This window comes from Pseudorca crassidens, chromosome 2 (genome assembly GCF_039906515.1).
Source record: "Pseudorca crassidens isolate mPseCra1 chromosome 2, mPseCra1.hap1, whole genome shotgun sequence".
NCBI classification, from domain to species: Eukaryota; Metazoa; Chordata; class Mammalia; order Artiodactyla; family Delphinidae; genus Pseudorca; species Pseudorca crassidens.
The window spans coordinates 102,280,508-102,566,516 of record NC_090297.1 but is presented as its reverse complement, the minus strand read 5'-3'; the positions used below and the strand labels follow the sequence as shown (position 1 = coordinate 102,566,516).

Sequence of the window (286,009 nt, the reverse complement as noted above, 5' to 3'; positions counted from 1 at the left end):
GTATTGGACCATCACACCTGCGGTTCCCCACTTGAAAATCCCTCAGAATTGTTATTGTTAAAAATAACAGTCTCGGGCCCCAACCTAAGCTACTGAATCATCGATTTTTTTTTTTTCTCACAAGCTCAGCTAGCTATTCTGCAGCTGGCCTGACCACTTCTCAGAAAGTCCACACTCTGGGACAGGCTCAGTGGGAGATCACACAACCTCAGCAGGGGTGACTGCAGCACAAATCTTGAGTGAGGCCTGTGTTTTCCGCCTCACGGTGGAGATTCCAGCAGGCCAGGGAGTGTATCTTCCGTATGTAGATGCCACGGATGTTCACTTCCCTTCCTTTCATCAAGACTGTACTCACCCATTGAGTCAACTGGCCAGTGAAATGTTCAGTAAAGTAGTATGAGCAACGCTGAGAAGTGGTCAACGTCCTCAGGAGGCTTGTTAACCATGCATTTCATTGCTTCTAAAATGCACTTTTTATTCACATTATAACACCTCAGGAATGGGGTTGGGCCTAAAATTGATTGTATCTTAGCATTTGTTAACAGTGTGATTGAGAGTGTTTTTTTCTTTCTCGTGGTATGTAAATAATGGTGCCAGTTAAAAATCAATGGTATCTTCAAATTGATGAAACATAGTAGTTGAAAAATGAATAACATATTTATATAAACAGGTAGTCGGCATGAGCTTCCTCTTGCTGTTCCCTCTACATGGGTAATTCTGCACCTCTGCTTCACCAGTTCTACTCATCTATTACAACTCAGTTCAAATGCCACCTCCTCCAGGAAGCCTTCTGTGTCACCCCAGTCCCACCACTCAATCCAGATTCCAAGTCCTTCCTCTGGGCTCCTGTATTGGCCTCTAACCTATACTTATCACACTGTTACATTTATCCTGTAATTAGTCTACTCCTCCCCCAACTAGACAGTGAGTGCCTTGAGAGCAAAGATTTCATGTACACCTCTGTTTTCCTAGTACCTAGCACAGAGCTTGGTATGTAGTAGAAGTTCAATAAATGTTTGTTGAATAAGTAAATGATGAAGGATTGAATAGTTAGAGGCAATACGTGTTCTGTATGATATATAATGCCACAAGATTTCAGGAGAAAAGCGCAGCGTGGGCTGGTAAGGCCAGGGAGGGCTTCAGGAAGGGAATGGGATAGGAGCCATTCTGGCAGGATGGCTGATGGAATAGCTCAGGACTGCAATGAGGAAGGAGAAAGGGGGCAGTGCTAAGACCTTCATTTCTCTTCCTAGGTTGATCTTGTGATGACTGTTACTTGACTGGATTTCATGTTTGAATTTCAGGAAGCTATGGGCTTTCATTCATCATCATTCTTAATAATTAAGAATGATGGGAGCTAAAACAATGGCTGTTCAGGTTCAGAGAAAAGAACAGTTCAACCCTCCGTGAGCTCTCACAGGAAGTCCTGAATGTACATAGACTTTGTGGTTTAGACCTCAGAGCTTCCTGCCCAAGCCTGACAAGGTTTAGCAAGTCTAAGAAGCTGGGAGAAGGTGGGCGGATGGGACCACAAACAACATGGTACCAACATTTCAAAGCAGGTGCCTTCTCACCACCTATTGTTTTAGAACCTTAACTGTAAACTGTTTTTTTTTTTCTCCCACTTCCCTCAAAGTACAGCTAGCATGACTGCTAGCTGGGGGTGGGGCCTGAACTTTTAATAATGGTCCCTTAAGACTTGGGATTTGCTTCAACCAAGTTGTCTCTTAGCCTGCCCTTCTACATGTTGTCTGCTAGGCTCATGGCACCTTCAGTATTCATGGATTCCCCTCTTTTCAAGGATGGTTCTACAGATCGTGGTGACCATGTCTGAAGAGTCAAGGAAGTGAAACCCAAAATGAGGTTATGTTTTCTGGTGTCTCTTGTTGAAGTGTGTGCACAGAGATTTCAATTCATTGCATAAATCTACCAATAGGCTGTGGGTCCAGCTTTGCAGCTGAGACCTGGGGAGTGGATTCTGGTTGTTCTGGTGGGGATTAAGGTGGCCCAGTTGAAGTGGGATGGCCAAATTTGGTCCTGCCGTCACACCCCACCCACTAGCCTCTTTCTCATTCAGCAGCTCGATGCTGGGCTCCTTTCTACAGCGAGTAGATGCTGGGGTCAAATTCAAGGCATTTGTTTCACTTGTACTCGCGATATGGTGAGCAAGTGTCCACCTAAGAAAACCAAGGGTCTCTCAAGCAGGAAGCTGCTTGTAGCGAGACATGGCCACAGCGACTGCTTGACATCTGACACCGGCACGTGCTCTGAGAGGGAGGGTACGAGAGCTCTAGGATTCTGCGCTCCATCACCCATCATCCTAATGTGTGCACTTTTATTGTTTTTCCCTTCCTGCTGAGGTGGAGATCTGTGAGGAGGCCAGAGACTCCAGACGTCAGACCACATGGCTGAGTTGGAAGGTACAGACATGGCTGTGGCTCCTGGGCTGGGGAGGAGATCATGGTCTGCTTGTAGAGCACACTTGATGGAAGTGTAGGCATGCACACCTGGAGTGGAGAAATTCCACAGTGCCTTTTATGGGAAAGGACGGTTTTTAATCTCTTTTAATTAGAGGAAGAGGACAGCTGCGTCAGGAGACAGTTACGAGTTTTCTTCGACCTCACAGGGAGGTTTCGTTTGAACTCGAGGCTTGGGGAGGGGAGGGCCTTTTTGCAGGTGAACTTGTTTGCCCAGGGTAGGAGGAGCCCTCTTCTTCTGCTGGTGCTGGACACGGGGGCCAGGAGGCCTGGGACGATGAGCGGGTGCTTGGGGACGATGACCAGGTATTGGAGGCGTTTGGGACATGGCTGGATTTTGAGGAGTTGAGCCTGGAATTTGGTGGGGCTTCCAGCCCCTTTCCTCAGGGGTCAGTCTCTTCCCTCTTATCTCCATCTCTTCATCTGCAACAATAAAAACCTCGGAAGAGTTTTTCTTGGCAAGATACAATCAAGATCAATATAACTATTTATTGAGTGCCCCTCCTGTGTACAAGATGTCATGCTAGCTGCTCTGGGGGATATGATGAGGAAGCAGAAGCCACCTCTACCCTCTAGAGATTCCAGGCCTTGGGTGGGTAGGGGAGACAGAAATGCCCAACAGAAAAATAGAGGGAGAGCCCAGGGCTTTAGAGACCAGTGGGGGATGGTTTTGTGCCTGGGTCTCCAGGGAGCAGAGAGGGCACTCAGACCCCAGCCCTGCCTCTGAGTCATCCCAGGGATCATGCCCTAGAGCACCTCAGGGTTACAGCCCTTGTAATAGGATCTGAGTAGTCAGACAGGACATTAGTCACTCCCTGCCTTTGGATGGGTCTCTCAGTTAGATCTGCCTTCCCCCCAGTTCTGCTGTCATTCACCCACACTGCTTCGAGTGACCTGGACGCTCCTTGAGCCAGCTCCTCGCTTATGAGCATAACTTTTTCATTCTAGGTGAGTTGTCAGACTGGCCTGATTCAAGGAAGAAACACTCACAGCCCTAACTCCTCCCCTTGGAACAGTGAATTGGAAAGGGGATATAAACATCCAGTTTTAGAACAAGTGTGTTCCTGTGAGTCCCTGATGTCCTGAAATTTTACCTGTATTCCTAGGAGCTTGGTCTTGAACCCACCTTGGCCACACCCTCAGGAGAAGACAAGGTGTTTCTTCACAGAAATTGTGTTTCGAAGCTTATCTTTCTACCCACATAGATATATGTGGCTCATTCAACATATGTCCACACAGCTTTGTACCCAGTCAGCCTCAGGTGGTGGATTCCAATGAGGCCAGCCTGGATGGAGCTTCTCAAAGCTCCCACATTGTTATCACTGAGAATTTGTTTTTCAAAACTCAAGCTAACCACAAAATGGAACAAACTGTAACTGCCGGTTACAGCCCTGACATTCTGAAACTACCCATCTCCATTATTTTCTTTCCAGACTCTAAGTGCCAGACCCATGAGTTGTTTCCACGAGCCTGTGGTGGGACAGAAGAGAGGGAGCTTACCATTTCTCCTACTCCTCTGTTTTTTCCTCTTGCTAATGTAGAAAACGAGTAGTGCCACGAAGACAAGGAAGACGGTGCCTCCTACACAAATGCCGATGATGAGATAGATATCCAGACCTTTCTCTGCAAGAGGAACAGACGTGGGATGGATGGGAGCGTCCTGGGAAGAGGGGCCATTTCGTTGCTCTGGCCGAGGACTCGAGGACTCCTGCCTCCTCTCTTTCAGATAAAAGAGCTTGGTGGGACTTTTCAACCTCAGGGAAGCCAAGCTCATGGAGGCTGTGAACTGGGTCAATACCTGAGCGGGTGCAGGGTCCAGGATAAGCCCTCTCAGAACGTCCCTTGGAGAACTGCTCTCCTGAACCACAAATGCCTGATTCTTCACGTACCAAGCACTGTCCCCTATCAAGGAGAATGTCACAGAAGTTTAGATCTGAGAAAGAGTTTAGAGAAAATCTAGGGTAATCTCTAGTTTCACAGAAAAGGCCCAGAGAGGGAGGATGAGTTGCCTGAGGCCACACAGTATCCATTCCTGAGTGGTTCCTTTAAGCAGCCCCTCGTCTCCATGTTTCTGCACTGTTTTTCTAGCTTCATCTCCGGCTGCCCTCCCACATCATGATTTTTTCTCACCCTCTTGACCAGAAAGTTTCTAAAGACAGGATACATGTTTCACGTGTCCAACCCAGTTCTCTGACCTCAGAGGCAGCACCCCGTCCCAGATTTTCCCTGGCCTGTGAGAGAAACTCAGACACACAGAGAGTTAGCAGCAGCAGTGGACTTGATCTTCAGCTCACAGATCTTCAGCTGCTGTCATGCAATGAGGATAACAACGACCGTGTTAAGAGAAATGGGTTTGAGAGCAGGCTCTTCTAGGCAAGAGCTGTGTGACCTTTGGCAAGTTACTCCACCTCTCTGAGCCTGTTCCTGTCTTTAAAAAATGGAGAGAAGGAACTTATATCACAGGCGGCTGCTGGAAGTCAACCAGATAATGGATGTGAAAGTGCTTTGTAAACTGTAAAACTACACACAAAGATCAGGGTCTGCTCTGACTACAGTTCCGTGCACCGGTGCTTCTGGGAGCTATTTCCCGGGAGGGATGCTGGGCCATCTGCCCTTTAGTGAGTCAACAGCAGTCACAGAGGCAGCAGCTGGGGCCAGGGTTCGGGGGACTCGTACATCTGGAGAACAAATGGAGTTCTGCCCAACATCACAAGGAAACCCTTCTCTAGCCAAACATTCCTGGGAAGATACTGCTGTTCATGAAGCCCAGGATGGGCCCCAGGAGCAAGTCAGAGGCTCAGAAACGAAACGAAACAGGTTTCCAGACTGCGGTGGGTTGTTAATCCTTGCTTTCTTTCCTAAGTCTCCCTCTGACCCACTCTTTGCCTGCCAGTTACACAGCCTCTCTATGCTCTGCGGATGAAGCGGCTTCCATTGGAAAAGCAGGCATAATCATAACCTGCTGTGAAACTGGACCGGGAAAGTTAGGGGGGTCCTTTAGGCTCTGCCTGCTTGGAGGAAGGGCCAGGGCTATTGGAGTCCACCTTGGGCTGAGCCAAGGACTTCCCAGGGTCTGACCTGGGTGCGGGGGGGCATGGGCCTAGGACCAGTTGGGGAGCAGGGACTAAACCATGCAGCCACTAGCTTGTCTTCTCAGAGTCCTCAGGCAGGGCAAGCACGCCCCTATCTGGGCACACTTGGGAATGTTGGAGCACCTTACACAGTCTGTTCACAGATTCGTCCAGCACAGCCTCTGGGGGCTTTCTGCGGGGAATGCTCCAGTGTGTCTCAGAGGCAGCTGTGGCTCTGTCATTGAAAGCTATGTCCTCACAGTCACTAAATCCAGACACACTCCTTCCTGCACTCCCTCTTGGAGATAATGTGCCCACGAGTTTATGTGGTGGAGTCCTTCTTGTGTGTCCAAACCTGCTCCTTCCTCCTACTATTTCGGTTTTAAGTACATGCTCATCTTTTCTGAGCCAAGTGGTTAATCTTGTCATTGCTCCACTCTGCCTTGGCCTTTTAGGATGAAACATCCAGGTCCATTTTAGGGTTTTCAAGAGCAGCCCTGTCCTCCCCAGTCTCCCCCTAGGTATTCCTCCCATCTCTCTAGTGGCCCCTTCCCAGACTGGCTCCCACTCTGTACCACAGAGTAAGGGACAGGAATGCTCCAGTCTTCCAACCTCATCTTCCCCCAAAGCCCTTCTTCCCTCGCTCCATCCCTCATGCACACACATTTTTATACTGGTGGGATCTAGTTAAAATAAGCGTGGAGTAGGGCTGCCAGATAAAACACCGGATGCCCAGTTAAATTTGAAATAAACAACGAATAGTTTTTAGTATAAGTATGTCCCACGCAACACTTGGAACACATTTATACTGTCTCTTTTTATTTGCTAAATCTGGCAGCTCTAATCAAGAGCCTCCTAAAAGGGGATTAAGAGCTTGTGAAGTCGAGGAGGGGCGACTTCACTCACTGTGCCTTAGTGATGGGGGGCACGGAGGGACGGCTGGTGGGCAGACATAGACCTCACAGGAGGTGAAGGGACGCTGGTCTGAGCGTGTGACTGGCAGACTCTAGCATGGTCCCCGCTGAGCCCTGCCTCCTGGTATTCCCGCTGGTGTGAGACCCTTTCTGATTAAATGTGGGCTGGACTTACTGACAGGCTCCTAATGAATAGAATACCGCAGCAGTGATGCACCATCTATCACTCCTGAGATCAAGTACAAAAAGTCCACGGCTTGGGCTTCCCTGGTGGCGCAGTGGTTGTGAGTCTGCCTGCCGATGCAGGGGACACGGGTTCGTGCCCCGGTCCGGGAAGATCCCACGTGCCGCGGAGCGGCTGGGCCCGTGAGCCATGGCCGCTGGGCCTGCGCGTCCGGAGCGTGTGCTCTGCAGCGGGAGAGGCCACAACAGTGAGAAGCCCGCGTACCGCAAAAAAAAAAAAAAAAGGTTGCTCTGGGGGAAGTAGCTGCCATATTGTAAGGCAGCCCAATGCCGCCCCCGTGAGTGAACTTGGACATGGATGCTCCCCCAGTAGTGCTTGCACCTGACTGACATGACTGCAGCCCCTGCCTGTGTCTTTTTTTTTTTTGCGGTACGCGGGCCTCTCACTGTTGTGGCCTCTCCCGTTGCGGAGCACAGGCTCCGGATGCGCAGGCTCAGCGGCCATGGCTCACGGGCCCAGCCGCTCCGCGGCACGTGGGATCCTCGAGGACGGGGGCACGAACCCGTGTCCCCTGCATTGGCAGGCAGACGCTCAACCACTGCACCACCAGGAAAGGCCCCTGCCTGTGTCTTGATTACAGCTTCATGAAAGACTCTGAGCCAGAAACATCCAGTTAAGTCACTCCCAGATTCATGTCCCACAGAAACTGTGAGATAATAACTGCTTGTGTTTTAAGCCACTAAATGTGGGGTTGTTTGTTATGCAGCAACTGATAACTAATTCAAAATGTATATTAAAATGTCTCACTTCTGATTTCACACCAGCTCAGGGCTGCTTCCTAGGGTCACTGACCAGCCATACTCACTATAGAAACTCAGGGCCTCTGGCCAAATAACTATCTTTTGTGCTCAGTTTCCTGTCGGGGGGTTGACTAGACAGCAGTGGAGACATAATCCCAGAGTAGCAGATGAGTAGACTCTTGGGGATCACAGGGCTCATCTTCTTTGTGGACCAGGAGGCTGAAGCCCGGAAAGGGGAAGGAACTCTGTCCAGGTCGTCCCTATATATTTGGACAGACCCAAACTAGAAGCCAAGACTCCTGGCTCCCAGAGCAGGCCACCTTTCAAAAATTACTTCTAGGGCTTCCCTGGTGGTGCAATGGTTGAGAGTCCGCCTGCCGATGCAGGGGACACGTGTTCGTGCCCCAGTCCGGGAAGATCCCACGTGCCGCGGAGCAACTGGGCCCACGCACCACAACTACTGAGCCTGTGCTGTAGAGCCCACGAGCCACAACTGCTGAAGCCCTCGCACCTAGAACCCAGGTTCCACAACAAGAGAAGCCACCGCAGTGAGAAGCCCACGCACCACAACAAAGAGTAGCCCCTGCTCGCCGCAACTAGAGAAAGCCCACACACAGCAGCGAAGACCCAACACAGCCAAAAATAAATAAATTTATTAAAAAAAATTACTTCTAGGGGTCACATGAGGCTGGTGGTCCAGGGAAGAGCTTAGACTCTTGAAGTTTCAGAACTTTCTGGTGCTGGGCTGTCTGCTCTGAGGCAGTGAGAGCATTGCCCACCTGTGTTCATGGTCCTCCCTGGCCTCGAGCTCTTCTTCCCCCCAAGCCTCTAACTCCCAGGGTTTCTACAGCCCTTCTGCACCTGCCCCTGATAGGAGGTGCCAGCCATCTCCCCTCCAGAAAGGAATCTTTTTTGCTCCCTTCTCCATTATTGCCCTAGGAGCCACAATCATGGTCACTGACTAGCTGAGGGATCGTGGGCCAGTCAGCTTGCCTCTCTGGGAAGTGGCGGTCTGTGTGAGATCACCGTCACAGCTCCTTTTATCTCTTCAACTCGGCAATTCTTCCTCCTAGCAGAGAATCTTTTTCATTGCCTGAGGTTATACCATGCTCTCTGAGAAGATTCCCAAGATGGGCAACCATAGAGCACTACCTCCTCTCTCCTCTAGGACTTCCCTTGAAGATTTCCGGGGAAAAGGGGATATGTTTTCAGTCCTCACCCTGAGCCGAGCATGCCTCCTAGCCCAAGCACCCAGGCCCTGGAGCGGTCCTCTGCTGTGGGACTCAAAGGCCGTGTTTGTGAAGTGAACTTGGGGTGTCTGACCAGTGCCCACCACGCACCTGAACAGCTGATGGTCACCGTGCTCGTTTGGGCACCGACATTGTTACTCGCCACGCAGTTGAATGATTCAGTCCGTTTGCTCTTCAACTTGTATGTGATGACCTTCTGATGACTTTCTTTGATACGGGTCTCATTTATAAACAGTTTTAATTGAGGGTCACTTCCTTTTGCTACCTCGCAGATCAGGGTTCTGTTGGTACAACTCCAGGAAATTACAGGTTTTGAGACCATCTCTGAAAAGGAAAGAAAGATTCAATTCATATTAGGCCATTTACTGATTGTAAAAGACATACCTATTTATAGAGGGGAAATTGAGTTAGTTTGGGACCAGAAAAAATTTCAAAGATCCCTAGCAATTTTCAAAAACCATTTCTATTTCATTTTATTTATACAGCACATTCACAACAAATTTATTTCTGATATTTACAGATATATCAGTAAAAGATACATCATATCACAGGCTTATGTGCTGTTTTAGACCTTAAAATGTTTTCACATATAGGATATCCTTTCATCCCAACAGAGAGGCACATGTTTTTCTTCTTGTTTACAGATGAAGCACCCAAGGCTCTGAGAGGTTAAATGGACAGTCCAAGGGCACCCACTAATAAATGGCAAATCAGGAGAGGAGCTCACCCTTCCAAATCCAAGTTCAGTAGTACGGGTAAGAGGTTTACCACACCCTGCTCCCCATATGCTCAGGAGCCTGTGAGGGATAGCGGGGTGGGGGCAATGCTTTAAGAGCAGCTGGGAACTTGTCCCTGGAGGACTGGTACATGTGTAGCCTGGGGCCTTGGTCACAAATGAAGCAGCAGGTCCTGGGAGCAGGGGGTCAGGTGTGCAGTTCAAGTTCTGGAGGGAGAGAACGCCTTCAGCGTCCCAGAGCTGCTGGACCTCACCACTGGACCTCACTGGACCTCATCCACAAGAGAAGGATAAGAAAGACATTCCCCACCTATCACAGCAGGGATGACATGTGACAAAGCCCTGGCACACTGACAGGTACTGACAATATTGGTGGTAGTTGTTGTAATCGTAATCATACACGCCCTGCCTCTCCTTTTCTGACATGATAACATTCGAAGGCTGCGTCATGAAAGAAAAAGCCCTGGCCTTGGTGTCAGTTGGGCCGGGTCCAAATCCTACTCCACCACTTGCGAGCCATGTGACCAACTTCTGCCCTTTTTCTCATCCTTCCCTCTCTTTCCTCAGACTTGCCACTTTCCTCTCTCAGCATCCTTCCATTCTTTATGCAGATGGATAGCTTTTTTTTTTTTCTGATTTCCTCCCTCCCAGACAATAATATCTTCCCCATGAACTTTCTCACCAAATTTCATTTCCGTCCCAAAATATAGGCAGGCAGAAATTAAGGGTTTTCTTTTTCCCATCCCGGGATTCGGTGTGACCCAGAATGAAGAGGATGGAAAAACATCACCATATACAAGAAGACAGGGTCAGTGCATACCCTAGGGGTTGAGTCAAGGAGTTTGCTTGTGTTTTCAAAATGGAAATACTCTTTTTTTATTTATAACAGTAAATCACATCACTGCAAAAATTGATAAAATACCAAAAAAGTTTCAAGAAGATTAAAAACCACTTGCAATTCTACTACCCAGAGTCAATAATTATTAATGTTTCGCTGCATCCCTTTAACAAATGTTTTCTATGCCATGCATACCACATATAAATAGTGTTCTAGAAACTAAAACTGGATCATAGATTTTTTTAGTCTGCTTGTTTTCCTTTAATGATCTATTATGAAATTCTTTTAGGAACACCAATAAATATACACTTTCATCATCTTCTTAAATGATCTATTCTTGATTTAATTAATAAGTTCCTAACTGCTGGGGACTTTAAGATCCTTTCCAGTATTTCACTGATATGAACCACCCAGAGATGAGGAGCCACTCGAAGTCATATCTTTACATACATCCTCTCTGTAAGATACTTTCCTACAAGAGGCATGGTTGGATCCTGTGGGGCACGTCTCACAGATGAGGCTCTTTGATTCCAGGTTGCTAGGACAAACTCCTTCTCCACTAATATCTGCTTTTGAGGGGCCTTCCACTGGTTCCTCAGCTGGCAGCAGCAGCCCCCTCCTTAAGGAGCTGTGGGTACCAAGGTTGGAGACTGAGAAGCATGGAGGAACTAAGAGATGGGGAGAGCACGAGCACTGAGGAGTCAAGTATAGTGTTCCAGGTGCCCAAGGCACCTATGTTTAGTTGTCTCCCTGAAGCCTTGTCCCACGGAATAGCCGATAGTTATTATTATGAAAATCAGACTCAGAGCAGACAGAGAATTTGTCCAGGGTCATGTGGCAGGAAATGGTGCCTGGACCCACAAATTGACACGCTGTGTGACATTCACACACATACACACACACACACACACACAAACACAATGAGATGGCTGCTGTGTCATGGAAAGATCTGTGTCTTTTGGCAAAGGAGTGAAGGTTTATTTTTGAGGTCATGAAAGCATTCTAAAATTGATTGTGGTCATGGTTGTACAACTCTGTAAATATACTACAAGCCATGGAATCATGGCTGAATTTTATAGTATGTGAATTATACCACAATAAAGCTGTTTGGGGGTTGGGTGGGGGAATGTCACCATTCTTGCTAAAACTAGCCTTGGGTTTGGATCCTGACTTTGCTCCTGTCAAGCCACTTCCGTTTCCTTATAGATAGCAAGGGGATAATAACAGCTACCTCTCAGGATTGGTGGGAACCTTAAATAAGATCCTGTAGCAAAGCACGTGACATCTCACTGGTAACCATTACTACCACTGCAGTACCAAAGGAAACATGAATGTGAAGCTCAAGTTCAAAACAGGACACTCAAGCCCATGCTGGCGGAGTCACGACATCTGTGGTTCCCAGAGCCCACAAGCAGAAGTCCCTTCTGGCTGCATTCTGTCTCGCCCCATTTCTGGAATGTACTCTCCGTCCTGGTGCAGGTCCAGGTATGGAAAGTTGTCATTTGCAGAGGAGCTGACAATGTCTGTGACTATTGGAGGGGGGCTGCTACCAGTTCCGAGCGCTCAAGAACAGGGCTGGATGGTGACTCTAGGTAGGAGGAGGGGGCCCGTCCTATGGCAGCGTTTCCTGTGCAAAGCACGGAAAGGCTTATTTGCTCACTGAATCTCTGGCTGTGCTCACGCTGGGGTTCCTGTCTTCCTCTCCAAGCTAAGTACAGCTTCCTCTTCTCACTTTTATCCACACCCAGCCAAGTGACCCCTGGACTTATGACTTCATTTTCACTTCCATTCTATTGTACTTTCTCTTCCCTGTCTCCCAAACTCAAGCCACTTTGCTCATCCTTTCTCCACACATGACCCCCGACGTCATCGTTCTTTAGGCATTTTATAGGCATCCTTTAGTCTAGGCCACTAGTTATCAGCTTTGGCTGCTCATTAAAATCACCTGGGGAGTTTAGCACCTACGATGCCCAGGCCCTGCACCAAGAAACGCTGATTAAATTGGTCTGGGATGGGACTCAGCACTGGTAACTTTAATAGCACCTCAGCTGATTCCAATGTGAAACCTGAATTGAGTGTCACCGACCAGCCCTTCCCTACTTCACTTGGAGTAAAGCAGCAGCTTCCTAGCTAGGCTTCAAGCTTCCATCTTCAATAGCTACTACTACCCTCCCAGTACACGCAGAGACATACAAAGCCACACCTTGTGTATTTTCTACAGATATCAGCAACAATCATCTTCCACCTTTGATCATGCCGATGTTGAGCTGATTAGAAACAAGGGCTGTTCATCCTTAAGTTCATCATTTCCAGCCCTTTTCTGCCTTACAATTACTCCTTCAGGACATCCTGGCTTGAAATTGTCTCTCTGGATGGAAGACCCACTGCCCTCCAGTCAGCCTCCCCTTCCCTCCAGTCAGCCTCCCCTTCCCAGTCTCGTACCTAGCTTGCCCTTCAGCATCCACCTGGAACGGCCACCTTTTTCTTCTGCCCACCTGTTCCCCTCTTCGTGATTAACGCAGGATCTTAATCCAGATCCTTCACTCAACCCTGCATCCCCGCAGCCTCTGAAGAGAGAGTTTGAGGTATGTAGACTTGAGGGTCTATTAGCTGTGGATTCCATCTCTCTCACAGGACTGGAGTCTGCACCGAGGTAGGAGGGATGCATTCGATTTCCTTTAAGGCTCCCCCAAGGCCAAGGTCAGGGCTGGGGACATTTCATAAATGCTATTCCTCCACTTGCTAAATAGCGCCCATACTGAGATGGAGGAATTTAGGGGACAGAGACTTACCTTGAACCTTCAAATCAAATGCTTTCTCCAATATGTTTTTTCCATTCAAATCATATACAGATACTGTGTAGACGTCGCTATCATTTCTCTTCAGAGCTTTAATTTTCAGAGTTCCATTTTTTAACATCACATACGTGTCCGTTATCTGGTAAGGTGGCTTGTCTTGTTTTAATTGTGCAATCTTGATTTTGTTTTTGTCCCATCGTGTATCTGCTACCCCATCATTCATTTGAAAACCAGGAATGTCCAGGTTGATGTCATGATCCAGGCAACCCCAGATGACTTCAGTATCTTCAGAGACCTCACCTACAAAAAGCAAGAAAGTTACTGAGGTAGCTCACTGCCGAGGAAAGCTGGGCTGTGACCTCTCTGACTCTTGCACTCACTTCAGGGTTGCCAAAGAAGCTTCTAATGGTGACAGTGGAGACCCACGCACCAACTTACCTTTGGTGGAAACAGTGAAAATCAGAAGGAAGCTGGTTAAGATTTTACATGTGAGGCTCATCTTTGGCGTTAGTTTCCTTCTTGTGATTCTGAGCTCTTCTTTAAAAAGGAACTGAAATAACACCAGTGGAATCCACTCCCTGAGAGCTTAACCACGTGGCTCTCCTTTTTGCTTCTTTACAGTGACATAGAAAACAGACACACACACATGCGTGCGCGCACACACATACAAAACCTGGCTGATGTGCTCCTTTGCCAAAGCAGGTGTATTTATGAGTGTGTGTCTTCTTATAACATTTTAATCCTCACAACAACCTTGAGTGGGTTTTATTATTCCCGTCGAAGAGAAAAGGAACTAAGAGGCTAAATAAATCACACAGGATCCCCCTTTAGTTAACAAGGAGCCAAATTCAACCATACGGCCCATCTTCTATCTGTTCTGCTGTAATGTCCCTAACAGGACCACATAGAAATATAGGTAAATGTTTGTAAGCGAATAGCTAGCAGAATACAATCATTTATTCCATGATTACAAATACTGGAAAATGTATACATACTAAACAATTACGAAAGTGGATTTTTTCTCTTTCTCAAAAGGCATTTTAAATGTTCTAAGACTGTTTATGTGATTAAAAAGAAACAAATACAAATTGAGTCTCAGCTGTGAATGCTTGAAATCCCCAAATCTTATGTTTAGCATACATTTTATAGCTATATTGAAATTCACAGATAGGTAAATAAAAAATTGTTCCAAAACAAACAAAAATGCATTGAGACTATGAAATGCTATTAAACAATCAGAACAAATCATCCAAGAAACATTTAAGATGGTTAACACTGTAGATGGTTAAGGAAAGGAAGAGATAAGGAGAAAAAAGAGAAGTGCTAGAGGACAGGAGAAAGACAGAGGAGAGAAACGTGTGAGACAGGGAGAGAAACAGAGATGCACTGATGGACACAACCAGAAAAAGAGGCACAGAGAGACCCAGCTATAGAGAGAGGAGCACCCAGTTACAGATTTCCAATGTAAAGTTCTAGCCTTATGATTCTTTAGGATAGAGTGAGCAAAAATCTTAAAAATTGTGCTTGTTTTCTGTTTCAACTTTAGGTGCAACTGTGGATGTCCTGTCTCAGAAAGTTGCCCAGGAAATGAAAGTAAGTCGAAACAATGAATCTCAACCACTGGGCAAAAGGAAGCCTGAATAGGATATTTACCTCACAATTGTGTGGCAAATCCCTAATTCACATCATCCACAAAAATAGAACGCAGTTGGATTACATTTTTAAATGTTAAAAGTATAACACAGTGCTACAGAAAAACAGTATGGAAGGATATTTTCATGCCTTTGAGTATGGAAGGCCTACCTACATATACTATAGGTTCCAAAAGTATTAATAAAGAAAAGATGGACACAGCTATGTAAAAATGTAATACTGAAGTATAGGCAAAGAGATGATGAACAAAATGAAAAGAATGACAGAAAAATTTGCCATATATATGAAAAATTATTAATATCCAAAGTATATAAATTATTCCTATCAATCAAAAAGACAAATGAAATTCAGTTTTTAAAATGAGCAAAGGATATAAATGAGCAGTTTATAGAAGAAAAACTTTATAGAAAAAAGTGTCAATAAATGTATGAGAAGCCATCTAATGTTACATATATATATATTATAGCCATAAAACACCATTTTCACAATCAGATTGACAAAGTTAGAAAAGATAGTGATTTACATTATTGGCACGAATGTAGGGAGAAACAGGCACCTTCATAGAATATTAGAGAGAGTATATAAAGCCATACCTCCCATGGGGTGGAATTTGGAAAATTTCATTAAACTTTAAAATATATGTATTTTTTACCTAGTAATTTTAACGTGAGAAATCTATCCTTCACAAATACTTGCATAAACGTGCAAAAATCCTGTTCAAGGATGTTTGTTATAGTGTTTTTTTGTAATAAAAATTTTCAAACAACTAAAATTATGGTATATTCACACTATGAAATATTGAATAACAGTTAAAATAGAATGAAGTAGCCCTAAAAGTAAGAATATATTATATCATTATTATATTATATTATATTATATCACATGTAATAGTGTATGCATAGGAAAAAGTCTGTAAGGACTCATGCCAAACCTTTAACAGTGTTTCCCCTCTCAGGACTAAAATTTGGAAGCGGAAGAAAGGAAACTTTTACTTTTTACTTTATCAACTTCTGTGAAGTGAGAAATTTTGATAATGAATACATTAATTTTGTAATAAAAAGTTTTTTTGATAGAGGGTGCTTAAGACACATGTTTTCTCAAAAGTATGTGCAGATCCTGAGAAGCAATTATCATCTAGCTTCCTTGCTTGTAAGTGGCTAACTCACTGGCCAGCTGCCAACGCCAGCCTCTGAAGGTCTGGTCCAGACGATGTGGTGACCGCCATGGTGTTACCTATTTCAGCTTTCCTGATAGTTTTCCTAGGCTCTCATGGAGCAAGTGGAGAGCAACTTTCTGTTCTTTTTAAAACGTTAATCCTGCTCCTCTCACATCTTTCTTAGTTCTGAATGACGAATGAGCTGGACTTCAAAGGGCAGAAACTGAGAAAGAAAGGGATCGATAAATCTATGTAAAATTTTAAAATTTTGTACATAAAAAGCCCTAAAAACCATTAAAAGACAAAGTACTAAAGGGGGCAAATTATTTGCAAGATATATAACAAAGTTTAATATCCTTAAAATTGAATTTTTTATGTAAATGTAGAAAGAAAGTGTAGAAAAAACACCTTGATATTAAATTTGGTTAAAGTTGTCAAAGGGACAATTCACAAAAAAAGAAATACAACTGAATAAGCTTATGAAAATGTAGTCAATTTATTAATAAAGCAATGTAAATTTTAACATAGATGCATTTTTCATCTTTTTTTTAAAAAAATAATCTATACAGTGTTAATGATAGTAAAAACAGAAATTCTTGAATATGGACAGTAGAAATGCAAACAGGTGTAGAGTTTCTGGTGGACAGTTTGTCAGTGTGAATCAGAAGCGTCAAAAATATTCATATTTTGACCTAGCAAGTCCACAAGAATGATTTTATCTTAAGGAAATAATGAAAGACTTACAAGACTTGGCTGAAAGTTTATATCTTGTAGCATTTTTTCTAAGTCAAAATTGCAGATGATTTAAATTTTTTTTGTGTGTGTGTGCGGTACACGGGCCTCTCACTGTTGTGGCCTCTCTGGTCACGGAGCACAGGCTCTGGACGCGCAGGCTCAGCGGCCATGGCTCACGGGCCTAGCTGCTCCACGGCATGTGGGATCCTCCCGGACCGGGGCACGAACCCGCGTCCCCTAGCATCGGCAGGCGGATTCCCAACCACTGCGCCACGAGGGAAGCCCCTCAGAGAATATTTAATTGTGGTATACCAATGATGATAGTGGCAACTCTCTGACAATTAGTCAACTCACTCAGCTGCATCTAAAGTACCTGCCCAGTTCAGGGTAATAAAACTGGCATCGGTTTAAATATTTGAAAGGAGGAAATTTGTTAAACAAATCATGATATGGACAAAAACTGAATATGGAAAAAAAAAAGGTCACGATAAAAAATGTAATCCCATTTTTGTTTCTCAAAATGTGTGTGCTGGGTGTGTGTCTTTTGGAAGGATGTCCACCAGGGTGTTGATCTCTGCGCGTGGGATAATGGCTATTGTTCTGGTGTCCTTGTTTGTTGCTGCTATTCTAACATTTCCGAATTGAATATATATTGCTATTCAATTGATTTCTTTTTAATTCTAAGTGGGCCTCCCACTTAGGTAAAACCTCCCAGTACTGAGGGTGGGTGCAGTTCCTACCCTCCTGTATGTGAGCTTCCGGGGAAAATCCACTGATGACTCATTCCAAATTTTCCCTCTCCAACCTCACTGCCCTCTAGGGGCTGTCTCTTGTTCTGTCTTCATTGACTCTTCCTACCCAAACTAATACTCCTGGGGAAATAGTCTAAGAGGGAAGGGAGTAAGAAGCAGAGGAGGAAGGGCCGGAAGAAGACGTTTCCAGAGATTTCACTCTAGGACCAATCCCTATCCCTGACTACTGAAATACCTTTGGTCCTCACTCCTGCCTCCCTCAAGTTGTGTCAAGGTAATGCGCTCGAGAGAGAATCAGGTTGTGTTCACGCTGCAGCAGTTCACGCCCAACCAAATGTCCTGAATTGTCAGATTTTAGAGCAGCAGGAAATTCAGGAAGCGATCTGGTCTCCTCTCTGCATTTCAGCTGAGGGTCTTGAGCTCAGGGAGGTTCTAGGGTGTGTCTGTCCGCCTTGTCCAAGTCAGCAGCCTAATGCCCAGCTTCTGGGACACTGTCTGTTACCCACTGAGACCTCAGGGCCATCTTTGCCTCCCACCCCTCGTGTGCTTCTTCAACTTAGGAAACACTATGGCCAGCCTCGCTTTCCTACTTAACATACATCTCCTCTCTTTGGTACCACTGCTCGTGCCCTGGTTATACCTTCCCACAAGCTCAGGTGAGAAACACGAAAAAGGAGGTAAGCAGGTTGCATTTTATACTAAAAACTGAGTGTGCCGTGGCTTCAGTGAGGATCAGAAAGGCCACCGCGCGTGTGTGTGTGTGTGTGTGTGTGTGTGTTTGCAGCCTGGTCCTGCTGTTACTCAGCTTGGCTGTGTATCTGGGTGGTCACATCAGAATCGGCATCAATCCGCAGCCATTTTCACTGCCAGGCAGCGAGTGGGTCTCCTCCCAAAGGCAGCCTCGTGCAGACAGCCGCCGATGCATATTCCACGTAGGGAGACCTCCATCTCTGAGCGCCAAGTCCTCTGCCAGGTGTTATCTCCTCTGAGGCAAGAACTGAGTTTTCTTTTCCTTTGGAGTTTCCCACCCACACAGCAGGCAGGAGAGAATCAACCCACAGAGACAGTTCCTGTGTGAAGTCTGGATACCTGAAATGAGAGTCATTCAGCCTGGAAGTCCCCCACGGGGCAGGGAGGGGGCTGGGGGGGGCCGTAAAGGCCTCTGAGAGAAGGGATACACTATGTCTATGTACGTCACTAGTTGTATAATCACATGATTACAGAGAAAAGAGATTTGTGCCAAACAGAGCTGGCCCACGCATACTAGTTATACAGACCTAGGCATGCAGTTTCAGCTTGTGAGCCTCAGTTTCCACGTTTGTGAAAGACGACAAAGGCTCCATCCTCAAGCTTATTGTGAGTCAGATGAAGTGATGTGTGTCCAGTGTCTAGGGCAGTGCCTGGCCCCGAGGAGATCCTCGACAAACATCACCTCTCCTGTTTGCCACTATGTTCCTGATAAACGGGTCTACTTCAGAGAATAAGGGGCGGGGACAAAACTGAGAAGCTTTGCCTTCAGAAATTAGCCGGGAGAGCTGGAGGCTCTCAGGGTTTCGGAATACTTTCCAGCAAGAAAGTTGCGGATTAAGACCAACAAGAGCTAGGAAACTATAAGATTTCTTAGGGCACGTATTGCTTTGCTCTGCTTTTTATTTTTGTAGCCTTCTTCCCCGTACTTATTTCTCAGGGCTGCTGAGCTAGAACGCCAGCAGGACCTGTGAGTTTGTGATAGAAGAAGCAGTGAAACAGAGCGCTTCTCAGCTGCTAGGCTTGGGGACACGAGCCCAGGGAACAAGAAGACGGTACTGGCTGCAGAGTAGGGGAAAAGACTGAGGGCCAGCACCTGAGAAGAACAGGATGGAGACACCGGCTGGCCTAGGCCCTGAGAAGGGTCCACGGTGGCTGGAAGTCCATGTAACTCTCCCACAAACAGCAAGAACGCAGTAAATGCTGGTTGCATGAACAACTGAATAGAGAAGGTAAAAGAAGTGGTGGTATGCTGGAATTCGAGCTGGAAGATCCAGGTTTAAAGTGAGCTCTAACTTTTCCCACTTGCTAGCTGTGTGCCCCTCAAAGTCCTTCTGTGAGCCTCAGTTTCATCGAGTCTGGGATGGTGAGGTAGGAGAGGGGCAGCAATTCTGCTGGCTCAGTTTAGCTCAGAAGGTTGTGGTGAGAGCTAGATAAGGTAACTGATGAAAAACACACGTGACAGTGAGAGTGGCCATCAAAAACTTATAGGGAAATCATCAAAGGGAGGTGTCTGGGCTTAGTGCAGGCACAGCCAGATCCCACCGCAGGAGAGAGGGCAATCTCTTCCGAGTTAGATGAGCTGGGCGGAAAAGAAAAAGATCACCGATCACTGCAGGGCAATCCAGCAGCTCCCGGGACTGCTTTATTTCAGAGGACCATGGGGCAAAGCTTCCGCCTGCTGCTGCTGCTGCTGCCACCCTCTGGTCACAACCTGAACTGCACCCTTGCTAATTGCACTGGGAGTGGTTAGAACGCTTAACCTTTGCATACACACTATTTGTGTAGTGTTTTTGTTTACATTTCCCCCCCCTTAAAAAAACCATGTTCTTTCACCCACACAATATCCTTGCAGTATAAGCATCTTTGTAGGTGAAGAAACCAAAGCTTGAGGAAGTTAAATGAATTTCTGTGGAGGCTTAGCCAGGAGATGACCCAGATTCTTTTATCCAAGAACTGCGTTCTTTCTGCCACTACTATAGTAGGTCTCAGAATCTGAGCATGGGCTTCTCCTTACCTCTTCTCCTACCCCATCCTTCCTCCACGGTCCCAAACTCCTGATACCCCATCTGTATCCGAGGCCACCTGTGAGCAGGGGTGGTGCGGCTACAAAGATGAGCAAGGGACGTGCAGCCCCTGTCCTCCCAGGGATCTCAGACTCATGATGCAGGTGAGACGGGCATCCAGGGACCCCAGTACCCATGAGAAGTGCCACGGACACGCTCAGGTGGAATTCATGGGAGAGCAAAGAGGCTCCAGCTGGGAGAGGTTGAGCCTGAGCTGACCCTTAAGAGACTAACAGGATACAAGTTCATAAAGTGGTCAGTGAAGGACATCCCAGGCTGAGGCCCCAGCAGGAGGGAAGCACAGATGCAGACAAGCTTCAGTGCGAGGGAAAGAGGTGCTCCTGTTCGGCAGAAGAGAGAAGTGGGCAGTGACACTGGACCTGGAGGTTGGGGACAGGATGACATTCACACTCCTTTCTAAGGGCCCTCCATTCTTCCATGCTTTCCACTTACTCTTTTAACAAATATTTATTGTGACAGGCACATATTCAGTTTGTTTCTAAGGATAATAGCAAAACCAACACTTTGTCACATAGTATTCGTTTATTTATTCAATGAATATTTATCGACTGCCTATTTCCCTGTGCCAGGTGCTCTCCGGGGCCCTGGGGTGTATTCTACGCCCCCCTCCCCCAATGAACTTGCATTCCAGTGGAGACACAGACAATCTACAGCATAAATAAGTAACATGTAAGCATTTAGGTGGTGAAAATGAGGGAGAAAAATGAGGACTAAAGCAGGGGTGCAAGCCGGGGTGGAGGTTTTGCACTTTTAGAGAGTGTGACCACGAAGGTCTTACTGAGGAAGTGGCTCAGGGTAAAGGCCTAAGGGAGTGTGTGTGGAGGGGTGGAGTGTGTCGGGGAGGAGTGCTCCAGGCGGGGGAACAGAGCACACGAAGGCCCTGAGGTGGGACCGCAGCGCATGGCGTTTGGGGAGGGGGTTTCCAGTGGGGACGTGTGGGGCCGGGCAGGTGTTGGGAGGAGAAGAGGTCGGGGAGGCAGAGGAGGGACAGGCGGTAGGAAGTCATAGGAGGCTTTGTTCTGAGCAGAAGCAACTCAGTGCTGCCTGCCTTGAAGTCTCCTTTCTGCAGTTTAAAGCAATGTGAAAGGAGACTTTTCTGCAGCCTGGCTCTGTAGATTTGACTGGGGTGTGGGGAAGTGAGGCCAGGGGGCCCTGGGATGCACAACAAACCACCACAAACATAGTGGCATAAAACAACCACCATGCCATTATGCTCCCAGAACCCGTGGGCACGGCTCTTCCCTGCCCTGCCACGTCTGTAGCCTCCACTGGGAAGGCTCAGGTGGCTGGAGGGATGCTGGGAGAGCTGGGAGAGCTGGGCCTGGGGGAGGCACATCCAACACTGACTCTGTTCGTAGGCCTGATGCTTGCACTGGGGGGCTGCAGCACTGTGGGCTGGAGGACACCACGTGGCCCTTTATGCGGCAGTGTGGTGGCTTCCTTCCGAGAGGGAGGGGCCACCAGAGAGCCAGGATTCCAAGAAGAGCAGGCACAAGGGCCTGGCCTTTTATGACCTATAGCCTCAGGAGTCCCAGACATCATTCCCATGCACTCAGCTGGCTGAAGGGGTCACAGAGCTCAGATTTCAGGGGCGACTAGGTCCCATGTCTTGATGGGGGGCATCTCAAAATAATAGCAGCCTCTTTAAAACACCACTTCAATGAACCGTGAGGCCTGAGGCCGGTCTACAGGCCGGTCAGAGCAGAGCACCAGACTTCCCTGGTGGCGCAGTGGTTAAGAATCCGCCTGTCAATGCAGGGGACACGGGTTCGAGCCCTGGTCCGGGAAGATCCCACATGCCACGGAGCAACTAAGCCCGTGCACCACAACTACTGAGCCTGTGAGCCACAACTAATGAGCCCACGTGCCACAACTACTGAAGCCCACGCGCACCTAGAGCCCATGCCCCACAACAAGAGAAGCCACCGCAAGGAGAAGCCCACACACCGCAACGAAGGGCAACCCCTGCTCGCCGCAACTAGAGAAAGCCCACGCGCAGCAACGAAGACCCAATGCAGCCCAAAATAAGTAAATAAATAAATTTATATTAAAAAAAAATCAGACAGAAGACCCAAGTTACCTTTAACACCGTGCTCACGTGAAGAGGTCTACTGCCTGTGTATCTCTGGGCCTTTACAAGAACGAGCTCTGATGAACATGGGAATACATGATTCACGATAGCCAACAGATGGAAGCATGCCCAGTGTCCATCGACAGATGAATGGATAAAGAAAACGTGGTATATGCATACAATGGAACATTTTTCATCCTTTAAAAAGAAGGAGATCCTGTCATTTTGACAACATAGATAATGGTGGACATTATGCTGTGTCACAGAAGGACAAGGACTGCATGATTCCACTTATCTGAGGTACCTAAAATAGTCACACTCATGGAAGCAGAGAATACAGTGTGGTCGCCAGGGGCTGAGGGAAGGGGACATGGGGAGTTGTTGCTCAGTGGATGTAAAGTTTCAGTTATGCCAGGTGAGTAAGTTCCAGAGACCTGCTCTACAACACAGGGCCTGTAGTTCGCAATACGGTATTGTGCACCTCAAAATTTGCTAAGCGGGTAGATCTCACGTTGTGTTCTTCCCCCCGCCCCCAGCTTTACTGAGATCTACTTGACATATAACACTGTATGTGTTTAAGGCTTACAACCCAATGATTTGATAGGAGTGCATGTTGCAAAATGACCATCATAATAAAGTTAGTTAAGAGCCCCATCACCTCACATAATTATCTGTGTGTGTGTGTGTGTGTTAAGGACATTTAAGACCCACTCTTAGCAACTTTCAAGCACGTAATTCAGCATTGTTAACTATAGTCACCATGCTGTACATTAGATCCCCAGAACGTATTCCTTTGATGAGTAAAGTTTGTAGAGGAAAATCTTCCCGTGTCCCCCACTCCCAGCCCCTGGCAACCACCATTCTAACTCTCTGTTTCTATGAGTTCAGCTTTTTTAGATTCCACCTATAAGTGAGATACAGTATTTGTCTTTCTCTGAATTATTTTGCTTAGCATAATACCCTCAAGGTCCATCCATGTTGCCACATATGGCAGGGGTTCCTCCTCTTTTATGGCTGAATTATGTATTTTCTTTAACGTTCATCCGTTGAGGGACATTTAGGTTGTTTCCGTGTCTTGGCTATTGTGAATAGTGCTGCCACGTACACAGCATGCAGAGATCTCTGAGTTAGTGTTTTTATTTCCTTTGGAAATAAACCCAGAAGTGGAATTGCTGGATCATATGGTAGTTCTATGTTTAATTTTCTGAGGAACCTCCATACTATTTTCCACAATGGCTGTACCATCATGTTAAGTGTTGTTATGACAAAAAAACAAACAAAGGGACACAAGGGGACTTTGGAAGGTGCTGAATATGGCTGTTACCTGGATTGTGGTATCATGGATCTTGGCATATGTCCAAACCCATCAAATTGTGTACATTAAATATGTGCAGTTCTTTGCATATCATTTATACATCAATAAAACTGTTTAAAAAAAAAAAAAAGAAGAAAAAGAACAGTTCTCCAGAAGGGCCCTGGAAAGGCGGCTGCATCCTAGGCCTTTTCCCACTGTAGGCTGTGTCTGTAAACATACAACTAATCCCTCCTCCCTCCCCACGGGGGACGGGGCAGTGTCGGGTACCAAATCTGTGCCAAGTATGTATTAATAAACCCTGAACCGTATTGGCAGCTTTGTGGTTTTCTGCAGCCTTTTGCAACCTGGAAAACGTTTTCCGATTAGAAGGCCCTGCTGTTTTATCTATGACACGTGAAACCGAATAAGTCTACACGTGTCCACTGGGAGTTGGTGAGTAACATCAGAGTGTGCAGCGAGGGGAGAGGAATTAAAAAGGGAGCTAATGTCATCCGTGGGGAATAGCTGGGGGAGGGAAAAACCCGCTCTGGAGGAGAAGGGCTGCCGAAGGATTTTTTTGCCATGTGTCACGGCCGCTCAGGCAGGAGCACACGTCTGCTGTCCGCACCCCCAACGTGTAAAAGGCAGCTGCACAGAATGTTACACACGGGCTGACTTACAGGGAGAAAAATTTTTATCTCACAAGGCAGATTTGATTTCCTGAGACCATATGCTCGCTTGTCTTTTCCCCAAAGAGCCCACGATCTCATGTGGGAAAAATTCAGAGTTTTATTGGCTTTCGGAGAAGAGGGAATTGGAAATGTTAGCTAAATAGAGACCATGTGGACCAGGATCTCGTAGCACTCCCCCAGGGCTGTGGATGAGCTTCGTGTTGTGAAGCTGCAGCTCTGCAGACAGAAATGCAAAACTAAGGAGAGCTGTGGCTGGGAGCAAGGAAACGTGGGCTTTGGTCCCTGCTCCGCTGCTTACCCCTTCTGAACCACGCTTTGCCTGGGACGTGAGGCGAGGGCAAGATTTGCCCTGTTTATTTTGGAAAACCGATGTGAGTAAAAGGGGCACCATATATAACACTGACTTGGGACACAAAAGCGGTGGTCACAGGCCAGGTATTGTTATCATATGAAGATGTAACTTACAATCTGACCAAAGCTAAGTTATTCATTTGTCCACTTTTTAAGCAACTATTACTTGAATGCTGTATTAGGACACTCTGTCTACAGGTGGCGTAAAGCCAAATGAAAATACCTTACTCAAAATAGGGAGTCATTAGTTCATTCACTTATTCATTCATTCAACAGTAAATTGGCAATACTCTGAGTCCCTGCTATGTGCCAGTTGCTGTTCTAAGAATTGGATATACGGCAGCAAACTAAACAGTCCAAGTTTCTCAGGATGTACATGCTAATGAAGAGATACAGATAGTAATAGCCACATATATATGTAAATTTTCAGGTAGCGGTGAGTGATATAAAGAAAAATTAAGCAAGGCAAGGGGACACAGAGTGACAAGGAAGTGCTGTTTTAAGGAGGACTGGCCAGGGATGGCCTAACTGAAAAGGTAGCAGCTGAGCAGAGCCCTGAAAGAAAGAGGGAGCAAACCATGCAGCAGTCTGATGGAAGAGCATTCCAGAGAGTGGGAACAGCAAGTGCAAAGGCCCAGAGGTGGGAGTCAAGGGCCAGTGAGGGTAGAGTGAGCTGAGCTAGGGCGAGAGTGGTGAGAGATGAGGTCAGAGGGGAGCAGGCAGGTCACGCAGGGCCTCTGAGTCAAGGGAAGGATCTTGGAATTGAACAGAGAGCTTTCAGAGGGTTCTAAGCAGAACAGTGGTATTATCTGACTTACGGTTTTAACAGGATCTCTTGGGCTACCCTGTGGAGAATAGTGCATAAGGGAAGAGAGTGGAGCCAGGGAGACCAGTGTGCAGGTGTTGCAGCGGCCTGAGTCCGAGGATTAGGAAGGTGGCTGCAGACATACAAGGAGGGGCTGGATTATGGATGTAGCTCTCAGGCAGTGCTCGTGGGATGCGTTTATGGCTCGGATGTAGGGTGTAGGTTACCACAAAGGTCTAGGGTGGTTCCGGCACAGCTGGATCCATGGGTACAAATATTAAAATCAAGACTCTTAGCCTTTCTGTATCTCTTGGCTTTGCTTTCTTCTGTGTTGGTTTCATTTTCGGGTGGGCTCTGCCACATGGTGGTAAAGATGGCCACCTGCCCCTATGACTTACTTCGGGAAGCCCTCTCAGAAGGGCAAGGAAGCGTTTGTTCCAAAGTCTTCAGTAGATGTCCTCTCTCGTCTCATCGGTTTGAACAGGGCCCTGTGCTCACAGTGAACCAATGAGAATGGCCAGGGGATGGAGTCACATTGACTGGGATAGGCTAAGCCACATGATCCCTTTCTAGAGCAGTGGGGAGAGTTAGCTTCCACTTGGCGCGGGAGGAGATGCAGGTAAAGGAAAGAAAACCAAGAGTGGCTACTGAGAGAAGGGGGCTGGCTGTGGCACGGCTGCCGCCATGTGCACAGCAACCGGGGGAACTTCAGCAAGGGCAGCCAGGGCAAATAGAAACAGGTATACACCAAAGATGCTAATTGGCAAAATATCGTGTGTGGAGGTTGAGGGAGAAGGGAGGTCAGAGATAATGCTAGAATCATTTAGGCAATATGTTAACAGAAATGAGGACCGTGGGATCCAAAGTATGTTCATATTGCAAAGGGGTGAGTTGATGAGTTAGGTTTTGCCATGTGAGAGGCACATAAATGACTAACCACGAGTCAAGGCAGGACAAAATAGATGTTAAATGAGAGGCATAAGCAAAATACACCTGGGAAGTTTTAACTGTGGTGCCCGCAGGTCAGAAATGGAGAGAAGGACAGCACAGTCAGGTAGACATTTAGGTCTGCCTCTCAACAGACCGGGAGTGGCGTTTCACTGTCACTGATAACGGGCACTTAATTTTCCAGGGCCGCTGGCCCCGCTAAGTGTGCAGCATCTCTTCAGTTGTTAGCTTCTCCAGCAGTCTGTGCCCCGAGCTGCTAATAGGTACCCATCTGACTGCCCAGCTTCCCTCTCCCTCAGGCACAGCCTTCTGTACCAGCAGCGAAACAGCCAGGGGAAGAATCACCTGCAGTTGACGGGCAAAGAGCACTTTGGCTGCAGATGGAAAACCCGAGAAACCTGGGTGGTTTTCAGGGGAGAAACAGGTGGCAAAGGAGGGGGCCCACCCGTAATTAAAGCCCAGCCCAGCCCAGCCCTTCTAAAAGGGAAGCGAAATACAATCAGTGCAACTTCTTCCAAAGACCGATGAGAGAGCTGCAGAGAAAGAAATCCACTCCTGTCTGTGGAGAAAAACGGAGAGAATTAAACGAGAATAGGCTGCATCAGTTAAAGCTTCCTGGGAAAAGATAAGAGTGGTGAAAAATCAGAATTAGATCACACCAGCCAAAGCAATTAAGGAGAATAAGATGTGCTTTCACAAATATCAGGGGAAGGGAGATTATGAAGAGGAAATAAGACTTAATAAATGCAGAGGACCATGAAATTAACGATGACCACAAATGGCTGAAACACCGATTCATTCTTTGTTAGCCTTTAAGTAGGAAAACAAAGAAAAGAAATTGAGCAATTAAAAAGCAAGGACAGGGGCTTCCCCGGTGGTGCAGTGGTTAAGAATCTGCGTACCAATGCAGGGGACACAGGTTCGAGCCCTGGTCCGGGAAGATCTCACATGCCGCGGAGCAACTAAGCCCGTGCGCCACAACTACTGAGCCTGCGCTCTAGAGCCCGCGAGCCACAACTACTGAACCCGTGAGCCTAGAGCCTGTGCTCCGCAACAAGAGAAGCCACTGCAATGAGAAGCCCGCACACCACAAGGAAGAGTAGCCCCCGCTCGCTGCAGCTAGAGAAAGCCCGTGCACAGCGGCGAACACCCAATGCAGCCAAAAATAAATAAATTTATTTTAAAAAAAGAAAAAAGCAAGGACAACTTGAGAAGAGAGTGACACAGCTGCCGGCAGGGAGGAGGTGTCTACCTCCATGGTCCTCAGATTTTTCAGGCACTTTTTTGGGACCTGACATACAGGGCTCTCGTGTCAGCCGCAACCCGGCATGTGCACTGGGCTGCTGGGAGTGGTACCCTCATTCTCCTGAGTCTAATGAACTGATGGAGCTGAGGAAAGAGACAGAGTGAGAAGGGGAAGGAGAGACTCCTATGCTATGGTGAGTTTGGAACCATCATAATGACCCTGAACTGAGTTCAGCTGGGCTTCAGCGTGGCCCCTCCCCTCCCATCCTTCCCGCCCTGCCTCGGGACCTCCGGCCTCAGGGCTTACTATCCAGTGTTTAGTGCGCATTTCTGAAGATTTTCCCTGTGAAGAGCCCACCCACAAGACTGTCCTGTTTCTGAGAAACGGAGAGGCTAGGGCGTGCTGACCAAGCAAGAGTGGCTTGTCCTTTTTTGCTTAAGTGAGGAGATCGAGTTGATTTCTACAACTTGTAACCAAAAGTCCTGACTTACCCAGCCAGGTTCTATGACAGGCACTGGAGATACAACGGTATGAAGATAAGGGCACTGCTCTCAAAGAGCTCACAGCCCTGTAGGAGAGACCTCACACATACACAACTTTTTGCAATACAGTGCGCTGGAGGCAATCAGGGTGAACGTCTGGAGGAGGTGCCCCAACAGCTCAGAGGAGGAAGCGACTCTGCTCAGGTGGACCAGTGAAGGCTTCTAAAGGTCTCTTGAGCTTGCTTCTGACAGATGCCTGGGATTTTTGACATGTGGCATAGGAGCGCTTTTCGGACAGCGGGAACCCTGAGTGCCAAGGCCAAGAGGCACCAACAGCACGTGGCCTCCAGGATGTAAGTCATTCCCTTCCGTTTCTAACTCTTTCCAATGTCTCCATCCTCCAGCTGCCTAACATTCTCTTGTAACAAATATTTCTTGCTAGAGAGAGTGTTTTAGGAATAGATTAAACTTTTGGCTAAACTCAAGTGTTAGGACACTCTTACCTCCCTTAACTGCATTACAAAAAAGACTGAAAGGGCTCCCCTGGTGGTGCAGTGGTTGGGAGTCTGCCTGCCGATTCATGGGACACGGGTTCGTGCCCCGGTCGGGGAAGATCCCGCATGCCGCGGAGCGGCTGGGCCCGTGAGCCATGGCCGCTGGGCCTGCGCGTCCGGAGCCTGTGCTCCGCAACGGGAGAGGCCACAGCAGTAAGAGGCCCACGTACCTCAAAACAAACAAACAAACAAAAAAAGACTGAAAAATTGCATATATATGTGGCTATTATTATCTGTATCTCTTCATTAGCACGTACATCCTATGGGAAACTTGGACTGTTTAGTTTGCTGCTGTATATCCAATTCTTAGAACAGCAGCTGTTCTAACTCAAAGACTTGGTTAAGGACAGCGCCTAACCAAGTAATAGACCTCCTGACTTAGTGGTTACAGAGGTTTGGAGGGCGTCAGGGAGGGACTCAAGGGCTGGAGAGCACCCTATTGATGACCACCTCCTCTGTCTAGATGGCCCCTAGGCCACTGGAAGCACACAGCACCTCACACACCTTCTTCTCCTCATTCTTTTGTTCAGGGGGCGCCATGCTGAGCGCACAGATGACTCCTGCCCTCCCAAAGGCTAGAGGCTAGCAGGAGGCTCAGATCATCACAGAAATGAATGGACAGCTGCCAGTGGGAGAAGTGCTGGGAAGGAGAGGCATGGGTGTTGTGACCGTGGACAGGACTGAGTCGGGGGGCGGGGGGTGGTGGTGCAGGCGGTGTGATCTGGCCAGGAAGACCAGGGGAGGCCTCCCTGAGAAAGCTCCACTAACCTGGGATGGCCAGGACAGGTGCCTTACCTAGACTGAGAGGGGTGGGAAGAACAGTCTCCGAGGCAGAGAGGAGAGCGGAGCAGAGGCCCATGGTGGGAGGGCCCGTGGGTGGAAGGAAGGTCGTGTGCCTAGAACTGAGAGAGCAGGGGCTGGGGGAGGGGCTTGAAGTAAGACCGAGCTGGAGAAGTACACAGGTGCCAGAACAGGCAGGGACGAGGCTGATTCTTTATCCCAACAGCAATGGGAAGCCACTGAAGAGTGTAAGCAGTGGGTGACCGGACGGGTTCTGATTTGTGTAAAATAAACTGGAGGGAGCCACCTGGTGTGGGTTCAGGTTCAGATGACAGAAGATAGATGGAAAGTGGGCAGGATGTGGTGATGGACTGAATATGGTGGAGTGGGGGGCGGGTAGGGAGACGAAGGCATAGCATATCTGATGGTCAGAGGTACCATCAATAAAGGTGGGGACCCCAGAAGAGGACTGTGGCCTTACTAAGCCTCAGCGCCCTTTGCTCTCGTGCGTGGACCTTGCCAAGGACCGTTTGGAGGTACCAGCACTGTCACCGTCGCCCTGATTGGCCTCCAGACTTCTCCTTTGATCAATAGGCTACAAGGTGTCCTGCTTTCTCAGTGGAGGGAGAGGCACAGCCGGACAGCAATAAGACCTTGAAGTTGTGGCTATATTGTTTTTGCCAACTTTTCTGCTCCCCCCTCTAGAGGGAAGACAAGAGTCTAATGATGAAGACAAGAACTTTAAAAGGAGCTATCGACTTGGGAAAACATACGGAAGAGTTACACGATCAATCAACCATACAGTGTTGGAGCTGAAAAAAAACTTAGTGAAAGAAAAAAATCTCTTCCAGAGCAACTCTGACAGCTGTTAAAACACTCCCTGCTTCAGCATTTCCAATTGCTGGGGGCAAACTGTCTGAACAAGCAGCCGACTCCATTGTGAGAGGGCTCTGATAGCAGGAGATAGGGTTTTCTTGCATTCAGTCGCAATGTATCTCTGAGCAACCTCCACCCATTTGTCTTCGTTCCATTCTCTGGAAGCAGAGCAGGTCAATGTCCCTTTTAAAATGTGGTGCCCAGAAGGCGACACAAGACTCCAAATGTGGTCTGATTTAATTAAAGCCCTGTGGGGAATTTAGAGGGGAAAAAAATAAAGCCACCGAGTTAACCAGCTTTAGAAAATGGCAATCATAGAAAGCGTCCATAAGAAGAACCTTAGAATCATAAACTAAAGCCTTTGAAAATACCCAGCTGGTCCCTTTCCCTGAAGAGATCACACCTAAACCTGTCCAACCCAGAGAAGCTGACCTATTTTTTAACATCTCTAAAAGCAAGGATTCCACGGATGTTGATTGCCAAGAGGCTTCTTACAAATCAATCATTGTAAAATATTTTCAAATATTTTCTACAAAACACAAGCAGTGTTTTCTAGTAGACTAATTTGTTTTCACATTTTCCTTTCTTGCTATTATCTCTCCCACCACATAAATTTTCTTCCTAATGAAGCCGCTTATTGTATCATTTTCCGGGAGTGCATGTTCTTCTGCTCCTTCTGCTTCTGTTTCAGTTCCTACTGCATTAATTAACCACACTTCCTCTATTATTTTCCTCTTTTTTGTATGGGATCCATGCTATTTATCCTTATATTGTTGCATAATGCTTTTTGTGATGGATGTGTTCTCAAAATTGTGCGCAAATCTAATCTTTGTAAATTGAGTCTCTTCAATTAGAAGTGCCTTCCAAATGCATTTTGAGTGTCATTTTTTTTTTTTTTTTTTTTTTGCGGTACGAGGGCCTCTCACTGTTGTGGCCTCTCTCATCGCGGAGCACAGGCTCCGGACGCGCAGGCTCAGCGGCCATGGCTCACGGGCCCAGCTGCTCCGCGGCATGTGGGATCTTCCCGGACCGGGGCACGAACCCGTGTCCCCTGCATCGGCAGGCGCACTCCCAACCACTACGCCACCAGGGAAGCCCGAGTGTCATTTTGAGGCGTTCTGTGGGAGGTGGCCTGGTAGAATGGGAAACACTGGGCATTTGGAGCGAGAAAACGAAACCACCCAGATCGGGGTCTGCATCTTACAAGCTGTGTAACCTTGACTGGTTACATAATCTATGTGGGCCTTTGTTTCTAATCCACGAAATGGAGATAATAGCGCCGCCTCAAAACGTTGTTGGAAAAAAATAACTAAGCAAGGATTTCCCTGGTGGTGCAGTGGTTAAGAATCCGCCTGCCAGTGCAAGGGACATGGGTTCGATTCCTGGTCCTGGAGGATCCCACATGCCGTGGAGCAACTCAGCCTGTGCGCCACAACTACTGAGCCTGCGCTCTAGAGTCTGTGAGCCACAATTACTGAGCCCACGTGCCACAACTACTGAAACCCCGCACCTAGAGCCCATGCTCCATACCAAGGGAAGCCACCGCAATGAGAAGCCCACTCACCGCAACGAAGCGTAGCCCCAGCTCACCGCAACTAGAGAAAGCCCGCGCGTAGCAACGAGGACCCAACGCAGCCAAAAATAAATAAATAAGTAAAATAAGTATGCAAAGCAAAATCCCTGCAACTCAGGAAATAGATACATCTTTCTGTCTTTAAAGCGGAGAATCATTTTTTAAAGTAAATAATCTTCTCAGAAATCTATTTTGCAAGTTCAGACGTTTCTGATCACACGTCCTTAAAGCAGGAAGCAGCAAACATTGATTTCCTTCACTGACTTAGGAACCTTCTACCAGACCTTGTCTTGGGTTCTCCCCTCTAGGCCCCACCCTGTCCTGACAGACCTTCTCACCTGGTCCATAACGGAGGTTAACGTCTGCAGGGCTAGCTGCTGCTTTGCCAAGTCTGCTTCTACTCAGCAAGCCTGAGGTCTTGACGCGTAAGTCACATTCCTCTGTTCTCACTATCATCTACGTCTGCTTCTGAACATCTTTGCCTGCTCTTTTTTTTGTTATTTGAGTCTTTTCGGTTTCCCCAAAGTTCTTCCCCAGAAGGGTGGGATTTTGCATTCACTCGAACCACGCATCTCTCCTACACGACTCTGAGTTCCTTGAGAGACCACGCACGCCCACAGGCCAAGCACAGTGCGTGAATGAAGGGCTAGCGACCCTCCCTGGGAAGCTCTTCTACAGCCTGACATATGGAGAAAGTCACTTCCATTCTCAATTTATCTGTAAAATGAGGAAATACAATGATATTCGTGGTTTCCAGGCTGGAGTTCGTCGTGTTTAGGGATCCACAGTGGGAGAAATGGAGAAAAGGAGAAAACTACTCTGAATGTTTTTAAGAGTCCAAAAGAAAGTGTGCCACTACCCAATTATGGCTACACTGGTTCATGTAAACCCTGTCTCTTGATCTAGTTGGAATGATGTCAGTTCTGTGCAGTATCACAGGTACAGTCATGTCACTCAGCATGTGCACCAGTCAGGATTCTTGGTTGTGAAGAACAGAAGCCAAGTCTGATTGACTAAAACAAAACATAAGTGCATTGGAGAGATGTCAGCTAGCTCCAGAAGAAATGGGAAAGCAGGAGGAACAGGCTCTGGAAACGGGCAGTAAACAGAGAAAGCTGAGCAATGAGGTACTCAGCTAAGGTCCCATCAAAGGAGCAGCGCAGTGGGGGGGGGGGTGCCACTGGACACCAGGCACTGACCCACTGGAACCACCACTCTAGCGCCTAGGATGCTGTTGCCCAGTGAGATGAATTCCAAACCACGGTGACTGCTTTGTGTCCCTCACTCCAGATACAAAGTCTCAGGTGATCATCCAGTGGGCTAATCTTAAACTTTCTGTGCTTGTGTCCAGCTTCTGGAGAACAAGGATACTTGCTGGATACTTTCTAGTATCATTTCTTCAGAGACTCTACTGTATTAGGAAAATTCCCCAAATATAGAAAGAGAATCAGCTGTTGGACAGCCCCCCAAATGGCAAATGTCCACTATGGTTGTTAAATGTTTGCCATGATGAGTAAACTAATTAGAACTTAATTGATGGGGGAAAAATTTATTTTGAAACATTGGATCCATAGAAGAAAAAAGTAATGAACATGCTTGATGATTAAAAAAAAAAATTGATCAGAAAGGATGATTTCTAATGTCACTCCCAGGCTTCGGTGCCCCCTGCAGGCAAGATAGAGGAATAAGAACTGAACTGATTTTTCTCAAGCTCTTTGCTTCATCAAATACAGTTGTCCCTCAGCATCCAAGGGAGATTGGTTCCAGGACCCTCTGTGGATACCAAAATCTGCAGAGGCTCTTGTCCTTTATATAAAATGGTGTAGTATTTGCATATAACCTACGCACATCCTCCCTTCCATATACTTTTTTTTTTTTTTTTTTTTTTGCGGTGCACGGGCCTCTCACTGTCACGGCCTCTCCCGTTGCGGAGCACAGGCTCTGGACGCGCAGGCCCAGCGGCCATGGCTCACGGGCCCAGCCGCTCCACGGCATGTGGGATCCTCCCAGACCGGGGCACGAACCCGTGTTCCCTGCATCGGCAGGTGGACTCCCAACGACTGCACCACGAGGGAAGCCCCCTTTACATATACTTTAAATCACCTCTAGATTACTTATAATAGCTAACACAATGTAAATGCTATGTAAATAGTTGTAAATACAGTACAGATATTATGTAAGTAGTTGCCAGTGCAAGGCAAATACAAATTTTGCTTTTTGGAACTTTCTGGAATTTAAAAAATATATATATTTTTGATCCGTGGTTGGTTGAACACACAGATGCAGAACGTGTGGCTGTGGAATTTGCCTCGCACTGACTGTATATGTCATAAAAACCTGGACTTATAGAATTTGCCAGGAGTAATTAGCCATAGCTAATTTTAGGTTCTGCTGCATATAAGAGAAAACAAAAGGAATAATAGCATAAACATGATACGGAGTTTTCTTTTACATAAAAGAAATCTGGAGGTGGGCAGTCCCAGGCTGGTATCGTAGTTTCATAGTGTTCATGAACACAGGCCTCTTTTATTTTTGCTCTTCCATCCTTAGTAGTTCAGGCTTTTATCCACAGGGATACTTCCTCAAGGCTGCTGGAACTCCAGCCATCACGTCTGCATTCCAGACAGGAAGTAGGAGGAATAGTGAAGGGACAAATGGCAAAAAGGCACATACAAACTGCCCTCTTAAGACTTCCTGAGAGCTGTACTTAACAATGTCTGCTTATATCTTATTGACCACCTCTAATTTCAGGACAGCCTGGGAAGTATATGATCTTTTAGCTGGGCACTTTGCCACCCAAATATTGAATGGGAAGCTAGCAATCTTTTCCTCCCCAAGGAACTCTCAAGGTGATCAGAGGTAGGCAGAGGTCTCATTTGGTGCCCATCAGCTCTCTGCAGTTAGGTTTGTGGATATCACTTAAGATCAAGGAAGCCTCAGAGGGGAAGACCAGCACAGATGCCTTAGGAGCTACCTTTCTGAAATGCTTGGAAGGTGGTAATGGGTCCTTTGAGGAGCTTCCTAGAGAATAACAAAAATAGTGAACACTTGTTGAGTGTTTACGTTCTGCCAGGTGCTGTGCGAAGTGTTTTATCTCCAATCTCTCACCTCATTCTTACAGCTACTCCATGAGGTAGGCACAAATGTGCCCAGACTGCACTTGAGGAAACCAAGGATTAGTGGCGATAAGCATTTTGTCTGATCAGAGTTAGTAAGTGGGAAAGCAGGGTCAAAACCTAAAGGGTCTGTCTGACTCTGAGCCTAATACACATACACACATAGCAGCTGCGCCGTCCCGTACGGTGGTCGCCAGCCACACGTACATTTAGATTAAAATTAATTAAATGGAATTAAATTAAAAATGAAGTTCCTCAGTCCCACTAGCCACATTTCAAGGGCTCAGTAGCCACATGTGGCTAGTAGCTACCATATTGGATAGCGAATATATAGAACATTTTCAGCATCACAGACAGTTCTATTGGACCACTCTGTGCTACACGGATGGAACATTCCTGGATTCCAGCTCTCATCATAAATGAGGCGATGAGATAGTCTCTTCTTTTCTCTGGCCCCCTTTCCCGTTTCTGTAGCCCCATCTTGTTACACATACAGCTCAGCCATGCAAAGAGATGAAAGAAATTCTGAAAAAGAAAATACCCATGAAAGTTGGAAAAGCGGTGGCGTGTGTTATTTGTGCTGCTACAGTACTTAACTCTGGGGCAGGGGAGCCACTGTGGAGGGCAGAGCCGGCCTGGGGTGGAGGATGTTCCCTGCAGTTCACAGTCAGCTCAGCTCACAGGGTAGCCCCTAGACTGGCCTGAATTCCTGAACACTAAGTTGCAGCCCCCTTATCTTTCCCCTCCTTTCTTTAGCTCTTCCTCCCTCCTTTTCCCATTTTGGCACATGCCACATGTGCTTTCATTTAAACCTGCTCTTTTAAAAATTTGCAAAGCTCCCAGCTGTTGCGAAGTCAGATTTTTAAGAACACATTTGCATCTTTTCTCAGTTGCTGCCTTAATTACATATAATAAAGGTACTTAGTTATAGAAGAATAGCTGATGAGCCTGCACTACCATAAAGAGGTCTTGCCAAAAGCCATTTCCTTTGTCAAGAGAGAACTTGCTCAAAGACAGTGAGAAGCCATGATTCATTCTTATGCCACAGTGTTACTATAAAAAATTCGGTTCACTGTCGCACAAACTTTAAACAGTGACAGAGTTCTCAGCCATGTTCTGCCACCAACACCTGTGCCTGGACTGGAAAAGTGTGATAAGAGAAGACCGGCGTCGTTTGTGACAGCTTTATCGGGGTCAGGAAGCTTTGTGAGCTGCCTGCCTGTTTTTGCCAATAAAGCATTATTGGGATATAGTCATGCTCATTTGTTTACCCATTGTTTACGGTGGCTTCCACGCTACAACAGCAGAGCTGAGTAGCTGCCATGGACTCCATCTGTAAAGCCTAAAATACCCTCTGCCCTTTCACCAGCCCCTGGCTTAGAAGGCAGGAGTTGGGGTAGATCAGAGGTCTCAGTCTTATCCTGTTTTCTTTTGTTGTTTTTGTGGTACGCGGGCCTCTCACTGTTGTGGCCTCTCCCATTGCGGAGCACAGGCTCCGGACGCGCAGGCTCAGTGGCCATGGCTCACGGGCCCAGCCGCTCCGCGGCATGTGGGATCTTCCCGGAGCGGGGCACGAGCCCGCGTCCCCTGCATCGGCAGGCGGACTCTCAACCACTGCACCACCAGGGAAGCCCAGTCCTATCCTGTTTGGGTGTCTCTATTGGAGGGTTTGCATGGACCCTGCCCTTCCACCTGGTCCAGGGCACCATCACCTCACCCCTGCATGACTGCCCTGGCCTACTCCCTGCCTACCTGTGTCTCCCTGTCCCCTGCAGTCTATTCTCTATTCTCCAGTGACTGGTCTAGTCACTGCAACCAGAGTGCCCCTTTGAAACATAAGCCCTTTCTTATCATTACCTTGCTCAAAGCCCTCCAAGGGCTTCCATTTCATAGAGAGTAAAGTCCGAAGTCCTTAGGGTGACCTGTAGGCCCCTCCATCACCTCACCACCACCCACCTTGCCCCACCTGGCTTCCCCTGCCCCAGCCAAAGCGGCCTCCTTACTTAGCCTTGAACTACCAGGCCCTGTCTCCACTCACAGGCAGAGGGGGCCACCTGGCCCCCAAAATGCCTGTCCACAGAATGCCCTGTTGCCGGGAAGTAGCAACCCAGTCAGACCCCTGGCATTCAAGGGTGGCATCCTGACTGGTTCTCACTGAGGGAACATAACAGAAAGCGGTGCTTGTCACTTTCGCTGGGGGTGTGGTCTTCAGAACCGTCTGTGCCTTCTCCACTCCCCATCTGCCCCTTAATGGGGAGGTCTTCGAGGCCCTTGGAAACAGGAAAGTCATAGTATAAAAGGCATTTGAGTCTCTGGACCCAAATGAAGACTGCCCATCACCAGCAGCTTAACAGTGGACTGGAACTTGAGCAGGAAATAAACATTCATTGTTGCCATCCTTTCATTATGGAGTTTTAGGATTTGTCATGGCAGCATCATCTGGACTAAGACAGGGCCTTTGCACTTGCTGTTCCCTCTGCCTGGAAGGCTCTTCCCCAAATATCTGTATGGCTTTTCACTTCCTTTAGGTCTCTGTTCAAATGCCATCTTATCCTAGAGACTTTCCCAGATGACCCTAAATAGAAGAGAGCAAATCACCTGCTACCCCAGTACTATCCACCCTGTACTGTTTTATTTTGCTTCATAGCACACACCATCACCTGACAGTCTCTACTTACTAGCTCATCGCTCAGTGCCTGAGTTGTGTGCCGTCTCTCTCACTCCACTAGAATGTAAGCACCCACGTGTCCCCGGGGCTGAGCACAGTCCCTGCTACAGCGTAGAGGTTCAATAAATGTCTGATGAATGAATGAATGAATGAATGAATAGACCAACAATCTCAAGGATTAGTGGAGAAAATAATAAGATTTAGAGTAGATGGTTGGGTGGGGAGAAGAAAGGATGTGGGATGATTCCTTTTGCAATTTTTAACATTAAGTTTTATCTGATGCCAAAGGCAGTGCAGACACCTGGCGTTTGGAGCACCTGCTCTCATGAGTGTGTGGGCACAGGTGGCAGCATACCGTGAGGGCTGCTCTGTCACAGGGAGCCCAGGGTGCTCAGGGGATGGGCGTCAAAATTAGCCTGTGGGGTCAAGGGACACTGGCCAAAGGAGACAACACGTAGAAGGAACTGGCTGTGAGAAGAAGCCAGAAGAGGAGATTCCGGCATATGGGAAAGCAGGATACGAGCCCTGAACACTCTGATGTGGCGTGAATTTGGGGCAGGTGGGGAGTGAGAGTAGGGGTGGGCAGCAAGGCCTGTGGGGCCAGATCATGAACAGACTTGCCTGCTATGCTAAGAAGCTTGAACTATTTCCTGAAACAGATGGGAACCAGGCAAGAGAGGGCATAATCAGGGGTGCATTGTATGAGGCTCTTTCTGGCAGCAGCCTGTAAACGGGATTGGCAAGGACGTGAGATTAGAGGCTAAGTGAGGCGACTATCTGGAGATGCCCTGGGGTGGTCCAGGGTCCCCACCGCTCTCTGCTGGCAGACAACACAAGCAACACGGCCTAGTTCTGGGCAATGGGAGCCTGGGAATCTGTTTCTACTGTCTTCCTCCCTGTTCCAGGTGACGGGGTGGGTACCATCTGGGTCTAGTTTCATAAAACCATGGGCTCCAGGAAAAGGCAGTGACTGCAAGCAGTGGCATCTCTGAATCCTTACTGCATTCTACCTTCCCTCCCTATCCAGCAGGGACCCTGCAGGGATGGGGGACCCTGATGTATCACTGCCACAAACCAGTGCCTATGAATATGCCGAGAGCCTTGGGGTCCAGCTGAATGGAGGATGTTTGGGAGGCCCCGGGCACTCAGATCTAACTGTTTAGGGTCTTGGCACCGGAGGGGTGTCCAGAGAGGAGATATGTAGATGGTGCAACTGCATTTCACATGAGTGGGGTTGGCATTCTCCAGTTAGGAGAGACCAAGGAAGATAGGGGGACGTCAGCAGGGGGTGGCTGCAACCATGCAAACGTCAGCAGTAGCCCTTCGAGACTCTTGGCTTGCTCCCAGGCACTGGGCGGCTTCCACACGGCAGTGTCCACACAGCACTAGAACTCTGGATACGTTCATTTCCATCATCTCCTGAGCTCACCCTCCCGTGGAGCACTTGCTGAGGATTCCAGGAATGGGAGGAGGGTGGAGAGGGTCTCCCAGGGATGTAGCTGAGCAGTGGCTGAACGGCAGGGGTCACGGCTTCCAGCAATGACTCATGAAATCTGGGAGATGGTCGGGTCAGCCCTTGTTTCTCACATGGTTTGTGCTGTGAGCGAGCCTTCTGTGTTCAAGGAGCTTGGAGAAGTTGCCAGGCTGAAGTGAGGAGTCCATGCGGTGGATGTGTCAGTGAGATTGGAAACAGAGGAAGCCATGTGGAACATGTGACGCGTGCCTGAAACAGGGTATTATTGCCCAGAACTGGCTTCTACAGCTCTCTGTGACTTGTTATACATGGGTGGCATGGGAGTTTGAGTTAGATGTTTACAAGGGCCCACAGCCATGTAGATGAGTAAAGCGGGCAGGTGGTGACTGGTCTCCATCCAAAGGGGGAGCCGCCCTTTATCTCCAGCCACTTGTTGCCATGGGGCTCTGGAGGCCAGTGTCATCAGATCTTCTGATTCTTTAAGAGAAGGGCAAGGTCCAGATTGTTATGGGCTGTCTCCTCTATCCGTCACTTTTTCTAGGTTAGGCTGTGGTAACAAGTAGCCCTCAGAGTATCACTGGCTCGTAACAGTAAAGGTTCATTTCTGTTCCTGTTACATATCAGCAGCAATGGTTCTGCTCTGCGGTTCCTCTCTTTCCAGGATCCAGACTGAAGAGCAGACCCCATCCTGGATGTGCTCCCAGGTGTCAGAGGGAACTTCTGCTCACATCCCATCCACCAAAGCAAGCACCCTGGCCAATCCTGAGCAACTGAGGAGAAGGGTGATTGCCCACCCCCTCACCCCCGCACAGGGAGACATAGCTGTTCACGTGGCCACTGGTGGGAGGGGAGATGGTAATCGGGGCAAGAATATGATCTGCCACACTTCCTCTTTTTAAACGTTGGCAACTGCACCAGAAGCATCATAAAATGTGGGCAGAGCCAAAGAAACACAGGGAACCACAAGCTACTAATTTATAACTTCTAATTTATGAGGTCAGAGATGGAGTGAACAGTGTCGCTCTCTTCCTAAAACACAGACATTGGCTCAGAATCCCCTTAATAGTCCTCTCAAAAAGAAAGGAAAATGGTTACAACACCTTAACATTATGGGTGAATCTATACTGGCTCCTAGTAATCACTATTTCCTTTTATAGGTACTCATAAACTCCCTTGAAACAATTCTTTCATAAATACTACCCGGGATCCAGGTTGCTTACCATTTGTGGTTTTCAGAATTCACCTTCTGTTTTGTTTTTTTTTAATTTATTTTTTTCTTATTAGTCATCCATTATATACACATCAGTGTATACAGGTCAATCCCAATCTCCCAATTCATCACCACCACCACACCCGCTGCCGCTTTCCCCCACTTGGTGTCCATACATTTTTTTCTCTACTTCTGTGTCTCAATTTCTGCTCTGCAAACTGGTTCATCTGTACCATTTTCTAGGTTCCACATATATGCATTAATATACGATATTTGTTTTTCTCTTTCTGACTTACTTCCCTCTGTATGACAGTCTCTAGATGCATCCACGTCTCTACAAATGACCCAAGTTCGTTCCTTTTTATGGCTGAATAATATTCCATTGTATATATGTACCACATCTTCTTTATCCATTCATCTGTCGTTGGGCATTTAGGTTGCTTCCATGACCTGGCTATTGTAAATAGTGCTGCAATGAACATTGGGGCACATGTGTCTTTTTGAATTATGGTTTTCTCTGGGTATATGCCCAGTAGTGGGATTGCTGGGTCATATGGTAGTTCTATTTTTAGTTCTTAAAGGAACCTCCATACTGTTCTCCATAGTGGCTGTATCAATTTACATTCCCACCAACAGTGCAAGAGGGTTCCCTTTTCTCCACACCCTCTCCAGCATTTGTTGTTTGTAGATTTTCTGATGATGCCCATTCTAACTGGTGTGAGGTGATACCTCATTGTAGTTTTAATTTGCATTTCTCTAATAATTAGTGATGTTGAGCATCTCTTCATGTGCCTCTTGGCCATCTGTCTGTCTTCTCTGGAGAAATGTCTATTTAGGTCTTCTGCCCATTTTTGGATTGGGTTGTTTGCTTTTTTAATATTGAGCTGCATGAGCTGTTTATATATTTTGGAGATTAATCCTTTGTCCAATGATTCATTTGCAAACATTTTCTCCAATTCTGAGGGTTGTCTTTTCGTCTTGTTTGTGGTTTCCTTTGCTGTGCAAAAGCTTTTAAGTTTCATTAAGTCCCATTTGTTTATTTTTGTTTTTATTTCCATTACTCTAGGAGGTGGATCAAAAAATACCTTGCTGTGATTTATGTCAAAGAATGTTCTTCCTATGTTTTCCTCTAAGAGTTGTATACATCATTGCAGCACTATTTACAATAGCCAGGTCATGCAAGCAACCTAAATGCCCATCGACAGACGAATGGATAAAGAAGATGTGGTACATATATACAATGGAATATTATTCAGCCATAAAAAGGAACGAAATTGGGTCATTTGTAGAGATGTGGATGCATCTAGAGACTGTCATACAGAGTGAAGTAAGTCAGAAAGAGAAAAACAAATATCATATAGTAACGCATATATCTGGAACCTAGAAAATGGTACAGATGAACCAGTTTGCAGAGCAGAAATTGAGACACAGATGTAGAGAGCAAACGTATGGACACCAAGGGGGGAAAGCGGCAGGGGCGTGCTGGTCGTGGTGTGATGAATTGGGAGATTGGGGTTGACCTGTATACACTGTTCTGTATAAAATGGATAACTAATAAGAAAAAAAAAAGTGAGTTTAGTATGGTTGCAGAACACAAGATCAATATACAAAACAAATTGAACGTATTTCTGTATACTAACAATAAGCATGGAAAATAAAATTTTAAATGGAATTTTTCAACAGCACCAAAAATACAAAATACTTAAGAATAAATTTAACCAACATGTACATGACCTGTACACTAAAAACTACAAAAAAAAAAAAAAAAAAAACCCTGCCCTTAGCAGCAGTGGGAGCAAAAATGCCAAAAGCCAGGCTCTGGGTCCCCCATCTGGACCCACAACCTACCTCAAAGGAACCCAGTACTGTGTGATCCCAGGATCAGGGAACCACCTGGGGGATGGGGGCGTAGCTCCTGGTGTTACTACCTGTGAATCCGCCCAGCTCCCCAGAGCCTAGCTTCAGCAAGACCAAGGCAGCTCAGCACCACCCTGGAGATCAAGGCCCCAAGCCTCTGAGCTCTTTCCAGTCCATGGTAGAGCCAGCAGCCTTCAGCTCTAGCACTGAGGACCCCTTGCCTATGCTGCACCTGACTGCGCAAGACATCATCCTGAGCAGCACCACGGCAGTTCCACTACCAGATGTATGTCCACTGGGGTCTGTGGCCCTCACCAAGGAGAGCTCAACCAGGAGGCCGCCTGGTACCACACTCCTCACCCCTCAGACTGTGAGCGCATCTGGCAGTCCCTCCCCAGGAGCCCCTGTCCGAATCCCCAGGCACCAGCAGGTGCTGCCCCCGCACTTGCACACTGAAGAGTTCTACCAGAGTCTGTGGACAGAGACGCCCTCCTTCATCTTCTTCTATCTGCAGGGCACTAAGGTGCAGTACCGGGCAGCCAAAGCCCTAAAAAAAAACAGTCGTGGCAATTCCATACCAGATACATGATATGCTTCCAGAGGCACAAGGAGCCCAAGGCCACCGCCGTCCATTTGGGGCAGGGCACCTAAACCTACTTTAATTAGGAGAAGTGGGGATCATGGAAGAAGGAAGACTTCACCTTTGAGTGCGCCGGCCCCTCACTCCACCCCACCCCTCTCCCTGGCATGCTGATCCTTCTGCCCAGGTGAGGGCCCTGCCCTGGAAGATTGATGGGACTCCCCGCCCCCCTTTAGAAAGCAGGGAGCGAGCCCCGAAGTTTTCCCATCCTGGTGGCCCAGGAGCAAGGGCTGTCCCCGACCTCCCCAGTAAGGGACATGTTTTGGTAAACCTATTTTCATTTTGGAAAATATTTATGAATAAAAAAATTTATATAAAAAAAAGGAAAGACGTACCCTGTTTGCGAATTGGAAGACTCAGTGTTGTTAAGCTGTCAGTTCTCCATAAATTGATTCAATACGATCCCAAAGAAAATCTGAGCAGATTATTTTTTAGCAATTGTCATGCTAAACCTAAAATTTATATGGAATTGCAGAGAACCTATATTAGCCAAAATAACTGTGAAAAAGAAATTCAAACTTGGAGGACTTGAACTATTGGAGTTCAAGTCTTGTTTTAAAGCTACTGTAACCAAGATATATTGTCTGTAGTTGCTTTCTCACTGTAATGGCTAAGTTGAAGAGCTGTGACAGGGACCATATGGCCCACAAATCCTAAAATATTTACTATCTAGCCTTTCACAGAGTTTTCTGACCCCTGTGATAGATGATGTTTATATATAAGACATACTCTTATGTACAATTCCTGGCCCGAAAGGTATTATTCTACCACTTTCTCTGCTGCTCGTTATAGCATATTAGAATGCAGGTTCGTCAACATAATTTTAGAAATAATCTTTAATCCCAACTAATATATTTAAGAATATAAATTGTTCATAAATTATGATACCTTATAATTATTAATATATTGTTTGCAATATCCCTTACAACTGCTCACAAAGCCATGGTTGAAAACTGCTCCTAGCAGAATGAATATAATTGCACATTAAATTTGTATGTGAATATGTAAATGAGGCATAGTACTACTAGGCTTGTTTTATAAATGAGAGGCAAATGTATCTGTTAGAGCCTGCTGTAGGTGGTTAGGAAAAGCAGACCAACGAGACAGTGGGATGAATAGGTACCAACTGGTGATGGATTGGATATAGGTAGTGAAGACAAGTATTGAGAAAAGTAATTCTGAGGATTGGAATCTGAGTTTTTAGATGTAGTTGCTTTTGACCTCATGCGACGATCGTGAAGAAATATTTATTTAGCTGTCGAGAGCAGAAAGGCTACGAGTTCAATTTGCAACTGCTCAAAGCAATGCGTTTCAGATTAATGAACTTGCCAGGTCATCCTGTTGGAATGCAGACTGATTCAGTAGTTTTGGGACAAGTCCCAACTTTCTGCAGTTCCAAGAAGTTTCCAGGTGATTCTGACATGGCTGATTCAAGGGGCACGCTTTGAGTAGCTAACAGAAATTCAAGTGTAGGTTTCTTCTGGAAGATAAGGGGAAGGTTGTAACAGGGAGTGATTTTTATGCGTGGAAGGAAAGAGTCTATTGTCTCCTCTAGAGGCAAGATTGTAAAGGGCCTGCAATCTTGAGGAGATCCTTAATGCAGAGAAGAGGAGGATCCAGGGCAATCAAGGAGAAAGAATAAGAGCTGTCAGGAAAAAGAAAAAGACAAACCATGTGAATTTAGTGTCATTAAGGAATCCTATGGAACACTGAGTTTCAAGGAGGAGGTCAGTGGAATTCCAATATATAATTCATTCATCACATTATCTTCCCTGGTCCCTTTTCAGGTCCTCTCTTAGCTATAGTAGATATCAATGGATTGTCTGTCCAAAACTTACCCACTCCTTTTGCTAAAAAGGCCTCTCCTTATCAGTATGAGGTCCTTAAGAGCTGCCATGTTTTTATATAACCCCATGCCCCCTCCCTCCCTACGGTTGATTGCTCCAGGCATGAACACCTGATCCCAGTTTGGCCAATCATAGTTCTTCCCTAGGATAACTTGAAATAGGACTTGATCATGACAAAAGTTGTTCAGTACAGAATAGTTTCTATAGTGGTGAAGGTGTTAGGTACAGAATCTGCTAGTTGTTGCCAGCCATGTTAGAACCAGCACAGAGGAAAATTAAAGACATTTGATAGAAGAGAGCCTGGCAGTGTTCCAGCTGTTCCAGCTATTCCCAAGCCCAACTATATGCCCTTTTATTCCCCGTAATTTGGTTATTCAACACTCCCTTCTGTGACCCTGAAAATTCCCCTCTTGCCTAAGTGAGTTTGAGTCACTTTCAGCAGAATTCTGACTAATACCCAGCAAATCTTTTCCCAACACGTTTCCTCATACACATCACTTCCCAGGGCCTCTGCACCCTGTTGACTAAAGCCTTCCCCAGGTGCTTCCACAGGGTGACACGAGGCCAGAACCAGCTGCTTGGCAAGGACCAGAAACTCCAGCTTTGGTCTTGGTGGATGTGCATTTGTCACTGAACACCAGTGTACCAAGTCCATGTATTCACGCCAACAGCCGAAAAGAGCCCACGAAGGTATAATCTTCAGCACACTGGGCCTGTCCTGACAGATTGTTAAGACCCTGGGCCAGAGCTTAATGTGCACGAGTATTTGCAAGGCACAATTTCCTTTTTGCTCATTTCGACTAAATTAAATTCATTTTGGAATTCTCAAAGTCATTACTTGTTGATTTCTCCCGTCACCCTTACGTCACATTCTGGGTACATTTCTTCCCAAACTGAAAGTCACCCTCTTCTCTAGTTTCCTGGGTGCCTCAGATCCCCGGAGAGGTTCTATCCCTTGGTAGTTTGTTACGGTTCATGGAATAAGTTAACTCCTTCACTGTTGGGAAATTTAAAAAACAAAAAATAAAACCTGCTGTTCTACAAAAAGGCAAAGAACTTCCCACTCCCTTCCCCACCTTCACTACACACACACACACACACACACACACACACACACACACACACACACACACACACACCCCAGGCCTGTCTGAGGGCAAGAAGCCTACCTCCCACCACCCCCTCCGCAGGCAGAAATGCTGGCATTCGTGAGCTGTCACTCTGAGGAAGACAGCAGCTGTGTTATTCTCTGATTTATAGAACAGATTTGCATATCCTTGCCTTTGAAGATTGCCTATAATCTGACACATAAATATTTGAAAGACAGGATGGTGGAAACAGACCTAAGCAGCTTAATCGAACACTTGGCAGGTAGAGGACTTAGGCTGGTGTTCATTTAAAATGTCCCCATTGCCCTGGGGCCTCTTGGTATGTGTATACAAAATTGAAATTCAATGTTTAAACCTAATCCTACCGTCAAAAATCCCACTTGGAGGAAAAGCCAGAAGAATGCCCGTTGGAAAATAGGTTTCATTTCATGTCTGGTCTCTTGGGCCAAAATCCTGTTTGACTTCCTTAAATTCTGCTCCAAGAAACAGGGGGCAAGGAATAGAAGCATCTCAGCCACTCCAGAAGCCCCACCTGTGCAAATGGGGTGATCTGAACTCCACCCTGCCCTGCAGCAGCCCTGAGGCCACAGAGAGGCAGCTTCACCGGGAGTAGGAACGCTATTTCCCGAGAGTCATTAGGGGGTTGGCTGTCTTAGGGAGCCAGGAGACCCTGTTCGAGGAGCAGGGGAGCTTCAGATTTTCCATGCCTCTTCCCTCATGCAGCATTTCCCAAAATGTGGTACAGAGCACAGTTTCTGGAGTTATTATAGGTTCCTATTAAATGGCCATAGTCGGAAGCTCTAAGTCCTGCAGTAATAACAATCATAATTTGTTTAATCTAATTGTTTGAGCAGAATATATGCATTCTTATTTTCGCAGGAGTCCTATTAATATACTATAGAATAAGTAGAAAATAGCAAATTATTCCCTAATCTGATTCAATTAATATGTGTTGATTCTCCTACTTGGCCTAGGAGAGGGACTGTCAAAGGTGGTCTTCATCCTCAAGACAGACCACCCATGCCACTCGTAGCTGGGCCCCTTTTCAGATGTCATACAAAGTTGGGGGAGGGCTGAAGGAGGAGGTGCTCCAAGATAGAAGGACTTTTGTAAAATTCTGAATGGGAGAGGGCAGATGATCCAGTAAACAGAGACCCAGACTGAAAGTCAGGAGACGTGGTTAGCCCCATCCTGCCGTGAGTTCTGTGGTCCACGTCCTGAGTTCAACCACTTCCCCTCTCTAGACCTCTGTTGGCTCATCTGCAGAATGAGGCAGTTGATCTTAGGGACACCCCCCCCCCCAACTCCCTTTGCTGTTAATATTCTACAACAGGCTGGGTTAGAGCTAAGATTCAGGTACGTCTGAATGATGGAGTGACATTTTCCCACCTGGATTTCTGGATCTCCAGAGAAAGCACCCCCGCTGGGGTTGCTTGCAGACTTGGGACAAGAAGAGGAAGGAGGCAGGGAGATTGGTGACAAAAGTCAAATGTGAAGGGTTTCCCTGGTGGCGCAGTGGTTGAGAGTCCACCTGCCGATGCAGGGGACACGGGTTCGTGCCCCGGTCCGGGAAGATCCCACATGCCACGGAACGGCTGGGCCCGTGAGCCATGGCCACTGAGCCTGCATGTCCGGAGCCTGTGCTCTGCAACGGGAGAGGCCGCGACAGTGAGAAGCCCGCATACCGCAAAAAAAAAAAAGTCAAATGTGAAGCTCCTATAAGATGGTTTAGCCTCAAGGAGAACAGAGCCTGGCAGATTCAGCGGCACAGGTCCAAGTCAGGAGGAATCAGTGGTCCTGGGGCCAGTGTGGTAGTCTCTACGGCAACCAGCCACCCTGGAGGCAAGAGGACAGCTGGGGTGTCTCGCCCTCCTCCCTGCCCCCCGGATGCTGAGCAACCCTGTTCTAGGGCCCAGTAGTATTGTCACACTGGGGGCAGGGAGGTGTTTTCCTTCTTGTACTCCCAAACTGACTGCCAAGAGCCAAAGGTCCAGGAAGGCAAAGCGATTTGCAGACATGGCTGAGACATCCCCAGGGACTTCCAGAAAGTGGGTATGAGACACACCAGGCAGGTGGGTGTCCTGGGGCAGTGAACAGGGACAGGGTACTGATGTCAATGTGGCCTCATTTGGACACTCCACGAGCCTACACTAGTTTACTTAATATGGATCTGGGGAGGTAGCTGCCTGGAAGGCGGAGGCAAAAAGACCAGCCTCCAGAGGAAGCCCCGTGAGCATGCCTGCCATCACAGCTGACAGAAGAAGGGGGAGGAGGACACACTGCTCTGGCCTGGCTGGGCTATGACGGGCAGGACTAGCTTGGACCTGGCAGAAGCAGGTGAAAATCCCCAGAGAGGTTTTCACTGTTGGCAAGACGAGGAAAGAAGAAGAATGACCAGCCTCTGAAATGGAATGAGATTTGGGGACCACATCTATCAGTCCATCCTCACGCCCACCTAGAAACTGGGCTACAGAAAGGTGGGAGAGATTCCTACACCAACAGCCCAGAATTTCAGGCCCTGCCTCTTCATCCCGCAGAGCTGTCACACCTAGCAGCAGCCTTCCCCTGCTTCCACGCAAAGGAGGGGCAGCTGGGCCCGCCCTAGCACGATGGGGGAGGCTGTGAGCCCATGGGGGACACAGAAAGACACACACAGGAAGCAGTGCCGTGGTTACCTTGCACCTGTCTGTTCATACCCCCAGGTAGCTGTGGCCGAGGAAATCTCTGCTACACAGATTAGGCAGAAACCTTTGACCCGATGTGTGGGTCCTTTGTCAGAATCACGATGGCTTTCCCTCTCTTCACAGGCTGATCCCACAGCTTGCCTATTGTCCTGTGGCCTCAGCAGCTGTGCCTCTGACCTGGGTGGGGCTGCAAGTCTGGGCAGGAGAGGCTTTGGGAAGCCAGAGTTGTTGCCAGTCATCTGTTTCCAGCCTGGGGTGGGAGCTGGGCTGGGTTCCAGGAGCAACATTTGATCAGTCATTAGGCACAGACTCTGCTCCAGCCACACCATTACCTCATTCCTGCCTCAGGGCCTTTGCACTTGCTGTCCCTCTGCCTAGAGTACTTTTCCTCCTGATCTTCACCTGACGTGTGCTCCCTGTTCCGTCAGATGTTACCTTCTCAGAGAGGCCTTCCCTGACCACCCAGGCTAGTGTAGCCCCTGTTCTCTCTCTGCTATACTGCCCTGTTTATTTCCTTTTTGGCACTCCCAACAATCTGTAATTCTCCTGTTAACCTGCTGACATGTTCGCTGTCCCGTTCCCCACTGGAACGTTAGCTCTTTGCGGGAAGGGGTCTTTTGTTTCTTATTCACAACTGTCCACAGCTTCCAGCACGTTGCCTGGTGCATGGTAAGCGCTTAACAAGTATCTGTTGGATGAATAAATGAATGAACGCCACAGCAGCCATGATAAACTCACCCCCACGCTTCTCCCTTCTTCACAGAAACTCAGTGTTGTTTGGCAGCCTGTCCTACTCATTACCATGAGTTACGAGCCATCATGGTGTCCCTTTCCCTGTGCTAGTAAGTGGCTACGGAAAGAACAAGTAATAGAATTCTGGCCAGAACCATGAGCAGAAGTCTACTAGGTGAGGGTCAGAGGTTCTAAAAGAGGTTTTCCCATCGTGAAAAGAGCAGCAGATACTGCCATTTGATCTGAATACCACGCCTGAGTGCAGCTGTAGACCCTGGGTCCTTTATGGCGTTACTGAAGAGCAGGACTTCCTGTTCTGGGCATAATAAATGTTCCCATTTTTAGGCCATTGTAAGCGGCATCTTTTGTTCCTTGCTGCCAAAGGCTTTTGAACCATAGAGACTACGGCATATGCTGGTCCTTAGTCCTAGCGGCGGCCCCTGGCCGGTAGACTGGAGCCTCGGCTTTTATCCCCTGGGTGTAGTGTTAAGTGAACATGAATTAATGAACTAGTTCCTTCCTTACCTCATCTGTACATCCAACAAACTTCACTGGAAACATCTGTGCTAGAAAGAGAGATGGATGAGGCAACGTCCCGGTCCTGAAGGAGCTCAGAACCCACGGGAGGAAAGCTTGTGAAAAGACTGGCAATCCGGAGGGCGCCTGTTACAACAGGGGTCTGCGAGGTGCCACGTGGAGTCGAGAGCAGGGGAAACAAGTGTCTGAAAGCAGGAGGCTTGAGGGTGACTACAAAAGAGGTTGTGTGTGAGCTGAGTCTTGAACAAAAAACAGGAGTTGCCCAGAGGGACAGGCTGGCAGAGGGAACAATAATATCCCCCGTTCTAGACAAGTAAAAGAGTGAGCGGGACCACTTTTTAAACACCTACAATGAGCCAGGCACCATGCTAAGTGATTTAACATACATTTCCCCTCTCATCCTAAGGATATGCATTTCAAGGCAAATACTGTTAACCCATTTTACAGTATGGAAACTGAGGCTCCAACTAGTTGTGATGTACCCAAGGTCATGCAGCCAGAAGGTGGCAGGGTCAGGCTTTGAACATGGACTGTCTGGCTCCAGATCCCATATTTTTTCTACTACCCCAGCACTCTTCCTACAGACGTGGACCCAGCAAGAACACATTTGTAGTCTGACCCGGTGACCCACATGTGGAAGAGACACGGCTCCGTGAGCAGCAGAGAGAAGTGAGTGAGAAGCAATTGGCAGTGTGCTCTGGGTGGGGTAGAGGTGAGGTGGGTGGTTGACGGAGAGACGGTGGGCAGAAAGGAGAACGTAGGTGACCTGGAAATGCCTATCTCTCTTACATGGGGTTTATTTTAAGTTGCATGACTGTAGTCAGGGTTGCCATCTCCTAACCATTTTCTTTTACATCACCCTTATAGCTAAATATTATCCTAAAAATTTACCAGCCCACACATTTTTGTTAGCCAGCCTGCTACACATATTATACAGATGGCAAAATAAATAAAACCTATCAGTAGTTATGACTAGCCTCCCTGAAATGATAAGTGGCCTCCGACTCACAGGGACTAGGCTTTAAGAAGACTGCCTTAAATAATGAACAGGAAGATGAAACAAACACTCCGTCTCCAGGCACTGCGTGGCCCTGCAAGTTAGCACCCCAGATCCTGCAGACACTCTGGTTTGCAAACTCTCTTTTTCATGAAACAAGGGGTATGGCAGACACCCATCATCATAATAAAATAATGACACCAGCTAATTTCCCGAGGCTTCGATCTCAGCAGGGAAGGATATAATATTACAAGCCAGCAGAAGCCAACCAAGTGGTGATGAGGTAGTTCTGTTTTACATTACATTAAATGTTACTATTTCTGAAGGGAGTATCTGTGGCGCGCTGGTGTAACCCATAGCAACCAGCTAATAAATTGTAACTTACACTGCCTCAGCTTATTGTAGGGGTGGAGAACAGCAGGAAAGAAAAAAAAAAAAGACCAAAATTAAGGGAAAAAGAAAGCAAATGCTGGCAAAAACGCCACGTTTTCCCCCTCTCACTACCTCCCCTACACAGACACACACAGACACACCACCCTGCACCCCACAGCAAATACAGGCTGCACCAGCGTACTCTAGCAAAATTACTTAAGGGGAAGCAGGACGATTCGTGGTTAAGGGTTTAGAATTCTTGACCTTCACGTTTATACATTTGGTGCCTCTTTTAACGCTCCAAAGATGTACTTTAAATGTTTCTGACTCTGGGCCCTCCCCTCTACAAGGATAACCCTGTGCATCATTTCACAGCCTCTACTGAGGGTGCCAGTCCTCAGCGTCAAGGCTGCACCTAGAACGGCACCGCTAAGCTCACCTTTTCTCTCTCTGCAAATAGCTCACACCTAATGGCCCCCATACTTCAAACTCACAGCTTGCTGCTGAAGCTCCTTCTTTGCTACAATGTGCCCACTCTCCAACCCCAAGTCCAATAGACTCCTCCCACCCATTAACTCCTGTTCCCAGAGCCATTCAGTCTTTCCCACACCCAATCAGGCTCCCTGAAACTTAGGCACTGGATTCCTATTTACATGGGGCCCTCTGTGGCCTTCAGAAAGTCTGTTGACGTGTGGGCTGATTAACTGTGTACCCGCCCCATCTGTCTATGTGAACACCGGTGGACTTAAGGAAATTGCTTCCTATTCCGAAATGCCCGTCGCTCAGCCTACTGGGAGGAAGTGACTGACACTCATGCCACCTGAATAAGTGTCCCTGGGCATCTCCTTTCTGTCTGGCCATCTCCGCTCTGCATGCAGAAGAGGGGTGTCAGGGAGTACACCAAGGCTCAGACCAGAGGGAATTCCCTTGTCTCTTCCCCTAGGGGACCAGCACAGGGTACAGAGACACGTGGGGCTTGGAATCAGGCCGTCAGGATCAAGAAGCACCTCAGGTACTTACTAGCTGAGGGTCATTTGGCAAAACTATTTTGCTTCTGGGGGCTTAATTTCCTCATCTGCAAGTGAGGCTACTGTATCAGTTAGCACACATTTGGCGGCAGTAACGGAAAACCCAACTGACAAGACTTTAAAAAGGAGGAAAGTTGTTTTCTCACTTGGCCATGGTTAGGGCAGGCTGGAGGCTCTGCTGCTACTTCCCTGTGATTCTCTCCTGGTGGGTCCCTTTTCTCCCTACGTTCTCCTCACCAGAGCATGTCTCTCTACTGCAGTTTGTGTGTTTGTCTCCTCCCCTGGACCTGATCCCCTCACTCATCTCCGAAAGCCCCCTGCCTCTAGCTCCGTGCCTGAATGCGGTCGGGATGAAGAGATGGGTGGGTGAATGAATGAATGAGTGATTAGAAACAGTCTCCCTTCTTATAGAAGGAAAAGGAAATTGGGGGAAAATAGAAAGCTGTAATAAGTGTGAAAATGCTCTGTAACCTGTGAGATGCTGCAAAAACTTTAGGAAATGTTATGTGTATTCATTATTACAATCATGAAGCTTCCTGCTGCAGGAGCAGCCTATTGGATACTAGTATGGGCTCTAAGGCACATCATACTGTCGGCGAGGTTTTTGATAGGACAACGGAGGGAAGATTTTTTTTTTTCAGGAAAAGTAGATGATTTTTGGCCCCTAAAGAAAAGAAAAAAAAGAATTTAACACCCACAGTGTAATTATTTGGTATGTGGGCCTCTCACTGTTGTGGCCTCTCCCGTTGCGGAGCACAGGCTCCGGACGCGCAGGCTCAGCGGCCATGGCTCACGGGCACAGCCGCTCCGCGGCATGTGGGATCCTCCCGGACCGGGGCACGAACCCACATCCCCTGCATCGGCAGGCGGACTCTCAACCACTGCGCCACCAGGGAAGCCCCCACAGTGTAATTATTAATTACAAAGGTCAAAAGTTATCTTTACAATGAAGAGATCTGATAGACATTCCCTTAGCCAAATTTTTAAAGTTGGTATCACAGACAGTGAGGGTAACTGACGTTATGGCCTCCTGATGTGGGCAGTGGGATGCACACGGCTTCACCTGTGTAGTATTCTTGTCTCAGACACTCAGCCTGAATATAATCATGAGGAAACAATCAGCAAAACCCAGATCGTGGGACATTCCACAGGATAACCAGCTGAACTCTTTGATAATATCAGTGTCATTAAGAAAAAAAGTCAGGGCTTCCCTGGTGGCGCAGTGGTTGAGAGTCCGCCTGCCGATGCAGGGCACACGGGTTCGTGCCCCGGTCCCAGAAGATCCTACATGTCATGGAGCGGCTGGACCCATGAGCCATGGCCGCTGAGCCTGCGCGTCCGGAGCCTGTGCTCTGCAACGAGAGAGGCCGCAACAGTGAGAGGCCCGCGTACCACAACAACAACAACAAAAATACTGGGCAGAAAGACATTAGCAGAGAGCATGAAAATCCTATTTACTTATTTAGACACTATTCTAGTTAGATATTTACATTTTGTCCATTTTGATTCCCTCAATTTTTATTATTATGCATTTGTCTCTGGAATCCTTTTACCTAGGCTAAATTAGAAAAATTAGGGTAATGTATCAGAGCACATATATTTGTAAGGATACATCATTCTTTCAAAAACATCATCTGGGCTCCTGCTGTGGATTCCTTCTGTGCCTCTTCTCTCTCTCTCTCTCTCTTTCTATCCTCTCGTGTCTTCCCATCAGCGACCTCAAGTGCCCTATGCATTTAAACGACCTTGGTCCCTGCCCTCCAGTCCTGTATACCCTACACAAGACTTCCTTTGAGCCAAGCAAGGGAAAAAGCACCAGTCACAGCCCCAAAGCCTACCTTGTACAAACACACACCTGAGACTTGGACAGAAAGGGTCAGCTGGACTAAAATTCAGCCTTGGTTTATCCAGTCCACAGTAGAGGTGGTATTTGGGGAAGGATCGTGGTAGAGGGAGGGGCTCTGAATTGAAAGGCTTGGTCTGGCCCTGGCTGATAAAATGTAGATCAGGCCAAGCCCAGGATGCTAGACCATCTGGCAGAATTTCTAGGAAGGGCTGGTCCCTGCTGTGTCTAGTCCCTGAAGCCGGAAGAGGCCAGGCTGTCCTACTGGCCATTGGCAAGTGGCCCTTTGTCCTCTGGGGTATCCAGTCTTGGCTGTGCTCATTTACCAGATCCACACACCTCTATGGTATTTGGCTGTCTTGTGACTTCATTCCTCAACTTTCCTCTGGTACACCCCTGCTCCCCAAGCAGGGCCCGACTTTTCCACAGGCAGGACCAGCAAGGTCCTGATGGTGACACAGAGGCCCTCTGGCACCCCACCTCACGGGATGCTGCCCCTAGTTTTAGGACTGTCAGGCCTGATTTACCCATTAGGCATAGAGGACAAAGAACCTTAAGTCCACAATACTTTTAGGGGCCCACAAAAATGTTTTAATTTCTTTTAACATCAAAGGGGAAAAAATGAGCTGTTAGGGTCAAAGATTATATTCTTTATTCCAACATAGTCATAAAACATAATTTGTAATATTTTTATAGGAGAAGACCTGCTCCCTACACACCCCCAAGGAAAGCATGCCCTGGAAGGTCATGACACAGCCCTGGGGGCTAGTTGCCTCTACTCCCCTCCCTCCCCCAAACCCAGGGCGCCCAGAAAGACGAAGGTCCCATATGCCTCAGCACCTCTGTCCACGTTCCTTTGCTCTGCTGCTGCGCCTTCCCCAGCTTCTCTCCCCACTGCAGCTCTAGGACTCATGTTTTCATGAATCTGCAGCCAAGTGAGACAAGTAAGAACAATGTGATGATTTCTTCACAAAGTTAAAATTATACCAAGTACAGGACATTCCTTTTTTCTGAAGTTGTATATTTCTTTTTTTTTAATTTTTATTGGAGTATAATTGATTTACAATGTGTTAGTTTCAGGTGTACAGCAAAGTGAATCTGTTATACATATACATATATCTACTCTTTTTTTAGGTTATTTTCCCATATAGGTCATTACACAGTATTGAGTAGAGTGTCCTGTGCTATACAGTAGGTCCTTATTCGTTATCTAATTTATATATAGTGGTGTGTATATGTCAGTCCCAACCTCCCAATTTGTCCCTCCCCCTCCTTTCCCCCGGTAACCATAAGTTTGTTTTCTAGATCTGTAATGAAGTTATGAACTTCTGATTTCTCTTTCTTTCTTTCTTTCTTTTTAAATTTCAGGTACTAAAAGGCCTTTCATCTATAAAATTATGATATTTTGTATGATCATTATCTCACAAAATGTAAACGTCGGTGACCCAGTAGTGGCCCTGCCCTCCCCAATGATGCCATGAACATTGTGCTGGTCTCTGACCAGCACTGGCTGAGATTACCTGAGCTTATTTTCAGGACTTACCTCTCATGGCTCATCCTCCAGGATGCCCTCCCTGGCCCTGGGCTCTAGGCTCCGTAGGTCCCTCCACTGTTTCCACCACGGCATTCACTTCCTCTGGTCCTGTTAGCGTTTTCTCGACCGCAGCCATGACTAGGCATCTTCTGGAAGGCAGGCCTGCACCTTACTTCTGTGTGTCTCCTCCGCCTGGCACGGTGCCTGGCACACAGTAACTGCCCAATCAGTCTTTGTTGAATGAATGAAGAAATAGGCTAATTCCCAGAAAATTAAGTTAATGAATAGAATTTCTCCAGTTTTTTGTTTTTTGCTCTCTACATTTTTATTAAATCTTTGGCACCTGTTACTGCTTGTCCACTGGCCAGTGCTAGCAGATGACAGAGAGAATTAGCAAGTAGCAAATGAATATTAATGGACCCAGACATAGCCGCCAGCACTTAGTTTGACAGCTTGTTTTTTCTATGGACAGGTGTTTGGGCTTATGGTTGTGGTTTTATATTGGGTGTTAGTGTCTGTAAATTTAATTAAATTTAACATTTCTAAGCAACTTAAGCATACAGTACCTAAATATCTAATTTTGTGCTAAATCATAGGCTGTATTTTGGACTTAAATATATCAATATTTTATGGTGTTCTGAAAAGGGTACCGTGATTAATAGGAACTCCACTGTATAAAACATTAGAGACTAGAAGATAGAGAACCACTGTCCTGGTGCAAATGTGGGCTCTGGGGGCAGATTGTAAACAGAATGGGGGGTGGGGGGGACTTCCCTGGTGGCACAGTGGTTAAGAACCCGCCTGCCAATGCAGGGGACATGGGTTCGATCCCTGGTCCAGGAAGATCCCACATGCCGCGGAGCAACTAAGCCCGTGCGCCACAACTACTGAGCCTGTGCTCTAGAGCCCACGAGCCACAACTACTGAGCCCACATGCCACAACTACTGAAGCCCGTGTGCCTAGAGCCCATGCTCCGCAACAAGAGAAGCCACTGCAATGAGAAGCCTGCGCGCTGCAACGAAGCGTAGCCCCCGCTCGCCGCAACTGGAGAAAGCCCGCGCGTAACAACGAAGACCCAACGCAGCCAAAAATAAATAAATAAATGAACAGAATGGTGATTCTTTCCTGTTATAGGGAGCCTAAAAGAAGAGGGGCAAGCAGAATCCAGGAAGAAGGGTTGGAGAGGTTTGTACAAGACCGGGGCAAATGATCTGTCCCTGTTCCTCCCTCCCATGGCTTGGGTCTGAGAATGTAATTCTCTCTTGTTTGTTTTTGCTGAGGCTTTAGGTGCATCTATATTAATGTCTGTGTGTGTTGAGGGTGTGGCAAATAATTAAAACAGTTATTATTTGGTAAAAAAGAACAGGCTTCAGTCCGTCTACTAAAGATGGATCTCCCCACATTCAGCTCTGATCCTGTTACCTGTCTATTGAGAATATCCCCAGGGGCCGCCCTTTGCAACCTAAGCAGACCCTCATTTCTTGGCCTGCTATTTAAGGCGTCTCAGATCCTGACCCAGTGTAACTTTTCAACATTATTTCCACCCCTCCTCTACACACTATCCATATGCCAGCTGAACCGGATATTCCACTTGGCTTTCCAGACCAGTCCACTTTCTGGATTCTGCCTTTCCTAGCACAGACTCCTAGTTTCTAGACCTGGAAAGCCCTTCACTCTGTCTCTAAAAATCCCACCTACTTTTCAAGACCCAGCTTCTACTCTACTTCCTTCATGGAGACTAGCCCACTTTCCCCCAATGGATGCTATCACTATCTTCTTTGACCTCCTGTATCTCTTTCAAGGCACTTAACACATTCTGCTTTCTAGAAGAGTCATTTTATATTTTATTATTCCCATCCCCCAATACAAACACACATAGATTTGTTATAAGTACTTTATGGTAAGGGAGTTTTTTTCATCTGTGTCTGATACCATGCCTGGCACGTTGTTCTCATTTTCTCTATGTTGCATCGAATTGAATTGGTGTCCTCAATAAAGCCAAGCTAAATTCTCCATCTATTTTGCTGATATTCTGGGTATCAAATTTCTTCCAGTTGCAAAACACAGATGAACCAACACAAAAGGGCAGCGTCAATAAGGAAACTAGTTGATAATATCTCACATACTAAGATGGCAGGAGGTAGGGAGGCTCCCGGGTTGAATTCAGTGCCTCAGTGATGTCATGAAAGACCTTCCTTCTTCCATGTGGGCCCCCCTTAGACCTGGCCTCAGTGTGGCTGCTTTCAGACTCAGGTTCTATACACAGATAACACAGGGGAGCTAAGAGAAGAAATATCCTTTCTAGGATTCTCTTTATATCATAAGGGAAAATCTTTTCTAAGAGACTGCCAACAGATCTCCCCTCACATGTTATTGATCAGAATCGCAACACATGTCCAGGCCTACAACAATTGCTGGCAGAGGGACCAGAATTATCTTGATCAGCTCACACTAATCAATTAGACTAGGGTCTAATCCCTAGTCAGGGAAAAGACCCAGACTCCCCTAAGCACGTGGCCACCATGTATCTGAACAAAACTGGGTTCTGTGTCAAGGAGGAAGTAAGCAATGGCTTTGTCTAGGCTCAGTAGCGCCTACCAAAGTCACTCTACATTCCAGGCTATATAAAGCCTGGATCTACCGGTGTCCTAAAGTCCTGGAGAGTAATGGGTAGGATGGGAACGCTCACCGCTCACAGGGAGATCATACGATGGCTACCATTCATTTCTATCCCTTCCTCCTTGACCTTCCAACACCCCTTCCCTTATCCTCAAGTTCAGCCAATGACTTTGCCAGGAAAACATAAGCAGTGAAATTTCGTATACTTCTACCGACATCTACTCACTAGCTTACGTCAGTGCCCACGTATTGTGCCTTTCCTCCCACATTATGTATGGTCCATTCTTGTTCCCAGCTAAGGCCAGTGCCTCCATTTATACCCTGCGTCTTATTTCCACTCAACTCAAGGCCATCATCCGGCGAATCTCCTTTCTGTCTCCTGCATCACTTGATTTTCCTCTCTCTACTGAATCATTCCCATCCATAAACAACATGCTCCCAACCTTAAGACACCTTCCCTGATTGCACATCCTTCTACCACTATGGATGCATTTTCCTATTTTTCTTTTATATCAGAATCCCTCAAAGGGGATTTCTATGGCCGTGGTTCCAGTTCCTCTCCTCCCATTCACTCTTCAATTCCTTGTAAGCAGCCTTCCACTCTTACCACTCCACTAAAACTGTTCCTCTCAAGCTAACTAAAAACGTTCGTGGACTAAATCCAGTGGTCAATTCTCAGTCATCATCTTATTGAATCCATTAGCAGTATTTGACATAATTGATTCCTTCTTTCTACCAGTAACACAGTCTGTTACTTGGTACCAGGACACCACACATGCCTGGTTCTTCTCCTTTTGCACCGACTGGTCCTTCTCGGTCACATTTGCAATCCTTCTTCCTTTCTGGATGTTATGGTGTCTCGGGCCTCAGTCCTTGCACTCCTCTTCTGTACCTATACACACACCGTTGGTGCTTTCAGTCTCATGGCTTTAACTATCATTGATATGCTGATGACTCCCAAGATGTGTTTGCAGCCTGGACATCCCCTGGATTCTAGACTCATACATCCAACTGCCTACTTGACATCCCAGTTTGAATGTCCATAAGACGTTTCAAATTTCACGTGATTGTACCAGTTATCTATTGCTCATCAGAAACCCTAAAGCTTCGTGGCATTTTGGGCTGGACCAGCTGGATCACTCAGGAGACTGAAATGCTCTGGAGGCTCTACTGGGACCAGATGGTTGAAGATGCCCTCATTTACATGTCGGGCCATTAGCTGGAGCTCTTGGTCGTCCTCCATATTCCTCTCCAGCAGGACAGTCTGTGCTTCTCACATGGCTGAGGCAGCCTTCTAAGAGGGCAAGTCCCAGGGTACAAGCCCCAGTGCATGACTCATTGGGAGCCATTGAGGCAACAGTCTCTCACAATATCCAAAACAGAACTCAGAGCATTTACTCTAAATGGCAATTTCATTCAGGCCAAAACTCTCACAGACATTCTAGAACTCCTCTCTTGTTTTCACACTGCTCATGGAATCCGTCATCAAATTCTGTCACTTCCTCCTTAAAAAACATATGCTGAATCCAACCCACTTCTCACCACCTCCTTTCTTCCGCGTGATCGAGGCCACCGCCGTCTCTCCCCTGAACTACTACTGCACTGGCCTTTAACTAGTTTCCCTGCTGCCACTCTGACCCCTGTGGTCTACCTTCAACCCATCATCCTGAGCACTCCTGTTAAAACCTTAATTGGATTATACCACTCCTCTCCTTAAAACTCTCCCAAGTTTTTACAATGATCAACAAGTCCCTACATGACTGCACTCCCTGTTACCACCCTACCCTCCTGCACATGCGAACCATTACCTCTCTGGCCTCATTTCCAACTATTCTCCCACCCCGACTCAGCTGCAGCCACACCAGCCTCCTAGATGCTTCTTAGCCCCACCTAGTGCACTCCTGCCTCAGGGCCTTTGCACTTGCTGTCCCTCCCCCACCCCCCACCCAAAAGGTTTTTCCCTCAGACATCTGCAGGCTGGGCTCTTTCACCTCCTTCAGCTCTTTATTCAAATATCACTTTCCAGGGAGTGTTGGCCACTGGATTGAAAATTGCAAATCCCCCCTCCTCCAGCACTCCTATCCCCTCCCTGATTTTATTCTTTCCACAGCCCTTTTCATCATCTAACATCCTGTCTATTTTACTTATTTACTTGTTTCTTGTCTGTCTCCCCCTCCTAGAATATTAACTCCATGAGATCGGGATTTTCTTTTTGTCTGTTTTTTCTCCCAGCACCTGGAACACAGACTGACATTTAGTAGGTGTTAATCATATCCGTTAAATGACGGAATTCTTTAAGCATTTACTACGTGCTACAGATATTACCCACCGTATTACCCCTGAGCTCCCTGTGCTAACCCTGTGAACGAAGCACTCGGATACCTCCTCACGTGAACCAGGTGCTATTACCTCCAGTGTGAAGGTGAGGAACCTGAGGCTGGTAGGGTAGCTAAATTATCTAAGGACACGTAGCCAGTGAAGGAAGAAGCTCTTCCCCGAAAGCTGAACTGCATTACGGTGTTCTCTCACAGCCCAGAGGTGGGGTTGGGAGCTCTGGGGCCCTCTGGGCGACATCTTCGCGTGGTGAGCCTTCCAACTGCCTTGCTGGACTTCCATTGCTGCTCCAAATCTGCAGTGTGAAAGGAAAAAGAAGGAGGAGGAGAAGGAAGAGGAGGAAGAAGAGAAGAAGAAAGCGTTGGGAGAGAAAGGGATGGAGGAAGCGGTGGAAGTAGTGGGGTCCGGAGCCATCCAGCTGCTTCCTGCCTCGACAGTAGGACCCACGAGCACCCGGGAAGCGCCTACGGGCGGAGGACTCGCGTGTGCTTCCCACCACACACCCCAGCTCCTGGTGCTTCTTTCAAACCCTGGCGGTGAGGTCTGTCCTGGTTTTCCCTGATGGTCACGACTGGATTCCTAGGTTGAAAACAAGCCTCTTAATGAGCAGCAGGTGCTGAGCTTTGAGAACAGCCCTGAGCCACCCCATCTCCGTTCCCAGGAGGCTTTGCTCTCACCCTCCCCACCCCCTCACCCTGCACCCCCAGCTGGCCTCAGGCAAGATCAGGCCTCTCTCAGATCTGGGGTGGAGCTTGGAGAGGGTTGTCAGCCCTCACCACTGCACAGACCAGAATGGCTCTGCGGTGGGTGAGGATGAAAGGGAACCTCTGGCTGACTGACATCTGGCGGCCAGGAGCGGGCTGTGGGCTGGGACAGCCCAGCTGAATTCCACAGGGCAGCCATTGTTGCGATGGTCTTGTGACTGATACACACACGCACATATTTAAAAAAAAAAAATTCTTCTTTTTTTTAAACAGTCTAGGACCAAGACAGACGGCTGTGGTTGGGTAGTGTCTGCAGAAAACTAGCAACTACTGTGTTTGGGTTATCATATGACAGCTCACAAAGAAAGAGGCTTTGTTCTGTGATTGGTTTCTCTAGTCAATTAAATGTATAATATCTGCCATGAGGTCCCTGCTGTTTAAGTAGAGGTACTTTAGATATGTTTCTTAGAGACATGTGTGGTTACTTAATTTAAGGTTCTTTCTTTCTTTCTTCTTTCTTTCTTTCTTTCTTCCTTTCTTTCTTTCTTCTCTCTCTGTCTCTTTCTCTCTCATTGTCTCCCTCTTTCTCTCTCTTCCTTCTTTCTTTTCTTTCCCTCTGCTCCTTCCTTCATTCCTCTCCCTTCCTAATTTTTCTTCTTTGGTTCATTCTCTCTTTTCCAAGTTCTTCCCTTTCTGCTGCTCCCTACCACTTTTTCCATAAATAGAAAATTATAAGTGAGGAAAAGAGTGGAAAGAGGACCGGGGGGCGGGGGGGCGGGTGTCAGAGACGTGTTATAGAAATCACACGTGATTATGAAAGAAGCTTGTTAATATCCATGTATGGTCATTTGTGCTGTGAACTTCAGGCACAACTGTGGGCTCCTAAACATTGTCAGCTTTACCCAAAGCCACCCAGTAGAAATGCTGTCTCTGATTAAGTCCCAAGGGCCGTGAGGTCTGGGCTGGGGTGGAACTTGGGGATCCCAGGGAGATGGGCAGGGGTGGTGGACGGCATATGTCCCTTGCCTGGGGACTTTGTGGATGGAACTAAAAAGGAAGGCTCTTGGGTACAAGTAGGAACAAAAAATTTGACCTCCTACTTGTCTGCAGGGACCATCCGTCCAGAGCAGCTTGGCAGAGAAGCAGATGCCATGGATAAAGTCACCCAGAATAAAACTCATGAAATGCCCCAACCCCTGGCTGCCGTGGCTTCCTGGAGCTCAGGGGCTGGGGGTCCACTCTGTGGGCTTGAGGATGCAGTCCGGGGTATTCGCATAACCACTCCTTCACCTAGCCACTAGAGCTTTAGTTGAGTGCCGGCTAGGTGCCAGGCTCAATGCAGAGAGGGGAAGACACAGTTCTATCAGACAGTCTCTGACCTCAAGAAACTCGTTAGACAAAATACACAAGTAAACACATAACCTTAATCAGTGGAAAAGCGCTAGCCCAGAGGTCTACACAGAGCTTTCCTAGATGATGAACTCAGTGCTGGGAGGAGGCAAGCAAGGAGAGGGGAGGAAGTCTGCTTCATAGAGAAGCTGATGCTTCAACTGTTCCTACTAGAAGGGTGAGCGTTTGATGGTAGTGGAAGGAGAATGGGCATACCTGGCAGATGACGGCGTATATAAAGGCACATCCAGGAAGCCATAGGTAACTGGGTGAGACCAGATCGTATCATAGTGGGAAGCATCAAGGGCATAGAGAAGTTGGAAATGGCTCCAGCGCGGGCGTGGGGATGGGGGTATTGGAGGAGAGGCCAGTAACCCATTCTAAGGGGTCTGAATCTTCTGTAAGCAATTGGAAGCTCCAGAAGGGTTCCACTGCACTTTAGAAAGATGTGTACTTTAGAAGGATGCATGGTCTGGGAGTGAGACCAGGTGGGAAACCATGACAAGAGTCTAGAAAGGGGTGATGAAGCCTGAGCAAGGGCAGAAGCCATGAAAACAGAAAGGAGCACACAGCTTTGGAAGATGTTAAGGAAGGAGGTAGAGTCGCCAGTCCCTGTTACCACTTGGACCTGGAAAGTGAGAAGTCTAAAATTAGTCCCAAGGTTCTGACTTGTCCAGTGAAAAGTGGTATCATTAACTGAGACAGGAAATTGAGGAGAAAAAAAATAGTTTAGGGCTTTCCTGGTGGCGCAGTGGTTGAGAGTGCCCCTGCCGATGCAGGGGACATGGGTTCGTGTCCCAGTCCGGGAAGATCCCACATGCCGAGGAGCGGCTGGGCCTGTGAGCCATGGCCGCTGAGCCTGCGCGTCCGGAGCCTGTGCTCCGGAACGGGAGAGGCCACAACAGTGAGAGGCCCGCGTACCTCAAAAAAAAAAAAAAAAACTTTAGAGGGAAAAATGACGAGCTAAGTTTTGGGCATGTTGAGTCTAAGGTCTCAAAAGGCGGTTTCCTCCATAGGGGTAAAGCTCAGAAAAAAGGACTGGGCTGAAAATTACCATTAGGAAGCTGTCTACTGAGAGAGAAGTAGAGACCATGCGGGGGCTGGGGGAGAACGGGGTCATAGAGAGAGTACACAGGGGCGGTGAGCTATTCTGGCCTTTTTCCCATACCCCATGTCCTATCTATCAGGAAGAGCTGTCAGCTCCCTCTTCAAAGCATATCCTGAATTCACTTCTCACCACCTCCATCACCACCACCCTAGTCTAAGCCTCCATCATCTCCCACCTGGACCTTGCAATGATCTACTAATTCGTCTTCTTGCTTCTACTTTTGCGTCCCTGTAGCCTATTTCCTATACAACAGCCAGATTGGCCTTTTAAAAAAGTAAAGTAAGTCATGTCACTTTAATGCTGTAAGCCATCCAATGGTTTGCCTTGACACATGGAATAAAACCCAAATTCCCCTCCTCACATGATCTGCCTTTGCCTTGTTTCCTGAACTCACCTTCCACCACTCTCTCTCTCTCCCGCTCACTCTGCTTCTGCCACACTGACTTTCTCTCCCTCAAATGTGTCTCAGGGCCTTTGCACATGTTTTCCTCTCAGCCTGGAATACTCTTCCTCTAGATCTTTCTACAGCATCCAGTTCTCTGACAAAATTTTCCAGTTTGAATTTTAGTAGGCATAGTTATTCTATTGGCTGTGTCAGGTAACTCCGATATCTTAAGGATGTGTGGGCCTGTTTTAGTTTTCTGCAGTTTCTACTGGTTCTCACTCATACTGTCTTATTTCCTGGTTATATATGATTATATGCTGGAAATTTCTTTGTAGAATCATAATATGATCTCCCTCCTGAAAGGATTTTCATTTGCTTCTAGAAGGTGCCTGGTGCCGCTTGCAGTCTGCAACTCCTTTCATGGAAGTTCTAGGCTCAAGGTCTCCTGTCGCATCCAGATGACGTGAAGCCAAGTCCACAAATATTTATTTACTGAGCACATTCTTTGCTCCAGGCATTTTGCTAGGCATTGGCATACACTAGAGGACAAGGCAGACCAGATTCTGGCCCACAGGGAGCTTGCATTCTCAGGAAAAGACAGACAATGAACAGAAGAATCAACACAGTGCAACTTCTACGAGGATAGGAAGCATGCCTGCTTTCTCCAGCACTTCAGGGCATAGAACAGTGCTTTATGTTAACTAAATATTTGCTACATTAAAAAAACAATCCTGTCCCAATGTTATTTTTCAGTATTACTTAATCACTGGTGTTTCAACTGTATTGCTGGCTGACTGCTCTTTTCCTCTTAAATATGTAGTATTTTAAGCATATAAAGGGTTAAATAGACTTGTATGTCAGCCTGGAAATATAATCACCATTTATTATCTTACTCTTATGGGGAATTGTGTTCTGAGTTCCAAATAATTAACTTCAAAGTGAACTTTTGGAAACTGTCAGCCGGGCCCATATATATTTGGGTGAGATTGGCCAATGTCTTTGTACTCTTTTATAGGAACAGGCAACATGCCAGCCAGACCAGGCCAGACAGGCTGGGTGATCAGTGGGGTAACAGATGTCTCAGAAAGAGCACCTCCACATCCAGAAGGCTCTGTTCCGCTCTAAGCTCATGGTTGCTTAATCCTTAGAATCTTAAGTCTACGGTGACACACCTTCCCCTGTAGGAGGACGGAGGCTCTATGATCAAACTAATGTTCTTTTTTTTTTTACAAGAGAGGCCAAGCCAAATTCTTAAGAGTCCTCCACCTGGGCAACAGCATGGTTGAAAGTGGCAGCCAGCCCTGGCCGCCAGCCGGCTGCCCTGGGACACTGAGAGAGTGAGAGAGAGATTGGGGTCAGCCAATCTAACTCACAGGAATCACTCCAACATGACAAGTGCCACAGTGTTCAGCCTGAGCTCAAAATCCTTGCCTACCCAGAGGCTCTGGGTTATTTCCATTCTTTAGCAAAGGGAGAGAGTGCAGAGAGAGAAGAGCACAGGTGGTGAGCCAGAGTTGGGTGTAAGAAGCCCACCTAAGGCTGTTGTTGGGTTTAAACAAACAAACAAAAAAATTAGGACTTGCTGAGATTTTGGAAAGGAGGAATGAAGAGCAATGAGATGCTCAAGGCTTGGGGTGGGAAGGATGGTGAGCCTCTTGACACGGTCAGGACTAAGTTTAGAATGGAATAGTGGTGGAAATGATGGGTTCTTCTAATTCTTTTGATCTTGGTGACATGCTATTGTAGTTGAGGGTCCTCCCAATCAAAATCAGAAATGGACTTGGATAGAGGAGTTGGATCTTGAATTTCCATTTATGATGGAAAGATCCGTCATAAAATTTTGAGCTGGAAGAGCCCTTAGAACTCATTTAGTCCAGTCTCACACCGATGCTTGGAGACTGAATCTTCTGGGATGGGGCTTGGGAATCTGGATTTTAATGCTTCTGGAGTAATTCAAGCACAGCAGTTTGGGACCTTCTGGCTCATCTGACCAACCCCATTTTACAGAAGACGAAACTTGGGTCCAGAGAGGTCAAAAGACAGCGTAGGCAGCAGAGCCTGGACCGAAAGCTCGAATTTCTGGCTCCTGGTTCCCGGCTCCTTGGACTGTGTGAGGTTTATAATCAGTGAAGAGAATAGCTAATGAGCACTGAGAACTAAGTACCAGGCGTTTTGCTAAGCTCTTTCTACATATCAGCTCGTTTAATCCTCACAAGCTCCTTGCGACAGCAGATGCTATTGCAATCCCTTTTTACAAACCAGAAACCTAGGGTGAAGGAGGTGAAGTAACTTGACCAGAGTTGAGTGTCAGTAAGTGCAGATCATACAAACCCAGGCACCCTTCTCCAGGTCCACTGTTCTCTGTCAGCCGGAGAATAAGCAAGCACAGCTGTGGGGGTTTGTGGAGGAAGGAGAATGTTCGCTGAATGAATCTTACTTTTCATCCCAGATGAACCAGCCTTCAGAGTTCCAGGTGCGGGTGGGTGCAAGTCCAGACCCTTCTCTAACGCTAGATGACACCCCTTGGGTTCTGAGCACCCACCTGTGGGGAAAGCTTAAGGGGCCTACCCCTTCACCACGCCATCTCAACATGTAAGAGTCAACTCTATATTTTTTAAAGACAGACGGTATCCTGAGTAAGCAATTCCTAGTCTTCAGCTCTGGGGATCCTCGCCCGCACAGGAGGGTAATCACCAAGAAGGAAGCTTCTACCAGGAAGATTGTTCAGTGGCACTTTGAGCTCTGACTTGGCTGTTTAGTGAAGGCATTGCTATTTCCACCCAGTATTTCAAGATGCATTAGGAGCAATTAACATCAGTGCTTGTGGGCACGCAGTGTCAGGCTATCTTTAGGCAAAATGCCTTGCCCTCCACTTTCTTTCAGCTGACAACAGAGAATGAGGTTAATGCCCCCTTCCTTTTTTTCCTTTTTTAAAAAATAGAACTTTCTGTCACTTGTGGTTTTATATTAGTCTTTCGATTGCAGCCACAACAGGCCTGGAGATGTCAAAACAGATAGAACCACTTGGCCATATTTATCCACAAAGAAATTCTGTGCTGTTGTCCCCCAAGAGTGTTCATTTTTAAACACTAGCTTCCAACAAATAAAATTAAGAAGAATTCAGTGAACGTCTGGATCTACTGCTTTTCCTGAAAAGTAGGAAAATCAGGCAATATTGGATCTTTGCTTTCGAGTGCAGCGCTTTGCTGGAGCTGTGTTTCTGTAGGCTTCTTCGTTTGACTCCCCGAGGGAGAAGATTGAGTTTTCCAAAACACTCAGACTATCCACCCGACTCCAGACCAGTCCAGGAGAGGCGTCAACATTCCAGCGTAAGATGTTTTGAAGCAAGTTGCTAATGTTCAGCCTGGGCACCAGGCATTTTCTGACTGGGGACTCCTGTCCCCTCTTCTCCTTGGGTGCTTCCCCCTCCCTTGTGACTTGAGTCTCTCTTGGCCTGTGGATGATCTCCTGAAAGGGCCACTGTTCAGCACTTACTTCATGTACTTGCTCCTCTGTCCGAAGGGCAGAGGCATCCTTTTAATTGTACTTTACTCTCCCCGCCTGACAGCACAGCTCTTTGAATATCAATGTGGACATAGGAAAGATACTAGGCTGGGAACCAGCCATAACGTATCTGGGGAAGTCTAGGGTTGACAGATCATCCAGACGGATGCCAGGGGTCTAGGTGGTAGGAGGTGGGGTGGGTTGAGAAGGAAAGAACTGAGAAGGGATAATTGAGTACAGGGTTCAAAGATGCAGGAAGTAGCCTGCGCAGAGGACTGGGGATTGCATGCTTGGGAAGCGTGGTCTCGGAGAAGGGGTTGGGCAGCCTGGTGGGGCTGAGAGCTCCATTGCAGGCTCATGTGGATCTTCTGGAAGAATCCTCGACTCTCCTCTTTCTCACCCCTTCCATATCCAGTTGTCCAGAAAATTCCATTGAATCTACTTTTAAAATGCTTCCAGACGCCACCCATTTCTCACAACCTGTATCTCTACCACCCTAGTCTGAGCCACTATCCTCTGTCGCCTTTTCAGTGTGCCCCTTCCACTCCTATCTCCCAACACTGTAGTCCCCCCCACACCAGACTGCCCCCAAGCCTGCAAAGTCCTACAGGATTTTGCCTTTGCGACTTCCCTGATCATATTTCTCCTTCTCCTTCCCTCCTCTGCCGTTTCAGGCACACTAACACACCTTCTATTATCAGAGCATGTTAAGGGGCTTTGTGCTTGCTCTTCCTTAAGCTTGGAATGCTCTTCCTCTAGAAATATCCGGGGCTCACTCACTCCTTCTAATTTGATCTCAGCTCAGATGTCACTGCCTTTGTGAGACCTTCCCTGACCGCCTACTTAGAGCAGACTCTTCCTCCTAACCCCACACACATACGTGCATATTCCCTTATCCCAGTTTTCCTCAGAATATGTCACATTATGCCATATATCTCTTTGTCTCATTGTCTGTGTTTCCCGTGAGAATGTAAGCACCACGAGTGAGAGCAGAGAGTTTTCTTGGCACATAATAGACGCTCAATAAATAAAGGAAGGGGTCTAGCAGATAAGGAGAAGTGAGAGATGCCGGAGTCAGGGTTGTCTTGGGGGAAAGAAGTAATATTAAACTCAAGAAGAGATTTTCAATACAACACTTGGCAGATGTGATAAATATTTAATTTAATTCAATTTGGTCGAAGTATTAATAGTGTAATTATTGTATGCAGATCACAATGTCAAGAGCTGTTTGGGGTAAATGATAATTAAAGGGTAGATCCTGCCCACAAGAAATTTATAGCCAAGAGAGAGGGGTGAGGGCAAATAAGACCCCTTAGTTATTTTTGCATCCCCATAGCATGACCTTCATTGCCCTGCACCCTGGTGAGGGGAGGGGGTAATTAACATTTTTTTTTTCCTGGGTATCAGTGAATTATCAGACTACTTCTTCACTAAATACTGTCACCATCACACTGTCCAATGGGGTGGAAAATACCTTACAAAGCCGTAGCACCTTTCTGACTTCTGAACTCCGCTCTACCCTTACCCCCCACCCCAATTACATGGACATCTTCATTTGCATGCCTCCTGAGCATCTCAAGCTCAATACATCCAATCTGATCCTATGTACTGTGATCTCAGTTGCTGAGGTTGCACTGTGTTCCATGCCTCACCCTCAACCTGGCACTCCACAGAGCCTAGCTCCTGACCTGCTCATTCCTCTCCCTCCCTGTTGCTACTTCTGTGGTCCTGGTCACCATCATCTCTCGTCTGCAGATGTCGAGCCTCCTGTAGAACTCCCCCCCCATCCATCCTCCACACCTAGGCCAGAGTGGGCTTTCTAGAATGTACTTCTGATAACAATACTGCCTTACTCAAAATCTGCAGGGGCTTTGCTATGGCTCTGGGCTAAAGTCCACACCCCTTAACACATCATACAAAGCCCTTCAGGTTCTGACACCTGGTTTCTTCTCTGCTCGTTTCTTGCCACTTCTTTCTTACAGACTAATTTGGGCCCAACAGAGATCTCTGATCCCCTACCTGGGCCACTCTCTCTCTCCGCTCCGGGCCTTCAAGGATACTGATTCCAGGGCCTGTGAGTCCTCCCCTTCCTCCTCTCTCTCGCCCTGGTGCCTCGTTCTGCTCTTTTGGATTCTACCTAGTTTTCATTTCCTCTGAGAAGCCTTCCCGGCACCTGGCCTGATCTGATCAAACCCCCCTCCTCCTCATGCCCTGACCCCGCAACACAGGGTCAGAGGCCTTGCATGTGCTTCCTCAACACTGTTCTTTTCCTGCCATACCTGTTTTATGGTTTCCTTACTAGACTGCAAGCTCCAGGAGGGCAGGACTGTCCTATTCTACCTTGGTTACCTCGGGTCTGTGCTTACTCAGTACATGCGTGTGTTAGACAAGTATTGAATGAATGAAAATGCACTTGCTTGGATACGACTGTTCCTCATAAAATAATTATAGCTTGCATTTACTGAGTGCTTAAGATGTAGCAGGCACCATCCTAAGTGTTTTACAAGTGTGCCATGGACATCTCATATATCCCTATTAAGCATAGGCCATTTCCTCATATAACAGGTGGGTAAACTGAGGCACAGGGCTATTGAGTAACTCGACCAAGGTCTGCAGCAGGGAAGTGGAAGAGCCGAGGTTAGAAGCCAGACTGTTTCCAGAGTCCAATTCAGTCTCAACGTCTAGGAAATTCAGTTTTAGAGTGAAGTGCAATGTGGGGGTTCTACTATATGAACAGATTCAAGGCTCCTGCAGAGGGCTTTGTTTTTGTTTCCCAGAGAGGGGACGCGTTCTCGGTCCGCCCTCTTCCAGGATCAGGGGTCCTTTGCTGGGCTTTGGGAAGGGCCTGTGCATCCAGCCCGCGGCCGGCTAGTCTGCGTGTGAGCCCCCTGATTAACTTTCGGCGCTGCCCGGCCCCCACGCCAGCTGCGCCCAGGTCCTCGGTTGGCCCTTGCTACCCGCAGGTGCGGGCGGGGCTCCACCAGCCGCACCCTGAGCCCCCGCCCGGCCCCCAGCGCGGCCGCCCGGGGTTGGGGGGAAGGGGCGGGCCCGGGGGCGGTGCCTCTAGCCGAGGCCACCGCCCTCGCCCCGCGCTCGGCTGGCCCGGGTGCAACGGGCCGGGTGGAGGGGGCGGGGACTGGGGAGGGGCCGGAGCGCGGCCGCCGGTGCCGCTGCCGGAGCGGAGAGAGGAGGTGGCGCGTCCCTAGGGGCGTGCGCCAGGACAGACGGACCGACGGACCGACGCGCGAAGGGAGAGGGCCGGCGGCGAGGTCGGTATCCGGCGACCGCGCGCGCGGCGCGGGGAGGGCGGCAGCGAGGGGAGCCGGAGCCCGGGGGGAGGGCGGTGGGAGGGGCGGCGGTGGGCCCGGCTGCGGCTCCGCTCGGGGGGTCGGCCTGAGACCCCTCCCCTGGCAGCGAAAGCGGAGCCCCGGGCTCCCTTCTCCCTCCTTCTCTTTTCTTTCCAATCAGCGAAAAATAAACACCCGGAGAGGTAAAACAATAGCGGGGCCACCTGGGACGCGGCGCGCGCACAGCTCCCACGTTGGGGCGAGGGCCGGGGGTGGAACGGGGAGTGGCGGCCCCACCTCGGAGCCTCTTCCCGATTTGCCCCCGCGGAGGGTGGGGCTACCCGCGGCGCCGGGGCTCGGTGGGAGGCGGAAGGAATTCCCAGGAGTGAAGCATTTGGTGAAAGTATTGCAGGAACAATCGGGCTTCCCACAATTGCTCGGCTCTGTGCGGGGAAACTGAAGTGGAGGCTAAGGTGGCGACTTGGCCAAGGTCAGACTGCAAACGTTGACCGTCCTGGTCCAGGACCAGGTGCCCGGACCAGCTTGGCGCTCTGCCCCTCTCGCTTTTGCGGCGGCCGTGCTTGCCTTTGATAAATCTCTGTTGTGTTTGTTTTAGAGAGCTGCTGGCATTGTGGGACCGCTTCAGGGCTGCCGAAAGAACGCCAACTTGCTTCGTGTGTTGCGGGCAGGTCTGGGGCAGGTGGTAGCCCCGTGATCCACCATCATGCGTGGAGACGGACTTTTTGATGAAGAAACCCAGAGCAGTCGATGCCGACCAGGGCGATTTGGCTGTCAAAGGTTTTGACAAAACCTGCCCCGTTCCCTTTGGGGAATCCGAATGAGGGAGATTACAGACACCTTCACTGCGAAGCCAAGGACATTTCTGTATAATCAGTGGATGAAAGGATTTTCTCAGACTCTTTCTTTCCTTTTCCTTGAGGATTAATCCACCGCAATCTACAATTACAGTGGAAACCACAAGGCACAGGATGTGGCACGAGCCTCCAGCGCCGTCCGAATTGTTTTGGACCCTTCCTTTAGCCTAGGGGAGTTTAACACTTGCCACCCGCCGCCCCTCCCCCACTCCCTCCTGCTGAGCTCTTTAACCTGTTCTCATTCCCTGAGTTAAGTTCTCTTTCCAAAACTGTCTTCTGGAGCTCTAAGTGGATTGCCAGAAATGAGAGATTAAGTGCTGGGAGAAGAGGAAGCGCCCTGTGTTGTGTCTCCTCTCAGCTGCCGACATGAAGTGCTTTCTCCCAGTGCTGAGCTGTCTGGCTGTGCTGGGTAAGTGGCTGCTGCCTATCAGCGCGATCGATGTGAAAGTTTCACCTGCTCTTGGTTCCTGTAATTCCTTGTGGTTCTTTGCCATCAACACTCGGCTTTGGGGGACCCCGGGAGGCAGCGGTGTGTGTCACAGGTTGGAATAGAGCCCCATTTCTGACCCAGGAGGAAAGGTGGCCCATCGTTTGTTGTCTTTAAGAAGGGACATTTGCTGTCCTTCAGTGTCTGTCCCGGGCCCCGCCGTGGGGTCCCCCATCTATGTCGACGCTTTAGGGACTCCGTGTGGATCGTGGATTGGTTTCTTGTCTTTTATAAACATGGTGCTTCAGCGTCTTCATGTCTGTGTCAGTCCACATCAATTCCTAATCCGATCCGAAGTGGCAGCGTTATTCCCACTCTCAGGAAAGTTGGTTTGGTGATAACGATGGTGTTTTTTTTTTTTTTTTTGGTTTTTTTGAGGGGGAAGTAAGCATGGGTGGAATAGGGGTTGAAGGGATGCTTTGCCCTACCTAAGTGATCAGTAGACTAAAAATGTTTGAGGGTCTAGTCATATGTCCCCTCACCAAAGAAGCTCAGATTGTAGTTCTGGGGGGAAGAGAGACTGGAGGAGAGGTGCCTGGTAGGGGCTGTGCTAGGATTGGGTTTTGTGACCCACAGAAGGTTAGGATGGTTAGATCGGGATGGAGAAACTGGGGCCTGAGAGGTGAACACTTGACACCTCTCTTAAGATTCCCTCCCATTGAAGAGTCCCCCCTTTGCCCGACATTCTCCCATTCAACAGTGCTTTCCATGCCACTGAATGCTGTCTTACTCTTAAGTGTGGTATCTCAGGACACATCTTGGGTCTAGGATAAGCTCCCTGCCCGGGATCTGATGCATCCTCTCCCTCCATTGCCTTAGACCTCGCACGTGAGCACACCCCACTGCCCTCTGGGTTCAGCTCAGTCCCCTGCATTCAGAAGAGGTTATCACTGCTGCTTGTGGTGTTTGCATCTCCACATCTAGGTGTCTTGCATTTATGGGACTTACTTGTGATCTAGTGGCAGTGGAGATTGCTTTCATGTGTTGTCTACACCCTTGCAAGAAGAGTTCACAGAAGAGTGGAAAAGGAGTGGACTTTGCGGTGGAGAACCTGAGTTCAGATCTCAGTCTGACTATGATTGACGTCTGAATCACAGTAAAATGGGGTGTACCGCCAAGGGCTGTCTTGACAGTTAAAGGCTATAAGGTGTCCTGAAGGTCTTGACTGCTTTGAAAAATGTCAGGAACACGTAAGTATGAGCCATCAGTGGTTCTCAAACTTGGGAGCATGTTAGAATCACTGGGGGAGCTTTAAAAAAATCCCGATGTCCAGGCAGCGGCCCCAGACCAATTAAACCAGGTTCTCTGGGAAGGTGACCCAGGCATGAGTCTTAGCTCTCGTAGACAATTCCAGTGTGGAGCTGAGTTGGAGAACCGGTGTGTGAGTTCATCACTGCCAGCTCTGCCCTCCCCTCCTCAGCGCTCACAGGGACACCCAGTCTGGTGGCAAGTTTAGTCAGTCTTCTGCTCAGGTGTGGGTCAGGATACAGTGTCTGTGTCTCCTGTATGCTCAGGCAGAGGCAAGAAGACAGGTAGCTCTCCATTCGCCAGTCCTAAGTATTGTATTGGTATTTGTCATTCACTTAGTGTGTGGGTTTAAATCAGTAATTAGCGATTCATGTGGATACAAGAGGACCAACAGGCGAGCCCTCCGGGAGGCTTGGGCATGGGGTTGATGGTGTGGCTAAGGAGGGAAAGAGGGCTGAGTGGAAGGGTGGGGCCCAGGGCAGGAGAAGGAATCACCAATGGGCAAACAAGGCAATGTGACATTTGTGCCTTTTGTTTCTCCTGGCTGCTCCAGAAATGTAAGGCTGCTGGCTGGTTCCCCTTCTGTTCACCCTCTGGGCCACCCTGGAGTGGAGCCCTGGCACTGGGCACTAGTATCTTTCCTCCACTCCCAGCCTCAAGTATAAACAGGTGCCACGGAGGAAAATGAGTGTCAAGGTGGTGTCAGAGGGGAACGGCGGCCGAAGAGCACACCTGGGTGAGAGTGGGGAGGTTTAGAACTCTGGACATGCCTGGGTTTTTGATCCCCACTGGTGAAATCTCACCCTTTCTTACCACTCGATGGCTGGCAGCATGGCAGGGAGGGGGCCTCGCTACTACTTTGTTAACCTTGGAGACTAGAAGGTCTTTGTGGAGGGAGCAGAACCCAGGTTGGGGTCTTATTTCTTGCTTGTGATCTGGTGTGATCGGATTCATGTGTCAGCATTCTGGCTGTGTAATGAAAATGAATGTGTAATATGAATTGAAAATAGCAGAGACTCTCAAGGTTTTGTGTCCGGGTGGGTCACACGCTTGGAATAAAATTTTGTATGTAAAAAGTAGGACCAGTTTAAGTGCTCTGCAAAGTGAGACTGATACAGGTGCTGCCAGCCTCCAGAAGTGGCAATTTGAGAAAACCCTGTGACAGTATGTGAGGGGCGTACAGGGTAGATCTGAGATGCTTGTGACTCCCTCGACATAATCAGACCCGTGCTTTCCACTCCCTTCCGTTACCGACGTCTAGGACTTGGATCAGGTTCCTCCTTTTCTGCCTGCTTGGGTACCGATTCCTGCCCTCTCGACCACCGTGTCTTGTTCCGTCCTGTTGCAGCTCTGGGTGCCCCACCCAACTAGGCAACCATCGGCTGCCATGGCCACCCTTATTCCAGTTCGAAAGCCGTCTTAAGCATGGGCTTGGTTGAGCCAAGAGGATAGTAGAGTCTCCGCTACTGAGAATGGATGGAGCCGGAGGAGCAGAAGATGAGTAGAGAACAGGGGCTGGTGTGGACGTGGCTTGAGTGTGAAAGAGGGAATGAGGAGAGAAGAGGGTGGTTGTGTCTGTGCCTAGGCCCGGGGCAGGGAGCAGCCTGTGTGAGTGACAGGGACATGGGAAGGTGACAGCACTGTGGGGGAGACAATAGCATTTGTGTCTGCAAGAGCAGGAAGGGAATAATCAGGGGAGTTGAATATAAGCTGTAGGCACATAAGGCAGATTTCGATTTTGCGTAACCATGAGGAGTTAGGCCTTCCAGACCAGTGCTGATGTGGCAAACAAGATGAAATAGCTTTGAAAGTGTTAGCAATGAAAAACGTAAGTGATGGGGACATCCCTGGCTCAACACAGAGAACTTGTAGATGTCAGATGGTCATCTGTGTTCTTCTCCAGTGGGAGAGAAATTCGTTCGTAGAGTTTGAAAAGCCTCTTGTTTGAATAGGTTGGGACTGAGGAAGCGATCACGACCTTCCCAGTTAGTTAGAGAAGGCTTCTTAGGGGAGAGGCCAGAGGGTGCTTCTAAAAGAGATTGAAAGAGACTTTGATGTTCTGGGGGGAGTGAGCTCAGAGGCAGGACTGGGTGATCAAAGGCAGAGGAGAAGGAGGAGGAAGTGGAGAGCAGCGAGGTGGCCTGGGGTAGTCGGGGGAAGGGTTTGGAAGGAAGAGGATGAAGATCGTGATTTACGGATGAACAAACACCACTGTCCCCACAGTTGTCCCAGAGGCAGTGCCCTTCCCTTTTCTGGGGACCATTTGACAAGGGTGCCAGAGAAGGGAATTCTTGTCAGGACTAGGCTTGCTAAGATGCCTTTCAACTGTGTGAATCATTGAGCCACCCCTGGGCACCCAGGGCTGTGTTAAGATGTCCCAATCCCCTCCATTTGTCATTGCAGCAAGAGAATAACAGTACTACCACCTCTCCTAACTCTAGCCCTTACTGTGAAGCAAGTCCTATCTCATTAAATCCTCAAACAGTCTTGCCAGCTAGACACCTTATATTATCATTCTTTGGTAGATGGGGATATTGAGGTCCAGGGAGGTTAAGGAACTTGCCTGAAATGGTTTGAAATGGTGCTCCACAGGGGTGGGGATCCAGGTCCTTTCTGTCTTGTTCCAAGTGCATGCCTCTATTCCCAAGGCCATCTCATGGTCCAAGATGGCTGTGCTAGTCCCAACCATTACGAAGGAGGAAAAGGGTTGGTGAAGGGCATGCCCTCGTGCACACATTGCTTCTGCTTATATCCCCATTGGTTAGAACTTGATCACATGACCATACGTTGCTGCAACGGAGGCTGGGAAATGTCATCCTTAATTCTAAGTATCCAGCCAAAACTGGGGCTCTATTATTGTAGGGGAAGGAGAGGACAGAATTTTGGAGGGGACAGCTCTTGGTCTCTGGCACAGTTACAAAGCTAGGAAGTGGCAGAACAGGGTTTTGAAATCAGGACCATTTGGTTCAAATCCTGTGTTCTTGCATCTAACAAGATGCCCCTCTGAGTATGAGGCCCCGCCCCGGGCCTCCAGGAAGCCTTTTTGGGAAGGTGTGAGCTAGATGAACCAACACTTGTTACCTGGGAAGCAACGCAAATCAGCATACAATTGAATGCTCAATATTGTGGTTTTAACAGTGGTACTGTAGTGTTTATAGAATGCTTATGTGCCAGTCACAGCCAAACACTTTATAGAGCATGATCTTCCGTATAAAGTGCTTAGGGACCATCTCTGTGCAGTTCATTACTGTAGCCCCAGAACTCAGCCTTGTGCCTGGCACAAAGTAGGTATTCAGTTAAATTTTTGATGAATGAATGGTTTCACAAGGTAGGTGTTGTTTCTATATTGACTCCCTCGATCAAGATGAGGAAATTCAAGGCTCAGGGAGTTCAAATCATTGTGCTCAAAGGGAAAGAGCTAGAAATTGGCAGGGCCTGGGTTTGAATCCAGGTTGTCTGGCTATAGAGCTCATGCTTTTACTCCACTGACCAGGGGTTCTTAACCTTTTTTGTGCCGTGGATCCTTCTGGCAGCCTGGTGAAGCCTATGGACCCCTTCTTAGGATAACATTCTCAAATGCATAAATAAAAACTTAGGATAACAGAGAACATCAATTATATTGAAACGCTGCCATCAAAATATTTAAAATTATGATACAGCAATGTGCTGCTTTAATAACACATTAATAACAAGACCTACCAGCAGATCTAACAATTACGTAATTTTGCTGTAGTGAAGGGTGAAAATGATATTTTGAGGTATCTGCATCCACTGTGATGTGATATGAAAGTATGTATGATTTGTATTGTGACAGTCACAGGTCCTGGAAACATTACCATGATGCTTGCCTACATTCACAATTAAGGAACAGTTAACTTAGAGGTTCGTGAAAACGAAGATGTAATTTTTTTTCCCGTTCAAGTTCACATACCTCCTGAAGTCTGTCCATGGACTCCCGGGAAGTTCAAGGTAAAGTTCAATGTGGTCACTGGTTGTTGTTTCCCATAGGTCACTGGGAAAGACCTATGCGTGAGGACTTGGGCTGGGCTTTCAGAAATGGGGAGTCTTTGGATGGGGAGGGCATTCTCTTCCCATGAGAGTCCTGCCAATGCAGAGGACTCAGCAGTCATAGTGGTGGCAGAGTGGCCCTTTAGGGATTGGAGAAATGACTGTCAGTAGTTTCAGGGACCAGTTCATGTGGGATGATGCCGGACACAGAGAATTAGTTCAGATTGTAATGAGTTTGGGATTTGGGCTTAGACTGGGTCTGCCTGGAGCCCAGGCAGACCACTTCCACTGAGCCCTGGCCTGGGAACTGGATGAAGTGGCTCCACTTCCTGGCCTCCCATGGTCCCTGGCCTTGTGCATCCTGAATTATGGCTCCTTGATTAGTATTTGTAGGTTCCTTTGGGAGTTCCTCATTCACCGTGATTGGACACCTGTTTCTTTGCTGCTTTGATGTGAGCACAGCTATTCCTTGTAAAGGGTTGGATTTTAATTTAAGGAAATTTAGGACACCTGTGTGTGAATGACCCTGATTTTTCAAAGAAATGAATGGTTGCATGAAAACCAAGCTTATATTTGTAGAAAATCACATGTTGCCAAATTCCCTCATCGAGACCCTTTTATTAAGTGACTAATTGTGGGCCACAGTGGCAGGCACTTAACAAAGACCATGACAATGGGCCTCCCTTAACTAGAATCCCATCCCAGATAAGTGGGATTTTGTTTTTACTTTTTTTTTTTTTTTGCGGCACGCGGGCCTCTCACCACTGTGGCCTCTCCCGCCGCGGAGCACAGTCTCCGGACGCGCAGGCCCAGTGGCCACGGCCCACGGGCCCAGCCGCCCCGCGGCACGCGGGATCCTCCCGGACCGGGGCACGAGCCCGCACCCCCTGCATCGGCAGGCGGACTCCCAACCACTACGCCACCAGGGAAGCCCTTGTTTTTACTTTTGAGCTCCACTTTCAGGAAGGTGAAAATCACAAGATGTAGTAGCAAGGATTGATTCTAGAAATTGGTTTCCAGGCCACCATCAGCCCAGTCTCTACATCTTCCGCATCTGTAATTACAGTAGCAGGAGAGAATCATGAGCCTGGGGGCACTGCAAGATTCTGAATCAAAGATTAAATTATATTGACTCTACTCAGCCTGGGAAGTGGTCAGATGTATCTTAAAAAGCTTTATAATAGGTTTTATGATCATGAGAGTTGAAACAAAGGTTCTGCCTAACCCTCTATTAACCCTCTATGAAATTCACCCGAATACCCTATTTCCCTTCATCCAGGTGATCCAGGCTGTGCTGGATCACAACCATGTTCCTCCCCTCTAGGAGATGATAATCTAAAGCCTGGGGTGAAAAAGGGGTAGATCACTTTGCAGGTGGACAAGGAGACAGTGATGTACCACGTGTTCTCCAAGGACAGTTGTCTTGTTGGGGAAGGAGAGGCGAGGCAAGTTTGGTCTTGCTTTCAGCTTAGCAGGAGGAGTGAAGGGAATGCTCTGTCCAGGAGAGGGATGCGACTGGAGTAGCTCTCGAGTGGTCAGTCTGGAAGGGCTTTCTGGATGGGCGGGAATTTTAGGCATTTATTTAAGTAATAGGAGAGTGAGGTCCTGGCAGAATTGTGGGGTGGAGGACACCGGGGCACAAGGGGCTGTTTTGAGAAGACTTCTGAAGGGGTGGAGAAGCCCGAGTGTCAGTGGACCTGGGCCCTTAGAGGTGCTGGTGGGAAGAACTGGAACAGTCGGTTGGTGTGAGGTCTAGGTATTTGGATCAGAGACAGGTGGCAGACACTAGAGAGCTGTAGGTAGGTGTCCTAGAGGACCAGCGGGAGAAGTGGCAGGGAGGGCAGGGGGCATTACTGGAGGTGGGGGGTCCAGAGTGGAAGTGAAGGGGACCTGTTTCTGTACCGAAGGAAGAGCTTTTGTGTGTCCATCAAAACATCATCAGAGCAAAGACATTCTAACAAAACTGTGAACTCAAAGAGACTGGTGTCCAGTCTTCTCGTGGGACCTCTTCCCATCAACTGACAGGTCCCCAGACCTTCCCTTTATTAAAACAGAGGGAAGAAATCTGATACCAGCTATGCGTACTTTCCCATTATGATTCTTTCTTTTTTTATATAAATTTATTTATTTTATTTATTTATTTTTGGCTGCGTTGGGTCTTTGTTGTGGCACGTGGGCTTTTCATTGTGGTGGCTTCTCTTGTTGCGGAGCTCGGGCTCTAGGTGCGCGGGCTTCAGTAGCTGTGGCTCGCGGGCTCTAGAGCACAGGCTCAGTAGTTGTGGCGCACGGGCTTAGTTGCTCTGCGGTGTGTGGGATCCTCCTGGACCAGGGCTCGAACCCGCATCCCCTGCTTTGGCAGGCGGACTCTTAACCACTGCGCCACCAGGGAAGTCCCCCATTATGATTCTTTGATATGGTGGAGTATGTTCAGAATTGCCTTAAGTTGGTGTTATTTTCATGTATTTGTTTCTGCTTTTGCTCGTAACACCCATTTTCCGCTACTCTGGGGTACGGTCTGCTCCTTTTCCATGGCAGCCTCTGCAAACACCTTCTCTGCTCTCAGCTGGGCACTGGCTCCTGCTTGTGTTATGTTGGTAACCGAGCCATGTCATGAGATGGGCTGCCTACCTCCTTCTCAGGGACCCCCTTTATTAACTCTCCTTCCTCCAAGAGCCCCATAAATTTGAAATCTTCTGTCTCCCAGCCAGGCAGCATTGATTAAGTAGTATTAATCTGTTTTTTCTACGTGATAATCAGTGTGACCCCTCACATTTGATACAGTAGTCCAGTTTTAAAGCAAAACTAGTTTGGTGCTCGGGGTTGCCAGTGACCAAAGGAGACATAGCCTGGACCCATTAGGTACCTTAGCCCTGTGTCCGCAGCTTAGGGAAAGTGGTATCATGGTGAGGTGTTTTTGAAACTTGTAAGGTGGCCAGCTTCCTCACCCCAAGTGTTACTTTGAGAGCCCTAAGGGGCTTGTGTAACTTACTTAGGGGTTTTTGCCCATCAACTGGTTGCATCGGCAACCTTGATTTGACCTGTTGCTGGGAAGGGCTTTTAGGAGGAGCAGGAACTGGAGACCTGTGTGTGAGTAACCATCGCTGCTTCAGGGCAAACCCCACCTTCCCTGTCCTGGCCAGTTACCACTTCCCCACCCCACATACCCAGCCTTTCTAAAGACTTCCAGAGAATGAAATTTCACAACCTCTTAGATGTAGCACCCCCATCAGGAAGGAAATCTCGATTTTCACTGAAGATTTGGCATAATTTAAAACAAATAAAGTGCTTCAGGGTAGAATGTTACATAACAGAAAGGTGATGAGCTGTAAGTTGCAGTTTCACAAGATAGCTTATTTTTGCTTGCTCTGTTTCTTTGACTTCTAATTTTTTGGACAGAGTGACATGTGAATATAGTTCTGTTGTAAAAATCCAAACAGTATCGACAGAAAGTAAAAAGTGAAAGTTCTCCTCTCTGCCCTGAGCCCCTTGTTGAGTCTGAAATATATTCTTTACAGTTTGATACACTATGTTCTCTCCGGCTTTTTTTCTATAATTTCTAGTCATATACTTGCACAAATATAGATTTTTTTGACATAAATGGACTCATACAGAACATATTGTTCAACAACTTGATTTTAAAGGGGTGATTTATTCCACTGTTTTTTCAGTCTCAGTTTTATGGCCATATCAGAACTGATTTGGTTATTTTATAGCTAGAAGAAGCTGTAATTGGTGAAATCGTTGGGGAGTAGTGAGCCTTATTCAATAGCTATATAACAGAATGATTTTGTCTTGCTGTATCAAGAGCAAGAGTCATAATAAAAACACTACCCTTAAGTTTTAATGTACTTAAGAGAAATAATTGACTTGTTTATTCTGAATATGTTCTCTAGAAACACATACATTTAACAAATTAAGCACACACATATTTTATTGACCGTCTTAGTTATAATCTTGAATTAAAATAAAGCCCATTCAAAACTTGTTAAGAGGACAGTCGTTAAATACTGGATTTTGTATCCAATTCAATCAACTGTTCTTATTTGTTCATAGACTAGGAAAAAAATGAGACGTTTTCCTGCGTTTTCAACTCCCACATGATTCTTCCATTTAGAGTGAGCTGGACTGGAGTAACCTTTAAGGTTGCTGGCTACCAGACCTTCAAGGCCTTAACCCAAAGGAAGAGAATGTTTTTTCTTTAACCCTGCAGGAGCAACTATTGCTGTAAAAAGATGATCATTTCAAAGTGTTTGGTTACTTCTCAGGTTCACTGGTGTGACTTTCTTTAAAACCCTGGGGGCAAAAGCAGGTTTCCTGGACGCTTCACCTTTAGACCTGATTTTTAAAAGAGTCGCTATTTTGGAGGGGTGGTTGTCGGGTTCACATATCACAGCCAAGCCTTCTTAAACATCAGGGTTTGACCTGGCTACCACCCATCCAGAGACCACTAGAATCTCCTTACAGTACTTTCCTGAAAAGACTTCCATCTATTCCTTCAACAAATATTTGAGTGCCTGTTACAAGCAGTCATCGTTCTGTTATCTCAAATACCAAGAACCGAAAGCTAAAATCATAATGAACATTTTAAGTAGTCACCTGATAGGTATTTTTAATCTTCAATAAATAGAAAGATTAATTAAAGACACTCTGACGTAAGGGAACTCTTTTCCTAAGGTAAGTCTTTTTACTGACTATTTCTTACATCTTTTCTTCCTGTTTATTCTCAGCTCTTCATTAGCAGCCATGAATTACACATGCCCTGGGCAGGCCTGGTGAAGGGCCTATAGGAGTAGGAGAAGGGTACCAATGATGGTGGGAGACGTGCTTATTAACTGCTGGGGATGTTGTATTGGAATTGGGAATTGCATACTTAGCTCTGAACTTCTAGGAAGTCAGAACAAAGGAGACCTAGAATAGTCACATACTTTGCCATCAGATAGGAGACAGCGTCCACAGCCAGCTTTCTGCTGAGGACCCTGGTGTTAGGGGTATGGTGGTGTTAAGGCTGATCACCCTTACGTGGTACTTGGCCTCCCTTAACTCCTGTCCGGAGCCCAAGGCTCTCACCACGGTTGTTTTCCGGAAGCTGCTGGGTTAGCTCAGCCGGGTGGCACGGGACACACTGACGGACTCTTCCAGATCTGCACCTTCCCGGGGGCCTTCCCTCGACATGGGGTTAACCTTAAGAAGCCCTGATCTGCGCTTCTCTCCCTCGTCCCTGGTATTTCTCCCCTCTCGCCCACGTACTCTAAGTCTGCAGGTCCCAGGCAGGTTGTAAGCTGTGCCCGGTGGCGATGGCTTGAGCCCCGGAGCAGGCAGGGCTGCTCCCAGGAGCCTGTGCGCAGGGCCAGCCTTCTCCCTACGAGCAGCTCTCCTCAGAGACCTTTCTGGTTTTCCGCAGTGCTTTTGTTCTGCGGTGGTTTTGTGTTGGTCTGGAGATGGATGGTCCGTTGGGGGGGTTCTGCTTCGCAGATGGACACATCTTTTGGTTTATTAGAGGAGGGACTGTGCGGATAAGTTTGTTCTTGGCTCATCCCCAAGCTAGACAACCCTCCCTGACGCTGTTCAGAGATGATTTGCTGAGCAGTTTCTTAAGGTCTTCTGATGTTTCAGTACAGTAAGGTAGCTTGCTGGAGAGTTTGGCAATCTGTCTACTGGTATTGCATTACAAAAAAAGCAAGATTGCATTCGGAGCACCGGCCCAGGTCTTTCTCCTTCCCTGTGTCAGGATGGGGGATGACTTTTAGCTGGGTGTCCCCGCACCCCTCGGCTGGGAGAAGCAGCACGCGTAGTAGCCCCTTTCTCTCTCACACTCCGAGTCCAGGTCCATCCACTCCACCCCCCACGCCCAAGTGTGGATTTCTAAGAAGGTTGAAAGTAGGTGAAAACGAATGTGGCTCTAGACTTGAATTTATTTTAGAAGACTCTTTGCAGATCTCATTATGCATAATCCCCTTATTTAAAAGGGGAATTATTCTGGAGGTGATGAAAAGACTGATGGCCTGGGTGGGGAGAGAGTGGAAGGAGGCCTGGAAAACTCTCCCAGCAGAAGAGAGAAATTCTGGGTACGTCGTCTTTGTTTTAATTAAAACGTTACGCAACACAAACATTGCCTTCCCGCTCTTACCCCACCACAGAAGAGCTGTAATTTCCCATATTTGGAATCTAGGAAGAGCCAGGCCACGCTTGAGGACAAGGCCAGATTCAATCTATGCTTTGGGGGAAAGTAAGTAACTGTGAGAGCCGGAAGGGCGGAGGCATTTCTGGCGAATCTATGGTTAATGTATGTGCTTCCTTGTCATAATTTATTCAGCAGCCCCTGATGTCCTGGGGCTGGTGCTATGCCCATCAGTAATCTGACTCTTGTTTTCTTCTGCATATTTTCCCTTTTTTAAATGTATAGGCATTCAGGCTTTAATCAAGTAGGCTTTTTCTCTGTCATCTGCGACGGGGAATGACTGAAGTCAGGTGGAGGATTTTAAGTAACTAATCATTTAAGACATTCAGAGCATAATCTCCCCTAGCCCCTGATCATGCCTGCATCCCAGAGATTGGCAAGGTTCCACAAAGGAGGCAGGACAGGGACTTTGGCGTCCTTCGGAGAGACCGGGTGTCCTTGCTGGCGACAGAGTTTTGTTTGCCTTTGGCATGGGGACAGGGCCTGCTGATCATTTGCTATGTCAAGAGAGTTTAAGACGTTCCATGAATGTGACCAGTGTTTTACCAAATCTCTGTGCTGGTACAGCGAGCAGTGACGGGCCAGACACGCATGAAGATACCGTCCAGGCTCATTGATGTCTCTGCAGCGTGTCAAGGGCTGGCTCTCACGGAGATGCCGCAAAATAGATAGGAGGCCTGCCGGTTAGTGGTGTTCACCGATGTTTTTCATGAAATTACATCAGGTCAATCAAAAGATCAGGGGTGCGGGGCCTAAAGTTTTCACGTGCTTTGCTTGGAATTTGAATGTGACTTCATCTAGGTGTCACGTATTAGGCTGAATTGGATTACAGCTGCTCTCCAAATTGTCATTTCTTTATTTTTTTTCCCACCCGCTCTCTGATGTTAGCTCTGGTTCTCGCTGCCTGAAGTGTCCTGCAAAAGAATTTGGTGAACATTCCTCGAAGGGCAGCCTTTGATGCTTCGTCTTAATAGGATCGTAAAATCCCTAACAACGTAGACTAACGAGGAAGATTAGTCTGAATTAGAAAAATGTCCGAGTTACCAAATATTTCTCCAGAACTTCGCTGTTAGTACTTTTAAGTAAATACTGGAACTCAGACTAGGCTAATAGAGCACCTACTGAAGATCCTGGGGGCATCCTGCTTTAGGAGAGAAATAAGAATGATTTGCAATCAACGTACCAATTGTTTATGTAAATGGCATTTCTGAAATACGGGGCTGTGCTTAAAAACAGTTTGTTCTTTTAAGTATTTTAAATAATCCCCGTGAAACCCCATGTACTTATGCTGCTGGCAGTATCTGTGTGGTATACGGAGCTGTCTTTCGAGGACCTAATTCAGCCTTATCAGCAATGTTAGAAATTCCAAGTTGGTGAAGGCCCTGACACTTACGTCCCCAAATTAGTCAGATCACTTTGCCGGATGCTTCCACAGCACCTGCACTTGTCTACTGTAACATGAATTAATAAGTTTAACAGATATCCAGTGCTTTCTGCTACGTGTTTGGCTGTGTGTTATATAGAGGAGACAGAGCCATCCTTGTGGGTTATAGGCGTGCAAAGAAGTCAGGCAGTAAACACATAAATACGCATATAATTAATTATAATAGTGCAGCTAAACTGTGTATTCCTTTCTTTTCTTTTTTTTAAAAACTGAGATGACTTTTTTTTTAACATCTTTATTGGGGTATAATTGCTTTACAGTCGTGTGTTAGTTTCTGCTTTATAACAAAGTGAATCAGTTATACATTTACATATGTTCCCATATCTCTTCCCTCTTGCGTCTCCCTCCCTCCCACCCGAGATGACTTTTTAGTTAATGGTTTAATGCACTAGACTGTAAGTTCCATCAGGACAGGGAGTATGGCTGTGTAGTTGGTCATGGTGTCCCAAGCCAGTTGCCTGGCACAGAGTAAATATTAGGTTGAACTGTGTGACATTGCCATGTTCGTAGGTCAAAAACGGTCGAATATCGGCAGTGTCATACAGTTCGACCTAATATTGCTCCGTCACTGTGTATCGAATGTTGCATACGTGTCATGAGTTCTGAGAGTGGCTGCATTCAACACAGTTTTCTTTAGCCACTGAAATCCCAGCTCTACAGTATTTGAAAAGGAACTCCAAAACTTCCAATAGGTAAAAACTCATGGACCTGTGATGTAGACGTAGGGCATCTGTGAGACTTCAGAGCCTTGTGTTCAGTATATTTTCTATACAGTTCTTTGTGCATTTTCCACTCAAGGGTGGAGGCATGTGCCTTTGGGGTCTGGACTGCTGTCCGTAGCCCAAAGAATCTGGGAGAATGTGCTGGAAAGCTGAGCTGGGAGGCAAGGATAGGAACAGGGTGGCCTGAAGAGGAACGAGGGTGCAGAGACCTGTGAGCCCAGCTGAAGGAGTTGTCCCTGACCCTGAGTGAAGGGAGGACTTGTTTTCAGAGCCCAGACCTCCTGTGCTAAGGTATTCTTGGTCCACAGAGTTATGGTGCCCATGATGTGCCCAGAGAGCAGCTAGGCACTGGCAGGCCTCATTGGGAACCTCCTTTGTGCCTGACAGGCTGTGGGCTGGATGTAGACCCCTGGCCCAGTGGAAGCAAGGGTTGAAATGAGGAGAAGGCCCAGCTGGGCCCTGCTGGGAGAGGCCCAGCCCTCTGGCCTGGGGCCCGCTCCCTGGATGTGGAACTGGGAGTCAGGCCAGTCAGGCCCAGCCTAGGGTTTGGACCGGAGCTTCCCCACCTCCTCTGCTAAGTACTTCTTTGCATCTGTTTGGATTTCATGGCCCTCTTTCCACTTTCTATGCACAAATGTCCAATTGTGCCACTCTATTGTAATGCTCACTGTTTTCTCACACCCACAGGATAATTCCTCGTTTGGCTGAATTCCACCGATATTTGTTGAGCGTCCATATGTGCCAGTGCAGGACGGGTGTGGCCAGGGAGGGAAGACGCAAGGATGCATGACGCCGGGCCCTGCCCGTGGCAGACACTGTTGGTTACCTACACAACAGCCATTTGTTTTCTCTTCTTGTTGGCAGAGCTCTGGTTTCCTTTGAATGTCATGCCTCCCTCCCCACCTCCCTGCCAACTACTCAAGGAAAGGTAACTCTGCTTTAAGCTCCAGGGTAAAAACTGATGGGTCCAAGCCAGTCATGGACGCCCATAGTCTAGATACGGGCGTGTGACATCGTTTTGGCCAGTGAGATATGAGAAGTCCTCTGGGGAGGTCGGGGAGTGGATTCTGGGAAAGACATTTTCTCTCTTAAAAGGAAACACAGAAGGGACAGCTCCATGCACTAGATTCTTGGAAAAGAGGCAGCCATTTTGTCACCACGAGGAAAAGCAAATCTGTTGAGGCCATCCGAGGGGAAAAGATGGGAAGAACCAGGGTCCTTGACGATAGAGGCACTGAAGACTGAGCAGGCCGACCTTGCACTTTCTGTCATCACTGTTTCAGCCGAAGGAATTGTAAGCAGTTAGGGTAAGGAGTCCCCGGAGGAAAAGAACCAGGCGTGGCTTTCTTGACATAAGAGAAGCCATTTTTGGCCTAAGTTACTTTGGGATCTGAGCCTGGCCACAGTGCTTGCCCTTGAACAGACCTCAGTAGTTAATAATCTTAAGGGAACAAAAGAATGCAAGAACTGTTACCAGGCAGAGAGATAGTAAGTATATAACAAAGATAATAGATCAGTTATAAAGACTCCCACTTCTTTTTCAATAGTGAAGATTAGCCTGAAGCACTCAACCACCAGATCAACTGGAGCCTAAGGGATGATGCTGTTGACCTTTTCTGACCCTCGTGACTTCAGTCAACTAAAGCTTAGACTCTCAACCACCCAAGCCCCTCCATGAATATCAGTGTACCCTGAGCTTAAAACTATCCTAATTTTGCTGTTCAGGGTGACACTGCTTTGGGAAAGACCCCCCCGTGTTCTCCTTAACTTGCTTCAAGTAATAAATCCTTCCTTCTCCTGAGTGTTGGCTTGGTTGTGTCTTTCTTGGTTGAACACCCACCAAGAGGCAAACCCAGTCTTCCGGGTGAGAGAATTGCCGTTTTCCACTACGTACAGTTGAAGGCAACCTACATCAGACACTCCCTCAAAGGAGCCGGAAATAGGATTTACACTTGTAAAACAGTACAATGTAGATTCTCATGAGAAGGCACACTAGGCAGAGACAGCGCTTAGCCCTGTGGTAAACCAGAAGAGAAGGAGGTTAAGTATGTTAGTGGGAAGGAGTCAGGTGAGGAGGTCGTATTTGGAGTGGATCATGAGGTAGGATTAGGATTTGCACAAGAAGAGTAGGAGGGTGGCATGAACAGACCTGTGGAGATGGGAGTGGACATGGCTGTGGCAGAGAACAGGGAGGTTATGTCCTGCCTAATTCCACAGGCAGATTCTAGAGCACTGCAAATTGCAGGCTTAGAAGGTGACCCTTGATTTACACAGTGGGGAGGACTGTGGGCCCCTGAGCGGGGGAGAAACTAAGAAAGTGGACCTTGGAAGGGAGGATTAGGCAGCCGCGTACCAGGTCGATGGCAAGGGAAGAAAATAAAAGCCGAGTGACCAGTTTAAGCTCCTGGAATAATTCAGTTGTTGGTGGTGAGATTTGAGTTGGAAGTAGTAGGAAATGGGGGAAAATATCAAAGGAAAACTGTAAAGGAAAGTAACTGTTGAAAGAAGGGAGGATTGAATGAAGAGATGATTGAATCTTGCGTCTAGAAGATGACTGTAGGAGTTTGAGTGTGATGACTTGACATAAAATGGAAATTTGGAAGAGGGGACCGAATTTAGGAAGATGCTGTCTGTTTTTGCCACTGGGGTTTTGAGGTAATGACGGAAGCTCTAAGTGATGAGACCTTGAATTCATTTGAAAATAGGGGCTTGACCTTGGGAATGAGAAGTCTTAGGACTTAGACGATGTGGCAGAGACAACAGCTCACCAGATGTGCACGCACCCCTCCAAATTTGTGCAGATTTTTTGACACTGTGTGACTAATGTGAGCCAGTGAAACGGGTGAGGAAGTGACAGGTGTCATCTCCTGGCCGAGGCAGCTAAGAGCCTGTATTCCTTCATTTTGTCCTCCCCTGCCACAGCATCCTTGGGGCCCAGGGCCAGGGGCCGGGGGTGTGGCCACAGAGGGAGGAGTGCCCTCCTTCCAGAATCAGACTTGGATCGCTCCACCTTTAGCTGGGGATCCTTGGGGAAGCCAGGTCTGGAGCTGTAACAGGGTGGCGCCGCTGACGGTTGTTTGTGATCCAGGTGATAGATAAGTGGTCTTCAGGTTACACTTTTCCATCTGCTTCTGACTTGATTTGCTCAGAGATCTGTGTTCTGACTTGATTTACTTCTGACCTGATTTGCTCAGAGATCCAGGAGCTAGAGCTTGCTGGCTGGTGTTTATTCTCTCTCTGGGGCTCTGAGTATTTTTGGAGGGTGAGTTTACTGCCACCCCCAAGGCCCTTTAGCTTAGGGGGAATCCTTGTCCCTGAGCCGTGTCAGCAAGATGGCTGCTCTCTCCCATCGGTCACCAGAATGTCAGTGGCTTGCAGAGGGGAATGTTTTGGTGACTGGTATCCACTGGTGACCAGCTTGAGCATCTCAACCATCCAGCTATAGGTGGAGCTTCAGGAAAAAGTTCCAGGCCTCTAGACTAGACGAAGAATGAGGTACGAAGCCCGTCTTTTTCGCCTTTCCTAGCCTGAAAAGATTCCGAATGTGCCTTTTCTTAAAGGCTCAGGAGCGCAGATCTCGGCCCTTGAAGCACAGGCGCGCTTTGTTCAGTGCCGGGTGCATTTGGCCCGCCTGACTCAAGTCGTTTTCCGAAGGGCAGGGGCCCCGACGCAGTGCTGCGAGGCATTTGGCATCTGGTTTTCGTCAGGCAGCGAGTAAAAGTGCAGATGCTGAATCTGATCTTGCTTTAAACAAAGCAGAGTTAGACACAAAGGAAGGGCCTTTGTGCGGCGCCTCTCCTGCTCCGATGTAATCTCTGCTGTGTCCTGTTTCTCCTCTAACTGAGAACTTTGACTCTGCAAATAAATACTCGGAGGAAAACCCTTCAGACCTGGGGACAGCCGGCGTGGGCCACCGGGGCTCTTCTTTATGATTTGAAAATTTAAAGACCGGGACAGACTGTTTCTCTTTTTCCTGTTTCTCGTGGAGGGTTGGTGTTTTTATTTTCCCCCCACTTTCAGCAAAATAGGGCTGTCATATATATTTGTCGATGCTGTCCTGTTCATGGGCTCATTTTACCCACCACTCTCCCTGCTTCCTCTGACAGGCGCAGAAGGACCAAGTCTAGTCCCAAGAGGAGCTGTCTGTCAGCCTGGCCTTTCCTTTGTCCATCCAGTCATCCATCCATCCGTCCACCCGACCACCACTCGATAAGCATTGGTTATTCAGCCAGCGGTGTGATTTGGAGCAAGTTACTTAACTCTTCTAAGCGCCCATTTCCTTATCCGAACATAGCAGGAGCCATTCATTTGGGTTATCGTGAGACTTGAATGGAACCGTAGGGGAGAGTCTTAATGTGGGAGATGCTGCGTAAGTGGTAGTTGTCACCATTGTTGTTCAGGACCGGGGTGCCGCCCTGGTCAGCTGACGGCCTCAGGTTGGCCTTAGTTAGATAACGTGGTCATTTGGAGGTTGGATTTAGGCCACAGTACATACTGCTGAGCCATTAAGACACCACCTTTGGACCACATGGTCACCTCCCTCGGGATATCTTGCTGTTCTTGTTTCAGTCTTGGCGAGGCCATTGTGGGTGAAATCTCTGAGCCTTTGAGCAAATGGCCCCTGGGCGTTCCCCAGCTTTGGTGTTCTCTCATGCTGACAGCATCGGGTGGCTCTGAGGGGTCCTCCCCCCATGGTCTGGGTGGTGCTGCCTGGGTCTCCCCTGCCCTGCCCTGCAGCAGTCACCTCTTTTACCACCTGCCACACCTCCGCCTCTGATGTCCCCCAGTGTGTCAACCATTGTTCCCCCTTCTCCATCTCCTCCAGCACCTGTTCCTGTCAACACTGCTGTCTCTTGCCTGTTCTTCAAGGTTTCCTTCGTTTTGCGTTCTCTCCCAGTGCTTCAGGGAGCAGTGTTGACATCCTCTGTGTACCGTACTGGGCTTTACTCCAGAGAACCTGCCCTGGCCCTGTGAGTGTCAAGCAAAAAGGATGTAATTAGACCGTCCTGGAGAAAGGGAGTGGTTTATCACTGGGGGGCGGGGAGGGTTTGCGGAGATAGCAGCCTTACCCGACTGGGTGTCACCTGAAACACAGGCATCTAACAGGCAAGAAGGCTCTACCCGGCTTTCCTGAAGGACCCGCAGTCTTGTTCCCAGTTTCCTTTGTTGCCCAGCTTAGCTGTCTGCAGCTAATGCCCTCTCTGCATTTCACCTCTGACAGCTCACTTGATTCTGCCTCGGGCAACTTTAGTTTCCTGTGGGTTCTCTTCTGGGGCCGCTTTCTGCCTCTTTCCAGCTCCATTCAGAGAACTGAGGAAATTCTTGCCTTCGTTATTTTTAAAATTTATTTCTTTTTAAAATTTTATTTAATTACTGGCTGTGTTGTGTCTTTGTTGCCGCACGTGGGCTTTCTCTAGTTGCGGCGAGCGGGGGCTACTCTTCATTGCAGTGCGCAGGCTTCTCATTGCGGTGGCTTCTCGCTGCGGAGCACGGGCTCTAGGCGCGCGGGCTTCAGCAGTTGTGGTGCGAGGGCTCAGTAGTTGTGGCTCACGGACTCTAGAGCGCAGGCTCAGTAGTTGTGGCGCACGGGCTTAGTTGCTCCGCGGCACGTGGGATCTTCCCGGACCAGGGCTCAAACCCATGTCCCCTGCATTGGCAGGAGGGTTCTTAACCACTGCGCCTCCAGGGGCAGTCCCTCGCCTTCACTATTCATGAGCCCAAACTAACCCTGTCTTGGCTGGAACATGTTTTGTGTTAAGAGGAACTTTCAGAGTAAAATTAGACGTAGTAAAGAACTGGCACCATGAATTTCCAAGCCTTTTAAAGTTCCTAGAAGTCCTTTGGATCCATTCTCTCTTTTTGACCCCACCCCCACCCACCCCCAAGTCCCCCCGCTTCCTCCTAAAGATACTGACGATGGCATTTAACCAGAAGCCAGGGAAAGGAATGCTGTGTCCTGGCGCCTGTGGGAAGTGACGGGGAGTGGCTGGAGCTCGTGTTCTGTGTCAGAGCCCAAGGGTTCAAAGGGGTGGGGATGAACCGCAATGTGTCATAAAGGAGACTTTGTCCTGCCCCAGCTTGGCTCTGTGTTTAAGCTGACGACTTTATAGGGAGATGATGCCGTTGTGGGAAAGCACTTCTGTGACCCCTTGTTAAAGGAGAGGAAATGAGAGACCTGGAGGCCACAGCCAGGCCGGCCTTGAGCAAAATGGTCAAGCGCGGGGCTGTCCCACCCACCTCTGTGCTGTCCCCAGCCTCAGCCTCTTCCCCAGCAGCCGCCTCCACGAGCTCCCCGACCCGCTCCGCCCCCCCAGGCTGCGGCCTTTCTCCTTCACCCTCCGCAGTGTTTCAGTTCCTCACCGGGTCCTCCGGCTCATCCCCGGCCCCAGCTGGTTGAAGGCTGTGGGTCAGTGGAGTCGCTCACTTACGCTGGGGAGGGCGGGTGGGCAGAGGCTGACGCTTATGGACCCCCAGGTCTGTACATTCGCTCACATCCTCCGACTTCATTCTTGTCGTTTCGAGCCAGGGGACCGTGAGGCAGCCCCTGTACAGATGGCATAGTTGGGGCCCGGCAAGGTTATGTGATTTCTCCAAGTCACAGCCAGCATGGGCCACTTCTTTGAGCTCCAGTTAAGGAGAAGGAACCTAGTATTGTTTTAATGTGCTTTATTGTGGTATAATGTACATACAACAAAATTCACCAATTTTAAGTGTATAATTCGTTGAGTGTTGACAAGTGTAAACAGTCATGGAAACCACCATCACAGACAAATGTAGAATGCTCCCGTCACCCCCGAAAGCTCCCTCCCCACATCTCCAGGTCCAGCAACCACTGACCTGATTTCTGTAACTGCAGTTCTGCCCTGTCCAGCGTGTGGTCCACATGGAATCCTACAGTACGAAGTCTTTTGAATCTGGTTTCTCTCGCTCGTCAAAGTGCTTTCGACATTCATTCACGTGGTTGTACGGGTCTGGCTCATTCCTTTTGATTGCTGAGTAGTATTCCACCGTATGGATGTATCCCCATTCGTTTCGCCACTCCCCAGCTGATGGACGTTCGGTCTGTTTCTAGTTTGGGGCTATTATGAATAAAGCTGCTCTTCTGTGTGTCGGTCTTTGTGTGGACGTAGGTTCTCATTTGTCTTGTGTAAACACCAGGAGTGGGATTGCTGGGCCATATGGTGAGTGTGTTGAAGTTTATAAGAAACTTCCAGATCGTTTCCCATGGTGAGGCGCATCTCACGTTCCCACCAGCAGAGAATGAAAGGGACCCGGTGCATTTGACTTCTAATCTCGGACCTTTCTGGTCAGACTGTAGTGTCACTCGCTGCTGTTTTAGTGGCTGATGGTTAACGAGTGCCGAGCCGGCCCTTCTAAGAGCGGGTGTCTGGAGAGGTTTCAGTGTTTGGAGCCAGTTGATACGGGGAAGGCCAGGCAGGGCAGCCTTCTCCTCTGACGGCCGTGCACTCCACGGACGTCCTCCTTTGCTGGCTTTCCCTTTGGCCGTCACCTCGGTTCACAATTCACAGTCACCCGTGGATTTGCGCTGCTGTAACCGGGGCCCTCTTGCAGGGTGGACACCGGAACATTCTGCACATGCGTTGTTCCCTTCCCCAGCCATCGTGGCCCTGTGGGCTAGCTTCAGGCCAGAGCTGGAGTTGGAGACGCCCTCTCCCCAGCAGCGGCGGGAGCGGCAGCCACTGGGAGCCGTGGGCAGGCTCCGCGCTGGAGGGCGTTTTGCTGGGGCCTGGGCAGCCGTTTGGCGGCCGCGGTTTCACGGGCATCTCAGGGCTGGAGCTTGATGAACAGGCACCCAGCGACGGCGTGGCCTGGATTCTTCTCCTGTTTTGTGCCGAGGTTTTGACAGAGCCCGTAAATGGTAGCGGTGGATGCAGTTCGCCCTGGTGCGGCCTCTGGGGGAAATGGAGAGGAGGAGTTTGAGGACCTGTGGTTGGGTGTACTTTTTTCTTCACTTGTGGCAACATTTCCGGAGTGGTGTTCTTGGTAGGGGTCAGGATGGAAGGAAGCACAGGCCATCCTTTCTAAAGGAGTGATAGCCGGAGTGAGAGTGCGCAGCTGTTTGTCCTGCGGCACGTGGACCGCAGAGGGGCCTCGCCACGTTGGGGCCACAGGTTTGGGGAGGTCAGAGCCCGCTGGCAAACCCGCCCGTGGGGGCAGAACGAGCCCTGCCCTCGGAGTGGGACGCCCTGGCTGCTGCCCTTGCCTTGACTCCTACTGACTTGATGACCTTGGGTGAGTCACTGACTCCCTGGCCCTTAGCTCCTCACTGAGGAGTAGGAACAACATCCCGGTGGCCCAGGGATTTGGATGCCAACCGCCCTGCCCACAGGGAATCCTCCTGAGTGCGTGAAGTCCCTTCCTGCAGCTATAACCTGGCCTCAGCTCCCCACCCTTCCTCACCCCTGGATCTGATTGCTGCCCAGCACCCCCCCCCCCAGGAGGACCAGGCATGGATGGGTGCCCCTGGGGCAGGCCGGCACCAGGTGACGTCTGCTGAGAACGGTCAGCCTCTGAGCACCCGGCCTGGAAACTTCCTGCTTGCTCCCTTAGACTGGCAGGAATAGATGCACAAAAGAGGACAGAGCTGCTGACGAGCGGCCCAGAGTCGAGGACACAAAGGACTGCAGGGGAGTGAGTCAAGGCCCCTGAAGGTCCTGCCACGAGTGTCCATCCAGATGAGATCTCAGTGGCCCAGGGGTGTGAACAGAACAATTGCCGGGATTCCAGCGCAAGGAGGATGCTTTAGAAGAGGGAGGCGCGGGACTTCCCTGGCGGTCCAGTGGTTAAGTCTCCGTGCTTCCACCGCAGGGGGCGTGGGTTCCATCCCTGGTTGGGGAACTAAGGACCCGCGTGGTGCCATGGGAGGGACGAGAGCACTGATCTGGGAATCTGGAGACCTGGCCTCTCGAAGTCCCTTTGTCAGGAACTGGTCGTGTGACCTTGGACAGGTTGACCTCAGCTCTGGAGTGCATTGCCTCTGCAGAGGAGCTGGCGCTACAAGCCCGGCCCCTTTCACTGTTCACACCGTGCTTTCCGGACCTGTGGGCTTTGTTACTGGCTGCTAAATGCCTGTGGTTAATGATAATTGCTTCAGGGGCAGAGGTGGGCGAGTGACGACTATGAGTGAAGATGTGTGGGACACACGTGTGTGAGATGATTTTAGGCAACAGCATTCCGAGGAACTTGGAAACGACTTGCTCAGTGGTTTTTGCTGCAGGCTCGATGGCAGGTGGCCCTGGTGGCCCTGAGCTCCCAAGGCCCGCTGGAGCCGTAATTGATGTCGCTGCGGCCAAGCCTCTGCCCTGCACCTGCCGCTGCCACGCCCTGCCATTCAGTACACTTCAGACATCCTACGTCCCAGTTGAAAACCACTGGCTATAATTCTGGTTGAGGCTTTCCCTTTTCCACATTTTCTCAATCCAGTTGAGCTAATCTGCCTTTTCCTACCTATGTGACAGGAATTTTTAGCTCCCTCTCAGGTCAAGTTTTGCTCTGTCTAGAATTCCACTGTGTTTCTTTGGGGTTTATCTTTTATATCCCAGGCATCCTGACCAACTCCATTGCTTGGACCCCTGCCCTGTAAGCGTGGGGACTCAGGTCCTACCTGCTTGGAGGCATCCAGAATTCTAATATGGTTCGTGATGATTCCAGTTTCACTCAAAAGCCTACAGTATGACCTCTTATCCTTACTGAAGTCATTCCAGACTTAAAAGCCTAAGGACCATTTTTTTTTCACTAAAAAGTTGTGTGTGTGTGTTTTTTTTTAATGATGTTAACAGGTAATTCATGCACATATTAAACAACAAACTTGGGAGTATGAAAACAAATGTTCTGTAATTCAAAGTAAAATTTCATGGAACAAACACTTGAGTGATTTTGAATGGTGATCATTCTATCAATCCTAGTTTAAAATCTGATAACATTTTATTAGGTGCTGCAGTATTGTAAAGGGTCATCAGAAGCACCAGTTTGAGAAATAATGTTCCTAACTCTTCTGACTTAAATCACAACACAATTTGAAAGCCCCCTCTTCCAGCTTCCTTTTGTCCTCTTCTACCTGCGGCTCCAGGCTCTGCCCTTTCTGAAGGTTGCCTTCCTTCCACTGTTACAGGGGCTCCTCTTTGTTGCGTGTTCTTTGCTCCAAATGCAGCTGCTGCTTTTCCTTATTTTAATTTTGTATTGTGGAAAATTTCAAATATACACTAAAGTGGAGAATATAGGATAATGAACCCCCATGCACCTATCACCCAGTTCTAACAATTATCAGCTCATGGCCAGTCTTGTTTTATGTGTACCCTTGCTGACTTCTGTATCCTTTCTGTATTATTTTCCTGAAAATCCAAGGAAAACTTACTCTACTCCCATGTGTTGTTGAGAACTCTTGCCCACTAAGCTGCATTTATTAGTAATGTATTTTCTCATTTAAAAATGATTTTCAGAATAACAAGGAGATAACATTTCATCCCCATCAGATTGATGACGCTGTAATAGTCGAACAATACCAGGAGATGATGAAGATACAAAAAGAATACTTAAACACTGACCTTGGGAATATAAAATTGGTGTACCAGTGTTGCAGAGTCATTTGGGCAATGTCTCCTGTGACCAAAGATACCCCAGACAAACATCTACAAGCGTATTTATTGCAGTGACATGTTGGAAACGTCTGAAAAATTCATCAACAGGAAAATGAATTTAAAATTTGTGATACAGATGGTGGTGAATATTCCTGCAATGAACTGTGATCTGCAGCAACCAGAATGAATTCACTAGAGTGACATATGTCAGCAAGGATTACTCTCAAAAGTGTTTTGTCAAGTAAGAAAGATGCAGAAGAGTACATACAGTGTGATGCCATTTTACAAAGTTTGAAATCATGCAAAAATTATTAATATGTTTTTGGATACATACATATATAGGAAAAGCGTAAAAATGCATGAGAGTGATAAATACCAAGTTCAGAATGTTATTTCTGGGGTGGGTAGGGGTAATTGAATTGGGAAGGGACTTGATCAATGTCTAATGCTTTCTTTCTTTCTTTTTTTTTTGCAATTAATTAATTAATTTGGCTGCATCGGGTCTTAGTAGTGGCATGCGAGATCTCTCGTTGCGGCATGCAGGCTCCTCCTTGCGGCGTGCGGGCTTCTCTCTAGTTGAGGCATGCGGGCTTCAGAGCGTGCAGGCTCAGTAGTTGCGGCGTGTGGGTTCTCTAGTTGTGGCGCGGACTCAGTAGTTTTAGCATGTGGGCTTAGTTGCCCCATGACGTGTGGGATCTTAGCTGCCCGACCAGGGATCGAACCCACGTCCCCTACATTGGAAGGCAGATTCTTAACCACTGGACCACCAGGCAAATCCCATAAAGCTTTCTTTCTTGAAAAAAAATCTAAAGCAAATGTGGCAAAAATGAGGATTTGACTGTCTTGGATGTATACAGGTATTTATTATTCTCTATACTTTTCTATATATTTTAAATGCTTTCTCATTCAAGAAGTAAATTTAAGAAATGTGTAATTGTCCTTCATCTTCTGACGAGCTTGAGATGGTCACTGTGTCACATGATGTTGTCAGCATCTAAACCAAAGCTCAAAAACTTGTCCAGTCCTGAGAAAATGCTTATTTTCTTTGTCATCTAATGACATTAGATCACAGTTTCTCCCTAAATTTAATGGATTCCTAGAAGTCCATGACTCCACGTATTTTCCAGACGCTCATATTGATAGCAAAAGCCAAGTAATGAAGCCCTAAGGATTGGACTTAACAAGCTTACAGAAGAAGCAATTGCATTGTATTTTCTTTTTCCTGTTGGAGAAGGTGAGGACAGTGTGAAGAGGGGAGACTGAGGAGGGCATCCTGTCTTGCCTGTATGGGGACTGGTCCTAGATGAAGCTTCTTCCCTTTCATCTGCAGTTGGTTAACACCTGTTTGCACTGGAATAGGCTGGATGGGCCTTGGAAGAGGGAGGGTTTAGATAATGAGAAGTGGTTGACCTGATGTGTCGCAGGATTGAGGGCCCATCTATAGTGAGACAGACCTCTCAAGACCTAGTCCCTGCCCTCCATCTTCACCTCTGCTCCCTGCCCACCTCCATTCATGCTCCCCTTCCAGCCAGAGAGCCCACACCAGCCCTGTGAGTGAACTCATCCTTGGTTCTCTGGCCTCTGGCTTTGCCCGTGCCCTGTCTTCTCACGTGGCATGAGTGCCTGTACCTGCTCCTGGGCTGCCTGCCTGACTTCTGCTTCCAAGACTCAGATCAAGGTGCGCTGCGTGCGACCCCCTCCCTGACTCCCCAGGCTGACCCCGCCTCCCCCAGTACCTGTACAACTCGCTGCTTGTGTGTGGCTTAATTCCATGCTCATCTCCCTACCTGTCGTGCAAGTGGCGTGGTTCAGAGCACAGACCCCACGTGTGCCCGGGGCAGAGTACTTAACCTCTGGGCGCCGCACTCACCTGCAAATGAGGATAAGGATGGCACCTGCCTCCTGTCGTTGTTGTCAGGGTTAAATGTTGTCACGTGTATGAGGCGTTTAGAGCAGGCCCTGGCAGGATACTTCTGCGAGAGTTAGCTGGTGCTGCTGTCGTCATTCTTCCATTCTCTTCCCTTCCTCTTTCTTTTCACTCTTCCTCCTCTTCTCCCTTCCCTCTTTCCTCTGTCTTTTAACATCTTTTTTTTTTTTTTTTTTTTGCGGTACGCGGGCCTCTCACTGTTGTGGCCTCTCCCGTTGTGGAGCACAGGCTCCGGACGCGCAGGCTCAGCGGCCATGGCTCACGGGCCCAGCCGCTCCGCGGCACGTGGGATCTTCCCAGACCGGGGCACGAACCCGTGTCCCCTGCATCGGCAGGCGGACTCTCAACCACTGCGCCACCAGGGAAGCCCTTCTTTTTCCATCTTGTTTAGCTCTTCAACACCGGAAGGTGGAAAACATTGGAAGCAAAATGTATAGGTGGGAATGAGTCACGGCGGGCTTGGGGGGGGAAAGGCAAATTGTGGAAGGACTGGTAGGAATCAGATTACATAGATGGGGGAGCGAGGCCAGAATCTGGGAGCCTAGAACACCAAGAGGAGGAGTTGGACATGAAGGGATTGGCTAAGTGGAGCCCCTGGGCCATTGTGCCTGAGGCGGGAAACTGCAGTGGGGGACATAAGAGGCGGTAAGTTAGTGGGTGGACTGGCTGGGGTGGAAGGAGAGAGTGGCAGTAAGGAGCCAAGTGTTAAAATATGCTAAAGACCTTTAAGATTGAAGAGAAGACAGCTGGGCAGGGCTGCTGGTGGTGGCAGGGGAACAGGAGGGGTTCTGGTGAGGAAGGAGCAGGCTTGGGTGAAGCGGTAGAGGTAGGCTGCAGGAAGCCACAAAAAGAGGGAAGACAGCAGAGATAACTTTTTTTTTTAATTTTAGTTTTAGTTTTAATACATGTGGAATGGCTTAGGATTTGGCATCAAATTGGTGTATGTATTGAGAATACCTGCTGCGGATGCCAGCTAGAGACACCATGCGCTCCTACACTTACAGGCAGGACAAGAGCCGGGAGACATGTGCCCAAGCATCGTCGTCAGAGCTCTCTGGCTGGGTTAGGTGTTGTAGGATTCTGTCCTCGACCTCTCTGCATTTTTCTAGTCCGTTTTGATGAAGGTAGAGGTCATACTCCTCCAAATCATTTAGAGTTATGTACATCACTTTAAAACAAGAAAGGACAGCAAGTATGTGGCTTGATAAGGAAGAAAGAGATGGGCTGATGGGCTGGCTCCTGTTAGGACGGACAGGGATAAGTGCAAGGTTCTGAATCCAGTTGCACAAGTGTGGGAAGGGCAGGTGGTGGAAGGATGGAAGGCTTTAGCTGGCAGGCGTCAACCATGTGATGTGGCCACCAAACAAATCTGTCTTATCTGTCTTATCTGTGGTGTCTAGAGCCGAGGGGTAGTGGTCTGCTCGCTCCTTGCTGACCAGACCATGCGTGGGGAAGAGCACAAAGTTCTGGGCGACACGCTTGGCGGGACAGAGGCAAACTGGAGCCCGTTTGTAAGAAACAGGGAGGAACCGAATCCATGTCGTGCACAGCCACGGAAGATGTCCAGCTGTTCAGCTGGAGACAGAAGCTTCAGAGCTTCTAGATGGCGAGCTCCTTGAGGTTCAAGATCGTTCTGTGCGTCTCTTTGTAGCCTCAGTGTCTGCTTCAGTGTCCAGTGCCTAGAATGTGCTCGTTTATTGCCCATTGAACGGATAAATGAGAGACTGGGTTTGTCCAGGACCCTGGAGCCCGATTTCAGTTCACAGTAAAGAACTTTCCCATAGAGCTTCCCCGCCTGGGCTGCCATCAGCGGCGATGTGCCTCTGCCAGGGGGATGTCCACAGGCACAGTCAAGTTTAGGTGGGTGGTTAGACCAGTGGGCCCCAAGAAGCTATCATTGTTTACATGAGTCAGGACTTCTTGGTGGAGGAGAGGAAGGGGGAGTGGGTAAAAATGTGTGATCATTGAGGGTGGCCAGGAGCAAGTAGATTTGTAAATGAATCTGATGGCAAATTTACTTACCAGTACACACCCCCGTCCCCAAAACGGTGCTTTTTACAATTTCTAGGTAAAATGCCCTAATTTGAAATAGCATCGAGTAGAATTTAAGTTAATAGTGCGAACTGCAGTGCCATCTGCTTGGCTTCATGGCCCAGTAGATCTGCAGAGCCATTTGTCACAATTTGTTTTAAAGCCAGGAAGAAAAATACTCCTGGATGCCATCCAGAACTTCTCGTGGAGATGCTGTCTTTGGAATGTGGAAGGGGTGGGTGGTGAGAAAGCTGCCCACTTGGGCAGAAGGAGGGCCATGTGCTGGGAGGCAAGAGACGGGGGTTCCAGTTTCCCTCGCTGGCTTGCTCATAACCTTGGGGAAGTTGCACAACCTCTTATGCTTTGGGGCCTGGTGTGGAGCAGCCCGGCGGACCACAGCTTCTCCACGTCAGGGCTGGGCCAGGTAACTGTTCATTTTTTCATTCATTCAGCTAGTATTTTTGAGCTCCTGTTAAGTGCCAGGCACCATTCTTTTTTTTTTTTTTTTTAATTTATTTATTTTTGGCTGCATTGGGTCTTTGTTGCTGCACGCAGGCTTTCTCTAGTTGTGGCGAGCAGGGGCTACTCTTGGCTGCAGTGCACGGGCTTCTCATTGCGGTGCCTTCTCGTTGCGGAGCACGGGCTCTAGGCACGTGGGCTTCGGTAGTTGCGCCATGTGGACTCAGTAGTTGTGGCTCGCAGGCTCTAGAACGCAGGCTCAGTAGCTGTGGCGCACAGGCTTAGTTGCTCCGCAGCGTGTGGGATCTTCCTGGGCTAGGGATCGAACCCATGTCCCCTGCATTGGCAGGCGGATTCTTAACCACTGTGCCACCAGGGAAGCCCCACACACCATTCTTGAGGCTGGGGATTCGGCAGTATTGGTGCTTTTTCTAGTCTAAGACCTAGGATGCTAAGAACATCACCATCCATTACACTAATGTTACTGGAGAGCACAGTATTTCCTTCAGGCATAAGAACCGCATGTGGGAAAACTGTTCTGAGCTGGGGGAAGTTGTCACCAGCCTTCCAGCTGATGTGCTTGAAACCTAAAGGGTAAGTAGGGCTGACTCAGAAGTGCGTGAAGATCAAGCCGTGAAGGCTTGGATAGCTGAACAGATGCTTCTAGAGGCACCTTCCAGCCTGGAAGGAATCGTAAACCTGGGGTGGGGCGTTCTTCCCGGGAAAGATGGCTGTGGAGTGGGGCTCTCAGCAGGATGAGGGGTCCTGCTTTGTTCAAGGAGAGGCTGAGGGAGGCCTCAGAGTGGGGTGAGGGGTGATGTCAGCCTCTGTGAGGAGGGTGGGTACACGGAAAGGGGGTTCCCAGAGAGCAGCCAACTGAGCTCATCCCACGAGCACTCACTGGGCACCTACCGTCCGAAGTGCGGAGGGCGCAGAGATGAGTTAAGGTGAGGCTCTGACTTAAGGTGCCCTGAGTCTGCACTCAGGCAGGCGAGTGTGGAGATAAATGTTGGTGCCGGGCAGGCACACCACACGGGGAGAGAGTGACTGACAGCCTAAGGGGGCGAGGAAGGCTTCCCAGCAGGGATGACAAATGAGCTGGGCCTCAAAGTGTGACTAGGAGTTGGTTGGGTGTGGAATAGAGAAAAGGCCATCGCAGGGGAGGAGCCTTGAAATCTTCCCGAGTTTACCTTCACGTTGTGAGTGGAGGCCAGAGACCCCGTACCCAGATGTTGTTCATGGGATTCTTGGTTCTCTGTGGGATATACTGCTTCAGTGCCCCCGCAAGGGGACGGTCATCCCTGTGTTTGAGGATGAGAATTCTCGGTGCTTACGCTGCCTCCAGTCTTTTCTGAAACATCGTGGGTGTAAAACAAACGAACAGAATAGTCTTTCCTGTTCTGTGTGTGGGGAGTTGGAAAGGATGAGGGGCAGCGAGGTGACTGACACAGCCCTGGGCGCAGAGGCCTAGGACAATGGAGGGAGATGTGAGCGCAGGAAGGCAAGAAAGGATCCGGGCGGAGTTCCTATGAATACGCAGAGTTTAGGGACAGTTGCATGAGTGAGCATGAAATTAACCAAGGAGTGGAGGAGACCATGGACTCCTCTATTCCAGGAAGAGAACTGAGTAAGGTAGACATCGGGGGGACAGTTTTGGAGGAATAGGCATTATGGGCAGACACAATGAATTTACGTAAACAAATTTCTGGAGATGGCGACTTGAGAGCTTTGTCAAACTCAGTGCCTTAACACCAGTGAGAAGTGGGAACCGAAGGTGAGTTTGAGATGGGGCTTTGGGATTGTGCTGTTTAGAGGCAGGTTAATAAATTAATTAATTAATTAAATAATTAATTAATAAATGCTTTGTAAGCAGTCATCCCAAATCTGTGTCTTAAAAATTATTTTATTGTCTTTCAGGAATTCTCTGTAGCTCAGGATTCCGGGAAGGGTTTGGCTGGTGGCTGTGTGTCAGTGTCTTTCATGCTGGGGCCGGGCCACTGGCGAGCTGGAACAGCAGGGCCACCATCTAACTGTCTTCACGGGGTCACCCCCGGGCGGTGACTTGGGTTCCTCAGCATGGGGCGCTCAGAGCAGTCCGGCTGCTTATGTGGCTCTCAGAGCTCCAGTTGAAGTCACAGAGGGTCACTGCTCTCACAGTCATGAGCCCACCCAGCTTCAAGGGGAAGAAACACAGATCCCTTTTCTGGATGGGAACAGTGTCAAAGTCACGTAGGCAGAGCTGGCAGGATGGGAGATCGCGTTACAGGCAACTTTGGGAAATACACCTGGGCTCAGGTGGGGCGCTCGTATGAACAGGTGAACTCCCTAATAGTATGATTACAGCAGAGGAGCGTGGAGGGCACCTCCTGTGGTTTGGTGGGCAACCTGAGTCTCTGGGCAGGAGGCAGGAGGGGACGTAACCAATTACTGAGGAGATGTGGGCAGGGATGGAAGAGGAGAACCAGGTGTTCTGGGCGCAGAGCCGGGCTTGCTGTGGGAGCTCCGAGGCAGATGTGAACAGGGAGGACCGGAGAGTGGTGGGTTTGGCCAGGACGATGGCTCTTGTTTATCAAGTTGGTTTCTTCACTAGCTTGAGCCCTCAGCATCCTCCTTCCCTAGCCCCATTTTCCCCTTAGATTTTGAAATGACATTTCATTAGGAGAAGTTTTAAACTATCTTTGTCTTTTTTATTGCTTTCCTGTTTTATTTTGGCATGCCATGTATTTTATTCATTTATTTTTGAATAGGTAATGCAATTACAAAGGGTAGCTTAGGAGGTAGACTGTGCAGAGTGTCTGCTTCTCACCCCATTCCCCCCAGAGGTCACCGGTGTTCTCGATTTCACATGTTTCCTTCAAAAAGTGTTCTCTCTCTGTGTTGCTGCTGTGATGCTGACTGTGGGCTCCAGCTCTCTGGCCTCCATTTCAGCCTCCACAGCATAGGGTGGGGTGGGGTGGGGTGGAGGCCCTTCCCTAGCTGGCATCTCCTCTGCAGACCAGAATCTACCCACCTTTGCAGGAAGGCAGGGCCTGCGGGCTCAGGGCTGACTTCAGCCCTGGATTCTGTTCAAGCTGTTCTGAACCTGGAATTTTAAATGTTGCTTCTTAATTCAGGTCAGCTTCCTCTCATGGTGGTTCTTCATTTCTACTTTGTATGGTTTCTAAGTGTTCTTTTACTCCCAAGGTGGTGATTCTGATATTTGGTTTCATTCTATCATTTACATGTAAAATTTCCTGAAAGAGGAAAATATATATAATTAGGGGAGTCCCGGGGCTCTGAATTTTGGTATCACAAAATCACACAATCTGAAAAGGGACTTTAAGGCTTGTCTAGGTGTTTTCCCTTTTGTGTTTTTTTGTTTGGGTTTAAAATGTTTTTTAAAAAAGCTTTTTTTTTTTTTTTTTTTTTGCATATAGGGTATTCAGCACTAGACAGGAAACTAAAATATTGTCTAAAGTCCCTCCCCCTCCCCCCCCCACCCCCACCAAAAACAAAAAACCCAAACCAACTCTGCTATCCTTCCTGGGATGGATGGTGACCTGCTGAGACCTCCCAGTTCCCTGGTGCAGGCGGTGGAAGTACCTGGCCCAGCTCTGGACAGGAATGCTTGAACCCGGGATATTCTAGATGATCCGAGTGTGGGGATGTTTGGTGCTGTGTCCGGGCTTGGGGCTGACTTCTCCTTAGCTGGCTTTCAGGGGGACAGACTGCAGCTGAACTCTGCCCAAGACCCTAGTGCAGCTCCTAGAAACCCGAGGCTGTGTCTGCAGCGCGCAGCATCGATCCGTAGCGTTCGAGTCTATTTTTTCTCTCTGCGTGCCCACAAAATGCATTACTTTACAGTGAGCCTGTCAGGGATAGCTGCAGTGAGGAAATGCTCCACTCCAGTCCCAGGGCCTCACACTTCTGGAATTCTGCCTTGGCAAGTGAGTCAGGTACTCTGTAAACACGCTAATGTCACGGTCCCTACCCACGGGGAGTTAGAACTTTTTCAAAGCCCCTTTCTATCTGTTGCCTCACCTGTTCCTCACTGCAGCCCTTCATCTTTCTGGATTTGGCTGGAGGTTCTGTAAAAAGCATTTAAACAGCAGCTCCTTTGCCCCCCAAAAGTGCCCCCCATGCCCTGGGGCCTGTTCTCTTGGCCCTGCAGGTCTGGTGAGTTAATCCTGTCGGACAAGGGCAGCTCTGAGTTAATGAGTACAATCTCTCTTTCCCCCCCTTGGAACATGGATTTTTTAAGTCTTTCCTAACTTTGGAGAGACAGAAATATATGGCTGAAAAAGGATTGTGGGGCAGGATTAAAAACTAATCCTTCAGCGTCCACGTGCCCATTTGTTGCCTTCCGGGTTTGCTCTCCGTCCCAGCTCCGAGGGCTCCTCACTCAGCATGTTGTGTGGTTAGTTATTCCACAGTGGTCTTGAAAGTGGTTTCGGAGATGCTCTTTCAATCCTGGAGGATGTGTCACCATGCGATGACAGTCTGCTGTGCTGAGAGATGCTGACAGCCCCTGCCCAGACCCACACCGGCTCCGCATCTCATCTGGCCAACACAAAAGGCAACTGATAATTCCAGTTCTCAGCACTGGGTGGGCTGGAGACCTTTGGGGGTGGTCATCGTTGTCCGGTATTTTCAAGGTGCAGCTGTAGCCAAGCAATAACCACAGCCGTATCATCAGAGCCCTCATCACTGGGATCATTTTCTGTTTTGAACGTCTCGGTTGTCTTTCCTCTCTTTCCTCAGTCAAGCCTTCCTTGATTAGGTCGCGTGAGCCTGGAGTCCTTGATTGCCTTCCAGGGATGGGCTCTGCCCTTGCTGACTTCTGCTATGTCTTGACCTTTGTGCTGACGATACCCATTTGGGAGCTGCGGGGTCTGCAACTGATGCAGACTTGGAGGACTGAATGCCAAGTATTTGGGAGCAGCTTGGAAATGAACAGTCTTCTGGCAACTTTCTCAAACGGATCGATGGTTTATTATGGCCTCTGAGGCCCCTCTTGTCTGAACGCTTGCTATCCATCAGTCGTGTGACTGTTCTCTGCTCCCTCTGTCCTGCCAAGGGCTAGCTGGAGGAGATGATTTCTCGCTGCACGGGATGCGGTGGTCTAGAGAGCTGGATGGGCCCAGGGAATAAATTCGCAGTCCAATGATGACATCATCCACTTCCCCCTAAGCCTACCCCTCCTCTGTTTCCATTCTGCACGCCACCCCCCCCCCACCCCGGTTGCCTAAGATTTGGGGGTTGTTCTCGACAGCTCCCTAGACACCCCCGTGCGCTCTTGACTGCTGATGTCATTTCCTTAGCATCTCTCCTGCCAGACCACACCCCCTCCACCCCCTGTGCTCTGCTCTAGTTGGGGCCTCAGCAGCTCTCACTGCCGGAGCCTTCTGCTGGGGGCCCTTTCCCAGCATTCCTGCCAGAACTATCTTCCCGAGACCTGATTCAGAAGATAGATAGATAGATAAATAGATAGATAGGTAGATTTTCCCTTATTTACACCCCTCAGTGGCTCCCCATTGCCTGTGGTCCATGGGCCGAAGCTTCTTTCGCGTGGCATCCAAGCCACACCCTGATCCGCCCCTTTCTGTTGCTTCCTCTTGGTCTTCCTTTACCCCTCAGTTTTCCCCTCACCTGTCAATGGCAAACTGCTACAGCACTCTGGCCCCTCTGGCTCTCTCCTGTAGCTCTGCGCACACTCAGGTTGCTCTGTGCTGAGATCCTGCGACATGTCCTCCTGCCGTCACCCAGCAGGCATGCCCACTCCTCTCAATTAAAACCTGGCTCAAGGAAGCTCCTTCTCTGAAGCCTTTCCTGACTTCCCCTGGTGAGAGGGGACCCTTGCTCCACGTCCTCCAAGCGTCCTTGACCGTGCCACGAGCACGTTGCAGCTTCCATTTACACATCTATCTCCCCCTCCTAGACCGTGGGGATTTGGGTCTGCGCAACGCCTGGCAAAGAAGAGCACGATATATCAGTATTTGTAGAATGGATGAGAAAGGAGCTTGGAGTCAGAGATTGGGGGTTGTGGTGCTGGCTCTGCACCTACTAGGACACTGAATTTCTCCGAGCCTCAGTTTGCTCATCTCATCTGTGAAATGGGGACAGTACACTTTTCTTACGAGATGGCTGTGAAGTTAAAATGAGAAGACACCCGGGAAAAGGCTAGTGTGGCGCAGATTTGGCGCGTGTCTGGAGCCAAGCAGGGACTCGCTCCCTATTGCCCACCTCAGCTGACAGCTGGGGAGGAAGTCTCCATTTCGCGGTGATGAGTCTCATGACCACCTTGTGCTTCTGTCTCCTCTCAGAGAGGGCTTCTCATCTTGCCCCTGTTGCGGGGGTGTGTGTGTGCCTGCGGGTGCCTTACAGCAGGAGGGCTGGGTTTGCCACCAGGGGGCAAAGGCGTGTGAACCCTCCTTACTCTGTGGAGGCCTCAGCAAACGTTCAGAACCCGAATCCTGTCTGTCCAAGTTTCTCCAGGGCCTGGAGTGCCCGCTTGGCTGCCAGCAGGAATTGAGAAACGGCCCTGCGTGGGCTGTCGTGTCCTGGGCCCTGTGTAAACCAGTGGCAGCCTGCCTGTTAATGCCTGGACTTCTGCTTTCTCAGGATTTCTCCAACTGTCTGTCCCTCAGGTGCCTTCTCTGTGGTATCCCGGAAGGGTGATTTTCATCACGGCTCATGGTATCTATTAACGCCGTGCAGAGGCATCCAGTGGGAAGAAGCAGGGGAGATGTGTTAGAGAGATCCACCTGGAGTTGCAAGTTTAATAACTTGGAAAAAAAAGGAGTTTTAGGGAAGTGACTAAACAGCTTTAAAAGAATGGAGATGAGGTCAAACCTGTTCAACCAGGTCCTTGAGCAGTAGGTAGCTCAAATAGAAGGCGACTGATTAAACACGTGACACGTCGCACACTTGCTGGGCCACTTGGCCAGTGTGGCCCCTGCTCGTTTGGGCATCAGTTCCTCTCTCAGCCCCTTCCCTATTTCACATCAACCCCCTCCGCCGCTTATACAACCTCTGACTCATCTGCACCAGAGTGCTCACCCCTCTTGACTCCTTTCTGGGGGGCAGTGAGGAGGAAGGTGGTCTGAGAAATGACTTAGGAGCATTTGTCCTCGTTGCAGGAGTAATCCACGCAGAGTGCAGAGCGGTGGGAAAACACTAAGTGCAAAGAAAACAGTCACTTATTACCTTACTGCCTTTTAGCATTCTCTTGTGTGTTCGCTCAGCACTTTCCCCACCCGTGTGTGTGTGTGTGTGTGTGTGTGTGTGTGGGTGTGGGTGTGAGGGGGGGGGCTGTTTACAAAAACACGTTCAAACCCTTTTAGAGCCTTTTCCTCCTCTAACTTAGTAATGCGCTTTCAGCAGTGCTGGCGTTCATCAGTGTTTTTCTCTGTGATTTGTAATGGCTGCGTAGTATTTCACCTCACGGGGAAGTGCTGTAATTTACGTAACCGAGTCTCCCGGTGGACCTTTCCTTGCTCTGGGAATGCCCCAGGGGTGTGTTGCTCGTTCTTCTCCCTCCCTCTGGAAGGTTCCCGTACTCTGTGCCAGCACAACCCTCCACGTTCCAGTACTGTGTCCAGACTACTCCACCTCAGTTCTCTGCGCGGGGCTGCTACAGAATTAATCTCTACCACCGTGGTTCTGTCTTCCGTGCCCGTGCCCCCCAGTAAGAACAGGCAGGGCCCACTGCCTATCACCTGTTCACAGTCATGCTCGAAGCATGTTCCTCTAATTGAATTGGGAAGAAAAGATTCAACCCCAGAGTTGCCCACAGAGGAGGGCAAAGAGCAAGAGACTGAACCACCAACAAGGAAAGTCAAAGCTGAGAGATGAAGAAGGGCCACGGATTGCTATTCTGAGTAACACGTGCCTGGGAAAATCCCCAGAAGCCATGTCAGGGCACTTGACTCTTAAGTTTTTGTTGAGTGTAGACGTTGGTACTTAATTATTACTGGCCGCCCACACTCAAACAAAGTGGCCCCCCCCCTCCTCGGGTGGTCCCTGCTGCCCTAAGTGGTTGTATGCCAGGTCATGGAGTACAGATGCCCAGCTGGTCAAGTCTGGCTGGACCTGGGTGGGCCCCCAAGTCTACAGCTTGGGAGGGCTGGTTAAGAGTTGCTCAATCATTGAGCTTGCTGTCTGGGTAATTTGCGCCAAGAGACAGAGGGGGGAGCTGCGGGTGAGTGCAGCGGCGACAGTAGGCACGTGGGTAGGCTGCGTTTTCGGAGCCCAGAAACTGAGGCCAAGGGCAGGAAGCACATCCCTGAAGGGTGGAGTGGAGCTGTCTGTGGGGAGGGGGCCTAGGTCATGCAGGTTTTCCAGTTCTGGGCCTTCCAGGGCTTCGCTGTGCTGTGGTTGTACTCTCGGGTTGCTCTGAACCTCCACTCTGAGTTGTACCCCGTTCTCCACCCTCCTCCCCGGCACACACTTGAGCTAGTTGAATGGGCTCAGCTTCCTGTGATTATCTGTTCACCGTCCAACAGGACAGCCCGCGTGTGTTGGAGATGGTTGCGGTCTAGGAGAACGGTCATCTCTGCTGCCCGCCCAGCTGCTGCCCTTACTGTCCTATGCAGCCAACCCCAGCTCCCAGAGCCACCTGCCCTTTCCCACAGGAAGCTGGCTGGGAACCTCTGGAACCAAATGCGGGTGTTCAGGGCTTTTCCTCACCTCAGGGAAGTGAGCACTGGGAGCCAGTGCCCTGCTGGAGTCATCGAACTCCTTCACCCATCCATCAGTAATGTTTACTGAAGTCTCTCCTAAGCCCAGTGCTGGGCTCTGCCCAGGGCCGCACAGAGAGAGACACAGTTGGTCACTGTCTGGTGACTCCAGCCCTGAGAGTCACTGCACGGCCGGGGGACCAGAGGAGAAGGCTCTGGGCAGGGGCCTTGGTTGGAGTTGAGAAGAGCATTTGTGTTTTGCACAAGGAGGCTTACTGGGTCGGAGCTGGAGGGGCTGCACCTGGAGTGGGAAACTGCTCTGAGGGCCCCTGCAGACAACCTGTTCAGAACTGGGCGCCCCTGGGCAGCAAGGCAGCCCCCACTTTCTAGCTCTGTGTCTCCGAGGCTTGGGTGCTGAGAGGCAGAAGCGGGGGGTGTGTGTCAAGGACCCCTTCACGTCAGGTCTTGTTCCTGATGTCACTGGGGAAGCCCCGGAAGGTCTTCTGCTTCCTTCTGCTGCCCAAAGAAGCCCTTTGAGATTGTTCAGGAAGGACCTGGGCTCAGTGGTCCTCTTCCTGATGGGACTGGCCAGCTTCCAGGAGAAAAAACAGGACGGCTGAGTGTGAGGGCAGCCGCGGAGGAGTTGTTCGGCCCCGTGTGCCGGGAGGGTGGGCAGACAGTAAAGAGACTGTTGTGAAGCCCAGCAGGCACCTCTCGATCTGGCTCAGAATCTGGAGCAACCGAGACATCCTAGGTCCAGAAATGCAGCCTAAACGAGCAGCAGCGGCAACAGTCCTGAAATGTATGCTTGTGAGAAGGACCAAGGCATCTGCTGGTTCTGAGGGACGGTCCTTTTCTAGAACTCACTGTAAGCTTGTGGTTCCTGGGCCCCTGGACTTGGCAGGAACTGCTGTGCCATGAGGCCGCCTTCTTACTAAAAAGAATCAGCCTGACACTCAGCCCACTTGTGTTATTTTTGAGACCGGATGGAAGGAAACAGTGGTCAGTAGATCTAGGGTAACTACAGCGAGAGCATTTACAGGCAAGTAATGTGATTCTTTTTATCTTAATTTTTTTCCCCTCTGGAAAACAGAAGGCAAATACAAGTACTTATATTCAATTATGATCACCTTCCATTGGATTTGCTGCCTTGAGTCCTGGTGGAGCTGGGAGACGGGTCCATCTCATAGCCATGGGCATGGTTGGCAGGGCTGCAGGACTCCCCCTTGGCTGCCTGTCCTTCCAGATGTTGCTTCCATGCCATTCCTGGTTTGGGGGTGAGGGGGAATACAGGTGAGGAATATTATGGGCTGGGTAGGACTCTGGAGTGTTATTCCTGCCTTTTCAGGGAAAGGAGTGGAGGGTAGTGGCAAGAGGTGAGTGCCAGGAGAGGAGGGGCTGAGGTGGAAGAGCAGGGAGGTGTGGTCTTTGGATTGGTCCTCGTGCCAAGCACGTCATGGGATGAAAAGAGCCATGGACATCCTGGAAGTGCCCAGGTCTTCCCTATGGTTTAAATAGTGAAGGAGAGGAGAGCTGGAGGATTTCATAAATTCAGGTGAGAAAAGGACAAGAAATTGAAGGCATGTGAAAAGAGAAGGGCTTGTTTGTTATAGCCCCCACCCCCCCAAAAAAAGAAAAAAGTAAACCTAAATATCCACCAATATGGGAATGAATAAAATGGGGTGTCGTCCTGTTGTGGAATACTATACAGCTGTATAAAAGGAAAGACCCAGAATTCTATTCAATCTCAAAAGTGTTGAGGAGGAAAACTAAGGAACATTTCTGTATGAAAGGATGATGTTTATGTTAAAAAATGCTGATCAATAGTGTATATTTTCAATGGCTTTATATATGTATAAATATATATTTACTATATATATATATATATATATATTTTTTTTTTTTTTCCTTTTTTAAGTCAGGAGTGATCCATCCCTAAGTCTTAACTGTACCAATCTCTGGGGAAAGGAGGGGGAAGCAGGATTCTAGCTAGTAGTCAGAAGAGATTAAAAGCTTGTAATATTTTAACTAAAAATTTTTGTCTAAAGTATTAGAATGTTTAAAAAACTTTTGAAGTCATAGTTTAGCAGTCCTCTAAGGTGGCAGCTTCAACATCTAGTAATGAGTGAATTAGACAACAGCTCAGAAGCAGGGACCCAGCCCAGGGTCTTGGTAGCTAAACGTCCTGGGATGGTGGGGCACCTAGTGACTCAGCGGACATCATGGAGATCAAAGTCAGTTTGGGACGAAGTGATTCACTTGTTTGCAGCCCTCTTTGCTGGTTCTGGAGCTGGTAGTCACACCTTAGAAGTAGCATCAATAATTTAACATTTATTCATCATTGTCTCTAGAACATCTCTTTTAGGTACCACTGGAGATTTAAACTAAAAAAAGAATGAAGGATTAAATGAGTGATATTTTTGTCCTTGAACTTAAAACCAGGTCAGGCCCTCATCTTGTCTCACCTGACTGTTAATTTGGTCTCCCTGCTTCCAGTCTTGCCCTCTACTCTGTCCTCCCCCTGCCCCTCGAGTGATGATTCAGAAACACAAAACCTGACCAGTCTCCCACTTGCCTCTTCTCAGCTGCCCTGGTCCCAGAGGAGGGGTTTGATTTTATTTGCATGACTTTCAGTGCCCTTTCCCACCTGGCACTGACGTGCCCCCCAGTCACGTGACAAAAGAGACCTTGGCAAACTTCTTGCTAATAATCCTGGGACATAGTACAATGTTTTCACATGGCATGTACCTCACCTTGCTTCCTTCAAGACCCAGTTCAGATGTTACTGCCTCTGTGAAGCCTCTTTGTCCTTACTTTCTCCTTTTGAGGGGTCTTAACCTTGCACTTTGCACCTCACTGCCATCACATCCCGTTGTATAGTATTAATTAGTTATGAGTATTTCTTTGGGAATTGTCAACTTAGGATCAAACTACGTCTTATTCATCTCTCCTTCATGGTTTCTGTGCTGGTCCCCTTCATATAATAGGTATTCAGAAAATGTTGGCTGAAAGTATAACACATGTTCTAGTTACATTTGTTGTGTAACAAATTGTTTCACAACTCAGTGACTTAAAATAACCATTTTATTAGGCTCACAGCATCTGTGGGTTGGAAATTTGGGCAGGCACTGGCAGGGGTGGCTTCTCTCTGCTCTACAATGTCGGGGGCCTCGGCTTGGAGGATCCCAAGGCTGGGAGGCGGCTCACAGCTCAGGCCTGGAATCATGAAGGCTGGTTCCTGCCCTTGGCTGGCTACTGATGGCGAGCTCTACTGGGGCTGTGGACTGGAGCGCCCTCTCCATGTCTTGGACTCCCTCACAGCATGGCAGCCTCAGGACTTCTTCCATGTTGGCATCAAGTTGCAGAGTGGAAGCCGCATTGCTTTTTATGGCCGAGCCTTGAAAGTCACACCATGTCACAAACCTGCCCAGATTCAAAGGGAAGGGTATAAACTCCATCTCTTGGTCACAGTGCAGAGGAGCATGTGGGACGGGAGATATTGTTACTGCCATGTTTGGAAAATACAAACCGCCGTGGTTGGTGTGTGGGAGAGATTAGTTGCACAGCTAGAACTAACACAACTACTGCTACAACTACGGTTGCTGGCTTAATGCATACTGAGCACTTATGGTGGGCCAGGTCCTAAGGGTTTTAACTCATTTAATCCTTCAACAATACTGTGAAGATCGTATTACTTTACAGATAAGGATGCTGGGTCACAGAGAGGTTAAGTGACCAGCCAGGGTCTCCAGCTACTGCCTGTGCTGTGAGAGGTCAGAGAGGGAGAAGCTTCCAGAATTAGCTCCATCCTTCAGGTCTGCTGCTGTGTTGTGCCACTGCATGGCTATTTCAAGGGATGTTTTTGATGGCAGTAAGGACCTGGGTGCAGGTCTTTGTGCTCGTGGTCTGGGGAAGCTGAGCCATGAGCTGTCCTGGCTCTGTGGCTCCCCCGTGTGTGTGGACCTTGGTCAGGCTGCCTCCGGAAGGCAGTGACATTGACCTAGCGGGGCCTTCCTTGTTAAGGTGTTTTCCATAGTGTGGGTGTCTCCAGCCTGGCTTCGTTGACATATTAATACACATAACTTACTGTCCCTGATTGGGACCCAGCAACTGCTGGCTCTTGGTGGTAAGGGCCAAGCTCCGTGTCTGTCTGTCCCCTGACCCAGAAAGGGATCCAGTGAGGATTCGTTTTAGCTCATGCCCCTTCTTGTCCTCCCTTGGCTGAAGGCTAAAATGTGAGAATCCCCAGCCTTGTCACTGGAGTGGCCTTCCTGACTGCTCTCTTGGGAGCCTTTCCGTTCTGTGAGGCCCTGAGGTGGCCTGGTTTCCACCCCATGGCTGGTCTGTTTGGCATTTTTAACATGAGACCTTGCACACTCCCCATCATCGTCTTCAGGACCAAGTTGGCAGGGAAACCCAGGTTTATCATCACTCATCACTGATATTCACCAGGCACCTTCAGTATGAGCCACAGACTAAGAAAACGATTAGCCATGTTCTTTGTCATGGAGAAAGTGACGTAACCTGAAAAACCATTTCCTCCTCGGGTAAATGTGGCTATGATGAAATCAACCTCATTTACTGTGAGGATTAAATGAGATGACGCGGGCAGAGTATGCCTGACACACTAAGGTGCTAATCATTATCCTCCTTCACCTTCATTTTAAACATATACTTGCTTATTTTTAAAAATGGTAAAATAGAGGAAAGGAAAAGAGAGAGGGAAAAATCATTCACCATTCAGATTCAGCCCAGTACCATTAATGTTTTGTTTGGTTATTTTTCTAGGTACAGTATATATTTTTTTAACATAAATTTACTGTGTGTGCAGTTTTTCATTTTTAACTGAAATTCAAACGTTAATCTTCTCTTTCATGCTTTTGTACTTAACAAAGATTTTCTCCTGGTTTTGGATTAGTATCTCACGTTGGTAGAAACAAGATGAAATTTAAAATTTTTCATTTGGTGACTTTCACAGTATTATTTGATCTCTAGGATTACCTCTGAGATTGATATATAGTGCATTTACATTATTCCCATTTTACAGATTAAGAAATATACTAGTGGGGCCGAGGCACATGCAGAATTCCTAACAACTGTGTGCTGTTTGAGCTCTGAGGATTATAGAGGTCACAACTGGAACAGGAGATGTGGAATGGTGAGCTAGATCCTTCTGACACTTTGACATGCTCACTTATGCATCTTGAACTCAGAAATTGGATCCTGTGCTTAGAGATGTGTGTCCCTGCGCCCAGGCATGTTCAAAAAATGCGTGGGAAGCTGGCTTTCACAGGCGCAGCCACACCTCCCTGCTCACTAACTCCTGAATCACATTGCCTCTAGCCAGGTTGTCTAGGACTCAGCACGAAGGAAAAAGTGGGAGCAAACTTGGACAAGCAATAGCTTGAAAAACTAGTTAAGTGATATCATGTGTTTATGGATTACAGACTGCCAAAACTAATCTAAAAGGATGTAGCCTTTCCCACTGACCATTTATTGTCTAAATCAGTGATTCTTAATCTTTTTTTCTGGGTCTTGAATCTCTTTATCTTTTGAAGTTCATGGACTTTTTTTCTAGAAGAACACACACAAGTGCATGTAATATAATTTTTCTTTCAATCTTAGGACCCACAGGTGTCTATATTAGCTACATGTTGGTACAAAACAAATTACTCCAACACTTAAGACTAAAAGGACAGTAAATTCTTCTCAATTTTATTGCACATGTAAAACTGCTCTTAAAATAAAAATTGTCCTAAAATAAAAATCTTGATGGGAGAAACTGTGTTCTGCTAAACCAGTAGTTATTGCTAAACTGCTAAACCAGTAGTTATTGCAATTGTGAGTATAATTCTTAAAGCAAAACAAAACAAAAAAACCCAAAACCAAACCAAAAAAACAACAGTTAACATTTATTATCTCTCACAGTTTCTGTGGATCAGGAATTCAAGAGCATCTTAACCGTGAAACTCTGACACTGGGGCTCCCAGGGGGGTTCAGTCAAGATGTCGTTTGGGGCCGCAGTCGTCTGAAGGCTTGGCAAGGGCTGGAGGAAGGAGCTCCTAGGAGGCTTAGTTATACGCTGGTTGTCGGCACTAGGCTTCACGTGGACCTGGTCACAGGGCTGCTTTGATGTCCTCATGACATGGCATTTGGCTTTCCTCAGGGTATGTGATCCCAGAGAGCACGGTGAAAACCCCCGTGTTTTTTTATGACCAACTTTGGAAATCACACTCCATCATTTCTGCATTTCCTTTTGGTCACACAGGTCAGCTGTATTCAGTACCTAGGGCAAGGTATGGGGGGGTAGCTTCCAGGCCCTCTCCAGGTGTGCCACCCTCCCAGCACATCGACCTGGAAGTTCTAATCCTGTCATTTAGGGTTTTTATCTGGGGCTGGAGGGCGGGGGTGTTATTACATAGGCACGATTGATTAAATCATTGGCCATTGGTGATTAAACTCAACTTCCAACCCCTTTCTCCTCCCTGGACTTCAGAGGGTGGGACTGAATATTCCAGCCCTCTCTTGAAAATATCTAAGGGCCTACCTTGAATGACCTCATTAGCAACAACTTCTGTATGGTCAGAGTCCCCTTGTGAATAACAAAAGACTCTATAACTAAGGAAATTCCCGGAGTTTTAGGAGCTGTGGGCCAGGAACTAGGGGACAAAGACCAAATATATAGTCTTTCTTGTTACTTGGGCTTGGCTGCTTGCTGCTTGAAAGGCAATACAAGAGACACATGTTGGCTGGAAAGGAAAGGTTGCTCTATTCAGGAGGCTGGCCAAACCCAGCTCCAAGATTCTGCTTGACCCTGAAAGGGAGAATCATTTGCGGAGGGGGTCAGAGTCTTCGTTATCTTCCACTGTTTGCAGACTTTCTTTTGATTGGTTGGTGGTGAAGTAACAGGGCAGTGCTCCAGGAATCTTGTGCTCAGCCTGAAGTTACCATCCTCCACCTGGGTGGGGACCTTAGTACCTGCAGAAGAACTCAAAGGTATTGTTGATGTGGAGCCCTGCCCCACGGCTGCTCCTCCTCAGTTCCTGCATTCCTTAATCACTTGCCATTCTATTACCCAGTATTTTCTTTCTCGTCCTTTTCTTTCTTTGTTTTTTTAAGAGTCTCTTTTCTTATTTTAAAAAATTTATTTTTTTGAGATATCATTGACATTTAACATTATATTAGTGTCAAGTGTACAACATAATGATTCGGTATTGTAGATGTTGTGAAATTGTTACTGAACCACACTCAGGTCTACTTCCTTGATGCACACAGCAAAGCCAATCTACTGACACTGGGTTGTGGTGAAGGAACGTACAGCGTTTATTGCAGGCGCCTAATGCGCAAAAGACCCAAACTCCCCAATGGTTTGTTTGTTTGTTTGTTTGCGGTACACAGGCCTCTCACTGCTGTGGCCTCTCCCGTTGCGGAGACTCCGGACGTGCAGGCTCAGGGGCCGTGGCTCACGGGCCCAGCCGCTCCGCGGCGTGTGGGATCCTCCCGGACCGGGGCACGAACCCGTGTCCCCCGCATTGGCGCACGAACCTGTGTTCTGCGCATCGGCAGGCAGACTCTCAACCACTGCGCCACCAGGGAAGCCCGGTAGTACTATTTTTTAATTTTTTTGAGGAACCTCATTATTGTTTTCCATAGCGGCTGCATCAATTTATATTCCCACCAACGGAGCACAGAGATTCCCTTTTCTCCACATCCTCACCAACACTTGTTTTTTCTTGTCTTTTTGATAATAGCCATTCTAATACATGTGAGCTGATGCCTCATTGTGATTTTAAGTTGCATTTCCCTGACGATGTTGAGCATCTTTTCGCGTGTCTATTGGCCATTTGTGTATCTTCTTTGGAAAAAAACATCTGTTCAGATCCTCTGCCCACTTTTTAATCAGATTGTTTCTTTGCTGTTGAGTTGTATGAGTTCTTTATAAGGACTTTATTTTCTTTAGAGCAGTTTTGGTTTTTCAGTAAGATTGAGAGGAAGATACAGAGATTTTCCATATACCTTTAGTCCCCACACATTCATAAATTGCCCCATTATCAACATCACTCATCAGAGTGGTACGTTTCTTAACCAAGAATGAACCTGTATTAAAACATCATAATCACCCAAAGTCCATAGTTGACCTCAGGGTTCACTCTTGGTGTTATACATTCTGTGGGTTTGGACAAATGTATAATGAACGACATATATCCATCATTGTATTGATAGTATCATACAGAGTATTTTCACTGCCCTAAAAATACTTTGTGCTCTCCGTGTTCACATCCCTGCCCTCACAACCACTGATCTTTATGGAGACTGATTTGTCTCCATAGTTTTGCTTTTTTCAGAATGTTGTTTACTTGGAATCATACAGTGTGTAGCATTTTCTGATCGGCTTCTTTCACTTAATAATATGTATTTTCAAGTTCCTCCGTGTCCTTTCATGGCTCGATAGCCCATTTCTTTTCACTGCTGAATAATATTCCATTGTCTGGATGTATCACAGTTTATGTATCCATTCACTTACTGAAGGACATCTCATTTGCTTCCAAGTTTTGGCAGATATGAAGAGAGCCGCTGTACATATCCATGTGTAGGTGTTTGTGTAGACAGAAGTTTTCAATTGCTTTGTGTAAATACCAAGGAGTGCAATTGCTGAATTGTTTGGTAGGAATATGGTTACTTTTACAAGATACCACAAGACTGTCCCTCAGAGCATCAGTACCATTTTGCATTTCTGTTGCAGGAAGGGAGACCCCTTCCAGGGCCCGAGAGCGGGCTCTCGTCTAACTCTCGGAAATGAGTTGTCCGAGGAGACACACGTGCTGACAAAGCAGGAGACTTTATTGGCAAGGGGCGCCTGGGCGGAGGGCAGGAGGGTAAGGGAACCCAGGAGGACTGCTCTGCCACGTGGCTCACAGTCTCAGGTTTTATGGTGATGGGATTAGTTTCCGGGTTGTTTCTAGCCAATCATTCTGACTCAGCGTCCTTCCCGGTGGCATGCACGTCACTCAGCCAAGATGGATTCCAGCGAGGAGGATTCTGGGAGGTTGGTAGGACATGTGGACTGGCGTCTTCTCTCTCCTTTTGACCTTTCCCGAATTCTTCCGGTTGTTGGTGGCTTGTTAGTTATGTGTTCCTTACCAGATCTTCTGTTGTAAGATAACTCATGCAAATTGTTACTGTCTTTGCCTGGCCAGGGTGGGCGGTTTCAGTCAGTGCTTCCCCTGACATGTCTACCAGCAGTGAATGAGCATTCCTGTTGCTCTGCATCCTCACCAGCATTTGGTGTTGTCAGCATTCCAAATTTTGGTCATTCTACTAGGTGTGTAGTAGTATCTCATTTTTGCTTTAATTTGCATTTCCCTGATGATGTATGATGTGGAGGGAGCATCCTTTCATATGCTTACTTGCCATCTGTATATCTTCTTTGGTGAGGTGTCTGTTAAGGTCTTTGGCCCATCTTTTAATCAGGTTTTTTTTTTTTCTTTGTTTTAGGAGTTCATTTTATGTTTTACAGTACAGTTCATTATCAGATGTGTCTTTTACAAGTATTTTCTCCCAGTCTGTGGCTTGTCTTCTAATTCTCTTGATATTGGCTTTTGCAGAGCAGACGTTTTAAATTTTAATGAAGGCCAACTTATCATTTATTGCTTTCATGGATAATGCCTTTGGTACTAGGGCTGAAAGGACATCACCATACCCAAGGTCATCTGGGTTTTCTCCTATGTTATCTTTTAGGAGTTTTTAATTAATTTATTTATTTATGGTTGCATTGGGTCTTCGTTGCTGCACGCAGGCTTTCTCTAGTTGCAGCGAGTGGGGGCCACTCTTCATTGCGGTGCGTGGGCTTCTCAATGCGGTGGCTTCTCTTGTTGCGGAGCACGGGCTCTAGGCATGCGGGTTCAGTAGTTGTGGCATGTGGGCTCAGTAGTTGTGACTCATGGGCTCCAGAGCACAGGCTCAGTAGTTGTGGCGCACGGGCCCAGTTGCTTCACGGCATGTGGGATCTTCACGGACCAGGGCTCAAACCCATGTCCCCTGCATTGGCAGGCAGGTTCTTAACCGCTGCGCCACCAGGGAAGTCCACTCTTAGGAGTTTTATAGTTTTGCATTTTACAATTAGGTCTGTGATCTATTTTGAGTTAATTTTTGTGAAGAGTGTAAGGTTTGTGTCTAGATTCATTTTTTTTTTTATGTGAGTGCCTAGTAGTTTGAACACCATTTGTTGAAGAGACTATCTTTACTCCACTGTTTTTCCTTTGACCTGTGTCAGAGATCAGTTGACTCTATTTATGATGCTAATGTAAATGGTATTGTGCTTTTACTCTTAGATTCTGTTTACTCATTATTGGTATATAGGAAAGCAGTTGACTTTTGTACATTAACCTCTTGTATCCTGCAGTCTTGCTGTAATCTCTTAGTTCAGGAGTTTCTTTGTCAATAAAAACTTTTTTATTTTTACATAGGCAATCATGTCACCTGCAAACAAAGACAGTTTTATGTCTTCCTTCCCAATATATATACGTTTTAAGTCTTTTTCTTGCCTTATTGAAAAGGAATGGTGAGAAGGGACATCTTTGCATTGTTCCTGATCTTAGTGGGAAAGCTTTGAGTTTCTCACCATTAAGTGTGATGTTAGCTATAGGTTTTTTGTAGGTAGTCTTTATCAAGTTGAGGAAGTTCTATTCTGTTCCTAGTTTACTGTGAGTTTTCTTAATGATTGGGTGTTGAATTTTTTTTTTTTTTTTTTTGCAGTACGTGGGCCTCTCACTGCTGTGGCCTCTCCCGTTGCGGAGCACAGGCTCCGGACGCGCAGGCTCAGCGGCCATGGCTCACGGGCCCAGCCGCTCCGCGGCATGTGGGATCTTCCCAGACCGGGGCACGAACCCGTGTCCCCTGCATCGGCAGGCAGACTCTCAACCACTGCGCCACCAGGGAAGCCCTGGGTGTTGAATTTTGTCAAATACTTTTTCTGCATCTGTTGATATGACCATGTGGTTTTTCTTTTTTAGTTTGATGTGATATGTTATAATACACTGATTGATTTTCGAATGTTGAACAACTACACCTGGGATGAATCTCATTTGGCTCTGGTATATAATTCTTTTTATATTTTTTGGATTCAATTTGCTAATATTTTGTTGAGAATTTTTGCACCTATGTTCATGAGAAATATTTGTCTGTAGTTTTCTTATAATGCCTTTGTTGATTTTGGTATTAGGGTAATGCTGGCCTGATAGAATGAGTTAGGAGGGGGTATTCCCTCTGTTTCCATCCTATGAAAGAGATTGTAGAGAATTGGTATAATTTCTTCCTTAAATGTTTGGTAGAATTCGCCAGTGACCCCATCTGGGCCTGGTGCTTTCTGTTTTGGACGGTTATTAATTATTGATTCAGTGTCTTTAATAGGTATAGACCTATTGAGATCATCTTTGCTTCTTGTGTGAGTTTTTGCGGATTGTATATTTCAAGGAATTGGTCCATTTCATCTAGGTTATCAAATTTGTGATCATACAGTTGTTCATAGGATTTCTTTATTATTCTTTTAATTTCCATAGAATCTTATAATTTCCTCTCTTTCATTTTGGATATTAATAACTTGTACCCTCTTTTTTTCTTTGTTAACCTGGCTACAGGCTTATTGGTTTTATTGATATTTTCAAAAAAACAGCTTTTGGTTTCATTGACTTTTCTCTGTTGATTTTCTGTTTTTAATTTCATTGATTTCTACCCTAATTCTTATTTCTTCTGCTTACTTTGGATTTACTTTACTCCTCCTTTCCTAATTTCCTAAGGTAGAAACTTAGATTATTGACTTAAGATTTTTATTCTTTTCTAATTCAATGCTATAAATTTTCCTCTAAACACTGCTTTCCCTGCATATCATAGGTTTTGCTAAGTCATATTTTAATTTTCATTTATTGATAGTTTAAAAGTATTTTTTTAAATTTCTCTTGAGATTTTCTTCTGTGACCCGTGTGTTATTTAGAGGTGTGTTGTTTAATCTCCACATATTTTGGTATTTTCCAGTTATCTTTCTATCATTGATTTCTAGTTTAATTCCATTTTGGTCTACCAGCAGATATTTTATGATTTCTGTATTCTAAAATTTGTTAAGGGGTATTTTATGGCCCAGAATGTGGTCTGTGTTGGTGAATGTTCCATGTGAGCATGAGAAGAATGGGTATTCTACTGTCGTTGGATGAAATAGTCTGTAGATGTCTATTGTATCCGGTTCATTGAAGGTGTTGTTGAGTTCAGCTATGTTCTTATGGATTTACTGCTTGCTGATTCTGTCCATTTCTCAGAGAGAGGTGTTGACATCATCAACCATGCTAGTGGATTCATCTTTTTTTCCTTGCAGTTCTATCAGTTTTTGCCTCATGTAGTTTGATGCTCTGTTGTTATGTGCATATGCAGTAAGACCTGTTATGTCTTCTTGGAGAATTGACTCCTTTAATCATTATGTAATGTCCTTCTTCATTCCTGATAATTTTCCTTACTTTGAAGTCTGTCTAAAATTAATATAGCCACTCCAGCTCTTTTGATTAGTGTTAACATGGTATATTTTTCTCCATTCATTTACTTTTAATGTTTGTCTTTATGTTTAAAGTGGGTTTCTTGTAGACAAGATATAGTTGGGTAGTGTTTTTAATCCACTCTGACAATCTCTGTCCTTTAATTGGTACGTTTAGACCATTGACATTCAAAGTGATTATTGATATAGTTGGATTAATATCTACCATATTCATTACTATTTTTTGTTGCCCTTGTTTTTTGTTCCTATTTTTATCTCCCACTCTTTTTATGTCTTTTGTGTCTAGTCCTTTTTATACAGTTATATATAATACTTGGATCATTTTAATTTAGAGAAGTGATAACTTACTTATTGCAAAACAAAGAGTACAGAAATGTCTAAAGTAAAAAATGTTATTTTTGATCCCTGCCCAGAGGAACCTTCTAGTGTAGGCTGAGAGGGAAGATGGAAGGGACAGTGGAGTCAGGAGATGCGTTGGCCAGGGTCGGGGCTCTTTTTTTTTTTTCTTTGCGATATGGGGGCCTCTCACTGTTGTGGCCTCTCCCGTTGCGGAGCACAGGCTCCGGACGCGCAGGCCCAGCGGCCATGGCCCACGGGCCCAGCCGCTCCGCGGCACTTGGGATCCTCCCGGACTGGGGCACAAACCCGTGTCCCCTGCATCGGCAGGCGGACTCTCAACCACTGCGCCACCAGGGAAGCCCGGGGCTCTGTCTTTTTGAAGGTAGCAGCATCTAGGAAAATGAGATCCGGACAGCAGGGGCAGTGCCAGGAGAAGGAAATGGGGAATGTGGGGTATAGAATGGGAATTAAACTGTTGAGAAGAAAAAGTTAATTTCTATTTCTATGTTAAGGTCCACTTCCTAAGAGCAGCATTATTTTTAAGGGTCAGAGGCCCTTTGTGGGGTCGGAAGGGAATGCAGAAGATATTTAATAAGCAGGTGCAGCTGAATGTGTATGGTTAAAGTACAGTCTCGTATCTATTTATTTATTTATTTGTCATGACTGTTTCTAACCGGCTTCCGACTCGGACAAGTTGTTTTGACCCTGATGCCCTGGCTCATTCAGGCCACTTAACACTGTTTACCTTTCAGGGGAATGATGTGTATGATCCTCCGATCTAGTGCTTTTGTAAGGTCTGTAAATAGAATGCAGTCTAGGTGAGCTCAGTATTGCATCATCATAGCCAGTATCTGATGGGCCTCAGCTGCTTTCTTCTGCCCATTCACTAGAGGAGAATAAAACTTTCTTGACCCAAATCAGCAAAGGGAGGAGCTCAAAGCTGTTGAGAGTCTTAAACCAGGATCTGGTCTTTAATTTGGGCACCTGGCTGGCACTCTGTCGATAAAGACATCTCGACACTGCTCTGCATTAGAGTTTTTAAAACTCCTAATGCCCAGGCTTCTGCACACCAGACCAGTTACATGGGGTGGGGCCCGGGCCCTGCTAGTTTTTAAAGCTCTCCAGGTGATCCCAGTGTGGGTCTAAGGTTGAGAAGTAGTGCCCTAACAAAGATGCTGGCTGGCCCTGACCTGCTTGCAGCCTTCTTTGCAGCGGGTGGGGCGTGGTTGTGGCTGTTTTGTCGTAGAACATTGAAATGCAGGGAGACCTAAAAGTTATGAATGTAGTTACATTGTTTTCAAAGTTCTGCGTCTCTGGAGTACTGCAAACATTTGGTTCAAGTGTCATTATATACATATCTATATATTTTTAAATTGTTGTAGGACACATAGTAAAAATGTTACACACAAAATTTTAACATACTGAAAATAACTAATGAGCTGTCTTCTCCATGACCTTCAATATAGTTGTGAATGCTGTCAACCAGAATGTATCACGTCAATTCACGTACCACGTCCATCTGTTGATTTGCCACCTCTCCCCACCCCCCTTTTCACTTTCCTTGCTTCTGCTGCTTAAGCCAAGGTGGGGTTCCCTGTAAAATTTTGTTTGGGAGAAAAGGTTGTGCACGAATGAAAGTTTATAAGCCACAGGCCTTTCCTTGTAGCGTCTGTTTTAGATTAGATCAGCTTGCTTTGAGGCTCAGGCATCCCCCGGGCTGGGCTTAGAGCTGCATCCTGCTAGGATTTGAGCTGTCCCGGCTGTTCCCCAGCTGGATCCATTGCAGATAAGTTTAAGCTGGGGCAGCTGTGATGGCCTTTTGGCGGGAGAGTGGGAGAAGCTTTCATGGGAGTGGGAGTGGGCTGCAGCTGTGGGTGGAGGTGGGTGACCCCACACATGGTGTCATCGTCAAGAGGCCATTGGCGTGTCCTTAAGGGCTCCCTGGCCCAAATCCTGGCCTCTCTGGGTCCAGAGCCACAGAGTATTCCAGCCAGGAGGGGCCCTAGCTAGCAGCTCTTTCTTGAGGACTAATTATGGGCTAGGCCCCATGCTAGGGGCTTTATATATGTTATCTAATTAAGTCTTTTGATAACTCTGCGAGGCACACATGATTATCCCTATCTTACAGATGAGAAAACTGAAGCTTGGAGAGGTTAAGTAACTTATCCAAGGTCACAACTAATCTAATAAGTGACAAAGCCAGCATCGGCACACGTGCTAGTCCACTCCAAAGCCTTCTTAGAAATCATTTTGTGGATGAAGAGATCAAGGTACAAGAGAGGAAAAGCGGCTTGTCCAAGATAGCACAGCCAGCTCCAGTTCCTGGCAAAGCTGTGACTAGCCCTCCCCTGCTCTTTCTGCCACAGTGCTGTGCGCCCCCTGCTGTCAAGGGGAAGGCCACAGGGGTGTGCCCCCCTCCCACCTTCTCAGTGGCTCAGGCAGAATCAGTTGTGCTGGCATGGAATGAGTAAGCAAACTCACTCTATTTCCCGCCCCTGAGTCTGCGAGCGGAGACCATGTTAAGAACATGGAGAAGGCAGGCAGAGGCCAGGCGGAGACGCATATCCCAGCCAGAGGGTGGGGCGGCCGGTGGTGAATCAGAGCTCAGTCTCCAGAGCAGCCCGACTTCCTTGTTACGGGGGGCGCCGTCAGTCGCCCCCATCGGCGGCGTGTGGGCATCTGGGCGTCAGGGATGTGCGTCAGCCCTTCCCATTCCTGTTCATGTGGACTCCGAACAGCGGCCTGCAGGAGCTCAGCTTTGCCTCCGCATATGGAGGAAAGAGGGTGTAACGAATGCTCTACCTAGTGTCATGGGAGTAGCTACCTCTTGCAAATAAGGGTGCAGCACCAAAGAAAGGGCCCCAGGACTCCCTCCTCCCAGCCCTCTAATCAAGAAAGGAGCATTTATTTAGTTTCAGCCAGATTGCAAGGCAGTTGGTTTTATTTGTTTTCCTCTGAATTTGTGCCAAGGATTCAACTTTCCTGCTCATTTTATTAAAAACTTTATAAAAGGGGCTTCCCTGGTGGCGCAGTGGTTGAGAGTCCGCCTGCCGATGCAGGGGACGCGGGTTCGTGCCCCGGTCCGGGAGGATCCCACATGCCGCGGAGAGGCTGGGCCCGTGAGCCATGGCCGCTGGGCCTGCGCGTCCGGAGCCTGTGCTCCACAACGGGAGAGGCCACAGCAGTGAGAGGCCCGCGTACCGCAAAAAAAAAAAAAAAAAAAAAAAAAAAACAACACTTTATAAAGGGCATTAATAAATAGATATAAAACTGCCGCATAAATGACAGAGGGACTAAATGAAATTCCCAAGAGTCAGCCATTGAATAAGTAACAGAACCATGTCCTTGCGTGATCAAATTCCCATATATGCAAATTAGAGACAGTGCTTTACCACAGTGTTTTAATTAATATTTATAAATCAAAGAGCGCCCCAGAAAGGGCCAGTAAGCTACTTATATTATTACCATGTCACACGAATAACAAAACCTTTGAACATTGCTGCCTGCTTTGCATTTTGGTCTGAGAAGTAAGTGAGCCTGTTGTGTGTGTCTCCCCCACAGGGGTAGTGTCAGCACAGCGGCAAGTCGCCGTCCAGGAAGGACCCTTGTACCGCACAGAGGGCTCCCACATCACCATCTGGTGCAACGTCAGTGGCTACCAGGGGCCTTCTGAGCAGAATTTCCAGTGGTCCATTTACCTGCCTTCCGCCCCTGAGCGCGAGGTCCAGATCGTCAGCACCATGGACTCTTCCTTCCCTTACGCCATCTATACCCAGCGTGTCCGCAGCGGGAAGATCTACGTGGAGAGGGTCCAGGGGAACTCGGCTTTATTGCACATCACCGATCTCCAGGCCCGGGATGCTGGGGAGTATGAATGCCACACGCCCAACACCGATGAGCGATACTTCGGGAGTTACAGTGCCAAGATGAACCTCATGGGTAAGGAGATAACTGTGTTCACATGGCTGCTGTTCTGTCTGAGTGTCATAGTCAGTGTGAGCTGCTATCATAAATTATCATAGACTGCACTGGGTGCTTAAACAACAAGCATTTATTTCCCAGTTCGGGAGGCTGGAAGTCCCAGATCAGGGTGCCAGCATGGTTAGTACTGGTGAGAGCCCTCTTCAGGGTTGCGGAGTACTGACTTCTTGTTGTCTCCTTACATGGCAGGAAGGGAAGGAGAAAGCTGTCTGGGGTCCGTTTATAAGGGCACTAATCCCAGGGACTTTCCTGGAGGTCCAGTGGTTAAGACTCTACGCTTCCACTGCAGCGGGCACGGGTTCAATCCCCGCTCTGGGAACTAGGACCCTGCATGCAGTGTGGTGCAGCCAAAGAAAAAGGTGGGGGGCACTAATCCCATTCATGAGGGCTTCACCCTCGTGACCTAATCGCCTCCCCAAAGCCTCATCTCCAGATACCATCACACTGGGGATTAGGTTTCAGCACAGGAATTTGGGGGGGAACATAAACATTCAATCCATAACACTGAGTCACTTCTTTTATAGTGCAGTTTTATTTGACTTTAAAAGGAGAATCCAAAGCTCCCCAAATATTTTAGAGGTCAACAGGTAGCATAAGTGAACCAGGTTTGTGTGTTCACTTGTAAATAGTAGAAAGCTGAAGCTAAAACTTAAAGAAGATCTAATGCAGATGTTAAGAATTTCAGAGAAGGTCAACTGACCCTCAAGCTGGTGAAAGGGGATATAAAAATATAAGGCAAGGACATTTGTGGTTGATAAGCTGAAGAACTGATGAGGAACACTAAGCAGGTGACATCAGCTGGAAGAGAGGCCAAACCTCTAAGAAACTATGGGCCTTTGTTTTTTTTTAATTTAATTAATTTATTTTTTATACAGCAGGTTCTTATTAGTTACCTATTTTATACGTATCAGTGTATACATGTCAATCCTAATCTCCCAATTCATCACACCACCACCACCACCCCTCCTGCCACTTTCCCCCCTTGGTGTCCATACGTTTGTTCTCTACATCTGTGCCTCTATTTCTGCCCTGCAAACTGGTTCATCTGTACCATTTTTCTAGGTTCCACATATATGCGTTAATATACATATTAACGCATATTTGTTTTTCTCTTTCTGACTTACTTCACTCTTACTTACAGTCTCTAGATCCATCCACGTCTCAACAAAAGACCCAATTTCTTTCCTTTTTATGGCTGAGTAATATTCCATTGTATATATCTACCACGTCTTTTTTATTCATTCGTCTGTCGCTGGGCGTTTAGGTTGCTTCCATGACCTGGCTATTGTAAATAGTGCTGCAGTGAACATTGGGGTGCATGTGTCTTTTTGAATTATGGTTTTCTCTGGGTATATGCCCAGTAGTGGGATTGTTGGGTCATATGATAATTCTATTTTTATTTCTTTAAGGAACCTCCATACTGTTCTCCATAGTGGTTGTATCAATTTACATTCCCACCAACAGTGCAAGAGGGTTCCCTTTCCTCCACACCCTCTCCAGCATTTGTTGTTTGTAGATTTTCTGATGATGCCCATTCTAACTGGTGTGAGGTGATACCTCATTGTAGTTTGGATTTGCATTTCCCTAATAATTAGTGATGTTGAGCATCTTTTCATGTGCCTCTTGGCCATATGTATGTCTTCTTTGGAGAAGTGTCTATTTAGGTCTTCTGCCCATTTTTGGATTGGGTTGTTTGTCTTTTTAATATTGAGCTCCATGAGCTGTTTGTATATTTTGGAGATTAATCCTTTGTCCGATGATTCATTTGCAAATATTTTCTCCCATTCTGAGGGTTGTCTTTTTGTCTTGTTTGTAGTTTCCTTTGCTTTGCAAAAGCTTCTAAGTTTCATTAGGTCCCATTTGTTTATTTTTGTTTTTCTTTCCATTACTCTAGGAGGTGGATCAAAAAAGATCCTGCTGTGATTTATGTTAAAGAGTGTTCCTCCTATGTTTTCCTCTGAGAGTTTTAGTGTACAGTCTTACATTTAGATCTCTAATCCATTTTGAGTTTATTTTTGTGTATGTTGTTAGGAAGTGTTCTAATTTCATTCTTCTACATGTAGCTGTCCAGTTTTCCCAGAACCACTTATTGAAGAGACAGTCTTTTCTCCATTGTATATCCTTGCCTCCTTTGTCATAGATTAGTTGACCATAGGTGTGTGGGTATATCTCTGGGCTTTCTATCCTGTTCCATTGATCTATATTTCTGTTTTTGTGCCAGTACCATATTGTCTTGATTTCTGTAGCTTTGTAGTATAGTCTGAAGTCAGGGAGTCTGATTCCTCCAGCTCCGTTTTTGTCCCTCAGGAGTGCTTTGGCTATCCGGGGTCTTTTGTGTCTCCATACAAATTTTAAGATTTTTTTGTTCTAGTTCTGTAAAAAATGCAACTGGTAATTTGATAGGGATTGCGTTGAATCTGTAGATTGCTTTGGGTAGTATAGTCATTTTTACAATATTGATTCTTCCAATCCACGAACATGGTATATCTCTCCATCTTTGTTTTGTTTGTGTCACCTTTGTTTTCTTTCATCAGTGTCTTACAGTTTTCTGAGTACATGTCTTTTACCTCCTTAGGTAGGTTTATTCCTAGGTATTTTATTCTTTTTGTTGCAATGATGAATGGGATTGTTTCCTTAATTTCTCTTTCTGATCTTTCATTGTTAGTGTATAGGAATGCAGGAGATTTCTGTGCATTAATTTTGTATCCTGCAACTTTACCAGATTCATTGATGAGCTCTAGTAGTTTTCTGATGGCATCTTTAGGATTCTCTATGTATAGTATCATGTCATCTGCAAACAGTGACAATTTTACTTCTTCTTTTCCAATTTGTATTCCTTTTATTTCTTTTTCTTCTCTAATTGCTGTGGCTAGGACTTCCAAAACTATGTTGAATAATAGTGGTGAGAGTAGACATCCTTGTCTTGTTCCTGATCTTAGAGGAAATGCTTTCAGGTTTTCACCATTGAGAATGATGTTTGCTGTGGTTTTGTCATATATGGCCTTTATTATGTTGAGGTAGGTTCCCTCCATGCCCACTTTCTGGAGAATTTTTATCATGAATGGGTATTGAATTTTGTCAAAAGGTTTTCCTGCATCTATTGAGATGATCATATGGCTTTTATTCTTCAATTTGTTAATATGGTGTATCACATTGATTGATTTGCATACATTGAAGAATCCTTGCATTCCTGGGATAAATCCCACTTGATCATGGTGTATGATCCTTTTAATGTGCTGTTGGATTCTGTTTGCTAGTATTTTGTTGAGAATTTTTGCATCTGTATTCATCAGTGATATTGGTCTGTAATCTTCTTTTTTTGTAATATCTTTGTTTGGTTTTGGTATTGGGGTGGTGGTGGCCTCATAGAATGAGTTTGGGAGTGTTCCTTCCTCTGCAGTTTTTTGGAAGAGGTTGAGAAGGATGGGTGTTAGCTCTTCTCTAAATGTTTGGTAGAGTTCACCTGTGAAGCCATCTGGTCCTGGACTTTTGTTTGTTGGAAGATTTTTAACCACAGTTTCAATTTCATTACTTGTGATTGATCTGTTCATATTTTCTATTTCTTCCTGATTCTGTCTTGGAAGATTATACCTTTCTAAGAATTTGTCCATTTCTTCCAGGTTGTCCATTTTATTGGCATAGAGTTGCTTGTAGTAGTCTCTTAGTATGGTTTGTATTTCTGCAGTGTCTGTTGTAACTTCTCCTTTTTCATTTCTAATTTTATTGATTTGAGTCCTCTCCCTCTTTTTCTTGATGAGTCTGGCTAAAGGTTTACCAATTTTGTTTCTCTTCTCAAAGAACCAGCTTTTAGTTTTATTGATCTTTACTATTGCTTTCTTTGTTTCTATTTCATTTATTTCTGCTCTGATCTTTATGATTTATTTCCTTCTACTAACTTAACTGGGTTTTTTTCGTTTTTCTTTCTCTAGTTCCTTTAGGAGTAAGGTTAGATTGTTTATTTGAGAGTTTTCTTGTTTCTTGAGGTAGGCTTGGTATTGCTATAAACTTCCCTCTTAGTACTGCTTTGCTGCATCCCATAGGTTTTGAATTATCGCGTTTTCATTGTAATTTGTCTCTATGTATTTTTTGATTTCCTCTTTGATTTCTTCAGTGATCTCTTGGTTATTTAGTTACATATTGTTTAGTCTCCATGTACTTGTGTTTTTTACGGTTTTTTCCCTGTAATTGATTTCTAATCTCATAGCATTGTGGTCAGAAAAGATGCTTGATATGATTCCAATTTTCTTAAATTTACCAAGGCTTGATTTGTGACCCAAGATGTGATCTATCCTGGAGAATGTTCCATGTGCATTTGAGAAGAAAGTGTAATCTGCTGTTTTTGGATGGAATGTCCTATAAATACCAATTAAATCTATCTGGTCTGTTGTGTCATTTACAGCTTGTTTTTCCTTATTAATTTTCTGTTTGGATGATCTGTCCTTTGGTGTAAGTGAGGTGTTAAAGTCCCCCACTATTATAGTGTTACTGTCGATTTCCTCTTTTATAGCTGTTAGCAGTTGCCTTATGTATTGAGATGCTCCTATGTGGGGTGCATATATATTTATAATTGTTATATCTTCTTCTTGGATTGATCCCTTGATCATTATGTAGCGTCCTTCCTTGTCTCTTGTAACATTCTTTATTTTAAAGTCTATTTTATCTGATATGAGTATTGCTACTCCAGCTTTCTTTTGATTTCCATTTGCATGGAATATCATTTTCCATCCCCTCACTTTCAGAATGCATGTGTCCCTAGGTCTGAAGTGGGTCTCTTGTAGACAGCATATATATGGGTCTTTTTTTGTATCCATTCAGCAAGCCTGTGTCTTTTGGTTGGAGCATTTAATCCATTCACGTTTAAGGTAATTATCGATATGTTTGTTTCTATGACCATTTCCTTAATTGTTTTGGGTTTGTTTTTGTAGGTCCTTTTCTTCTCTTGTGTTTCCCACTTAGAGAAGTTCCTTTAGCATTTGTTGTAGAGCTGGTTTGGTGGTGCTGAATTCTCTTAGCTTTTGCTTGTCTGTAAAGCTTTTGATTTCTACGTCAAATCTGAATGAGATCCTTGCCGGGTAGAGTAATCTTGGTTGTAGTTTCTTCCCTTTCATCACTTTAAGTATATCATGCCACTCCCTTCTGGCTTGTAGAGTTTCTGCTGAGAAATCAGCTGTTAAGCTGATGGGAGTTCCCTTGTATGTTATTTGTTGTTTTTCCCTTGTTACTTTCAATAATTTTTCTTTGTCTTTAATTTTTGCCAGTTTGATTACTATGTGTCTTGGCGTGTTTCTCCTTGGGTTTATCCTGCCTGGGACTCTCTGCGCTTCCTGGACTATGGGTGGCTATTTCCTTTCCCATGTTAGAGAAGTTTTCTACTTTAATCTCTTCAAATATTTTCTCGGGTCACTTCTCTCTCTCTTCTCCTTCTGGGACCCCTATAATGCGAATGTTGTTGCATTTAATGTTGTCCCCAAGGTCTCTTAGGCTGTCCTCATTTCTTTTCATTCCTTTTTCTTTATTCTGTTCCGCAGCAGTGAATGCCACCATTCTGTCTTCCAGGTCACTTATCCGTTCTTCTGCCTCAGTTATGCTGCTATTGATTCCTTCTAGTGTAGTTTTCATTTCAGTTTTTGTATTGTTCATCTGTGTTTGTTTGGTTTTTAATTCTTCTACATCTTTGTTAAACATTTCTTGCATCTTCTCGATCTTCGCCTCCATTATATTTCTGAGGCCCTGGATCATCTTCACTATCATTATTCTGAATTTTTTTTTCTGGAAGGTTGCCTATTACCACTTCATTTAGTTGTTTTTCTGGAAGGTTGCCTATTACCACTTCATTTAGTTGTTTTTCTGGGGTTTTATCTTGTTCCTTCATCTGGTACAAAGTCCTCTGCCTTTTCATCTTGTCTGTCTTTCTGTGAATGTGGTTTTCCTTCCACAGGCTGCAAAATTGTAGGTCTTCTTGCTTCTGCTGTCTGCCCTCTGGTGGATGAGGTTATCTAGAGGTTTGTGCAAGCTTCCTGATGGGAGGGACTGGTGGTGGGTAGAACTGGGTGTTGTTCTCAGTGATGGGCCTTTGGAAGGTGTCTCTGAGCTGCCTGGGGCGCTGCTGAGTCAGGAAGCTGATGCAGCTGCAGGACCATGCTCAGACCTGAAGTGGGTCTGTGTGTCCTTTGGCTCCAGGGTGAGGAATTTTGTACCAGCTGTCTCCCTTGGCCCCTGGATGATGGAGGAGGTGGCGGAGAAGGGAGAGGGATTTCATTGTGGCCGGCTCTGCGCCACAGTGTTTGCCAATGTGAAGGGTCAGAAATATCAAGGCTGTTCTCTTTTTCTGTCCACGTCATAATTTCCAGGCTTAATTGTGATAATAAAAACTAGAAATTAAGATTTTGACCCTTCACATCAGAGAGGGGGTCATGTTTAGTCTCCGCAGGAAACTGCTGACCAGGTGACCACAGAGGAAATCTCATTGCTTGCCTGACTCATCCCCATACCGTGGCTTCCTTCCAGCCCACGAACATGACACATGTTGACACACGAATAATATGAAAATTAAACCTACTAAAAAATTGAGGATGCTGCTGCCTCTCTCTACCACAACGTTTATTTATTTATTTATGTACGGCTGCTTTGGGTCTTCGTTGCTGCGCACGGGCTTTCTCTAGTTGCGTCGAGCGGGGGCTACTCTTTGTTGTGGTGCACAGGCTTCTCATTGTGGTGGCTTCTGTTGTTGCAGAGCACGGGCTCTAGGCGCATGGGCTTCAGTAGTTGTGGCTCGTGGGCTCAGTAGTTGTGGCTCGTGGGCTCTAGAGCACAGGCTCAGTAGTTGTGCTGCATGGGGTTAGTTGCTCTGTGGCATGTGGGGTCTTCCTGGACCAGGGCTCGAACCCGTGTCCCCTGCATTGGCAGGTAGATTCTTAACCACTGCACCACCAGGGAAGTCCTTTTTTTAAAAAAAAAAAAAAGAAGAAGAAGAAGAAATAACCTTCCTAGTGCACTGCACTGCTGACATGGGGGTGGGGTGGCTAGAAGGGAGAAAATGAGCAAGTTGTATAGAAAATGGGAAACTCGAAGTTCCAGGAACTCTTTTTGTTTGAAGTTCAGTGAGAAGCCAAGTTAAAATGTCTGGAAGCAATACTACCGTGAACAACAAAATCTTATTTGACCTGACAGAGAATTCCTTTTACATGTTATTTTCAGGGAGTTCATTTATTATATAAACTGAAATTTGACCCACTTTCTTTTAAGTCTACAAACATTATTTTACTTATGTATTTTTTTTAATTGAAGTATAGTTGATTTAGAATGTTTCAGGTGTATAGCAGAGTGATTCAGTTATACCCACATATATTCTTTTTCAGATTGCTTCCCATTATAGGTTATTACAAGATATTGAATATAGTTCTCTGTGCTATATAGTAAGTCCTTGTAGTTTTCTATTTTATATATAGTAGTGTATATCTGTGAATCTCGAATTCTGAATGTATTCCTCTGCCCCCAAGTCACTTTTTATCTGAGTGTTATTGAAATATCAACCAGGTAAGTGTAAGCGCCAAAAAATTGCAGTCCAAATCCAAACAGAAAATTCGTTCGGTTTCTGTGCCATCTGGGGTCCTCCATGGCCACACAGGGACTGTCGAAGGCTGGTGGGTGGGAGCTCAGCCCCACGAGTGTAAGATCTGTGGCTTTGTGACCGTGTCCCATGGCTGTTCCTGTGTTGCAGTGATCCCGGACTCCCTGCAGTCCACTGCTGTGCGCCACACTCTGCACAGAGTGGAGCAGGACCCCCTAGAGCTCACGTGTGAGGTGGCCACGGAGACGTTACAGCACAGCCACCTGTCCGTGGCCTGGCTGCGGCAGCGGGGCGGCGAGAAGCCGGTGGAGGTCATTGCCCTGAGCCGGGATTTTGTGCTGCAGTCGAGCAGCGACTACGCGCAGAGGCAGAGCCTGGGGGAGGTGCGCCTGGACAAGCTGGGGAGCAGCACCTTCCGCCTCACCGTCTTCCACTTGCAGCCCTCCGACCAGGGCGAGTTCTACTGCGAGGCCACCGAGTGGATCCAGGACCCAGACGGCTCGTGGTACCCGATGACCCGCAAGCGTTCTGAGGGGACTGTGGTCAACGTCCAGCCCACCGGTCAGTCTCTCGTCCGCACTCTCTGTCTGGCAGGGAGGGTGGTCAGACAGGCTGTGCAGACCCTTCTGGCGGTTCTGCAAGTACTCGGGGTACATAGGGCCCAGGTAGCCCCAGCCCTGACCTTCTCAGGCTGCACTCCCCCGGCCCCTGAGTCCAGCTGGGCTCTCGACCGGAGCCAAAAGCTATTGCTTGACCGCCTCAGCTGGGCTAGGGGCGGGTGTTCCCATGGGCCTTCGGTTCCCTGGCTTGGTTGGAAGTTGGTGGCGTGCCGTCCTGGAGCTGCAGCAAGTGCCCAAGGGCCTTTCCTTGTTACTGCTCACCTTCAGTGAGGGGCTGCCATTGTCCTGGTGAGCGGACCTGTGGTTTGTGGGAGGTGAGCTGGGGCATCTGAGGCACAGGTGGGGGGCCCCCTTCGGGACCTGTAGTTGGACACCCCGCCACCCCACCCCATCCCATCTGCTCCAGTCAGATGGCGGTGGTCTTGGTCTTTGCATAGCTTTCCTGCCACCTGGTCTTCTGCCATCCTAAGGGTGTGCTTCAGACTTACCTAATAGCACAGATTCCCAGGCTCAGGCAGTGCAGATTCCTGAGTCAGCCTTCTGGGGTGGGACCCGGGAAGCTGGATTTTCAGTACACTTCCACCGTCTGTGCTTTGTCAGACGCAGAGCTAGAGGTAAAAGGGCAGAAGCGACTCTCTGGACATCTAATGGGCGTGAGGGCTTTTACGAGAAGGGTTGGGCTCCCGCGCTGGGAGCACTTTATCTGCTCTGTAGGACCCAGAGCATTTAGCCGCTTCTGGAACTTCCGGTACTAAACCTACAGAAGGCACTTTATTTCATATTTATCCCTTCCCTTCCTGGAGGGTGTTAAGAGCAGCTTCAAAAGTCTGGGCCAGATTTTAAGTCTTAGCGCTTTCAAATTAGGTTGCATCAGTTAATCTTCTTTATTTTAATCTTACCAATTTGGAATGAGGATTTTTTTGAACTTGCCCAGCAAATGTATCCAGACGAAGCCAGCAAAGGGAAAACTAGGTGAAAAAATAGTTGATGACTTCACTCCGTGTCTGTGCTGCTCTGGTTCAGTGGTTGCAGCCCCAATGCTGCCCTTCTCTTAGTTGATTTCAGTCAACACTTAGTAAGCCTCTGCAACGCTGCAGGTGTGGCGATAGGCATCGGGGATTCAGAGATGAATAACGCTTGGTCCCTGCACTCGGGGAACTACAGATGTGAAAGCCAGTGGCTGAGTGAAGGGTGCCCTGGGAACATGGTGAATGGGAAGTGTTCTTGCAACAATGTTTTCCCTGGGTGGGGTGGTTGAGGAAAATTCAGAAAACCAACACATTTGGTGACTTGAGCTGAGCCTTGAAGCTTGAGCAGACATCAGGAGGAGACGCATGAAGGTACAGAATTGTTTGACCTGCTTGACAAGCACAGAGAGGTCAGGGGTGAGCAGATGTTGAGTTCCGGATCAGGAGTGGTGAGAGGAGATAGGAAAGGTGGCCTGAAGCCCACATGCTAGAGTGTGAGCTTGGCCTTGACCCTGTGGTTCGAGCATTTCAAGTTGTTCTCCTTAGAATCTTAGGAGTCCTGTAGAGGTGCCTGAGCGGTCGCTTGTGGGTGGGCATGTGTGTGTGTTCATGTGCATGGGTGCATGCCATGGGGTGCTTGAGGAGGGCGTTTGAAGGCCGCGGTGTTTCCCCTTTGCCGGAACCAAATGTTTTCTGTACTGGGCAGCAAAAGACTTTGTATGAGGAAAGGAAGGGCTCCCCGCTACCGCCCTGCCTGAGCATAGCTTGAAAACCACTGCTGCCAACATTTGGAGGAGGGAATAGAGATTTTTAAGCAGAGAGTGACACAGTCGGGCCTGGGTTTTAGAAGGGAACAACCATGGAGGCCACCTAGTGTTGGCTAAACAGGTTGGGTCTGAAGTTGGGAGACCAGGTAGGGAAGGGCTGATAAGGCCAGGGCTAGCTCAGTGGCAGTGACCTAGGAAGCGGGCAGTGGGTGCTCGAGGCAACAGAATGGAGAGTATTGTGGAAGGAGGAATCCGAGGCTGGGGCTTCGGGGGATACCTGGAACTGTGATAAGGAGGGATGAGGCAATGTGCCAAGTCTTGCTTGAGAGCCTCTGCTTCCCCTTCAGTGGCAGCACTGGGTGTCTTTGCATTTGTTCTTGTAAATTTTGGTCAAGGAGTCCATGCCGCAAGCAGACCTTCATAGAGATGCTCAGCATGTGAAGCACCCAGCATGTGATCAGACGTGGCACTCAGAGGCTGAGCTTGGGAGCGATGAGGGCCCAGGATAACTGTGGCAGTAAGAGGTGGTCAGGGGAGCAGATTCGAGAGACAGAGTGGTCAGGCCAGCGGGAGAAGCAGGAGGGATGGTGTCATGGACCCAAGGGAGGAGAGCTGGTCCAGAGGCTAAAACATACTTGAGAAACGCCTTTGGTTGTGATAGGCAGGGGGTGTCACTGGGGACATTTGCTGGGTCAGTGAAGTGTGGGAGAAGGCCCAAAGCCCAATTTCAGTGAGCTGAGGAGTGAGGGGGTATTGGAAAAAGCATAAATCGATTTATGGAGGTTTAATTGACTGGGTATAACAAGGGCAAATGGCTGTGCAGAAAAGAGGATGGTTTGCCCTGAATCTCTTCTTCAATCTGGGAATGTGAAAGCTTCACCAAGCCATGGGGAGATTCCTGTGAGACCAGAAGACTCTTCGGCCGCCAAAAGAAGACAGCCACTGTTGCAGCCAGCCTAACTCTGAAGAAGTAGGAAGTCTGAGGTCTGGGGCACCTGTTTGCATGTCTTCAGTGGCATTTATGTGGAAGGGGTGCTTTTTTTTTTCCCCCCCTAAAATCTCTGATGTTGAGGTATAGATTACTGCAATCTGGTTGACCAGAAAGCCAGTATGTGGCAAATGACATGGGCTCCGTCCCACGTGGGTGTATGCCTCTAGGCAGAGGTTGGCAGAGTGAAACCCAGGTCTCTCAGCTTGTTCTTTTGGGAAGGGAAGCTGAGGCAGCAGCTGTCACTTTAGAAGTGAGCCCTTGGAGTCGTTGAGGGTAATTCGCTTTGTCAGGAAGTTTGGGTAATAAAGGAAGAAGCTGATTCACTGGAGAAAATGGGTGTTGGGGGCAAGACCCTGGCTCATGTGGGAGGGGAGGAGGTGGAGAGCCTGAGGAACAGGTGGGTACAAAGCCAAACTTGAGCTGGAGAATAGGAATGTGGAAGCAGCACTCTTGTGATTGCTGTGTTTTTTAGGGAAACAGGATTCTCATCTGCTTGAAGAGTGCATGGGATAGGGGGATAAGAATGGGGCAAGGGCCTTAAAGATAAGATACCACTTCAAGATAGCGGTAACGGCTTGGAAATGCCAGTGTGGGGAAGACAGTCGAGATTGGAGCTAATGGTTATACAAGGGATTCAAACATCCCTGTAAATGTGATTCTCCAGTCAATGTTTTCTTTAGAGGCATAGAGCTAGAACTGGGAGGGGAAGGACTTGGGCAGTACTTACAACTGAAGCCTCTCCCACCCAAGGCTCTGTGACTCTGTTTTCCAGGACCCTTCACTCCTTTGTCTTCTGCCACGGGTGCCTGTGAGATACGATCATTATCTCATGGCATTGGCAGTCACCGTGCACCGTTACATGGTGTGTGGGACAGTTAGTGGCGATGAGCCCTTCTTTGATCACGCCCCCCCCCCCCATGCCTGGTTTAACTCCTAGCTCTTTGAAGGGTGCGTGGGTTCATTGACCATTTCAGAGGTCATCTGGCTGTCCTTGGAAGTAGGTACTTTCCCACTCCATCTTTCTAGAGATTTGATCTGACAGGTGATAGATTAGTGAAAAGACATTAGTTTTCACTTTTCCTATGCAGTTTTGTTAGGGATTGTCTTACCTGTGTCTTACTTCCAGTATTCACTTGGGGGTGGAGGACATCTTTCTCTCTCTCTCTCCAGATAGATAGATAGATAGATAGATAGACAGATTTCTCTCTCTCTCCCCAGATAGATAGATAGATAGATAGATAGATAGATAGATAGATAGATGGATAGATAGATAGAATGTTTATTTAGATTGGGGTCAGCACCTGGGGCACCGGGTAATTTGTCTCCCAAGTCTCAGCAGGGTCATGTCTATAATATTTACTGAAAATATTTGTAATCCTGATGCTTTAATGGAGTTCTGGGCATATAGATCAAGGATGGACCTTTGTAATCTGCTGTGCAAGTGAAATTAGGAGTGATATTGCTTGCTGATCTCAGAGTCTAACCTGGGGCGTTATACGCTGCAGACAGAGCCCTGTCGACTTGACTGGGATAGCAAGCCCTTTAGACTCTCTGGGTCTGGCTACCTTGGAGTTCCCTCTGTGATATTCGAGAGTTTTTCTCTCAAGACAAGTGTGGAGGTGCCTTCCCAGTAGTCATCTTGGTGAGAAGGTGTGGGTGGTGGGAATTTGCTGATGCAGTTTGGAGAGCTGGTGCCCTCGGTCACCCAGAATGCATCCGTTTTGTTATTTGTTTTCTCAGACAAAGAGTTCACCGTTCGGCTGGAGACCGACAAGCGGCTGTATACGGTAGGTGAACCGGCGGAGTTCAGGTGCATCCTGGAGGGGCAGAACACTCCCGACCGTTACTTTGCCGTCTCCTGGGCCTTCAACAGCTCGCTCATTGCCAGCATGGGGCCGAATGCTGTGCCGGTCCTCAACAGTGAGTTCACCCATCGGGAGGCCAGGGGCCAACTCAAAGTGGCCAAGGAGAGCGACAACGTCTTCGTGCTGAAGATTTACCACCTCCGCCAGGAGGACAGTGGGAAATACAACTGTCGTGTGACAGAGAGAGAGAAAACAGTCACCGGGGAATTCATCGACAAGGAGAGCAAGCGTCCCAAGAACATCCCCATCATCGTCCTCCCCATCAGTAAGTGCAGGGATGTGCTGCTTCCTCCTCCTCCCACTCGTCTGGTTCAGTAGCTAGCACCATCTGACAGAAGTCGGGGGAGAGGAGAAGAGCTGTGGGGAGGGAAGGGCAGGGCGGGGCAGGTTCAGTCCGAGCTGGCAGAGAAAACCCGTTACCCCTCTCCTCTCTCCAGCTCACCTGCCCACACTTAGCAACCCTGGTAGGCAGAGCGCCGGGTGTATGTTTGCAGGCTGGAGAGGGGCACGGCAGATCCTAGCGCTAGCAGCTCTGTGTAAATGCCTGCAGTGCCAGCTCAGCCTGGATGCCAACCAGGAATCCAGGACAGCTGTTTGCTCCTGTGTGGGAATGAAGTCCCAGAAGAAGTGGGTGGATGCCCGTCTTGAAATCTCACTTAAGAGGGTTGGTCTTTTATGGGAGGATTTTAAATGCTAACGTGCATTATTAAGAAAGATTCGCTCTCTGGGTTTTGGAGGTATAGGGGATTGGCATTACCCTAATTGTCCATCCCCTGTCGGAACTGGGTTTTTAAAAGTCAGTGGATGGGACCTCTCACATCTTCCTGGAGCACAGGCTTTTAAAGCTTAGCTTGTTTCCAAGGCTGCTTAGGTGGGCTCCCCGCCTCCTTGTAGCTGGCATTGTCTGGGTGGGAATCAGTCAGGACTGGGGACTCGGGGGACTGCCTGTGTTTGCTTATGTTGGGTTTAATTATCCACAGTATCAGGATGTTCTCATTAATATCTCATTTCTCTCATAGTTTTGTTTTTAGTAAAATGAGAATGCTTAGAATGCCCTGATTTTAAGCAAGATGGTGAAGTTTTTAAACTAACCTTTATTTAACCTTTTGCTCCACTGCTCAAGCTGTTCTTTCTCTTAGCCCTGTAATGATTCCTTTTTCATTTTTATTTACACTTTTACATGTTTAATATAGTTTCAAGTGTGAAGAAAGGAAACAGACAACAGGGGTCTTGCCACTCTTTTTTTCTTTTCTCACCAACAGGATGACTTTCCTTTGTGCTTTGTTTTTTTTTTAAATCTCTCTCTCACACACATCTCATCTTGAAATTCTTTTCTTTCTTCGACTGTTTCCCCCTGCAATGCCTAGCATGGTGCTTTGCGTAGGGTAGGTGCTTGCTGAATGGAATTGGTTAAACTGGATGCCCACTCTCTTTAGTATTTTCCTGTCGGACTGCGCCTGCCTTAACCACGGTCTCTACTTTTAAATCTGCAACTAATTCCTCATTGTTCTATAAGGATCCAGTGAAGGGCAGCCACACTGTGTACTCTTCCCTATTTTTTGTACTAAGAGATTTCCTCCATCCCCTTCCGAGAACTTGTTTGATGATCTGTGGCCTGCTATATTGCTTTTCCAGCAGATAACTGGGTAGTTAAAGTCCCCCAGCACCACCAGATCCTGCCCCAAGGCCACTTGGGTAAGTCTACCAAAGAACAACAGTGATCACATCGGTAATGGTGATAATAAAAACTCAGATTTTAATGGCGCTTTTCCTCTCAAGAGCCCAAAGTGCTTCTGCGTGTATCATCTCCTTCTCCACTCCCACCCCTCCAATCCTTGGAGAGGCCAGTATTCTATTCATCCTGTGAATGAAGAGGCCAGAGCACCGTACAGGGAAGTGGCTGAGCTGGTCTGATAGTGGTCGGTCAAGCTTGCATCGCATGGGAAGTATTTGCTTCTAACTCCAGACTCACTGCTCTGCGCTTAGCCTGTGCTCCGTCATCAACCTCCTGATTGGAAATTTCGTTTGTAACCGTGCACTCAGATTCTCATTAGTTCTGTCCTAGTTTTCATTTAATCCAGAGAGTTTTAAATTGTTGGCTGCCTTTTCTCAGGCCTGAGAACACTTGTAAATAGTCTTTAACGGGCAGTCCGCACCGTGTCTGCATTTGCCTTTGCCTGGGCTGTGGAATGGTTTTGCTTCTCGTAGTTTCACATCTAACTGCGTGGTTTTTCCAGGCTTGCTCAAGTAACAGAGCACCAAACAGCAGCCCTTGTAACAAACAAGCCAGGGCTTATAGAAGGTAGAGCCCATTGGGGTGACAGTAGGGGGTGGGAGTGATGTCCTGCAAGTCATTCTTCTGCTTAAGGCAAGCAAAGGGATTTTTTTTTCCATTGATGCCAAAGTTGCCCTTCTTTAATTCCTCACTTTGAATTGATAACGCTGGAAGTGAGTCATTAATGAGTCTTTAGTCTGAAGAGGAATATTGTTATTATTAATGAGGATGATGAAAAATAATTACCCCATCTGATACCCTCAGTGTCGTGGCCCTAAGAAGTAGGACTCTTAGTATCTCCATTTTGCACATAAGAAATGGAAGCTTGGGTAGGTTCAGTAAGAGCCCCAAGATTGCAGAGTTAGGAAGCAGTAGACCCGGGCCTGAGCGTGGTCTGCCTGCCTCTAAATCCTTGCTTTCAGCCACTCCTGCTACAGATGTAGCTACTCGGGAGCCCTGTCATCTCCATGACTCATCTAGGTATGGCTCCTGGGGAAATTCCTATTCCCCACCCTGTCTGTCCGGACTTTTTTTCATGTGAAACAAGCCAACCCAGAATGGGTGGAAGACACGTTCACTATAGCAAGAGCTCCATGCCTGGGCTCCGTGCTCATCTTTGCGTGTTTCTGCCTGTGGGGGAAACACACGGGAGAAAAGATTGATTCAAATGCATGGTCGTGGGTATGCTTTTCCCCTCAGTAATTGGGTGTGCCTCTTAATCTGGGATTTGATTTACTGATTGATTTAAAATTGATGTATGTGTTTCATGTGGATGGTGCCCAGAAAATTGGAGCCGAATTCGTCTGGTACTTTCTGTTTTTTAACACTGAAGGGCTTTTGGAGCCCTATAGATAATTATACAAAATAATCTACGCATAATTAAGATAAAGTATCCACATTCTTTATAAAAACGAAGAGTTAATGGGAGTAGTAAAGTTAATTATGATCATGGTAACCAGTTTTTGAAAACCTATGTATTAGGTGATTTCTAGACATTGTCTCATTTACTTTTTAACCTTTGAAAAACGTAGCACTCTCCCTATCTCATAGAAGAAGGCGTGTAGAGCTTAAATAATTCCATTGGGGGAGTTCATATAGCTAAGTGAGGAGCGAAGGAGAGAGGAATCCTTATCCCAGAGTTTGATTGGCAGAAACTCAAGGTCAAGAGCAGTGGAACCCCAGGGCTGAAGGTGGACAGCAGCAGGAAGGCGAGCCACCGGCTTTGGTCTGTTCCTGTGTGTTAATGAAAGTATGAAAGCTTGCTCCCCACACACGCTGTGAAATGAGGCCATCTGTGCTCTATTACTGCCCACACCCAAGCAAGCACGTGTTGTCCTCCAAATACTTCCTGTCACTTTTTTTTTTTTCTATCTCCTGATATTGCCCTGAAGGACTCAGATGGCATGTTTGGATGTTCAGCTTTTATGTGACTGCTGCAGCCCCTAAGTTATGGGAAGATTCGGTGAGGTAGAATTTTCAAGGTATTCAACGTACTGAAAATCCAGGTCAAAAGTTCTTGAACCCTGCTGAACACGTTACAGTCATCCTTCAGATTCCGAGGGGGAGTGGTTCCGGGACCGCCCCAAATCTGCGGATGCTCAAGTCCCTTATATAAAATGGCATTGGATTTGCACATAACCTGTGCACATCCTCTCCAGATTACTTATACCTGATACAACGTACATGCTATGTAAAGAGTTGCCAGTGCACAGCAAATTCAAGTTTTGCCTTTTGGAACCTACTGGAATTTTTTTTTTTTTTGGCATATTTTCTATCCATGGTTGGTTGAATCCATGGATGTGGAAGCAGTGGATGTGGAGGGCCTGATGAATTGCTTTGTGCCCTAAGGGTAATGTCTTTCTGTTCTGATTCAGTCTCAGGTCTTAGACGCTCATGATCCCACACGTTATCTTTGTGTCCAGTAAAGGGCCTCCTAGGTTATCAGCTCTAAAATCACAGGGAGCGAAACCCAGAAGCAGCCAGGGCTTGCAGCAGCAGCAAGTGTCAGAGTGCTCGCATCCTCCAAGGTCCCCTTGTACCTGAATAGAGTGACATTTGTACCCCTCCTCCTTTGATGTCAGTGGGGAGGGCTCAGTGGAGCCCAGAAAGCCCCAGCGTGGCACTCTCTCCCTCTGCACAGAGAGCAGCATCTCGGTGGAGGTGGCCAGCAATGCCAGCGTCGTCCTGGAGGGTGAGAATCTACACCTCTCCTGCAGCATCCGCACAGCGGGTAGACCACTAGGCCGCTTCTCCGTCATCTGGCAGCTGGTGGACAGGCAGAACCGCCGCAGCAACATCATGTGGCTGGACCGGGACGGCACCGTGCAGCCTGGCACGTCCTACTGGGAGCGCAGCAGCTTTGGGGGCGTCCAGATGGAGCAGGTGCAGCCCAACTCGTTCAGCCTGGGCATCTTCAACAGCAGGAGGGAGGACGAGGGCCAGTACGAATGCCACGTGACCGAATGGGTGCGTGCAGTGGATGGCGAGTGGCAGGTCGTGGGGGAACGCCGGGCCAGCACCCTCGTGTCCATCACGGCTCTCGGTAAGTAAGCTCGGCAGTCTTTTCGTGGGACCGTTGGGGAGATGCTCCCATGTCAAGACTCTGGTAGGAGGTAGACGGCACCTTCCAAAGGGTTTGATTGAAGAAAGTATTTATGGAAGTGTGGATGGGGTTCAAGGAACCAACAGTGGTTCTCCATGGTGGGCCCTGGGGATGGGCAACAGCTGAGCGCTGTTACTACTCCTTGGTCTGGGTGGTAGGAGTGAAGTTGTAAGGATTCTGGCCTGGGGAGTGGTGGCCCCAGGTGGAGGAACAAAGGCCACTGCCAAAATTAACCTGGAAGAGCGGGAACAAATCCTCTCCCTCCTGCACCCCAGGCCCTCCTGTGCAGGGGCTCAGCCTTCCTGAAAATTCAGAGCAGGGCAGAGAAGGGTAGGAAATCACCTTTTGCCATCTATTTAGCCCTTACTACCCTTCCTGGCTGAGTGTAAGCACTGAAGCTTAATTGTCCCTTGGAATCCTCGCCTAGCCTACAGATAGACACTGTCATTTTACAAGGAGACTAGTGAGACAAGTTGGCTGATTTGCCCAGGACTATAGCTCTTAAGTGACAGACACACAATCTGAACCCAGGAAACCAGCAATCTGTCTTAAATTTTTTTTTCAAAGCCCGTGTTTTTACCTTTTCCTCTATAAGGCTCTTCCTAAAGAAAGCCATTTCCTGATTAGCATGAAATTAAAAGATACCTTGAAATTTGCTAAAACCAAAGAATATTAGATTTGCTTCTCACAGGGTAAAGAGGCTTCTATCAACATTTATCTGCCTAATAGAATCAGTATATTAAAAGACCAATCTGCTACTTTGCTGGGGAGGTAGCTTGTCATGTTAGGTGTTTCTGTTTGTTAAGAGACTGTGACATCAGTTGTCCTCAGTGACTTTGCATCCCACCCCTGGGACCATGCTGCCACCTTCCTCATAGGTAGGGCTGGTGGTGCTTTGGACCATCCTACCCCAGTAAAGATGGCAACACCAAGTGGTTTTGCCCCCAACAAAGTCCTTCCCCCCCCGCCCCATTAGAATCATTTTTACTTTCCATAAGCTTAATCCCAAAGGTTGATCTGCTTTCGGCACTCATCATCCCATTCAGATTTCTGTCTCTGGAAACCTCATCCAGTGGTTGAGTTTCCAGGTCAGCTCACTCCCCATGTCTCTCTCAGCTCAGTACCGTATGTGGACACGTGGAAATGGAACCTGTGAGGAAGGTCCTGGGTGTCCAGCAGAGGGAGTCTTTCCCATCCTGTGAGGCTAGGAATGTCTGAGGGGTGGTTAGGGTTAGAAGTAATTTTTCAGCATGAGGTTGTCCTCTGAGTTTTTTCATATTCACCGTATGTCTGTGGTTCCCATAGCCAGAGCTTACCAAGGGGCTCTGGCCAGGCTCTGCCGAAAGATTCATTCGGTGCCTTTTTACCTATGAAGTTTAAAGTACTTTCCTTTATGTCTATTTTTTTTAAACAAACTACATATTTAACAAAATATAGTATATACTGTGTGTCAGGTACTATTCCAAGTATTTTATAAATACTAACTCATTTAATCTTCACAAGGACCCATTTTACAGATGGGGAAATAGAGGCAGAGAGAAGTTAAGTAACTTGCTCAACGTCACATAGCTAGACAGTGCCAAAGCTGGGCATCTGGCTCCAGGGTCTGTGCCTTTAACCACTGTCTTATGCTTCCTGGGAGTAAAGCAACCTAATAAGTCCCCCGGAATCAGTGGCACACAGATTTGTAGCGTGACTGCCATTCACTGGCAGCTTGATAGTGGACAATTTATCTACCCTCTCTGAGCCTCAGTTTCCTTGTCTGGAAGAAAGGGGTGATGGATTCAGTGAAGTGTGATGAAAGCCAAGCAGTTGGCACCATGCCTGGCCCATAGTGCTCAGGAAATACTGGCTGCTCTCAGTTTTATGAGCATAACGAATGTGGTAACAGTCAGTCGTATTTCAAGGCTGAAGGGACTCTGATCACTTCTACTGAGGAGTCAGTACTGGGGATTAGTGATGATGGAATACGGAGAGACTCAGCCTAGCATACCTGCAGGGCCTCACCCCAGGTCCTACTTGGTGAAGGTCAGTCCCTCCTGCTGTGGGTCCCTCGCTGCCTCTTTGCCGTGGATTCTGTGGGGAGGTAGAAGAGGGACTGGAGAGCAAGCCGGCGCTGCCCAGCCCGGGGAACACAGGCACCTGCTCCACCTGCCTCCCCTGCTCCAGCACTGACGCAGCGGTGGGCCAGGCACAGGGGCCGTCCGGGCTGGGGCGGGGTGCATCCACCTGAGTGTGATGAAGGAAATCGGCCCTGAGGCTCTTTTCTCCTGTTTCAGCACGGAATCCCAAGATATCTTGGGATGGTCCCGCCTACATGCACTCAGTCCCTGTGAGTGGGACTGATCCAGCACAAATCCACGTGAGGGTTCATCGGGAAGGGTTCGCTAGTGCTGCTTGAGGATTGCTGCCGGCCTCTTTCTGTGGGGTCCTGTGAACTGCTGGGTTTGTGTGTCAACACGCTAGCAAAAGTAATCCTGGCCTGGGCATCCAGAGAGCCCCACGTGTGAGCCTTTGCTCTGTCCCGCTAGCTTCTGCCAGGAGCCCTGTCACCGCGTCACATGGCCCTGAGAAGGCCACGTGTCTCCTCTGGCCTGAGTTTCTCTGCTCTCTCTCCAGAAACGGGCTTTGCAGTCACTGCCATCTCCCGCACGCCGGGGGTGACCTACAGTGACTCCTTTGACCTGCAGTGCATCATCAAACCCCATTACCCCGCCCGGGTCCCCGTGTCAGTGACGTGGCGGTTCCAGCCGGTGGGCACCGCCGAGTTCCATGACCTGGTGACCTTTACCCGGGATGGAGGAGTCCAGTGGGGGGACAGGTCCTCCAGCTTCCGGACCCGAACGGCCATTGAAAAGGCTGAGTCCAGCAACAACGTCCGTCTGAGCATCAGCCGGGCCAGCGACACAGAGGCGGGCAAGTACCAGTGTGTGGCGGAGCTGTGGCGGAGGAACTACAACAACAGCTGGACGCGGCTGGCCGAGAGGACCTCCAACCTGCTGGAGATCAGGGTGCTGCAGCCAGGTGAGGGTCCCGGGGTCCCCCACGCCTGCTCCGGCTGAGGAGACGCAGAGAGGCAGGAAGTGACGTGCGCGGAGCCCTCGGCCCGGCTGCTCTTATGTCCCAACTTTCTAGTTTGAGAAATTTCAGGTGTGTAGGCGGTTGCAAGACTCGTATTCCCTTTTCATGATGACCAGCTGTTAACATCTTACCACGTTTGTTTCTCCCTCCGTGTGTAATTTTTTGTTGTTTTTGAACCATTTGAGGGTAAGTTGCCAATATCAGGAGACTTCCTTCTAAATACTTCAGTGTGTATCTCTGAAGATCAGGACTTTGTCCCACCCGACCACAACAGTGTAATCAGACTCTGGGAATTTGACGTGATTATAGGACAGTACCAGCATTTCCGCAGTTGTCCCGAAAACGCCCCTTATAGTGTTTTTTCCTTCTAGGATCCAGTCAGGGGTCACACATTGTATTTAGTCGTCATGTCTCTTTATTTTTCTTTAATTTTTAAAATTTGTTAAATTTTAATTAATTAATTTATTTTTAATAATTTGGCAGTTTCTTTTCTTTTTTAAAAAGTTATTTATTTATTTGGTTGCACTGGGTCTTAGTTACGGCTCTCGGGCTCCTTAGTTGCAGCTCGCCAGCTCCTTAGTTGCAGCATGCAAACTCTTAGTTGTGGCATGCATGTGGGATCTAGTTCCCTGACCAGGGATCGAACCTGGGCCCCCTGCATTGGGAGCACGGAGTCTTATCCACTGCGCCACCAGGTAAGTCCCTGTCATGTCTCTTTAGACTCCTTTAATCTACAGTAGTTCCCCAGCCGCACGTGCATGCGTGCGCATGTGTGTGAAGACGTTGATATCTGTGAAGTGTGCAGGCCAACTAGGCTGTTTTGCAGAAAGCTCCGTCTCTTAATGTCATCTCCTATAATCCTTGCAACAGTGATGTGAACAAGGTACCACTGTCCCCCACCCCCACCCCGTTTGCAGACAAGGAACCTCAGAGGATAAAGGGAAAATAACAGGTACTTACTGAGTATTTGCTTTGTGCTAGGTGCTTAGGGTTGGTTATTTTATGAGAATTTCACAACAGCCTCAGGAAAGATTAAGTGATCAGCCCAGGGTTGCCTAGCTGGTGAATGGAGCCAAGGTTTGAATCCTTGTCCTTCCTTCCTCGACACTTTCCCTGACCCAGACCCTGTCCCCCTGCCCTGGATTTGAGCGCATGAGAGCAGGCAGGCGGAGTCTGTCTCGCAGCAGGTGATAAGGATGCACTCATCTGGGGAGCCTTAGTCAGGGGACGTTCTGCAAACACTCACCATCATCAGGCCCTTCCCCTAACGCGGGGGAGAGGGTAAGTTAGTGCTGCTCTATGGTTTCCTCCGTGTCTGCACCTGTCTCCGGTTAGGGTGGAAGCAGGCGGAGGGTGGACCCCGGCCCTGGCTCCTGCTTCCCTCCATTGCCTGGCCCCAAGCAGGAGAGCACAGGCATGCGTGAGACGAAGGGTGGGGGCTGGATGGGAGGTGACTTTGCAAAGACTTCTTGCGGACTTTCTGCCCCACCCACTTTGCAAAGATGGTTTGAACACCTTGCAAAAAGGATTTTTCTGCCTGCTCACAGCCATGATGTGTGCCCAACCCGGTCTGCTCCGCCACTGCAGATGGTCACAGTGCTTGTTATTTTCAGCAATGCGAGGTTACGAAATGGCAGTGTCTGGGCTTATCCTTCGCCTCTTCTAACCCCATAACGGAGTCTGTATCGAACCAGTTTGGAACAAGTGAACTGTATAAATGATGGGACAGTTCCTTGGCCAATTAGAGCCTAAACTTGGACAACGAGATGCCAGGGAAGAGGCTGTTCTGCTGAAGTGGATTTTCAGGTTAATGGAAGGTTAAGCGGAAGACCCCATTTCGTGTGAACCCTTGTCGTGGAAAGTGCCGAGGGACTCGCCTGCCTGCCTCGCTGAGTAATTGCACCCTTTGTGGTCTCCTCTGGCCTCAGGGTCGGGCTGTGGGCCTCCTTGGTGCCCGTCACGTGGTTCTGGCTGCAGAAGGTAGAGGAAGTGCTGACTCCAGGACCTTGCCTAGCCTTGCCTTTTTGAATAAATCCCTAATATTTGCCTGTTTGTCTTACGACTTAGAATCTAAGGCTGGAGTGCCTCAGGGAAGAAAATGGAGTTAGGTCATTGAAGGTTCTCGTTATTTGGCTTCAGATCAATTCATGGTGCTCCTCAAGGGGAAAAGGGGCAAAAATGTATTAAATACGTCTTGGGTGCCAGGCTTTGTGCTTAGTGCCTCTGTTTTCTTTTTAAATTTTTCCAGCAATGAAATAACGTGTAGATACTTTTATGCCCATTTTGCTCCTGAGGAAACCCAGGCTCCCAGTGTTTGGGAGCCTTGACGGAGGCAAGCCAGCTTGCCAAATGAAAAACAGATCGGAACAAGACTGGAGCCTAGGTCGTTCCGATGTCCATGTATCTCTATTTTCCATTACATCATTTTATTGCCTCCTGGAGAATAGTTAGGGGACCCGGGATCTGCTCTGAGGATTGTCTTCGTGTCTCCCGTGGCTTACGCTGAGTCCGTTTGTTTGTGATTTCAATGTAAAGCGAGAACTAGCGGCGGCTGGCGTGGGAACCTTGGGAACGAGCACCAGGGTGCTTGGCCTCTCCTCAGAGGTGCATGGTAAGGCACTTGGCTGGCCCTCTGGGGGGCCGCAGAGAGCAAGGGGGGGTGCTGAGGTTGGGCGGGCGCGGCCCCCGGGAAGGGCTGTGGCACCAGGGAGAGTGCATCCTCCTTAAGTGTTACAATCTCTCCTTATTAAATATTTATGCATTGAGCACTTACTATTTTCCAAAGGGCTTCATGTTCATTTTTACTCTTTTCCCCCCCACGCACCCTGGTTGGTACTGGTACTTTTATTTGGGGGAAGTAGAAGTGGAAAAATACCAGAGGGCTGACCGCGTGCCGGAGAGTATACTGGACACTTGGTGTAGATGATCTCAGTCACCTTTGCTGCAGCCCTGGGAAGAAGCTACTGCTTTCCCATTTTATAAATGGAGTAACTGAGCCTCAGAGAGGTTGGGACTTGGCGGAGTCAAGAAATAGAGAGTGGGAAGTGGGGATGGGAACCCAGGTATGAACTTTATTAAAAAGCAGTTGGGGTGGATGAGAGGAAGACTTCAGCCTTTTTTAAGGCCATATAATAAAAAATTATCCTTCCTAGGACTTCCCTGGTGGTCCAGGGGTTTAAGGCTCTGCGCTTCCATTGCAGGGGCACGGGTTCCATCCCTGGTTGGGGAACTAAGATCCTGCATGCTGCACGGCGCAGCCTAAAAAAGGGGGGAAAAATTATCCTTTCAGCGTTCAGTTAATAGTATCATTTACAGAGGCGGTTTCTCTTTGTAGAGCGCTGTGTGGAGGCGTCTCAGCACCTGTAGCGGCAGAAGTAACAACAGTAACGATAGTAGCTAATCTTTGCTGAGCTTTCGTAGCATGCCCATTACCACCTTGAATGCTTTAAATACAGTAACATTCTTCGTTCTTAATTCATGCAATGCCATGAGGGGGTGCTAGCTTCACCCATTTTATAGGACGCTGACACAGAGGATAAATAAATTCTCCAGTGAGTCATAATAAGTGGCAGAGGCAAGATGCAAATCCAGACAGGCAGTCTGGCTCCAGAGTCCAGGCTCTTCATTTTATTTTATTATGGTAGTTGTTTTTTTTTTCCCTCGGGAATTCTCTTTGGTACCATATACTTTGATTTAATCCCCGCTCTCTCTGGCTTACCATCCCTGAGCCCCTTTAGCAAATACTTAAATTTGTTCTTTTTAAGTTGGGGTCACAAGGTCCCTGTAGAGGTTCCTCAAGACACGGTTTGCTAATGGTGTAGGAGTTTTTGTGCCTCTTCGAATGCCTCTATTTCTTCTAACTTCTGCCACCAGGTGGCTCTAAGGCTTGGGGGCTCTAAGGCTGCTCTCCTTCCATATCTTGCCTCTCAAAACGTGGATTCTTCTCTCCGCTCTGTTGTTCTCCACAGGAATATCATCGCCCTCCCCCTGCCCCCAACCCTTTTAGAGGATGATTTTGTCCAATATTCTTACTCCGACAGCATGAAGCAGAAACCCAGGGACCGTTGGCCCGCTCATGCCAGTCCATTTATCAGCCCTCCACAGCTTATGTCGCTGGCTTCCAAGAAGGCTCTGTGTGGTCTGTGCCCCAGACCAGTCCTTCTGCCAGAGCCGCCTGCTGACCTGACCACATCACGGGTATTTGTTTCTTTAAAATCTCTGGCTGGATGGCCTGATGAACGTGTTGTGGATCTCTTATTGACCATTCCAGACTTCCTGTTCCAAATGCACATCCCTAAGGTAATCTTCAAGGAACGCCATCCCTCCTGTTTTGTTGTTGATTTGTCTTAGCCTTAGCCATCGATGGCAGAGTGTGACTCCACCAGGGGCATGTAGGCAAGCCTTTAAGCCAGTTCAACATATTCGATTCTTAGCTCCTAATCCATTCTTTTCTCTTTTAATTTTGAAGCATTGCTGCGCTTCCTTCTGATTTTCTTTAGCACCCAAAACATCCCCAATTACATCTCCCTAAATACAGAGGAATAAGGGAAATGTCAGCGCTCATACTCCAGATATTTACAACCGTATCTTGGTTTGGCTATTAAACATTGCACGTTAAAATTGACAAAGCAATAAACACGCTTGCAGGAGGACAGCCTCCGGTGTGGAAAGCTGACTTGTCAGTGGGTGTATTCTGCTGGGATTTTACTGATGGGCAGTCAGGATGAATATTCAGTACCCTCCGGACGCTGCCAAACCCGTTCTCTCCAATTTCTTATTGCTGACCTGGCAGATTGGCAGAGCTGAGGGCTTTTTCTTTGACTTCCAGGAGTCCAGGGCTTGTGACAGTGGCTCTCCTTGTCACAGTCCAGTAGGTGACAGGCTGCCCCATCCTTCAGAGCGATTGGCCCCTCCTTTCTTTCAGGAGAACCTGGGGTTCTCCTTCCATCCCGGGGGCATGTGGCTTCTGCCTGCTGGCTGTTAACAGATAGAGTGAGCACGAGAGCAGGAGCCCTAGAGGAGTCCCCCCTCCCCCCCACGCCTCCCCCCCCCAGCGCCTCAGGCCTCGTTGTCATGGTAACACAAGGTGCACCTATTTGGAGTCAGTGAGCAAGGGTCACTGCTGTGTCTGCAGACGTGTAAGGCAGACAGGGCAGTAACCCTCCTTCTATGAGGACAGGTGGGACATGGACATGCACGCACACAGGCAGGCAGGCAGTAACCCTCCTTCTATGAGGACAGGTGGGACATGGACACGCACGCACACAGGCAGGCAGGCAGTAACCCTCCTTCTATGAGGACAGGTGGGACATGGACATGCACGCGCACACACCCCCCCCCCCCCCCCACAGTTCTTCCTTCATTCTCTCCCAGTCTTTTGGCTGACTTGCGTCCCTCAGTTTGAAAAATCTCTGCTGTCCAGCCACTGGCCCCCTCTCCACCTAACGTGACTGATTCCTGTCACGGATCTATAATAAAGAACAGAGTCTTCCTTTTCTCCCTCTGCTCCCTCACTGCCTGTATGCTACCCTCTGGCCGCTGCTTGCACCATTGCACAGAAACTGCTGTCTCTAGAGTTACCTGTGGCCCCCTCACTGCCACACCTGTGGCTTCTCAAACTTAGCGCATCAGAATCACCTGGAGGGCACGTGAGCCCGCAGGTCTCTGGGCCTCACCTGTGGCGTTTGTGAGTCAGCGTCTCCACCCCAGGTGGTGCCGATGCTGCCCGGCCACAGGGGATCGGAGGCCTCAGAAGGAAACTCTCCAGATGCAGAAAGAAAGGGCCCTTCCCTCCAGCAGGGTACAGCCCCGCTCTGGAAGTCGTGAGGTACCTTGAGAAGGCAGCTGCTGGGTGCGCTGGAGTCTGTGCTCGCAGGTGGGGTGCTGAAAGGTGGGGCCTGGCCCGCAGCCTCACACCCTTCTTCCTGCCTCTTCGTCCTGCTGACTCACTGTTGGCGATCAACCAAGTCCTCAGCGTCTTGTCTTTCACCTTTGTGTTTATTGCCTAAGTCCATTCACTCACACAGCCAAGTCCAAGGTTTCTCAGGCTTTCAGGTTCATTTGAGTCACCTGGGAGTCTTGTTAAAGGGCAGAGTCTGGTTCAGGAGGTCTGGGGTGGGGCCCAAGAGTCTGCATTTCTAACAAGCTTCCAGGCAACACGGATGCTGCCAGTCCGTGGACAATACTTTCAGTAGCAAGTGTGCGACTCAGGTTTGGCAGTTCTCCATCTAATATGGAGCTTTGAACATGGGACTGAGCCCGGAAACTGAAAAGAAACGGAAATAGTGAAAACATACTGCGTGTTGATTATAGACCAGGTTCTGTGCTAAACTCTTACTGTAGAGTATTGCTTTTAATCTGCACAGCACTGCTCTCAGGTCAATGCTGTGATTGTTCTCATCTTGCAGATGAGAATACCTACGGTTCTTAAGGGGGCTGGGCTCTCCTAACCCCACGGAGGAAGGTGGGGCCAGCAGGCCGCGCACCGCCCAGGGCAGTGCTGGGCAGGATGTGTGAGTGCCTCCTAATTAGTTGTGCAGGCTGCTGTCTCCCCTGGGCTTCAGGAAAGGTCCTCCCTGTCCCTGAGAAGCGGGAGGAGATTCAGAGCGTAGAAGAGGAGCTGACCCCTTGCCTGTCAGACATGCACCAAATTTCAAAAATGCCTCTCTTTCAAGCTTTCCAACACTTCACAATATTTTGACGTGGGAAGGAGGGAAAAAAATGGAAATGCTTTGAAACAATTCTCTTCCTTGGATTCTCGTTCTCAGACCATGTGACTGAGCTGAAGTTTAGTCATAGGCATCCAGTTTAATATATGCGGTTACTATAGCAATGGAGGTTTCCTTAGTAACAGTTGCAAAAATAATCTGGCCCCAATTAATAATGCATTTTAAAGCTCTTTCTATTCTACACTGAACAACCCAGTTTTTTGGGCCCAGAACCAGATAATTCAGGTGGTGTCATTTGCTCTGATAGAGATATCATTTGCATGCGGCGAATCGGGTTGGAAAGGAATGAAAAGGGAGCTGGTTGTTTCAAGTATTAGAGGCAGCGGATAGGAAAAGTTGACTGGCAAGCTAAGGTGAATCTAGTTTCCAGAGCTTGGGTGCTTGCTGGTAAAGCCTGTCCTGTATTCCAGTGCCCTGGAGGACTTGTGCGTTTGAAGAAGGGAGAAGGCGGGAGACTGGGCTTGTTCCCAAAAAAAGATGAAACCAGAAGGGTAGGGTCATGGGCCGGGGGATTTCTCTCAGACGGGTGCCGGGTGCATTCTTGATGGCTTGAGAAGGTCTGTAGGTACGTGAATCCAGCTTCCTTTGTGAAGAGTGTCCCCTGATTTAGCACCGGGAAACAGCCTCCGAATTGCTTTCGCAGTCATGGTATTGGGCGTCCGATTCTGCCGTACTTAGCTCGCTGAATCCTCTCAGCCACTCAGAACCTTTGTCTGTGGGTTACCCCAGTGCCCAGGTGACAGTCTGGGGCTTTCAGAGGTGTCAGTTGCCTTGGTGCATGGAACTCAGACCTTGATCCTGTCTTTCCACACTAAGCTCTAAGCGAGCCAGCTAGCCAGCACTGGCAGAGGAGGCCCAGGCACGACCAGTGGGCTCAGTCCTGTGTCTAGATCAAGAGAGATGACCAGCAGAGGTGCTGGAGAAGGGCCCAGGCCAACCTGTTCTGGCCTCCCGTCTGGGCAGGGTCACTGGAGGAAGCCCAGCTTGCTCTCCCTGTCAGGGTCTGTGGCTCGTCCTGGGCTCCTTTCTCAGCTGACGAGTGATTTAGTCCTCGACAAGTGAAGTGTAAAGAGAAAGGTGAGGGTGGGATGATGCTTCTACTATTAGCTCCGTAAGAGGAACTTGGAATTGTAACTTTTTCCTTTTTTCTCTTTTTCAGTAGGGGGAGGATGGTGGGGAGGGGGAGCAGAGCTAAGTATAATAACGATGGAGTGGGTGAGATCTCAAATTACCTTCATAAGATATATTTCATTAGACCGTGGCTTCTTGCCACCTTAAAGGAGAGCACGGTCATTAATTAGCAGGTAGGGAGGCCCTCTGGAGTCTGCCCTCCCTTCTGGTTTAGGAGCAGGATCATGAGGGGAAGGGGAGGCGGAGTCGGCTCTGTTCTGTCCCACTGTTTGTCATTTTCTTCTCTGCCTTCTCTCTTCCCATCCTCCAGGAAGAGCACCCCAGCATCCTCCAGCCACCTGCTACCGTATTTCTCCAGCTCCCTCTCGTTCGCTCACCCACTCACTCAGTCACTAACTCACACATCCCAGCAAACGTTGATTGAGTGGGTGCTCTCCAAAGCCTGAATCCGGGGGTGCGGTGATGAGAACCTCTCCAGGCAGGACCGTCTTATTCTTCAGAGCACCCCCAGCACTTAGCCTCGTGAGGGGCACGGAGTGGGCACACTCTAAGTATTTGCAGATCGAATGGAGAAAGCTTGATCTCTGCTCTCGGGGAGCTCATGGATAGCATGGGAGGGACGTAAGGAAAAACAAGCTGAAGATGCGTAAGGGTGCTGATGGGAGCACAGAAGAGGGGCATCTGACCCAGTGGGATGGGAGTGAGGGAGAAGAGGACTAGAGGGTGAGTAGGGAGAAGGGTCGGAGGGGAGATGGTAGGAGACAGGCAGGGAGGACAGCTGAGCGGAGACCGAGCTCAGGGAGAAGCGGCATGGGGAGGTGTGGTGTGGGTGTGACGGGGGAGGCTTGGAGGTGATGAGGACAGCGGGGTGAGGGCCAGATCCTGGAGGGACTTTGTACTGTGAAAGGAAATGTTTTTCTTGTCTATAAGCAGTTGGGAGCCATTAAACTTCTTAAGCAGGGAATTGATACGGGCTGGGTGTGTTTTTGCCGGATGCCCCTGGCGGCCATATGATGGCAGGGAGAACTGGCAGGAGAGACGGCGAGGACCTGAGCCAGGGAGAGGCAAGGAGGAGGCCAGCGGAGGGTTGTTTGGGGTGCGATTGGCTCTGTTCTGCTGTCCTCACGCCGAGCCATGCTTTGGGGGAAGCCCATCAGTGTTTGGTTCTCTAGGAGCCGTGCTGGACAAAACCAGGCGGGGAGCCTGGAGGCGGGACTCGGGCCACATTCCAGGGGTGTGTGGTGATTCGACTGAAGCATCCCCTTTTCCTTTGCAGTGACAAAGTTGCAGGTGAGCAAATCAAAGAGGACCCTCACCCTGGTGGAAAACAGGCCCATCCAGCTGAACTGTTCAGTCAAGTCCCAGACCAGCCAGAACTCCCACTTCGCCGTGCTCTGGTACGTCCACAAGCCCTCGGACGCCGACGGCAAACTCATCCTCAAAACCACCCACAACTCCGCCTTTGAGTACGGCACCTACGCCGAGGAGGAGGGCCTGAGAGCCAGGCTGCAGTTTGAGAGGCACGTGTCTGGGGGTCTGTTCAGCCTCACTGTCCAGAGAGCCGAGGTCAGCGACAGCGGCAGCTACTACTGCCATGTGGAAGAGTGGCTGCTGAGCCCCAACTACGCCTGGTACAAGCTGGCAGAGGAGGTTTCGGGGCGCACGGAAGTCACTGTGAAGCAGCCAGGTAAGGATAGACGGTGCAGCCAGCCTGGGCCAGTAGGCTGAGGGCAGAGACTGCCTGGGGGTGCGGCAGGGCTCTGCGGGGTCCATGAGGGATGTGCATGTGGTACAGAGCATCATCCTCATTCACTGCAGGCCCACCCACCTTACCTAGCGGGTCCTGGTGCTGATGGCGAACTCAGAGACGCATCCTCTATCAGCATCTGCTGTTGTACGCAGCATCTTCACCCGGGAGAGGCCCGAGGGGCAGCTGGGGGTTGCAAGGTGCGGCAAGGCAGGATCCCTGGCAGCGCCTGGATCTCATTCTGGGTTTGCAGTTTGCACCTTGGATCTCGGGCTGGTGCCGGCTCCATACCCAGGATTCCTGCCTGGAGGGCGTTTTCTGGTTTCCCCTTCTTCCGTACCACGCACAGCCCACGGATGAGCCCTTCCTGTCTCTGAACAGAACCACCCTTTGGCCCCCTCTCAGACCCTGTGGGTGCAGCCTTTATTCCGTTTATATCCGGCTCCCTGACAGATGGCGTCTGACTTCTGCCGGAGCACTTCACAGGCAGGAGAGCTGACTGCCTCCACAGCCCTCAGTTCCACTTTTGGGCAGCCCTGGTTGTTGAAAAGTTCCTCCTCCCTGTAATGTCCCTCTCAGGTTTTAGGTCTGCCCGAGAACAACCCAAGATTAGTCTGAGTCATATCCTTTCAAACATGTGAAGGGAGCCCTTTCTCCTTGTTGAAAAGCTCTAGTTCTTTGAACTTCTCACATAGTGTGGCCCTAAGCTCCCTCTCCATCCGTCATTCCTGCGTGCCCTATAGTTAGTTGTTATCCCTACCTCTGGTGCCCGATGAGCTGTGGGATGCTGTGTTGCCGCCCTGAGTCCGAGCTCCTTGACTTTGCTTATGCTACCCTCTCCTCCTGGAATGCACCCCTCCTGTGGCTTCTCCCCTGTCTTCACCCCATTCCTAAGACTTTACTCAGCACCACCTCCAGGAAGCCTTCCCTGATTTCTCCTATATCACCAGGAGTTCCGTATAAAACACATAATGTAATAATTATTTTCATTTCTTCTCCACTATACCGTAAGCATTTTGAGGACAGGTGCTGTGTCTTTGTATCTCCAGCCACTGACATGACACCCTTAATAAATACTGGTTGAATAAGGAATAAATGGTTGCTTTCCTTGACACCCCAGGGCCTTTGTACTTGCTGTTCTCATAACCTGGAATGTGTTGACCATAGATGTCCATCTATCTCGTTCTTCCTCAGGGAGGCATTCCTAGCTCACTTTAACTAAAATGGCACCCTAGTCACTCTGTATCCCCTTTCCCCAGCCCCTTCATAGCACATGTCACCGCCTGGCATACCTATTCATATATGAGTAATTATGAACTACCTGTTCAGATTTTATACTCATGGAAATTCATTTATCATTGGTTATTATGTTCACTGTAGTGAACACTATCACTTGTTCACTCTTAATATATTCAAATTCACTAGACGGGTAGCCGCATGAGTGAGCACAGGTCCTGTTCTCTTTACCATGCTATCCTCACGGCTTGTCTCCCAGGAGGCCTCAATAAAAGTTTATTCTGGGATTTCCCTGGTGGTCTAGTGATGAATACTCCGTGCTTCCACTGTAGGGGGTGCGGGTTCGATCCCTGGTTGGGGAACTAAGATCCCGCATGGCGCGGCATGGCCAAAAAAAAAAAAAAAGTTCTGTGATCAAATGGAACCAGATGCAGAAGTCCAGATGTGGCCTGGCCCTTGCTGAACGCCATGGGGCTTGTCCCCTCCTTTCCTCAGGATATTGTATGTCTCACGCTGCCCCAATCCAGGGATTCAGGTCTGCCCACGGTGACATTTCATGCCGACCCTTCTGGTGCATAAAATAGGAAGCTGTGGTCTAAGTGATTCCTGGTGGTATTTCCAGTGACCTACGTCCTGCCTTCAGGCCAGTCCCTGGGGCTTTTGAGAACTGAAGGTTGCCATTAGGCCCACATATGTTCTTTCAGGTTTCTGTTCTTCCTGTCTTTTCTCAGTTCTGACCGTTTTCCCCGTTGGGAGGTCATGGTCACCCTCCCCCACCGTGTTTCCTCTTAGTCATCATTCTGCCTTTCCCTTTTCTCATTTGTGCTGAAACTAAGAGGTTCTTGGTAGGTCCTAAATTTATCAAGGGAATTTCCCCATTGGAGGTTAACAGACTCACCGCAAGCTAACTGGGGCAGTGCACTAGGGCTGTAAGGATTCTTGTCAAAACAGTGAAATCTCTGCTTATGGGGAATATTAACACTATAAACAGACAACTCACAGGACACATTAAAACAACACACTCCCCCTTTTCCGTTGAGATTTTTAATTTGTGTGTTTTTCTCGCCCCCCCGCAGCCCCACTTCGTCTGGTCCCCACCCCCTCCCCCCCTTTTTTAATAAGAAAGCATACATTTATAGAGCTTTTGGAAAATACTAAAAAAGCAGAAAGGAGAAAATAACCTTTCATCCCAGAGACAAGCAGAGTTAATATCTTCCCAAGTATATATTTTCAGAGACTGGTTATTTGAAATATATTCTCTTGTTTTTTTTTAAATTTTTTGACCTTTTATTACAAAGGTGAGATAAACGTGCATTAGAAAACATTCTGACAGTATTAAACTGGAAAAGTGAAAGTCCCTCCCTCCTCAGATATCACTCAGGAGGTGTCCTTCTCAGGGGCTTCTGGGCACTTACAGTTCCATAGCTTTTTAACCCCTCTGGTCCAAAGAGGCTTTGGGGGCCTTTATGAAATTGTATGTGATCAGAGTGTACCGCGTTTAATGACACTTTTTCTCTGGAGGAGAATCTGATTGGCTGAGGTTTCAGACAGCCATCAGTATCAGTCTTTTCTTTACTGGTGTCAGATCGGTTCTGTTTCCACCTTGAGAGGGAACCCGTGTGGGGTGTTTTTGGTAAAGAAAGTAAGAACCGCAATTCTCAGGGCCAGCTGGTGAACGTATTAACGTGGCTTTCCCTTGCAGTTCTTTTGAGGCTGACAGCCCAGCACATTCTAGCCATCATGTGGTCAGTTTTAAAAATTTGCTCTCCCAGCAGGGTTCTCACCATGCCCTTTGCTGTCCCTTCCCAGCCACGCCCTCCCCTTGGCCATACTCTTTGTGGTCTGCTGTCCCTTGGACGTGGAGTCATCTACCATGCACGCTTGTCCTCTCCTAAGCATCTGAACCGATGAGAGTTATAAATTAGGGGGCAGCTGTTACCGTAACATTGAACTCCATGAAACTCAGGCACTCAGACCCATGATCAAGAACTCAGAACGTTCAGGGTGTGCGCCTGAGCAGTGCTTCTGCTGATTGAACGTGCTGCTGTCCTCCTGCGTTTGGAAGGCACCCGCTCACGTCCGCTGGGAAGGGGTGCATGCACGTGGCTCGTTGCTTTCTTGTTGGCAACGTCTCTTTCCTCGCCTTTGCAGACAGCCGCCTGAAGCTCAGCCAGGCGCAGGGCAACCTGTCGGTGCTGGAGACGCGGCAGGTGCAGCTGGAGTGTGTGGTCCTGAACCGCACAAGCGCGGCCTCCCAGCTGCTGGTGGAGTGGTTCGTGTGGAAGCCCAACCACCCAGAGCGGGAAACCTTGGCCCGCCTGAGTCGCGACGCCACCTTCCACTACGGAGAGCAGGCGGCCAAGAACAACCTGAAGGGCCGGCTGCACTTGGAGAGCCCTTCCCCAGGCGTGTACCGGCTCTTCATCCAGAACGTGGCGGTGCAGGACAGCGGAACCTACAGCTGCCGCGTCGAGGAGTGGCTGCCCAGCCCTGGCGGCACGTGGTACAGACGGGCAGAGGACACCGCTGGCCAGACGGCTGTTCAAGTCATGCGACCAGGTGAGAGTTAATGTCCCCAGGCCTCCGCCCTCTTTGGTGGTTCCCCTCTAAGTGTGATATTTTATGCACTGCATAAAATTAGTTAATTTTAAAGTGAACTAATTGTTAATTAAATTAACCCAATTAATTAGTTACTTGCAGTTAAATATATGAGCATTTACGTTGTACATTTGCATTCACAGTTGTCTGAGATTTTTTTTCCCCTAGTGAATGGAAAATTGCACATCTGGCCTTGGCCTAAGGTGATTCTGTTTCTTAGCTAGAGTAGCATTGTCAATTATTTATTGCAGAGCCTAGAATATTTTCTTTTTAAAGAATAGATTCAGACAAGTGGCAAAAATCTTGAAACAGGGGGCTTCCCTGGTGGCGCAGTGGTTGAGAGTCCGCCTGCCGATGCAGGGGACACGGGTTCGTGCCCTGGTCCGGGAAAATCCCACATGCCGCGGAGCGGCTGGGCCCGTGAGCCATGGCCGCTGAGCCTGCGCGTCCGGAGCCTATGCTCTGCTCTGCAACGGGAGAAGCCACAACAGTGAGAGGCCCGCGTACCACAAAAAAAAAAAAAAAAAAAAAATCTTGAAACAGTAGCCATGTGGTTCAGAAAATTCAGCTTGTGGATTTTCAGTGGAAAAGAATTGATTCATATGATTTAAATGGAAAATGACGTAACTGCAGCCGTTATACTCTCACTTCCTAATAATTTTATTGGTACTAATGACTGTTCTTTGTGGCCTTGTGCTTTTCTTTATTGTTGCTTCTAAAGTACCCAAATGCATATAATTACTGGGTAGAATTATTGTTCCACATTCACACACATAATCAAAGCAAAGATGTGCAGGGTTCCTGTGTCCTGCGAAACATCACATCATCCTTCATTCGTATCGGAGCAAAGAGTCGGTGATCCCCTGAAGGACATGGAGCGGAAATGCACTGTGAATGCTTTGTCTTGTGTTCTGAGCATCCGGGGTGCTGTTTGTGGTCGTGGGCACCGTTGGAAGCTTTCATAATGTTTTCACATCTAAGTAGAACAGCTCTTTTTGTTGGTGGAATCCTGGAGCTTCACGGTTGTGCCTGCCCCACACATCAATGAACACACTTCGGGGAGTGCATACAGCCTTTGTTACAGGAGAGGGACATTATCTCTCTCCTCCGGGTCTTGCCTAAGCTGGAGGGGAAATTGCCTCTACTTTGAGTCACTCATATTTCCCATGAGCTTTCTTTCCCCCGTCCCCCTTGCTTAGAAGCTGCTGCGTGTCTTTTCCCAAAGGTAAATGGTAAACACAGCAGCTGAGCACTCTCCTCTTCCACCTCCCACCCATTATGGAGATCCGCACACTGAGGCCCCAGGCAGCGTGGGAGGAGGCAGCCAGCTGCGCCCCAGCCACAGTGAGGCTGTTTATGTTCAGTCTTCACCACAGCCCCAAGTGGTAGGTTTTACTGTCGAGGGAACTGAAGCCTGAAGAGAAATGTCGCACAGCCAGTACTTCGAGCAGACTGGGTGGTCGCCCAAGGTTCCCTCCCGCCACACTGTGTGCTCACAATGTGACCCCTAAGTCTGCAGCCCTGAGGCTGCCTTGTGTTCAGTCAGTTGAGTAGCCTTCCTCCCTCCCCCCCTCCTTCCCTCCCTTCCTTCCTTTCTTTCTTCCCTGATTATATAAGGTGATCATTTGGAAAACAGAAAAATATAGTTTTGAAAAGAAAATTTATCTGTGGGGACTTCCCTGGTGGTCCAGGGGTTAAGACTCCGTGCTTCCAGTGCAAGGGGCACAGGTTCAATCCCTGGTCGAGGAACTGAGATCCCCCATGCCCTACAGCCAAAAAAACCAAAAAGTTATGTGTAATCTCACTACCTACATATCTTCATATTCCCTCTGTCTCTCTCCCTCTCTCTCTCTTTCTAAACGAAGTCAGGATCTTATTGTTCTATGTGATTTTTTTTTCCCCACTCAGCATTCTTTTGTGAGCCTTTCCCCATGTCATTGAAAGCATTTCATGACCACCATTTTTACTGGTTGCATAACATTCATTATGTAGATGTACCTCAAAGCTTTTTTTCTGAGATATAAGTTGAACATATAGAAGACTTGAAATAAAAGAGCTCTAAAAGTTGGGTTAAGAATCGCCTTGCATTGCTTAGGGGCGACCGTAGTACGAAATATACAAACTGAAGGACTACCCTGGGTGAGATTGTAGCTGAGTAGCTGAGTAGTTGTGTTTGGCTCACTGGGGAGGAGAGAGAACCACATTCCTCACCCACAGCCCAGAGTCACTGGTCAAGGTCACAGCATGGGAGCATCAGCATGGCCTCGGGGAGGGGCAGGGACGAACTTGTTTCTTGTAGCTTACACACGGAAAAGGAAGGAAAGAGTGTCAAAGGCTGACCAGGGAGATACTCTGGCCTCTTCTAGAAGGGGACAGACACGGGAAGCCAAAAACTTGAGCATTAACAGAGACAGGGCACTTGAAGGGGCCCCGAAAAATTGTGAGCTTTAGACAAGAAGACAGCAAAGAGAGAGTAGATGGGGAACTGAATGTCCCACGGTCCCTGACCACCTTGCCATGATGGGTCCATTGCCTCACTGCACAGCATCTCTCTCTGTTGGCACGTCTGCCTTGCTCCCTGGAGGGATAAGGCGATGAGTGAGGGAGTTTGAGTCACCTGTGAACTGATTTCCCGTCCTGCCGCTTCCCGCCCTCCAGCATCTCTCCCCAGCCCCGGTGAGAGCTGGGCTGGCTGCCACCTATAGCTGGCTCCTAAGCTTTTGTGTCCAGCGGTGCACACAAGGTTCCAGATGTGCTGAGGGAGGTGGGGAGGGGCTTGTTAGAGCCCCACGGAAGCAGTGGTAACCAGCTTTGTGTTCGCTGGCATGCCGATTCAGCCACTTCATTGAAAGCCCAGGACGGTACTTGGGAAATGCTCCTGTTTGGTTGTCCAAGCAGAATCCGATTTGGTCTCTCTGCTTTCGTTGATGCCACATTGGCATCTTTCATGAGCATTTCATAAACAGAGCCAAAGGGAGGCCTTTTAGGAGGTAGGGAGTGAATTACTTGTTTAGAACCTACCCCAATGAGCCAAAACCCGCGAAAGAAAGAAACAGATACAGCTGTCTGGTGGTGTCTGTGGGATGTGCTTTACCTGCTCAGGTGTCTCTCCGTGGCTAGTCTGCATCTCCCACCTCTGTCAGGACACTGTCTGTGTTATCCTCCTGAGGGTCCATACTCAGGGTGAGGGGCCCTTTCAGGTTTATTGTCTTTTGTTTAGCTTCAATCCTTGGAGAAGTTTTACCTGCTTGGGTTGGTTCCCTGTGGTGTAGGCAGTAATCTACATGCACCCGGTTTCAATTCAAAAGCTGCTGATGGGGTGAATTCATTTCCAAGGGCTGCCATAACGGATTAGCGCAAGCATTGTAGCTTCAAACAACAGAAATCTATTCTCTCTCAGTTCTGGAGGCTAGAAGTGTGAAATCAAGGTGTCATCAGGGCCCTGCTCCCCTGAAGGTTCTAGGGAGGGGTCCTTCCTCGCCTCTTGCAGCTTCTCACAGCCCCGTGTTCCCTGGCTTGTGGCTGCGTCACTCCAGTCTCTGCCTCTGCCTTCCCGTGTCCTTCTCTCTGTGTGTCTCTCTGTGTCCTCTCCTCTTCTTATATCCAGGCCTGCCCCAAATCAGTATATGAGTGCATCTTAACTAATTACATCTGCAAAGACCCTATTACCAGTTAAGGAAATTCGGAGGGTCCAGGTGGACATGAATTTGGGGGGACACTATTCAACCCCACTGCAAGGGGTTACAGTGAAAATAAGTGTCCCTCCCTCCCTGGATTCCTATAAGTATCCATGTTACCAGCTCCTTGTGCATTCTTCCAGATATTCCATGCAATTATAAACAGATTCTTATGTCAGTATAAAACTTATTTTCTCTTTTCTTCCACTCGATGATGCGTAGAGTACGCAGTGTGCTGTACTCTTAACAATTTTTCTTGAATCTCCTTCCAGCTCCCTGCACACAACGCCCCCTTGTTCCTTTCAGTGGATACGTAGAATCCTCTTGTATATTACTAGAACATATTTAGTGGTGGACATTTAGGTTGTTTTGAACAGAAATTAAAACAGCCTTATCTCCCCCAGATGCCGCCCTGCAGGTGGACACGGTGGTCCCCAATGCCACGGTGTCCGAGAAGGCGGCTTTCCAGCTAGACTGTAGCATCGTGTCTCGCTCCAGCCAGGACTCCCGCTTCGCTGTGGCCTGGTACTCCCTGAGGACTAAAGCTGGAGGGAAAAGGGGCAGCCCTGGCCTGGAAGATGGGGAGGAGGAAGGGGAGGAGGGGGAAGAAGAGGAGGAAGAGGACCCCACAGAGCGGACGGCCCTGCTGAGCGTGGGCCCAGACGCTGTCTTCGGCCCAGAGGGCAGCCCCTGGGAGGGCAGGCTTCGCTTCCAGAGGCTCTCCCCGCTACTCTACCGGCTCACAGTGCTGCAGGCAAGCCCTCGGGACACAGGCAACTACTCCTGCCGCGTGGAGGAGTGGCTGCCCAGCCCTCAGAAGGAATGGTACCGGCTGACGGAGGAAGAGTCCGCCCCCATCGGCATCCGGGTTCTGGACACAAGTGAGTTTTTCCAGTTTTCAGGGTGTGTGTGTGGGGGGGTCACTGTTGATTCCAGCTGTCCGGAAGATAAAATCAGAGCTTGATGGTGGACTACTAAGCAGTTTTCTTGCCTGTTGTGGGCATTTAGGATTTGACAAACCAGTTCATAAACTGACCCTTGATTGCCCTTGGGAAAAATAGAGAGAGGAATTAAAGTGATAATTGAAGTGATGATCTTTATAATAAGCTTGATGCTCCACCAGATTCAATTTTCGTTGGATTTCATTATACAAGTGTATTGTTAGATGTTACCTTGTTAACTCGTTAGAATAGCCAGCTTAGTCTCTTCTTAGCAAATCAGCAGCAGAAGAGGAAGAAAAAATAAAATGAAGTCTGAGTACCTCACTGCCATTCTCCCTTTTTCTCAAGTTCCTGAGTCATTTTTATTTCGGAGGGTAACTTGGAGGATTAGGTGGATTTTGCATGGTTAGTTGGGAAGACCAGCCTAGAAGGGCAGTAATGTTACAGAGCATCTGGAAAGAGCTTGGCAGCAGCTCTGTTAGCCAACAGCTATTGCTACAGAATGATCCAGAACCCAATGTTTTTATAATACCGAGGGACTCATGAACAGAGACTGGAGGAAATTCTTGCTGACCTGAATTATTAGCTCTAATGAGGAGCTCTTTTGGTTGGCCTTCTGTCAAAATGTGGAATTTATCAGACTGAAAATGGTGTTTGTTATAGTAGAATTAGCCTATGATACAGAAATTAAAAATCGGCTAAAAATTTCAACTTCTTCTCAATCACAACATTTTATCAGATCATTTTCAGTTTTGTCAGCTTTTTCTTTTCTTTGATAACCTCCTGTTTATTAAATAGAACCTTATGAAATTGAGATTTCGTTGGTCAAAAGTGTTTGATATCAGTAGTCTCATAGACCTTGGAAATCTAGTAAGTGTACGTTAAATTTTCTTAATAATACTGATGAGCAACAGCTGTGCGGTAGAAAGGACAGCCCAAAAAACCCCCCCAAAAAACCCTAAATCATACTTAGACCCCCTAATGATCTGCTGAATAACCCACTGTCCAAAAGTACAAGGGAAGGTGTTTAGACCACAATTTTTTCAGCCCACGGTGGCTGTCCAAACTTAGTAAACTTCATAGCACACAGGGATCATCCAGCAGCCTTATTTTACAGAGAAAATGCAGCCTCCCAGAGCCCAGGCTCCTGTCACAGAGCAGCAGTCCTTGATGAGGTCAGGGGTGTGAGGTTTCCTGCTCCTCTGTATCCAGGAATGACTAACACTGTGTTCTGTGCAGCCACAGATACACTGCAGACATTTGTAAGTGGTCCATAACGACTTTTTAATTGATAACATTAATCAAATGAGCATCATTTCTGGTAAAACTGCTCGCAGAAGCTGGTGGGTACAGAATGTGTTCTGTTCCAAAGAAGGACATTGGCAGCAGAACTAAGTGCAAAGGGACACGTAAAATACAACCAGGAAGGAGGTTCAGGCTGAAGTGGATTCAGCATCTTCACCACCCCAGATACAGTTGAGTTCACAATCAATAAATAACACTTTCTTGTGTGGCTTTCCGAGCAATACAACTGACTCCTAGTGGGAAATGGAGGCATGGCTTTGTTTGAACTTCCAGCTGTGTTGGAAGAGATGCGGTTGTGAAAACAAGAATACCAGGGTAGTCTGCCCTCCAGTAGTGGCAGGAGGGGAAAGACAGGGTGGATGCAGGAGTCCTGCCAAGTTGCATCCATGCAGTTGGGTGGGGTCTTCAGGAGTGAGTGAGAGTCCAGGTTCTCAGCCCTCATTGTCCTGTCACCCTCTCGGTCCTTTTCAGGTTCCACCCTGCAGTCCATCATCTGCTCCAACGACGCCCTCTTCTACTTCGTCTTCTTCTACCCTTTCCCTATCTTTGGCATCCTTATCATCACCATCCTGCTGGTGCGCTTCAAGAGCCGGAACTCCAGCAAGAACTCCGACGGGAAGAATGGGGTGCCCCTGTTGTGGATCAAGGAACCACACCTCAACTACTCCCCCACTTGCCTGGAGCCCCCTGTGCTCAGTATCCACCCAGGAGCCATAGACTAAGGGGACCCCTGGCGGTCATAAGCCACAGAGGAGCTGAGGCTCTCCCCACTGCCTCTTGCTCTGCGATCAGACAGCGGACAGCACCCGACCTCTGGGGCGCTCCCACGGAACGCGGTCGGACTTGCGAAGCGTTCGGAGTCGCCGCTCAGCCAGAGGCGGACCGCCTCTAGGTGGCAGTCTTGGTTGGTTATAGCTATTTTCGAGCAGGTGGCGCCATCCTGCCGAATTAGGTTGCTTGTTTCTGTTTTCGGTAATGTGGTGAGTAGCTCCTGGTGCCACGTCTACTCACTGGTTTATATAGCATTCTCAGATATAGATGTTACAGGGGTTCTTATTCTTTGTAAGGGACGCTTTTTCAATCCCTTTGGTTTACGCTTTTTGGATTCCGTCATGTTGTGGACAAATTACCCTTAAATACGACTGATGGCAGCAGGAAGGACGAACTTTATAGAGCAAAGGAATCTCTTCCAAGACTTTTTTTCATTTTTGCACACTTGAAAATGCCACCCATGGATCAAAGTATACCCAAACATTTTTTACTTCCTTAACGAGACTTGAAAATTATGTGTAGTGTGGGCCCAATTTGTATCTTATATTTTCCCTCAGCTGGAGTTGTTGGAACCACTTTGTAGTCAAGATGAAAGCATTGAATTTTGCTTCAAAGAACTGTATGTACAAGATAAATCCTGCATAACCCCACTAGGAGTAGATAGCGCCCAGCCTAGCCTATCTGTTGGGGAGGCAATAGGCTTCATCCCAACCTTGCCAAAAAATGAGCAGACTCTGTTGGAGAACGAGTCAGAAGCTCCAAACAGCACACACTTTGCAAGTTAAAGTGGGCAGAGGGCTGCTTTTAGCAGCTACTGACTTTCAGATTGATCAAAGTCACTGATTAGTGAAAGAAGGAACCAAGGCTGGTCGTTGGTTTGGTCTGTTCTGCAAGGGCAGTCTCTGACTGATAATTGCGAGCAGGTGGGCTTCTATTTTCAGGTGCTTTGCCAAACTCTTAAGGGAAAATGGCCAGTGAGCCTGCAGAGGGCCCAGCAGCCCCCACATACACTGTCGGGAGGCACTGGGGGCTGGCTGACAGCTAAGGTTCGTGAACGTTGGGACAGTCAGCCAGCGGTGAGGGGGGGTTTCCAGAGCCAGCCACTGTAGAACAGGGAGGAATAACTACCTCCCTGGAGATATGAAGACTAGGTTTTCCTTCTTCCTTCCAATTAGATTTTTCTCAAAGATACGGATGTCTCTCTCCTTCACCGTTTGACCTGCATCTCACTGCCATAAGAATATCTGCCCAGGTGAGGCCCAGACGCGGCCCTTTGTAATCTTTATGGATTACCTCATCTCAGCAGAAAGTGATCACATGCCTTTGTCCGTGGATTTTTTCTCTTTCCCTTTCTTAGCTCTTGTTTGTGGCTTTAGGTGATTTGGTTGTTCACTGTCATGGAAGCTTTTCATTTGAATGCCCCTTAAAGCCTGGCGAAGGCCAGTGTCACCTGTTATTTCACACTTGCTGGGCAAGATGCCGGGCTCCGGAGCATCATCGGTTGCAAGTGTTTCCTTTTGTGCACTCCATGAAGATGTCTTCCTGCCCTGGCTTTCTCAAATTTTGCTGGCCACAAGTTTCATCTCCCTTCCTTATGAACTTGCAGTTTGAATCCCAAGGGAGTTCCCACTTTGGAAAAAACCTCCAGGGATTCTGGAACTAGGTCTAACCAGAGAGATTAGTGTGAAACCCTGTTCTGGGACAGAACAGACTCCAGGGGAGCGCTATAGGATTCCAGGCCACGTGGGTACTGACCCTCATTGGCGTGTGCGGGTGTGCAGGGGGCCTGGGTGCTCGGCAGGTGCTTTGATGTGTCATAGCCAAGGGGGAAGCAAGGCAACTGCCCAACCGTCTTCTGAGGGGCTTGCATAGCCTGCCTTCTCTCCCTCCCAGATACACCAGTCCTCTCCTGTGAGACTGTGTAGGTGCGGCCGCCTGAATCCCACTGAAGCCTCATGTGCTCATCCCCATTGCTTGTGCTGCATCAATGCTGTAGAGGTTACACAGCAGGTGCAGTGTTGAGGACATAAGGCGGTCTTTGGCCCCATTTCTTCACTTCAGGGTGTGGGCTTTCAGTGGGAAATTGCTGGACCTTAATTCATAGTCAGCTCGAGAAGACGATGTACATTCCCTCTGTCTGAAAGGAAAGATGCCGGAGGGCTGGCTGGAACTGGGACACATAATGAAGATCTGAGTTTGAATTGGTTCACAGAAGAAAGAAAAGCCAGTGCTGCACATAAGTAAGTGAAGCACTTGCAGGAGATTTGAAAGGAAAAAAGAAACCGAAGCCAGTATTTTAATAACTTTTTTTTTTTTTCTGTGCGTTTTCTGTTGGGCCAGGGGATACTGTCAAAGGGTGAGCTTTTCAGCTTTCTATGAAAATCCCCAGGACCTTCTTTCTTTGGCCATTTCTATGGAAATGTGGCGTCAGATGAGTGATAATGGTGGCCTCCGGTGGCTGGGAAACCTCACTGCAAGTTGCCTACAGGAGAGACACGCAGAGGAAAACTGCCGACTGCTCTCTTGACTTATCTACATCTACGATGTTGCATTAATGAAAAACGACACTGTGCTAGGCCCGTTCCAGGACATGGATATGACCACACCCTCTTTCCCTAGGGTGTTTCTGTAGCAAGTTTTCATATTCTTTTCAAACAATGGTTTCTCTGCGTTAACTTTTGAAGAAGAAAAAAAAGAGGTAGGGTAGGCAAACTACCCATGCATGATGTAGAGAGCTGTTGATTTGTTTTTGTTTGTTTTTTTAAAGGAAAACTATTTGTAAGATGTTGCACTAAAATGTTTTATATACACTTCAGAGACCTGTAGTAAATTATGTTGAAAATATGGCTGTTTACATTGACTAGAGTCCACTGTCCTTCTTTCTCCTCGCTAATCAGCCACTCTTGTCTACGGAGCTGTGCCCTGGGGGCCTGGAGTTCTGCCCCTGACTTTGGCTTGCTAAACTCAGGGTTTGTGAATTGCGGCTTCTATTATCACGCCTCACCCCCAGTGCAAGTGGCACCTTTGTACAAGTGATAAAAACCACCCCTTTCTCAAGACACTTTACTCTCAGCTGCTGAAAATGTGCGTATATCACACATACATACATACATACACATCCACCCTGACTGTCAAGGGCAGAGTCGTGCACCGCTCAACACACAGGCCTGGAGGCCTGACAGGCCAGTTCAGAATCTAGATTTCTTTTGGGTGGGAGTGGGGTGGAGGTGGGGAGACAGGATGCAGTGAGAGGAGACTGATAGAGGAGGGGAGCAGGAACCTGGGACAGCGTTCTCCTTTGTCTTGGCAGCAAGAGCACACCATCTTCTTCAGACTCTGTCGTATTGTCCTGACAGTGAAATGCTCAGCAAGCCTTTTCCAGGATGGAGGAAAGCGCAGGAGCTGCGCATTCCCGTGCACTGAGCCCACGGAACACACCCATCTCTGTTCCCTGCACAACTCAAATGCTGGGAGGTTTTGGGGGGAGTTCACCACATCTGCAAATTGAGAAGAATAATAGAATGTTTATAGCAGCGACACGTGATTAGTCAGAACCCATCTGTAATTCTTTAAAATTCACAGAATGCAAAAGGAACTAGATGGAGGTAAAAAGCAGAAGGAGGTACTTCCTTTTCTTCTTCTTTTTAAAACTCAAGCCTTTCAAAAGCTTTAATATGTGCTTTCCTCTGCTCCCCAGCCCCACTTGCTGCATCCTTATCAACTTCTTGCAGCTGCTGGCTTGGTCGGGAGTTGAAATGTGACTGTTCATCTCTTGGGTACCCAGAATGGTTCCATGTTAAGTCTTATGTATTATTTTTGCCTAATTTTTTCCAAATGCTCTCTTTTTGCCAGGGAGCATTTTAAAAAGGGAAACAGAGTATTATGGAATAAAGATTACCCCTCCACACACACACACCCTTGGTGCAAATCCGCCCAGGGTTGATATAAATGAAGTGAATATACACTTCCATATGGGGCAAGGACGATTTTCACGTATGCAGGATTAGAATCAGTGTTTTGCTCTGTCTTTCTAGGATTCCCAAGCTTCTTGGGTGTAGTTCCAAGCTTGGCAAGAACTAGAGCCAGAGAACTAGAGTGGCATGCTGGGAAGAGCAGCAGCCCATCCACGCCACACAAGCAGACTGAACGAGACCTCCTTTTTTCCCCTTCTAGTCCATGATTCTTTACAGTGATGAGCAGATAAAACTGGACCTCTCAACACTGGTCACAGGATGTAAAATACATCCAGCCCTCCTTTGGGTGGCCAGTGCTCAGTATATGGATAGGGCCTTTTGGCCCATCTGCCTAATGCATTGCAGGTCCAGCCTTTCTGAGCCACTTTTGACTCATGAAGTCTGCTAGACCAGGCATATAAGGGCTTCTAAAAATGTTTGCTGGAAGCACAGCATTTCTCTTGATGAAAGAGCTGGCACCATTCGTTGGCCAGAGAAGCAGCCAATCGAGGAAGACCTACTAAACCATTCCTTGCCTGATACCTGGAGACCGTGACCTGGGGAATACTTCCCAGCCCAGGTGACTGGGCAGTCCTTTCCTCAGCCCTGCTCTCGAGGGGGCTGACAGCTTTTGCTGGCCAGTCCAAACAGCAGTATAGCTGCCCATCCTGTATGAAAGGGTAAGAGTGGTACTTTGGACTTACCCTGGGTTGGACTCCCAGTTCTGCACCTTACTCTGTGTCCTTGGGCAAGTCATTTACCTTCTCAGAGCCTCAGTTTCCTAATCTGTAAAAACAAGGACAGCAATAAGATTAAATTAATGCAGGTAATGCACTTAACACAGGGCTTGGCTCATAGTAAGTACTCAACAGATGTTTGCTGTTAGATCACTTCCCAGCTCAAAAACTTTGAGGGGCTCCCCAGTGTTTAAAGTTCTGATTCCATCTTACCTTTCCAAGTTAGCCCGAGTTCTTACCAGCCCAGAGCAGAGGAGAAACTTGATCGTCTCACATTTTGCGCTACACACTGTACCTGCCTTGTGTTCCCAATATCTTCAGATGATAGGGAATGTCTAAGCTCATGGTACAGAACATCAGTCCCAGAAATTTCACGGATATAGACACCTTTTACAATTTCATGGCTAATGTAAGAAATAATTTATGAATTCCTAACAGGGCAGTTCAAGTGTCTTGAGTGGAGGTCCCCACCCGAGGATGATGGTAATGACAGCAACAATAAAGCACACTTCCACCGCTTCACAACTGGCAAACATGTTGGTGTTTGTCGGGACGTCAGAGAGTCCCGTTCAAGAGTCCAGCTCATGGGAGGAGTTTCCTGCTCACATGGTAACGAAGAGTTCCCTCAACGGCAATGGCTGAGCAGGGATCATTCTGGTGCCACTGTCTGAAAGAATGGGGGCTGACCGGGAGACTGATGCCAGTAGCTGGTTCTGGGAATACAGTAGTAATTGAGTCTGGGATCAGATGGATTTGAGGGGAGAGGACTAACGAATAAGATGCGGAATTCCAAGCGCCCGCTGCAGCACGAGGGAGAGAGGTTTGGGGAGGCCAAACGGAGAGGGAGTGAGCAGCGCTGACTCCCCAGCCTGAGGGCGAGTCCACAGTAGAGATGGAGGAAGAGTGAAACAAAGAGGAAACGGAGAAAGGAGAAACCCAAGGCTGGAAATCCCAGTTCCCAGTGAGGGAGTGTTGGGGTGAGGTCCGTCTTAACGAGAAGGTGGCTGCACTTGAATGAGGAGAAGCAGGCACTTGGGGGAGGAGGATTGGGGCCGCACCAGGGGACCCCACACAGTCTAGCAGTCGTCTAGAATGTTGCCCGTTTCCTTTTGTCTTAATATTTGACGAAGCTGCCTTGTCCAGGGTCGTAGTAGCGAAGTGACTGGCAGGAAAAGCGAGGCTGCGCGACTGCGGCTGCTGGAAAGCGCTGAAGGAATAAAGCGCTTCAGAACCTCCCTGTCCCGGCACAGAGCTCTGCTGTCACCTCCAGCCGAGTGGGGCGCAGTTTTCGGGGAGCGACGGTCCGATACCCACGGCTATGGGGGCGTCTCCATCACGTTCCAAATGCCAAGGAAAAGTGCGGGACGTGCGGGAGTAACGAGGATAAACCTGGTGTGAACACGCAAGCCACTTTTGGGGGAGAGCTCCACAGAGGAGGGGGGGCGGCAGAAGAGCAGGAAGTACCCGGGGCCCAGACCGCGTTCTCGGGAGGGGAAGAAAACGCGCGCCAAGACGTCATCCGGGGCCTGGCGGGACGCGCGGGGCGGGGCGCACCGCGGGGCGGGCTCTCTCTCCGTCTGGCAGGCCGAGGCGACGCCCGGCTGGGTCCCTGTCGCGGAAGCTGGCCCGTCCGCTATGGCCGCGGGGAGCGCCGCGGGGTGGGCCGTGGGGGCCCTCGGAGTGGTCTGCCTGTTGCTCCGGTTGGGTGAGTGGAGGCCTCCCCCGGGAGCCCGCGGGGACCGGCAGCGCGGGGTGTCAGTGGCCCCGGGGCTCCAGGGTCGGGTGGACGGGCGCGGCCCGAGGCCGCTGCAAGGTGGGGTGGTGGGGTTGGCGTGGGGCACGCAGCCCGCGCGCGGGACTTGGTCGTGTCACCCACAGGTCTCCCTAGGGTGGTCAGCAGGAAACGTGGACCGCAGACTCTGAAGCCTGTTTGGGAAAAAGAAGGACGCGACTCCTTCTCGTTCACCTCCCCTAGGCTCTTTCCTCCCTCTGGGGAGCCTTCTTAACCTCCACGATCCCCGATTCCCACTCGTGTTCCTCCGGAAGGGGTGCCTTTTCAGTGCGACTCAAGTGACTAAGTTACTGCTTCCAGCCGGAGGTGCCGTAGCGCAGAACTTGAGGGGAACTTGGTTCGCCGCTTCCGCAGCGCGGGAGCTTGTCTCGGGCTGGCCTCCCTGGCCAAGGAACGCGCTCTTTGCGCGCGCGCCGGCCTCCGCGCTGGGGGTGGGCGCGCTGCGGCCAAAGCCAACTATGCCCGCGCCCGCGCGGAGGGCGGCAGTTCAGAACTGCTCTGCAGCGGGAAGGCGAGGGCCTCAATTCAGAATTCCTAAGGAGTGTCGGCTGGTCCCCTTTCCCCTCCCTTCCGGACATGAAAGGACTAACATGTGAGTGTCTAGGACTGTGTTCATCCCTTTCACGCTTCTTCAGCTAAATCGTTACGACAGCGCCATGAAATAGTTATCTTTGTCTCAATTTTTTACCTCCCCACCCTTAGCAACCTCTCCCCACACAGGCCCCTAGTTAAGTCATAACCAAACCCCTGAAGCATAGTAACAACCCCCTTAACTAGTACTTCTTTTCTTGGAATTTCCTGCCACCGGCCCCTTAGCCCACACCCCTGATGAACCTCCCCTCTCCACTCTGCGTTCAGCGTTTATTGAGTGCCTTTGGGGTGCATGCATCTGTGGCTTACAGCCTGCGGAATGGGGGGTTGAGATACGTTCAAAAGAACCTACAGTGTAAGGCACAGAAGTAAATGTTTTAAGAGAGGTAAAGTGCTGTGGGCGTGCAGGGGGAAGACAGCAACATCTTTTGTGAAATCAAATATCTTTTGTGAAGCAGAAACTTCATGGAAGGGAGGGTATTTGAACCTGGCCTCCGAGGACAGGTGGTATGTGAACATGCCGTGATGTGGGAAAAGATTCCAAGAGCAGGAGACCAGGAAAGAAAGACAGGGGAGCAGGGTGTAGAGGGTGACCTTGGGCAGTAGGGAGTCATCAGTGTCACTGCAGAGTTGCAGTGCCCACGGGAGCTTGAGGCCCCCTAGGGGAGCCCTGAATGTCCTCTTTGAGAGTTGGGATTCTCTTCTGCAGGCGAAGGAGACCTCTTTCTGGGCCTGACAGGATCAGAGCCATCCACTTAGGAAGAATTAATCTGGCAGCAGTAAAGAGAAATGATTGTAGTTGAGAGGAATTGGAGGTGGGGGACCAGGGCAGGTACCATCACAGACCCCAAAGAGCTGTGAGGGTTTCATATGCTGGTGGCTATGGGCAGGAGGGAGAGGCATATACAGAGGTTGAAGGGATAAGGTAACTCCTCCAGAGGCACAGGTCTCTCCCCGGTCCCAGAATGCACCTTTGGTCACTACTGCCTGCTCTGTGCTCTCTCTTCAACTGAAAACCCAGTTTACCCATCAAGCCACACCTCCTCTAGGAAGATCCTCTGAACTAGCTGGTTTCTCCCACCTAATTCATTTATTTATTCAGACGTCATTTCATTCTGCAAGCATGAATATCGCCTTCTCTGAATAGGCTTTGCGCTAAGGGAAACCGTGTAGGTCTGCAGTGAGCCCTTTGGGGGCCAAACCCACCTCACTAGGGAAAGCTGCCTAACAGTGATGAAGAGTATCTGCTCCCAGAGAGATACCTGGCCTCTGACCTGGCCCCGCTCCTCGCAGTTAAAACTTCTGTAAGTTACCTTACTTCTGTGTGCCTCCACACCTTTGCCTTTAAAGAGAGCGCCATTCACATGAGAGAAAGGATAATAATAATATCTGCTTAATAGGATGACTGTGAGCATCAGCCATTCAACACGCACTTATGGACTATCAACTATGTGTCAGCACTGGGAAGCTTACATTATAGTGGGGGAGAGACAGTAAGGAAATAAAGCAGTAACTATGTAGTTGTTGGGTGGTGGTGAACATTTACTAATATAGAGATTACTAGTGCAGAGGCAAGGGAAATGGAAGTGGTTAATAGTTCCTTTTAATTTTCTAAAATTCTGGAAGATTTAAAATCTTTAGAATAGTTGCCAAAATAGTAAAGTGAACACTTACACACCTTTCTTCTTGAATCACCACTTATTAACATTTTATCACATTTGGGTTACATCTCTCTATATACACCCACACCCATCCAGTTAACTTTTTTGTTGTTGTTGTTAAATCATTTGAGAATTGCAGTTCTTATGACAACTTAACCCTAAATATTTCAACATAGGTCTTTTTTTTTTTAATATTTGTTTATTTATTTTGGCTGTGCCACGTCTTAGTGGCGGCACGCGTGCAGGATCTAGTTCCCCAACCAGGGATTGAACCTGGGCCCCCGGCATTGGGAATGAGTAGTCTTACCCACTGGACCACCAGGGAACTTCCAACATAGGTTTTCTAAGAATAATATGTTTGCAGTTAAGCCCTGGCACCATTATCACAGTCAGGAAATATAGCTTGATACAATACTGTTTTCAGATAGGGTCCAGAAGCCGATCTTGGATCACACACCAGATTTGGTAGTCATTCCTCTTTAATCCCCTTAAATCTAAAAATCTAAACTGTTGCCAGCTTCTTTTTTTTTTTTTTTTTTTTTTTGCGGTACGCGGGCCTCTCACTGTTGTGGCCTCTCCCGTTGCGGAGCACAGACTCCGGACACACAGGCTCAGCGGCCATGGCTCACGGGCCCAGCCGCTCCGTGGCATGTGGGATCTTCCCGGACCGGGGCATGAACCCTTGTCCCCTGCATCGGCAGGCGGACTCTCAACCACTGCGCCACCCCGGAAGCCCAAGCCAGCTTCTTTTTTTCTTTTTCTCTTTTCTCCTTTATGGTATTGCCCTTTTTGAAGGGGTCTGGACTAGTTTTTTTTTTTTTTTTTAATAAAAATGTCCCTCGATGTTGAAGTACATGCTTAGATTCAGGTTTAAACATTCCTGGGCAGGAATTCGCACAGGTGTGCATCTCATCAGACTGCAGATGCAGTCCATTTCTCTCATTATTGGAGACGTTAATGTTGATGATTTGGTTAAGGTGAGGTCCACCAGATTTCTCCATTGTAGAGGAGAAAATACAAGCGTGTGAGTACAGATTTTGCATGCTTGGTTCCAAACCACTGGAAATATCGCAATAAAGCAAGCCATAACGAGTTTTTTGATTTCCTAGTATATTTAAAAGTGATGTTTATACTATACTGTAGTCTATTAAGTGTGCCATAGCATTATGTCTAAAAAAAATGTACATACCTTAATTAAAAGATACTTTATTGCTAAAAAATGCTAACTACCATCTGACAGTGCAGAGTTGTCACAAAACTTTAATTTGTAAAAAAACACAATATCGGGCTTCCCTGGTGGCGCAGTGGTTGAGAGTCCGCCTGCCGATGCAGGGGACACGGGTTCGTGCCCCGGTCTGGGAAGATCCCACATGCCGCGGAGCGGCTGGGCCCGTGAGCCATGGCCGCTGAGCCTGCGCGTCCGGAGCCTGTGCTCCGCAGGGGGAGAGGCCACAACAGTGAGAGGCCCGCATACCGTAAAAAAAAAAAACAAAACAATATCTACAAAGCACAGTAAAGCAAAGCACAATAAAATGGGTACGTCTGTAATACCTGATTCATTAAGTAACACTTTGAGATTGTGTGAATATCCTGTTTTCCAACAATCTTTCACCCAATGTTTCACAACCCAGTGGTGATTCTTCCCGCTAAAATGTTTGTAGATAGCAATTTTGTATCCCTATTTTGTTTATACTTTATTGACATTCTTCAGTAACAAAGAGCTTCTGCACCTCCCTTTTTAATTTTCTTTTTTTTTTTAATACTAGTAAGGACTCGTGTATTATTTAAGATGGCATTCCTGTCATTTTTCATTTTGATGCTCAGTGATTCTGTATTTGGCAAGTGAGAACCCTTCCAAGTTTCAGTGTCCTTTTGCCATGTTTCCCTCAGTTTTGAGCACTTTCCTTACTTTCTGGTGTAGAAGGGTGTTCTGGACTCATTTTGTTCTTTTCCTGACTCAGCCTTGGAATCATTAGATTCCTTTTTTCCTGTTAGTGGGGGATGGTATTTAGAAATTAAGACCTGGGTGCTAGGTGTGCTCAAGACTCTTGGAGCCATAGCTTCTAGGCCCTGTCAGTTTTCAGTGCTAGGAAATAGTTTTCACAAAGTCAGGCATTCATCTTGTTACTGCAAAAGCTAATCCAACAATTCAGTTTTTCCTTTTCCTCCATTCCATATTAGTACCTCCCTTCCCCAAGGCGTGAATTCTATTCTTAGTAGCATTAGTATATTTTCCAAATCTACATTAAACACAAACTAATTCCATAATTGCTATGCCAATACTACTCCCAAGCACAAACTTTACTAAATACAGTTCAAGATTTCTTAGCAGTTCTTTTTATTCTTTCATATATCCCACTAAATATGTATAGAACACTGTATTTTCAAGTTATTTGAATTTTTCTTCTGTGTGGTTATGTTATCAAAGTGATACATAGTTGCATTAATTTGTTTCTCTTTCTATTCAGTTTTAGGGTTTCCCCCACCTTGATTTAATTTTTAAATATGTAAACTATTAACATGGTTCAAATCAAAACCATATACAGCTGGCCTTCCATATTTGCAGATTCAACCAGCTGCAGATTAAAAATATTCAGGAAAAAAAAAATTCCAGAAAGTCCCAGAAAGCAAAACTTGAATTTGCCACATTCTGACAACTATTTAAATAACATTTACATTGTATTAGGTATTATAAGTAATCTGGAGATGATTTACAGTATATGAGAGGATGTGCATAGGTTATCTGCAAATATTATGCCATTTTATATGAAGGATTTGATCATCCTCAGATTTTTGTATCCACTGGGATCCTGGAACCAATTCCCTGTGGATACTGCGGGATGACCATAAAAAAGTATGCTCAGGGGCTTCCCTGGTGGCACAGTGGTTGAGAGTCCGCCTAATGATGCAGGGGACACGGGTTCGTGCCCCGGTCCGGGAAAATCCCACATGCGGGAAGATCCCACATGCCTCGGAGCAGCTGGGCCCGTGAGCCATGGCTACTGAGCCTGTGCGTCCGGAGCCTGTGCTCCACAACGGGAGAGGCCACAACAGTGAGAGGCCCGCATACTGCAAAAAAAGAAAAAAAAAAAAAATATATATATGTATATATGCTCAGAAATTCTATTCCCCCCCTTCCTCTCCCCCCATAACATATAATTTGTTTCAGTTTTATCTTTGTTTCTTTTTGCAGTTATAAACAGATACATATGTTTATTTCTAACTCCCTTTTTTAAACAACAGGTAACATACTCTGTGTACTCTTTTGTACTTTGTTTTTGTCAGTTAACCATATGTCTGGAAAATCGTTCCATATCAGTTCATAGAGATCATCCTCATTTTTTTTTTTTTTTAACAGCTTCATAGTGCTCCATGGGGTGGAGGTATGATATTTCATTGTCACTCTCTGGTGGTTAGTATTTTATGTAGTGTGGTCAGGGGAGGGTCTCTTTAAAAGGGTAACAGTTGAGTGTAGACTTAAAAGGAAATGATGGAGCAGGCCAGGTTACCATCTGGGAGAGTAGTATTCCAGACAGAGAGGACAGCAGCAAAAACCCTGAGATAGGCTTCAGCTGTTTAAAGAACTTCGAGGAGGGCACTGTGCTGGAGAGTAAATAGGAAATGAAGTTGTACAAGTAGTCAGGGCTGGACCCTAGAAATAAAGTTTTGTGGGCCCTTTTTTTTTTTCAATAAATTTATTTATTTATTTATTTTTTGCTGCGTTGGCTCTTCGTTGCTGTGCGTGGGCTTTCTCTAGTTGCAGAGAGCAGGGGGCTACTCTTCGTTGTGGTGCACGGGCTTCTCATTGCGGTGGCTTTTCTTGTTTCGGAGCACAGGCTCTAGGCACCTGGGCTCAGTAGTTGTGGCTTGTGGGCTCTAGAGCTCCGCAGGCTCAGTAGTTGTGGCACACCGGCGTAGTTGCTTTGCGGCATGTGGGATCTTCCCGGACCAGGGCTCAAACCCGTGTCCCCTGCATTGGCAGGCGGATTCTTAACCACTGCGCCACCAGGGAAGTCCCTGTGGCCCTTTGAAAGACTACATTTTTTTTATTCCCAGTAAAATAGGAAGTCTCAGAGAGTTATGAACAGGAGTGAAATTGTAATGAGTGTTTAAATGAATGATTCTGGATGCGGCGTGGAGGATGGTCCTTGCTGATGAAAAAAGAGAAGCAGGGAGACCAGTTAGGAGGCTGCGGGAACAATGACTGGGTGGGGGTGGGTAAGAAATGACTGGGGTTGGGGTGAGGAATTGAAGATAGCAGGGTGTGTTTTGAAGGTAGGGCTGGCAGGATTTGGCCCTGGTTTGCATCAGTGGGGTAACATGTGGACAGGACCTAGGTAGCGCTGGGCAAGTAGCAAGATCAAAAATAGGAACTGTTGTATTAGTTAGCTCTCATTAGCAGCGCCTGCCTTATTCTGCAGTGGTTGACCTTTTTTGGATCCTTTATCTTGCCAGTTGTCTCTCCAGCTAGATTTTAGATCCTTGTATGCAGGAACCAAGTCATATACCACTTCATATAAAGTTTCTTTCATTGATTTAAATGTATTTGTTTATTTATTTGGCTGTGTTGGGTCTTCATTTCTGTGCGAGGGCTTTCTCTAGTTGCGGCGAGCGGGGGCCACTCTTCATCGCGGTGCGCGGACCTTCTCACTGTCGCGGCCTCTCTTGTTGCGGAGCACAGGCTCCAGACGCGCAGGCTCAGTAGCTGTGGCTCACAGGCCCAGTTGCTCCGCAGCATGTGGGATCTTCCCAGACCAGGGCTCGAACCCGCGTCCCCTGCACTGGCAAGCAGACTCTCAACCACTGCACCACCAGGAAAGCCCCTCTTTCATTGATCTCTTTTAATATTTTTAACAATACAAATTGTTAAATCTGGACATTAGATGATAAAGTATTGGTCAAACATTTCCCCATTTTAAATTATCATTATCTCACATTATTATGTGAGACTTGTTCATATGCTTTGCTTAATTAAGATTCAGAGAGCCTGTGAGGTTTTATTTATGAAACGTAATCCAAATCAAAATAGTGTTGTGTTTTCCTCTCAAAAAACTAGATCCAGTATTATAATGGGGTGTATATAACAGTTGCCATGAATTAAGCACGTGCTCTGTGCCAAGTGCTGTGCTTAGAGTTTTAGATTTTTGTTTTCATTTAATTGTCACACCAGTTTTATAAGGTAGAGACTGTTAAGGAGGAGAACAAAGTTGAGGTAGGTCAAGTACCTTGTCCAAGTTCACACAACAAATAAGTGGTAGAACCTGCTAGCACTTAGGTCTGTTTGACTCAAAGTCTATGTATTCCCAACCCAAGAATAGGTAAGCAACTTTTTGTTGATTGGTGCAGCCATAGTTAATCTCTTATATATAACATATATATTGTCCAACGTAATTTTGCTAAAGCATGTGAGATTATATGACAGCAAATTACCAATCACATAGATTGTATCCAATATTGTAATCTACAGTAGAGGGGTGGGGGAACCTTCTTTGGGCCATAGAATTCAGAATGGGGTTTTATTTATGTATTCATTTATTAACATTTTGCCATAATTATACCTTCTTTATACACCCACACTTCACTCCTAAATGCTTTGGCATAAGCCCAATAACATAATATTTATAAAAATTAACAGTAATCTCACAATATCACTTAACTTCTACTCTTACTCAAATTCCTCCAATTGTCACAAGGATGTCTTTTTTTAAATACCAGGATCTGATGAAATTTCACATTTTTCCATTTGTTGCTGTTTTTGTTTATTTTTGACAGGTATCTTTTAGGAATTTTGAAAAAGACTTAACAACTACTTTTAAAGAACTAGATCTAGGAATTTGTTTCATTGCTGTCTTTTTACTGTAATTTAAAAAATTGAATTGTACACTCTATTATGGTTATTTGTTTTTTCCCTTTTTAAATTGACTTACAGTATTATCGATACATTAGTTTCAGGTGTAAACATAGTGATTCAATATTTTTTTACATTACAAAATGGTCACAATAAGTCTAGTCACCATCTGTCACCACAGAAAGTTATTACAATATTATTGACCATATTCCCTATGCTATACATTACATCTCCATGACTTATTTATTTTATAAGTGGAAGTTTGTACCTCTTAATCTCCCTCACCTATTTCACTCACCCTCTCTATCCATCTTCCCTCTGGTAACCACCAGTTTATTCTCTGTATCTATGAGTCTGTTTCTGTTTTGAATGTTTGTTTTGTTTTTTAGATTCCACATATAAGTGAAATCATATGCTATTGGTCTTTCTCTGTCTCACTGGTTTTACTTAGCCTAATACTTTCTATATCTATCCATGTTGTAAAAGGCAAGATTTCATTTTTTATGGATGAGTAATATTCCATTATATATAAATACCACATCTTCTTTATTCATTCATCTATCAGTAGACACATAGGTTGCGTCCATATCTTGGCTATTGTAAATAATGCTGCGATGAATATTGGTGTGCATATGTTTTTTTCCAGTTAGTGTGTTTGTTTTCTTCAGGTACACAGAAGTGAATTGCTGGATCATACGGCAGTTTGTATTAATTTTTTGAGGAACTGCCATACTGTTCTCCATACTGGCTGCAACAATTTATGTTCCCACCAACAATGCATGAGGGTTCCCTTTTCTCCACACCCTCGCCAACACTTGTTCTTTGTTGTCTTTTTTGAGGATAGCCGTTCTGACAAGTGTGAGGTAGCACCTCATTGTGGTTTTGATTTGCATTTCCCTGATGATTAGTGATGCTGAGCATCTTTTCATGTGCCTATTGGCCATCTCTGTGGCTTCTTTGGACAATGTGTTTTCAGGTCCCCTTCCTATTTTCTAATCAGGTTTTTTTGGTTGTTGTTGTTGCTTTTACTATTGAGTTGTATGAGTTCTTTGTATATTTTGGATATTAACCCCTTATCAGATATATCATTTGCAGATAGCTTCTCCCATTCGGCAGGCTGCTGTTTCATTTCGTTGATAGTTTCCTTCCCTGTGCAGAACCTTTTTAGTTTGATATAGTCCCATTTGTTTATTTTTGCTTTTGTTTCCCTTGCCTGAGGAGGCAGATCCAGAAAAGTATTACTAAGATGGATGTAAAAAAAGCATACTACCTATGTTGATTTCTAGTCTTATAGCACTGTGGTTGGAAAAGATGCATCATATGATTTTAGTTTTTTAAATTTATTGAGACTTGTTTTGTAGCCCAGCATGTTATCTGTCCTGGAGAATGTTCTATGTGTACTTGAAAAGGATGTGTATTCTACTGCTTTTGGATGTAATGTTCTCTATATATCTATTAGGGTCATCTGGTCTCATGTATCATTTAAGGCCAATGTTTCCTAATTGATTTCCTGTCCGGATGATCTGTCCATTGATGTAAGTGGGACATTAAAGTCCCCTAATATTATTGTGTTACTGTCACAATTTTTCCCATTATGTTTGTTAATATTTGCATTATGTATTTAAGTGTTCCTATGTTGGGAACATAGATATTTACAATTGTTTTATCTTCTTGTTGGATTGGTCCCTTTATCCTTATGTAATCTCTTTCTCTGTCTCTTATTACAGTCTTTGTTTTAATTTTTTAATTAATTAATTAACTTATTTTTGGCTGTGTTGGGTCTTCGTTGCTGCATTTGGCTGTGTTGGGTCTTCGTTGCTGCATGTGGGCTTTCTCTAGTTGCGATGAGTGGGGGCTGCTCTTCGTTGCAGTGAGTGGGCTTCTCATTGTCATGGCTTCTCTTGTTGCAGAGCACGGGCTCTGGGCACGCAGGCTTCAGTAGTTGTGGCCTGCGGACTCTAGAACTCAGGCTCAGTAGTTGTGGTGCTTGGGCTTAGTTGCTCCACAGCATGTGGGATCTTCCTGGGCCAGGGCTCGAACCCATGTCCCTTGCATTGGCAGGCAGATTGTTAACTACTGCACCACCAGGGAAGCCCCACAGTCTTTATTTTAAAGTCTGTTTTGTCTGATGTAAGTATTGCTTCCCCAGCTTTCTTTTTATTTCTATTTGCATGAATACCTTTTTTCCGTCCACTCGCTTTTAGTCTATGTCTATAGATCTGAAGTGATTCTCTTATAGGCAGCATATAGATGGGTCTTTTTTTTTTTTTTTTAATCCATTCAGCCACTCTATGTCTTTTGGTTGGAACATTTAGTCCATTCATTGAAAGTAATTATTGATAGGTGTGTACTTATTGCCATTTTGTTCATTGTTTTCTGGTTGTTTTTACAATTCTTTTCTGTTCCTTTTTTCTCCTTTTGCTCTCTTGTGATTTGATGACTATCTTTAGTGTTATGTTTGGATTCTTTTCTCTTTTTTGTGTATGTATCTATCATAGGCTTTTGGTTCCCATGAGGTTCATGTATAACTATATAATGAGTCAATTTTATGAGATTATTTTAAGTTGATGATCTCTTAAGTTTGAACACATTATAACAACCCTGCGTTTTTGCTGCCCACCCCACCCTCACATTTAATGTTTTTTGTTTTTTGGTTTTTTTGCAGTACGCGGGCCTCTCACCGTTGTGGCCTTTCCTGTTGCGGAGCACAAGCTCCGGACGCACAGGCTCAGCGGTCATGGCTCACGGGCCCAGCCGCTCCATGGCATGTGGGATCTTCCCGGACCGGGGCACGAACCCGTGTCCCCTGCATTGGCAGGCAGACTCTCAACCACTGCACCACCAGGGAAGCCCACATTTAATGTTTTTGATGTCATATTTTATATCTTTTTATTTTGTGTATTCCTTAACTTTTTACTATAGATATAGATGATTTTATCGCTTTTGTCTTTTAACCTTCCTACTAGCTTTTTGTGTGGTTGACCTTTACTGTATGTTTGCCTTTACCAATGAGATTTTTCCTTTTTTAGTTTTCATATTTCTAGTTGTGGTCTTTTCTGCTTAGAGAAGTCCCTTTAACATTCCTTGTAAAGCTGGTTTAGTGACACTGAACTCTTTTAGCTTTTGCTTGTCTCCTTCATATCTGAATGATAGCCTTTCCGGGTAGAATATTCTTGGTTGTAAGTTTTTTTCCTTTCATCACGTTAAGTACATCATGATGTACTTCTGGCCTGCAAAGATTCTGCTGAAAAGTCAGCTGAAAGTCTTATGTGAGTTCCTTTGTGTGTACTGGTTGCTTTTCCCTTACTGCTTTTAAGATTCTCTTTTTATCTTTAACTTTTGCTGTTTTAATTGCAATGTGTCTTGGTGTGACCTCTTTGGGTTCATCTTGTTTGGGACTTTCTGTACTTCCTAAACTTGGATGTCTGTTTCCTTTCTCAAGTTAGGGAAGTTTTTAGCTGTTATCACTTCAAATAAGTTTTCTGTCCCTTTCTCTCTTCTCCTTCTGGCACCCCTATAATGTGAATGTTAGTGTGCCTGCTGTTGTCTCAGCGGTCTCTTAAACTAGCCTTATTTTTTAAAGTTCTTTTTTTTTCTGTTCAGCTTGGGTGAATTTCACTACTCTGTCTTCCAGTTCACTGATGCATTCCTCTGTGTCATCTAATCTCCTGTTGATTCCTTCTAGTGTATTTTTAACATTTCAGTTATTGTATTCTTCAGCTGTTTGAGTCTTCTTTATATTTTCTAACTCTTTGTTGAACTTCTCACAGTGTTCATTCATTCTTCTCTTGAGTTCACTGAGCATCTTTAAGATCATTATCTGAAGTCTTTATTGGTTAGATTGCTTATCTCCACTCACTTAGTTCTTCTTTGGGGGTTTGTCTTGTTCCTTTGTCTGTTATATATTTCTGTCTCCTCACTTTGTCTAATTCTCTATGTTTATTTCTATGTAGCGGGGAGGTTGGTTACGTTTCCTGGTCTTGGAGAAGTGGCCTTATGTAAGAGATGTCCTGTGGGGCCCAGCAGGACTCTCCCCATCCCGTTTGGTGACTAGAGTTATATGCTCTAGGCTGCCCCCTATATGGGCTGCATGCACTCTTCTGCTGTGGCGGAGCTAAGTAGTGTGGGCAGCTGACTCCACTGACTCCACTGACTCCACTGGCTGCCAGCCCTGCTGGCCTGCTGGGGGGTGGGGCTGGGTCCCAGCATGTCTCCCTCTAATGTGTTTTAATTCGTATAGGCTTTGATGGTAGGCATTGCTTTCTCTGTTTAAAAGCAGAAAGTTTGCCAGCATACATCAGCCCTTGTGTGCACAAGTTTTCTGTCTTTTGATTTCTTCTCATGTTGTTTTCTCTTGGGTACAGAAGGCTTTTTGAAGTTTTTACTTAAGGGCACACAGCACCTTAGATTCTGCAGTCACAGATAAAAGCTTCCATCTCAGGATTGAAGGTGAAACCTGGATACAGCCTTTTCCATTTGCTCAGACAAGTTGTTTTTTTGTTTTTTTTGTGTGCGGTACATGGGCCTCACTGTTGTGGCCTCTCCCGTTGTGGAGCACAGGCTCCGGATGCGCAGGCTCAGCGGCCATGGCTCACGGGCCCAGCCGCTCCGTGGCATGTGGGATCTTCCCAGACTGGGACATGAGCCCATGTCCCCTGCATCGGCAGGCGGACTCTCAACCACTGCGCCACCAGGGAAGCCCCAGACAAGTTTTAATATGAAGTGTGACTAAAATAGTGAGACCGTCCCCCAAAAAGTGTGGAAAACATTTTAGCAGTTCCTCTTTGGAGATAAGTTTCAGTGCCCATCTACCAGACTCAAAGGAAAATGTCTTTTAGCTACTTTATGGGCATGGGATTCTCTCCTTTGGTCTCTTGGTTTTCTTGTTTTCAGTCCCTTTCCCTTGTGCGCATTGGCCTTCTCCTTCTCAATGCTGCTCGTGCCTTTGCTGATGAGCTCTTAGCCCAAGGACTCTGGGGCTCAAAATGAAACCAGTGAAAGTGAGGGGACCTCTTGCCCAGAATCACTGTAAGAAATCATGTCTGGTCTCTGCCCCCATTTGAAAGTTATTAGTTCAGAGTTCTATCCTTTGTGACCTTGATCTATTTTGTTTAGCAAGTATCCATCTCAGGGAACCAAATTACTTTGATAGGCTTGTTCTGAGGAAATGAACCCGTTTTGATTCCTAGTGACCTTCATTTTTCATAATGTTCCCCTGAATGTCTGTTAAGAACAGTGTCTGAATTTCCATCAGCCTCTCTGGTCTGTAGTTTCTGAATGTTTTTCCCATGTAACAGTTAAAAACTAGAAAAAAAAATGAAGTTTACTGTACACATTCAGGAAATAATAAGAAATTCATATTAATAAGAAACTAATGACTATGTCATCATAAATTAGTTGTAATAGAGTTTCTCAACTATGACCTGAGTAACTAGAAAATAATAGGGATTATAAAGAAATTTTTAATGAAATGATCAATAGCACATTGAAATACCTTTAATCAGACTTTGGAGAATAGATTTAAAAAGACTTGCAGAGCATTAAATAGCTCTAGTAAGAACCTTATTCTCCAAAGCATGCTGTAGGTCTCAGACATATCCTGTCTAAGACAAGAACAGTCAAAGGCAAATGTGGCTTTTGAGCGTGATGTGATATGGGTATCTTGAAAGAGCCGGCCAGAGTAGTGCTGTTAAATAGAAATATAATATGAAACAGGTAAAATTAATTCTAATAATATATTTTATTTAACCTAATATACCCACAGTATTTTCATTTCGACATGTAGTTGATATAGAAAATGTTAATGAGAGATTTTACATTCCCCTTTTCATACTTGACCTTCAAAGTCTGGTGTGTATCTTATACTAACAACACATCTCAATTTGGACTAACCATGTGGCATGGGCTCACGAGCCACATTGGCTAGTGGCTACTGAATCGGACTGCACAGATTGAGAGGGAAATGTCTGGTGAAAGCAGGATTTTTAAGTGCAAGAATAAGGGGTTAAAAAGGCAAGTATTTTAGCATGACAGGAAACAGGGAAGTTCAAAAGGAAGTTGATTTAAAGAACAAACGTCTTAATTCTGGATGCACTCATCCAGGAGACAAGGAATAGCTTGACAACTGAGAGCATATGTGAGGCGAGTTCTGTGGCGTTTCTGGGACTGGGGGACCAGGGGGTTTATTGTCTGTTGGGAGTCAGGGGGCTGCAGTTTCAGTCTGAAATAGATGAAGACAGGGAAGCCATGGTGGCATATCTGAGACCAGTAGATTTCTGCCTTCAGCACTCATGGAAACAGAAATCACTGATGGGGACTGGATGCAGGTGGAATTGACAAGGAAGGACCAAGGCATCTCACACTGTGGCTAACAGTGCAGGCTTTGGAGCTGGCCACCTGTGTCTGGACACCAGCTCTGTCCCGGACCAGCTGAGTGACCACGGTCAGCTTCTGAACCTCTTTGAGCCCCAGTTTCCTCAACTGTAACTTAGTGGTTCTCACTCTTTGAATGCTCTTCCCCACACGCTCAAGCTCACTCCCTCGTTTTTTCTGGGCCCTGGTCACATGCCAGCTGGGACCACCTCACATGTAATGGCAACCTCCCTTCTCGTTATTAATCATCCTCCCCAATACACTGCTTTATTTTTCTCAGTAGCACTTAACATCACCTGTGATACTTTCCCATTTAATGTGTTCCTCCCTGCCCCGCGTCCCCACCTTCACCAATAATGTAAACTCCAAGCGGGCAGGATTCTGTCTGATTTGTTTAGTGCTGTATCCTCACTGCTTAGTACAGTGCCTGGGACATAGCAGGTGCTCAACAAATATTTGGTGAGTGAATAAATGAATAATAAGCCCTACCTCATAGAGTTAAGTTGAGGAATAAATGAGCCTATCCATCTATCTGTCTGTCCATCCATCTATCTATCCATCTATCTATCTATCCGTCCATCTATCTATCCATCCATCTATCCATCCATCTACCTATCCGTCCATCTGTCTATCCATCCATCTGTCTATCCGTCCATCTATCTATCCATCCATCTATCCATCCATCTATCTCTCCGTCCATCCATCTATCCATCCATCTGTCTATCCATCCATCTATCTATCTCTTGGAACAAGTGCCTGGCACACAGTGAGCCTTCAGGAAGTGTGTTGCTGTTGTGGAATATTATTACTGAGGCTGAGTTGGTCTAGGGCTCGTTTGGATTGGATTAATTAAGAGCTAGGTTAAAGAAACGAGCTACACTAAACTTCCTTGAGTGAAAAGACTGGGTGCTCTTCTTTTGATTATCCATGTACCTGGTGAGCATATGTCGTATGCCCAAACTGGGACATGGGGGCTGACAAACAGAATGTTTGTAGACTTAATAGGACAGATTGTTTGACACTAGCCCCGACGTAGACATGTGAGGAGAGTGGCTGCTCTCTGTACTGTGAGCATGTGTGTTTGTGACTCCAGAGACTTAGTTTCGCAGGCTGCCACCGCTCCAGTACCCCAAGTGGGTATCAACTGAAAGTGTGCTGTGATGCTGAAGTGAGAGGAACAAGGTCATGGTCACAAGCCCCTGTCTGCAGGAGAAATCCAGCTGCTCACTTGGGTACAAAAATGCCCAAGGCCCTCCTATCTCCCAGCTTGAATGAATCTTTAACCGAATTGTCGTTATGGTGTCATACACACAGGGGAAAATACCAAGATTTATGTATTTGGGTACTGAAACTTTCAGGGGATTTTTTTTTCTCTTTTCATCAAATGAATTTTTGCCTTAACTGCTAAAATCTGCAGCCATGTGGAACCTTGAAGAAATTTTAGGAAGAGAAGGGAAGTATTTTAAAATCACATTGTTCATTTCTAAGAAAAAACTCCAGAAAAACCTTTCCTCCAAATCCCAGAAGAGTGGTTAGCTCGGCTCTCAGCAGTGGCACCAGTGAAACAATTGCATCTCCTCAAACCTCAGACAGGGTGTTAACATTGATGAAGGGCTGATATCCTGAGTGGGTGTAAGCTTATCTGGTGCAATGCCCTGAAGCCCACAACATGTGGTAGGTGAAACCCCGCTAAACCTGAAGGGGATGGCGAGTGGGGAGCCAGCAGACCCTCCAGTCTTGCTTTGGTTCTGGAGGCAGGCAGTGAGGAGGAAAGAGTTCTCTTCTGACAGCATACGAGGGGTCCCAGGCCATTCTGCAGCTTCAGTTAAACTTCTCCACCTCTCCTTGCTGAGTCATGGTTCTCCAACCAGGTTCCACAGCGATTTGAGGTATTGCAAAGCTCAGGGTTTGGGGTGACTATCAAATATTGTAATTCTGTCAGGAAGCTCTGCCTTTTATACGACATTTAAGTTGTATTTAAATCAGTTTAGTTAATTCACTCAACAAATATTTATGGAATGTCCTTCATGTGCCAGCAGGGGATGCAGCAAAGATGGAGAACAACCCTGTCTTTGTCCTCATGGGGCTGGCCTGACTATGGGATACCCCTCCGCTCAGATTGGAATTAATTGCCCACTGATTCCATAAAATTTGATTTTTTTTTTTTTGATCTTTTTTTTTTTTTTTTTAAACATCTTTATTGGAGCATAATTGCTTTACAATGGTATGTTAGTTTCAGCTTCACAACAAAATGAATCAGTTATATATATACATATGTTCCCATATCTCTTCCCGCTTGCGTCACCCTCCCTCCCACCCTCCCTATCCCACCCCTCCAGGCGGTCACACAGCACCGAGCTGATCTCCCTGTGCTATGCGGCTGCTTCCCACTAGCGATCTACCTTACGTTTGGTAGTGTATACATGTCCATGCCTCTTTATTGCTTTGTCACCGTTTACCCTTCCCCCTCCCCATAGCCTCAAGTCCATTCTCTAGTAAGTCTGTGTCTTTATTCCTGTTTCACCCCTAGGTTTTTCATGACATTTTTTTTTTCTTAAATTCCATATATATGTGTTAGAATACGGGTCTCTTGTAGACAGCAAATATATGGGTCTTGTTTTTGTATCCATTCAGCCAATCTGTGTCTTTTGGTGGGAGCATTTAGTCCATTTACATTTAAGGTAATTATCGATATGTGTGTTCCCATTCCCATTTTCTTAATTGTTTTGGGTTTGTTATTGTAGGTCTTTTCCTTCTTTTGTGTTTCTTGCCTAGAGAAGTTCCTTTAGCAGTTGTTGTAGAGCTGGTTTGGTGGTGCTGAACTCTCTCAGCTTTTGCTTGTCTCTAAAGGTTTTAATTTCTCCATCAAATCTGAATGAGATCCTTGCTGGGTAGAGTAATCTTGGTTGCAGGTTTTTCTCCTTCAACACTTTCAATATGTCCTGCCACTCCCTTCTGGCTTGCAGAGTTTCTGCTGAAAGATCAGCTGTTAACCTTATGGGGATTCCCTTGTGTGTTATTTGTTGTTTTTCCCTTGCTGCTTTTAATATGTTTTCTTTGTATTTAATTTTTGACAGTTTGATTAATATGTGTCTTGGCGTATTTCTCCTTGGATTTATCCTGTATGGGACTCTCTGTGCTTCCTGGACTTGATTAACTATTTCCTTTCCCATATTAGGGAAGTTTTCAACTATAATCTCTTCAAATATTTTCTCAGTCCCTTTCTTTTTCTCTTCTTCTTCTGGAACCCCTATAATTCGAATATTGGTACGTTTAATGTTGTCCCAGAGGTCTCTGAGACTGTCCTCAGTTCTTTTCATTCTTTTTTCTTTATTCTGCTCTGCAGTAGTTATTTCCACTATTTTATCTTCCAGGTCACTTATCCGTTCTTCTGCCTCAGTTATTCTGCTATTGATCCCATCTAGAGTACTTTTAATTTCATTTATTGTGTTGTTCATCGTTGCTTGTTTCATCTTTAGTTCTTCTAGGTCCTTGTTAACTGATTCTTGCATTTTGTCCATTCTATTGTCCATTCTATCTCCAAGATTTCGGATCAACCTTACTATCATTATTTTGAATTCTTTTTCAGGTAGACTGCCTATTTCCTCTTCATTTGTTAGGTCTGATGGGTTTTTATCTTGCTCCTTCATCTGCGGTGTGTTTTTCTGTCTTTTCATTTTGCTTATCTTACTGTGTTTGGGGTCTCCTTTTTTGCAGGCTGAAGGTTCGTAGTTCCTGTTGTTTTTTGTGTCTGTCCCCAGTGGCTAAGGTTGGTTCAGTGGGTTGTGTAGGCTTCCTGGTGGAGGGTACTAGTGCCTGTGTTCTGGTGGATGAGGCTAGATCTTGTCTTTCTGGTGGGCAGGTCCACGTCTAGTGGTGTGTTTTGGGGTGTCTGTAGACTTATTATGATTTTGGGCCGCCTCTCTGCTAATGGGTGGGGTTGTGTTCCTGTCTTGCTAGTTGTTTGGCATAGGATGTCCAGCACTGTAGCTTGCTGGTCGTTGAGTGAAGCTGGGTGCTGGCGTTGAGATGGAGATCTCTCGGAAATTTTTGCTGTTTGATATTATGTGCAGCTGGGAGGTCTCTTGTGGATCAGTGTCCTGAAGTTGGCTCTCCCACCTCAGAGGCACAGCACTGACTCCTGGCTGCAGCCCCAAGAGCCTTTCATCCACAGGGCTCCTTAATTTGGGATGACTGGTTGTCTATTCAGGTATTCCACAGATGCAGGGTATATCAAGTTGATTGTGGAGCTTTAATCCGCTGCTTCTGAGGCTGCTGGGAGAGATTTCGCTTTCTCTTCTTTGTTCTCACAGCTCCCAGGGGCTCAGCTTTGGATTTAGCCCCGCCTGTGCGTGTAGGTCGCCGGAGGGCGTCTGTTCTTTGCTCAGACAGGACGGGGTTAAAGGAGCCGCTGATTCGGAGGCTCTGGCTCACTCAGGCCCGGGGGTAGGGAGGGGCACGGAGTGTGGGGCGGGCCTGCGGCGGCAGAGGCCGGCGAGACGTTGCAGCCTGAGGCGCGCCTGTGCGTTCTCCCGGGGGAGTTGTCCCTGGATCCCGGGACCCTGGCAGTGGCGGGCTGCACAGGCTCCCCGGAAGGGCGTGTGGCTAGTGACCTGTGTTCGCACACAGGCCTCCCGGTGGCGGCAGCAGCGGCCCTAGCGTCTCATGTCTGTCTCTGGGCTCCGCACTTTTAGCCGCGGCTCGCGCCCGTCCCTGGAGCTCTCTCAAGCAGCGTTCTTAATCCCCTCTCCTCGTGCACCAGGAAACAAAGAGGGACGTAAAAGTCTCTTGCCTCTTCGGCAGTTCCAGACTTCTCCCCGGACTCTCTCCCGGCCAGCCGCGGTGCACTAACGCCCTGCAGGCTGTGTTCACGCCGCCAACCTCAGTCCTCTCCCGGCGCTCCGACAAAAGCCGGAGCCTCAGCTCCCAGTCCCGCCCGCCCCGGCGGGCGAGCAGACAAGCCTCTCGGCTGGTGAGTGCCGGTCGGCCCGATCCTCTGCGCTGGAATCTGTCCGCTTTGTCCTCCGCACCCCTGTTGCTGTGCTCTCCTCCGCGGCTCCCAAGCTCCCCCACTCCGCCTCCCGAAGCCTCCACCCGCGAAGGGGCTTCCTAGTGTGTGGACACTTTTCCTCCTTCACAGCTCTCTCCCGCTGGTGCAGGACCCGTCCCTATCCTTTTGTCTCTGTTTAGTTTTTTCTTTTGCCCTACCCAGGTACGTGGGGGGTTTCTTGCCTTTTGGGAGGTCTGAGGTCTTCTGCCAGCGTTCAGTAGATGCTCTGTAGGAGTTGTTCCATGCGTAGATGTATTTCTGGTGTATCTGTGGGGAGGAACGTGATCTCCGCGTCTTACTCTTCCGCCATCTTCCCGGAAGTCTCAAAATTTGATTTTTGTGTTCCCATAAAATTTGATTTTTGTGTTCCCATAAAATTTGATTTTTGTGTTCCCGTAAAATTTGAACGTCCAGCATTTCTTGGAAACTTAGAAGATCCGGCAATTCGCACGTGTCCACGTGGGTAGGAGCTGAGGGGCCTCTCCCTAGGCGAGCCAGCCTCACCAGAGCTACAGCCTCCACCGCTCCCTTGTAGGTCACACCTGGCCCGTCTGTGGCTCCTCTGTTGGCTGAACGGCTGGTCTTTATCTCAGGGCTTCATTTGCTAGTTCTCACAGGCTTCTCAGCTGCTCCTGTGATTTTGTGTCCTTATTACCTCTTTGTTTGCCCCTTGTTTTCTCGCCACACACGCCGCTCCAGCTTTTCTTCCTTCCTGCCTTCGAGTCTCCTTTGTCCCCTTACCCTCTCTTACTTTTTCATATGTCACATATTCCTTGCCATCACACATGAGAAGTGCAAACTCTTAGACCTTACTTTCAACTTAGTTTCTTGGTCTTTAATTATGAAACCCTGTCTCATTTTCCATTGAACATCTAAAATTATTTTTAAAAAACAACAGCATTATGAAACTTAGGTTTAAATTTGGATTCCCATGTAACATTTTGGAGATTTGGGTTCATCGCTGTCTTGCTCAATCAGCTCTTCGCCATTTCCTCATGTATATGAGGATGGGTGTGGGGCGGGCCAGGGTCCTCTGAGGACCTGTCCAGCCCTGACATTCAGTGATGTGTTGACCATTGAGCTTATGCTTCACTTCTAGGTTTCAGAGGTGTGCTTGGCTCCCGACTAGAATGGTTTGCCTTTTCTCATTCCCAACATCTGCTATTCCCATACGTTCTAGAAATTGCATTCTGACATATCCTGTATCACGTCACTGTCTTTAATAGCCATATACCACATAGCTAGCCAAATAAGAAGCAATGGTTAAAAGTCAGACTATCTGGGTTCAAAAGCAGTTTCGCTACTTAATTAGCTAGTCAGTTAACGTTTGTGTGTCACAGTTTCCTCATCTGCAAAATAGGGTTAAAAATAACAGCTGCTTAATATGGTTTTTCTTTTTAAGTTTTTTTTTTCTATCTATCTATTTATTTATTTTTTTTGGCTGCGTTGTGTCTTTGTTGCTGCGTGCAGGCTTTCTCTAGTTGCAGCCAGTTGGAGCTACTCTTCGTTGTGGTGCACAGGCTTCTCATTGTGGTGGCTTCTCTTGTTGCAGAGCACGGGCTCTAGGAGCACAGTCTTCAGTAGTTGTGGCACGCGGGCTCAGTAGTTGTGGCTCACGGGCTCTAGAGCATGGACTCAGTAGTTGTGGTACACGGGCTTAGTTGCTTCGCAGCATGTGGGATCTTCCCGGACCAGGGCTCAAACCTGTGTCCCCTTCATTGGCAGGCAGATTCTTAACCACCGTGCCACCAGGGAAGTCCTGATATGGTTTTTGAGAGGATTTGCTGAATACATATTTGTAGAGTTCTTCCAACTGCCTAGTAGATAGTAAGTGCTATATAAGTGTTTGATTAAATAAACTAAAAATAGCAGTCAATCTAAATCCCAGGACCCGGGACTTCCCTGGTGGTCCAGTGGATAAGAATCCACCTTCCAATGCAGGGGATGCGGGTTTGATCTCCAGTTGGGGAACTAAGATCCCACGTGCCGTGGGGCAACTAAGCCCGCGTGCTCTAGAGACCGTGCGCCACAACTAGAAAGCCCACGTGCCGCAACTACGCAACCTGCGCACTCTGGAGCCCGCATGCCACAACTAGAGAGGCTGTGCGCTGCAACTACTGAGCCTGCGTGCATGCTCTAGAGCCCACGCGCCATAACAAAGAGCCTGCACGCCGCAATGAAAGTTCCTGTGTGCTGTAACTAAGACTCAACACAGCCAAATAAATAAATAAATATTTTTTAAAAGAATCCCAGGACTCAAGTGTAAATGCACAGAGGAATTTGTGGCTGGGAGTTGGGGGAGGTCCCATTTCATTAACCCAGTAGTTACGGTTACCATATTTTCTAAATCAAAAATCAGGTCACTTTGTCTGCAAAATATTTGAGTTCCACTTCGGACTTCAAGCCCTGTGAGAAGAACTATCAAAACTGGGTATAATGATGATGTTTTTTAAGACTGCAAGAGTCTTTGAAATTGGAAACAAACACAGTACATATAGGTATTAGGTACCCTCATATCTTTCAAAAGAAAAGATCATTCAGTATTCTTCCAAACAAATAAACCTCTAACAGTTAAAAAAATTCTGTCTAGCACAGAATATCTGTTTAGGCAATCACTGATACATTTTCCCCTACCTCTATCTCTCCCTACTTCGAAACAGCAAAAACTCACTCTATGCCCAGTTCTCACACAGCCAGGGTCACCTACAGTGAATGCATTGATGGTGGCCTGAATCATTGAAAGAAAAAGAGGGAAAACCCTGTTGAAAGCCTACTTCATTTCAGCCATTGTGTAAAGACTCTCAGTCTTATTCAAACCTCAAAACAATCTTTTGTGGTAGGCATTATGATTTGTTTTTTAGGCTGAGGAAACCTAGTGTGGCGAGAACTTTTGAAGGTTCGCCCTGGGCGCATCTGCCTTGAAAGTCGGTGCCCTTTTCATTCTGCCCTCTGGCATGGTAAGGTAGCATCCCTGTGGTCCCTTTTCTGACCATTCACTGTTATCAGCAAAGTAAGCAACTCACTGCTGACTCCTTTCCTTAGCTGCTGTTTGTTTGCTCATTCTTTCATTCGTTCAGGGTGTGTGACCTTGAGAAAAAAATTCACTCTCCTTTCTCCTATTCTTTTTCACTGGAAACAGTCATATTGGTAACTTACCTTAGGATCAGTCTTGGAGGTGCAACAGAAAAGACTTTAGGAAGGAAATGGTAGACATAGCATCTACAAATGTCATGGATCCCAAATCTGTATCTTCCCCTGGGAACCCGCAGACCTGTGGACCCCGCAGCCTCCTGGACAGCTCCAGGCAGATGTCTTGCAGGTCGCTTATGCTTAGCATCCATCAGTCAGCTGACGTCTGGGTGAAGAGGGGGAGGAGAGATGGCCAAGCAGACAGAGGAAGAAGTGCCTCTGAGGAGGCAGGTCCTGAATCAGGAAGGCGCTGGGCGTGTCTGAGGAAATAAAAGCAGTTCCAAAAGGCTCGAAGGAAGAGAGCAAGAGGGGAACGGGTGGGGAATGAGGCTGGAGAGGCAGGCAGGGGCCAGACCACAGGGACTGTGAGTGAGGGGCTGGGCCATGTCCGGTCTGTTCTGGTCCCTCAGCTACCATAAACTTGCTGAGTGACCTTGAGCAATTGATATGTCTCCCGGGGCCTGAGAGATGGAGTTAGCAACACCACTGCACGGGGATGTGGAGAGGATTAAAAAGGGACACAAGTACGTGAACACGTAACTGGCCGAGGGTAAGCGTTCAGTAACATCTTCTTCCGTTTTTCTTGGTGCCCTGTCCTTTCACCTGTGAAATGGGGGTTATTTGACTGACTAATTGTTGGAGTTTCTTCCAGCTCAAAATGACTATGATTTTTTCTGAACTGGTCTCCCCCTTTTTCCACCGTTAGCTCCATTCCAGACTTTTCTTCTTCCTGTTCTCAAGCCCAGGAAACATCACCTTCCCCTGGGAAAAACAGAAGCCAGCTTTATGCAGCCAGGGAGGGGCAGTTCAACTGAGACCTCTTCTCTTCCTCCACCACCCTACTTACCCTCATCCGTTCATTCATCTATTCATGTACAAGACATTTCGAGCCGCCACTATTGTGTGTGGATAGACTCTCACCCCTCAAATCTTATTCCTTTTCATGCCTTTTCATGGGCTCTGGTTGATTGGGAGAAACAGTGCATGGTCAGGAAAGCCACAGAAGGACGCTGGTGTATTGCAGGCAGCCTCCCTGGATTAAGGGAGGTGAGTTCTAAAAATCCTTGCACATAGACAAATGGGGCGTATTTGCTTCTTATTTGAAATTACTGGATACAATTGCCTGCAATTGGTCTATTTAATATTTTTGATTTTTCCTGTACTCTGTCAATTACCCTGATTGCTTCTAGGTAAAAACTTCAATCAATCAAGTTTTAATTTCTCTTTTATGTCTCTCCCCTAACAGCTGCTCTTCTCTCTTAACAAGAAAGTCAAGTCTGGAGCACGATGCATTGAAGCCCATTTTGGGGTATCAAGAATATCCCAATCTAGTAGTAATAGTAAATGTTTAACAACTGGATTGATGTGGAGGAGGTGGGAGGTTCTGATGTGAAGCATGAGGCAGTTTCTCTGCTATAAATACTCCCACTGTGGTGCACTCCAAGCTCTCCAGGCTTCCCTGAACGGAGTCCGGCAGAGAGGCTAACAACAGTTGGTTTCAACACGCCACCGCACCCAGGCCTCGAGACCTCAATCTTCATCACACTCCCTGACTTCCTTCCTGGTCATTCTGATTTCAGTTAATGGCACCTCAGTCAGCCAGGAGAGAGGCCTGGCAGTCACCATTAACTCCTCTCATCCAATCACTAAATCCTGTTCATTTCCCTCTCAAATGTAGAGTCTGTCCACTTATCCATCCCCACCGCCGGCGCCCTGGTCTGGTCTCCCGGTCCAGCCTTCTTTCACTGCTCCCGCACTGACTGCCCTTCTGGGTTTTCTCTGCCCTCCATCCTTACCCTGTTGACCAGTGTCCACCCTGCAGACAAAGTCAACCTACTGAAACTTAAATGTCATGCCGGTCTTCCCTGTCCGTGACCTTCCCTTGCCATTAGGATAAATTCCAAACGCTTAGCGTATCTTACCGGACATGGCCCAGCCCCTCACTCACAGACCCTGTGGTCTGGCCCCTGCCTGCCTCTCCAGCCTCATTCCCCACCCGTTCCCCCCTTGCTCTCTTCCTTCGAGCCTTTTGGAACTGCTTTTATTTCCTCAGACACGCCCAGCGCCTTCCTGATTTAAGGCCTGCCTCTTCAGAGGGGCTGCTTCCTCTGTCTGCTTGGCCATCTCTCCTTCCCCTCCTCACCTGGCTGTCAGCTTGCAGACTCCTCTTATCTTCTGGTGGTTTGCTGTCCTGTGTCAATTTCAGCGTGATTTGCTAGGAAAGGCCTTTGCCTGGGTGGCTCTCCTTGTCTGCTCAGTGTCTCCTCCCTTGAGGGCCTGGAGTGACACCTGTCTTGTTTGCCGCCATATTCCCAGCATTGCCCACAGTACCTGGCACGTAGTTGGTGCTCCCTAAATGTTGAATCCACTTCTTGGATTTCTGTGGGCCCCAGTTCCCTATTAAAGAATAAACTCTTACAGGGTCAAGCATGTTCTCCTTCCTATACTTTTTATCAGCAGTTTATCAGCTTAGTACAAAAAGTAGCTAATGAATAATTTTACCACTAAATTTAATCATTTTCCCCCCACAAGGCATCTTGGAAGATAATTTTCTGCTTTTGATCAAGTTATGTTATCTTCCCTAACCAATTTCTTTTTTTTCTCCTAGATTTCATTAGCTGTGATTCCCAAGTAATATATGGAGCTGTGAACAAGAGTGTAACTTTATACACATCAAGTTTTAAACCCTTTAAGGAGATTGTGTGGAAAAGAGGAAAGGATAAAGTTGTAGAATGGGATGACCAATCTGAAGTCAGAGCTTTTCTATCTTTTAAAGATAGAGTTTACTTAGACACTGTGTCGGGTAACCTCACAATCGACAAGTTAACACCATCAGACGAAGATGAGTACGGAATTGAATCCCCAAGTGTTAGAAATAACACCAAGTTCACCCTCAGAGTGATCGGTGAGTATGCCATAACATTGGTTTGTTCAAATGGCAGATTTCTAACTATTTTAAGATACTAATCATTGGTTTATGAGAAATAAAAATTAGTCATCACCTGTTGTCAGGGTTTTCCTCTCTTTCCGGTACACAGGAGCCACTTTCAGCTCCCTTGTCATCCTCTTGGTGAGGAGGGGATGTGACTGAGGTCAGGAGAACAGCACACGTTGGGCAGAGCTGCTGGCAGCAGCATCCCTTGTCTTGCTGGGAATGGGAAAGGGATGTCGTGGCATCAGTGAGCTCAGAACTCTGAACCATGGATAGGTGGTGCTCTATAAATTAAAGTTCCTGCTTCCCCTTGCAGCTCACACAGGAGGTGGGATTTTTTTTTTTCCTCCTCTTCCCACTTTAAACTGGAACTGGGGATAGGATACAGGTTCCTCTGTGCTTCTCGCTGATGTTTCCGGGTTATTCTCCTTCCCTCATCTCTAAAGCACGTTCCTTGTTGCAGTCATCCAGAGGCTGATGGGTACACTTTAATGTTTCTTTTTTTCCCCAGTTTTATTGAGAAATAATTGACATCCATCACTGTACAAGTTGAAGGCATACAGCATGGTGGTTTGATTTACATGCATTGTGAAATGATTGCCACGATAGGTTCAGCTAGCATCCGTCTTCTCATATAGATACCATAAAAAGAAAAGAAAGAAAAAAGGAAAAAAATGTTCTTCCTGTGATGAGAACTTAGTATCTTCTCTCTTAACAACTTACCTACATACCACACAGCAGTGTTAGCTATAGTCATCATGTAGCACATTGTATCCCTAGTGTTCATATATTTTATAACTGGAAGTTTATACCTTTTGACCACTTTCCTCCAACTCCCCTTCCTCCCACCCTCCACCTCTGGTAACCACAAGTCTGATCTCTTTTTCTATGAGCTTCGTTTTTTTCTTTTTACATTCCACTAAATCTAAAAAGATTTCTAGAGATTTCTCTCCTTTTAGAGATCATACAGTATTTGCATTCTCAGTCTGATTTATTTCACTTAGCGTAATGCCTTCAGGGTCTACCTATGTTGTCACAAATGGTAGGATTCTCTCACTTTTCTTTTATGGCTGAATAATAGTCCATTTATATACACCACATCTTCTTTATCCGTTCATCTGTTGATGGACACTTACAATGTTTCCATGTCTTGGCTATTGTAAATAGTGCTGCTAAGAACATCACCCCAATATTTCCTGATTATTTTAGTGCCTGGTTCCTTTTCACTGTTTCTGATGTTCCTGCTGTCATAATTCTTGGTGCTTTTGTAATATTTAAATAAAATTTCTTTCTAATATCCTGACTTCTTAGTCCTTGCTCTCCTCTCCTGTAATGATCTTCTCCTTCACTCTGTCTTACCTCTCCCCACAGATATAATGTAGAACTTGTCTTTACCAGTGATTCCATTCCCTCCATCACCTCAGTATCTCAGTTCCACTTCCTCTGCTGGAAGCTCAGTTCCTCTGCTCTGCCAACTCTGACAGTCCTTCCCCCACTGATGTCCTCCCTGCCCTTCTTCTGCACCCCAGTGCCGTGCTCACTCCCTGGGCTCACTCTGTTGCAGACACACCCAGCTTCTTTGCTCCTTTTCTGATTGGTCGTGCTCAATGATTGAACTTTGACTGGACGAGCCCAGTCCAGCCAGGTGCGATCCAACGTTCTGTGCTCACGCCACGTAGCTGCAGAAAAGCACATCACCTTGCAGAGTCCCACACTTTAAAATTCTGATGATTTACTGCAGCTAAACCCAATATGTTCCTAGTGTCTTCACTCACCCACTCCCAGCAGTTTACCTTTTCTCTCCTCAAACCTTGAACACCTCCTTCTCCAGACCCACTGCTCAGCTGAAGGCTTTGCTTCTTGTTTCACTGAGGAAAACAAGCAACCAGAAGAGAACTTCGACAAGCTCTCACCACTAGCCTATCTGCTTACCTGTGCCTGACCCTGTATCCCCTGTTCTCTACCATTCCTGTTCGGCAGTTCTTACTTTCAGCTTGCTGAGTTCTCATCTGGAGCCAAACCCTCTACTTGTGCCCTGGATCCCACCTCCTCTCATTATACTCAGGGATGTCACTTCTGTAATTCTACCCACTCTCTCCTTACAGTAATTTCCTCCACGAGATAATGACTCATTCCCATCAGCATACAAATAAGCGATTATCTGTACCATCATTGCAAGCCCTCTTCTGGCCCCTCTACTCCTCCACCTACCACCCACTTTTCTGCCTTCAGTTTATAGAGAATCTACTGGAAGAGCTGTCTACATACTCCCTTTCTCCTATTCACTTTTAAGCTACTCCAGACAGGCTTTCATCCCCACTGCTGTACCCAAACTCCTCATGACTTCCTCATGAATAAATCCAGTGACTCATTCTCCATCCACATCTTTCTCTCAGAAGTTTTTGAAATAGCTAATCACTCCCTCCTCTGTGAAACATCTTCACCTTAGCATCCGGGCACCACCCGACTCTAGTTTCCTTTTAAGTCACTAACAGTTCCTTCTCAGTTTCCTTTGTTGGTTCGTTCCCTTATCCCCGTGCATCCCCCAACCTCTTTTTTTTTTAATTTATTTTTGGCCGCGTTGGGTCTTCGTTGCTGCGTGCGGGCTTCCTCTAGTTGCGGCGAGCAGGGTCTACTCTTCCTTGCGGTGCGTGGGCTTCTCATTGCGGTGGCTTCTCATGTTGTGGAGCACAGACTCTAGGCACACGGGCTTCAGTAGTTGCAGCACACGGGCTCAGTAGTTGTGGCATGCGGGCTCTAGAGCGCAGGCTCCATAGTTGTGACGCACGGGCTCAGTTCCGTGTCCCCTGCATTGGCAGGCAGACTGCTAACCACTGCACCACCAGGGAAGTCCCTCCCCCAACCTCTTAACATTGGCGACTTCAAGGCTTAAGCCTTGGACCTCTTCCCTTCTCTGCCTGCATTCACACCCAGGTGGGTGGGCTTATCACATGTCAGGGCTTTATATAGCATTCAGTGCTGATAGTGCATAGATTTAGAGCTCTAGCCCAGACCTCCACTGAGCTCCTTAGGTGTTTATCTGACTGCCTACTCTGTCTCCACTCAGATATCTAAGTGGCCTCTCAAATCTCACATGTCCAGAAGTGAGCTCATGACCTTTCCCTCAAAACCTGTTCCTCCCCAAACCTTCCCCCTCTCTGTTAATGGCAGCTCCAGCCTTGCAGTTGCTCAAGCTGAAACCTTGGTATCATCCTTGACACCTCTCTTTCTCTTGAACACCATGTTCACTCCACCAGAAAATTTTGTTGGTTCTGCCTTCAAAATATAACCAGAATCTGACCACCTCTCATCATGTCCTCTGGTCTGATCCAGGACTGCTTCATTCTCACCTGGAGGATTGCAATAGCCTGCTAATGGGTCTCCCAGCTTCCACCCTTGCCCCTCTACAGTTTAATTTTAAACACAGAAGCCAGAGTGGTCTTCTTAAAACAGAAGTCAGATCACATCACTCCTCTGCTTAGAACTTTCTAGTGGCCCCATCTGACTCTGAGATACAGCTAAAGTCTTTACAGTGGCCTACAAGGCTATATGAGATCTGGCCCCTGTGACCTCCCCTTGCTTTTCTCAGATGTCCTAGTAATGCTTTTGCCTCATAGCTGCCTTTTCTGTGCCGCCACCCAGCACAGCTCAACCTGTACCCATCTGTCCCTTCTCCTGCGTCACAGTTTCACTTGTTTTATCCAAGATGTGGGTATAGTTCTAGGCCTACTTCCACTATGTTAAAGGGTGTTTTAGGAAGATCCAACTGGTGGCAAACTCTGTAAGATGGTTTCCAGGGGATGGAGAAGAGGCAGAGTGCAATATAGCAGTTCAAGTCTGAGCTGTTTGATGTGGTCTCAGTGGAACAGGATATAGCTGGGTGAATAGCTGTCCCTCACCGGTTCAGCTACCCAGTATCGGAAACAGTGGGAGGGAGAGAGAATTTCTCTGTTGTTCACCGTTGTACCCCCAGAGCCCAGCAAAGGATTTGAATAGGTAATGGGCACTCAGCAGACATGGAAGCAATTGATCAGGATGATTGGGAGGTGGAATGCACAATTTAGAGTAATGGGGGGGGGGCTCTCAGACTGGGTGACTGGTTTGTCCAGGAGATGATGAACTCCTTTTAGATAAGTGAAGCTTGTTAAGGTGTGCAGGCATCCTGTTAGAAGGATCAAGCAATGCCTTTGAAGAAGCAAAAATCCTTAAAAGCTGCAAGCTGGAGATTTGGCAGTTGTAGGGCAAGCAAACAAAAAGATTGATTCAGAATTTAAATTAGAATAGAATGCATTTCACGAGCCCCTGTATAGAGTTTGTGAAACTGAATTCGAAACATTTAAGTTTCTCTTTTTAAAACTTGATGAAATGTTTAAAAGTAATAATTTTTAAATAATTTAATTGTAAAAATTCCATGGTAACTCAACAAAGGTGCTTGATTTTGGTAGTGAGACTAACTGGATCGTCCCTAGGAAGCTCAGCAAAGGCCTGCAGAGGAGCAAGGTGCAGGGGAGGCAAGTTTCAATCAGGAGGCACTGAGTGATATTGGCCGTTAATGTGTTGACTTCAAGTTCTGGTTTGGGAATCTGGGTTTTAGCCTGTGGGAGTGGAGAGCCACTGTATCTGATACTGGAGCAGAGAAGTGCCTTGATGAAATATATTTCTGGAAGATTAATCAGATGGGAGGTATTTATGGTGGATTAGGAAAAGGAGACGCCAGGTTGGAAGCTACTGTGATCATCCAGGTAGATAGAGGTGTTAGTAGTAGATGTTTGGAAAGGAAAGAATCAGAAGACACTTCCAAGAAAGAGTTAATAAGATTTAGATTTTGCTTATAAAAATACATACGTGAATGTCAAAACGATTAGTCATACTTTTGTTTTTAGAAATGAGGAAGTCATACTTCCATGATGGTGTGTTAAGACTAAACTAATAAGACTCAGTAATCTTCCGGAGACACCAGACCCTTTCAGAAAGGATATTTTAGACAGGGGGATTTCCTGGTACCTCTAGGTTCAGAGCATCTACGTCCTTCTGTGTAAGTGAACATCTGGCTTTCCTCCTTCCCTCAAAGTCCCCTTAAAAATTTCCACCATCAGCGTTTAATAGTCCTTGCCCATCCTCTTATAACCTTTATTGCATGGAGGCTGGTAATGTTCATATAAGTACAATTAACTGCTCTATCCTTAAAAGGTCTGGACTGGCATATGACTTTTTATTAAAGTTTATGGAAATATAGAAATGTCATCAGATATGTATAAGAAATTCTCATTTCTTACAGAATAGTGAGCTGAACTCATTAATTATAAATTGACTAAGTTGTCTTAGGGCTGAAGTAGGCACATTTCTTGCCAGTTGCTTAAGGCACAGATGTAACTAACATTTGTTAGATTATAGCTGTGGTAAGTCCCGTCATGGGCAGCGAGACTTCGGCTGAACTAGGTCCCATCATGGGTAGCGGGACATTGGCTGAACTAGATCAATAAACTAGAATCTGTAACAGAACAGGTGAACTTTTCATCTTCCAAACTGAAACTCTGTACCCATTAAACGCGAACTCCCCATTCCCTCCTCCCCCAGTTCCCTGGCAACTATCATTCTATTTTCTGTCTCTAAGAATCTGGCTACTGTTAAGAACCTCCTATCAGTGGAATCGTGTAAGATTTATTCTTTCGTGACTGCCTTATTTCACTTAGCATAACATCTTCAAGGTCCATCCATGTTGTAGCATGTGTCTGAATTTCCTTTCTTTAAGACTGAGTACAAATGTGATTTTGAATGATCCTGCTTAGGATTATCTGTGGTGGTTTTCCAGTAGACCATGGGATTCTGAAGTGATTATTAGAAGAGGCTCCAAGTTGCTACTTGAGCACTGGGTTCAGCAGTCATTTCTGCTCAGGACCTGTTCTTGGCCAAATCATGAATCATGGCTTCTGGGCCTTCCAAGTGTCCCCTCACCTTCCTTATCCATTTTCCCTTGAAACCAAGCTTCGTTGGTGCCTGCCTCTGCCACGACTCACCACTCGTCACCCTGCTTACTGATAGCAGGTAGTCTGCAGTGAATACACACTTGTGTGTGTGTATGTCTTAGAGTTCTTTTAACTAAAGAACACAACTTGAAGGCGGCATGTAATGAATTATGTGAGCTAGATTAAACCTAAAACTTGAGGAAACGCCAAGCAGAAAGCGAAGTCGTGTGTGACTCAGGTCTAACAAGACAGGCTGGGTGTGTTATTTAACTGAGCCAGAAAGAAGTCAGGAGGAGAAGAGGGAGGCAAGATGAGTTGAACATATTTATTTTTTAGATTATCAAGTGGGGCTTGTGTTCCTTTGTCTTAGAAAATATTTTAAATGACAGCATAGTATCGCATCATCTTGATGAACTTTAATTCGCTTTTTAGCAGATGTTTGCAAGGTATTGAAATTTTATTATCCAAATGCTACCATGACCAATTTTTGTGTATTCCATATATTTTTACATGTTTCTCAAATCTCTTGTGATTAGTTTTTGGTGGAAAGGAGAGATGCAAGAAGGTATATGAATTAATAAACCACTGACTAATGGGGTGAGCCGATGGGCTTTGAGGTTAAATTTAGAGGGTGATAATGGCGTGTCATGACTTCTGTCTTATCCATCCTTGCAACTCCAGCTGCCTTAGCCAGCAGGAGGTGCTTCCAGAATAAACCTGGGGGTGAGGCCTCTAGACCGACAGGGCTGTGACAAGTGCCGTGCCCTCCTCTACCTCAGAGCGGGGCCAGCCCACAGTACAGCTCCTCAGAACCTTTTGCAAAATCCTTTGAGTCAGGTGTGCTTTGGAATTCAGCCTTCTTCAGATTTTAGAAAGGCAATAGCTATAAACTGTTTCCTCTGTGTGTGTTAAGAAGCACTTCACTTAGTTACGGAGAGCCGCTTACTCAAGCATGGAAATATTTTTAGTAAAACATGGTCATAAATATTTGTGAAAAATCTTTTGGCTTTCGGAACTCTTTGGATTTCAGAATTGAGGATAAGGCATTTGGGGCCTGTATCTATGCTGAATTTGAGCAGATAGATCTGACCCAGAAGAAGAGAGAATTCTCTCCCCTTGGTGCTCAAGGGGGTAGACTGCTTGTCTTTTCAAGCTCATAAGGAAGTTGGGAGCTCTTTCTTTTCTTTTCTTTTTTTTTAAATTTTTGGCTGTGTTGGGTCTTTGTTGCTGCGCGCGGGCTTTCTCTAGTTGTAGCAAGCAGGGTCTAGTCTTCATTGTGGTGCACGGGCTTCTCATTGCAGTGGCTTCGCTTATTGCAGACCACAGGCTCTAGGGTGTGGGCTTCAGTAGTTGTGGCATGCAGGCTCAGTAGTTGTGGCACACGGGCTCAGTTGCTCCGTGGCATGTGGGATCTTCCCGGATCAGGGATTGAACCCGTGTCCCCTGCATTGGCAGGTAGATTCTTAACCACTGTACCACCAGGGAAGTCCCTGGAAGCTCTTTCTGAATTTGCAGATGAGGAGTCTAAATATTACTCTTTTCTGTACTAAACATTACTTTTTTTTTTCCCCAGAGTCTCTTCCATCACCAACACTATCTTGCACATTGACTGATGGGAACATTACACTCCAGTGCATGATCCTGGAAGATTACAACACCCATCTAGAACTCATACAGTACTCCTGGGACTGTCCTTCAACAATACAGTGTCAGAGTGGCTCAAAACCATCTGAAGCGTATGTTACGGAGGAAGGTGATCTTTCACAGGAAATTCAGTGTATCATTAGCAATCCATTATTCAGAAGGACAACATCAGTCATTTTGTCAACCTGTGTCCCAAGTGGTAAGTGACTACGTGTGTCATGGTAGAGAGCCTATATACAAGTGGGGTTCATGGACCTACATACAAGTAGTGGTTCATGAATTTCATACCACGGATGCAGTAACTAACATACATTTCATAAATTTGAAACTTAAATTGAGTTACAGTTTTCACAGACACTCTATTACAGATATAAAGCTAATACTTTTTAGTACTTTCTGTGTCAAGTACCATTCTAATACATATGTTAATTAATTCCATCCCCACGCAATCTAGTAATTATCCTTATTTCATGAGGAGAAACCAAGACATAGTTGGGAGTTTAAGTTGCTTGTCCAAGATCAATAGCCAGTAAGTGGTAGAGCCTGGTTTTGAAATCAGGCCATCTGGCTTCAATGTTAAATGAAAGTACAGACTGTGGAAGATTTTGTAGGACTGAAGATCAAGTTTCTTCAATAAATAAATTATAAGGGGAGTAAAAAGAGAGGTGATGGGGGGACTTAAAGTTTAAGGAAATTTAAGAAACATATTAATTAATTGCAATGTATGGACCTTATTAGGTCTTGATTCAAACAGAAAAGAGTAAAAAACAGGAGCAATTTAAACAGTGATTCCATGTTTGATGATGTTGAACACAATTTTTTAAGTCTGACGATGCCATGGTTATGTTTTACAAAGAATCCTTACCTTTCGGAAATACATACTGAAATGCTTATAGCTTAAAAATTGTGCTCTCTGGAGTCAAACAGGGGCTCGCACCTCTAATTGCTCCATAGCAAGTGGGAGGGGAGAAGGAGAGGGATGGAGCCTGGTCCTCCCCTTTAAAGATCAAGTGTGGCATGCGTCACTTCCATTCACACCCCCTTGGCCAGTCTGAGTTCATGGCCACATCTAGCTGAGGGGGGCTGAGAAGTGCCATCTTTTGCTGGCCATGTGCTCAGTTAAAACACAGGGGTTCTCCTCCCAGAGTGAAAAGGAGAGATTGCTTATCGGGGAACAGCAGATGCTTCTACCACAATGTACTACAAAATGAATATAACTCATACAATTTTAAAACATATACAAAATCTAAAAAACTTAAAGAATGACATAAGCCGTAAAAACAGATAGAGGTTCTAATTTTTTTTGCACCTCATTGCTCATCTTATGTTCTCCCTGGGGTTATGTGCCTAATTTGGAAACTCTCGGTCTAAGCGAGAGAAGATGGTGTCTTGGACTAGTAGAGTTGGGAGAAGTGGTTCCGATTAGGCTACGTTTGGAAAATAGAAACAGGATTTTCTAATGGTTTGAGTGGAAGAAAGGTGTCTAAAAAGAAATACTCAGATGACCCCTAGATTTCTGGCACAAGCAACGGAATGAATTGTGTTGCTATTGGACTGGAAAGCAGGGGAACAGCAGGTGTGTGGAAGAAATAGAGTTTGGTTTGGGACATGTTGTTTGAGATTCCTGTTAGATTTCAAATGGAGACGTCAAATACAGTCCTCTGATTTATGAGTCTAGGTCTCTCGTGAGTGGTTAGGGCTGGAGATGGAGATTTGGGCATAATCAGAGTACAGGAGGCATTTAAAGCCTTGGGACTAGAAGAGATTCTGTGGAGGAAGCAGTCGTCCGAGAGGGGTGCTGAGACTGAGTCCTGAGGACTCCCACATGTAGGGGCTGTTAAGGGCAGAGGATCCAGCAAAGGAGACTGAAAAGGATCACTAGGGAGGAAGGCAGAAAACCCCAAGAACTTGGTATCTCCAAAGCCGAGTGAGGAGAGAGCGAGCAGCTGTCAGTGCACCGGCCAGGTCAAGGAGGAAGAACGTCATTAAGAACTTGTATCCTTGTTGTTTCATCTCCCCTAAATCTCTGCTGTCCCAAAGCGATGACGGCATCTGGCATCATCCCGTGGGAGAAAGGATTTTGGAAGGGACTGTATCAAGTAGCGTTAGATTCAGCTGTTTAAAAATTTTTTTTTAAATATCAGTGACTTAAAAATGTAGATTACTTCTTTCATGCTAAAAAAAACATTGGGGAGGGAGGGATAAATTATGAGTTTGGGATTAAAAGATACACACTATTGGGCTTCCCTGGTGGCACAGTGGTTGAGAGTCCACCTGCCGATGCAGGGGACACGGGTTCGTGCCCCGGTCCGGGAGGATCCCACGTGCCGCGGAGCGGCTGGGCCCGTGAGCCATGGCCGCTGGGCCTGCGCCTCCGGAGCCTGTGCTCCGCAACGGGAGAGGCCACAGCAGTGAGAGGCCCGCGTACCGCAAAAAAAAAAAAAAAAAAAAAAGATACACACTACTATATATAAAATAGATAAACAAGGACCTACTGTATAGCACAGGGAACTATATTCAATATCTTGTAATAACCTATAATGGAAAAGAATCTGAAAAAGAATATATATATATGTGTGTGTGTATATATATGTGTATATATGTATATGGTTGGCCAAAAAGTTTGTTCGGGTTTCTCCATAACATCTTACAGAAAAGGTAAAATATATCAGGTATATCACTGTGCTGTATACCTGAAACTAACACAACACTGTAAATCAACTATACTCCAATTTTTTTTTTAAAGGATAAATGATGAACTTTTCTCAACTAAAAAAAAATAATAATAATAATTGGAGGTAGGCAGCCCTGGGCACATTGCTACTTTATGCAGTTGTGTGGTCCAGCTCCTGCACCTTCCCTGCTATCTCAGGCAGTGGGACCCAGGGAGGGGAAGATGGTGTGTCTTACCCCTTTCAGGGAGACTTTTGAGAAATACCACACAACCCTTCTTGCATCTCACGGCCCAAAACTTGCCACATGGTTAAACCTTGCTACAAGAAAGGCTGAGAAACTAATCTTTTAGGGGAGTGGTGGTATGCCCAGCTGAAAATCTGAATTCTTTTATTAAAGAGGGGAGAATGGGTATGGGGAGCAACTAGCAGTTTCTGGCCAGGGGCCTCTCAAATCAAACCAATGGATTATTGCCTATTTGCTCTAACCCACCTGTGTTCCTACTAAGAGGAAAGGGTGTGTGTTCATACTCCCATGCATTCTTTCGTTTTCTCTCTCCCCTTCCCTCCCCTCCCCTCCCCTCCCCTCCTCTCTCCTCCTCTCCCCTCTCTCTCCTCCAGGCTGTACCTGCTGTGAGTGACCCCACCCTCTCGCTTAGCGATGTGTGGTGATTGCTTTGCCATATGCTCAGTATTCTGCCCTTAGAGTTTTAATAGGTGGATAGAGTCCACCTCATGAACACACATCATTCTTTTCTATTGTGGACACTTCGGTTGTTTCAGCTTTTTGATATTGTAAGACTGTGGTAAATATCTTTGTGCCTTTTTTGGAGGGAGGAGAGGGGCACATAACTGATAGTTTCTGTAGGTTAATATCTTAGACATGGAATTGCAGGATCAAAGGACGTTAGTAGAGATTCCAATAGCATCAACTCAGTAGGTTCATGGCAAGAGCTAATGGCTGTTCTTAAGTGTATTGACTCAATGAATGCTCACAATTACCCTAGGAGGCATATTGATCAGTTCCATTTATAGTGATCCCCAAGAGGAAACTGAGGCACTGAGAGGTTAGAGCGCTAATGCAACGTTGTCGCAATGATTTGGTGAGCCTGTAGGCACATCATTTACCACAGTGTCGGCGGCTGTATGATGAACGTTTCTCAGGCTTGCAATGCATGGCTGCCACATTGCCCTGCCAAGCACACGATACCAAGCTGTGCTCCCACTGGCAGGACAGGATGGCTGAATAGTGGACTATCTGCTGCTTTTAATAAACAGCACTGGGCCAGATATGTATCAACCTTGTGCATATACGTTTATTTAGAAACACAGTCGATTCTCTTTATTCACGATAGTTATGCTTTACTGTCACTGTAAACACAGAATTAGTGCATAGTGAACCATTGCTCCCAGGGGAGATAGAGGTTTAGGTTCCTGCAAGCCTCCGGTCACAACATTTTTGGCAAGGAATCAATACAGAACCTTGCTTTATGTGTGCTTCTGTTTAAAGACACCTTATTTAATATATGTGCTTGCTGCATGAACAGTGAATTCACAGCACCACAACTGATGCCTAAGTGAAGCTTATCTAACACGTGTGTTTTCTCTGTAAGGCACACACAGCCTTCTTATGCTTGGGAGCACGAGACAGCATTTCAGCACTGTGCTTGGGGGCCGTTTTAGACAGTGAACTAGACAACAAAAAAGTACAAAAATGTGAAACACATGGCACTAAATAGACCACAAATAGGGCACATGTCTACAGTACAAGGGCTAAAACACAAGGGCAGCGCATTGCCTTGAACCTCAGCTTGGGAATGTGTACATCAGGCAACACAGGTTTCACCATTCTGTGGCCCATGTCAGCGCATGACCGTGAAAGCGCTGCAGGTATTGGTTTGGGGAGTACAAATAAATTTTAGCAAGTGGATAAATTGCAAATACGGAATCTACAAATAAAGAGGATCAACTGTATCTCTGTTTTGGTCAGTTCCAGCTAATTGTATTTCTTTCTTTCTTTTTTTTTTCAGACAAGACAAGGCACAGGTTTGTGCTTTTCGCCATACTGCCAGCACTAATAGGTGGTTTGCTGTTTTTAAAATGTACGTATACTTTCTTTTTTAAAAATAATAAGTTTTCAAACTGGAATGGGTTTCTCAAAGGCCAGAAAATGATTAATTTGAAGATGAAAACAAAGTTTGAAATCTTAGCTGTTTCGAAAGAAACAGAACCTTTTTTGTTGTACTTGTTGTCTGGGGTTGCTGAGTGTGTCGGGTTCCCCAAGATTCTGCATTATCTTGAGGTGGAATGAATCCTTGGGCCATAGAGAGCTGTACAGGAGTGGGAACACAGACGAATATACTTAGGACTGTTCCACAGCCTCATATCTGTGGCCCACCTCAACATATAGTTATACTTCTGGTCTCAAGCCAGATTTTGCAAAAAAACCTCTTACTCTTGACTGCCATGGTCATAATTTTCATGACTTATAGCCCAGAAGGAGGTCCCAGGTAGGAAGGAGCATTGGTTGAGTCAGGTGACATGGAGTGGGTAAAATGACCTGGTATTACCTGTGTTGCCTTCCTGAGCCTTCCTCAGTCTCCAGAAAGGAACCCATATGCCCTGGAGAACTGGTAACCTCATCCCAGCCTGTTCTTTCCTGGTGTCAAGAAACCCCTCCTCAAGTCCCAGAGGATGTTGACTAGGCTGTAAATTTCAGAGTAGAGGTTCTTGAAGCCCCATCAGTTTCCATATCAGCCTTCACCAAAAGGAAATTTCCGAGACTGATTTGTCACTCTCACAGGGAATGTTGAAGAGGAAGCTTTCTGCAAGGTGATGGCATCCGGGGTCCATGTCATTTCACAGTCATGTCTTGAATCAAGTTCACAGACTAGATTTAAGTTTCCCTAGACCTGCACTGTTCAATACAGTGGGTACTAGCCACGTACAGTGATCTAAATATAAATTTTAATTAATGAAGATTAAGTAAAATTTAATATTTAGTTTCTCAGTCATACTAGCCACATTTCAAGGGCTCAGTAGCCACAGATGGCTAGTGGCTACCATGTGAGACCAAATAGAGAACAATTCCATCATTGCAGAAAGTTCTGTTGGTCAGTGCTGACCTAGACTTTTTTGGGGTATTGGCACTAGAATATGATTTCCCGAAGGTTCCATTTCTATATTATAGGTTTCAAATACCACGAAGATCCCTAAGTTATAGATTACCAGTCAACTGAATCTCCTCCAAACAAGTTATAAAAAAATCAGCTGAAGAAAGTTTTAAGCCATCATTACCAATACGTAAAACATTTGGGGAGCTCAGGTGTTCTTTTTAAAAAGTTATTTTTAATCCCCAAATAGCGATATTATAGTTAATCATCTCCTTAACAGATTGGTCCCCAGAAACCAAAATAATTTTCCACTCATGTGTTTTTCTTGGGAGGGAGGGGGGGTGTCTACCACCAGAACTCCTGAACCAGAGAAAAGTAGCACTGAAGACTTTTCTGTCTGATTTAGCTTATTAAAAAAAAAAAAAAGTTTGGGCTTCCCTGGTGGCGCAGTGGTTGAGAGTCCGCCTGCCGATGCAGGGGACACGGGTTTGTGCCCCGGTCCGGGAAGATCCCACATGCCGCGGAACGGCTGGGCCCGTGAGCCATGGCTGCTGAGCCTGCGCGTCCAGAGCCTGTGCTCCACAACGAGAGAGGCCACAACAGTGAGAGGCCCTCGTCCGTGTACCGCAAAAAAAAAAAAAAAAGTTTATTCAGTGGAGGGAAACTTACACCAGTGATCACTACTGGTAGCACCATACAACCTGGAAAAACAAATTGTTCTAAGAAATAATTACTTCAGCAAGCATCTCAACCCTAAAGCCATTAATTGGGAAAGTGAGGCATTTGGCATGGAGCCTTCAGAAGGGGAGAGAGTTGAATGTAAACAGCTCCATCGGCTAGTTGTAGTTGACACTTTTACAAGCTCAGTCAAGCCTGTGGACTTGGCTTCTGGACCATTAGCATGGCTCCAGGCTAGCTGATGCCTTCGATGGGGAGGAAACTGATGCATACACGTGGGACCGTATCTTAACGTCCAAACCGGTGCTGTCCAAAATGGTAGCCACGAGCCACATGTGGCTGTTGAACCCTTGAAACAGGAGAGTCCAAATTGAGATGTGCCATCAGTATAAAATAGACACCGGGTTTGTAAGACTTCTTATTAAAAAAGGAATGTAAAGTATCTCATTAATAATGTTTATATTGATTACACGTTAAAATAGTATCTGATTTGTTGGGCTAGTCAATAAAATGTATCATGAAAATTAATTTCATCCATTTCTTTTTTTTAAATATAATTGCTCTACTACTATTTTTATTTTATTTTATTTATTTTACTTTATTTTATTTTATTAATGTTTTGGCTGTGCTGCGTGGCTCGCAGGATCTTAGTTCCCCCACCAGGGATTGAACCCGTGCCGCCTGCAGTGGAAGCGCAGAGTCTTAACCGCTGGACCGCCAGGGAAGTCCCCATCCATTTCTTTTTACTGTGTAATGTGGCTACTAAGCATTTTAAATTACTTACGTGGCTCACATTATATCCCTATCAGGCAGCGCTGGTCCAGAACATTCCAGCCTTCCCTCCATCTTTAGCTTTATGCACAAGCTGCTATAGAAAAAAACGTTCGTCAACAATTTTTGGTTTTCTATCATCTGATGACCAGTTTTTGAACAACTCTTTGGCCCAACTCTATGGCCAATTTGATGCAAGCATTTAGGAGAGTAGGAAATACCAGCTCGACAGGGCTCTGCTTTAGAATTTTCCCAGTTCAGGCCTCTAGCCAGCAACTCCAGATTCCAGCTTTTCTTTTCAGCTCTTTAACTGAGATGCAAATGTCTTCATTTGTAGGTTTTCTGGGACGCCCATAGCAGAGAAACACGGAGAACTAGGTAAGTGTCCTGTAGACTGCTCAGTGGGTGCATTGTATATCGTGCACTAGAAGCAGAACAGCCTGATGTAGAGGGCCTGTTCCTTGGGGAGCCAGATTCTACTTATCTGCCAGTTAGTTGCCTTGAACAGTAATAAGTTACATCAGCAGATATACTCACCACGGTTCATTAAGCACCAAATGGCGACTTCCCATGTAACATCTCATTGAACCCTCTCAGTGAGCTTTGCAAGGGGGTATCTTTACAGCTTGTTTAGAGACAGCAAACGTGAGACTCGGAGAAGTCAGGTCCCATCGCTCATAAATGTAGAGCTGGGATTCAAATCTAGGTCTTCAGACTCCTAGAGTTATCCTGTTACCCACCACAATCTGCTCCCTCCTTCTCCCATCCCAGGAAAATCGAGCCAAGGATAGGGTTCACTTCAGGAGCCAGGGTCAGAGCTGGGCCCGTATCGTGAACAAAAGATAGGATCCAAACACAATGAACGGTGGCGGTGGGTGAAGTCAGTTGCTGTAAGGAGGCTCCAGAAGGCCCCGTCCTGGCAGAGTCCCCGTGGTCAGGAGGCAGGGGCCCACGAGCCGGGCTTTGAGGGATGAAGGGAAGAGTAAAGGCCCAGGGCTGTAAAAGGCAGGGTAGGGGGTGGCAAGTCATCCCTCCTGGGGGCAGCGTATGTTGGTGGGATAGAGGTTGAGCCAGGCCAAGATATTGAGAGAGAGTTGCCAAGAGGTTGGGTGATTTTTTTCTGGGAAACCACTGAGGATTGATTGATTGATTTGATTTATTTTTGGCTGTGTTGGGTCTCCGTTGCTGCGTGTGGGCTTTCTCTGGTTGCGGCAAGCGGGGGCTTCTCTTTGCGGTGGCTTCTCTCGTTGCGGAGCACGGGCTCTAGAGCGCAGGCTCAGTAGTTGCGGCTCATGGGCTCAGTTGCTCCGCGGCATGTGGGATCTTCCCCAACCAGGGATCGAACCCGTGTCCCCTGCATTGGCAGGTGGATGGATTCTTAACCACTGTGCCACCAGGGAAGTCCCCACTGAGGATTTTTGAGCAGAGCTATGCTTTGGAAAGATCTCTCTGCTGGTAAAGCATAGGGTGAATTAATAGACAAGAGGCTAGAGATGGGGACACTGGTTGGTGGATAAATGAAATAATCCAGCCAAGCAGAGGAGAGGTTGAATCGGGGTGGTCATGGCAGAAATGAAGGAGGGCTAGGTTTCAGAGAAAGTACGGATATCGTATGAACAAAGTCTCAGCGGAGAGTGTAGTCTGGTGCCAGACTCCCTGGGGTTAAATGGCAGCTCTGTCTCTCACGGCCCTCGGACAAGTCAATTAAACTCTTTGCCACCTCAGTTTTCTTCTGTGGACAATGGGCATAACAATAGTATAGAAATCACAACGATAGTGTAGGTAATAATAGCAGAGAAATAATATGTACAAACAAGTTATTGTAAGCAAAATACTTAGAAGAGTGACGGGCTCATAATGGTGCTCAGTAAATGTTAGCTATTATGGTTATGATTATTCTTCAAGAAAGGAGCCAAGGGGCTTCCCTGGCAGAGCAGTGGTTAAGAATCCACCTGCCACTGCAGGGGACACGGGTTCGAGCCCTGGCCCGGGAAGATCCCACGTGCCGTGGAGTGAGTAAGCCTATGAGCCACAACTACTGAAACCCGCGTGCCTAGAGCCTGTGCTCTGCACCAAGAGAAGCCACCACAATGAGAAGCCCACGCACCACAATGAAGAGCAGCCCCCGCTCGCCACAACTAGAGAAAGCCCACGCACAGCAACGAAGACCCAACACAGCCTAAAATAAAAATGAATTAATTGATTGACTAAAGAAAGAAAGAAGCCAAAAGGGACAGGAATTCTGACCCTTGGCAGCATGGCAGGCACAACGGAGGACTCAGGCGGGGCCCTTGTTTGGGAAGGTGAACTTGTGCTCTGACAGGCTGAGTCTGGGGTGCGGGCACATCACGTGGATAGGGGCGTCCAGCATATTGGAGAAGTGGCCTTAGGGGCTGGGGTTACAGGTTGGGGAGCATCTTCGTCAGAACAGTGATGGATTCCCTGAGCATTTGAGGTCACCAAGAAAGAGAAGCTGAAGGCCTTCGAGTGGTGGGCGAGGCAGAGGAGCCAGGAGGAGACCCAGGCGGCTCCCTGTTAGGGGTCCGAGGGGGAGGCGACGTGCTAGAGCTGCAAGGAGGCAAAGCGGGAGGCAGCGGTCGAGACCTTTCGCTTGGTTGAACGAGTTGCTGACTTTCATGAAAGCCCCTGGGTGAGTGGTTGGAGTGGAGGGATCGCAGCACAGCAGTGAGGGTCTGGGGGCAGTCAGACCAATGGGTGGGCTTGGGAGGCTTCCTTTCTCCCCAGCTGCCAGCCAGGACAGTGACCAGGTCACCCGGGAAGTCAGTTGCTGCAGAAGGCCTGGGGCAAGGGGTTCTAGGGGACAGCTCAGCCAGCTTCAGGGTGCAAAGTGGGCAGCGGTAGTGAGTCTGCGAGGGGTTGATGGTCCAGGAGGCCCCATGGAGAGGGGTTGGAGAGGAGTCAGGTAGCCATGGATGAGGTGAGGGGCAGGTGTGCTAGCAGTGTGGGGAGAGGTAGAAGACCTGGGGGTTATGGTCAGAGGTGGGGCGTTTCGGATTTGAAGTAATGTGTGTGAGGGCAGGTGACGGTGAGATCGGAGGAGTGCCTCTGCTGAGATCCACTTGGTAGCAGTGGAGGCATGGCCATCACAGACAGTGACGGGGAATGTTGTTCATGGGAGCGCTGTCATCCCGGGCCACTGAGAAAGGTGATGGGGTATCCCAGAACTCACTCCTTTCCCTTGCTCCTTTATTCATTCAGCAAATAACTTATGGAGATTACTAGATGTCAGGCACTGTGTTAGCCCATGGCTTGAGATCAGTGTACCCAGTGAGGCTAGACATTGTGTGGGATTCAGAGAAAGCATATATTAAAGCTCCTACCCTGAGGAGCTTATGGTCACAGTGGGGAGAATGGATGAGTGTGTAAGAAACAGAAAGACTTAGGCAAGAAGCACATGGTGATGGGCTGGAATGGATGGTCAGGGCTGGGCAACCAACAAGGGGGAGGTGAAGAGGCCAGAATAATCATGAAGATTTTGAAAGGAGTACGATGTGAGCTAGATCTTCAAAGCAAGAGCAGAGTGGAAAAGGCATTCCAGCTGGGAGAATCAGCAGAGACACGGAGGGGAACGCAACCTGTCGTGGTTATTTGATAAAGACGTCAACCTGCTTAGCATCAAGTTGAAGAAATGGCAAAAGAGACAATATTTGCAAGAAAAATTTTGGAAGTCAAGGGCGTTAAAATCAAGTGATATGGGAGTAGGGGGTCATTGTAGGTTCTGGAGCAGGAGAGTTTTGCGTGAAAAACATTGCTTTGGAATGATGAGCTAGGAAAGTAAACCTGACTTCTTAAGGTAACATCCCAGGGAGAAACCTAGGTAGGATGGGGTTGGGTGTGGGAGAGGAGCTTACTTTCCTTGGCGTATTTTTGTTTGCTATTCAGATTTTGTACTTTGTGTGTTTCCTACCGTATTTAATAATACTCTTTAGATTTAAAGAGCCCACTGTGGCTGCAGGGGGGAGTTCCCTCAACTCAGTTATTAAAGGGTTACAGATATGATGGAGAGGCAGGGCTTGGGAGAGGAGCTGGGGAGGGGCAAGCACAACCAGGAAGAAATGTGAACTTGTCACATCTCCGTAAGACCAGTGTCAGGAAGAGCTAACCCCAATTAAAAATACCTGAGGGGGACTTCCCTGGTGGCGCAGTGGTTGAGAGTCCGCCTGCCGATGCAGGGGACACGGGTTCGTGCCCCGGTCCGGGAAGATCCCACATGCCGCGGAGCGGCTGGGCCCGTGAGCCATGGCCGCTGAGCCTGCGCTCCGCCATGGTAGAGGCCGCAACAGTGAGAGGCCTGCGTACCGCAAAAAAATATATATATCTGAGGGCAACCAAGTAAATATCAGATATCTGAGGGAAGTTGGGTGTGATATTACACTTCTCACCAAGACAGTGCTGGTATTCTTCACTTTTGGTAAATGTCTGGAAAACAGAGCCAACCAAATTAAAAAGGGAGCCGAGTCCCCCAATTCTCTGGGAAGAAAGACTTGCAGGTGCTACCTCAGTCTGAAGGAGAACTGGAGACGCAGGCCTGATTCTTTGGCAGTGGACGCACCTGGCTGTGGGAGAGGGTGAGAAAGTCCCTGCGGAAGAGCCTGTGCTGCCAGGGCTAGGTGGAGAGCTGCTGCCCACTTCATCCCCCTCAGAAATCCCCAGCACCCATTTTCAAGTCCTACAGGGTTCTTCGTAAGGAAAACTCCTATTTCCTTTATCTAACCCGTGACTCCAGCACTAAATTTTTATGAATTCCTGTTACCAAAGGAATGCAGATATTTTGGGAGCTGTGGTCTGATCTGGCCTATGGAAATATAGACTGTGGGGAAGACAAAAAAAGCCATGGAATGGAATCTCAGTTCGCAGGGACTTGGTCAAGGCTGGAGCTGGGTGTTTGGGCTGATTTCCTCTGAGTTACCCGAGGGTGCTCTGTCATCACCACAGAGATGAATAATCAGAAAGAGAAACTGAAAGAAGAAAACCACACTCAGGGATTCATGTGGCAAAGAAGGAGATGACTGTTAGAAGGGGTGACAGTTTACATATGGGTCTTAAGGGCCCAGCTCTGTTGTTTGGAGATTTCATTTATACTCAAAGACTGAGTTGGTTTGAGAAGATGGGACTGTGAATTAGTGCTGTGCGCTGAGAGTAGACCTTCTGGTGGATCTCCAGCTACCATCTCATGAGAGCCCAAGACCAATCTCCCTCCATCTCTGCTCCCTAGAACCCTTGCTTTTGATGGGTTTATTACAAAAGGGCTACCCGCATTAGAATCGGAGGGTAATTTATAGACTCATAGACTGCAGCACAGACTGACTGCATTTTATACTAATATGAGATATTTCTTTTATAGCACCTGTTGTTTGGTAACAGAAGATGAAGTCAAACGCATGCTAATTACGTTATTTCAGTCACTTTGAGAAGGCATCTGATTTACCATTTGAGTACTACCTCATCCTTGAGGAAACTTTGGAAGTCTAACCTGAATGGACCCTTTATAAGAAGCAATGTTTCAGGACTTCCCTGGTGGCGCAGTGGTTAAGAATCCACCTGCCAATGCAGGGCACACGGGTTTGATCCCTGTTCCGCGAAGATCCCACATGCCGCGGAGCAGCTAAGCCTGTGCGCCACAACTACTGAGCCGGCGCTCTAGAGCCTGCGAGCCACAACTACTGAGCCTGCGTGAAACAACTACTGAAGCCTGCACACCTGGAGCAACAAAAGAAGCCACTGCAGTGAGAAGCCCGCACATTGCAACGAAGAGTAGTCCCCACTCACCACAACTAGAGAAAGCCCGTGCACAGCAATGAAGACCCAACACAGCCAAAAATAAAACAAATAAATAAATTTATAACAACAAAAAATAATGCTTCATGGAAGAAACAAGGACTAACAAACAACAGGCATTAGTTTCTACTCTGTCACCAACACTGAGTATCACCAGATACTGTCTTGTCCCGTAATTGTTTATTATAAATTGTATTTTTGGAGAAATGTAAATCTTTGTAAATAATGTAAGTATGTGTGTATATATATATATATATATATGTGACTAAGTGGCTCTTTTTTTCTTGTTAGAGTTGTAAAACAAAATAGTCACATGACTCAGGAGGTGAAGGTTTTTTACTAAAATCTATAATCCACTCTTTGGTTTTAGAGGAAAAACAGTTCATTGCAGGATCAGTAGCACGGTAGTTTATCATGTTAGTTAGCTGTCACATTGGCAGGTAAACAGAGAACTCTTAAACCAACTATACTCCAATAAAAGTTAATTTAAAAAGAAAATTAAAATTTTATATTTAGAGAATTTGTTTCAGAAGCGTATGTTTGTCATTCATCAAAAAATACATTTTTGTTGTACAATGTGCATTATTTGTAAATTACGAGGCTATAACAATTTCATGTTCTTCCCAAATGTTTAAATTTTAAGTAACCAATATATGTACTATTGTATATGTTTGAAATAACTTCTTCAATCTTACTTGCACTGTCTCCTCTCAATAGAAAATACTAACCTGAAAAAATTCTTCATCTATTTTTTTCCTCTTTCCTAACTGCAATCAGTCTTAAGTGAGAAATGAATTATTCTTGGAATTCATAAAGTGGCAAAAATGGGAAGTTATAAAATACTTTGGGTGTTAAAATCTGTATCTTGATCAGCACCCAAAACAAACGAACGATAAAACAAACTGTAAAGTGATATACACCAGGGGTCCCAGACCCCTGGGCCTCGGGCCGGGAGCGGTCCTCGGCCTCTTAGGAATGGGGCCGCCCAGCAGGAGGTGATTGGTGAGCAAAGCTTCACCTGCCGCTTCCCATCGCTCTCATTACCGCCTGAACCGTACGCCCCGCCAACCCACTGCCCGCACCACCGGTCCGTAGAAAAATTGTCTTCCAGGAAGCCAGTCCCCGGTGCCAAAAAGGTTGGGGACCGCTGCTGTACGCATGCAGAACAGCAGCTTCTCCTGGATAAAGAGGTGAATTGCCCCAGCTCTCCGCTGGGCAGCCATCATAGAAACCCGAGATCCCCGGAGTCACCGTGCAAAGGCCTTCGCTCCTGAGCCCGCACTCTCCCTGCAGTTCCTGTCACATGAGAGTCTTCAGCCTGAAAGAGGAGATGTTTCTTCCCTCCAAGGTGGGTGTTTGCAAAGGGGCCCCGGGACACAGTGGCATCCAGCTCCCCACAGCGTCAGTAAGAGGGAGACCGAGGCCTGGAAGCCCTGCGCACCCCAGAGAAGAGCTCCCGCCTTGGCCTCCAGGTGGCTTAGCTGTCTTAACGAAATGTGTCTTCCGTACTTTGGTCCCCATACGCTCTCTCTGGCCCTTTCTGACCCCATCAGTCAACAGTAAAATTCCTAGTATCCTCTTCAACGAATGTTCATGTCCCCTTTCTGTTGTCAGGAACCCTGGCTCTCCCCTAGGTTGCTGCTTCCCGCAACCCTCTCAAGTGGAAGCTCTCCTCTCCTGTGCACCTTGTATGCTGGTCCCAGAGGGAGGGGGGCATCCTCCCAGCTCGTTCCTGCTTTCAGACCATTGCTCCTTGCCCAGCTTTGAAGCTCACACCAGCAGATCACCACCACCTGATAGCCCTTTTCTGAGTTATCCTTTTTATTCCTCGTGGCGTAAAGATGTTTAGTACCAGGTGGAAATCACTCTCCCTTAACGCTGCTCCTTTCAGAATCTGAGTGTTTTCAAAACCTGCGAATCATGGTCTCCCCCAGGGCTCTTCCTTTCCCAGCACGCCCTGCTCCTGACCTTTTTATCAGTAAAGCCCGCAGTCCCTCACCATCTCAGCTACAAGCGTGCCCTCTCTGCTTGTTATCTTCCACACCACACCCTTGAGGGCCCCCGAATCCCAAACTCCTGCAAGCCCACCAGGACCTGCAAGCCAGCCATCCTGCCTCTTCCCTGGCCCTCAGCTGCTCGGGGTCTTCGTTCTCCTCACTGTTTGGGGTGTTCAGCGTGCATCAATGTAATCACTCCTCTAACCCTCACTCTTTACCCCCTCACTTGGCCAAACCCCAACTGTGGTTATAGTTGCATCTACTAGTTCCCTGCCTGCATCCAAACTGCTGAACATCCTGGAGAAAAACACACCACCCAGCCGACAAGTTTGATTTCAATGACTGCAGACCTCAAAGGGACTCACAGTGTTTCCCAGACGTCCTCGCTGCATTGCCCTGGTCCGTTCACTGCCTCCTCATTGCTCTTCTTAGACCTGCACTACTAACAACTCTCAACTGCTCACCTTGCTTCCCATATCACTGAAAACAAAAGCACTGAGGAGAACCCTTCTCCCACCTAGCTCCCACCTTCCCACCACACATCTCCTCACCCAGCTGCATCGGCACCCATGTGCTTTGCCTCTTGTTACCGTAGATGAAATCTCCTTGCTCCTAAAACCAATCTCTCCACTTGTCTTAGTGTGCTCGGGTTGCCATAACAAAATACCATAGACTGGCTTAAAACACAGAAATGTGTTTGTCTCAGTGCTAGAAGCTGGGAAGTCCCACATCAGGTGCCGGCCAGTGTGGTTCCTGGTGAGAACCCTTCTTGTCTGGCTGTGTCCTCACGTGGCAGGGAGAAGAGCTCTTGTGTCTCTTCCTCTTAGAAGGGCACCAATCTACCGGATTGGGGACCTCCCCTTATGACCTCATTTAACATTTATCACCTCCTCGAAGGCCTTATCTCCAAATACAGCCGCAGTAGGGGTGAGGGTTTCAACATGAATTTCAGGGGACGAATCATTCACACTGCTTATGCACGGGACACCCTCTCCCCTCATCTGCATAGGGACATGACTCTTTGTCCACCTGTCTCCACAGCATCAGCTTTAACTTTTCAACGACATCATACAAACATACTGTCATTTCTCATATCTTCAAAAACCCAAAATGCTCGACTACACTTCCCTGTCCAGCTCTTGTCTCATTTTTCTGCTCTCTTTTATGAAAAGTTCCTCAAAAGAATGATCTGTACTTCATTTTTCTGACTCTTCTCTCCCCATTCTTTCTTTTTTTTTTAAGATTTGTTTATTATTTATTGACTTTATTTTTGGCTGCATCGGGTCCTAGTTGCGGCACGCGGGATCTTCGTTGAGGCATGCGGGATCTTTCATTGGGGCGCGCAGCCTTCTCTCTAGTTGTGGTGTGCAGGTTTCCTCTTCTCTAGTTGTGGCGCGGGCTCGAGGGCACGTGGGCTCTGTAGCGTGCGGCGCACAGCCTCTCTCGGTGAGGTGCGCGAGCTCAGTAGTTGAGGCGGGCGGGCTTAGTTGCCCCACGGCATGTGGGATCTTAGTTCCCCGACCAGGGATTGAACCCCGCGTCCCCTGCATTGGACCACCGGGGAAGTCCCCCCCATTCTTTCTTGAGCACACTTCAATCAGCCTTTCACCCCCACTATTTGCCAAGCCTACCGATGACCCCCTCATTGTAAGATCCGAAGGTCAGTTCCCAGGCCTCGTCTTACTCTGTAAGCATCATCTGAAGCAGTGGAAGACCCCACACACTTTTGTTTAGTGCTTTCTAGGTGCTAGTTTCCATGGGGTATTCGGAGGAAGCTCATAGCATGACGGGGCAAGCAGACCTGTGAGCACTTGTGAGGAGTATACCATATCCTAAAGTGGAAGTGCATGCAAAGAATGAAGGAAGTATAAACACATGTCCCAGCAATTCCACCCCTTGGTATATACCCAAGAAAAATATACACATATGTCCACAGAAAAACTTGTACACGGATGTTCATAGATCATTATTGACAATAGGCAAATAATGGAAATAATCCAAATATACATCCACTGATGAACAGATCAATAAAATGCGGTCTATCCATACAATGGAATAATATTCAGTATAAAAAGTAATGAAGGTCTTTAGTGATACAGACTATACTGTGTGGTGCTATATGGTAAAGAAAAGGTCATTCGTACTCTAAATGATGGGGGAGGAGGGAATACTGACTGTGAAGGGTCATGAGGGCTTCAGGGGAGTTGACATTGTTATTTCTTCACCCACATAGTGTTTATGAGAGAATATACTCTATGGTGTGTTCGTATAATATTAAAAAACATTTTTGGGGCTTCCCTGGTGCTGGTGCACCGCAACGAAGAGTAGACCCCGCTCGCCGCAACTAGAGAAAGCCCGTGCGCAGCACAGCAACAAAGACCCAACTCAGCTAAAAATTAAAATTAAAACAAACAAACATTTTTCATGCCACGGAGCAACTAAGCCCATGCACCACAACTGCTGAGCCTGTGCTCTAGAGCCCGTGAGCCACAACTACTGAGCCGGCATGCCACAACTACTGAAGCCCACACGCATGGAGCCTGTGCTCCACAACAAGAGAAGCCACCGCAATGAGAAGCCCGCTCACCACAACGAAGAGTAGCCCCCGCTCGCTGCAACTAGAGAAAGCCCGCGTGCAGCAACGAAGACCCAACACAGCCAAAAATAAATAAAATTCATTAATTAAAGAAAAAAAAGAAAATTAGAGGTGATTCTCAAGTTGGACATTGTGTCCAGGCTCCCATGAGGTGCCATTAAAAGAAAAAAAAAAAAACTGAAAACATATTGGGAGAGTTATCATTTAGCTTAATGTTCTACTTTTAGGATTTCAGACCTGATTAGATTTGCATTTGGGTAACGGAAACCTACCTATATCTGCGTAGAATGAGTTTCCCACTGAATTTATAAGTAGCTAGCATTTAATTATTTAAGGCAACGATAGAAGATAGGTCATATTTGAACACCTATCTTTCACCAGTAAATATTCTTAGATCCTGTTCTTCAGCAGTTTCTGGGTCAGAGTTTATTGTAATTTGTTACTGTTTCCACCAAGACGGTAATTTGTTCAACCTTCAGTGTCACTTGCCCTTCAGATGGTTTTCCTGTTATCCGAGGAGGGTTCGTGTGCAGATTTGGAGTCAGTTATGTAAGCTCTCTTGGTCTCATGTATAAAACAGGGCTAATAGCATCTACCACTTGGGATTGTTGAAGATGACAGTTACAAATCGTTAAGCACAAGGCCTAGTTTATAAACAGTAGCTACTACTATTGCCCATTCTCTTCTGTGAATAAGGTTGAAGGTTTTCCTGAATTTGGTGCTCACTGGCCGAAAGTTAGAGAACAGACCAATCTTTTAGGATGTCAGCCAATCTCTACTGGTATTCTAAACCTGGAATAGATCTTGAATGCCAGGTTCCTATTTTACTAATCCAGATTTTTTTCTCTCTCCCTTGAAAATATTGTGGGGTTCCCCCCATTATATAAATAATATATGCTTTTATTTTAAAAAGTATAAGATAAAAATTTTTAATAAATAAATAAAATAAAAAACATTTTTTAAAACTAAAAAAAGGTAATGAAGGTCTGACTCATGCTACTACATGGATGAACCTTGAAAACACGCTAAGTAAAAGAAGCCAATTTAAAAAGACCACATATTATACAATTTTATTTATACAAAATTTCCAGAATAGGGCTGGGAGGGGGATGTGGGGTGGGGGGAGGGAGGGACTGCTCCTGAGTACAAGGTTTCTCTTGGGGGATGATGAAAATGTTCTAGAATTGATTGCAGTGACTGCACAACTCTGAACACACTAAAACTATTGAATTGTACACTTTGAATGGGTGGATTCTATAGTATATGGATTGTCCTAATAAAACTGTTATTCCTGAAAAAGAAACTAAGGAATTGGGACTTCCCTGGTGGTCCAGGGGTTAAGACTGTGAGCTTCCGCTGCAGGGGGCACAGGTTCAATCCCTGGTGGGGGAACTAAGATCCCGCAAGCTGCGCGGCACAGCCAAAAAAGAAATATAGAGGAGGCTGGCATCTCATCCTGAAGTAGGCCTTCCCCATCAGCTTCTCAGCCCAGGCTCAGCTCTCAGCTCTTTGGAGGCTGAGAGGCTATGTAGGCAGCTTCCTTCCCCTCAGGACTCTGACTTCGTTTCTCCTCTCTACCCGGGGCTGAAAGTTACCAGGTCAAAAAGCAACTTTCTGTTTGGAAGTCTGAGCAAAGAACTAGCTTCAGACGCTAGCTAGTGAGTCTATGAAAGCCTTTAAACCAGAGTTTAATTTAGAATCTTGAGACAGATTGTCCCATTGTGTTTCTCCCTCCTCCCCTCTTAGCCAGGCTCTGCCCAGTGTACACATCCCCCGGTCATCTGCCTTCTTCTGCCCACCCATTTCTACACTGCCCCATGCTTCCTGCCCCTCTCCTCCTTCTGTGGGTGTCCTCGTGCAAAGCCACTGGAACCTCCTTTCCACCGTCAACTGTCTACCCTGCAGCCTCAGCCTTGTGTTTTAATCACACCCATCTCTGCATCCCCTGGCCCTTCTCCCCAAAACTCTGTCTCCACTGGCAGCCCTCTCCAAGGGACAAGCAGGTACTATCACTCTCCTTGTTTCACAAATGAGAAAACTGACATGTACTTGTTCAAGGTCAGTCAGTTATAAGTGGCAGAACCAGGATTCAAACCCAGGCAGTGTGGCCCCAGTGGCCTCTCGACCACCAAGCCACACTGTGATAATACAGATGTGTGTGGTCTATTTTTCCACATATAGCTAGGATTCCTCAGAAATGCTTTTCCAAGTTTTGTTTTATGTTTACTCAAAGGAAGAGTGTATCTTTAGGTATTCTCTAGAGAGAGGGCTTGCTTTTAACCACTTGTGTTGACCATGGATCAAAGGCACCAATATTATGCTGAATTCTACCTTCTAGACTCAAAGCTGGAGGGGTTTTCAGAGGTCTCATTAGACAGGTGAGAAGACTGGGACTTAGAGAAGGAAGGGAACTGGACCAAGCACTCACAGCTAGTCCAGTGAAAGGCCCAGAAGCAGGAGCCCTAAAATCTTGGCCTCGTCTCCAATGCCTTCCTTTGACACCAGGGTGCCTCCCAACATCCACCCTCAGTTTTTTTTTTTTTTTTTTAATTTTTATTTTCAGTACATTAAATTTACTCATAAAAACATTCTAAAAATGTATAATTTTTCCTTTTTAACAAAGTCTGATAAAACATAAAACCCCCCAAAACAGAATACTTGACATTTACAATTCAAAATCAAATTAGCAGAATATTAAATACTTACAAAACTATATCTTTTAAAAATATTTATAAAGTTACATGCAATTTTGTAGAATTGACATAAAAGAATAGCTCAAACATGGGAGAATTTTCCTTCATTCCTAAAAAGAAAATATGTCAAATAGAAGCTGTGAAGATTCTTTTGCTTTTTTAAAAAAATAAATTTATGGGCTTCCATGGTGGCGCAGTGGTTGAGAGTCCGCCTGCCAATGCAGGGGATGCAGGTTCGTGCCCTGGTTCGGGAAGATCCCACATGCCGCGGAACGACTGGGCTCGTGAGCCGTGGCCACTGAGCCTGCGTGTCCGAAGCCTGTGCTCCGCAATGGGAGAGGCCACAACAGTGAGAGGCCCACATACCGCAAAAAAAAAAAAAAAAAAAAATTTATTTTATTATTTATTTTTGGCTACGTTGGGTCTTTGTTGCTATGCGTGGGCTTTCTCTAGTTGCAGTGAGCTGGGGGCTACTCTTCGTTGTGGTGCGCGGGCTTCTCGTTGCAGTGGTTTCACTTGTTGCAGAGCACGGGCTCTAGGCACACAGGCTTCAGTAGTTGTGGCACGCGGTCTCATTAGATGTGGCTCACGGGCTCTGGAGTGCAGGCTCAGTAGTTGTGGCTCACGGGCTTAGTTGCTCTGCCGCATGTGGGATCTTCCCGGACCAGGGCTCGAACCTGTGTTCCCTGCATTGGCAGGCGGATTCTTAACCACTGTGGCACCAGGGAAGTCCCTGTGAAGATTCTTGAGTGCACGAGGTCTTCAGTTTCAGTACCAGAGTCTGTCTTTGTGCATCTAAGACCTTTACGTATGTGAAGGGCTTCTTACAACCCCAAGATGGACTGGCTGCCGCTCCCCTCCCTCCGAAAACAGTGTAGTGACATTGACCTTTGGCCTCAGCCAGCATGGTGCATAATTTGCGATGTTGAGTAAAAATACTCAGTTTGATTCAGAACCTCAGGACTTTTCAGCAATTGAGCCTCTTCGGTTTTAACCTCCGACCAAGTGTCAGATTTGTACACCAGCCCGAGGAAGCACAGCACTGGCTATTGGGACCAGGTAGTGGGAGGCCTGGCTCAGCTCAGCCCCCCTTGAGGGGTTGTGGTGCGAGCCATCTTGGGTGGTACCCATTCCCCTGGGTCGGAATGGCAGAAGTGAGAGCAAAGTGAGCCAATGTGTGGGTTGCCCGGGCTGCCTGTGTTAATGTCTGATGCCTGGGGAATAAGAAAGCCCTTCCTCTTTTGTCAGGCTCTTCCTCTTCTTGATCTCTTTTTCTTCCTTCTCAAGATCCTTTCCTGCAGAGGGAAAGCTAGTGATCAAATAGGCCTATGTGTCTTGATTTGGGAATCATTGAAAAGTGCGCCAATCAAGACCACCTTGCTCACCAGCTGCCTGAAATCCCCTCACCTCCTCCTCCTTTATCTTTTTAATATTTATCCTTTTTAAACGTGTTTTTTATTGAGGTAATATCAGTTTATAACATTACATAAGTGTCATGAGTACATTATATTTCTACTTCTGTAAACACTACCGCATGCTTGGCACCAAAAATTTCATTTCCATCCGTCACTATAGAGTTGATCCCCATGACCTGTTTTGCCCTCCCCCCTCCCCTCAACCCTGTCGCCCCTGGTAACCATTACTCTAGTCTCTGTATCTTCGTGTTTAGTTTGGTTTGTTCATTTATTTTGTTTTTTATATTCCACATAGGAGTGAAATTATAGGTTATTTTCTTTCTCTGTCTGACTTATTTCACTTAACATAATAACCTCAAGGTCCACCCACGCTATTGCAGATGGCAAGATTTCAACTTTTTCCATATATATATATATGCATGTATTTTCTTAATAGGTCATATTTTTCCAGAACATTAAAATAGCTTACAAAATGAAAAATTGAGAAGGAGGTATATTAAAACTCAACCTTATTCTACATTTAAACATTTTATTTATACCAAAAAACAGAATTTATTAGACTGTTCTTTCCTATTAGACTGTAACTTTATTAATAAAAGAAATTCATTAATAAAGTTTCAAAGTCTGCTTCTTTACTTACCTTATTTTCAGTTCAGAACATTGCCATATTTGAGAATTTCCCTTGACCAAGTGACAATCTTAAATAATTTTCAATTAATTTTAGCTCACTGCAATTTCTTTAGGATCATGTCTTTATTTAAAAGTTTGAGATTTTGTTCATCACAGATTTTTTGGCATTAATTTTGATTTTTTAAACTATTGCATTAAATATCATTTATCTTGATTACTGAGTTTTCTTGGTGTCCCCTTAAATTTTGCACCCAAGGTGAGTGCCTCACTGACCTCACCCTAGTTGCAGCCCAGATGAGAATCTTCTGAAAGCACAAGTATCAGGGAAGAAAGGAAACCAATTCATCCATTCAACAGTGAAGTCACTCAATCACCCATCCATCCATCTGTCCATCCATCCATTTTTTCATTCAACACATTTATTGAGTGCCTATTATGTGCCAGGCACTGTTCTGGGCACTTGGGATGTAACAGTAAAACAGATGAAAAACCTGTCTTCACGGGCCTGCATTCTAGTGGGTGGAAATAGACACTAAACAAGATAAATAAGGAAAGTACAGTACTAAGGGCTATAGAGAAGAATAAAGTGAGGAAGGGGTAGGGAACACCAGAAGTGGGGAGGAAGAACCTTGCTGGTAGAGCTCTGAGAATATGAAAAATGGATCCCTGGGGATCAGCGTTCCCAGCAGAGGTGGAGGTGAGGGGATGCCGATTGTGGCCACAGAGCAGTCAAGAGGCCCATTTGCCCACAGGTGTGTTTTGTTTGGCACTCACAGTGTTAAACATTTGTTTTGGATTTGGATGCTTTTAGATGGGCATGGCTTTATCCACAGGCCCTACTCTTCCCTATTGTATTGCACTCATTTGTGCACCAAGCCACAAAGATAATTATGTGCTCTAACTATGTCCTAGAAGCAATAGATAGCCACAGGACAAACGGACTGGGCAAAGGACATCCAGCTCAACCTGTGTGCGTGAAAGATCAAGGTCAAGCACCCTCCACCCCCAGGTCCTTCACCACATCAAATCACAGTCCACAGCGCCAAAGTGGGGGGTGGTCCCCAGGAAGGACTGGGGTTGAAGTTTTCCACCAATAAAGAGAAATGAGAACTCAGAGTCAGAAATAAGTTGAGTTGTAGAAACTAGGGGACATGGCATTTCTTTCAGATCTTAGCTTGTAGACTAAGAGTCACGTCCACAAGAGTGATATCTAGCTGGCCTCTCCTATGTTCCAGACAACTTTGGACTCTAACCTCTATTTAATTCTCACCGTAACTGCTCAAGCTCAATGTGATTTTCCCACTCTTGTTCTCCGTGTCTCAGATGACAAAGCTGAGGACTTGCCCAAGGATGTGCAGTGAATTCCTGGTGAAAGTGCCTCCAGATCCCATACATCCGCCTCCAAAGGGTATGTTCCTTGTTGTCAACCTTGCTGCCTGTTGTAGGGATGGAGTCCCTCACCCCACGCCATTGTTGCAAATGTTATCTAGGGTGTCCACATATGAAAATAATCCGGATGATCCTGCCGTTGTGACGAATACTTTTAAGAACATTCCTCTCATGTGAGCCTCAAAAGAACTCTGTGAATTAGACAGTGTCACCCCATTTTGCAGACAAGAGAACAGATGTAGTGATGTAAGATGACATTCCCAAAGTTATGCAGGAGGTTAGGGGATGTGAAGCCGGGCCAGAGTCCTTAACCAGCCCTGCATCACCTGTTCTGAGACAGGATTAGAAGCATGAGGTCTGCCCTCCTCAGCCAGGCTACTTGCCCCAGACTTTTTGCCGTGTTAGCCAACATGCCACGTGATGTATTGAAAAAGAAGGCTGTAATCCTCCATGCTTCCTCACGCTCACATCCGCTTGCAACCTTAGATATTTCGATCATAGGATAATCGACAGAGTCACGTGATCCGAGAGCTGGATGTGATCCAACAGGGGTTACCAATTCACAGCACATAAGGGTTTTCAATGAAGTTCTACCTCTTGTAACTGACTGGCCAGAATCCATGACCGTGTGCATTCTCTCCGTGAAACATACTGACTGCTGCTCCCTTGCGGGGAGTGGGGGGCACTGAATGTGCCACCAGAGGGTGCCCACACTTTCTGGGATGCCATATACAGTGGCATCTACCTGTTGACATGAATGTCACCCACACTGAGATGTATTTATTCCCAAGCCTGTTTAATGCCAGTTGTACCTTAACAAAATGTCACATAAACTGAGGAAATGTGAATGTAAGAGAAAAAGAATTGTTTCTGTAAGAACCAAGTTGACAGTTTTGGAAAGACAGTAAAGGAGAGATCCTAAAATACGATTGTTGAATTGGGTGTAGGCAAGACAACTGAATAAGTTGTTGCGGGGGGGGGGAGCATAATATCTGAAAGATTCCTGTACAAAGTTGTTTTCCAAGTGTTTAAGTCCTCACTTCACTCTACAGAAACTAAAATTAGAAATTGCAGACAAAGGCCTTCCCTGGTGGCGCAGTGGTTGAGAATCTGCCTGCCAATGCAGGGGACACAGGTTCGAGCCCTGGTCCGGGAAGATCCCACATGCCACGGAGCAACTAGGCCCGTGAGCCACAACTACTGAGCCTGCGCGTCTGGAGCCTGTGCTCCACAACAAGAGAGGCCGCGATAGTGAGGCCCGCACACCGTGATGAAGAGTGGCCCCCGCTTGCCACAACTGGAGAAAGCCCTCGCGCAGAAACGAAGACCCAACACAGCCATAAATAAATAAATAATTTTTAAAAAAAATTGCAGACAAAGCATTAAAGGTGCGATTTTTGTACAAAAAGCAGAGTGGGGCAGAACCAGTCCTCCCAAACAGACTTATTCTCAGTGAAAAGATCTTGGCTGTCTGTCAAACTATTGGTGAAGGAATGTACATTTGGATGCTTTAGGTTAACAAAAATGTTTAAGATATATATATATAATTTAGAATTTTCTTCTTACATCTGCTTACACAGATACTTTTATGTTAATACATAAATATATATATTATACATATTAATACATATATATGTATTAATTTCAATGCAGTCTTTTTTTCTTTTCCTTTTTCTTCTGATTGGGTTCTCCCTCCCTTTCTCCCATCCCTCTCCTGCCACAGGACAGTGGACAGTCCTTCCCTCAAAAACCATGATGACCACTGGGTCGAGTTGCTGCCATGTTTTTCTCCATGCTCGTGTGTGTTGGCTCACATGCACATTGGGGACCGGGGGTGGGGAGGGTGGCATTATTTCTTCTTTAAAATGGAATGATTTAAAATTTTATAACCAATTTCCTGCACTTTGCTTTTTCTCATCAATTATTTTATTTATTTATTTTTTTTATGTGCCCCAGCCATGAAACAGCTCTGGCCACCAACCCAGGCATCAAGCTACGATGAAGAAAGGACTAGACATCTGCTTTGCCCCTGACTGATACAAGAGCACCACCACCAATCAGGTGTCTCTTTGCCCATTGCCAGGGGGTTCTCATCAATTATTCATGGCAATCCCTGTGAGGCACCTGATATAGCTCCAATTTATTCTTTTTAATGGCTGTAGAGTATTCCCTGGCATGTCATAATATACTCATGGCATGTCATAATATACTCAATAATACCTCTTTTGAAGGACATTTTTTCTGTTTCTAGGTTTTGTTTTTTTTCCACCATAAACAATTCCTTCTACATATTTGTGCACATAGCCATACATTCGGGTATTTTTATTTCTATAGGGTAGATTTTCAGGAGTGGAACTGCTAGGTCAACACGTTTATGTATTTTTTTTTATAATAATTTTTTAAAATTTATTTTATTTATTTATTTTTGGCTGCATTGGGTCTTCGTTGCTGCGCACGGGCTTCCGCTAGTTACGGCAAGTGGGGGCCACTCTTTGTTGCGGTGCAGAGGCTTCTCACTGCGGTGGCTTCTCTTGTTGCGGAGCTTGGGCTCTAGACGTGCGGGCTTTAGTAGTTGTGGCGCACGGGCCTAGCTGCTCCACGGCATGTGGGATCCTCCCAGACCAGGGCTCAACCCCCGTTCCCTGCCTTGGCAGGCGGATTCTTAGCCACTGCGCCACCAGGGAAGCCCAAGGATGTGCATATTTAAGGAACATTTTGTGTGTGTGTGTGTGTGTGTGTGTGTGTGTGTGTGTGTTACACGGGCCTCTCACTGTTGTGGCCTCTCCCGTTGCGGAGCACAGGCTCCGGATGCGCAGGCTCAGCGGCCATGGCTCACGGGCCCAGCCGCTCCACGGCATGTGGGATCTTCCCGGACCGGGGCACGAACCCGTGTCCCCTGCATCGGCAGGCGGACTCTCAACCACTGCGCCACCAGGGAAGCCCAAGGAACTATTATTGACTCAATCCCTTGTTACCCCTGAATTCACAGGTGCTTTGACTGTGTGCCCTTCCCTCACTTCAACCTCTGGGTGACAAGAACCCCTTAGCCCTTGGCAAGGAGCCACCTGGGCAAGATGCAAGCACAGTGATGGGGGGAAGATTCTCAGCAGTGGGCGCGGGAGGCGTGGCCTCCAGCAAATCAGGGAAGGTCCTGAGCCTGCTCCCACCCGAAAAAATAAGGATAATGATACTCTCCCTCACCTCACAGCAGGTGAGTGAAATCACTGTAAAACATCAAGGCACCATGTAAATAGTAACTTTTACGAGGAGCTGGAGTGTCAATACCAGAAAAGCCTTGACTAACTGTAGGAAGCGGTTAAGAGATCCCCTTGCCCCAGGTGGACGTAAGGCTGGCTCCATTCCAGCCGTGACCAAGGGCGAGAGGGCCCTTGTTCCAGCGCCTCCTCACACCACCAAGAATATGAGGATGTTACATACAACTATATAACACTGGGGCTTCCCAGAGCAACCCCCAAGCTAAATCCTCTCCCAGTGGACTTGTGCCCCAGAGATCTGTCCCAGAGGTGTCTCTGCGAATCTGTGAAAAGACTCTTTGGGGTTGGATCCAGCAGACAGACATTCAGGTCTCAGTTCTGTTTATGAGCTGAAGCCCTCCCTGACCGTCAGTGTCTTCTTCTGTACAGTAGTAGAGTGGCACTAGATATTCACCTCGTTGTGAATACATGAATGTATGAAAGAGTAGGGCAAAACACATTTGAGGCTCAATAAACACTTGCTGAGTTTGCATTCAGTTTAATTCCATTCTCCACTTTCATTTTTTCCCTCCCCAGTGGGAGGAGGGGGAGGAGGACAGATGATTGGTAGGAAGTCTACCAGGTCCTATGCTAGATGCTCTCTCTATGGAAGCTCATCTAACCTCTCGGCCACCCTGTGAGGTGTGCCTCTTTCACAAACGAGGCATCTGGGGCTCAGAGAGGGTCATCCGTCTACCCAAGCCCTGACTTTTAAACCTGGGCCTGACACCCAAACCTATGCCATTTAGATAACACAGCACCCACAATCTATTCAAATCTACAATCATTTTTCTCACTGACCATAAGAAAACCTCAAGGTTCAAAACAAAGGCTGAGGAGTTTCAAACCCCATCTCTAGCTGTTCAATGGCTCTGCGGTCACTGACTAAATCTTCTGGATGACCCTCGCTCACCACTGTGCTTGTTCTTATCCCACTCACCTGCACCCCAGGCCTAGGCTGGAGAAGCATAAAACCACAGAGTATAAGAGGCCATCCCATCCAGCCCCTCCCTCTAGAGGGAGGAAACGGAATTCCAGAACAACAGCCCAAAGTCACCCAGGGGGAGGCAGGAGCTCCCGAGGGCCAGCCCCGTGGCCTTCCCTGAGCCCCGCCTCCCGGGGGTACACGGGGCTTCTTCTCCCTCCCCTCCCTGTGCCCGTTTCTCTGAAGCAGGGCTCAGAGACTCAACACTAAGGACGGGGCTGCATCACTGCATTTTCCTTTGAACTGGACAGCCAGGCCACTGGACAGCCACTTTCTTCTTCCAGATCTAGGACATCTGATTGCTGAGGAATTAACGTTTCCATAGACAGTGGAAATAAAAAACGCTTTTGCTAAGAAGTCTGGGGGGTAAAAGCAGGGCGCAGCCTGGAGAAGTAGGACAGCGCACTGAGCTCGGGGCTCATCATCTCAGTCCTTCTCTGCCCAGCCCCAGTTCCTTCCCGACTTGTACGTTCTGTGCTTCTTGTCCCCCAGCCAGCCCTTCCCCCTTGGGTCCTAGGTCCTGCTCTCTCATTCTTCTCACGTTGATTTCTCATATTCTGAACAGGAGTAAGGTCTGTTCTTCTTCAAGGCTGTGACGCATCATGATGTTAAGAATTTGCTCAGGAATTTCACACATTCAGTCTAAAAAACCATTCTTGCACGGATTGGCTGTGTGACTTTTGGAAGCGCAGTCTCTGGACCTGTTTCTTCATCTGTCAGTGGAGAGAATAACGTTTCTTTGGCAGAGCTCGTGTCAGAATCAACTAAATAGTGTCCCTTACAGGGTTTTGCACGTTCTAAGAGCACGGCAGATGGTCACTTTTCTTCTTCCAGCATGTTGATTATCCCGGGTCTTACATGCCCACCAAATGCAGCCATAGTGCCCCAGTAGCCCACCTGGAGGGGGCCCAGAGGTCTGCTCTGCCCCTGCATGTGACAAAGGGACCCAGCTGCAGCCTGGTTCTATTTCACCACCTCTGTCTGGAGCCAGGCCAGGCATGCCTCCAAAGCCATAATTTTCAGGGTGCAATCATCCATCTCAGCGCAAAGAGGCCCGCAGAGGCCCCAGAGCAAAGAATGATAGAGTGGAAAAGAAATGTGCCTTGGAAACTTGGGTCCAACTTTCTGCTGCATCACTAGCTAGTTCTGTGAATTTGAGCAAGCCATTTCGGTTTTCTCTGGTTCAACTGTAGAAAGTCATTTGTAATTCTTCCCTTCCCTCTCCCCCTGGTTACCGCTTTCCTTCAATAAATATGAATTAGGCATCTAGGCACCAGGGATATAAAAATGAACAGAAACAGATAAAATACCTCCATGATGGCATCATTGAACTCATCGTCCAATGAGGCACAAGTACTGTAAATCAGTACGTGCAGAATTCCATCCTTGAGGAATGCGTTCTGTGCTGGAGAAGGTCACGGTACCTGCATGAGTCTAATGGTGGGATTGACCTAGCTGGGGAGGTCAGGGGATGCTTTCTAATGAGGTCATGGCTGAATGGAGATCTGAAGGACGGGAGGCAGCCACTGACCAAGATGGGGTGGAAGAGATTTCCAGGCAGAGGACAGGATCAGTGTAAAGACCCAGCAGTAGTGGGGAACTAAGGTGTGTGGGAGGAACTGGGAGAAGGTGGGGGGAATGCCGGATGGAGAGTGGGGTGGGGGAGTGGCCGGTGGGCAGAAGGGCCTTTTGGGTCTTGCTGAGGATTTTGTCTTCAGTCTCCAAAGAGCAATGGGAAGCCCTGGGATTGTTTTAAAAGGAGTTTTTGGAAGAGTGACTAAGTCCCTTAGCACCTCATCTTCCCATTCATTTATCAGATTAAGCAGTCAGTCATTTAGAAGGGGCTGAACATTTGGGACACAGAAGAGGATGTTTTGATGGAGGACATTTTGCTAGACAAAGGGCATAGGGAAAATCTGGAAGGTGAGGTGACGTCTCAGAGTTCAGGCCTCGACACTGTGTTACAGCAGGGTCTCCAGGCCCCTTGTCAGGACCTCAGGGCACTGGGCACGTGGCATCAGAGGAGGGTCAGGACAGGTATCCTGAGGAAGAGAGGGGGAAGAGTCCGGTGTCTTTAACACCAGAGATACGTAGCCTGCTTCGTAATTGGGATCAGGGCTAGCCATTCTTGAATACATTATGGGTAGAGAAAGAGGAAAACCTAGTGATTGGGGACTTGCTGAGCCAGACACACCCCCTCAACCAATGGGAGGAGCCGTTATCTGACAAGGTCAAATGCATATGTCCGTAACTGAAATTCAGTTCAACCCTATGGCTCATAAAGATATTTTATATCTGTTTAACCTAACTTTCTGCTATCTCATGGAATCAAATCCAGGTCTGCCTGCTTGCCTGACCACAGCAGGTAATTGCATGGGGAAGATACTTGCTGTTTGATCCTGGGCAAGTCACTTAGGGGAGGGTGAAGCCCAGTTTCTGCATCTGTGAGTTGACAACAATGATACTAACGCGCTGGGTTAGATGAGAGAATGTACGTGCCATGCTTAGCATAGTGTCCGGTCCTGTGGCAACAGTTATTATTATGGCAGTTATTCCGTATATGTGATATAACTATAGCACTTCCATAGAGACAAGGAAGGCAATGTAATCAACAGCAGGGCAGGCAATAATAGGTAATAGGGAGGAGTGAGGACTGTGGCAAACTGGAGAATCCTTCTAAGGGGGCGGCAGCTCCTCAGCTTCAACCACTGGCTCCAACACTTAGAACCAGTGTTGTCTGACTTTTCCAGAAATGCTAGGAATCCTAATTTATGACTGTGGTATTTAATTCCAATTTTTAAAAAAAACCCCACAAACAATAGCAACATCTAACAACCTTATGAGACACACTAAACAGGTCCTGGAGCAAAGTTAGACTGAAGGAAGCATAAACAAAGCTTCACAGAGGCCAACTGTTCTCAGGAGTCAGATGTGCCCCACAGATAAAACTCTAAAAGCACAGGAAAGGCCATGAAAGCAGGCCTAGGAAGCGCTCCTAACACGTCCTGTGAAATGACAGCACTGTGAGCGCATGCAGACACCAACCTCCCTCAGGGAGGGTTTTGAGGAGGACAACACTCATTTAGTTTCACGTACTGGGACAATGACTCAAAGATGACACCAGCCTTTTACACTCCCAGCCCAGGAAGTGAGCTCCTGGAAGCCTGAGGGTGTTTTCTAGACACTTAGGAGCTGCGATACCACTAATTTCCACTGGGAGTCTCTCTCACACCAGTGATGGCGCTGCCGTCCTCAGGTCTGCGGGATGCAAGGTCCTCCAGATCTCTGTGGGAGGATTGCTGTGGCTCCCTGATCTTCACAGTTATGTGACTACCTGTTTAATCCTTACAGAAGCCAAACATGGATTTGAAAGGACCTCTTTCCTGCCAGTCAGTCAGCCAGTAGCCTTTCCTGTGCACAGAAAGCCCTTGGAGATATTCTGCACACCAGGATTTCATGAGAATCTTAGGAGTGCCTGTACAGGTCAGCCTGCTTGCTTTCCATACCCGGTGTCTCTCTCTGACGCTGCACCAAGGGACCTGCTTGCTGCCTCCTTCCCTGACGGGGCTGAACAAGAGGTCGACTCCAGGCTTCAGGGATTGCCCTTTCCAGAGTAGCTTTGCCTGGTCCAACATCCCTATTAGCTGTGTGACCTTGGGTAAGCCTTAACCTTTTGGTCCTCAGTTTCCTCATCTGTAAAATGGAACAAATACTAATCTCCAAAAATGTTTCCAGTATGAAACAGGAAGGTGTGCGCAGCACGAAAAGCTGGAATACCAGTGAGTCATTTATATTAGTACTTTGAAGCAGGGCTTGGCAAATGTTCTCTGTAAAAGGCCAGATAGTAACTATTTCAGGCTTTGCTGGTGTCCGTGGCAAGTGTTCAATTCTGCTATTGCAGCCTGAAAGCAGCCACAGACAGTACATAGCATGGCTGTGTTCCCGTACAACGTCATTTTACAGAAACAGACAGTGGACTGGATTTGGCCCATGGGCTGTACCTTGCCCACCTTTACCGTCTGTTTTTGTAAGGCCTGTGAGCTAAGAAAGGTTTTTACATTTCTAAAGGGTTGTAGGAAACAAACAAGAAATAGGTGACAGGAACCAGACTGTAGATGGCTCAGAAAGGCTAAAGTGTTTGCCATCTGACTCTTTGTAGAAGGTGTCCAACCCCTGCTCTTGAGCGTCTCAGGCTTGTCTTAGCCCAGGAGACAGCAGCTCTGTCCCTGAGGGTGATGGGACCTGGTGATATGTCACAATAAGACAGGCGGGAGCCAGGGCCTGGGACTCTGAGTCACTCCCACAAGGGAAGCTCTGGGGCTGGAGGAGGGAGGGGAAACGGGGCCACTTAGTTCTCTTTTCCGATGTCTATTTTAGATGGGTTTTATGCAAGAGACTCAGAAAAGATTCCTTCAGAAAATGATCAAGTTCAAGGTGCTTTCATTTCCTGAATTGTTTCTAGTGTGCGAGGCTGTCCTGTCATCTGGAACTGCTGAGCTCTTGTGAACAGGAGCTCTGAGTCATGGGAGAGCCCGGGATTTCCACCCACTTGGGGAGGCACAGAGACCAGATGAGGGGCTCCATCAGGCCTGAGACCTGCCCCTGGAGCCGTGATGTTGCTTCTTTGTTTTAGATTCAGTCAGTCAACTGAGCAGAGCCAGGAGGTACCAGGCCCAGAGACAGTCCCCAAAGAAAAGAGAGCGAAAACCTGAGGGAGGAAAGCTGGTTGTGCCCGTGAAACCATAGCCCACAGCAGCAGGGCCTTCTCTGGAGGAGAGCGCTGGGAGCCCGGATCCTTGGGAGTGCTTATGTTTGCGTGTGTACCAGGCAGAGGAGAGCAGGGTGAATGTCACAGCTATTGCTGGTTCTGTTTTCACTTCTCTCTCCCCTCCTCAGCGCTCCCCACCACTGATCCCAAGACAAGGTGCTGGTGGCTAAACAGGGGCTTCTTGTCATCACTGAGTTCGCCATCCACCATCAGAAACTGGAGGTTCCTCCCAGTATCCTTATGGCTCTAAGCAGCTCAGGACAGACCTGGTGCCACTCAGACCCTGGAGGGTCTCCCAGAGAACGGTCCTGGAGAAGACTTCATTTATTGCTTTTTGTGACTAAAAGTGGTATATAGCTACTGCAGAAAATTTGGAAAATATAGACATGTGTAAAGAAGAAAATGTACAGAATGATTTTAGATGGAAAACCAACCTGATTAATTCAGGAAACAAGTATTTAATGGTGCATCTACTATACGCCAGGCACTGTTCTCAGTGCTGGGGACACTGCGTGAACAAAACAAAGTGCTTTTCCTCCTGGAGCTTCTATGCTAGTAGAGGAGACACTCAGCAGAGTAGAGGAAGGGACTAGAGGCTGATGGAATGGGGCACCATTTTGGGTAGGTGGTCAGGAAAAGAGGAAGCAGCTAGGCGGGCATCTGGGGAAGAGCGTTTCAGGCCGAAGGAACGGAATGTGGCAGGAGCCTGCCTGGTGTGTGTAGGGCATGTAGGAGGCAGTGTGGCTGGAGCTGATGAGCGAGGGGGAAGCTGGACGAGGACATGTGGGGACTCCTAGGCTGTGGTGAGGACCTCAGATAGATAGTGGGTGAGTGAAATGGAAATCTAATGCAGGCTCTTGAATAAAAGAGCTACCCGACTGGCATTATGCTTTGAAATAATCATTCTGTACACTGGATGGAAAATAGACAAGGGATGGGGCTGGAGGTTGGCAAGGGTGGAAACTGGGAAGCCAGAGAGGTGATTGCACTAGTGTAGGGAGGGGAAAGTTTTCCTTCTCCCTCTTAGGGTCCCTGGCTGGATCTCAAAATTAAACTGACAAAGACAGATCAATGAGAGAAAAGCATATACATTTTATTTATTTTTTTACATGTACATGGAAGTCTTCACAGGAGAATGAAGACCCGAGGAAGTGACCAGAGCAGGAAGCTTCTTTACCTTTTAGACAAAGAAACAACACATTTGTGAAGAATTGACAAGACAAGGGAGTAAATGTGAAGAGGTAACAGGGTTTGTTTATGCTGCCTTCCGGGGCCTAAATTTCCTGTGATAAGGAAATTGAAATTTCTGGTGATAAGGATGCCTTCCTCCCTCCTGATATAAGGAGGGTCCTTTTGCGTGGGAGATTCATCTCCTGCTTTCAGGAGGACAAAGGAGGGTCAGGGTGGTTTTTACACCAGCTATTTCATAAGTCCCTTTCCTTCAAAATGACCAATAGGTCAAGGTGGCATATTTTGAGGTGACATTTTCTCCTCTATAAGGGTAACACTGTGGGACTCGAGGGACATTGTTCCAGCTAATGATTAAGAACTCTCCAGACAATAGGGGCTTCTTAGACAATGGGTGAATTTCCAGGATGTCCGGCCCCCTTCCGAGAAGGAGGGGAGATAACAAAATGTAAAAAAGGTGTCTGTCAAAGACCAATCAGACAGCTGGGGAGAAGGAGGGAGATAACAAAATGTAAAAAAGGTGTCTGTCAAAGACCAATCAGGCAGCTGGGGACAAGTTCCCTCTCTGGTCCGAGCCTAAGCCGGGACCAATCAGCAGGAGAACACAACCAAATCTATAATTTACATACGGGGAAGTGGGAACCTATAAAACTGACATATTCGCGCCCAAAAGGGTTCCTTCTTCGACCTCCTGCGTGAGGACCAAGGAACCCCGGTGCACCGGCCTTCAATAAACCTCTTGCGTTTTGCATCGACTTCCGACTCTTGTTGTTTCCTGGGCGAGTCGAAACTCCTAGGAGACCGCGCAGGTCTAACATTTGGGGGCTCGTCCGGGATTCCACTCGCCCCGGACCACAAGAACATCGGGAGTTGGAGGTACCAGGTAAGCTCGAGCTTGATTGTCTGTTTGTCCCTTGTTCTTTGTGGGCCATTATCGGAGGAAAGCCGTAAGAATCGGCTTATTATGGAATCTGTATCGGACCTCTGGCTAGGCAGACGTGCTAATAGCCGGCGTCCATGAGCCCTAGGGGACGCCCTAGTGGCTCATCTGGAAGGAGAGGCAAACTCTGTCTCCCCTTCACTCGGTTTCGGCAGTTCCCTTGGTGATAACTGCCATCTGAAGAAGTTTCGGTTTTGAAGCGAGCTCGCGGTGGCCCATACGTATATGTGTTTCGTGGAGTTTTAACTGTTTCTGTATTGTGGTCTATTCTTCTTCTCTGACGGACGACAATGGGACAAACTATGACGACTCCTCTTTCCCTTACCCTAAGCTATTGGACCGAAGTTCGGGCCAGAGCCCATAATTTTTCGGTAGAGGTAAAGAAAGGAAAGTGGCAGACTTTGTGTGCCTCTGAATGGCCAACATTTCAGATAGGATGGCCCCCCGAAGGATCCTTTTTATTAGACAAGATTAAGCTGCTGAAGTCTAAGATATTTAATATAGATCCCCACGGACATCCAGACCAAGTACCATATGTCTTGGTCTGGGAAGATTTAATTCTCTCCCCACCTCCGTGGGTCCGGCCCTTTGTTTCCTCAACAGGTACGTCCGCGCATACATCAGCAGCGTCGGAGATATTAGCCTTAAAGAAAAACCCCAACACGGAGAAGCTACCCGACGCCCCGGATCTACCAAAGGCGATTTATCCTGACCCGCAGTCCGATTTGCTGCTTTTGGATTCCCCACCCCCTTATCCTCCGGCCCCGAATCCCCTACCACCTAGAGGACCCCCAGCTCCACTGCCCTCGGCACCAAGGGAACCATCCATGATGGAAGAAGAAAGGGGTCCCTCAGTGGGCACTAGGAGCCGGAGGGCTATCTCCCCGGACTCCACTGCCCTACCTCTTAGAGAATATGGCCCCCCCGATGGCCAAGGGAATAGACCTCTCCAATATTGGCCCTTTTCCTCTGCAGATCTTTATAATTGGAAAATGCATAACCCAACTTTTTCCGAAAATCCACAGGCCCTTGCCGCTTTAATAGAATCTCTTGTTTTCTCCCACCAGCCCACATGGGATGATTGTCAGCAGCTGCTCCAGACTCTCCTAACGACTGAGGAGAGGCAACGGGTTCTTTTAGAAGCCAGAAAAAATGTATTAGGCGCCAATGGGCAACCTACCCAGCTGCCTAACGAGATTGATGCTGGTTTCCCACTCGTCAGGCCAAACTGGGATTTCAATGCCCCGGAAGGTAGGGAGCACCTGAAAATGTATCGCCAGGCTCTGGTGGCGGGTCTCCATGGAGCGGCCAGACGGCCCACTAATTTGGCTAAGGTAAGGGAAGTAACTCAGGGGCCCCAGGAATCGCCAACTGTGTTCCTGGAACGTTTAATGGAAGCCTTTAGACGCTTTACCCCTTATGATCCAACTTCGGAGGGACAGGGCTACTATAGCAATGGCTTTCATAGATCAAGCGGCCCCTGATATTAAGAAGAAATTACAGAGGCTAGATGGCTTGCAGGGATTTTCGCTTCAGGAGTTAGTAAAAGAGGCAGATAAAGTATATAACAAAAGAGAAACAGAGGAAGAGAAGGAAGAAAGAAAGCAGAAAGAGCAGGAAGCCCGTGAAATAAGACGGGATAAGAGACAGGAGAGGAATTTAAGTAAGATACTGGCCACTGTGGTTGGAGGAAGAAATATAGGGGATAGAAATAGGCAGGAAGGGCGAACGGCAGACAGAAGGCGGCCATTAGACAAGGACCAATGTGCCTACTGTAAAGAAAAAGGACATTGGGCGAGAGAATGCCCTAAGAAAAAGAATGGAGGAAGGCCAACCAAAAACAAAATCTTAACATTGAAAGAAGAAGACTAGGAAAGTCAGGGCTCGAACCCTCTCCCCGAGCCCCGGGTAACTCTTAAAGTGGAGGGGGAACCTGTTCAATTTTTGGTAGATACCGGAGCCCAGCACTCCGTCCTTCTCCACTCAAAAGGTCCTATCTCAGCTAAAAGGTCATGGGTACAAGGAGCCACTGGGAATAAACAATATTCATGGACCACACGAAGGACAGTAGATCTTGGGATTGGACGAGTAACCCATTCATTTTTGATTATTCCGGAATGCCCCTATCCTTTGCTGGGAAGAGATTTACTCTCCAAAGTAGGGGCTCAAATCCACTTTCAGCCAGAAGGTCCCACCATAACTGATAATAAGGGAAGGTTACTTCAAATATTGACTATGAAATTAGAAGATGAATATAAATTATACGAGCAGCCTTCATCCTCACGAGTTAATGTTACTGATTGGGTAACTCGGTTCCCTCAAGCCTGGGCAGAAACTGCCGGAATGGGGATGGCCAAAAATCGGCCCCCGGTGCTAGTGGAACTCAAGGCAACTGCCACCCCAATAACAGTCCGTCAATACCCCATGAGTAGAGAAGCCAAAGACGGTATCCGTTCCCATATACAGAGGCTACTAGACTTGGGCATCTTAATAAGATGTCAATCAGCATGGAACACCCCTCTCCTGCCGGTAAAGAAACCAGGAACAAATGATTATCGGCCGGTGCAGGATCTACGAGAGGTAAACAAACGGGTGGCAGACCTCCACCCCACAGTTCCAAACCTTTACAACCTCCTGAGCACTCTTCCACCTCAACATACGTGGTATACTGTTTTGGACCTTAAAGATGCTTTTTTCTGTTTAAGACTCTCTCCCCTGAGCCAACCCTACTTTGCCTTCGAATGGAAAGATCCAACATCTTTCCATGTTGGATCTGGTCAGCTGACATGGACACGGCTACCTCAGGGATTTAAGAACTCCCCGACCATCTTTGATGAAGCCCTCCATCAGGATTTGGCATTATATAGAGAATCAAATCCCCAGGTAACATTACTCCAATACGTTGATGATATTTTATTAGCTGCTGAGACCCAAGAAGATTGTATCAAGGGTACTGAAAAACTGTTAACGGAACTTGGAACCCTGGGATATAGAGCCTCAGCCAAGAAAGCACAAATATGCCAACAACAGGTCAGTTACCTGGGGTATCTATTAAAAGGGGGGCAAAGATGGCTCACGGAGAGCAGAAAGGATACGGTGGCCCAAATTCCGGCTCCCAAAAACGCCAGGCAGGTTAGAGAATTTTTGGGGACGGCCGGATTCTGTAGACTATGGATTCCAGGGTTTGCTGAGCTGGCAGCCCCATTGTACCCCCTAACCAAAACCAGCACTCCTTTCGTTTGGGGCGATAAGGAACAACGGGCTTTTGACCAAATCAAACGAGCTTTACTTTCAGCTCCAGCCCTAGGACTGCCAGATGTAACCAAACCTTTTCATTTATATGTGGCCGAAAATAAGGGCATTGCAAAAGGAGTATTGACTCAGAAATTGGGTCCCTGGAATCGCCCAGTTGCTTATTTGTCAAAAAAATTGGACCCTGTGGCATCAGGATGGCCCACCTGTTTAAAGATAATCGCTGCAGTGGCCGTTCTAGTCAAAGATGCTGACAAACTAACTTTAGGACAAAATCTAACGATAACAGCTCCTCATGCCCTGGAAAATGTAGTCCGTCAACCACCGGATAGGTGGCTAACTAATGCCAGGATGACTCATTACCAAACCCTGTTGCTAAACTCAGATCGCATCAAGTTTGCTCCAGCCACAGGACTCAATCCAGCCACCTTGCTACCTGATCCTGACTTGGAAGGCTCCACCATCATACATGATTGTCAGGAAGTACTAGCCGCAGCACACGGCAGTAGGCCAGATCTGATGGACCTGCCCCTCCCTGATGCTGATTTCACCTGGTTCACGGATGGGAGCAGTTTCCTGGAGGAAGGTAAGCGTCGAACTGGGGCAGCCGTGGTAGACGGAAAACAAGTCATATGGGCAGCGGCGCTACCACAAGGGACCTCAGCCCAACGAGCTGAATTAATTGCCCTGACGAGGGCATTAGAGATGGCAGAGAATAAAAAAGTAAACATCTACACAGACAGTAGATATGCGTTTGCTACCGCTCATATCCACGGTGCCATTTACCAACAGAGAGGGCTACTAACTTCAGGTGGCAAAGAAATTAAAAACAAAGACGAAATCGTGGCTTTGTTGACTGCACTCATGCTTCCTACTAAAGTCAGTATCATCCACTGCCCTGGACATCAAAAAGGAAATACCCCAATAATTAGGGGAAATAATATGGCTGACCAAGTGGCCCGAGAAATAGCATCGGGAGAAGTCATTTTAGGACTGTCAGATAAAGTTCCTGAAAAACCAGGCCGCGATGAAGAAATCATCCCGGCCACAACAAAAGGAACTTTGTCCCCTCAGCAAGCAGAATCCATGTTACAACAGATGCACAGATGGACACATTTGGGGACTAAAAAGATGGTAGCCTTGTTACAAAAAGCCGGGTACGAAACCCCTGGAATGACAAAATTAGCTGAACAAATTGTGCAGGAATGCGTCCCATGTCAACAGGTAAATGCTCACAAAGGGAAACTTGAAACTGGAAAGAGACTCAGGGGGGACCGCCCAGGAACTTACTGGGAAGTGGACTTTACCGAAGTGCGTCCTGGAAGGTACGGTAATAAATACCTTTTAGTTTTTGTAGACACTTTTTCAGGATGGATAGAGGCTTTCCCAACAAAGAAAGAAACAGCTGCTGTAGTAGCCAAGAAGATTTTAGAAGAAATTTTTCCTCGATTTGGAGCATCAAAGGTAATAGGGTCTGATAATGGTCCAGCCTTCGTCGCCCAAGTAAGTCAGGATGTGGCCAGATATTTGGGGACTGATTGGAAATTACATTGTGCATATAGACCCCAGAGTTCAGGTCAGGTAGAAAGAATGAATAGGACTCTAAAAGAGACCCTAACTAAATTGTCCTTGGAGACTGGCGGTACCGATTGGACGGTGCTCCTTCCTTTGGCCCTATTCCGGGTTAGAAATACACCTTCCCGATACCATCTTACTCCTTTTGAAATATTATATGGTGCCCCGCCTCCCCTCCTCACTTTAGGAAAAGAAATAAAACCTGATTGTCAAAATAACACTGACTTATATGCTAGGCTACTGGGACTCCAATTGGTCCAGAAAGAAATATGGTCCCAACTCGCCAAGGCCTACCAACCGGGAACACCGGGAGAAACTCATCCTTTCCAAGTCGGAGACTCCGTATACATCCGTCGGCATCGAACCCAGACGTTGGAACCTCGATGGAAAGGACCATACACCGTCCTCCTCACCACCCCAACGGCCATAAAAGTGGACGGCATCGCTGCCTGGATCCATGCTTCACATGTGAAGGCTGCACCAGCGACGGCATCATCAGGATGGCGGGCCCAAAGAACCGACAACCCGCTCAAACTCAAGCTTCTACGAACCTAAGACTTATAATTTTGGTTTTACTGCCTTTACTGACTGTAAGTAATTTTAGCCCTCACCTCCCCCAACGTTTAACGTGGCAGGTAATTTCTCAGACTGGAGATGTAACCTGGTCCATTAGTCATACTGCACCCCCCTGGACCTGGTGGCCAGATCTTTTTCCTGATGTTTGTAAATTGGCTATAGGAGCACCTTATTGGGATACAGAAGATTCTCATGATATGAACACTGCCCCTTCCAAAGTTTCGGAAACTGATTGATTTGGGCCGGGTTGCAAAAATGCAGGCAAAAGAATGATGCTTGGTATCCTCACTTTCTACGTATGCCCCGGGTTCCACCGCCCTTGATCTCTGAATTATAAATGTGGTGGAACTGAAAACTTTTATTGCAAAAGCTGGGGATGTGAAACTACCGGGGATACTAATTGGAAACCCACCTCAACTTGGGATTTTATTACTGTAACGGCTAATTATTCTCATAATGAGGATACCAGACACCGGAGTAAATGTTCAGGATGGTGTCATCCCCTTAAAATTTCCTTTAGTAATCCCGGAAAAAGAGACAAAAAATGGATAAATGGTCATTCTTGGGGCGTTAGATTTTACATGAGGAGATATGATTTAGGAATATTAATGACCCTTAAGCTAAAGATTGAGACTCCTGCTCCTATATCAATAGGCCCAAATCCCATACTTGGCCCCCCTTTGCTTCCCCCGGCCCCTTCAACTACGTCAACAAAGAATGAGGCTAATGAAACCTCTGGATCCAAAGAACCCACAGTTAAGCCTGGGACTCCTCAGGATAGGATGCTTTCTTTGGTGCAGGCAGCCTTTACGGTCCTCAATGCTACAAACCCAGAGGCTACAAAATCATGTTGGCTTTGCTATGCTGCCCCTCCCCCTTATTATGATGCTATAGGATATAGCTCCAACTATACTAATTCTACCTCCTCAGACCAATGTCGATGGAAGCAAGAAGGGAACAGTAAATTAACCCTGTCCTCGGTTTTTGGAAATGGTACTTGTATAGGAACACCTCCCCAGTCCCATAGACACCTTTGTCATGATTTTAGCCTCCCTTCAGGCTCAGGATATCTTGTACCTCCTCAAGATGGATGGTGGACATGTAACACGGGGCTCACCCCTTGTGTCTCTTTAGAGGTTCTTAATACTTCAGCTGACTTTTGTGTGTTAGTGCAATTAGTCCCTAGACTTATCTACCATTCAGACTCATCCTTTTTAGATAAATATGTAGGAAAAACAAAAAACAAAAGAGAACCTGTAACCCTCACATTGGCTGTCCTTCTAGGACTAGGAATATCTGCCAGGATAGGAACAGGAACCACAGCCCTCATACAACAACCCCAGTATTATGCAAGTTTAAGACAGGCTGTAGACATCGACCTTCGAGCATTAGAAAGTTCCATAACTCAACTAAAGGAATCACTCACCTCACTTTCAGAAATGGTGTTGCAGCCTAGATTTGCTGTTTCTTAAGGAAGGGGGATTATGCGCCGCTCTAAAAGAAGAATGTTGCTTTTATATTGATCATTCAGGAACCATTACCAAAACCATGGATAAACTAAGGGAACGCTTAGATAAAAGGCAAAGGGAGAGAGAGAACGAAAAAGGATGGTTTCAATCATGGTTTGATAAGTCCCCCTGGTTTACCACCTTAATCTCTACTCTGTTGGGACCTCTTATTGTTTTATTGTTGATTTTAACTTTTGGACCATGTGTTCTAAATCGCTTGATAGCATTTATTAGAGAACGTATCAGTACTGTACAAGTTCTAATGTTAAGACAACAGTACCAAAGTTTACGAACAGAAGGTTGAGATTCCATGATTGGAATCAATAGTCACAAGAAAAAGGGGGGAATGTGGGACTCGAGGGACATTGTTCCAGCTAATGATTAAGAACTCTCCAGACAATAGGGGCTTCTTAGACAATGGGTGAATTTCCAGGATGTCCGGCCCCCTTCCGAGAAGGAGGGGAGATAACAAAATGTAAAAAAGGTGTCTGTCAAAGACCAATCAGACAGCTGGGGAGAAGGAGGGAGATAACAAAATGTAAAAAAGGTGTCTGTCAAAGACCAATCAGGCAGCTGGGGACAAGTTCCCTCTCTGGTCCGAGCCTAAGCCGGGACCAATCAGCAGGAGAACACAACCAAATCTATAATTTACATACGGGGAAGTGGGAACCTATAAAACTGACATATTCGCGCCCAAAAGGGTTCCTTCTTCGACCTCCTGCGTGAGGACCAAGGAACCCCGGTGCACCGGCCTTCAATAAACCTCTTGCGTTTTGCATCGACTTCCGACTCTTGTTGTTTCCTGGGCGAGTCGAAACTCCTAGGAGACCGCGCAGGTCTAACAACACAAAGTTGTACAAGGGGAGGGGGCTGCCCTGAGTGAAGGGGAGAGGTGGACGGGAGCCTGAAAGCCCTCCCCACGGAACCCCAGGGTGCCTGGGAGCACAGTTTGCAAACCACTGGACTGGAGCGTCTCTGGGCTCCTGTGCTCTTGTGCAGGCCAGGTCTCTACCATCCAGGCTTCTGAAAATGGGACCTTGAAAACTGGATGCGGCCAGCCCTGTGCAGGGGTTATAAAGATGAGTAAACGAAGTATCTGCCCCAAGAAACTCACCAGCTGGGATGGGAGCTAGGAAGTCACACAAATGACCTAAATACACTGTAAAGGGTCTCTGGCCCCCTTCCCTTGCCTTTCTTCCTTGTGCGCCTGGGCCAGTGGTTCCCAAACTGGGCTGGTCTTGAGGTCACCTTGGGAACTTTATACAGACTCCCAGAGGACTCCAGAGATTCGAATTCACTTGGCCCCGGGTGGCGCCTGGGAGTCTATATGTTAAAAGCTCCCTGCAGGGGGGGTGGGGTGGTGGGGTGGGGGGAACCGATTTGCTGCTGGGTTGGGGAAGCTTGGGAACCCCCTGCCCCAGTCTCCTCCGCCGGCTACCCATACTTGGGTTAACTCTTTTTTTTTTTTTTTTACATCTTTATTGGATTATAATTGCTTTACAATGGTGTGTTAGTTTCTGCTTTATAACAAAGTGAATCAGTTATACATATACATATGTTCCCATATCTCTTCCCTCTTGCATCTCCCTCCCTCCCACCCTCCCTATCCCACCCCTCCAGGCTGTCACAAAGCACCGAGCTGATCTCCCTGTGCTATGCGGCTGCTTCCCACTAGCTATCTACCTTACGTTTGGTAGTGTATATATGTCCATGCCACTCTCTCGCTTTGTCACAGCTCACCCTTCCCCCTCCCCATATCCTCAAGTCCATTCTCTAGTAGGTCTGTGTCTTTATTCCTGTCTTACCCCTAGGTTCTTCATGACATTTTTTTCCCTTAAATTCCATATATATGTGGCATACGGTATTTGTTGTTCTCTTTCTGACTTTACTTCACTCTGTATGACAGATTCCAGGTCTATCCACCTCATTACAAATAGCTCAATTTCATTTCTTTCTTTTTTTTTTTTTTTTAACATCTTTATTGGGGTATAATTGCTTTACAATGGTGTGTTAGTTTCTGCTTTATAACAAAGTGAATCAGTCATACATAAACATATGTTCCCATATGTCTTCCCTGTTGCGTCTCCCTCCCTCCCACCCTCCCCATCCCACCCCTCCAGGCTGTCACAAAGCACCGAGCCAATATCCCTGTGCCATGCGGCTGCTTCCCACTAGCTATCTACCTTACTGCGTTTGTTAGTGTGTATATGCCCATGACTCTCTCTCGCCCTGTCACAGCTCACCCTTCCCCCTCCCCATAACCTCAAGTCCGTTCTCTAAGAGGTCTGCGTCTTTATTCCTGCTTTACCCCTAGGTTCTTCATGACATTTTTTTCTTAAATTCCATATATATGTGTTAGCATACGGTATTTGTCTTTTTCTTTCTGACTTACTTCACTCTGTATGACAGACTCTAGGTCTATCCACCTCATTACAAATAGCTCAATTTCGTTTCTTTTTATGGCTGAGTAATATTCCATTGTATATATGTGCCACATCTTCTTTATCCATTCATCCGATGATGGACACTTAGGTTGTTTCCATCTCCAGGCTATTGTAAATAGAGCTGCAATGAACATTTTCGTACATGACTCTTTTGGAATTATGGTTTTCTCAGGGTATAGGCCCAGTAGTGGGATTGCTGGGTCATATGGTAGTTCTATTTGTAGTTTTTTAAGGAACCTCCATACTGTTCTCCACAGTGGCTGGATCAATTTACATTTCCACCACTGTGGAAATTTACATTTCCACCACTGGAAATGGTGGAAGAGTGCAAGAGTGTTCCCTTTTCTCCACACCCTCTCCAGCATTTACTGTTTGTAGATTTTTTGATGGTGGCCATTCTGACTGGTGTGAGATGATATCTCATTGTAGTTTTGATTTGCATTTCTCTAATGATTAATGATGTTGAGCATTCTTTCACGTGTTTTTTGGCAGTCTGTATATCTTCTTTGGAGAAATGTCTATCTAGGTCTTCTGCCCATTTTTAGATTGGGTTATTTGTTTTTTTGTTATTGAGCTGCATGAGCTGCTTATAAATTCTGGAGATTAATCCTTTGTCAGTTGCTTCATTTGCAAATATTTTCTCCCATTCTGAGGGTAATTATCTTATCTCAGAACATCTCTCCTGGGCTGAGCCATTGATCCGTGAAACCACTTACTGGCCTGAAATATCCCCAGAATACAACCAACACTGAAGAAAATATTCTTATAGAGCATCACAAATCTCACTGAGGGGAAAACTTACAGGTGGGGTATGGCATGCTGAACAGGTGGGACCCTAAAATTCACTCCAGAACCTGAAGAAAATCAGACATTCCCAAACAGAAAGAGAGAAGAAAGGGGAGGGTGGGGGAGGGAAGGGGAGAGTGAATCGCCTGTGAATGAATGCTCATTTTCTCTCAGTTACCAGGACGACAAAAATAGATCAGCAAAATCAGATCAAGAGTCATCAATGAAAAAGATTTCTCTGAGTCAGACTTCTTCCCTGGAAGCTGTGAACTTTATCCTCCAGCAGCCATTAATCTAATATTAAGCCCCTTAACCTTCCTAATTGTTCTCTTTCAGCATCGGCTGGTTTCATATTAACCTTTCAATCTTTCCTATAATGCAGTCACCTCCAACTCCAGCCAGACCTGGTCCAGGTGCTCCTGTCGGCCCCGTCCTTTTCCTCTCCTGGCTGTGTGTCCCCCTTTCTACCAGCCTCTATGCCCTTTCTTTCTTTCTTTTCTTTCTTCCTTTCTTTCTTTCCTTTCTTTTTCTTTCTCTCTTTCCCTTCCTTCCTCCCTTTCTTTCTTTCTCTCTCCCTCCCTCTCTCTCTTCCTCCCTCCCTCCCTTCCCTCCTTCCTTTCCTGTGAAGCAGCCATCTGGCGTGGTGTCTGACTCCTGGATCTGGGCTGACAGAGCATAAGGAACATATTTTGCAAACGGGCTGTGATGGCTCCACTATTATTTCAGACGAGGCTGTCAGTGGGAGGCCATAGCTACCGGCCAGTCAGGGCTGATCAGCCCCAGGCTATTTCTGTGACTCTGGTGTTTGAGTTTTGTTTTTCCTCTCTCCTGGGAAGAACTCATTGAGATTATTTCTTTGGAAAAGACCAAGCACGTCACCCAGCTGCTCAAGGAACATGTGGAAGCTGGCTGTCTCGGGTTCCCCCTTGTGCCCCATGAGGGCTGAGGGCCACTGGGCTCTAAAGCTGGACTGTGGTTCTGTCTCCAGAGAGGCCAGCTCAGAAGGAGCCCTCTGTGGCCGCCACACAGCCCGAGCTTGAATTCTGGTGTCTCCTTCGAGCAGTGAGTGACTCCTTGAGTAACGGTAATAAGTGTGAACAGTGAGCACTGGGGGAAGGTCTTCTGTCCCCCGGGTGATGCCACTGGGGCACTTCCTCTTCTCTTTTACAGTCAGGGTAGAGCTAGAAGGAACCGCAGCATCACTCTCCGAATCCTCCATCCATGGGGACCAGAGGCCTTGCCTCAAGCTGGGGCTGTGGAAGGGCTGAGACTGGTGAGGGGCCTTCACCACACCTACTCTGGGAAGGGCAGGGACAAGCTTCCTAACAGGCACTGCGCTGACAAGGCTGGGGCAAGGGCGTGTCCCCGACTGAGGCCATGGACCAAAGCCAGCTCTTCCACGGCCCGCCTGCCAGGGGCATCCAGGTTTGGTGTTTGTTTTGGGCCTTTGCCTGGTGAGGACGCCCTGCCAGCACCTCCTCAGGCCTCAGGGCGCACCACCGCGCCAAATGAAAGCAGCTCTGAGGGTGGGAAAAGGCAGGCCCCTTGCACATCCGGGTCCTCTCTCTCAGCTCGGCACGTGCCCACAGACAGCCCACCCCCTGTCCCCACAGCAGACCCGCTTTCTCTGGTGTGTCAGGCTTCCCAGGCACAGGGCCCCTTTCCATAAGCGGACCAGCCCTGGGCTGCGTGCTGGGGTGAGCCGCACTCTCCCTGCTGGGCCCAGCGTGCCTTCCCCGGGCAGCTCTGGCCTGCGTGCCCAGGGCTTCCTGCAGAGAGTCTCCGGGAAGTGGCATCCAGCTCCAAGGTTGATTCTCCCCTGGAGGCGCCCTGACCTCTGCGCCCTTCTCACCTGAGTGGGATACTTCTACCAGTTTACTCACACCTTGGGGGACTGGAGGGCAGGTTCCAGAAAAAGGAGGTTGGGACCCCCAAACCAACATTGCCTCCTTCACCCTGTGGCCCAGCACAGCTCGACTTGCTTACAGCCACACACAGCAAGAGGGGACTTCACCGGCCCTGCACTCCCAGGCTCTATGAGACGTTGCCCATTGGCCAAAGGGAAGGCCCCACATCTACACCTCATGTTTGTAAGTTTAACCTTGCCCCAGAGAGCACTCTGGAAGGGCTCCAGCCTCTCCCAGGCACGAGGAGCTGCCCTTAGGTTGGGCGGTCTCGCATAGCCCTTCATGTGAAAATGCAGAAGAGGGTCTCTGGGCCACGTTAACTGAAGGGGGTCATGGGCCTTGGGGGTAAACGCTTCCCTGGGTTTGTCCCAAGTGACAGGCAAATGAGACTAAAGAAAAACTTGCAACAGGAAACTGATTTAATACCCACAAAAATAAAACACTTCTAAATAACAAAGCACGGCTTTTTCATTCTTTATCAGCTGAGGGTATTTCAGGCAACTGAAGCTTTAGCGTTCTTCCCTCTTTCGGTTGTCAAATGTTCAAAATGATATCCAGAGCTATACAATTTGCCTGTCACTCCAGGCTTTTGATCCTTAAGAAGTAAGATTGAGTAGGTTTACTTGGACAGGCTTGGAGGTTGAGTCTGTCATCTCTGGGAGTCGGGGAGTAGCATTTACCAAGGACCTGTGGTCAGCAGAGTCCGGCCTGGATCTGTGGGACGATGCACCCAACTGGCCCAGGTGTGCACTCATGGGGCCACAGTACTATTGAGAAGAGAAAGTATAGGAGCTTGATAAGAAGGGAAAAAAAAAATAGCATAATGAGAAACCAAGCAAGTGATTCCACTTAAATACATTACATGCAAATTCATTAGAATTGGGAGGTTTCGATTGGAGAAGGGATTGGCCCGGTGTGGTTCACCCAGAGCGGGAAGCGAGCTCTAAGCTGAACTTGGAGGTGGAAGAGAGAAGGTAGGGGAAGGTTTTGCTCTTTGGGTGGAGTGGTTAGTGGCTAGTGACGGTGGCAGGAGGGAAGGGTGTGGATAAGAGAAGTCACATACACATACAGTTTGGGGAGGAAAAGGAACAGAGGGACCACGCTGGCCTAGAGAAATCAGTCACTAGTCTAACAGGTCACAGCCGGGATTCTGCGACCCCTCCTCCCTCCTCCACCGCCGCTCCCTGCATGCAGTGCTCAGCTTCTCTGCAGGCAGGCCTGTGCCCAGGGTGGTACAGTCATTTCCATAGCAACCAATTGTTCTGTCACAGAGACACGATTCTGACTCCAGGTGGGTTCTGAACAGAAGGGACATATGAAACCACTAAGCGACAGAGATCTAGTTTTCCAGTAAGTGCCCCTGCTAATAACAAAGAAGAGAAAATGTACAAGCCACAAGATGAATGGAACAGGGAAGAGCAAATGCTAAATTTTCCGGGAGGCATCAGCTGTTTGCTGCAAACGATAATAACTACCTAACGGGTTCAACAGAAACGATGTTGGGTGGGGAATGGGGGGAGAGGGAGCCAGAACAGCCTCTATCAAGCAGCAGATTAGGGGTGGCAGCAGGGCGGGGATTCACAGTGCCAGATCTGGGAGGTGGAGAGCAACGCCTTAGGTGTGTTGTCTCAATCTGGCACACGTTCCTAGTGCTTTTGCTGGGAAGGCGGAACTGTTGCGGGATCTAACAGGATCCCAGGATCCCTGACTGCCTACAGGTGTACTTCCAAGGAGGCTTCATCAATGCTAGATACGGTTAGCAGCCCAAGAACAAACCTCACTAATTAGAAATCACTGGGAGAAATTAAGTCTGAATTACAGGGTCCTTTAGGAGCAAAGCAAGCGTATTATTACTCTGAAGTCATGACTGAGACGGTGCCTTTGTCATGGAATCAGAGAGTCTGGGTCAGTCTGATCTGCAGCTCACACCGCATGACCTTGGGCAAGTCACTTCCCTGTCTGTGTTCTCATCCGGTCAGTGACTTAAGGCCCTCCAGATGCAGCACCTATGCTAGTCCATGCTTCCAAGTCCTGTCTAGTGCAGGGACCTCCTGGCAGGGACTGAACTGTGAATATAAGATTGATCTGCTGCATTGAGTGCTTTCATAGAGCAGAACCAAGACCATTTATTCATTTGCCATTCATTTCCACCTTCAGTTAACACCGACTGAGCACCTTCTACGTGACGATCACAGGGCCAGGCATCAGGAATCAAGGTAAGAGGTGGCGGTGCCTTTGGGGTCCTCCCAGCTGAGTTGGGGAGACAGGCAGGTGCACGCTCAGGCCCAGGGGCAGGGCTGGCCTCTGCGTGTGGATGGGGCCCAAGGGGGCCCCGGGGAAGGGCGTCTGTGGGTGCGGCTGCAGTGCTCTACATGCCCCACGTGTGGCTGGAAGGAGAGGCGGGAGGCTGCGTGGAGGGGGGTAAGCAAGCTGCGTGGAGGGGTAGTGCTGACCCCAAAGGACCAGGGACCTGGGGCGGGGGGAGAGGTGGGAACAGGCATGCCACGTGGGCGTCGGTGCTCAGACCTCATCGTTCTTCTGACAGAGCTGGAGATAAACAGGCCGCTCAGAGAGGGAAGACAGTAAGTTAAGGGGAAAGAAAACAGGCAGAATCCCAGGGGGGAAGAAAATGAGATCTGGGATTTGTGCCGGCGGATGTGTCCCTAGAGGAGAGGTGAGGCGTTGGTGGCCAGTGTGGTTAGGCTGTCATCACGGAGTCCCTGGAGAGGGGCTAGGCGTGAGCACCCAGACGTGGGAAAAGACCAAGGGAACAGGCAAGGCTGCCGGAAAGCCTGGACCACTCCCGCCGAGCCCCCTGGACCCAGTGGGCAGGGTGCTCCCCACGACCCCGCGCCCCCCGTGCAGATGGTGGAAGGCATGGATTTTGTGCAGGGCAATGGCAGTCTCCTCTGAGACCCCCAGAAAGTTGGGGAGAGGATTATGGACTCTGGTGCAAAGGTGAATGTTGGCTAAAGAGCCAGAGATAGCAACCACCTGTCTGAGATTTCCGTGCTTCTCTACTTAAAAGAATCACAGGGACTTCCATAGCCTCTCCTAAAAATTCACCAGGAATCATTCAGTACCTGTTATTGTTTGTTATGCTAAGCCTTCTCAGGGCTCCGCAAGGCCAGTGTCCACGCCCTTGAGGAGTTTAGAGCCCACCTGGGAGTTTACAAATGCATGTGCAAGTTTAAAGGAGCTGAGCTCTAGTCTCTGTGAGGGCTGAGCTTGGATCACAGGCTGAGAGGGTCAGAGGGCAAGAGAGAAGGAGGGAGAAATCTCTTGGAACTGTGTGCTCAGGAACTGTTCATGGGGAAAGTGGCATTTGCAAGCGTCTTGAAGGGTAAAGAGATGGAGAGAAAGAGGTCAGAACAAAGCTGTGTTTGGAAGGCAGCCGAGAGACAAAGCTTCCAGAAGCATCCGGTCAGTGACTGCTCTTACTTGTCTCAGAGGACGTGTTGATGAAAATAATCAATAAACCATCAATAATAAGAATAGAAAAGAGTTTTATTTGAGCCAAACTGAGGACTAGCCCGGAAGCCAGGTTTCCAGATTATTCTGAGAAACCACTCCAGAGAAGCAGGGTTTTCAGCACAGTTTTATATCTGGACAGGAAAAAGAACATTAAACAAGTCAGGGCTACATTTCTTCAAGGTTTCAAAAAACAGACCAACACGTACACGTACAGCACGTACAGTGTGGCCTTGGCACCTGGGAAGGGAGTCTTATCATCGTATGAAGGGGGGCATTTAATCTTTAACATGGATGTTCTTTACTTCTGGTCAGTGTGCCCTTTTCTTTAACAGTTAAAGCAGATGTACAATATAGGTTTGATAGGCCACAAAGAGGCTATTGTAGTTAGCATCAAACTCAAGTTAACTCATGTATAAAGTCAGAATGACTTCTCTATAGTTCAATATGTGAAAATTTCTTTTATCAAAAGTTTGGACACCAGCATGGAAAGGACCCTGTTTTCTGGCATTGGAAATACCCTTCAATGTCAACCTAGACCCATGTTTGATTCCTGGGTCCGCCATTTAGTAGCTGGCTGGGCCTGGCCACCCATCTCCTAAATTTCCTCATCTGTAAAGCGGGAATGGCCATAATGATTATTTCAAAGGGCTGTTGGGGGGATGGAATTGAATGTGGCAACAGATAAAGCACCCAGCATTTAGCAGGCTTCCAGGAACACTGGTCCCTTCCTTTCCTGGCCCATTGAGAGGCTCCATTTGAGACTGAAGGGAATAAACATTCCGGAAGTCCTCTGAGTGCCCTTGCAGAGGTAAATACACAGATTGATCAGTGGGGAAAAATACGTTCCCTTCCAGCCTGTGGGGCGAGTTGTCCATGCACACTTGTCTCCGGATGTTTGACTTCCTGAGGCTTCTCTGAACAATGCCATCTCTGTCTTGGCACCGCTGACCAGCAGTCCCATGAGAGCCAGGTCCTTGTCACATGTCCTTTTCCTGGAGTGAGTCACTAGGGAATTGGGCCGTAGTCATAACCTTCGCGGGCTAAGGGAGGTGAAAGTGGGTTGGAATGAACACGAGCACAGAACAACTTGGTGCTTAATGTTCTCTTCCATCAACATGTTGCCCCGGGCTTCAACCTGGCAACTCAAAAGTCGGGTCGCATAATGAATGAGATAAACTGAGTGACCCTCCTTGTAGTCCACGAACAAAGGGCCTTTCAGTAGTCTGTGGTCCCAAGTCTTATCTATTGCACTAAAATCTAGGCAGTTACAAGCTGGACCGAGAATGGGTGCTCCCAGTAAGACTTCTCAGCCCCAACGGAAAATCAGAAAAGCCATTAAAAAAGTGTTTTTTAAATTGAAGTATAGTTGATTTACAATGTTGTATTAGTTTCTCCTGTAGAGCAAAGTGACTCAGTTATATATATATATATATATATATATATATATATATATATATATATATATATCCTTTTTCAAATTCTTTTCCATTATGGTTTATTACAGGATATTGACTATAGTTCCCTGTGCTATACAGAAGGACCTTGTTGTTTATTTTGTATATAGTAGGTTGTAAGGAAAAGCCATTTTGATACTTTCCCGAGGAAAAAAGGTGACAATGAACAGAGAAGGGGAAAATCTAAACACCGGATGTTAAGACATATAGAATTTCAACTTTGAAAATTGACTGCACGTCTTCCTTCTTTGGTTGTATAAGCATAAAATAATTTTATGATGGCTAGCATAAAAATAAACACACAAATCTATGTGTGATCTCTACGACCTCGTATTTCCCCAAACTTGAGGTTTCCTTGGGAATCGATGGTGTCTTTTACCTGGACGACTCGTGCAGTGGAGCAGGAGAATAGTAGCCAGGGAACTGGGACAGTCGAGGTGCTACCCTACACTCTGGCCATGTGACGTCGAGCGAGCCACCTTGCTGCCCTGGGACTGAGAAATGAAAGCTTTGTCTAGATAATTTAAAGTTTCCTGTCAATGCCTCGTTCCCCCAGAAAGCTTTGATGTTCATGGCTACTCATACTTTGATCCTTCTGAAAAAAAAAAAAAGGGAGTAATGCCAGACATCCTTACCAGCCCCGCTCCATTCCCTCACATGGCCCCTCAAACACAAGCTCAGAAGGGGCTCCCCTTTTGTGGAAGGTCTGTCCCGACACTTGTAAATTCAGATGGAGGCAAAATGTTGGCTCCCCGAGTGGTGTAAATGGTCACCCTGGCTTTCTGGCTTCCAGCAGGCTCACAGGTCATTGTGTGAGCTGTTCACATTCACACCCAGTCCCCACGTGCCCCTCTTCCATGGAGCACTAACCCTGCTCTGCAAATCCATTCTACAAACATTTATTCTGAGTCACCGACATGGCAGGCTCTAGTGCCAGATGCCAGCAAGCATGGCCCCAGCCCCGTGGAAGCTTACGCCCTAGTAGGGAATGCAGAAATACTTTCAGGTCAAGCGTAATAGAAACATAAACTCCTATGACAGTGCTTGGGAGGGTGGGAGTAGCTCAAGCTTGGGTAAGGCTCCATGGAAGAGGAAGGCTTTGACCTGAGCTTTGCGAGACAGGTAAGATTTAGACAGGCTGAGGAGGGAAGAGATGCCAGCAGAGCGGAGCCCAGGCAGAGGGGCAGAAGGGCACAGTCATATCCCAGGAAGGGTGAGCAGCCCTTTCTTGCTGGAGCTTCATGTGCGTGACGGAAATTCAGACAAAGACCTATTCATAGAAAGTCTTCAGAGTTCTAAGGAATTTGGACTTTGGGGAAGGAACTGGGAAATGGTTCTGGGACGTTCTTGATCAGGGATGTGTCATGGTGGGACTTGTGCTTTAGGAAGAGTGATCTGTCGGCTGCAGGGCTTGAAGGAGAGCAAGAGTGGAGGCAGAAAGAACAAAGTGATTATTACAATCACCCAGATTGGTGGTCAGGGAGACCCGAACTCCAGTGGGGAGGCCGGGGCCGGAAAGGAGGGAAACTCTGGGAAGGAGCTGTAGAGGCAACAGAGTGGAGCTCCGTGCCTGATGGGATGTGGGAGTTGTAGTCTCACCGAGGACCACAGAGAGAACGTTCCAGAGGGAATCTAGCCACCTGTCCAGTCTGGGCTCACGGCAGCTTATCCTGGGGGCTGTCATGCAGAAGTGCCCTGATGTCAAGAAGTGAACAGACTTAGAGAAACTGACCTACTGTGGTAGAGTCTGTGGGTTCCCCCCCCAATATCTGTTCTTCCTTTCCTAAAAATAGAGCCCCTAATTTTTAGTTAGACACATGCCTCCTACCCCCACTTTGAACAAAGACCCTTTCCACCTTTCCTGCAGCAAGCTGTGGTCACATGGCTACATCTGTTCCGTAATCAGAAGCGTTAGACTTTTGCTTTCCTGCTGGCCAGAAGGCGATACGACTTAGGATTCGGGTCTTGTTGTTACAATCAGATTTGAATCCTGCCCTTTCTGAACTTACATACTGGATGCCTTAACTGGGCAGGAATCCCTTTACAGAGAATCTTCTGCACTTCTGCTGGTGTCCATTGTTTGTATCTTTAATGCTTTTACATTCACCTTACCACCTTATTTCTACGTTCTAGGGGATCCCTTGTCTTATGTACTAACTGCAGGGGACATGTACAAATGAATAGCCAAAAGTGAGTCTGATGTCAAAATGTAGCTGCTGCGGAGGATGGAGGAAGCAACTCCCACCTCCCAACCCCGTGAAGGACACCTAGAGGTGAAAATGACTTTAGTAGGGAGATGGCAGGATCAGCTCCAAGCCTGCTGAGTTGTGATTCTAATCAATAACTGATCATATTTAACATGTATTGAGCACTTACTTTGTGCCGGGCAACGTTCTAAGCACTTAGAACTGCATCACCTCACAACTACCATTTGAGGAGCTGCTAATATTACCCCCCACTCAAGACAGAGAAACTGGGAGCTAAAGAGGTGAAGCCGTTTGCTTCATTGTCCTACAGTTCACAAGTAGAAGAGCTGTCACTTGAATCCAGGTGTTTCTGATGCCTGGGCCATTAACTATTAAGTAATTGTTCTTAGGGAGTTGTTAAAAAATGCCTTTCCCACAACCTCCCTCTTATCGGAATATATCTCTCTTCTCTGATACTGATTTCATACTAGGCGGTTTATCTGAGAAAACCCCTGCTAACGGGCTGACATGGTCCATCTCTCAGGTGACAATATTTGAAGCTTGACAGGGGCTTTGCAGTGGCGTGCTGACTGATGCCCTGGAGGGGGTGGGAGAGCTCTCATTTGTAGCATTTGCCAATTTCCGTATTGTAAATGTTCCCACCACCTATTGCAGCTTTTATTTTTTATTTTATTTTATTTTTTTAACATCTTTATTGGAGTATAATTGCTTTACAATGGTGTGTTAGTTTCTGCTTTATAACAAAGTGAATCAGTTATACATTTACATATGTTCCCATATCTCTTCCCTCTTGCGTCTCCCTCCCTCCCACCCTCCCTATCCCACCCCTCTAGGTGGTCATAAAGCACCGAGCTGATCTCCCTGTGCTATTCAGCTGCTTCCCACTAGCTATCTATTTTACGTTTGGTAGTGTATATATGTCCATGCCACTCTCTCGCTTTGTCACAGCTTACCCTTCCCCCTCCCCATATCCTCAAGTCCATTCTCTAGTAGGTCTGTGTCTTTATTCCCGTCTTACCCCTAGGTTCTTCATGACCTTTTTTTTTTCTTTCTTAGATTCCATATATATGTGTTAGCATATGGTATATGTTTTTCTCTTTCTGACTTACTTCACTCTGTATGACAGACTCTAGGTCCATCCACCTCCCTACAAATAACTCAGTTTCGTTTCTTTTTATGGCTGAGTAATATTCCATTGTATATATGTGCCACATCTTCTTTATCCATTCATCTGTTGATGGACACTTAGGTTGCTTCCATGTCCTGGCTATTGTAAATAGAGGTGCAATGAACATATTGGTACATGACTCTTTTGGAATTATGGTTTGCTCAGGGTATATGCCCAGTAGTGGGATTGCTGGGTCGTATGGTAGTTCTATTTGTAGTTTTTTAAGGAACCTCCATACTGTTCTCCATAGTGGCTGAACCAATTCACATTCCCACCAGCAGTGCAAGAGTGTTCCCTTTTCTCCACACCCTCTCCAGCATTTATTGTTTCTAGATTTTTTGATGATGGCCATTCTGACTGGTGTGAGATGGTATCTCATTGTAGTTTTGATTTGCATTTCTCTAATGATCAATGATGTTGAGCATTCTTTCATGTGTTTGTTGGCAGTCTGTATATCTTCTTTGGAGAAGTGTCTATGTAGGTCTTCTGCCCGTTTTGGGATTGGGTTGTTTGTTTTTTTGTTATTGAGCTGCATGAGCTGCTTGTAAATTTTGGAGATTAATCCTTTGTCAGTTGCTTCGTCTGCAAATATTTTCTCCCATTCTGAGGGTTGTCTTTTGGTCTTGTTTATGGTTTCCTTTGCTGTGCAAAAGCTTTGAAGTTTCATTAGGTCCCATTTGTTTATTTTTGTTTTTATCTCCATTTCTCTAGGAGGTGGGTCAAAAAGGATCTTGCTGTGATTTATGTCATAGAGTGTTCTGCCTATGTTTTCCTCTAAGAGTTTGATAGTTTCTGGCCTTACATTTAGGTTTTTAATCCATTTTGAGCTTATTTTTGTGTATGGTGTTAGGGAGTGTTCTAATCTCATACTTTTACATGTAGCTGTCCAGTTTTCCCAGCACCACTTATTGAAGAGGCTGTCTTTGCTCCACTGTATATTCTTGCCTCCTTTATCAAAGATAAGGTGGCCATATGTGTGTGGGTTTATCTCTGGGCTTTCTACCCTGCAGCTTTTAAAATTCCTGAATATTTAATTATGGACTCTGGTGCAGCCCGCTTCAGCCCACCCCTGGGGCCCAGAGGATTGTATTGTAGCTACAAGAGTGCCCATGCTAGCTGGGAATTCTTGGAATCCACAGCCGGACTGATAGAGTGCAGGCACTGAGGGGGCTTCCAGTGCTCTTCCAGGTGTACCTTTGAGGGGGTCCCTGGCTGCTTCTCGCTAGAGGTCTGGCCCTGGGCACTCCGGGAGGCCTTGCTGTGGCTGGTGGACTTAGCAGCCCCTGGCTTGCCCGTCAGCTTTCCTCTGGAGGCTTCAGCTCACCTCCTGAAAACAGGCCCTGTGACCAGCAGATGGCAGCACTCTGGCATTCAATACTCGGTGCCCTAGCAAAATGAGGGACCTTTGTTCTGAACCAGAGGCGGTGTCACCAAGAGAAAGGCCCAAAGGGGCAAGCTAATCGCTTGTCCTTAACTGACCTTCGCCTAAAGAGCCAGTGGACAGGCTCCCGTAGCTTCATATAATGAGAGTCACCTTAGCAAACGACAGAGACAGCCCAGTCTCAGCACCACCGCCTGCCCATCCCAGGGGCTTAGGCTCCGCCTGGACTGGCATCATGGAAACAGGCACTGGGGTCCTTTCAGGAAGGGAGCTAAGTGCCAAGAAGGTGTTTCCAGTTCTACGGGGGAAACTCTTTATTCCTACCTGTCACTGCCCACAGGCCACACTGTGCTGTGATTTAACTACTAGATCATTGACTCTACAGGATGGTCAGCTCCTACTTAGGTGACCAGCTGTCCCAGTTTGCCTGGGACTGTCCTGGGTTTAGTACTGAAAGTCTCATGTCCTGGGAAGCTCCCAGTACCAGCAAATATGACGGTCGGCCACCAGAACTCCCAGGCCCAGTCCATGCAGAGTGCCAAGCTGGCACACAGTAGGTGCTTTATATTGTGGTTGCACTGCAGACGGTGGTCCTGAAAGAGAGGGGCAAGGCGGCAGTTGAGTGGGATCACAGGGGCCGACCAAATCCAACAGACAGAATTTGATTTCATTTCATTTAAAAAACCTCCTCCCTTTGCTTTTTATCAAAGGAAAGGTCTGGAATGTGCGAGGGGGAAACTCCAGAGCAGTCCCTTTCTTCTTTCCTCTCCCCTTCCATCTTTGACCTCCCTCCCCGTTTCCTTCCTCCCGCCCCCCGCCCCCACCCTCTGCAGCACAGCTTGCATCTTGTACCTGGTCCAGGGCCCTCCCATAGTCCACAGCAGAGAACTCCACGTTCCAGGGGAGGGTGGGGCCGCTTCTGGGGAAAGGGGCAGGGGTGGTGAAGCGGGCAGGCCGGAGGAGGGGTGAGGCAGGCAGAGGATCTTCCGCCCTAGAAACGGAGGAACAGGTGAGAGCTGCCCAAAGGAGCCCGAGGTTCCCTGGAGCCCTCGGCTGGTCCCCTCGACTCCGGGCAGGGCCGTGGGCATTCCTCTCGCCTCCTGTGGCTCAAGCCTCGTTGTCAGGCGGCTGGTCTGCTTGTCTCGCTGAATCCTCTAGACGGTTCACTTCGACTCCAAGTGGCTAGCTCAGGAGAGTCAGGCTCCGCAAACACCAAGCTGCACTACCGCTTGGATCAGGGCAGAAAGCTTTGCTGGAACCGATGTAAGACATTTTCAGATGCTTCTTCCCTGCTCCGGACATCGGGATAAAGGGCAAGCCTTTCACCGTGGCCCCCAAGCTCTGCGCAGACTGGTCCCTGTCGATTCTCCAACCTTATCTGGTGCCGCTTTCCCCAGCGCTCACTGTGGCAGTCACCCTGGCCATCCGCCAGTGCCTAAAAATGCCACGCTCTGTCCTGCCTCAGCAGGGGGAATCTGGCTTCGATGGGGTGGTCCTAGAAGCCACTGTGAGAGGGTGAAATTGAAGTTTTGATGGGAAGGATGAGAAGGGAGCACATCGTCAAACTGGGGAGCAGGGAGAGCAGTGAGGACGCTTTCAACATGGCAGGTATCAGTTCTTCCGGCCCCTTGGTGCTGAGAAATACAGACTTCTTATGGGGTTTTTGTTTCGAAATTTCTGAATAACCCACCACTCCTCATGTCAAAATCTATCATTCTCGGTGGGTTCATGTTTATTTTCCACTGGTGACAATTTAATGCAGGCGTAGCCCTGTTCTAGATAAAAATTGGCCACGCAGGTGAAATCCTGCTGGCTTCTGTCTCCCAGCCAATATTTGGATTTGCTGGAGCCTGAATTAACGCCGGGGTCTCAATAGGAACCTTAGGACTTGGTGATTGTTATTAACAGGCGTAATCTTTCACCTTCAAAAACCAAGGGCAGGATTTTGAGTTATTTTCAGCCACAAGATAGTGGCAAATGAATATGGGGTTGATTGAAGAAATGCTGGGTCTGTGACAGGGCGTTTACCAGGTAAACCAAATCCTAGATAGCGAGCACAGCAACTCTGGTTATTAAGACATGGACATCTCTAAATCTCCAAAGTTGTGAGGGGGTTGGTGAGAGCCCTTACTGGTGTCAAAGAAGGGCCTCCCCTTCATCTGCAGGGCTAGAGGAATCTTAACGCTTCCACAGGAGCCATAGCAGCTGAACCCAACGTAAGGTACATGAAGAGTACCTGGAAGGGATGCAGGCACAGAGGAGTTGCTTGTGCCAGCTCCTCACTGATGCTATATTGAGCCATGAAATGATTCCCATGGAAACTGGTGTGACTTGTCCATCTATGAACCAGTCACCTTTGGGATCCTGGGGGTGGACTGAAACCTTGGGTTTAAATGGCCTTTATCCTTTTCAAAGAGGCAGTGTCTACCACTTCTTCCTTTCCAGGCTAGCTCCAGCCACTTTCCCCTTATCCTCCTCAAAGGGGGAAACTGAGCTTCTGGGAAGAGGTCCAAGGTCTGGGGCCTCAAGGCAGTTTCAGAGACATTGGGTCATGGCTGCTCTTTGCCTCCATCTATTACCTAAAAATGTAGACTTTCCAGGTTGTCCAGGGTGAGCAGTCAAAAGCTGGGAAGTGAAGGTATGGCGGCAGGGAGGGGAAAATGGAGGGAAAGGCTCCTCCATCCTGTGTTGGTCCCCACCATCCCCTCGGGCAGTCTTAATCCTGCCTTCCTGTCTGTGTCTGAAGAGTCCCCAGACAGCCTGCCCTTTTCACCTCCCCTGCCACTGGCTTTTCTGTAAGAAGAAGCCTCACCCTGAGCAGAACACGGAGTTCTGTCCCAGAGTCTGGGAGGCAGCCGGTGGGTGTGGAGGGGGAGGGCAGTCGGAGTTGGAAGTGAAGAGGAAAAAGGAAGAGGGACTCTTGGATTCCTCCCTTATGAACCCTGGCGCCGACCTGTTGTCAGAGAGCTGACGTGGCAGGGCGGTCAAATGACCTCTCGTTCGCCACATTTGGTGACCCTCTGTATCTGTAATCCCCCCGACTTGGCTTCTCTGCTTCGAGACCACTACCACCTACAGTGCCTTTACTGAGCGCCAGTGGATACCAGGCACTGTGCTAGGCGCACGGGCTGGGAGTTTACGCTCTGCTGGGATCCACCGTCAGGGAAACAGCTAACAGCTATTGTGGGCGTGCTACAGTGGGTGATGGAAATATAAAATCTCCCTTCTGAGAACTGGAAACACGGCATCTTTAAACAACAGTTACCTTCCTCCTTAGAGGAGCCCCAGCTGCCTCTTCCCGTGATGCCACCCAGGCACGTGGGGTGGGGAAGGGGGGCTGTTGAGACTGTGCCTTCTCTGTTGACTGACGGTGTTCCCATCATATCATCCTGTCTGTCCATTTGGGTCCCCACAGGTGAAGGTCAGCAGGCTGGACAGCTTGCCCTGCAGGACCTCTTTCTTTAAGGAAAGACACACAAAGAGGCAGTGTCTACAAAGGCCCCTAGGTGGGTGGGTGAGGGCTCCGTACCCACTGGTGAGCCCCTCCTGGGATGACCGCTCCTGTAGTGGCCGTGTTGGAGTCAAGTCCACTTACCGATGGTCTTAATGTGGACGAAGAACTGATCCGATCATTAATATTAGGTGTAAAAATATAATCAGAAATAAAATTTGTGAATCAGCTCATTCTTCCCTACGCTGGGTACGTAAACCAGCGTTTGTAGTGGAGCTTTGTGTTATTTTCCAATCGCAGAGATGATTTAACCATTACGGGGCATCCAGACCTGATTTTCTCCCCTCTGCTTTTAGGGAAGCAACTATGTGTGACAGTCCACAGGATAGCACACGGGGTTCCATAAACTTGAATCACCTGGCCCGTGATGTGATTTACAGGAGTAGATTAAGGAACAGGAAAGAGACTTCAGAGACCTGTTGAAACTGACAGGTGATTTCAATAAAGGCGATGGTGTTTTTCAAGGAGCCAGCTCTTGATCATACAGAATATGAAATTATTATAATACATCGTGATAAAAATAATGAGCAGGAGAGGCAAAAGCCTGGCTCTGGAGGGCTTATTTGCATTGCAAATATCTTTCCCACTGGCGGTTTGGCCACCATCCCTCAGTCCATCTGTGTGCTGGTCTCAAGGGGCCGGAGTGCGAGTATGCACAGGGTGGACACCCCTTCTTGTGGGGACATCTGGATGGCCTAGCTTGGGCGAGAGGACCCAGCGAGTGAGGCCCCCTGGGGGATTGCATCAGCCATGGGCATGAGGGTGGGAGGAGGGGGTCAGAGTCTTGTAGGGCAAAGAGGAGGCTCAGCAGAAAGGAAGCACACGACTGATGCCACTGTCACCTTCCCAAACCTGTTTCCAGAAGCTCCCATCCCCCATTGCAGAGGGGTGCTGAGAGACATGACAGTTCCAGCTGCCGAAACACCATCAGCTTGATGCCGGGCTGTTTTGTTTTGGTCTTTTGTGATGGTTAGAGGTTTAGTGAGCCCCTGGACACTACTGTACAGTTTCTCTTTACATGTCCTCCAATCGTCAAGGGCCCATGACTCCCCATAATACAACATAAGCAGAACCTTCTGCTAACAATCACTCCCGGGAGACCCCTCCTTAGGAGCTGACTCAACCCAACTTTCCACCAATGTGGCCCAGGGCAGGAGGAGCCCCCGCTAAATGAGCCAACACAGCCCATGGGAGAAAGGCCCGTCAGCCACCTGCACCCTTTCTCCCGACCCTTCCCTTTCTTCTTTTTCTTCTCTTTTCCTTCTCTGGTTTTGCCTCCTCTCTTCCCTTCCCACCTCCCACTGACCCCATGCTCACTCCAACATCACTTCCCTGATCACCTCTCCTGTGATATTGATTCGATATATTAATCATTACAACAACAGCTAAGAATTCCACTGCACTTCATTAATCTGGAGGAAAATACCATGTTAGCTGATGAGTGCTCTAGGGTACACTCATACATTCTTCCCGGGGTCCAAGATAGTGGAAATTTCTCACTTTCCATTTGTCACAAAACAGGAGGCCATTATGGAAAGCCACAGTGAGCCCGGGTTGGGGATTGGCAAGGGGAGGGTGGGAACGTGGTGGGCTGCAGTCCATGAAGACATTAGTCACCCATCACGGACTCTGGCAGACCTTGGGCTGTTCAAGGACTCTCGTTGTAGAGGCTGAGTTGTAAAATGCCATTAGGGTGGCCAAGACGAGAACAGTGTGACTTTAATAAGGTTAAAGTTTGGCATTTTTACAACTTTTATTATGATAAGGTTCTTAGTCACATGAGGGGGAAAGAACGAGAGTGGGTCTGTCCAAACTTAGCCGGTTAGACCTCAGGTATGGTCAGGCACGGCTTCCTGACAGGTGCCCCAGGTTGTCCTTTGTCATGCTGCGGGTCCCGCTTTCCAGCTACGAGTTCTTCCCTACATGTCAGAAAGCCTGTTTATCCAACTCTAGCTGCTGGGACTGGTAGGAGAAATGGGTCCAGGCAGCGATTTTCAGACAGGTAGAGTCCTTGAGACAAGCGGACTTACTCGAGAGAAGCAAGTGCCCCATTCCCTAACCAAAGGTGTCACCTGAACTTGCATTGTCATCAAGCCATCACCCATAAGAGCAGCGGGGGAGACGATTCCATCCCCAGATCACAGTCAGGTTTGGATGCCTTTAATATCCTCCAGCCTAGAGCACTCTATTGTCCATCTGGATCTATCCAACCTTCAAACGGCCCCTCCTTTGGGAGACCTTCTCAAGCTCCATCCTCCCTTTCTGACCCCAGGAAGAATCCTCATTCCAGAGAGCTTAGGCCATAATTCTCAGCAGCGCCCATCCCAGTGTAATGTGTTCATTGTAAATACACCTTTGGTCCCACTAGACTGGGAGCCCTCCGTGCGGGGCCCACCTGTGCCTTGTTTAATTTGAGTACCCAGCCTGGTACACAGTAGGTGCCCGGAAATGTTGAATGAAGGTGTGATTTAGCAGGAGGCCCTGCCCTTTTATTGGGAAAACAGCCTAAATGCTATGTCTTCCATATACGGATCATCTTTGCTCACAACGAATAGTAAAAAGTACAATTTCTTTAAAAAAAAATTGTTTTAAATTGAAGTATAGTTGATTTACAATGCTGTGTCAGTTCCTGGCATACAGCAAAGTGATTCAGTTTATATATATATATAAAACTCTTTGATTCTTTTCCATTATAGTTTATTCAAGATATTGAATATAGTTCCCTGTGCTATACAGTAGGACCATGTTGTTTTTGTTTGTTTCTTTCTTTCTTTCTTTTTGCGGTTCGCGGGCCTCTCACTGTTGTGGACTCTCCCATTGTGGAGCACAGGCTCCGGACGCGCAGGCTCAGCGGCCATGGCTCACGGGCCCAGCCGCTCCGCGGCATGCGGGATCTTCCCAGACCGGGGCACAAACCCGCGTCCCCTGCATTGGCAGGCGGACTCTCAACCACTGCGCCACCAGGGAAGCCCAGACCATGTTGTTTTATCTATTTTATATATAGTAGTGTGTATCTGCTAATCCCAAACTCCCTTTCCCCTTTGGTAACCATAAATTTGTTTTCTATGTCTGTGAGTCTGTTTTGTAAATAAGTTCATTTGTATAATTTTTTTTAGATTCCACATATAAGTGATATCATATGATATTTCAGACCAGAGGGTGACCTCTCCAGGGTGGCCGGTGCTAAGGATGGGGAAGAATCACCCACACCTCAGCTCACACAGAGCCTCGCACCCAACCTCAGCTCTGTAGTCCGCAGCACATGAGCTGGTAATATGGTGGCCGGAGCAGGTGGCACTGGGGGCTCCGTGTGACATCTGGGAACTGCCCTTCCGTGGTTGCTCCACTTGGCTTTCCTATCCAAGATGTTAGAGCACAGCCTGAGCCACCTGGTGGGGGCCTTGGCCTCCTTGCGGGGTGGGAGGTGCTGTGGATGTTCTCCTGTGTTCGCTTTGGAGCCTGGACAAAGGTGGCCATTAGGAAGGGTCCAAGGACACACGACTCCCCTGCGGAGAGGAGTCAGGCTGATATTACTACTACTAAGTGCGTGCTCTGGCTCCTAAGTCCTCCTGCAGGGGCAGGAGATCTCCCTGGAAACGCCCCTCCTGGCCCCTGGAGTGCCCTCAGCTGCCCTGGAGAGGCAGGTCCCCTTTGCCTCAGGCCACTCCCTGCTCGTGAATGGGGCTTGTGACTCACATCTGTGGGCCAAGCAGCCACAATTAAGGGAGCCTAACTCAGATGCCAGGCAGACCCAAATAGCGCGCCTCGCTTTCCTATGAATAGCCTCCCCAGCTGTTCCGCGGGAGGCCGAGCCGTGTTCTCACCCAAAGTACATTTGTCCTTATTCACGAGCTGCATCAGGCACCATTGGCTGCCTACCTTTGGCCCCTCAAGGCCAGCTTCGTGTTCTTTGTTCCCTCAAGTCTCACCAAAGTGAAATATTAACCGGTGGTGGGACGGACAAAAGGGCCTGGGAGCCTCTGCAGGCAGGGCTGACGAAGAAGGCTACCTGGAGGGAAGGTTGTTCACTGACCTGGAATTTTCCATTCCTCTGGAGCTCATGTGACCAGGGCAGGGTTTTCTGCAAGCCACACAGCGAAGATGGGTGCCAGGGTGGCAGGTGCTCAGGAACTGGACAGTGGGTGACCACAGCTGTTTGTAGCATCCTGGTCACTGGTGATACTAATCTCAGCCATGCAGGGGGTGATGGGAAGTATCAGACCCGAGAGCTAAGAGACCCCGGGGCCAGGCCGCGGCTCTGCCTTCGGGATAGCCTGGGGAGCCCTGGGGGAGACACTAGTCATCTCAGGGCTTCTGTTCCCTTGGCTGTAAAAGGAGGGACTGGATGAAGCCATAGAGGTCCTTTCTGGGAGCTTCCCTGGTGGTCCAGTGGTGAAGTCTCCATGCTCCCGGTTCAGGGGTCCCGGGTTCGTTTCCATGTCAGTGAATTAGATCCCGTATTCCGCAATTGAGACCCGGTGCAGCCAAATAAATAAATAAATAACTTGAAATCAGAAGCAACCCCCGAAAAACCCAAAGGTCCTTCCCGCTCGGACGTTTTCTGCCCTGGATACCGAGACCAGTGAACTCCATTTGTAGCTCCTTGTAATAACGTATTGCTTTCTCTTCTATGAGAAGTTATTAGGGCCCGCCCTCGGCTACCTTTGCTTCTCTCTTCTTTCCCTTCTCTCCATTGGCCTCACTGCTGCTTGGCCTCATTCCCTTTATCTCACTTCCCTTATCTTTATATCAGGGCTGAGGACAGCTCCTTCGAAGCTGGAACACAGCTTAATCAGGTGTCTTTGAGTCAAGTGGACCCTCATTTGCCACTTTCTAGCTCTACTTCCTGGCTACGTGACCTTGGCCAAATGATTTCTCCGGGTGTCAGCTCCTATCTATCAAAAGGGAACCATATCAGGGTTTTTGGAAGAATTACAATATCTCATACATGAAGGTTCCTTAAATATAAACCCTTATATGATTATAACTGAAAAGTTGGCACACGGTTTAGCCTCTGTTTCTGCTAATAGAGATACTCTCCTCCAATTACTGGGCTTTGGACTGCATGTCACCTTGACCTTTCTTCGCATTTGTTCCCTGCAAAAAGTATCTCTGGAAGACTTCCTTACAGCTCCCCTGGGCCTGACAGTGTGGGCAGAAGGTCTGTAGGTCCAGAGCCAAGCAAGGGTTCAGTCCTCTGCAGAGGTGGAGGTACTATCTTTGGGAATTGTGTGAATATTTCCTCATCCAGGCATTTTTCTTGGGGGAATTAATTCAAGTCATGGTTGATTAGCCAGGATTCCCTGAACGTAGGTGTGGGCTTCATTGGTGGGGGTCACGTGGATCAGGCTACATTTTCTTTGGATTTTCTATTGACCTCCTTACTGTCCAGAGTCTGGCCTCGTGCAGATTCACGTTCCCTGGACACTGAAGGTTGTCATGGGGCTCTTTTAGAGAGACGTGAACTTGAAACGGGTAGGGAAGGTGGGCACTTCCAGATAGCCCATATAATGCTTTGGGAATATAGTTAAAAATTGCTTCCTCTGGAAGATGCAGTTCTGTGGGCATGTAGAGGAATGTAAACTGGGTTTCAGTACCCACTCACCCACCTTGGCCAAGAGCCTTTGTGCAGGGCCGAACCTGTCCAACCTTAAGTGCAGTCCTGACACTCACCCATTAGATTTCAAGTTCCACGAAGGTATGGTCCCTGTCTCTTTCATCAGCAAAGCCTGAATACTTAGCAAAAGGCCTGGCACGATGTAGATGCTCACTAAGTATTGTTGAATACTGAATGAATGAAGGAAAGGTGACTTCTAGCTAGGGATGCTTGGTGTGTTTGGGGCCCAAGAGCCCTGATGCCGACAGAGTTGGGTAGTTAAGTGCGTTTGCTTTGGAATCAGACAAAACTGAGTTTGGATTTTGCCCTACCTCTTAATAGATGCATGATCGTAATTTCTTTGAGTCTCAGTTTCTCCATTTTTAGGGGCATAATAGCACCCGCCCCAGTAGTGTGGTGGTGAGGATTCACCGAGATGACATATGGAAAGCACCTATATCAGTGTTTGAGAAAAGGTTGTGTTGTAATTGATGCCACCCAGAGAACACCGAGGTCGGCATTCCCCAGGCCCTCCCAAATCTGAATGGCTTTAGGGCTGCCAGAGCCTGGAACCTTTCCAGTCATTCTCAGTGGGGATCTCAGATATGGATTGAGGTGGCTTGTGGTCACAATGATTGCTTGCTCCTGGCATCCACCCCCACACATTTACTGGGACCTCAAAACCCATTAGGCTCGTAAGCAATCAGTACTTCAATTTCCCAGGAAAGGCATGACTTACGTTGGTTAGATTACAAATATCTTCTACAATTTACAGCTTCCCGTTACTGTACCCCTAGTTGCTCTTTCACTTGGTCTTGGAGATCAGCCATCATCATTTAGCTGATCTCATGCTATCAGCAAAGGCAAGGAAAACAATGGCCTCTCTACAGGACTCTGCCCTCCCACCAGCTCAGGGACCACAGAGCATGCAGGCTGGAGTGGAAAAGTAACCTCCCCAGCTTCTGAGGATGTTCAGCTGAGAAATATGATACAGGCACATACTCACTGGTGTCATGTCTGTGTTTTTAAAGCTCACAGCACCATCTGAGAGAGCGCATCAATACATTTCATCCTTCAGCAGTGTTGCAAGTGGGAATTTGTAAAAGGCTCTGTAGAGGAGCTGGAGAAAATTTGGTTAAGAAACTCAGACTAGAGGGGAAAAGTGGGAGAGAATTTTTCTATCAGTGGGTGCATGTGTCTATGGGGACCTGAAGAGTGCCTTGAACTTATCAAGCCTAAAATCTGCTATTTACAACCATCACTATTGGCCCACCCATGCCAATTGATCAGGGGCTGAAGTGACTTTTCAGGGGGTGGGTGTGAGGGGGTCAGGGGCAGTAAAGGGTGGAGTTCATGGAATAATGGAACGAATGCAGGACTGCGGGTCAAAAAACTTAGGTTGAAACCTCTGTTTTGTCCCTGATTGATTATGTGTTTCATCGATCTGACATCATCTTCCAGTGCCTCTGTTTCTCTGTCGTATGCGAGCAGCACAGAGATGGGTGTGTGGCAATCATCAGAGCTTGTGGCTTTGAGTGTGCGCCCAACACGCGGTGGGTGGGAAGCCACGAGGGATGGGACCGTCTGAGCCCTGCGGTCAGCCGGGGCAGGCAGCCCATATTCTTGTTCTACAGCCTCTTTGCGGGGTCCAAGGGACCCTTTTGAGAGAAGGAAACAGAAAAGAGAGCTATAGGGGATTTGGGACCTTTTTCCATGGGGGTGCTGTGTTGATGATTCAGCCAGTGAGCATGTCCTTCCCTGCCCAGATGACAGGATCTCACAGGTGTTAAAGAGCTTCTTCCATTGTAAAACAAGGCAGATGTGAGTGGAGGGGAGAGAGGAGGGAGACGAGCAGACTGCAGAGAACACAGCCCAAGGGTGGATGTTGGGGGTGAGACGGTGTTGAGGAGAGAGAGAGAGATCAGAGAGGAGCAGCGGTGAGAGCAGTATGCAGGGCGCTCAAACTGCTAGAGAGGGAGGGGAAGGCAAAACTGGAAAGGCAGGAGAACCGGGGAAGCAGAGTGAGCCTTAAGGATCAGCAGTTACTCAGCCCAGATGATAACCGATGTCAAGCTGCTGCAGAGGGACTCTGAGTATCCCCCGCAACACAGGTACTGGAAGACAGACCCTGCCCCCCCCAGGGCCTCTGGCAATAGGAGTAGGCATAAAATTTTGGGGGGGGGGTAGCAAAAAAAACAAAAACAAAAGAAGCTTCAGTAATCAAAATAAATGATATCCCATAGCAATTTTTTAAATAGATTTTCTTTTTTAGAGCAATTTTAGGTTCACAGCACAACTGAACAGAAGGTATAGAGATTTCCCATATATGCCCTGACCCTACCCATGCATAGCTTCCCCCATAATCAACATCCCCAGCCAGAGTGGTACACTTGTTACAACTGATGAACCTACACTGATACATCATCACCACCCAAAGTCTATAATTTACATTAGGGTTTGCTCTTGGTGTTGTATATTCTAGGGGTTTTGACTAATACATAATGATGTGTATCCACCACCATAGTATCATACAGAGTCGTTTCATGACCCTAGAAATCCTCTGTGCTGCACCTGTTCATCCCTCCCTTCTCCCTGATGCCTGGCGACCTCTATCTTTTTACCGTCTTCATAGTTTTGACTTTGCCAGTTGTCATATAGTTGGAATCATACAGTACGTAGCATTTTCAAATTGGCCTCTTTCACTTAATAATATGCATTCAATGTTCCTCCATGTCTTTTCATGCTTTGATAACTTATTTCTTTTTAGGGCTGAATAACATTGTATTGTCTGGTTGTACCACAGTTTATTTGTCCTTCACTTACTGAAGGTCATCTTGGTTGCTTCCAAGTTTTGTCAGTTACGAATAAAGCGGCTATAAACATTTGTGTACAAGGTTTTGTGTGACATACGTTTTCAACTCCTTTCGGTCAATGCTAAGGAGAGCAACTTCAGGATTAATGCAATATTTTAAAAAAATAAAAATTCATGAAAAATACGTACAAATGATCAAAAAGTTAAATAAAGACACAATCTGACCTTGCACTTGTGTGACTTGGCCTCCTCGCCTTCCTCTAATCCTGGCTTCGTGGGTTTTACCCCAGCAACTGAGCAGCTGTTTGAGGGAAACTTTCCTACTCAATCCACATGTCTGAGAGACTCTACCCATAGTAACTCCAGAATGATTTAGTCTTTATTGGGGTGGAGTAATACTATTAGCGGTCCTAAGTAATTCTCGGTTACTTTTCTCATTAGAGAAGATTAAACACACACCACATGTGCACACATTTTATGCCTGGTGAGGGCAGTCTGTGACCCTCAGGAGTATGTGTGCTGGGAAAAAGAAGTGTAAATATCTAGGGGGCAGGAGCGCTGCATGATTTTATGCACTGAAATACTGACTTGGGCCTAATTGTTTGCAAATGGTTTTTTTTTGTATATGTTCAGCTTCCTACTTCCTCACCAACCGGATATTGAAGGTTAGGGGCACTCCCTCATTTGTGTGTTCAGTACATATTTGTCAAGCTCCTATGTGAAGGGCATTGCTTGGTGCAGGGGACTCAGAGTTACACAGGCCTGACCTAGAAGTGCTTGCAGCCGGATGGGGGACATGTAAGGGACAGTGAGGGGGATGAGGACAATAAAGAATTATGATTATTAACTGGAGTCACAGTTGTATAAAAAAAGAGATTTGAAGAGTAATCCTACGGGATGCAAAATTGCTAGATTTCTAGAACATGGTGGTGGCAGTGAAATCCACCCTTCATACTTTCCTGTCCTTCAACCCAGAACCTGAGGAGCAGGGAAATGGGAGAAACCTCTAGAACTTAAACGGGTAAAATCTGTCTCTAACGGATATGCTTAGCTATCTGCAGTTGTAAACCAAAATGAGGTATTTGACTGAAGGGTTTAGGAATACGCAAACACTAATCAAAGCGATCTTGGTGTAACCTAAGGAAGATAGGCTTGAATGGGATTGCAAATCAGAAAGCAGGAACCTAATGGCTTATACGTCACGTTACTGTATCAACTATGATGTGACACTGCTTGCAAGGGGGGGTCTACAGGGAACCCACATCAAAATTACCTGGAGATTGTGTAAGGGGAGGTATGGGTGGTTAAAATACGCATTCCAGGGTCCCATATCCCAGAACCATGAATCGGAATCATTGGCAATGAGGTCATGGAATCCGTACTTTTAAGACATACCCCAGGTTCCAGAACAACTATTTTTTAGCGTCTGTTTGATAACAGTCCACTCAGAGGCATCTCCTTAAGGCAAAAGCAACTTTGGAAAGATTTCAGAAGAAGAAATAAATGATGTAGGGAAACTAGGGCTTGTTTATCAAGGAAAATTAAATATGTATAGGATTGGACTATATGAAGTCATGACTATGGTTTGTAAATATTTGAAAGGAACAGATTCAAGTGGTGGGATCTAGATGTTTATTCAGGTACCAGACGGCGTAAGTAGGAGTAATGGAATGACATAGGCAAAAAGCACTTGGGCTGGACATCAAGGAAAACATCCGACAGTGTAAAAAAAACTGTTATAGAATCTCTTCACATGGTTAAGTCAACCAAAATCTCAGTCCATTCAGTGGAAAAAAACAGTTGGGCAGCGTTTGAAAAAACAACCAGTTGAGAGCTTAAATCTTCTCTCTCTTTTTTTTAAATGGTTGTTTTGATGTCTGAAGTTTTGTTATTCCTAAGTCACAGGAATCAAGATGATTCTTAATAAGTGAAAATATGGCTCGTGAAAAATGTTTGGGACAGGAAGCGCCTACTGGTTCTGGCTGAGAGCTAGAACGAGGAGAAGCAGAAAGTTAGCATAAAACTGCCTCCGGCAAGCGTCTTTATGTTACCTTAGACCCCCTGCTGGAAATGGTATGAGCATCAAAAAAAATGACTATGTGTCAGGCCCTGTCTCATTTGATCTGCACAGCTCCGTCAGATACGTGTTATTACTCCCATTTCATGGCTGAGGAAAGTCAGGCTTAAAGAGTATGAATAACTAGGAAATGAAAGCCTGGAATCTGAACTCTCATCTATATGACTCCAAAGTCCATGCTTTTTCTCTGCCAGCAGGTATTGGGTACAAAGCTCTGTAGTCCTCCTTGGTCTTTCTTTCTTTCTGTCTTTTTTTTTTTAACTTTTAATTTTATATTGGAGTATAGCTGATTAACAATGTTGTATTAGTTTCAGGTGTACAACAAAGTGATTCAGTTATACATGTACATGTCTCTATTCTTTTTCAAATTCTTTTCCCAGTTTGGTTGTTACAGAATATTGAGCAGAGTTCCCTGTGCTATACAGTAGGTCCTTGTTGGTTATCCCTTTTAAATATAGTGGTGTGTACATGTCAATCCCCAACTCCCTAGCTATGCGTCCCCTGCACCCTTCCCCCTGGTAACCATAAGTTAGTTCTCTAAGTCTGTGACTCTGTTTCTGCTTTGTAAATAAGCTTACAAACTCTGTAGCCCTCCTTGGTATTTCTTTCTGTACCTACAGGTGACAAAGTGTGCTAAAGAGTAATGATACCTACAGATGATCTAACTCTCTCCGAGTGACCTTGTTACTAGGAGGCTCTGTGAGAAATTACTGTATTTGTCTCATCTCAGATCCAGCCACTGTCCACAAAAACTTTATAATTTTGAATGCTAGTAAAATCAGAGTTGATGGGGCAGCTAGTGGAAGGGAATGCTCTTTGGGCAAACTTCAAGTCAAGATCTCAGAATCAGAAGCAATAATGACAGAAACGTGTCAGAGTCCCTCTGCAGCAGCTTGACATCGGTTATCATCTGGGCTGAGTAACTGCTGATCCTTAAGGCTCACTCTGCTTCCCCGGTTCTCCTGCCTTTCCAGTTTTGCCTTCCCCTCCCTCTCTAGCAGTTTGAGCGCCCTGCATACTGCTCTCACCGCTGCTCCTCTCTGATCTCTCTCTCTCTCCTCAACACCGTCTCACCCCCAACATCCACCCTTGGGCTGTGTTCTCTGCAGTCTGCTCGTCTCTACCCCCCTCCCCACACTTTCCTCATCATCCTCATTTTCCACTTCTTCCTCCACCACCAACCTCATCCCCATCAGTACCAGCACCAGGACCGCTACCACCACCATCACCTGTTTATGGAGAGAAACTGAATATTATCTATTCAATGTTTGTGAACGTTACTCCTCACTACTCCCAACCCAAGGAACCCAAATCAAGGTCCTGTGCTAGATACTTTTCCCTTTCATACCAGCCACACGTTGGAAGCATGAAGTAGACCCATTATGCCCACAGAAAAACAAAAAGAGAATTACAATTCCTTACTGCAACCTTTGCAAAAGAACAAGCCGGGTGCCAAATTGCTACGGCTTCAGAATCCCTTTAAACAGATATAAAGAGAGCTCAGCTTTCTTCATGCACCCTCGGGGCAGCTACAGAATCACTGGCTTAAAGAAAGCAGTGTCTGGAAAGCCCCAGACATTATGGTGCCGATCTGTCTCTTCACATCTGGCTCTGAGTGGGAGCTCAGAGATGTGGTCTAAGAGGGTGCCTCAGAACCTGCCTCACTCATAGACACATGACAGAGTTCTGCAGCGAAGGCTCTAGCCCCACCGGGAAATCTCCAACTCGAGAACCTGCTGACATAAACAAGGGGAAAGGCTTCGTAGCAAGTCAGAAGGCTTGTTTTTGGAAGCTGCAACCTGACTTGGGCAACCATGGTTCTCCACAGCGCCCTAAATGGGGAGGCCTAGGATGCCCTCAGGGGGCCCCTGGGGTTTGTAACCAGCTCTGCTTAGGTCAGAGCTCTGTGCAAATAAGCCCCCTTGGGCCTGCAGACATGTAAACAGCTCTGCACTGACATTCAGACGTAAACTCAGCATTCACGTGACCAGATCTCAGATCCAGGAGTGCAGAAGAGGGGCTGGGCCTCCACCTGTGCCGGAGGAGTGGGACCCAGAGATGGGCTGCAGGACGTTGGCTGATTTATCAGTGAGCCAAGGATGAATGATATGAAAGAGGGGGTCCAGTGAGAAGATGGAACCAGCTCGGACATGGCTTGGAAAGGGAATGTGTAGTCCACGGGGGTTGCTCTGGTAAAGACAAGTTTTGCTGACAAAGTAGGAGAGTGAAAAAGAAAGAGATTGGAGAGGCAGACAGAAGAAAAGAGGGAAAGGGTAAGTTTCAGTGAAAAGCCAACTGAGACAGTCAAGTGCCTTTCCAGGAACTTACTGTCATAAAGGGCAAGGGGGAAATGTTCTTCTTTGTCTGCCAGGTCAAAATTACAATACAAAATTCAGTAGGTTTAGGGTGCAATCCCAAAGCACTGGGGTGTTTTGATCGATTAAAAAAAAAAAAGAGGTTGAAAGTAAAATCTGACTGGGAACGCACATACTGAGAAAACCTGGCCGTCACTGAGGCTGCATCTCCACATCCTGATGCTTTAGGCAACTGGTATGTCAGTGAAGGGAGAAGTAGTTTAAATACGATCGACAGGAATTTCTCTCTCCTATGGACGGCTTCGGCTTTGTGTCTTGACTTTCCATTCTGGGCGTGGCTGGCATGTCACTTGCTCATAAGTATTCCCCCCAGTCTCTGATGCCTTCAGTCTTGCAAGAAATAACACTAAGTCCTGTTTTCCCCACACCGTGGTTGCCCTCAAAGGGAGGGATTCTTCCTTCCTGAGTGGGACCTCCAACTAGGATTCCTTGTGTTGCTAAAATAGACACTGACTTCTGAGTGTCACCCTCTAAAACATCTCTTTTTCCAGCTCTGCAGCCTTCCTGTCCATCATTTTATTTTCTGTTCTCACTAGTCAGTCTCCTAAGCAGAAAGGAGCAAGAGGCCTTCCTGGTTTCATTAGAAAACAGGGAGGGGTGTGTGGTGAGGATAGAACGGGACCTGAGAGAAGCATGTAAAGAATCCATAGTTCTTTAATTTCCTGCCAGCCACCCAAAAGGATTATGTTATTTTCTGATTTTAACGTTTTACAATTATCTGTCACTTAATGCAAAAGAGGCATATCAGTGAGGTTGACAGTAAAGTGAGTTTCAAAAATTCCCAATCCATTTCTCACTGACCTCACATGAGACTGTAGCTGTGTTCCCGCAGGAAAAGGAAATCCTCCAATAATTGGAGATGAAAACCCTTCAGGTGAAGAGGTTAAGAAGAGGCCAGTTCTCTGGCGAACAAGATAATGTGTTATTCTAGTGGGATTATGCCTGCCTGGAATCCAGTGATGTGGGACAGGATGATACAGAGAAAAGAGTACAGGATTTGGAGTTAAGCAGGTTTGGGGCTCAGCTTTGCCTCCTATGTAACGTTACGTGTAACATTAATTTAAATTTAAATTAAATCTCTGAGCTTCAGTGTCCATACCCTTGAAAAGGTGATCATCATACTTATTTAGTAGGGTTATTATGAGGCTGAAGTGAGAAAATGTTATAAAGTACTTGGTATATAGTAGGTACCCATAAATGATGCTTACGCTTACCTATCAGCTCTCTTTGCTTTAGAGATAAGAACTAACTCGTATTGAGGGCCTACTGTGTGCTGCTCACTGGCTACAGACCCTCTGCATGCCATAACAGCTACTATTTACTGAATACATAAAAGTGACAGTCAGGTGCCTTGTGACTCCGCTGATGATACTTAACAACAACTCTGCACAGCAAGTGTCCATCTCCCCATTCTACAGATGAAAAAACGGGGACCCAGATGTTCATACAACACCCTCACGGAACTTGAGCCACTCCAGGATGCCCTTCTGTTTGTCTCCCAGCTACTCTTCTGGGTCATGGGGGTTACTTGCATATCTTGGATTTAGGGTTGCTAAACTGAGCGAAAAATACAGGATGCCTAGTTAAATTTGAATTTCAGGTAAACAGCAAAGACAATTTTGGTATAAGTATGTCCCATGCAATATTGGGGACATATTTAAACTGAAAAGAGACTTTGTTGTCCTCTGGCAGCCCTACTTGAATTCCACGTATTGCGTTCTCCTTGTCCTATCAGGACCGACCACGTCTGGAAACACTGGGCCGTGCTAGCCCACTTCTGAACAATGGTGCCTCTCCTACGTATGCTCCGGGCATGGTCTCCAGCTTCAAAGCATCAAGCATCCACCAGGGTGGATTTAAAGTGACCGTATGTGCATTTTCCTTAGAAATGAGACTTTACATTTATTTCTGCTGAGACCTGTTTTTATTTTATTTGCTGCTGCTACTCTGTTAGAACCCCCAATTTCACCATGCTCGGATTGGCAAATAGTTGAAGTGTTTAATTGTAAAACAGTTCCAGTTCTGTTTTAATTAGATATTTAACTTAATTGACTGCTAGTCAATGGTTTCAGGAAATTTATTTTTGGCTTGGTGAGAATGGCAAAGGGACCAGTTTTGTGTATAATAGCTCACTGTTTGTCCTTGTTTCTGGGGATGCCTTTGCTCTTACCCTTCCTCCTTAATGCCATGAATACTGGTCCTCAGAAAGTTAAATATCAGGCCTGACTAGAAGCTGCTCTGATAAGACCCTTTCTATATTGAAAATGCCCATAGGGACTTCCCTGGTGGCACAGTGGTTAAGAATCCGCCTGCCAATGCAGGGGACACGGGTTCAAGCTCTGGTCCGGGAAGATCCCACACGCCGCGGAGCAACTAAGCCCGTGCGCCACAACTACTGAGCCTGCGCTCTAGAGCCCGTGAGCCATAACTACTGAGCCCGCGTGCCACAACTACTGAAGCCCATGTGCCTAGAGCCCACGCTCTGCAACGAGAAGCCACCGCAATGAGAAGCCCGTGCACCGCAACGAAGAGCAGCCCCTGCTCGCCGCAACTAGAGAAAGCCCGCATGCAGCAACGAAGGCCCAATGCAGCCAAAAATAAATAAATAAATTTATTAAAAAAGAAAGAAAGAAAATGCCCATAGAAACACTGAAGGTAGGAGAGCAGAAGGTAAGGCAGGGCAAGGGATTCAGGAAAACTGAAGCCCATTATAGAACAATCAAACTAGAACTTGACAATCTGAGAGCGGGTTCCCGAACTACCTTGGGCATGTGGGAAGCTGGGGAGGAGGGTCGGACTGACTCTTTGGCTGTGTCAGGGGAAGGGATATGAAATGTTTTAGCTCAGGATACTTCATCATGGGACCCTCAAATGCTCCCATTTGCTTTCTTCCCTGGGGAAAAAAAAAGAAAAAGAAAAAAAAATGTGTAAAGGAAAAAAGTTGCCTGCCATTCCAGTTCTACAAGGATCAAGCCATTAGATACTGTAGTCAACACCGGTAATGCAAGTGCACCCTGACAGGAATTTAGTGTGGAGAAAAACAGGAACCATTCTGTACTTTGGATATACTGGCCCTTAGATAAGATGTGTATCTAAGGAAAAATTTCAAACGACCCCAGACTTTTGCATCTTCCCATCCATAGAAAAGCGCTAAAATCATTAACTTGAGATGTCTGTTCTTTGTGATGAGTGGTAATCTTTTGATGCTTGACTACATGCCTTCCTCAGCAAAAAAGTTTACGTATATCCTGACTCCTTCCTTACGTCTCAGGAGCAGTTCCTCAGAACTGTCTGAGGGGCTGTCTCCCAGGCTATAGCCCTCCGTATGTTCTCTGAATAAAACTTAACTCACAATTCTTACGCTGTGCGTTTTCTTTCAGTTGACATCCCAACTCCCACCAAGCATTGTACTTAAGTTGAGCAGATCCTTTGCATTCACAAAGCTTATATCCCCAGATCTTGGTAAATTCTCAAACTTGCAAAGATATCCGTGGCATATCATTTCTATCAGGTCTCCTGTTCCCTTTACATTTTCTCACACCTCAAGGCCACACCTTTTCATCTTTCACACAATTTTCCAGACAGATATTTGTAGAGATTCACAAATTGCTTATTCTTAGGTTTTATACAGAGCTTATGGTGAACTTGTTCATGGCACGGACCTGAGTCACTGACAACTTCATTTTCTACTCCTTAATTTGTTCATAGCTCCTATTTTGAGGAAGGAATGATAATTTTTAAAAATCTCTTTGTCTCCATCACTGGCACCAGCAGTTGTAACTCTCGTGACATCCATTTTCCAGAAGGAAACATCAGTTTTTGTTATCACAAGAGGCTCTATGTGAACAACAGCAGATAAAGGATGATAAACCCATGATGTGATGCAGGTACCAAGCAGGTGGCTCAGCTCACTCACTCACTGAGAGACCAGTGCCCATAAACTCACTTCCAAATAGTATCTATGATTCAGATTTGTGCCTCAGCAAAATTAGAAATTACTATCTGTTATGGGTCTTTAGACAGACCAGCCCGTATGAAATACAGGACCGCCAAAGGTCAGGCACTCAGAATCACTTCGTGTAGTTCTGTAACCCTGACTTGACTAGAACGGACCATTTGACTAGAACTGGCCAATCACTTTGTGTAGTTCTGTATCCCTGACTTGACTACAACTGGCCATTTACCAAGCGACCTCTTTTTCACAGTCCAATGTTACATAGTAAAAAGGTAGAAGAGTTGAGGCTATGCTGAGGTAATATATTAATCCTGCTACCGTTTGCCAAACACCTATTATATGCCAGATGTTTTCCATTAGACTCTGCATAGTGGCTACATTTCCTGGGTTTGAATCCTGACTGCAACTTACCAGTTGGATGGTCTTGGAAAAGTTACTTTCTCTCTCTGTGGCTCAACGTCCTCATCTATAAAATAAGGACATGAGCAGTGTCTGCCTCATAGGGCTGTTATGAGGGTTAAAGGAGCTTATATGGGTCAAGTGCTTAAAAGAGAGGCTGGCACATGGGAAGCACTAGGGGTCTGGAGTATGTACTCTCTGGCTGCTGAGGGATCAGGAGGAGAAAGGGAGCCTGCCTTTCCCTGAGAGGGGCCTGGAAGGAAAGGAGTGTGTCAGCCAAAGAGAAACACACAACCTAAAACTTGCAAGTTACGTTTTATTTGGGGCCCTTCACTGAGGACTAGAGCCCAGGAGGCAGCCTCTCAGATAGCTCTGAGGTACTGAACTCAGAGGTAAGGGAGGAGACAGACAGGATATATAGGAATTTTTGCTGAAAAAAAAAAAAGCAAGCCATGTGGTGGAACATCAAAAGATTACTGCTAATCCCAGAAAACAGACATCCCAAAGTAATGATTTTAGTGCTTTTCTTTGAATGGGAAGATGCAAGAGTCTGAGCTCACTGAAATTATTCCTTAGATATGCATCGTAACTAGCTTGGGCCAGTATCCAGAGCACAGAATATTTCCTGCTTTTCTCCATCCTGAATTCCCCTCCGGGTACACTGTGGTGGGTGGGTGGGTGGGTAGGGTAATTGCAGAGGCTGATGGCTTGATGGTGGGCGACATTTGTTGTTTACTGGAATGGCAGGCAACTTTCCCTTTCCACAAGAGTGACACACAGAGGCAGGGAACCACACAGAGGGATGCCATCACGGACATCATGAATTTTTCACTGCAGAGCTAAGAGTCCGACTTAGCCCTGATCTTAGAGCCTCTTGAGATCTGAAGGTCCAGGAGTCTGCTCTGAGGATGGGTCAGGAAGCCCATCCCTCCAGGCTTGGTTTCTTCGGGGTCTGATGCTCCCCTTCTACCCTGTAGCGTGGGGTCCTGTTATTGAATGAAACTTGGGTCCTCTTCACAGTGTGGAGCCGATTTACTGACCCCAGGTTGTAGTGAAGGAAAGTACAGTGTTTATTGCAGTTGCCAAGCAAGGAGAACAGGCAGCTCATACTCAAAAGACACAAACTCCCCAGTGGCTTTCAAGGAAAGGCTTTCAAAGGCAACATTTGGGGTGAGGGTTGCAGGGGGCATGACTTTCTTCTGATTGCTTGATAGTGAGGTAACAGGTTGGTATTTCAGGAATCTTAATGACCAATCTTCTGGTTCCAACCAGTCTGATGTCTCCGTGCTTGTGGTCAGCACGTAGTCACCATCCTCTGCCTGGGTGTGGGGGGTGTTAGCTCCTGAAGAACCACTCAAAGACCTGCGTCAGATTGTTAGGTGTATCCCTTGAGGACGCTGAACTATTTTCCCGAATGCTTTCCCTTTGTTTCTGCATTCCCTCACTTCCCTAATCAGTAACTGCTTGAATCTACTCTTTGGAACTCAGGGAAGGTCTAGGAGACTAAAACCTTTTTCTACAAACAAGAAACGGGACACGGAGGGGCTTTTGTATCTGGGAAGGCCCTGCAGGGTCCTGCTCAGTTTTAATCTCCTCCTTTTCTTTGCTACTTCTCAATCAGGAGGGGAACTGGGGGCAGGACAAGAAAGAGAATAAAGTTTTGGATAGAGAGGTTAATCATAAGTTTAGCAGGGGCACTCGGTGTTAGGGGCACT

The 286,009-nt window shown here is 47.3% G+C and overlaps 4 protein-coding genes, 2 long non-coding RNA genes and 1 other non-coding gene across 16 annotated transcripts; 4 read left to right on the top strand and 3 right to left on the bottom strand.

Moving 5' to 3' along the window:
- Positions 1-2,522: 2,522 nt before the first annotated feature.
- CD2 (CD2 molecule) lies at positions 2,523-13,595 on the bottom strand. Its single transcript, XM_067713423.1, has 5 exons — positions 13,507-13,595; positions 13,063-13,368; positions 8,787-9,020; positions 3,978-4,100; positions 2,523-2,900 (listed from the first exon to the last, which is right to left on the bottom strand). Exons 1-5 carry the CDS (start codon positions 13,565-13,567, stop codon positions 2,602-2,604), a joined length of 1,023 nt encoding a protein of 340 aa, XP_067569524.1. The 5' UTR covers positions 13,568-13,595; the 3' UTR covers positions 2,523-2,601.
- A 57,105-nt stretch (positions 13,596-70,700) lies between these two features.
- IGSF3 (immunoglobulin superfamily member 3) lies at positions 70,701-170,074 on the top strand. Of its 8 annotated transcripts, XM_067727399.1 has the most exons (14): positions 70,701-70,831; positions 71,466-72,133; positions 125,922-126,299; positions 134,062-134,472; positions 138,998-139,387; positions 140,758-140,817; positions 143,538-143,939; positions 146,619-147,023; positions 156,216-156,626; positions 160,074-160,481; positions 164,602-165,078; positions 166,915-167,139; positions 169,317-169,454; positions 169,555-170,074. In XM_067727399.1, exons 2-13 carry the CDS (start codon positions 72,091-72,093, stop codon positions 169,406-169,408), a joined length of 3,702 nt encoding a protein of 1,233 aa, XP_067583500.1. In that variant the 5' UTR covers positions 70,701-70,831; positions 71,466-72,090; the 3' UTR covers positions 169,409-169,454; positions 169,555-170,074. The 8 variants fall into 8 exon arrangements, with proteins under 8 accessions (XP_067583500.1, XP_067583501.1, XP_067583502.1 ...); XM_067727400.1 differs by having other exon boundaries at positions 140,761-140,817; positions 169,317-170,074; XM_067727401.1 differs by having other exon boundaries at positions 169,323-170,074.
- Positions 169,650-173,594, bottom strand: LOC137219204 (uncharacterized). Its single transcript, XR_010941019.1, has 3 exons — positions 172,376-173,594; positions 171,872-171,953; positions 169,650-170,711 (listed from the first exon to the last, which is right to left on the bottom strand). It is a non-coding gene; the product is annotated as an uncharacterized lncRNA (long non-coding RNA).
- Positions 173,453-220,676, top strand: CD58 (CD58 molecule). Of its 3 annotated transcripts, none has more exons than XM_067727406.1 (6): positions 173,453-173,609; positions 199,016-199,312; positions 206,879-207,148; positions 211,652-211,723; positions 214,521-214,561; positions 219,549-220,676. In XM_067727406.1, the coding sequence occupies exons 1-5, from the start codon at positions 173,540-173,542 to the stop codon at positions 214,538-214,540; spliced, it is 729 nt and encodes a 242-aa protein (XP_067583507.1). In that variant the 5' UTR covers positions 173,453-173,539; the 3' UTR covers positions 214,541-214,561; positions 219,549-220,676. The 3 variants fall into 3 exon arrangements, with proteins under 3 accessions (XP_067583507.1, XP_067583509.1, XP_067583508.1); XM_067727408.1 differs by lacking the exon at positions 219,549-220,676 and adding an exon at positions 218,963-219,125; XM_067727407.1 differs by lacking the exon at positions 219,549-220,676 and adding an exon at positions 218,635-218,897.
- Positions 220,677-232,645: 11,969 nt separating this feature from the next.
- On the bottom strand, positions 232,646-232,790 carry LOC137220364 (small nucleolar RNA SNORA48). Its single transcript, XR_010941663.1, has one exon. It is a non-coding gene; the product is annotated as a small nucleolar RNA SNORA48 (small nucleolar RNA).
- Positions 232,791-237,474: 4,684 nt separating this feature from the next.
- LOC137219205 (uncharacterized) lies at positions 237,475-256,225 on the top strand. The gene is made up of 4 exons (XR_010941020.1): positions 237,475-238,424; positions 240,832-240,950; positions 251,865-254,068; positions 256,043-256,225. It is a non-coding gene; the product is annotated as an uncharacterized lncRNA (long non-coding RNA).
- On the top strand, positions 241,787-246,603 carry LOC137219201 (uncharacterized). Its single transcript, XM_067727405.1, has 2 exons — positions 241,787-243,088; positions 244,543-246,603. Exons 1-2 carry the CDS (start codon positions 242,128-242,130, stop codon positions 244,554-244,556), a joined length of 975 nt encoding a protein of 324 aa, XP_067583506.1. The 5' UTR covers positions 241,787-242,127; the 3' UTR covers positions 244,557-246,603.
- Positions 256,226-286,009: the final 29,784 nt, after the last annotated feature.

Excerpts from the sequence above, each read along its gene's own strand:
- CD2 (XM_067713423.1), bottom strand. The coding sequence starts at position 13,567 with ATGAGCCTCACATGTAAAATCTTAACCAGCTTCCTTCTGATTTTCACT. Across the intron at positions 13,369-13,506 it reads TTTCACTGTTTCCACCAAAG|GTGAGGTCTCTGAAGATACT; the intron begins GTAAGTTGGTGC and ends TGCTTTTTGTAG. Across the intron at positions 9,021-13,062 it reads ATTTGATTTGAAGGTTCAAG|AGATGGTCTCAAAACCTGTA; the intron begins GTAAGTCTCTGT and ends TTTCCTTTTCAG.
- LOC137219201 (XM_067727405.1), top strand. The coding sequence starts at position 242,128 with ATGGGACAAACTATGACGACTCCTCTTTCCCTTACCCTAAGCTATTGG.
- CD58 (XM_067727406.1), top strand. The coding sequence starts at position 173,540 with ATGGCCGCGGGGAGCGCCGCGGGGTGGGCCGTGGGGGCCCTCGGAGTG. Across the intron at positions 207,149-211,651 it reads GTCAACCTGTGTCCCAAGTG|ACAAGACAAGGCACAGGTTT; the intron begins GTAAGTGACTAC and ends TTTTTTTTTCAG. Across the intron at positions 211,724-214,520 it reads TGGTTTGCTGTTTTTAAAAT|GTTTTCTGGGACGCCCATAG; the intron begins GTACGTATACTT and ends CTTCATTTGTAG.
- IGSF3 (XM_067727399.1), top strand. The coding sequence starts at position 72,091 with ATGAAGTGCTTTCTCCCAGTGCTGAGCTGTCTGGCTGTGCTGG. Across the intron at positions 143,940-146,618 it reads CGTGTCCATCACGGCTCTCG|AAACGGGCTTTGCAGTCACT; the intron begins GTAAGTAAGCTC and ends CTCTCTCTCCAG. Across the intron at positions 165,079-166,914 it reads CATCCGGGTTCTGGACACAA|GTTCCACCCTGCAGTCCATC; the intron begins GTGAGTTTTTCC and ends GGTCCTTTTCAG.